This window comes from Dermacentor silvarum, chromosome 4 (genome assembly GCF_013339745.2).
Source record: "Dermacentor silvarum isolate Dsil-2018 chromosome 4, BIME_Dsil_1.4, whole genome shotgun sequence".
Lineage (NCBI taxonomy): Eukaryota > Metazoa > Arthropoda > Arachnida > Ixodida > Ixodidae > Dermacentor > Dermacentor silvarum.
In genome coordinates, this window is record NC_051157.2 from 72646193 (window position 1) to 72868692 (window position 222500).

The following is a 222500-nucleotide window of genomic DNA, read 5'->3' on the forward strand; positions in this document are numbered from 1 at the left end:
CACCTATTCCCGTCGCATAGTCGGGAGAATGAGTAACGAGTTCCCGCTGTGTTGCTTACTACCTCGTGAACAGTAATGGCGTCCGTATGCTACCATGTTGACTGTTCTCCTCGAAAATGGAGCCTTACGACGACTTCGGACCACCTCATTGGCTGCAAGCTACATTATCAGGTTCCCTAGTCTAGGAATATGGGAAAGGCCGACAGTTTATATACAGGACACATTGCGTATTTCGTGGGTGCTCTAGAACAGTCTTGTAAATAAGTGTGCTCCAAAAACCTCTTGTAAATATGTAAATAAAAAAGTTGTCGCAGTTTCACCTGAAAGGCGAAGCATCAATTGCGATAGCAAATTTGAAGAGAGCTATACGGAGTAATGATAGCAGCTTTATCAGCTGTATAAACTTGGACATGCAGCAGCACCATCAACACGCAGAACTGTTGTCGACGCCGCCGGCGTTTTGCCCGCGTTCGCTCAAAATGCGTGCGGCGTTGGTGACTGCTGCCAGAGCCTCTGATATAAATAGGCACTTGGTGCCGCAGCTAAACGTCGCCTCCCTTCCCTGCCCTCCCCCCCCCCCCTCCGCGACAGCTTTTCGCGCGTCGGAAGAAGGTACGTTTACTCTACATATATGGTGATTGTAGAGGAGGAAAGAGACGCCTACTTCTGCAGCCCTTAAGGGAGCACAGCGCAGAACGCGCGTTTGTTCTCCGCCGTGCGTTCACTTCCCGTGAAAGCGCGCGTCCCTCGCGCCCTTTCACTCGCACATACAGCGTTCGGCGGCGCGCGGCGACGATTTCATCTCCATTGACGTCATACGGAACCTCACGGCGACGGCGACGGCAGAAATCTGCTTTTGAGTGTCCATATAATTGCTACCGCAATAAAAACCTTAATTGTAACAACCATCTCCCGACCCCTAACTCCTCGCTAGAAAGACAGTGTCGGTGATAGAGACGGACGACGGCGTGGGGGCACTTAGTTAACCTCATGTGACGCCCGGGTAGCGTAGGCCAACTACCCCTTTTGAGAAGCTCCAACGTTGTAGGCAAGCGACCCTTTAGAGTGACCCCGGGCTCCCGCACGAGAGAGAGAGAAAGATATAGGGGGATATAAGGAAGGGAGAGATGTTAACCAGTCAGGAGTCCAGTTGGCTACCCTACGCTGGGGAAAGGGAGCAGGTTAAGAGAAAGAAGGGACAGAGAGTGTGTGTGTGTGTGGCGGGGAGGTACGGAGACGTGCACGGACCATACTACAGAGTCAAAGGCGCTCGTACAAGCCAGACGCTCTCAGAGACTCCTACACTACCTATGCATGCGTAGTTCCTTAGCGTTGCACTAAAAATTAACCTTTTCTTTTTTCCCCTTCTTTTTACGCTGTAGACGTCCGTGCAACCAACAACAATTTAAAATCTGCTGCAGCAGCGTTACGAAGAGCAAGAATTTCACTGGTGGGATGTTTAACGGATGCGAAAGTGCAGAAAATATTACGAAAAAGTATGTTTTTTTTTCGTTTTTTTTTTCCGACAACGTAGTCAACACAATACCTGCCACCCACTCCGAACGCGCCTTATGAGGCATTTTGCTGTTACGTTCGTGACGTCCAAGCGAAACAGAAAGCATGAAAGACATGTCAATCCAGGTCACCAATTCGCGAGTGTTCCCCGTGTTTCGCAGTGCCATTCGCTACACCATCCCACCCCCTCCTCACCCACCTCCGCGTTCTACAAGAAGGAAAAGCTGGATTTTACTGTTAGTAACATGCCTACATAAACAGTGCCGTTTACCTGCTCCACTCTTTGCCAGGCTCTGTGCTCCATGGTGATAAATCGATCGCCATGAGATCCGGAATTCCCCGGGCTGTAATTTACAATCTCATCTGACGGGAAACGGTGCTCCTGGCAAAACCGGGATGCAATCTGCCCGCGCCGCTCTCCCGAGCGTCTCACTCGCCGAGGGTCATTAGTTTGCCGTTATACCGGGTACTCGCCTCAGCAGATTGTTTAACGTTTGCTGGAAAACTTTTTCCTGAGAGGTTACCTGACACGACTGGCTGTCGTTATCATGTCGAAAGCTGCTCCCTTTGCTTTCGTAAACCTTGGCGAGCCGAGTGCGATTTGGAATCGGTTGCTATTCTTGCTTCTTCTATCGTTTACCAACCTAAATGCTGGAAATTGCGCTTTTTTTGCGGCAACCGTGACGCGCACTTTTCTATGTTTTTTATTATTATTTATTTATTTGTGCCTGCAGCATATTGTGTTTTTTCACTGCGCTGTCAAGTTTTAATTTAATTCGGAGATGTCCCCTGTCATACAGGATCCTATTACGAATGCAATCTTCCAGCGCGTGACGCAATAGACAACTCAAGTTAGAAGTGGAAGAGTCGGAAATCTCGCGTGCGCTTTCATAGCTTATCTAACAAATCAAAAATTAATCTTCCCGGCCTTAGCAACGGGAACCTTATGCTGGAACTCCCGCATCAAGAAATTTGTAAACACCTCGCAATTTTGAATGCTCTTTTGTACACATTTCTTTAAGGTGACTGAGCCCAGCAATTCCCTACTTGTGCTTCACTGCGTATAGGTGCTCTTACATCGAACAGCTGCAGTCGAGCGCCGCCTTCCTTAAAAATTTACCACACGAAGAGGAATTGCATGTTGCGATCGGGAAAAAAATTGGGGAGGGAGAGAAGAGCTGTTGTACTTCCTTACGCAGTTCTGTCTCTAAGCTCGAAACTGGTATGGAGCTCTTTCGTTCCCACTGTTCAAAAGAACACAATGATCACTGCTGCGTTGGTTCATCATTGTGCTCGTGTCAAAGAAAGTCCCCGAAAAATTGACAGTAACTCTCTCTTTGTTCGTGATTCTGAAAGCACGTATTCGGCGTGAATTGCAGGCTGCTGCCGTGTTCTCGTTGAATCCGCCTACTTTTTTTCGCGCAAAGTTTTACAATAGGGGCCTTGCGCGGGACGCCCACTTGCCGTATCCCCCCTGTGTAGCTGTCTCATGTAGTCTCTCTCTCTGCAAAAGAATATTTTTCGTATTTGTTGCTATATTCTTGTGTCTTTCACAGAGAACAGCTGTTTCTGCCACCCTCGGCACAGATCCTGCCCGCTGGTCCCCTGCGCCCCCCCCCCCCTCCCACACGCCTCAGAACCTCTAACCCATCCCTCCTTCATCTTCGTTACTGAAGGCGCCTCGCTTCCCTTAGCGAACGTAGGGAACTGGAGTGAGTGAGTGAGTGAGTGAGTGAGTGAGTGAGTGAGTGAGTGAGTGAGTGAGTGAGTGAGTGAGTGAGTGAGTGAGTGAGTGAGTGAGTGAGTGAGTGAGTGAGTGAGTGAGTGAGTGAGTGAGTGAGTGAGTGAGTGAGTGAGTGAGTGAGTGGTGAGTGAGTGAGTGAGTGAGTGAGTGAGTGAGTGAGTGAGTGAGTGAGTGAGTGAGTGAGTGAGTGAGTGAGTGAGTGAGTGAGTGAGTGAGTGAGTGAGTGAGTGAGTGAGTGAGTGAGTGAGTGAGTGAGTGAGTGAGTGAGTGAGTGAGTGAGTGAGTGAGTGAGTGAGTTAAGCGGGGGAATGGAAGCTCAGTTTGGCGAGAGAAAAGGCCAAAGGGCTTCCGAAGTGAAAAAAAATGTGAAGAGGGAAATACGAAGGGAAAACGAAAGGTTAGCTAACTCAAACCTGGTTGGCTATGCGCTACTCTTGGGGAAGAGGAAAGCGAACAGAAAAATTTGAAACAAATATTAAAGCGAGAGTCCATGTAGGCACACCAGCAGAGGAATGTTCGACAATTAAAGTCGATAGTGAAGGTCAATTGCTTTTTTTTTTTTGACGCCTAGTAACAAGAGTTTTAGTGGCCTTGTGCATGCGTGAGAACCTCCAGCGTTTTCTTTCGAGTACCGGCTGTCGTCTGAGACAGACTAGAGCGCGACACCAAAGTATACGTGCAACACAGTAAAGCTCTGTGGAGATTGACGTCATGGCTCCTTGCTCTTCAACCGGTCGCACAGTGACGCAGGTCGTACGACAATAGCTGACATCAGTTTTCCGCGCTTGATGACAAAAGCGAACTTAAAGAAGAAAAACACGTCAGATAACAAATATATATATATATATATATATATATATATATATATATATATAGTGAAAGTGAAAAGTTGAAAGCTGTGCAGTTCTCATTTTCTTTTTGTTCTTGCTCTTCGCCTGCAAGGCGCTCAGCACAATTTTTATGCGTGCGCAATTACTATTTGCCATCTTCGAAAAGCTGTTAATTTTTTCCACCCAGAACTGTCATTGGCTACTCGATGTTAAAAGTGATTTATAGATCCCTCTTGCGGGCGCCGTCGTCAAAAACTTTGTTTTGATATTCTAAGAATGCGCTCGATGCGCGCCATGCAAGCTGTCATTATCTCTTTCGTTGGAGCTTGCAGTCGGTGCTTGACAACGGGAGACTCGCAAACACCAGATGGCGTTCCTTGTCCCTCGCGCGTTCGATTTCAGTAAACAAACGTTTCATCGACACATTTGGGTCGCTGTAGTTGCGAAGTCCATTCGCGAGCACGACGGGACGTGAATTTAATTACAACAGTCATATGCTTCAAGAGACTCTTTATTACAAAACTCGAGACTGGAAGAATGTTTACAGAATGCATCATATGCGTTGAAGCGTCTTCCAAGCAGCTTTGTGCACGTTTTAGCCGAGTACAACCAGTGCCAGAAACAGTTTTATAATTACCGAAACCTAATGCAATAACGAAGCGCCGTCAATAATTTTTTTTTGTCGTTGTAGGAAGTAGTCGAGCCATATTGCGGTAAAAGGGATGGGATGAAAATTGCTTCTTGCATTGCGAAATCAAAGACAGAAAGAGCAAGCTATCCATCTGGCTCGGCCTATACTTAACGGAATAGAGGAGCATACAAGACCAAATTTATATTTATTTATTAAAATGTGCTGTTATAAAAATTTGTTTTTATTTATACTTTTATCTGAATTTAGAAACAAAGGCAATGAAGCAAACATAAAAAAGTCGCTACGTATATCCGTATGTAAAACAAGTACAAATTCAGTTCTTTTTTAAACTTTACAAATACACTTTATAACAAATACCGGTTTTTTACGCGACTACTGTCCCCAGATAATCATTAAAAACAACGAATAAGGGACGGGATCATTTTTAGCCTAAAGTCATAGCAGCGGTGGCCATCATTGTTTAATTAGCAAGATTTTTCACTATATTTTAATGTATTCGCGCCACTTAATAAATTATAATCGTGGGAGCGAAGCCTGTCAGCGATCAAAACATGCCCGCTCAGCATGAAAATTCAAAGAGTAGCTCTTCCCCCGTGCAGGGTAGCAAACCGCGAACGCGCATCTGGTTATTTTTCTGCCTTGAATTTCTTCTCTTTCTCGAAATTCTCAAAATGTTTCGACTTTTCTCCTAGTACTTTTTCTTACAACACTCCTCCTTAACAAAGTGCGACAGAACTTCATAGAAAATCCCGGCCGCATTTCAATGGGCAGGAAATGCGAAAACACCCGTGTACTTAGCTTTAGGTGCACGTTAAAGAACCCCAGGTGGTCCAAATCATTCCGGAGTCCCCCACTACGGGCCTCATATTCACATCGTGGTTTTGGCACGAAAAACTCCCTAATTTTTAAAAACTTCATAGAACGATAACGTGCGTCGTCGACGAGTTCGGCGACGGAGATCTCGAAAATGCAGCCATGGTCAGGATTTCTTTGAGGATATGATGCTTTGACCTTTGCTCGGCTCATCATTCACCGTTCAAATTATTCAAATTTGCAAATTGTGGACCATGCCATCGATTAGCGCAAAATTTCTGGCGCCCGCCAGTACTAAGAATATACGTCATTTTTTTTTTTAGAGCGCAGCTTTAAAATTTCCGCCGGCGCCCGTTCATACGGCGAGCTTCGGCGTAACCAAGCGAATGAGCAGAGCGAAGGATGAAAAACCGAACGCGGGGAATGAAAGACGGCGATAGCAACGAGAGCGCGAGGAGGATCGAAAGCGGAGGAGGAGGAGGGTATGGCGAAAGCGTGAGAAGCGTAGCGCGGCAACGATGGCTGCAAGATGGCACCAGAAATTTGTCTGGTAGATTTGTCGGCAGCGGCTGCTGTGAATCGCGCTCAAGCGTCACCCACGCGCTGCCCTTGCGCGATCTCCAGATTAGCAAGGCAGTCGGGCCACACTTCGCTCTGTTTGCAACGTGCCGCGCGCGACAGATTGTCCGCGCCAGCTAATATATCGCGAAATGCGCTCAAATTTCGCATTGGAGAGTATCATAATCGTCGGTGAATTTTTTTCACACATCCCCTATTTTTTGACGATTACAGTTACATATCCATGACGCCGCGCATATAGACGGTAGCGCGCGAGAGAGAACAGCAGCGAGCGAGTAGACCCAAGAAACTTCCAGTCATGTGCCTTATAAGTCTACTCCTTCGGAACGGAAAGCGTGTTTTGAAGTTGTTTCAAGTTTTTTGAAGTTGTTTGCTTCAAGTTGTTTGAAGGTACAAAAAGTCCCTTCTTACGTTATCAAATAAAGGAAAGGCCTCAAGATAAATGCTTATAATTTGTAGTACAATTTACGGGAAACTTTATTTGTAAATTCGCGGTTATGTACAGAAGAAAATTGCTAAAAATCTGCGAGCTTCTAACTCACTATTGCCTTTTTTCACGCCAAATTTGACGAGCTATGTCAATAAGTGATAGCGGAAGCCGTCCATACCATTACCAAAATATACCGTGCGTATATACTACGTGCCAAAGAAAGTAAACTGGAAGATGGCCAGCCGGGAAGCTTAATTGCTAAAGCACCACAAGCTTAACGCAGAAGATGTGGGTTCGGCTCCCCCCTGCAGCAAGTTGTCTTTTTCGTCCACTCTTATTTCAATTTTTCTTGTTATTTCTGCACTTCAGTATAAAAGAAATTAAACACTGATGTTCTTACGTGCCAAATAACGATCTGACTATGAGGTTCGCCGTAGTCGGATCGTAATATTAGAATATCAGAATATTATTCCGTAGGCTACGGAATAATATTGATCGCCCGGGGTTATTTAACGTGCACCCAATGCACTGTCCACGAGGATTCTTGCATTCTGCTCCAACCGGAATGCGACAGTGATCGAAGCCGCGACATCGAGCTCAGCAACGCAACGTCATAGCAACAGCGCTACCGCGGCGGCTAGCAATTCCCCCTGTGCTTTCCCTGGCCTAGTTGTCCGTTTTCTTACCATGGTAGCGACTAGCAAAAAACAGAGCCCCTTGGGGCGAAATGCGAAAACGCTCGTGCTCGACTTAGATTTAGGCACACGTTAAAGAGCAGGAGGTCCAAATAAATCCGGAGTCCCCCACTGCGGCATGCCTCATAAACATGTCGTCGTTCTGTTGTTGCTTATTAAATGACGAGCAGTGGGGAAAAAAAAAGGCCACGTATGGGCCGGCTAACTGCATCAACAAAAAATCAACTCCAGCCATTAAGGAATGTCCGGCACGTAAAAACTCTTTTTGTTTTTGATAGAGCCCCCTAGGTCCTCTTATTCTTTTCCGTCAACCTTAGACTCCGCCATTCTAAGCTATTTCAAGCAAATCAATCGTAGTACTCTTCGAGTCCTCTTTCGTTTAACCTTCCATTATCCGTTCGACAATTTTTCCGGTTGCTTAGCTCTCGAGGACACATTCTATTGTCATTTGCGAAACGCATTATTCAATTTATCTTCCGCGTAAGCGTCCACACCGTCCCTTACCACAAAACAGCGCCTTCTAAAACAATCTATTTTGCTGCGCCCCTCTAGCGCCGCCTTTGTTTTCTCTCTCTCTCTCTCTCTCTCTCTCTCTCTCTCTCTCTCTTGCCTCAGAAGATGACTTTGCTGGAAAAAAGCCAGGGCTCTGTACTTCGGAGTCTCAGAAATGAGGGCACCTGGCGGTGAAAGCTCCGATAATGCGAAGGCCGTGGCGGGCGCATGCGCAGTCGAGCGCTGTGTTTGTTGCCGCTCGCTCTTCCTGCGTTCGTTTGTTCAGTTTGAAACAGGATAGTTTCCATGCGGGTTAGCTTTGAGAGAATGCGGCTGGTTCGGTAAACCACCCTTGTACGCCCGCCCCGACGCCATGCACGTTAAGGTGATGGAATCTTCGACACGTTTAAACGAGAAGTTCACGCTGAGGGGGCCTCGTTAAGATTTATTTATTTATTTATTTATTTATTTATTTATTTATTTATTTATTTATTTATTTATTTATTTATTTATTTATTTATTTATTTAATAACTTACTTATTTATTCATTTATAGAGTAACCCGTTAAAGCCCGCATACGCCGCATGTAAGACTACTTATCGAATTTCGGAACAGAAAACACGTGCCTACTTCAAATAATTATTGTAGTTTTTTAGGTGCGCTCTAATCGCATTGGTTTACAAAACATGCGTACTGTCTGACAGTGGCAAGCGACTTGCAGCTAACAGATCCGAGAGTTCTTTAGTCTACAGAGTTATGTCGAATACTACGCGCAGATTTTGCCACGATTATTAAATGCGAAGCATTTCTTGGCGAACATTTGCCACTTTGACAGTATCTATCTATCTATCTATCTATCTATCTATCTATCTATCTATCTATCTATCTATCTATCTATCTATCTAGCCACCTACGTCTTTGTGCTCTCATGGTCGTTTCGTTAACTTGGTGTGTACCAAAATTGGCACAGTATGACAAGAGTTTATGGCGAACATAAATGACAGGTCACGAATGTCATGACGTGCGTGCCATGTAGGTCATGAAATAGCCACCTACGTATTCGTGCACTCACGGTCGTTTCGTTAACTTGGTAGGTACCAAAATTGGCGTAGTATGACAGGAGCGTATGACGAACATAAATGATAGGTCATTACATAAATGTAATGCCAAGCATGTCATGCGGGTCATGACAATAACCCCGCGAAAAAAACTGAACACTCAAGAAGCGCTGAAATGGGTTCAGAGGTGGGCACTGAGTGAAGGGAACACTTAAGGATGATGGTAGAAGTCATAGTCATGAGCATGACTCAGCAAAAATGAAAATGACTCAGCGAAAACAGATTTACACTCAAACGCCACTGAAACGGGGTTCTGACGTGGGTACTAGGTGAAGGAAACACCAAAGGATGATGGTAGATGTCATAGTCATTAGCATGACTCAGCAAAAATATGAATGACTCGACAAAAAAATAACACTCAAAAATCACTGGAATGGGTTCGGACGTGGGCACTAAGTGAAGCAAACACTAAAGGGTGATGGTAGAAGTCATAGTCATGAACATGACTCATAAAAATGACAATGACTCAGCGAAATAAGATTAACGCTCAAAAACACTTGAATGGGTTCGGGCGTGGGCCACAATGACTCAGCGAAATAAGATTAACGCTCAAAAACACTGGAATGGGTTCGGGCGTGGGCACCAAGTGAAGGAAACACTAAAGGATAATGGTGGAAGTCATAGTCATGAGTATGACTCAGAAAAAATGACTATGAATCAGCGAAAAAAGATTAACACTCAAAAACCGCTGAAGTGGGTTCGGACGGAGGTAATAAGTGAAGGAAACAAAAAAAAAGGTTGATGGTATAACTCAGTCATGACCAGCCTTTCGCCTTAAGGTCTCTTAAGCGTAGCTAAAGGGACTCCTGAGGACTCATGACATGAATGTCATGACATGCGTGTCATGTAGGTCATGAAACAGCCGCCTACGTCTTGGTGCTCTCATGGTCGTTTCGTTAACTTGGTATAGGCTCCCCGGACACTGCTTCGCATAACATCGATTCCCACCGGGCGTGGGATCTGCCGGCTCTCTTTCTTTATCGATTTCTTTCACCATTACCAGCCGCTAAGGCTTAGAATCTATGGCGTTCTGCTGCTAAGCGCGATGCTTACCATTCCCTCTTTGTATGCGTGGCAGCTGCCTGTTTGACTACCACCTTCTGTCTGGTGCTGGGTTGACCGATACATCGGCGGATATATTTGTGGATAAAGAGAAGTTTATTTGACGATTAACGGAACATATCAACGTAACAAAGGTGGACAACATGTGACCATGACGTGAACATATATATATATATATATATATATATATATATATATATATATATATATATATATATACAGGGTGTCTCAACGAACACTTTCAAAAATTCTTAAAGGTTGCCTGTGGCAGATAGCCCAATTCTAGTTCATGAGCTGGTCTACTCGAAGAGGCGGACATTACTTGCACAAGAAATTGAAATGCATAATCGAATGATTAACAAAAATTCACTAATAATTTTAACTAATTACCTGATGGCCCATATTGCAATTTACAAATTGTAGCTGTGGAGTTAGCAAGGCGGATCCACTTGGAACGAATTCTCGGGATGACACCAGTTTCGAGATACTAATTCCCCAACTTTGCGGAGAAATGCATTGGCGTTCCAGTTAGTTTCTTAACAAAACGTCGCTTTCTGCATTGTAGCACAAACTTAACTGGAACGTCAATGGTGACGAATGCCTTTCCCAGCGATCTCCAATTACGTCTGTCTTGAGCCAGTTGACACCCACACTGTGTCTGCAAGTTTCCTATTTTCATCGTAGGACAGATGTCTTAAAATACTTTTGGTTGAATGTAACCTCATTGCTGGCAAGCAAGCAAGATTGTGCGAGGGCATCCGAGTCAGGTGTCGGATGAGTGCTCTCAGGAAATCTGTAGCAATGTACACTGTCAAAGGAAAGTCTCTGGCAATGACCACTGTCGCAATCGACGATGTATTTTTTGGGAGACAAAGACAATTTCTGAGTACTTGGGTTTGCAGACTCTGAAGTCTGCAAATATATGTAGTGCGAGTATTTTCTAGTACAGGTAAACTGTACCACAGGCAGCACAAATGATATTCTTTTAAATCATTGCAGCATTGATGGTACTGTAGCACCCCAGGACTTGCCGCCGAGAAACGCAAGAAGGTCCCCAATGGCGTCCAAACACTTTGTCATGTACGAGACGTGATGACTCTAAGACAAGTCTCTATCAGTGATGGTGCCAAGAAATCGATGCGTTTGTCTGTATGGTCCATTTTGTTCCTTAATCCGTAAAACATACGGGGCCCTCGGTTTGCGAGTAAAAGTAACGAGTGCACATCTCTCAGGTAAATACTCCAGGCCTTGCCTTCATAGATATGTTGACACTGCCGTTGAAGGCTTCTGAAGTCGTGCGCTGACTTGTGCACGCGTCATTCCTGAAGCCCATATGCAAATGTCGTCCGCATATAGGGAGATATGTACGGTTTGCGGCAACGAATCAGCGAGACCAATGAGCACCAGGTCGAAAAGGGTAGGGCTAAGTACTCCGCTTTGCGGTACACCACGACTGGTATAAATGGACGGCGTTGGTTCGTCTTCAGTCCACATCAAGAAAGATCTAATCAAATAGCTGCGTATCCAGCGAAAGACGTCTCCACCAATCCCTACAGCTTCTAAGGCGTCCAGAATTGCATGATGATGTACATTGTCGTAGGCGCCTTTAACATCAAGGAATAAGGCCGCAGTGATTCCTTTCAGGTGTTTCTGAGGCTGTACATACGTTACAAGGTCAATAACCTTATCTATTGACGAGCGTCCGCGTCGAACGCCAGCCATTACCCCTTACTTGCCAACACAATTCACGCCTGCTACACGATTATCAGCCCCGTTGTGGTGTCTGCACGGGCCGCAAGTGCAATTGACAATTCCGGAAATCAAAAAATTCAGTAGCCCCTCCCCTGTCGAGGAAATGAGGGTAAGCGAAGCTTGTCGTCTGTTTCTTCGGTGTTCCTCTGAACGAATTGCACTGACGAGTACCACGTTGTGCTCAAACTACAACCAGTCATACGCACTGCAGGTGGCTCCGAAGTTCCGGTTGAGAAACGTGCGTTGAAACCTGGCCTTCACACCGGGGAAGTTTGCGCTAGCGTTGCCGAGGCGCGCACAACCGTTATTGTTGGGTTCTTGGAGGGCTAAATGACGCTGACGTTTGGGCTCAACATCGTTCTCCCTCAACTCGGGGTCCACGGCTCTTCGATGACGTTTGGCCTCACCATCGCGCTCCCGCCACTCAGGGATCGCGGCTCTTCGCTGACGTTTTGCCGGGGCTTCGGAAGCCCTCACGCTAGAATATGCACGTCGACGACGAGCCCTTTATCGAGCGCGTTCATTCTGGATAGATTTCCATGAAATTTCTTCAAAATTAAATCTGTCCGTTGCGTAAGACAATGAATGGCTCATACACCCTTAAGCAATGGCCCATATCCCCGTAAACGTGGCCTCCCCATTACGACGACAGACAGACAGACAATGAATTTTTATTGAGGTCCTGAGGGACTAGCCGACGGAAACCCGTTGGGGCCCCCGACTCGCCGCTGGCTGCTCCCATGTAGGAATCGGGAGGCCAAGCCTCTCCGCTCTTTCACGGGCCCTCTGGACGGCCGTGGACTGGAGCTTGAGTTCCGTACTAGAGATGGCCTAGTCCCAGTCCTGTTCGCTGGTGAGTGACGTATCCCGTAACGCAGGACACTTCCAGAGCATACGAGCTAGACTGCTATACTCCTCCCCACAATCCGGGCACTGTGGGTCAATTTCTGTGGTAATTCTGCTTAGGAAACCTAGCGAGATATATGACCTCATCTGAAGCATCCTAAGAGGGGTCGATTGAGATCTACATGGGTTTGGGTGTAGAGGCGAGAAGCACCTGCGTTCCTCTTTATAGTAGGAGACGAATCTCATGGAAGGTTAATAAGGGGTCGCTGTGGCCGAGCTCCTCCGGATCCAATGAAGCCCCAATACCGTCGCGGCGCGTGAATTCTCGCGCACGGCGGTGAGCAATCTCATTGGGGTTCGGGTGGCCCGGCAGCACGTTGTCGCCAATGTGAGCGGGAAACCACATAATGTAATGTGCGGAATAAGAATTAGTTCTGGACTTGCTTTTCAGAAGCGCCTCCGCCTGTCTCGCAATCATTCCCGAAGCGAAAGCCCTGACGGCCACGCGTGAGTCAGTGTAGATATACGGCCTTTTAGAATACTGCATCGCCAGCGCAACCGCCACCTGTTCTGCAAAAGAAGTTTTTTTTATTTTTATGGGGTTTTACGCGCCAAAACCCCGATCTGATTACGAGGCACGCCGTAGTGGGGGAGTCCGGGAAATTTGGACCACCTAGGGTTCTTTAACGTGCACCTAAATCTGAGTACACGGGTGTTTTCGCATTTCGCCCCCATCAAAATGCGGCCGCCGTGGCCGGGATTCTATCTCGCGATTTCGTGCTCAGCAGAGAAGTGAAATTTACACTGGAACGATTGGCGGCAACGGCGTCAATTGTGGAAGCAGACGATGACTACGAACGCACGAGCAGTGGCACGAGCGCGTACCGAGCACGAGCGCGAGCGGACCACCTGTGCAGCACTGAGATCAGCTGTTCTATTTAGCGTTACATCGCCGGCGCAGGCTAGCGTATACAAGCTTCGCTTGAAAAAAAGGAAAGCACACCCTAGGAGGGGAGACAAACGCAAGTGCTGTTTTCAGCTGTAAGCAGCGCTTCCTGATTATGCGTCTTTTTTTCCGCTAACTTCCCTAATTTGCTAAATCAATCCAAAATAACTGTCTCACAAATGTTTCCAGAATCTCGTAAAACCTTTCCTGGCCATATGTTGCTGGATGAGCATGCAAGAGGCGTTCCTGATTTCTTGTGCCACGCTGACATTACAATCCTTGCTTAAACGAAACAAAGGGTTCTCTGGTGACCGGAAAATCAATGATAAGTTATGGTCAACATCTTCCCCTGTGCTCGTTAGGCGGTAATGGAGAAACAACAGTAACTACCTTCCGAAAAACCGTTCTGCGTGCTCGCTAATTAAAAATCGGGCCCTCCTATTTACGTAGAGCTTCGACCGAACAATGCACCGCACTTTGTTTATGGCGTTCACAGTGACGTTGCCGTCGGCTTACCGCTGTTTGTCAGCTGCCCTCATTATCGGCGCCTGAGGGTCGGTGGGGCATGTTTCCTGAGAGACAACATCCTCGATAGTTAGCCCGCAACGTTAATTGCCAGAGCGCCTCAACACCGTACACACTGGAGAATTTTACCATTTTCTGTCGACCGTTGCCCCTATATTTTTCTGTCTTGCGAGTTTACTCGGATACAAACAGGCGGTACCAACCGACCCCGTTAACGCAACTTGCACTCATAAGGGTGTGGGCAGGCGCACTAGGAAGTTATTCGGAAGGTTGAACATTTCGCGCACGCCTACACACGGGCAAGGTATACTGACGAAAGTTCTTTTGAACGGCAGCTACAGGGGTCAAAGGTGAAAGTTGGAATCCCCATAGCACGTATAGGGTGCGAGGTGCGCCGTGTTCTGTCGCGCACGAGGTTACAACTTTCTGCCTCACTCTGGTTCGCTTAGCTCCGGGAAACTTTTGCTAGCTAATCTGCTCCCACGTGCTAGCTAATCCGCTCCCAACTTGCACCCGACACTAAGTAGCTAGCACGCCCAAAAGTCGTCGGAAGCCGGGGTGGTAACAGCAGCGCGGCGCGGTAGCCCGCGCTGCTGGAATTAGGGATGGAAACATCGCCACTTGCATGCAGATGTCATATATATATAAAATTCACTCAGTAACCGAAATGGAGATGAGAAGAAGAAGACGACGAGAGCGGATGCTGGTCTGGTGCCCTCCCCTCTGTGCCCATTCTGTGGAGAAGATGAAACAATAGATCATTTTTTTTTTTCATATTCTGCCGCCGTTTTTCTTCTTTAGGGAAAAATATTCTAGAATCAAGATTTACACAGCTTGCTTTAAGCTTTTCTGTTCTGAATATCCTTTCTTTAGGAGCCTCCTCTCTTGGAAAGTGCCACAGGGATATCTGCTTAGCCATGGAGGAATTTATAAGTACTTCAAATAGATTTTCTTGAATTCTTAAAAATTTTATTTTTGTTCATTTTCTCCAGTTAGCTTTATCAATTTTAGTATTAAAAAAGGTTGCCTAATTCCATCCAAATCTTGGCCAATCCCCCGCAGTGGGTATGCGCCATCAGATAAGGCATACCATACTATACCATACCATACCGGATGTGCCCCGCATCGGCTCCGTCTCGTTTTTGAATGATTCTGCAGGCAATTTTGGCAGGACCACGGTTTCAAGCACATCATTGGATTCGTGAAGTTAACGCGAATCGGTGGATACCTTTGGACAAGGTCGGCCAGCTTTTTTCGGTCTTTTATTGCCTTCTTGTGTGCATCGAACGTGGGAGCTCCGCTAGGCCTAACGCCACGTAGGCCTAGTGAGCCCACCAAGTCGGCATGGCTGATACACGTATGGACGACGACGGCTCCTCGGAGACGGAAGACGGCGAGGAAGGAATGGGCTGGCAGGTGGTCACCAACCGAAGATCGCGATCTGCGGGGAAAGCCTGGGCAGCTGGTGGAACCGCCCATTTGACCAAAGAGTTACAAGGAAAGGAGATCGCCAACAAAGGTGCCGACGGGGCCGACAAGCTCAAGCGCCGGATTGTGAAGGCGTCAAAGATGCCGCAACTACCAGAGGAGCACAGGAAAATCATCATTAGGCCTCGGGGAGGCCTCAACTTGAACAAGGTCAGCACTACAGCTATTGGAGAAGCGATCGTCGAGGCGGCCGGACTTACAGAAGACCAAGCGAAGGGAGGCATCGTCTGCCCCAACTTCACACAGAACATCGTGGTGGGTAGTACACCGAACTTCGATCATGCCGAAAGGTATGTGCGACTCAAGTCTATTACTGTCATGAAGGCGGAATATGAAGTCAGCGCTTATGAAACGGCCCCCCACTCTACGTGCAAGGGGGTTATTAGAAGAGTGAACCTCAACGACAATCAGAGCATTATCACGAAAAAGGTCGTGCATGAATACAACCCAACGGCGTTGGCTGCACAGCGTATCAAAGCTACGGGCTCGGTTATTGTGCTCTTGACTGATTCAAGGTGCCCAATTTCATCAAATATGGGTCAACCCTAGTGAGGTGCTATCTGTACAGGAAGCAATTTGACGTATGTTACGCATGTGGAATAATTGGACACAGACGTTTGTCCCACACCTGATGTGGTGCAGTGCAGGAGATGCGGTGTGCAAGACCCCGGGGAGGATCATATGCTCTCCCAAATGCAAGTTCTGCGGTGAAGATCACCCCAAAGGTGACAAGGCTTGCAAGCAGCGGTATCAAATACCGTATGTAGTGAGAGTAAGGAGAAGAGAACGCTTCAGAGAGGACACCGAGATGGAATCGGCTCAACCGACAAAGGAGACCCCTCCGGGCGCCGGGAGGCGCTCACGCTCAAGGAGCGGTTCAAGATCAAGACAGCGCTCACGCTCAAGAAGTAGTTCAAGATCAAGGCAGCGTTCAACATCGAGGAGAAGAAACCGTTCGGGGTCTCGGGAGGCGCAGGTACGCTTCGAGCAGGAGGAGCTGAAGATCAACAAGAAAAAGGACCCAGGAGCTACCTGGGCAGCGAAATTCAACGGTACTGTGAAAGCCACAGGTAACGGGGCAATTGCCTCGCATATACAAAGCAATAATACCAGAGTAGAATAGCTCATCAGAAAGGTTATATCACTAAAGAAAGTAAATGAAGAACTTAAGAAACAGATTCAGGAAATGAACAAAGGGTTAAGAGCAGAAAGCGGCAATGTGGCAGTAGCTAAGCCGGTGAATAGAAGTAACAGCCCGGAGGAAGAAGGCCCACCGGCTGCCAAAACATAGAGCTGTAGTCCCAGAGGTGGAATCGATGTGCTCGGTTCTGGAGGAGATTAAGAATGCGATTAAGGATCTAAAGGACACGGTAGACAGCGTTAACCTTAAGGTGGACAAAATATGGAAGTGGAAGTTAACAGCTGAGAAACGGCTGAAAAAATTAGAGGCCCAAGCAGAGGATGAGGAATATATGCCCTCGGAAGCCGAAAGCGTTAGAACACTTCCAGGAGCGGTGGGTAGTACAGTCAAGACAACAGTGACAGGGGGTAGCAAGTCAGGGGGTAACGGCAATAATAATGGATAGCAGAAAGAGACTTAGTGTGTGGCAGTGAAATTGCAGAGGATTTCACCAAAAAAAAAAAGAGCGTCATTAGCACAGATAATCAAAACGGTTGAAAATAGGCCAAAATTAATAATGCTGCAGGAAACTCTAGCGGAGGAGATCGGGCTGTCCGGCTTTAACTCGATCTGCAAAGGCAAAGACCCGGGCAGGGGATCGCCACCCTAATTGACAAGAAAATTCCCTACATCGAGCATGATTTAAAATTAGGGGCGAACAAAATTGAATATATATTGACAGAAATGGTCCTAAAAAAGGCACAGAGGTAAAGCGCAAAGCTTTTTCTGCCTCAACAGAGTTAGCAGTCCCAGCGAGATGAGACAGAGCTTCAAAGCAATCTTAAATAAGGTCATGGGGTTAGCCAAAAATGCGCCCCTCATAATAGGCAGGGACTTCAACGCCCCACACCAATCTTGGGGTTACAACTGGAGTACAAAGAAAGGGGAAGGAATATGGAATCTTGCCACGGATTCAGGCCTCTCTCTTATCACAGACCCAGCCTTTCCTACTAGGTGTGGCACTTCCACGTGTAGGGACACTACCCCGGACTTAACCTTCACTTCTAACTTACCCAGGGCAGACTGGATCAACTCTGGGGCGGATCTTGGGAGCGACCATTACATACTACACATAATGGTGGAAACGACGGAGGTGGAGGTAAAACAGTTCATGTACATAGATTAGGATCAATTTAGAAAAACCAGAAAGGACACAGCGGAAACAGAAGGAAAGGGGCCAATCACACCACCAGAGTGGTTAGCTCAGCTTAGGGTCGACTTCAATGCAGCAATTAAGGCTATAGAAACAGAGGAAGAGGTCACACAATTGAACAGTAGATTGGCGCATTTGATCGAAGCCAAGCAATTCATTTTACAAAGATGGAAATTACCCTGCTTGAACAGAAGACTTAGGAAGCGAATTGCTCAGCTCAGGATATCGAGGCGCACGCCCGATATTTGCAGAAACTACAATGGAATTGGGCGTGTAACTCTATAGATTGAAGGATCAAACGTAGAGGCAATTGTAATCAACTCAGGCATCTGCTCAATGAAAAAGGCACTAAATCAAATAGACGTATGGCAGTGGCGAAGCTGGTACACCAGTAAAGTCAGACTGCAAGCGCAGAGAGCATAATGCAGCGATTGGCAGCTAAATACTTGCCTCTCAGGACAGCGGATCAGGAAGTAAGTTACCCCGATTACTTAGGGGCAGAATGCAACTTTATGGATCAGGGATTCAAGGAAAGTGAGATACGCACGGCATTGTATGATTTAAATAGTAGGTCAGCATCGAGCCCGGATGGCATCTCTAACAGACTGCTTAAGAATTTGGACGATGACTTCATAAAATATCTGACCACATACATTAATGAATTATTGAAGAATGGGGTATATCCAGAAGAACGGAGGACGGCCTGTACTATCCTAATACCAAAGCCGGGAAAACAACTCAACTTGGATAACCTCAGGCCAATTTCGTTAACATCATGTCTAGGGAAGACAATGGAGCATGTCATATTGAACAGGTTGACGAAATATGTGGAGGACAATGACATCCTACCGTATAATCTGATTGGTTTCAGACCAGGCTTGTCCATACAAGATGTCATGTTGTTACCAAACATAAATTGCTCTTAGCCAGTCCAAAGCACACTAGAGCTATCTTGGGGTTGGATCTCGAAAAATCTTTTGACAAAATTAAGCATAGAGCAGTACATGAGGTCATTTCTGAACTAAGATTGGGCAGAAAACTATATGAAGTGGTTAAAGCCTTTCTTGGCCATCGCTCAGCACACCTTAGATTCGGGGACATTTAATCAAAGAAGATAGATCTCGGTGACAGAGGGACGCCACAAGGGTCGGTCTTGTCACCTATGCTTTTCAACCTGGCAATGTCAAAAGTGGCAAAGGGATTAAAAGGGCATTAACTTTACCATTTATGCAGACGATGTGACAATATGGAACGCTGAAGAAAGTATGGCACAGGCGGAAAGCAGACTTCAGGAGAGCATCTATGAGGTGGAGTCCATTTTAGAAGACATGGGACTGAAATTCTCTGCTGAGAAGTCTGAACTCCTAGTACTCAGTAACAGGAAAAGGGGTAGAAAACCGAGGGGATATGTTCCCGAGGAAGAACCCAGGTTAATACCACGAAGGCAGGCAAAACTATTCAGCAACTCGAATCCATTAGAGTCTTAGGGTTATTCCTGGAGGCAAACGGGGCAAACGAGAAAACAATACAGCACATCACAAGCAAGACTGAGGAGGTAATAAGACTGCTAAGGAGAATCACTAACAGACACAGAGGGTTGGGAGAGGAGAGCACCATGAGACTGGTCCACGCTTTCGCCTTGTGTCACTTCTCATATGTAGCAGGGATGCTTAGATGGAACAGACAGAGCTAAAGAAGTTGAACAGATTAATCAAAAGGCTTGTCAAAACAACAGTGGAATTGCCGGTTAGCACACCGGATGATAAATTAATGAAACTAGGGCTCCACAACGCAAAAGCCGAAATAATTAAAGCTCAGCAAATTGCCCACAGAGAGAGGCTTTCCGAAACAAGGTCGGGTAGAGCAATACTCGAAGAGGCAAGGTGGTACCCAAGCGAATCTAAAAATTCGGAAGACACAATAGAACTAAAATATAGCATAAGAGAGATCATCACGATGACTCCTTTTCCCAGAAATAAGCACCCGGTGCACAACCTGGAAAGAAGAAAGGCAAGGGCCAAAGCTCTCCTGTAGGAGATAGAACAGGACAGAGAACATGCGGCTTTCGTAGATGCTGCATGGGTCAGAGCAGCGGTGAGATGGACAGCCAAGGGATCGAAATCAGCAGGTTTCCTGCACACATGGGGTCTGTCGATCCATCTTGGAGGAATTTGAACGAGATGGCTAACGCAGCTGCACGAGGACTTACTATCCGTGCACTACGCGACCAGGACCCCAATAATATGCTGGAGGAGAACAGGGACCGATTACTTACATATAATGAAGTCACTAAGCATTACTACATGAACAGAAGGGAATTCCCAGTGTCACACGCTGAGCTCAATAGAGCTCAAGCAGTGACTCTGAGATTGTTAAAGACAAGAACTTATCCTAGTCCAAACTTTATTACCAACCTATATCCAGAAAGAGAGGTACCAATCAACTGCGAGAAGTGTAATGGCATCATTACTCTGGATCATAGGCTTTGGCAATGTCCTGTGGCTTTCACAGACTGCGACAAGGAAAGAGACTGGTGGCGGCGAGTGCTTCACAGTGGAGTGCTTTTAGATCAAGTACAGGCCGTGCAGAAGGCCCACGACACGGTGGTAAGGTTAAACCTTACTGTCCCGACGTGGGAGCCGCCTGCGTCATCCTAAGGGTTGATCTTCAGGACCTGAATAAAGTTTATCATACCATACCATACCATAGTAACCGAAATGAGGCCAAGCCGGATTCACTCGAATTCAGAATCAATAGCAGTCATGCGCAGCAGCGCTTATACTCGCAGTCACAGTATAAAAAAGGCTGCAGTTTCGCCGGAAAGGCGAAGCAGTATTAGCGATATCGAAGCAAAAGACAATTGCACGAAGGAAGATTATTACTGGATAAATCCGTCTAATGGAAACACCCGGGTAAGGGCCGCACCCCCAACTTGACAGCCAATATTAAAGAAAAAGTCGCAGTTTCGCCCGAAAGGTGAAGCATCGATTGCAAGAGCAAATTAGTAGAGAACGATACGAAGCAACAATAGTAGTTTATTTGGCCGCACAAAGTTGTAAACTTTCGCTTACTAACTAAATAGATAAGCACAGTGGCACGCGCGCTCAGGTAAACATGAACACATCTCGCTCGATTACCGCGGAAACTCGCTTTGAGAACGCCGGAGTGAGAAAGCGCGCCAGCAGCAGCGGGCAAATTGACCTTCGCGCTGTCTCTCGTCTCGCTTCAACGCGAACGTCGAAAGCAGAGCGCATACGAAGCTACCGGCACTCTGCGTATGTACTTCGCCCGCATCGCAGATCGCTTTCAAGATACGGCGCCCGCGAGGCCGCGCTGTGAGCAGCAGCCGAAGAAGCAGAACGAGATCCACTCTCCCTCTCCGTCGCTTCGCCCCCGTACCTCGCGCGCGAACGAAGACCGCGCGGTTCCGGCCTGCCTTCCTCCCTCGCGAGCGCTACACTGAGCCGAGATTGCCGGCTCACCCTCGTTCGCTTCCTCTCGCACACACAGCGTACGGCGCGCGGCGATGATTTTATCGCCGCTGAACTTAATACCTCACGGCGACGGCGACGCCGACGCCAGAAATGCGCTTGCAGTGTCCATATAATTGATATCGCAATAAAAAAAATCGCGTTCGAAGCGCTGATCGATTCCGATCGTGCTTTTCGTCTGCAGCGTATAATATCGCGCGTCGCTACTGGATGGCGAGAGGAGGCGGTCATGGAGGTTTACGGCGGATATCGTACTTGTAGTTAGAAAAAGTTGTCGCAGTTTCACCTGAAAGGCGAAGCATCAATTGCGATAGCAAATTTGTAGAGAGATATACGGAGTAATGATAGTAGCTTCATCAGCTGTATAAACTTGGACATGCAGCAGCACCGGCAACACGCAGAACTGTTGTCGACGCCGTCGGCGTTTTGCCCGCGTTCGCACAAAATGCGTGCGGCGTTGGTGAGTGTTGCCGGAGCCTCTGATATAAATAAGCACTTGGTGCCGCAGCTAAACGTCGCTTCCCTTCCTTCCCCTCCCCCCCCCCCCCCCCCCCCCACGGCCTTTCGTGCGTCAGAAGAAGGCGCGTTTGCTCTACATATATGGTGATTGTAAAGGAGGAAAGAGACGCCTACTTCTGCAGCCCTTAAGGGAGCACGGCACAGAACGCGCGTTTGTTCTCCGCCGTGCGTTCACTCCCCGTGAAAGCGTGCGTCCCTCGCGCCCTTTCACTCGCACATACAGCGTTCGGCGGCGCGCGGCGACGATTTCATCTCCATTGACGTCATACGGAACCTCACGGCGACGGCGACGACGACGGCGACGCCGACGGCATAAATCTGCTTTGGAGTGTCCATATAATTGCTATCGCAATAAAAACAAGGTCAAGTGGAGACCGGTGCCATTTAATTCTTGTCAATATGACGACAAAAAACTGCGGCCCTTACACGAGTCTATACGTTAGTTATATCCACCATATAAATTGTAGCAAACATTCACCGACTAATTAGAAGAACAAGCATAGTGTAATGCAATAACCATGCAAACCTGTAAATATCTCAATGGATGACCACGAGCACTCACTGTCCCAATGCTGGCCTTATGAAGAACGCCGGCAGCTGGGGCGAACGGTTCGTACAGCCACGCGATTCACCGCGACTCCAAAAATTATATTCATCATCTTCATCGGCCTATTTTTATGTCCGCTGCAGGAGGGTCTCTGTCAGCGATCTCCCAATTGACCCTGTCTACTTAGAATGCGCGTTCTGCAACATTAGGGGCGCGGAAAGACAGCCCTGGAAGGAAGACAGCGCGCATGAAGTTAGCAGCCATCCCTGCACGCCCTGAAACATTGCACCCACCAATGATTGCCAACAATCAGAGACGGCACGCGAGTCCGCGTTTCTTTTCAACTGACCTTTCGTCAGGCAAAACTTCCACAATGCGTTACAAGGCTTTTTTCATTGATGTGTATTTGTGCGACTTGATGCGTACAAAACACATTTACCTCTCTAACGCGTTTAACTGAATACGCTTGTCGCATGGTTCAATTCGAGCGACGCCAGTCTTTCGGTGGTGCGAGGAGTCTCAGGCTGTGAAATTGAAGTCTCCGAATATGAGGCCTTGTAAATATTCATGTAAGGACGTCACTTCAGTGATCAATTCTTCGAGTTCACACGAAATTTCCTCAAGTGCAACTGTTAATAAAGGTTATATAATAGAACGGGTGTCCCAGTATCATGCACCAAGATTTAAAAATATGCAAATGTCTCGTAGCTGGGCAGAACCAAGGTAATATTGTTTGCCGTCGCTTGGAGATACTCGGGTTATTTTTTGCATTCCGCCTAGTGACATAATTAGCCTTATTTATTTAATCATCTTCTCGTATATGGTGAAAATTATCAATCATAAAATTGTACAGCACCATGAAAAACTCCTGATACAGCTTTCTGTTGCTCAATACGTGCTACATAAAAGTTTTTCCGAGCGTGAAAGAAGGCCGCGAATACACGCAAGATTGCCGCGCGACTGGCCGCTAGGCTTTTTTTTTTTCAATGTATTTGCTTTATTTTCCTTTCTTTATTTTTTTAACTACCATATTCTGGGCACCTTGGTTTAAATTAACGCGGTGTTTCTTTTTTGTTTTGTTGTTAGTATTCTTGTCTTGGATGCATATTGTTTAGAAATGAGATTTACGCAGCCAATGCCAAGAAGATCACGAGAGCATAGAGCTGTGAGATGCGCGCCACCGTTATCCATCAAGCCCGTCTCCCATCTATAGCCCGTCTATAGGCATGGATGCAAAAGCGGCTCAACAGTTTCGCATCTTTGCACATCGTTTCGCATCCATCCGCCATTAACATCCGACAGTTGTAGAAACAAAGAGCGCTCACTGGGGATTTTAATCGTAACTGCAGAAGCAGTAATTGTGACGACACAACAGTGCAAAGAAACAAACACGACAAAGATGTTGTCACACTTTCATATCTTACTGCAGGACAACGATTCATTCTAGCATAAGAATAACAAGTGAGCGATATTAGAAGGAACAGCAAAGCATTCTTCAGTCAACCAATACTGCTTGCCATGCTTGAATTGGAACTTGGCCATTTCCATTCGTGACAGGCAACCCTTCGCGCTTCGTCTTGTGGAACAATCTCGTGTCCAGCCTATAAATACAAGACAGTACGGCTCTTCAGACAGACAGTACTCTCTTCTTGCGAGCTGGCCTTGACGGCGTGTGTTGGCAAATTCCGTTAGAGTTCTTAAGTTTCATGGAAGAGAACATTTATCATCCCCTCGACAGTATATACGAGAACCTTAATTCTACTGCCGTGTGGATGACAAATTTCCGTTTCATGAATCTTCCTCCGCCCTGCGGTTTTACGCAGAACTAACGCTTTAGTTTGAAGGGTCGTTGGATTGCGACTCTTCGTCGAAGCGCTTTCTGAAGCGTTCAGTATACTCTCACTGAACATTTAAAAAAAACGATGTTCCGCAAGGCACCGCTGACCATCCGTTCGCCTCGTCAGCGTTATTTTTAGAGATGCGTGCTTGGAATTCACTCGACCAGCAGCAGCGTTCTGGGTATCGGAAATCAATGCTTCAGTGCGGGGTCAACAGTTTCACGCGAGGTTCGCATTCTCTTTACGCCCCCGCCTGTCATCTTCTGCTTATTTTATTGCGCTGTTCCGGCACAGCGGACCTAATCGATTCATTCGGTCCTTCTGGTCGCTTGTTAGGGCAGTCACGAAAGCGAACACGTCGCATGTTCTCGTCGATGCTGTTTTTTCTCGCGTTTCCTTGGCAGGAAACTGCGAATGCAGTCATAGCTATAGAAGCAAGGCGGAGAGAGGATGACTACATTTCGCTCAGATTACTGTATACACGCCACACGGGGGTGTAGCAACGCAAAGAAGTTTTGAAAAAATACTTGACCAAACAAGCACCTTCGGCGACACAGCTTAACAAAAAAAAAAGGAAAAGTGGCAACTTAGCGACAAGCGATGTTGGCAACATCGCTTGTCGTTCATGGTCGCGTATATAGTGATACGATTGTTACGCGAATGACGCCACCAAGCTGCCTTTAAAGGAGCCACTATTATGGTGAGAAACTTCCTTCGTCCATCCGGAGGCCGTATTGCTCTCATTACGTATCAGTCACGGAAATGTTGTGGCTACAAGTAGTAAATGAAACAACCTATCAATTTAGCCTTTGGGTCCCTCAGACAGAATGACCAAGACGTTACTTTCACAGGTATTCTAGCAGGTTTCTCACAGTTATTTTATTAACGTACTCTGCAATAGGTCATTAGCAATGTGAATGCTTGCTTGCTTTTTTTTTTTACGCAAATGTGTAGTACTGTATCAAAATGAACAGCTTGGAAAATTAGTCAACATGGTTCGCTTACAGCGCAACAGGGACATTGCTTACGTCAAAGTTGCTCCGCAACCATAAGTGAACCTGCCCCATTTCTATTATCTATGGATAATCATCACTGCATCCATGATAATCGTCCGTCCATACTAGCTGTAACAAAAGTGCCCAGGCTAAAGCTCCGGCGATCTAACCAAAACCTGTAACTATAGATACATGTCACGTGGTAGGCGGTTGCCACAGCAGGACTAACTTAGCTGTAGAGAAACGTATATAGGCACCCACACATCTTTAAGCACACACTTCATCGCCGCCATCGAACGTTACGCCCCTTTATGTCAAGTTTGATAGCAAGCGCTCTCGTCTGGAGCTCTGTCCTACTGTTAATTCTTATCCGCTGCACTGAAATCGGCAGGCTCTGATGTCTCGATGATTGTAAAGCTGTGATTTCGGACCCTTCATTGCACGTAGCTTTATCACTCGAATAACGGTTACGTCGACCTAAAACGAACTTCTTTTTAGGGCAACGGTTCATAGAATTGGCAATTCGGAGCGCCAATTCATGCGATCTCTGAAGAGCAACAGTCGCTCTGTTCTAAAGAAATAGACACAGCTTCGCAAATCTGCGTGCAGCAGCGCATAGTAAAAATTTAATAGCATTTGTACGGCGGTGGATGGCAGCTTCCGTGGGAACATTCTCAGTTCCCCCAGAATAAATAGCAATATTCCGAGAAGTCCTTTACGTAACCCGTTGGAGAACGGCGATCTACGTCGTGCAAAAGAAAACTCATTTGAGCGTTTCCGCGTGTGTTATAATAAATGTATCTATTCCCGTATTATTAATAAGGAAAGCTTGCAGATTCCGTGTTGATTCCGCACGACATCCGCAAAAATCAAAACGCATCCAAGAACGATCGCAATGGACAGCGAACTAAGCGTGCTGCCGTTTTCTAGCTTGCGGCTCGAAAACAGCAGGAAGAAACGGGAGTGCAGTAAACCGCGACTTGGTATCACTAAAACCCCTATATTTATAAAAGTAGCGCCATCCACTTCTCTCCTCCTCCGTTCCACTATCGCGCTCGGCGCGACCAGCGCGATCGAGGCGCTGAGCCGTGCTCCCTCAAGGGCTGCAGAAGATAGCGCCAACCTTTCCCTTTCCCTCAAGAACCACTAATCATCATCAGGCGAGATATCGACAGTGGCGCCGCCTGCGTCGGGCCTGCCGTGGCAGACGACAGCTAACGCGCTACCAGAGGAAATCCGAGGAAAACTTCGATCGCGCCCTGCGGAAACGTTTTTGAAACGCGATTTTGCTTCGTCCGTCAGTAACTGGTCTTAATAATGCCGTTTTGGAAGTAGCAACGCGACGATGCGAGACGGCGCAAATATCAAGTGTGCAGCAAGCGTTTGCGCACGCCGGATGGTAAACAAAAAAAGCCTTTTGCCCTCGCCTTGTCGGTTGCGGCAACTTAAGGCGCAGCAGCATGCCATCACAACGAAGTTCTTGTCCCTAACACGTTTGATCCGTTTGTGCGTACAGAACTTTCGTCGCACAGGCCCGAGAATGGCAGTCGGAGCGCGCTGGAAAGAAAAAAATATACAAAAGCACGACGCGAACTTCCACGTGACACGGATTGGCCAATGGGGGAGCGGAGGAGGCTGGGGCGACAGGAGGCGGCTAAGAGAGGGCGAGGAGGAAGCGCCGGGGTGAGCGCAGTGGCGGCAAGATCTAAGAATGGCGCTACTTTTATAAATATAGGGGCTTTAGGTATCACAACGCGCAAGCCAATATGTAGGAAAGAGCACTCACTCGTGCGGCAGGTCAAGGCCGACCAGACCCGAGCCTATAGAAGATCCTGCGTGAACACAAAGCCGCAAATATAGGCGAGGAACATGCCCACGCTGAGCCCTTGAGCCAGCCGTATACAACCATACGGCCATACACTTCGGACACCGCTTCAAGAGTGAGCAATTCGCGACTACCGAAAGCTGCGCTTGCGCAGACTCAATTTGCAGTATCTGCCGCTATACACGCGTGCCTAGGTTTTCCGACCACTGTTTGTATTCAGGCAGACGCACTTTTGTATTACCGCTTATCTATTTGCTGTTTCTGAGCGCGATATTACGGGTTTATTTCTCGGTCGCGGCTTTCGCAGTCGGATGGAGTGGGATGCAAATACGTTCGCACACCAAGCTTTGTGTACAGTCTAAAAAGCCTAGCTGGTTAAAATTTAAAAAAAAATTGCCCGCCAATCCACCCTGTGAAGGTGGTTGGAAAGCGAAGCTTTTTACGCCACCCTCACGGTGACTGCGGCGCACTTGATATTTCACACACTACAACGTAACTTTAACCACGGCCTTTATTATTATTTACTTCACAACAATGTTCACTACTGCTTTATGATCGGTGTGATATACACTACTAGACTACCCCATAGTGGGGTAGTCTAGAAAATGAACCGAAGCAGTTACTACGCTGGAAGGGTTACGAATGACGTCAACCCTCTTTCAAGCAGCTGCATAAGCTTTGCAACAGCTGCAATCTAATCTTACGGACCGCGCCGAGCCTGTTTCCGTTGTTTGCCCGCAGCCCTTATCATCCATCATGTTGGCTCATCACTTTGAAGCTTGTTTTTGTGGTTTTTCTTGCGAAAACGAGTGCTTAGTTGTACGCTGAATGCCTGAATTCAAGTAAGCTATACTGCTATACCTGCAATTGTTAGCGGTTCGTCGGGATCGTTTTTTGCTTACAACGACGGACACGACAGAACCCTTGGCTGGTAGAGGTACAAAGCTTCGCTTTAAAATATATATATATATATATAAATTCTGGAGCCTTACGTACCGAAAACCACGATCTGATTATGAGGTATGCCGTAGTGGGGGACTTAAGATCAATTTTGACTACCAGGGGTGTACCTAAATATAGGTATACGATAGCGCTTTTTTTTTTCATTTCGGCACCATCGAAATGTAGCTTCCATGGGCGAGGTCGTACCGGTGACCTCGAGCTCAGCAATGCAGCGCCATATCCACTAAGCTACCGCGGCGGGGGGTCGAAAATCATCCGGAGTCGCTACGGTGTCTCTTTTAGCTCTGCGTTGCTTTGACACATCAATCTCCACCAACCATTCAGTCACACATTCTTACAAAATATTGCTTCTGCGAATAACGAGACAGCTCTCGTGGCGTGTCCCGTACGCTTTATGCAAATATAAATGTCCTCAATAGTATCGGCCTACACCAGGCAGCAATGCACCCGTACAAAGAGCCTACAGGAACTCCCTTTCTTCTCTATAGCAAGTTTTATAGCTCAGCGATCAACCATGGTCCCTTTAACTAAGATGCCTCACCCCCAATGCGATGACCACTGTCAAGCTTCTGCTTACTTCCTGGAACAATAAAATGACAAAATAAGGTTCGTTCGCAGTGTGCCGCCACTTGCTTCCGTCCAAAGCCATCTGTTTAACAAATTGGTGTGATTTATCTTTGTTTAACCATGGTTTATAGCGAAAGCTTCACTGCCCTGGCTAGGCCCATTGTCGAGCTGTGGCCGAGGTGTGGTTTCGCAATGATATACAGACATGTTTGCAATGAATACAGTGTTTATTCATCATTTTTATGCCTATGAAAGCACTGAGGTGATCAGTAAAGTAGTGAGACTTGGTTGCAACTCGCAGTTGGGCCCAACTCTACTCGGGCAACGGCGGCAATGTCTCCTTTCAGGGCTCCGTAAAGGCCTAAATATAGTCCGACGTAGCGTGAACGCGCGCACACGTTATGTCACGTTGGCGAGAACAACAGCGGCATAGTTTGACCGATGGTTCGACGTATTGGCGCCGCCAACGTAACCTGACGCGCGGCCAATGCGCTCCGACGCGCCCGGCGTCTGATGACGCTCGCCCGCGTGCCGATAACGTCGGACTATAAACGCGCCTTATTAATGCTCTCTTGTGGTTCGACCTCTAGCTCTCAAGGTGAAAACTGTTGAGTCGCTATAGGCTGCGTGTCAACAACGTACACCATGCATTATTTTGCTGTGACTTCAGTGACTCCCTTGCTAGGTTGGTTTGTCGAATAAAACGAGGCTACTGACGATATTTCATGTCCGCGAATTGCCATCCTGGCCAACGGTAGCAGCGCTTCGATTAGATAATACCCATTGCTAAGAGAAGTCGCTGTGGCCCGTTTAAACTCGTTAGTGCTTCCGTATCGCGAGCCGCCGTGCTCGATCAAAGGACTCTACAGATCAATAGCTTCCCTGCTGCGCCGTACCTGCACATCATCCGCACGTACACTCTGGCGTGGCGACATGAGTTAGGACTGACGACTTCACCGACGCCGCGACGTAAGCCACAACTTGTTAGATTGGACTACAGCGTTTTCCGCTAAGTGCAGGAGCTTCTTTGATGGAATATGTCGCAGAGTGGCCCTGCACGCTATACTTTCATTAACCTGTTTCTACAAGACACTGGTCCTTCCGGACCATGTTTCCCCTGTACGAGAAGGCTTCATGCCGTTATAAGGTTTCCAACGCTGCGCTCCGCTAATAAGAGAGTGTTGTGGGGAAATGGCGCAAGCAAGCTTCTTTAAACTACGAATGCGTGGTGACGGTCTCGTCAATCTGCCGAACTGCGAGTGCATAAATCTCCAGCTTCTAATGTAGCGCATGATAATTCCCGCCATAGTGACCGCACAATACGAGGCATCGCGCTTGGTAAAAGTGGCTCCAGGACGTCTTTCGGGTGATTGCGGAGGCTTCGTGAAAACAGAAAGCTCGTAACAGAAGTTTAGAATCCTTCCACCGAAGAATGGACGCACGGAGGCATTTCTCTGCGTCAACACAGCAGCTGGTGTAGACAGGCTCTCCTTTCAACATTGATTCAAACTACCAGCTACACTGCATACTGTTGCGCAGCCGTCTTTTGTTGATGCGCAAACTGTTCGGACAGCGAAGTAATGGAAAATTTGCCAGTACACGTGGTCTATCGATCCGCTGATCAATGCTCATTGATCTTTAAGGCCATTGACCGTTGATCTTCAACGCCGTTAGAGCCCTGTCGTGTGGCTCGTTATCAAGCTCCCCTGTAAAATGGAGCGGTTAACAAAGGCCCTTGCTATTGATTCTGTTCTGACAACACAATAAGCACAAATCAAAATAACGCACTTTCAAGTTTCGGCAAGCCGGTCAGTCATACTGAGGCACCACAGTGTTTGTTAGTTTCGCGCAATTTTTGTCGTCGTCCTATAAGAACCCCTGCATACAGCTTCGAAACACGTACCTTTTTACCTCCCCCAACGTCAAAAATTGTGAGAAATGGCGTGCAGGAGGCGTAGCCTAAATCCCATTAGACTAAAATAACGCTACTCACAATTCGTTCTTTTTTTTTTATTCAAAAGACATCGATGTTTACTTGTTCTGAGGTGTTTTTTTTTTTCAGTAAAGTGTTAGCGCTGCCTATAAAGATATTGAACCTTGACATTTTTTGCGTTCAGCCTTAAAGATAGGCTAAAGAAAAACATATTGAGCTGTATTAGTAGATTACCCTTATACAATACCAAAAAAAAAGCCACTCTTACGACGAGAGGAGGCTTAGTAAGCCAGAAAGTAAGCCAAAAAACAGCAAAAACGAAAAAATAGGTGGCGACGTCACTTTAAAGTTCCCGCACTAGCTCACAGTCTCGTCATTCATTTTGTCCGCGTCTGCTCGCGGTTAAACCCTTTTTTTTTTTTTTTTTTTTTTTTTGGTAACGACCTACAACAACGTTTACAGCATACTAGGTGATGCGCGGTCCCCTTTTTTTTTTTTTTTTTTCTGAGGAAAAAGAAAGCCGACAAAGAAAAAGTCACGTGATAACACGTGCGCGCGCCAGAGATTGCAGCGCGCTCAAACTTAAATCTCGCCAAATAGAGGTCTAGCTTATCGCACTGGGATCGAGCAGCCGCGCCCTTTCCCCGACGCCTCAGCAGCTTTCGGCGCGCATCCTCAGCTCTTATCAAATGCGAAGCCTTGGCTTTCAATATGTGTAAGATGCACAGCGTAATGACGACTTATGGACCGTTTCACTGTTTACAAACATAGGCCCTGCACGGCTTCCGGTTTTGCCCTCTGACGTGGCTGCTAAGTGTAACTGGCAAAGAAGCAACCATGCGTTAAAACATAGAAGACTGATAAGGCACGTGACCGGAACTTTCTTGGGGGCGGCGCGCTCGCTGCTGTTATCGCCAGCATGAAACCGTCTATAGATGAAGTATGTTAACTAAAACGTTACCCTTAATCAAACTTTGCAAAATGAGGAAGGTACCATCATGAACAACCCCGATCAAAGTGCTGTAATCACCATTCGCGTGATGCCCTGCGTTATACCCTACCTCTTCACCTTTAAGCCATGTTTATTTCTTGTAACGCAGCACTATAACTCGGTGGGCTAGCGGTATTTTATGTACAGCTGTACTTTGTACTTTATACCCGACATGCCTACACTAGCCAAATAAAAAGGAAACCTAATTATGAGAACATTGCTGAGAAAACTACGCGAAGTAGGGACAGCGCAGAGCACCACGGATGAAGTCGACGAAGACACTCGTCAAGCTGGAACGAAGAAGCTATATATATATATATATATATATATATATATATATATATATATATATATATATATGACTAGAATAGAAGGCACGCCAGACGCCATCCATCCCTATACGACTCTCTTCGCATGCACAAGAGAAATAACGACTGTGGACAGCCGCGTCATCAGCCCACCCGTCCTATATATAGCAGAGCCCGCCGCCACAACAGTCGCCGTGCTATTCGGTTCTCTGCTCCATAACAATTGCGGTGGACGAATGAGGTGCACACTCACGCAAGCTGCTCGTATGCACTCACGTCCTGATGTACACGTACATGGTGCAGCTAGACCCGGTTCATTCCATCGGATGTACCTGCCTGGAACGAGATGGCTCGGTATATACGCGCCTTCATGTCGTCCAGTCGTCCATCGCGTCAAAGTTTCTCTGTATAGATGCATACATGACCCCGCCTTTTGTGCTACTCTCTGTGTTGATGTTTCAAGCTTTACCGCTATTCTCAGATCCGGGACACTTTCTTAACGCTACACGTCGAGCGAGTACATCAATGTACTGGAGCGAAGCGCCGAGTAGAAATACCTTTCAGCGACATTGCCATCGGCCAATACTGCCATCGGCCAATTGTTTTCGGCCAGGGACCGAAAAAAAGATCGCGAGGAGCTCGAGAAAGAATACGCTTGGGTGCATCTCGTCTGAACGAATATCCCTCAAACTGCCACTCCGATGCCCAGCGACGCAGTGACTGACCGGTATTAATAAACCTTAGCCGCGGCGGTGCTTGTAGCTGAGTGTGCGAGTCGATTCCCCAAAGCCAATATTCATTGGCGTGAGAAACACTTTGATCGGGCCATTCGGTACGAATTCAAGGTTGCAGGTAAACATTGCTGCTGGGGCGCAAGAAGAGCCATATTCGGAAGCGCGGAAGCTTGGATTTTGTATGACTTTCTGATGTAGCTGCACCGAGCGAAAAAAACGAGGACACAAGAGGAGAAGAGACTGGATGAGACGTGACTTCAAACCGATATTTGATACACGGAGCAACGGAAAACGAAGACAAGAGTTAACGCATGCGCGCGCGCATGCACGGACCATAGGGTTCAGTTTGACGTCAGCTCTCGTCCTTTCTTATCTTCTAGTGTGTCCTCGCTTAATCGCTCATCTTGATCGCTTAATCGCTCATCTACATCTTGAAGAGACATACGAGGGGAACAATACAAAGTCGAGATAAGTAAGAGACGATTAGAGTATTGGTGGAAGAAAAGCAGGGAAGGGATTGATAGAACCTTAGACATTACAAGTGTGGGTAATGGTACAGTATAGTGATAGAGGCTCTAAATAATACGAATGTTAAGATCGAGATCAGAAAGGCATAAGGCTAGACGGCGATAGATTTAGTAAAACCTGATTAAATCAAGCAGGCTAGGGGGCTATTTGTCACCGCCCAGTTTCAAATGGGATGGCAATAATAATAATAAAACTTATTAATAATATTACTTATTGAGATACCAAAGGCTAAGTCCTCATAGAAGCTGTTAGCTTGGGACATATAGTTGGCTCACAGTTTGCTATATACTTCGCTGTCTCCGGGATAAAAACTTCAGTTACCAGACAGCGCCTGTGTAGTCTCCTCACTTGCCCAGGTATTTTACAATGTTTTCAGTTTCTACCCACGCTGAATATTCTTCAAGAGATGCTCCAAATCTTATGAAACAAAACACTTTGAGATAGTTTCGTATCAGTTCATCCTGTTATCGAAAGAAGGACGTTGCAAACCGTAGCAGTTCCTTTTTTTTTTTTTTTACTTGCGCTAAAGGTGCACACTTGCGTGTGAATTGTTTAAATTTGTTTTACAAACCTGCTCAATATTCCAAGTTGTGCATTTGATTTAAATCTGTCAATAAAGTCCTATCCACTAACGCATTTTTGTTGCTAACGAGCTTAAAGTTGTCTATATATCGAGCGTTTCTAGCATGTATCTCGTTAGAAAAATATTTTCGCATTTATAGTTTCTTGTAAGCGTGGGTATTCAACCTGTCTTCCTTGCTACGACAAAAGTACAAACTTGTATATTCTTGACGCCCTTTTTATAACTGTTGTTACTCCAAACGCTTCATCCACATGCCGCGAACTTAGTGGCTGTAAAGATAGGAGCGAATAGGCGCCCACCCATCTGAAAAATACAAAAAAGAAGTGTTTTTTTTTATTACTTAAGTTCCTTTCACCCGTGAGAAGCCGGAGAAGGGTGATCGAATCGTTTCGCTTGATCTGGCAGTGGAATGTGACACGGATGACAGTTGTCTGCCTTCGTAAATCATCTGGCCTTCCTAACTACGTATGCCAAACCCGCTGTGTGGTCAGTAGCATCGCCAAGTGTACTTTAAGAAGCGCCCATTATTAACAATGCAAAGCTGGTCATCATCCTGACGCGTTCTCGACGGCGACATTTTTCTGCCCCACCTAAACTCAATGTTATTGAAACTGGGCACAAACGGTGACACGACGTCCGAACCGCAGGAATGGTGGCACCACAAAACTAGGTATATACGTTAAACAAAGGACGTGATCATTTCCGTTGACTACGTTGAGTTTCTATAAATGCTTCCTCGACGCTGGTATTAGTCGCAATGCCCAAACTGTATCAAGAAACAGTTTCTGCTGCAAGCACATTTATGTTTACCAGATACTAGCGTTGCCACAAAGCTGGGTTATATATTTTGATACTGTAAAACGCATAGCAGCAGTAAAAGTGATCCAACAAGGGAACCAACAGGCAACATTAAGGTAAACGCACCCAAAAGCAGTTTCAAAGGAAGCGAACGTGGGCGCCCACCTCGCAAACAACGCGACTATCGGACAGTGAACTAGAAGAGCACGCGACGTATGACATGCACACCTTGTATAAAGTCAGTTCGGTAAAAAATGTTTTAAAGGCGGAATGTAAAGCCGAACTTTTGGGTGCCACCGTAAATAGTGAAAAGATGTTGCCCCGCCTGTCTTCGATCTATGAATAATGTAGCCACAGCTATAACGTAATTATAGAGCAGCGAGCTGTATAAAACCAAATCGTTGCACAAGTCAACGAAGAGGAACAGCTTCCGCAGTTCACCGTGGCGCTGAGGCTCTGCGTGAAAAACGTTGGGAAAACCAGGCACGACTTCCCACACGGGTCGGATCTCAGCGTATATCCTCGAGGCCCAAGGAAATGTACTTACTCTTAACTTTCCCAGTTCGTGTTACTAGCACTGAATAAAAAAAAAGGAAAGGCAAATAAGACGGGCAATATGGTGTTGCCTCGACGATGCATTCATTCAAGGACTGAAGAAAGAGGAAGCAAGTTACAGAACAAGAAAACAACTTGTTGTTTTCGTCTTGCACGGTCGCCTATTTGCACATCTTCCTTGCCTGCCTGCATCCTCGCGGAAGAATGTTCGAGCACTAACCGCTTGGCGAACGTGATCGCGTAAAGTAATCGCACCAACCCTCCCTGAGTGACTGCTTTTCGCTGCCATTGCAACTGCGAACGTCCATCGCGTCGGAACAGAACTGCGCTCGCCATGGCCTGTGGAAACACGGGCTAAAAACGGACAGGACAAAGCAACAGTGAAAGGCTTAAAACACGGAGAGAGTGCCACTGTATAGCCACCTCGAATGCTAGTTGCCTATTTGCCGTCGCTCTGGCAGTCAAGGGAGAGCACATAAAGAACGCAGGCTCGCCTTTTTCTTACTGGCTTCATCCGCGCTCCATTAGGCGTTGCCGCCGTAGTTGCCGCATTGTCCGCGGGGGAAAGCGCAAGTGGCTCCTGCACTTTTCCTGGGACCCATCACTTGAGTTAACATGCGTCAGTCTCAGATCGACAATCGATGCCCCGGATGACTGTCGAGGGTAACGACTGCAACGCACGATACGAGAAAGCCACTGGTATACCAGCCTGTTTACTCGAGCAAAAAAAAACGCCTAACAAAGGGTATGCGACGAGAAGAAATGCCGATTCTCTCCGCGGCTTCGTTGCGATAGCCGCAACGACTTCTTTCACCATCCGTGTTTGCGGTCGCGTAGACATCTATGACGTGTGGAATAGACGGTCGCGGCTGGTCGCTGTAACTATGCTGTACAGGAATAACCACAACACAATCTTGGGTAGTCTTTGTTTTATTTTTGTTTTTGTTTTTTTACGAGCAAAAGGAAACAATACAGCCACTTCTGGTCGCTGGAAAATGCTTTCGGTACCGCAAGCACACTGGAAGCTTCCACGTATCCGACAGAACCGGCACGAGTCTGGTTCTCGGACTGAAATTCTGTCTGTCGTGCCCACGTGTATACGCTGTCCGCGCGGGCTGAGCAAGACGTCAGGTCGTGCAGCGCCAGCCCGCGGGCGCGAAGCAGGTCCACTAATGGCGACTCACTCGGCAAGGTGCACGGACAGCTATACAGGGTGTCTCCCTTAACTTGGGCCAAACTTTAAAAATATGCAAATGCTACATATCCGGACTGAACCAAGGTAAAGTTCTTTGCCGTCGCTTGGAGATAGATTATTTTTTTTCATTCCGCTTGTTTACATAATCAGGCTTAACTAATTATTGAACTTCTCAAAAATTCGATAAAAAATGTCATTGAGAAAATTGTAGAGCAACGTGAAAAACTCCCGAACGGCTATCTGTTGCTCAATACGTGCTACAGAAAAGTTTTTTTTTTTTTTTTTTTTAGCGTGAAAGAAGCCCGCGAATACAAACAAAATTGCCGCGCGACTGGCCGCTAAGAGGCACTTTGCGTGTATCCGCGGGCTTCTTTCATGCTCGGAAAAACACTTGGCTCCTGAGCGTCACGCATCAGCGAGGGTTTTCCACAGTGAGTCTACATAGAAATGCTTACGCATTTAATAACCGTGTGGCAGAACAGAAGCAAGTTAATCATTTCTTTGCAACGAAAGTGCCGCTTGTAAACGAAACAGGCCCCACTACACCGCTTACACTGCAATTTGTGGTTTCTGCCGTTACTACCTTCTGTTACTACCGCTTAGTTAGTAACTGGCGTGGCTTTCTTTTAAAAGAGTGTAGGCGTAGATGTTTTACAGCGAAGCTGTATATGTCTAGGATCCCGGGATGTTTTTCTGCGTCCGTCGACAGAAAACTATCATCATCAATGGCTCATACCCCCGTAAGCAAGCAAGAAATGCAATGGCTCATTCCCCCGTAAGGAAGAGGCTACACGGTGCAATGAACAGTGCCTACATTCTGTGGAATCACGTATACAACATAAAGAACAGCCATACGTTTCAGTACAAAACAAGCTCGAAAACATCATCCGAACCACATAATTGATGATAAGGCGCTCCTGATAACAATGCGAAGCACGTAGTGCTCCCCGCATACGTTTCGCGGTAAAGATTACTGTTGCACAAGCTGCCGCTGTGACGGCAGCTTGCGACGTGGGAATTGACGTCTCTATAGTCTTTCGTATATAAAATAACAGTCCTGTCAACTGATTTAAACGTTGTTGCAGCACGGCTATGGGCGATGGCATGCTGTCAAAAATACGATCACTCCCATATACCATTACTCTAAAATAACACTACTACCAGTATTCTAAAGCCATAAAGGGTTGCATAGCGGTTGTAGTGGTGGTTTTCAGCAGCTTCGCTGGAGATCCACTTTCGCAGGGCCGGGATGGCGAACTTTTTTTCATTTTCTTGATTTATCGTAATCACCCTTATTCTAAGCGTAACGGACACTATGAGAAAAATACACTTCCTTAATGAATTAATATAAATAATTAATAACGGCACCTACCGATATACAAGATAAAGCAGATCTTACAACAACGATTTCTTCATTACCTGTCAATTATATTACCCTTTGCTCACGAGTGCGGTTTCCTTCCTTTTCGTCCATTCTATTAGCCTAACAGATTGAAAGAATAGAATAAAAATGTCAGTTATACAATCTCCTTGAATACATAATTGAATATCTCTTGTACTTGAGACGTTCCATAGAAAGCCCGGCTTTATTCGATCCTGTTTCATCCCTAATACATATTGTTGTATCCCCTATCATATACCTTAAGCTATAACAAAGGGATCAAAATCAACTTAATGATTAACTTTAGTGTTAGTGCATTTGTCACGGCGCGTGTGTTAGTGTGCGCTTTGCCTTTGTTCGTCTGGTTGACCTCCCTGCCTTTTCTCTTCTTGCTTCCTCTCTGTCTTGACTCAGCTGAGGTGTCGCGGGATCGAATCCCGGCCGCAGCGGCCGCATTTCGATGGAGGCGAAATGCAAAAACGCCCGTGTACGTGCTTGCGTTGTAGTGCACCTTAAAGAAACCCAGGTGGTCAAAATTATTCTGGAGCCCTCCACTACGGCGTGCCTCATAATCAGAACTGGTTTTGGCCCGTAAAACTCCAGAAAAAAGAAGAAGAAGCTATCATGCATTCGTTGTCAGACCTAAGTGGTCAAGCCGCCACGGTCGTGCCATGGTCTTCACTTCAGCTTCGTCAACCGACTCTCGTCACGCCGTCGTCGTCATGACTCCATGCTCATGGGCGACTTCGGCAAGCGAGTGTCATAACAAAGTGGGACGATATCGCAGTATGTAGTATATAGGCGAATCAACAAAAGTCTCAGAATTACCACTACATGTGTTAAATTATAAGCATTATACGAAATGCGAAAACACCTGTGTACTTAGATTTAGGTGCATGTTAAAGAACCCCAGGTGGTCCAAATTTCCGGAGTCCCCCACTACGGCGTGCCTCATAATCAGATCGTGGTTTTAACACGTAAAACCCAATGATTTAATTTTTAAATAAACATTATACTTCAGGAATACGGTCTGTCACTACATTGCTCGATTGCTATTCGCATTATCGTCGGCAGTCACCGTGAGGTAAGTTGTGCCGTAATTTTTTCTCGTATTATTTCATATATATTTCATATATATTTCTCATCTTCTTTGTCTCGGAACAAATTTGTTTCGCTCGCACACTACAAGGCTTGGCATTCAGGGCATACGTGAAAGGTTACGTGCTTCGGCCCGGATTACGCGAGGCTCGTATATCGAATGATTTTACGTTCAAACGTTCCGCGAATGCAATGACGTTCCTACAATAGCGTTCAGCACGACTTGTCAGCAGCTTTCGACTGCTTGCAATTTCGTTATAACATTCCAGTCATATTAATCGAATCTTAGGTCCTCGCTAAAGAAACGCACGCCTGTCACGTACGGATCTCATTAACGTCGTTTCGCACTGGAATATATGAAATATATAGAGAGAGACAGGTGGTGATAACTCTGAACAATCTGTCACAATAAAAAAAAAAAGAGCCATCACGTTTTGCAATCGAAAACACAGCGCCCCGTATACATTCCTGTCCTGAATACGTGACACCGCAGACGGCGTTGTAACGTTCTATTCTGAGTGGTTTGGTTATTTTAGCGTTGAAGACGCTACGCAATCGGGCGCTTCGTTTTTATCAGTCGCATGCTTCAGGTCGCGCCGGGCGGCTTCGTGCAAGTCGTAATAAAACACGGCCCTCCTCTTGCGGCGATAACGCGGTCGAAGTTCCAATCGACAGCCTTTCACTCAAGCGAGTCTTCCTCCTTCGAAAATCCTCTCGTCTCGCACACATTTCGTGCCTCCTCGCGGACCAAAGTCAAAAGGCCCAATAAAGATGCTGAGAATAATAACAGAATATCGCATCTATAAAGTACGACCCATAACGATTATTTTGTTGCCCTCTTTTTTTTCTTTTTTTTTTTTTTTTTTTACCCGCTGGTTGCTCAGTGGCTATGGTGTTGGGCCGCTGAGCACGACGTCGCGGGATCGAATCCCGGCCACGGCGGCCGCATTTAGATGGGGGTGAAATGCGAAAACACCCCGATGCCGGGGCGCAACTATGGGCTGTCCAGAGGGCCCACGATGCGGCGGTCGGGCATGGCCTGACTGTCCCAACGTGGGAGCGGCCCGCTGCGCGCTGAGTCGCGTACCTCAGGACGTTCATTAAAGTTTTCCATCCATCCATCCATCCATCCGTGTACTTAGATTTAGGTGCACGTTGAAAAACCCCAGGTGGTCCAAATTTCCGGTGTCCCCCACGACGGCGTGCCTCATAATCAGATCGTGGTTTTGTCACGTAAAGCTCCATGATTTTTTTTTTTTTTTTTTGTAGAGGGTGCGCAGTGGTGAATGTGCATGGTTTGCAGCAGAAACCCCGGATGACTGCCGTTGTGGAAAACTTCTTTCGCTATGTATATATATATATATATATATATATATATATATATATATATATAGAGAGAGAGAGAGAGAGAGAGAGAGAGATTATCCAGACAGTAGGCAGTCGGGAGAGACACGCAGCTGAGGCACGTTCTTGGGATGTGCCCTTTGCTATTGAATGCTGGCATTATTTCGAACGGAAAAGCTCAAAGTGTAATATTTTGCAAGAGGGGAGCACAAGAACTTTGATTGCGGTTGTACAGTCGGAAGCAAAAGTTTGGAGACTACAGCTTCAGCAAAAAAAAAAAAAAAAAAACGCTTAACCTTGCCCTTGCCCTCGGCCACGCAACGCTCCAAACAGCGAAGCTGGCTGATCGTAGCCCAGCATTTTCCGGAAGTGCGCGCGAACTTTTCATCTTATTACTCATGATGATGACAATTTCTTTTTCGCGCGTCTTGGACTTACGGCCGTCACTGCGTGTTGCATAGCGCAGCTTGCAGCACCAATACCACGTTCCAATGCCGACACTGCGTTCCAGGAGACCCGCTCCGTGAATGCGTCTCTCTCTCTCTCTCTCTCTCTCTCTCTCTCTCTCTCTCTCTCTCTCGCTGTCGTAGCGCGCAAAACCTCTTCACCTCGCAGAGAACGAGCGTACGAACGCTCCAGCTGTGCAAGAAGACGACGACGCTCGAACGCAATCATATGGTTCGCATAAATGTGTGCTCTGCAGGCGTGGCTGTATATCCTAGTGGTTACGACGCTCGCTTTGGGACTGGGGGTACGCGGGCTCGAATCCTGCCTCGGCAAGAAAGTTTATTTTCTTTTCTTTCTTGGTAGGTTCTTGCTGCGCACCACAAATTACGGCTGGCTTAAACAGCTTCGCTGTTAAAAAAGAAAGGGCATGCGCTAGAAGACGCGACAAGAAAGTCACAGAAGTACTACTTGTTGGGCTAGTTTGCGATTCATAGTTGTTAAAATTGGGGCGCGAATTAACTCATGAAGTATAGAAAACAACTGCCATCCTATCGGCGCTCGTCCTGCCTCCTTCGTCTGTGTATGTGTTAATTGGCGTCTTCTTCGAATAAAGATAGTCGAAGCTTCGCCGGTAAGCGAATCGTTGATGGCGATAGAAAAGTATACATTAGACAACTACACGAAGTAAGGTCCGCAATTTTATCAGCTCTATAATTTACAGTAAACATTCGCTTACTAATCAAATCAACAAGCCTGTTTCCTCGCGTGCCCAGGCAAACATGAACAGATCTCACTCGATGATCACGAGCACTCGCGGTCACAACGCTGGCGTGATGAAGAGCGCCGGCAGCAGAGAAGAGCGCTTCGTGCAGCCTCTCGCTTCACCGCGTCTCCGAAACTTGAGATTATGCAACCTCCAACACTAGGCGCGCGGGAAGACAGCGCGCATTAGAGTAACTGTATAGGCTCCCTTCAGTAAAGGGAGCCTATACAGTTACTCTAGCATGCATGAAGCCACAAGCCATCCCTACTCACCCTAACGTTTGCACCCATTGCAATTTATCGCCAGGATACGGTGTGCGTGCCCCGTATGCGCTTAGCCGTGCCGACAGTCATGTACAGCCAAGGCTGGGCTAAAGGAGGAGACGCAGGCTCTCCTTCCCTAGCGTGTGCTTGGTCACGTGACCTCCAACACTGGCACACACAAAACCCCCACAGCCTACGACGCGCGGGGAATGCGCGTCTTATTGCACTTAGACTTTGTACCGAACAGCACGGCGACGGCGATGGCAACATTAATGTCGTCCTGAAATATCGCAATAAAATTAAAAAGTATTCTAGCACAGCTCCGCGACGCGTAATTGCTTCAATACACTTTACTAGTAGAAAACGGGCGCATTGGCTAATACCTTTTCATTTCACCCGGCATGCCCATGCAGTTTACGAAAAATAATTTACTTTTTCGCGGAACCACTGGTCTTCAGACTTTCCTCGCCGCTGCACATTGTGTTAGGAGCGGGCTTTGTTTTTATGCTGGCCTTGCGAAGGACAGCACTTAACAAGAGCGCAAGCGTTCGATTAACGGGCAAATAAAGTGTCTTTCCAATTCAATTGTACCTAACGCATTGCAAGTGCTATTTCTGTGTAAAGACGTATCGCCGAGCACACCAGTACTTTATGGCGATTCTGCACAGTAGATAAAACGAGAACTTCAACCAATAGCAGAAACGTTATTTACTCTCTTTTTGATATATCGACGGCCTTATAGCCTTGGGTGACGCGAGTCCAAAGTCATATCATCCCTTTAATGCAACAGTAACGCTACGATACAAATAATTCCTTACTTCATATTCGCAACCTATAAGTTTCTCTCGATCAGGAAATGGCCGTTTTATTACTGATGATTCATTTTATGCTGTTTATAAAACAAGAAATTCCACAGCTATACAGCAAATAGTGTCCGAGAGATGCGACGCGAGTTCTAAGTTAATAAGTGCAGTGAACTGCAGACGGCGTCTGCGCTTAAGCAAAGATGTCCGTAGTGCCCTGTAAGAGATGATAAGCTGTTTTTGTACAATATAGCACACATGAAACATCCGCGAGTGCATAAAAAGTCCCAGTTTTGCCCGAAATGTGCAGCATTGATTGAGAAATCAAATTAGTAGAGCCATACGAAGCAAGGATATTAGTTTAATGGATCGTATAAAGTTATAAACATTCGATTACTAACTAAATATACAAGCACGGTGCCACGTGCGCACAGGTATAAACATGAACACATCTCGCTCGATATGACCGCGGAAACTGGCTGTGAAAAAAAGCCGGAGTGAGAAAGCGCGCCAGCAGGAGCGGGCAAATTGACCTTCGCGCCGTCTCTCGTCTCGCTTGAACGTGAACTACACGTCGGAAGCACAGCGCATACGAAGCTACCGGTACTCGGCGCATGCAGTTTGTCCCCATCGCAGATCGCTTTGAAGATGAGGCCCGCGCGGGCGCGCACTTCACCCACATCGCAGAACGCTTTCAAGATACGGCGCCCGCGCGCCCCCGCGTGAGCAGCAGCCGACGGAGCAGAACGCACGCCCTCCCCCGCTCCCTCTCCGTCGCCTCGCTCCCATACCTCGCGCGGGAAAGAAGACCGCGCGCTTCCGGCCTGCCTTCCTCCCTTGCGTGCGCTACATTGAGCCGCGATTGCCGGCTCGCCCTCGTACGCTTTCACTCACACGCATAGCGTACGGCGCGCGACGACGATTTTATCGCCGTTGGACTTTATACGGAGCCTCACTGCGATGGCGACAACGACGGCAGAAATGCGCTTGGAGTGTCCATGCATTATCTATCGCAATATACATTAGGCATAACGTAGCCAACATTACATGTAACACAATCAACATTCGGCTACGGCTTAGAACTGTCGTTTTCAGCATCACAATAAATAAAGAAAAAACTAAGTGGAACTTTTTTCAATGTTTGAATTGTTTCAGAGTTCATCAATCCCGGTCTTACGTACCGAATCGAACGTCAGCGCTGTATGCGTTCGATAAGATGACAATATTAGAAGAACCCGGCAATACGTCTGCCTTCTAGAATCTGTGATCTCGATTTGAGAAGCAAAAACTCACGAGGACGCTTATCGACGTGATAACGATCACACTCAATTTACCAACAACTCTAATCACAGGCCGAAACGTAAGAAACTTGTCATAAATAGCGCGGCGATGTCACAACTCATTACCTCTCGTGTATGCGCACTCAGTAGCTGCTATACAATTTCAGCTCGAGTGGTTGCAGTGGAAAGAGCAGCGTTTGATTTTCGCAGCAAGAAGTGGCTGAGCCTTGCATAAACTAAACGGCAAATTATATACCGCTACTTAGGAACAGGAGGAGTGCGCTGACACACATAATTTGTTCATTGCCAGAATTTCTGCAGCAGTTCTTACTAAATTCCTACAGATTCCCCAAAACGCTGTCAACAAGTCTGAAAACCGGAGCCACATCAGTTTTTTTTTTTTTTTTTCAGAAAGCAGATGTATGTCCGTTCACTTGTTAAGATTTTCCGTCAGCGTTCGCGAACAATTCTCCTGATTCAGGCTCCCAAGAACTGCTTAGGGCATTCAAACTCGACTATAACGTCCCTGAATAAAGGACGAGCAACTGCTCCTGATACAGTTCCGCAAGTATAGCGCGCGAACACACGAGAACTGTTTCGACTAAGTATAGGCTACGTGAGTCGCGAATTGTTAGCTTTCTCCAAAGAACTGCCTCGCTTCCTTCGCCGTTGTGGTGTACTCACTAATTGAATAGCAGACAGCACCGGGCACATGCCTTTCTGTCTGCTCCCTTCCTCGAAGTCATTGCCGCCGCTCTGCATCGGCGTGCTGGGAACCACTCTCGTTCCTAAAGTCTTGCAAGCGTGTAATTGTTTGCCGCCTACAAAGAATGTTCCGCGACTCGCTTCGTCAAGTCGGTCCCTCCCTGTCCTGAGCATTCTCTAATTTCGAGTCGTCTCCGACCGAAGTGTGTACATAATGCATCAGGGCTCCGTGGCTCAGACCTTTAAGGAGGTCTGAAAGCGTCTTACCTTTTATTGGTCGAATACGGCTACACTGTAAGAGCTTTCAGACAGTAAGCGATTTTCTTCGCCTCCTCGTTCCCGACTCTGTGCGTCAGCCTATAGGTACCGTTGAAACAAGCTGTAGTTATTTCTGCGCAATTCTTTTGGGAAGTGTGGTTTGACGTACACCTTTCCTAGACCGGCAAGTACGGCGCCCAGGAATGAAAGTGAGGGAGTCACACTGAATGCGCTTTCTGGGATACCCGTAAATTTCGACGAGAATGGTTTCTACAGAGCTCGAAGGTCACGAGCATTGTTTTTTACAACGCTCACGAATGGCATATACGCATATGTGCATTTTGTATGCTCTTTAACCTTTCAAATAATGAGCTGCAGTGACATACAAGACGCAATGATAAATTAAACACAGCTGGTAGCAAGTACAGCGGCATATTAGCGCTCATGTAAGAATTTTTTTTTATAATGTTGGCCCTCGAGTGCACAGAAACTAGTGAGATAGCATTCCGTTGCATGGTTTTCATTTTAGAAGAAAAACAATTATATCCTTCTAATTGACTAGTTTTGCGTTTGTATGTTCACGTTCCTCTAATAGTTGTCGTAACATTGGACAGCGCAGTCTCAGTGTGCGTTGCGCGATAGGGACCGGACAAATGCGCCATCTTTTCCCATCTGTCTTGGCTATGTTAGCCGAGACCCCGCAGCGATCATTCCAGACCGAATGATTTCGGTTGAAAGGCTGCCGGATGTCGCCAGCGTCCGTGTAATTGCTACAGGTAATCTAACGAGGCAGCGTCTCGAACGAGCACCATTGAGACGCCCGAAAATACAATTTTTTTCTTTTTCTTTTCTTCTTCATCACCGCTGCTCCTCAGCCATCTGTAATGACAAAGCAAAAGAGACTTTGTAGTGAATCATTTTTTCGTGTGTACGGGATGTATTATTTTCTTTTTATTTCAGACAAATAACTAACAACTGCCTGAGACAGGTGAAGCAATTTCACCGGTTGGATAACTTGAAACAGCAATCATTTACTGCAAAAAAAAAGAAAAATATCGTGATGTGAAAATGGTCAGTTATGAAAGCTCAATCAATAATGATTGAAAATCATTATTTTAGGTCACATCTTGTGACCGCAGGTATGAAGCTTACCAAGAATTTAGTTATTTACGTTTATTAAATCTCCTGGCACTAAATCATCGGTTTAGAGGATATTCGCTACTAAGTAAATTCGCCACTGTATGTACATAAATCACTGCTGTTCCAATTGGCAATGTGCTATACGCCTAACTTGGAGGTGCTTTTGGGGACAATTAGGTGATACGTTAATGCGTAATTGACAGCACTGAAATAAAGGCAAAAACAAACGCCAGGAATCAGCAATGTGTTTCACGTGGCGACATTTACGTAAAATATCAACCAAAAGTGCTGACAAACCTTACAGATTGGCCTAGTTGCTGCTGCATGACACAAAATGCACTAGCCGCGACTTGCAGCCTCGGCTGCAGCGAGTTCTGTGTCGTGAGTATTCTGTTCGTGCTGCAGTTATTGCTTATACCTTCGTTCTTTCTACCCACTGTATACCATTGTTATTTCTACCCATTGTGCGCATGTATTTCTGATCTGTAATAAAAAAAAAAGCCGGTTGAGAGCAAGCGCTTGCCCATGTCTGCTTTTCTGCTTTGTCTCTGTCGCCAGTCACCCTGCTGCATTTTAGATATCTCTATAAGCTTTTGGCGCGCGGTACACGTAGCGTTCGCCTTGAAAATCGCACGCGAGAACAAAACGCTTATTTAGCTTACGGGCGAAGAAAAGAACCGAATAAACACTGTGATGTAGACGATATACCGGTGTTGCATAGGTGGTGCGCATAGAATAGGTTCTCCAGCAGCCAACAACGCGATTTTGGCGAGCTAGAGGCAGAAGAGGTCGCTAATAGGAGGAGATACTGGTATCCAGCAATGCGGAAAAGTAGCGGAAGTGTGAGAAAAGGCGCACGTAAGTTCAGCAAAGCGTATAAAGGCACTAGAGATCCCAGCGGAGGAAGAGGAGGAAGAAGATCGGCAACTGTCCGTCTTCGGACGCACGTCCCCCGCTCTCGACCGAGACGCGCAAGCGAAGCACGTCGAGCACTTTTCACGAGCCATCCCTCGCTCGCCCCAAGCGGCCAGAGCGCCGACGGCCTCGTGTTTTCGCCATCCGACGTGTGTGGGAAGGAAGCCTCACTCTGGTTATTACGCGCATCACTGCGTCCACTGCACGCCTACTAATAATGGGAGCCCCGCATCGGGTTTCACCTTCCCAACTGTTGTGCATTTCGTTGGCGTTTAGTTAGGACCTGGCATCACTTAAGGGCAAACTGGGAGACCAGGCGGCTGTCGGGAGTGTATACGTGCGTGTCACATAGTTTCGTTTAGTGAAAGGGCAGCATGATGAAAGGACACCGCGAAGCTCATACGCCGACCGAGTTAGCCACCCTCTTGACTAGGTAGTCAACAATGACTATGTGTCAGGTTCCCTATGCTATGAAGTTAAGACTAAGTGCATCTCGGGCAGATGACACAGAATAGGGACATCCGTTAAAAACGAGTTCGTGTATGGGCCACCAAGAGGGGAATAGGGCGCTGCCAGCATCAGAAGTTGACGGCGGTTGTGCATGAAGATTTTTCAATAGCATCTTTACAGGAGTTTGTATTTGTTCTGGAAGCACGAGCCGTCTTTCACTAGCGATGTCTGTCAAAGGCATTAAGTTTATTCCCCAGAGTGAAACCTAATTCGAACTTCTACCAACGTAGGTAAAGAGAATGAGCCGACTGGTCTAAAACTAACGTCAGCTTGCTAATAACGCTCAGTACTGTCATTACAGTTAACTAGTCCGCTGACATTGAGTAAATTAATGAGCGTCTCACAAACGTTACCCGTCTTTTGCTTCCGTCAATTTTCTTAGCCTACCGTATGGTGAACCCCAAATCGCTTTTCTCATCAACAGCACTCACGTCTCAGTCAGCTTCCACTACTTAGTGAATGTTCTAGACTCGAACACTTTTTTGCTACACGTCATTCTGCAAAGCGTAGCGTCAATAAGAAAGAGTGTGTGACTATAACAATGTCTTAATTGTTGTAATATATGATGTATAATTTCTGTGAAAACGCAGTGTTAGAACGAAGACCGCATGGTGCTCGTATGTAAACGCGGAAGTCCTTTCCCCTTTCATGAGTTACACAAGTGAGCAGTGTAGCATATTCCACGCGGTATCATGCAGCACAAAACAAAAATGTGTCCGAAATTTCGACACAGCATACGCACCCCCATTTTGGTACTCATATGCACGCATTCACGTTACATCACGAGATTCCATTCCGGCATGTGTAATCTACTAGGTACATGTAAGCCTAAGTTGTTCCATGTAAAACAAACGACACATTTCGTACCTTACAGAGAAAGAAAGGAAATCACCACGAAGGTCAGAGAAAGAAAGAGAGAGAGAATTTAAGAAAGAGAGAAATAAAGAGAGAAAAAGAAAGAAAGAGAGAGAGAGAAATAAATAAAGAGAGAAAGAGAGAGAGAGAAATCACCACGAAGGTCACATACACACACGACAAGCTTCGCTTACCCCCATTTTCTCGATAGGGGAAAGGCTGGTGATTCTTTTATTAAGGGGAAAGCCTTAGACGGCTCATGGGACGAAAATTTGACCGTCCGGCGTCATGGCACCAAAATTCAATGGTATCAAATTGATGGTGCCACCCACGACTATTGGTGGGAGTCGAACCCACGTCCTTTGGTGTTAATTACGGCAAAGTGAATTAAGGCACAGTTCATTATTACAGAGTTATTTAAGGCACTCGAATCGTCGACCTTCGGTGGAAGTTAAACCCACGACCTGTGGTGTTAATTACGGCAAATCTAATTAAGACAGTTAATTAAGATATAGTTAATTAAGGCATTCGTACCCACGACCTTTGGTGGGATTCGAACCCACTTGGAGATTTGGGCGAACCAGCCATATCTCCAAGTTGCATTCCAATTGACATCGCGAAGGTCGACTGTCGAACCCACTACCTTTGGCGTTAATTAAGGCAAAGTTTATTAAGGCACAGTTAATTATGATAGAGTTAAGGCACTCGAACCGACGATCTTTGGTGGGATTAAAACCCTCAACGTTTGGTGGGAGTCGAACCCACTTAGAGATATTGGGCGAACCGGTGATATCTCCAAGTTGGATTCCAATTGACATCGTGAAGGTCGAGCTAGAGTAGAACCCACGACCTCTGGCGGGAGTCGAACCCTCGAACTTTGGTGGGAGTATAACCCACGACCTTTGGTGTTAATTAAGGCGAAGTTGATGAAGGCACTCGAACCCACGACCCAAGATGGACATATGGCCGAACGGGCCATATCTCCAAGTTTGTTTCCAATTGACATCGGGAATGTCGGGAGTCGAACCCACTACCTTTGGTGTTAATTAAGGCAAAGTTGATTAGGGTACATTTAATTAAGATATAGTTATTTAAGGCACTCGAACCCACTACCTTTGGTGGGAGTCAAAACCGCAACCTTTGGTGATAATTAGGGCGAAGTTAATTAAGACAGGTAATTAGGGTAGAGCTAATTAAGGCACTCGAACCCACAACCAGTCAAGTAATGTGATGAATGTCTCGTGAGCGGGCAGGCTTTCGCCTTCATCCTCTTTAGCATATGCTTAATAACTACAAATGTAAAGAAATACACAACAGCCCTCGTCAAACCTGAGCACTCTCCGTTTTGAAACTGGCATTCAGCTGACTGCGCCGTCATGACAGTGCCGAGCTAGCCACTACAGCCGAGCTTCAAGTACTAAGAGGATATTATTCTTTGCAATGCAGTGGGCGGTGCGTGCGCTGCATGATGAGCGCTGATGATAACTGTGACGTAAACTATAGTGAGCCAATAATGTGCTCAACGGGGCGCGGCGTCAGTACCGAAAGATGACGACGCCCGCGAAACACGCCCGAACATCGTACGACCTTTTAGGGCGTGTCCTTGCACGAGTGCATGACAGACCCGTTCGTGTTGTCCACGCGCGCTAACTAGTCGCTCACAGCAATACAGCTGTTAAGGAAGAAATACGAGCAAATATAGTAAATTTGGCCATGTTAGTGCGCATCTCCTTTTCTACTCCAGCTGCAGCGGCTGAGCGGCGCGCGTCCTATTGTGGAGGCAAACTTCGGTGGGTTCGAATGCTAGCGGACCTGAGGCTTCGTGTGCGCTGTGTTTTCGCGCGCTTTACTTCGCGTTGAAACGAGAGGCAGCACGAAGGGGAATTCGCTCGCCGCTGCATCCGTTCCTCCTTACGCCAGCGTTCTGACAGCGAGTGCCTACGGTCATCAAGTGAGATGCGTCTGTGTTTGCCTGTGCCCGCGTGACAGCGTGCTCGTTGATTCAGTCACTAAGGGAATGTTTACAGCAGTTTACGTAACTCATAAAACGATTAACCTTGCTTCGTATAGCTGTCTAATAATTAGCTATCGCAATGATTGCTTCGCCTTTCGGGCGAAACTGTGACTTATATTTCTATTCCTAAAAGCATTTTATTTGAAAAGGCGGTGCACTCAAAACAACCAATTGCTATCACTACTTCATGAGAGCTTAGCACAAAGAAGTGCCTTTTCCCAAGGGGTGATTAAAACATTCCGTTGCAGAGGAACAGCACTACATGTTTTAAGTGCGCGGGTTTCCTACACGTGCGTCATGATTTTTTTAATTAATCAAAGCTATCTCCATAGCAACGCGCACAGCCGCGAGGCCAGAATGTGTGCGTTCAGTTCACGGTTTTAAACCTTGTCCTGTTGTTGTTTTAGCCAGTGATATGGGGTTTTTCGTGTGCTTAGTTAAGTGCGGGCATCTATATTTAGTTTGTCCCGAACTAACACTATCTAATTAGTGCCAGCGGCCCACCCCAATTAAACGAAGAAAAAAATTGTGAAAAAAGAAGCGAGTGCAGCGAACTCTGCAGCATCTGCTGCAGCCTATATATATCGATAAATGCGCTGTCTCCAGAACAGCCGATAAGGGTTATCTTTTTTTACTTCTTCGTCTTTTTCGTCTTCACTTTACGTCATTGCAGCATCGTTTCTTCGAGATCAAAAATGAACCAGCAGAAATGAGTTTCTAAGCGCTGCGGCAACGATTTCGAGATTCTGTATTAAGAAAGAAAAGGTTATTTTGTTTACGTTCGCGTCGTTTTCTTTCCGGGCGTTAAATTAACCGGCGCCGAGCGACTCCCGACACGGATAACTACGTAATAAATGATCTTGCACGGACATCATCAGTCAAGAACGCCGGTAACGCTGTTTATTTTATTTTTATTTTCCTGTCAAAAACGCGGTTGGAAGAAACGGTGGTCCGGAACCGAAAGTAATAACAGCGTCGAGTGCGATACATGAAAGAACCGCGTAGGGGGAGGGGCGTGAAGATATGAGCCAGGAACCGATGTCGTGAACCTGCCAATTTCGACGTTTCTTTTATTTTCCTTGGCTTGGAACTTGAAGTTGCTTCGACTGCGAATTCATCTACACGACACGTTAGACGAAGCGTTTCGCCTACTTTAAGCTGTTCTTGAGGATCACAGCCTTTTTTGAGCGTCATTTTTCGCAGCCGTCCGTACCAACAAAGCGACCCAAGGGAGGCGAAAAAGATGTAAGCAGGACACTAGTTCCCGAGCTGCCGTCATTTACGTCGCGTTTCTTCACGTCCTACGCGTTATTAAAATCTATGAACGTATGCCAAACTTTTGAAGGGCATAAATTTGGACAAGTTGGAACACAGATTCGTGGTAAGAAAAGGCGGGCATACAAAACAAGGGCCCAAGAGAAACAAGAAGCACAACGCAAAACGTCGCTTACCCTCTACTCTGCAATGTCCAGAGATCGCTTTTACTGCGCTAAGCAGTTGTGAGCTAAGTGTCTGGACGTCCCTCAAGCATCACAGCATCCTTATAACATCACGCGTCGCCTTGTAACATTATAGTTTCTTGTAAAAAAGATTGTGGTTAGAGGAAGCGAAATAATCATTGGGCTTGCAGTGTATAGTGCGCACAAGGCCACCATGGCGCTTATGCACTTCTTGAAGGCAACTGGACTTGACAAGGGCTTGTGACTATCATCATCATCACATCATCATCAGCGTATTTTCATATCCACTGCAGGACGAAGGCCTCTCCCGGCGATCTCCAATTATCCCTGCCTTGCGCTGGCTGATTACAACTTGCACCTGCAAATTTCTTAACTTCATCAGACCGCCTAGTATTCTGCGGTCCTCGACTGCGCTTCCCTTCACTTGGTTCCCATTCTGTAACTCTAATGGTCCACCGGTTATCCATCCTACGCATTACATGGCAAAAGAGCAATAATGGCTTATAATGGTCGGAGCGATTCTGATAAGGTTGATAAGGGCCGATAAGGGTTGGTAAGGGGCGGATCAAATCCGATAAGGTTGATAATGACAGATAATGATTGATAAAGGTCGGATCGATTCCAGCAATGTTGATAACGACCGATAAGAGTTTATAAGGGTCGGAGCTATTCCGCTAAGGTTGATAACGACCCATAAGGGTTGATAAGTGTCGATATGGGTTGGATGGAGTTCGATAAGGTTCATAACGGCCGATAAGGGTTGATAATGGTTTATACCAGTCGTATCAAGAGCCAGAAAGATTACAAGGCCAATAAAGCATACATTCAATGAACCGTCTACTGCTTCGTCAATCGCGGTAATCAACATACGTCGAGTCGTATGCATGGAGATGAGCAAGTGGCACAATGCTCCAGAGGAGATTCTGCATTTTTTTGTGTTAAATAAAAATATATCACCGACGATTACAATACTCCCTAATGCGACATTTGAGCGCAGCTGTATACGTGTTTTCATTTTGCGATATACTGAGGCATGGCACTGATCACCGCACCGACTGACGGAGCCACGACGCATGGTGCTATATATAGGCCGGCCACACAATTACCGCTGCCCGGCAGCTGCAGCTTATGCTACCATAATATTTACCGGAAAACGCTTGCGGCGAACGCTATGCGCGAAGGCGAGCTTTCTGGTTCTTTATTTTCTCGCGCGGCTGGCGCCGCCGCTGCCGCGGATGCGTAAAGTCCCTATATAAGAAAAGTACCGCCATCTACTCTTTCCTCCGTCGTCTCCTCTCCTAAAGCGCTGGCTTTTTTCTTTATTTTTTGCTTGCGAAAGCAAGTCGACAGTGGCGGCCCTAGAAAGCCCACGTTGAAACTTCCAGGCCGCGGGCTCGCGCTGCCGCCGCCGCCGGAGACTGCATGCGGCTGCGCAGAGGTACATTCAACATGGCTCTGAGGCGGGGAAAAAAACAAAATATGAAGTCAAAGCGCGCGCTATCATCGTCCAATCGGAGATACAGGAGAGGGCGAAGCGGCGTTGATCAAAGGATGTCGGTACTTTTCTTATATAGGGACTTTACGGATGCGTGGACGTGAGCGCCACCTGGTGGTGCTTCAAGGTGACTTCCGCCGCTTTCCTCCTCATGCTTCTGCTGCACCCTCCTCCTCCGCTTTTCTCCTCGCTGTCTCTTCGCTCTCGCCGTATTTCATCCCCCGCTGCGCTCCGCCTTCACTCTTTCATCTTTCGCTGTGCTCGTTCGCCCGGTTACGCCGATGAGGCACGCCGACGCTCAACGCAAGAACGGGCGCCTAAGAGCTGCGCTCTAATAAATAACTACACCGTGCATGTTTGAAGAGTGTAAATGATGGAAACTTTTTCTAGTTGGATGAAATTCACTTTTGAGCTGCTGCGCAAGACACGGGCACGATGCAAGAAAAGAACCCCGAGAACTTGAGGACCGGAACGTTTATAAGGGCCTATAACGTCCCTGACCTATAAAGTCCCTCCTCAATATATTTATGCAGAGGTAAATAAATCAGGGTTCAAAAGGAGCGAAAAATAAAGCTGTATAGTAGGCATAAATTAAAGGTAGCATACTTCTACGCTCCAACGTCCAGCCATAATGATGAAGTAGAACAGTTCTATAGGACGTTGAATTAATAATGATCGAAAGTGAAAACTCGATGTACTGTAGTCATGGGCTACTTCAATGCGAAAGAGGGGGGAAATGCAGGCTTGGGAACAAGAAAATGGCAAGTGCGGAATTGATTCTTCCAATAGCAGGGGAGATAAGCTGGTACAGTTCGCGGAAAGGAATCGATTGCTAGTAATGAATACCTTCTTCCGGAAGCGCAATCACGGGAAGTGGACTTCGAAAAGTCCGAATGGGGAAACAATAAATGAAATAAATACCATGTTTTTGCCGACCCCAGCATTGTGCAGGATGTCGAAGTGATAGTTAGGACAAAGGAAAGTGATCACGTTATAGTGCGGTCCAGGATTGTCATAAATCTGAAGAGAGACAGAACAAAATTTGTCAATAAATAAACAAGCCCTACCTAGACTCAATCAGAGAAGAGGCGGACAAATTGAGCTAGTGCTCGCGAACAAATATGGGGCTTTGGAACAGGAGGATGAAGATAGCCGAGAAATATTGAATGAAACCTAAACTAAAATAATTTCACAGGCGCCCATCGAAGTCTGCAAAGAGACAAGTTCTCCCAAACAACGTAGGACCTAATAGAGGAACGACAGACCATGGAAGTGTCTAACTCCAGAAACCAGATCAAATTCGCTGAATTGTTATAGCTTACAAACGAGATGAAAATAAGTGACATTCAAAATTATAACTCCTGAAAGATTCAGGAAGCAGTAAATAATGGGGGCAGCATGAAATCAGTATGGAGGTTCGGCATTGGAAAGAACAATATGTCTGCAGTGGATGATAAGCAGGGAAATATCAACAATTTTGGTGGTATATTGAAGACAGCAGAGAGAGAGAGATACAGTATTTAATGATATGCTGGAGATGTTAGCCTGGCTGATCGCCTGACATGTTACTCTAGGTGCTGGATGACGTTTATAATATACACAGCGGTATATCACTGCACGGTGGTACCGCCGGGAGCACAGGTGCCGATACCACTGGGAGAACGGCTGCCACAGGAAGCACGGTAACCACTTGTACCAGATCTATTTGGGATGGCGGCATGCATTTTAGGCTGCGCGATCTGCGGGATCGGCCCACGAAAGAAGCGAGAAACATAGCCGATATGAAAAAGTAGTGCTAATTCGCAGAGAAAGACTTTAAAATCGAGCCATGAGTAGAGGTCTCTCTTGGTTATCGCTCCGCCGACGTAGACACTCTTATGAATCAGCTTACGCTTACTGCTGACGTACATGAGCGCGTCTTCGCAATCGTTTCTCGACAGGCTCCAAGTAATAGTATCCGCTTCTACGAACCCGTTCACGACCTTCCCCTCAAATCCATGCAAACTGCCCGGCCCGTCCGCCGTACTGGAGGCGCACAATGTTCATGAACGGAATCCCATGACCCTTTTCGCGGCGATCCCGTGGGCGCTGCCATGTTTGATCACGTGGTGACGCGCCCATTGCTTGCCTCAACTGCCTCCATTGTCTCCTTGTTTACAATGGAAGTGTATGACGCCGGCGCGGCTTAGAAAACCTCTGTTTTCTGAGATATCGTAGACGGTGACTAGGTGGACGACACGAAGCTTTGATCACAGCTTCAGAGAACATAGAGAACATGCAAAAGCGCTTTCGGAACTGAACTATGTCCAAACGGCGCAAGCAGCGTATCGATGGTGCTTGTTCTAAAAGCGGGGCTAAATATGTATGCCAAGCTATCCAAACATTCCGCTCATGAATTCAGTCAGGATTAGTGTGTTTTGCTCTTTGTTCTTTATTCGGCAAACATCTTGAAGCAGTGCCTTGTCAGTTTCTGACTCAGTGAAGTTCCTCGGTTCGGCCACTATCTGATCATTTTCTGCCTAATCGCTCGCGGGTGTGCTCAGTTCCGATAGATTTGTTCTTGCTGCGCACAAGGCTTGAAACATAGCTGTTTTGTACACTGTAATACCTTGTAGCAAATACATATTACAGCAAATAACTCGCTTACTCTTGTGGACCGTCACGAAACATTCAGCTTCGACCACTCGTGCGCCATCGGTGTAGTCAGTCATTTATTGCGCGTATACAGTGCGCATATATTCAAGTGTGCGCCCATTCACTTATTCTTGATACGTCGGCGATAGTGTGGGCGTAAGTTTTCCTGCCATTTGGGACAGATGTGTATAGATAACGTGCGCGAAACTTACTTTGACAGGAACCGGCGCCACTCCCTTTGTCATTGCATGATGTTTAACGCGTGGTATACTCACTCTTGCCGACGTTCTGGGGATGAAGCTCTTTCTTTGAAGGTTAGCGATAGAAGGCTGGCGGATTAGCAAATTTCTGTATCCTCGCGGAAAGCCGTACATCACGAAGTGCCGGTAACACGCTCGGACAGTTGCAGCAGCGGTCCGCGAACTTGGCCACACACATTCATTCTATTCCTTGACATGCCAGTCACTATTTTTGCAGCCAACTACTGCACATGTCTTCAATCCGCATGATTCAGTCTAGCATGATTGTAGCACAGTGTGTTAGCGAAAACTCAGTTGCATTTCCGATAGCTGATCGCACAGAAGCAAGGTAGAAGCGGTAATGGTTTCGTATTCGTGCGCGGTCGCTGAGGAGAGGTATGGCGCGCCGCCGTGAGCGCCATCTCGTTTCTCTAAAACAAACTGCTCCGCGAAAAGGGTCAATAGCCGTTCGCTCATGGGGTTCAGACATTTGTTCAGAGGCGGAAGGTACGCGGGTGTCGGCGGGCAGGCGTGGCCGTTAGAGCGGGAGAATCGGGGCAAATTTTTATTGTTTAGCGTCACACGGACGCTAGCGCGCGCCTTCCTGTCCCTCACCCGTTCTCTGCGAAAGTCGGGCGCAAGCACGTCCATAATGAATCTGTTGTACGGATCTCACGTCGACTGCGAACCAGTATGCCGCATACCGAGAACGTAGACCCAAAGGAATTTTGCGTGGAGTGTTTGTCAAAGTGCCGGTCCGCGGCTGCGTACGCGTCGACAGTGCAGCCCTGTCGGTCTCTCTCCAGGCTCGTGCGACGTAGCTCGAATCGTGTCCAGAAGCATTGTCCTCGTTCACAAATGTTGTCCCTAAGGGCTCCTTTGACGATTCGACTATGCTTCAGGCGCAGCTCTCGTTCTTCGGGTGTTTCTTCGCACACTCGATCCTCCTTGGCGGCTCTGATGAGCTCGAGCCGGTTTCCCGCTGGGCGTCTCGGCAGTTCTTTGCGCACGTTGAGCGCCCTTAAACTTCTGTACTTGGGCTTTCCATTCCTCAGGAGTTTCAGCAGCTTTATTCGCTGCATAGCGACGTCTGATAGCCTCTGCGCGTTTTTTTTTTTTTTTTCCTCTCTTACTAGTCCGGTTCGGTTAGCAATTCTTCCGGGACCAGTACGGCAATACAAAGTCGAGTAGCGAGCGCCGCACTAATTCCATGGTGCTACTTCCACGTACTGAAATTCTCCTGGGGCGAGCCCGACGTAGCGCTCTTCCACTTGCTGAAGGCTAAGTCATTACGCACGCACGATGACACTATATCGGGTTACCCCTCGCGTGAGGGAAGTAGGAGGAGTGTCGAACTACTTACATTTTTTGACCTGCACTATCTTCTGAATCGACTCATATTTACATGCAAAACTATGATATCAGTATGGTGTGCACATTAGTGGCGGAAGAGCGTCTGTGGCGGAATGGTTACAGTATTGCGCTTCAGTGCTTGATGTGCTCTGTTCGAATCCGGAAGCGGACAGTTTCATTTATTTATTTAAATATCTATATATGTGCATGTGTGTGCATATGGGTGTTTCAGCGAACACTTTCAAAAATATTTAAAGGTTGCCTGTGGCAGATAGCACAATTCTAGTTCATGAGTTGGTCTACTCGAAGAGGCGGACAATACTTGCGCAAAAAGAATTCACTAATTAACTTTTTAACTAATTACCTTACAGCCCATGTTGCAATTTACAAATTCTAGCCATGGATAATAAGAAGAAAAATAGAATAATCGGAAGAAAATAAGAACGCCGACAAAAATGGTGTTGTCTAAAAATTCTTAAACGGTTCGGCTTCCACACGGAAGCCTTGTTCACTCTAAGGCGAATCCAATTGGAACGAATTCTCAGGATGACACCAGTTTCGAGATATTAATTCTCGAAAATTAAATTGTGGGGTTTTACGTGCCAAAACCAGTTCTGATTATGAGGCACGCCGTAGTGGGGGACTCCGGAAATTTGGACCACCTGGGGTTCTTTAACGTGCACCTAAATCTAAGTACACGGGTGTTTTCGCATTTCGCCCCCATCGAAATGCGGCCGCCGTGGCCGGGATTCGATCCCGCGACCTCGTGCTCAGCAGCCCAACACCATAGCCACTGAGCAACCGCGGCGGGTATATTATTAATTCTCGAACTTTGCGGAGAAATTCATTGGCGTTCCAGCTATTTTTGTGCTTCAATTCACAAAACGACGTTTTCTTAAGAAAGTAACTGGAACGCCATTGCATTTCTCCGCAAGTCCGGGAAAGTTCTTTCTTTCTTTCTTTCTTTCTTTCTTTCTTTCTTTCTTTCTTTCTTTCTTTCTTTCTTTCTTTCTTTCTTTCTTTCTTTCTTTCTTTCTTTCTTTCTTTCTTTCTTTCTTTCTTTCTTTCTTTCTTTCTTTCTTTCTTTCTTTCTTTCTTTCTTGTCCCTGGCTCATACCCGCATATCCAATGCGGGTATGCGCCACACATGATTTTATTATCGTTAATCGTGACGTAACTGACAAGCATGTGATGTTATTGATGTCATGACCTATCAGTCATGTTAGTCATACATTCGTACCCTTCCATGTCAATTTTGGTATAGTGAACGAGGCACGAGTTTTCGATAGGTTTTCTATAGGTTAATTTCCGCCGGAGCGTCTCTGTGGTCGGACCACGAGTGTTTCAGCCTAGGCATATACAGATTCGCTGTAATGACTTCTTATCTTAATTATGAGGCGACCGGTCCATGCCATTGCGTACGTGTACCTACCAAAGCGATCGCGCTTGATTTTGCAGGTTAACGACTACGACTACCTTGTTAATACCATGCAGAAATCTGTGCTCTAAGCGAAGAAAATAAGAAATACCGAAAGCCTTACTTACTACGTGCATTCTGTTCCACTGCAAGAGTACAGTCCATGCTCCAATTTTAAGCTTGCTGTTTTCAGCGCTTTGTACAGCTTCAAGAATTTATCGTTTCAATGCTCCTTCGGCGTTGCCCAACTCACACGTCGCAATGAATAAGGGCCAAAACTAGCCTATTGTGGCACGTGATCCTGTTGCAGGATACTTGATGTTGTTGTTGTCGTTGTTTTCGTCGTCGTCGTCGTCGTCGTCATAATCTGCGTTTAAGGAGATGTTGGCGCCTGTTGTAGTTCATTGTAGTTGACGGCTACTCATCTTTTCTGGAATAAAAGATGTCCACAAAACGATTCTCTCCCACTATAATATATAGGTCGTCCTTTGTTTCAAGCTGTAGTGCAGGGACATTAGTAGTGTTGTTTATGTGCGTGGACTGTTTGTGAGAACTCTCGAGACTTGTGCATGAAGAAAGAAGAAGCAGAAGAAGGCGAGCCAGGGGCAGCTTGCGCGCTTGACAGCGTCGAGAAAAGAAGCAAGAGAAAAGGAAGAAGAAGAGAAGCGGGTGCCGAACGGGCAGAGGGGGCTCGTGACTTGGAAGACGCCGGACCAGTGCGCTGTTCCGGGAGCTCCTGCCACGGTACCTGAGGCGGCCCTGAGGTCAACGCGCCTGCCTGTCGGTGCAGACGCGGAGTGGCGCCTGGTGTGACGCCGTTTGGAGCAGGCCTGGCTGCTGCCATGCTCGTAGCCACTGCTTTATTGTGGGCTAGAAGCTTCCCCTCGCCTTCCTTTTCTTCCTTGCCTCTAGCAAGATTTCTAATACCTTGCGCTTCCAGGTACTCGTCGGCTGTCTTTGCGAGTGTGTCAAGGTCACGACACCCTCTTTCTTTGAGAAAGATGGCCAACTTTGCCTCGCTGCAGCGTCGTAAAAACTGTTCCGACACGATGCTATCTCTCAGCGCTTCATACGTCTTCGGTGTCTTGGCTAACTCTTGCCAGTGGTCAAAGTAGCCGAGAAGACGTCCTGCAAACTGTCTTGCCGTCTCAGCATTTTCAGGCTTCGCGTCTCGAAACTTTACGCGATACCCTTCTTCCGTGTAGCGGGACCGTTGCAGAAGAGTGTTTTAACTTCACATAATCCGTGGCGTCTTCCGCGGACATCCGACCTATTGCCGTTAACGCTTCACCGGTCAGACAGACTTAATGACAAGGTCCACTTCTCTTGTGGGCAACCTTGACTAGCAGCCACTCTTTCAAATCTTCGAATGTATGCGTCTAGTTCATCCCTACACTTGTTATAGGGCGGAATCATCTTATGAGGACTCTGAAAACCATGGCCACCACCAGTCTCATGGCTTACGACACTCGCCTGTGAAAGTTCTGCCTCTATTATCCGCCATCGCTCCTCGAGGAGCGCTCGTTCAGCCTCCAGGCGGGCTAACTCTCGCACATGCTCTTCCTGTGCCGCTATCTTTGTTTCTTCTCGTTCCTTTGCTCGCTGATCTCTCATGTCCTTCTGCTCTGAGCTCACCCATGCCTTCAAAGCCTCTCCACTCAATCCCATCTCCTTACCTAACTCAACTAGCATTCTCTTTTCGTCCATAATCGTCTACTGCACACAAACTACGTGCGACTAAGATGTAACGATAGAGCTTTAATTTTTTGTCCTTGTCGCGGACGCCAGAAATTGTGATGGAATAGTTCGGCACGTATGTCTGTGTGCAGTCAGGCGGTAATGAACGTCAGAGACGCATGAACGGGTGTAAACGAACATTTATTTAACATGATAGGACTCAGACAAGACAAGCACTGAACACAGAATACAGAGCAAAAGTCCCTACAACAAACACGTCTACACGAAGTCCTACGCGCAGCGTTCAAGGAAAGAGCAAGTAGGTCTCACGGGTTCAGTCCTATCATGTTAGATAAATGTTCGTTTTCATCCGTTCGTGCGTCTCTGACGTTGATTACCGCCTGACTGCACACAGACGTACGTGCCGAACTATATTCCATCACACAAGCCCTTACGTGTTCTTATTCGCACTTTGAATGTAAGCGGCTATATGAACTTGCTTGTAGGCCATCTTCAAAATATGTCGTGGCGCAACGCACAACGACACGGACAGAAAGAATACAGTTGGCTTCAAAAGGCTACAGACCGTGGGATGAGAGTACTGTATGATTTTATTGGTCACGGTCAGTAACTGCCCGGATATATTCTAAGTTTATTCAAATCCCGCGGTCCGGAAATATTTGAGGCCGATTCGGCATAGTGTTGTACCATTTTTTCATTTACTGCGTGCGTCGGCGCTGTGTGTTGTCAAGTGTAACTTTCTGTGTGTGTGTCTATAAGTCCACGCTGATATTTTTTTAAGTTTACACTTGCGCAAGAGTTCAGTATACTCAGAAGGTTAAATGATAAAACGTGAGAAAATGATAAATTCAGCTGTGCGGCTAACTGTACTTGCTGTCTCGTCTTCTTTCACTGTTTTCAAATTTCCCTACAGGAATGAATCGGCCAAAGAGCTCTGCGCGTTTCCAGAAATGCCAGAATTGTTCAATATCTTTCCGTCGCCATGCTAAAGAAGCTCTGGGGACCATTCCGCGCAAAAGCGGCTTGGTTTTCTGCCTCTCCTGCATAATACATGGAATTTTAATGCCTCCAGTCTGCAATCAATCACGTTTGTAACGACAACACAAACGCTGTAAACAGCGGCACTGGACGAAATGCTGCGAACGTGAAGACACGTTTCGTTTGCCAACACCAACTCGTGCGTGGCATACACCGATATTGTACACAATGCAGACGAGGCGCAAGAAAAACATGTTTTAAACGTATATTGTTCCTCGCGGCAGACCTCCTCTTTGTTTTTTGTTTTCATTTAAAAAAAAAGTTCGCTCGTAGAAATTTTCAAGTGATCTTGCTCACTCTATAGGGAGGGTTTCTTTTTCTCTTGAAGCGAAGCTTTTGTTGCCTTGATGCGCGCTTCCTTCCTGGGCACTCAGTGTCATGGGTATGAATCAGTGTCATTGGAGGCCACGTGATATGAGTGAGTGAAATAACTTTTATTACAGGTCTGGCGAGGACGCGAACTCGTCGCGCACCCGGCTAGTCCCACGTCGGGACTGGCAGGTCTAGCCCACCGGCCACGTCGCGGGCACGCCGGACAGCCAGGATTTGCTTGTCTAGAGCGGGGCTACGCAGAAGCGAGTCCCACTCATCCTTGCCGAACTTGGGGTATCTCGACCCGCACTCCCAGAGCATGTGTGCTAGAATGGAGGTCTGCCCGCAGGATGGGCAGGCGTCGTCGCGTCGCGATATACGTCAGGGTAAACTTCGTGCAGAACGGCCAGACACGGATATCTGCCGGTCTGTAAAAGTCTAAGCGAAACAGCTTGCGCCCTATTCAATTTGGGGTGAGGGGGTGGAAAGACCCTTCTGGACATGTAGAAAATTTTTGTTACCTCGTTGTGAGTAGCGGGAGCATCCCTGTGGCCGTAGGGGGAAGGGGTGTCGGCTTTCCTTAGAGAGGAAGCGCGGTCGGTGAGGTCGCGTGCAGCCTCGTCAGTAGACTCATTGAGGTTCGGGGGAGCACCTTCGACCGACCCTACGTGAGCGGGAAACCAGTGAATCGAATGATGCGTGAGAGCATCCGGATTGGAGACGCTAAGAAGACGAGCAGCTTGCTCGGCGATGCGACCCTTCTGAAAAGCCCTAACTGCCGTTTTGGAATCGCTGTAGATCTCAGACCCGCGACCGTCTAGCAGGGCGAGGGCGATGGCGGCTTGCTCGGCGATTTCGAGGTCTGAAGTGCGAATTGAAGCGCTATTGGAAAGCTTGCCGCTGGAGTCGACCACGACGACGGCAAAGGTCTTTCCATCGCTGTACTCCGCGGCGTCGACGAAGCGTGCTCTGATACCTTGTTGATAGATCTGTTTCAGAATTGCTACTGCTCTCGCCTTGCGTCTGCCCTCGTTGTGGACTGGATGGACGTTTCGAGGCACGGGTCTCGAATTCACCTACGGATCGGGGTACTGACCCTCGAAGATACCACAGGAGGGTAACCCAGCTCTTCGAGGATGCGTTTACCTGCCGCTGCGGTGGTCAGGCGAGCGAGTTGCGCGCGTTCTTGAGCTTCGGCAATCTCCTCGGCGGTGTTGTGTACCCCCAGCTTGAGGATATGCGAAGCTTTCGTTGCGAAACAGATGGTCTAAAAGTGAAGAACAACGATATATACTCTGTTCATTCGAGATTTTGTACTGGTGAAATAAAGAGACTTCTACTACGACCTACTAACCAGTTGCATAGTGCGATACTTACCATCTCGAAAATTTGAAGAAACCAATAACATGACTAGGATGAGCTAGTGGCTGCATCATCATCATCATCATCCTACTTTTTGTACACTGCAGGACGAAGGCCTCTTCATGAGAACTCCAATTGCTCCGGGTCTTGCGCAAGCTGACACGTATGATCTTATGCCTGCAAATTCCCTGATTTCATCAAACCGCCTAATTCTCTGACGTCATCGACTGCGCTTCCCTCCCTTGGCACCCTTTCAACAACGCTAAAGAACCACCGGCTATTTGCCCTACGCCATACATGGCCTTGCCAGATCGATTTCGTCCTCTTGAATATTGGCAGTCTCCGTTCGTTCTCTATACCACACTGTTGTCTTCCTGTCTCTTAACATGCTGCTGGTGCTGCTCGAATAACAGAACAAAAATTGCCGCGTATCTGCGTGCTTCGCTGCAAATGTCGTCGAAAGACGATAGTCTTCTGCCGGCCGTACTACATGAGTGCTGGTCTGATCCGCGGCCACCCGTGATGCTGTTCTCGTACCATTTCCGTCCTGGCATGATAAATGCAATGGAGGTTTGTTTGAACAGATTTCATTTTACCGCATTATTTCATCAAGCGGCCATTTATGTTTTGCCCTGCCTCAGACAGCGCTTCCTTTATGTTGAATCGGCTGCATCTGGCTGGCATTGATAAAATTGAGGAGGCGCTGCGTGAGACATGGACGCCATCTGGCAATACATCGGGAAACATGAGCTTGTGCAGAGGGTTTCCTTCCTCCATGGCAGAGGCCGCTCGTCGGCGCGCAGTCGGGGAACGTCGTTCGTCGGCACGCATAGCATGGCATTTTCAGCGCAGCTTAAGAAACTAGGGTCTTTAGAGTTACGTATCTATGTATTTTCTATTAAAGGAACACACCTCCTAATACTTACCTAGTGATGTTGCGCCTCAGATATACGTAATATTTACTTTGTGATCGATAACGTTCACAAGTATGAACAGCCGTACCAGTTTAAGTAGTGTGGGCGGTAAGCAAGTGGTCCAACTTTGGCCGGGTGGCTGAATCGGGTGACAGACAGACAGACAGACCAAATTTTCAGCGTTTAAGTTCCCCAAGAAAGACTATCGTCTTTAAAACTCGTATAACGAATCGGCTTTTGGGTAGTAATGCTAATAATGCTGCGAGCGACAAGAAGACAAGGTGAAGCGCAAACTCACAACCGTTTGTTTGTTGTTGTTGTCCGGTTCTTTTTTTTTTTCTTTTTTTCGTGACGGCATCAATAAAGTTTATTGCGATAGCAATTATATCGACACTCCAAAGCGCATTTCTGCCGTCGGCGTCATCGTCGCCGTCACCGTGAGGTTCCGTATGACGTCAACGGCGATGAAATCGTCGTTGGTGGTGGTAAGTGGTTCTTGAGGGAAAGGGAAAGGTTGGCGCTATCTTCTGCAGCCCTTGAGGGAGCACGGCTCAGCGCGCGCCGTATGCTGTATGTGCCAGTGAAAGGGCGAGAGGGACGCGCGCTTTCACGGGGAGCGAACGAACGGCGAAGCGCAAACGCGACTTCTTCCGTCGCGCGAAAGGCCGCGGGGGACGGGAGGGAGGGAGGAAGGGGAGGCGACGTTTAGCTGCGGCACCAAATGTGTGTTTATATAAAAACGTTGCGAGGCGAGAAGGTGGTAAAGACTTCCGATGCTGCTCGACGAGTGTCCCGTTCTGATCTCGTCGAAAACCTCCGAGCCGCCCCCAGAGGCACCGGCAACAGTCACCAACAACGCGCGCGTTCGGTGCGAACGCGGGAAAAACGCCGACGGCATCGACAACAGTTCTGCGCGTTGCTGGTGCTGCTACATGTCCAAGTTTATACAGCTGATAAAACTACTACTTACTCCGTATAGCTCTCTACTAACTTGCTATCGCAATTGATGCTTCGCCTTTCGGGTGAAACAGTGACATTTTTTTTTTAGTCATGCTCATGATTATGACTTCTACCATCATCCTTTAGTGTTTCCTTCACTTAGTACCCACGTCCGAACCAATTCCAGCGGTTTTGAGTGTTCATCGTTTTTCGCTGAGTCGTTGTCATTTTTGCTAAGTCATGCTCATGACTAGGACTTCTACCACCATCCTTCAGTGTTCCCTTCACTTAGTACCCACGTCATAACCCATATAAGTGCTTTTTGAGTGTTAATCGTTTTTGCTTGAGTCATTGTCGTTTTTGCTGAGTCATGCTCATGACTATGACTTCTACCATCATCCTTTAGTGTTTCCTTCACTTAGTACCCACGTCCGAACCCATTCCAGTGGTTTTTGGGTGTTAATCTTTTTTCGCTAAGTCATTGTCATTTCAGGCGGCTGTTTCATGACCTACAAGACACGCATGTCATGACATTCATGTCATGCACTCTTGCCATACTACGCCAATTTTGGTACCTACCAAGTTAATGAAACGACCATGAGAGCACCAAGACGTCGGCGGCTAGATAGATAGATAGATAGATAGATAGATAGATAGATAGATAGATAGATAGATAGATAGATAGATAGATAGATAGATAGATAGATAGATAGATAGATAGATAGATAGATAGATTAGATAGATAGATAGATAGATAGATAGATAGATAGATAGATAGATAGATAGATAGATAGATAGATAGATAGATAGATAGATAGATAGATAGATAGATAGATAGATAGATACTGTCAAAGTGGCCAATGTTTGACAAGAAATGGTTCGCATTTAATACGGAATCTCTCCCCTACCACACAAACGGCCTGGCGCCAAGTCAGACAGCGCAATGCTGGGGTGATCTCGATCGGCGCAGACAGCCTGGATGCCTCTAATCCAAGTTAATTAGAACAGGCCCCGGCCTTAGCGAAGATATTGTAACAGGCTGATGGAGAAGGCGTTGAAGATTAGTCCGAAGAAGACGACGCTCTTGGACTTCGCGAGCTAACTACGGTCTTGTCAGCGGCTACAGACAATGACAAGCAGCTCTTAGTAGCGAAAATCACTGATCGACCAACCGTTTTATCTATTTTATTATTCACCCGCCACGGTGATTCAAGGGCTATGGCGGTCTTCTTGCTAAGCACAAGGCAGCGGGTTCGATTCTCGGCCGCGGTGCCCGTATCATGATGGGGGCCAAATGCAATACTGCAGTTGTACTTAGATTTATAGCTGCATTATAAAGAATCGCAAGTGGTCAAAATTAATCCGAAGCCCTACGGTACAGCGTCTTTCAAAGCTCCAGTGTAGATTTGGGGCGTTAAACCCCGTGGTTATCAGTTAGTTAGTTAGTTAGTTAGTTAGTTAGTTAGTTAGTTAGTTAGTTAGTTAGTTAGTTAGTTAGTTAGTTAGTTAGTTAGTTAGTTAGTTAGTTAGTAGTTAGTTAGTTAGTTAGTTAGTTAGCTATAGTTAGTTATTGAAGCTATCCCCTTCGCCTTCTCACTCACGCAGGTCGCCAGGAAGCAATCAGTACCACCAGAATGGCAGCAGGAAGTCATCACTCGCCCGTTGCCACGTAATATGCACCCCGTCCACCACGAATACAGGAGAGCTGCCAGAGCCAAAGCCTGTGACAAATATTCGGATCAAGCAGGCGCCTTCTTTGTAGATGCCGCCGGATCCCTGCACAACCGCTCCACGGCAACCGTTGTACACAGGGGACAGGTGGTAGACTGCATCTCGGCCACCGGAATAGACATCACAGCCATGGAAGAGGCCGGTATAGCCTTAGCCATGCGTAATCCAAGAGCCACCTTTGTCCTCACGAATTCCCAGGCGGTGTATCGTAACTTCGCAAGAGGTCAAGTCGGCCACCTCGCACAGTCAATACTGCAACAGGCTGCGGCCAATCGTCAAGAGGGTCAGTGGAAACAGCTGCTATGGGTACCAGGGCACGCGGGACTTCGAGGCAATGACATTGCTCGTGCCTCCGCCCGAGAACTTTTACACCGGGACTCCGCCGATTCCTCCATAGCACAACTTCTCGCTGACCAGGGCGATCCCCAGCCCATCCTTTCATATTCTGAGATCCTGCAACACCTCCGACTCTACCACCGCCTGATCCCAAATTAGATAAGGCAACGCACGTAGCATGGAGACGATTACAAACATTGTCCTTTCCGAATCCTTATGTGTTCTCAAAGATAGATCATACGACGTACAATCCGCAATGTTAATTCTATCCCCAGATGGCCGCGTTATACCACATGGTCTGGGCGTGCCAACAGAATCCTAAAATATCGGCCAAGCATAATCCGACGATAGGGTGGCTAGAAGGGGAGGTGTGAATACCGGCGGCGCTTTCCTGCAGGCGCGCGTGACCCCCTTGCGCACCGATGCCACCAGGGGAAATACGGCGCTACCGCTCGCGGCGCGGGAAGCATAGCCGCGCCGGCCTGCCGGCCTCGCCTCGCCTCCGTGCCTTCGCCGTCAGTTTTGGTCTCGTCGCCTGTTTTGTGGTGTTTCTCGCGATACACAGCGTGTTGCACAGCGTCGTCGTGGCATTGCCAATTTCCATCCTAGTATTATTCACGAGGCCTTTCACGCTAGCTCAATCTGATCACCACCGCTTTTTTTTTTTTCCTTAGGTTTATCGTTCGCGACTTTATTAATGGAACTGCAGTGTTGATACCACGTCACATTCCTGCCCTCTCAGACGATGCCGTGCCCACAGTACTTCCGAACTTGCCAAAATACATTAGCAGGACTCTGACGAAAGAAAGAAAAAGAAGAGATGTCTCACACGCTCCACGGGTCCCAGGTTCGGCACGCAAACCACTCCGGTATAGGCAGTTCCGCCTACTATGACCCTGTATGCCTGGACTACATATTCGACTCTCTGAGTACGAATAAAGTATTATTATTATTGTCTTACAAGAGAAGCGGCGCTTGTCTATTGACAAGACGGGGGAATGCATGCCCACCGGCAGACGTGGAGGCTGTAAATATACAGCAGGATGGAATGCCCAGTCCAGTCGCAGAAGAATTGTTCATTATCGAGCTTAAGCGACCTTTGGAACTGTGGTCACTGCAAAAGTTTAAACAAAACATTGCTCGTTACTGGACTGCAGAGTTTGCATTGAACGAAATGCCGCGCCTGTTGTGTTAACCAAAATGGTAGTGTTCTTCATTGGAGAAGGGCTTGCCAGCTGTGCATCTACTTGGCTGGGCAGCTTCACAACGAAACCGTTGTGGAATCTAAAGAACAAACAGAAGAGACCTTGGGGGCCTTTTATATCTATCAGTCTATCAGAACCATTCTACAAGCTGGTCAATTAATGCCCTTATTGAAAACAAACTCACTCGTTTGCATGCCAAAGCTGTGGCAAAGTTTATGCAGTTGATCAATTGGTGATGTGCCAAAAATTGGTTGCCTAGAGTATTCTGCTGCCCTGACAGCATCAGTTGTACGTTTTTATTGCGTAACAAAGATTCATTTTTTGCTTAAAGGTGTCATTCAGCAGGGCACTGAGAATAAACTAAAAGCACTGAAATATTGCGTGTTGTAGATCAAATTTTCCCATAGTTGTTTTCCTCACTTAAATAAACTATTTTATGACCAGATCTGTTGCTGTCTGAAATCATAGTAAATTGCTTATTTGAGCGTCGAAAGGACATGCTACACGTCTTCAAGCGCTGACACAAAGTGGTTTGTACGTCGAGAAGTAATCGGGTAGTCGACTGCAGTTTACACGTCGCACGTACGGCACGCATAGGGTGATTACTGCTGACCTCGACTACGACGGTCGCATTTTGAGGGAGTCGAAATGCAAGGCACCTGAGTCGAGTGGGAGGCGACCCTGTCCAGCTCGGACCCAGAACAGCAACAAGCCGTGGTCAGCCGAGCCCGGACGGCGGCAAAAGCCAACGGTTTTCCGGACTAGGAGGTCCGACCACAAAAAGGACTATTAATTTTTGACCAATAAATGTTTTATTCTCTCTCTCTCTCTCTCTCAAAAAGTCGACCCAACACGTGCGTCCCTGCACTCGGCGAACTCGCGACCCAGTCTGCTTCATTCGCGCATTTGTTCCGGTGCTTTGCCAACTATGTGCACATTTTTTTAAGAATACATTTATCGCCTTCGTCGCAACTCGCGAGTGCGGCAGCCGTTGCCTAATCGGAAGGGATGGCGCTAGCGCGGCAAGCGCGGCGATGGAAGACACTAAAACTTACCGCGAAATGATAATTTGCTGAGCCGACTTTTCTTGGCTTCAATTTCGTTACGTAATGATCCCGCCTAGTTCTTGCATTCCTCCATAAATGGGATGCTTCAGATTTACAAAGCTCGATGCACGAGTGTTTTAGTTGCATTCTGGCTTCATCAAAATGCTGCCGCTGCGGTCTGGAAGCTTTGCGAATTCGGCCCCCGAGCTGAAACGTATAAGGGACGCTCGATACCAGTCTTGTTTTGTGAGCACGGCGGAATTGGAAGGTAGTCGGCACCATGGTTACGTGTGCTTGTTTGGAATACGTAATGAGCAGCCGTCGTAAAAGCTTTGCCGTTGATTACGGGCTACTGTGTTCCTGGCACGGAGAGATCCAAATGTGATTACGTCAGGCTCCACAAAGCGTTAGCGTTATTGTGATTGTTCTGTCTTCTGAGCCGAGATTTGCTTACGCTAAGCCTCTACCAAAACAGTTCTATTGGGCCCAGGTCATTAGCACGTAATCACGTGCCTCCGCTGGAAGGCGTCAAGAAAGAGCAATCATACAACCGTCTACGACCACTCGGTCATTCATTCGGCGAGGGCAGTCATCTACTTGTCGTCTTTGCTGGTGGCCAGAGTTGCGAACCTCCGAAGCTGATTTTCCCCTAACTCTGATAAAAAAATTCCCTACATTTCCCTAGATTTAGGCAAAATGCGGCAAAATCTGTAAGATAAACTGCGTAGGAGAAAAATGTACGAGAAAGCAGTTACTGTCATCTACCGGCTTCAACAGCTCCGCTCATTCGCATCGGCGAACTTTTACTTTGTAATACATTCCTTAAAGGATGACTTCGGTTCTGCGCTCATCATACCGATTTTAGATCCCATTAGTGCTCAGAATTTCGCGCGCGTGCAAAAGCAATCATGTGCGTCGCCATGCATTGAGGGACGCGAATGCCGCTCATTAGCGTGGACTTCTTTTACTTCGTAATACGCATAGAATAAAGCGGAAAAGCTATAATAAGATACGAACTGCAATTTTAAGCAATAAGTATGCATACTCAATTACAGTTGACCAAGGCGTAACTGCCAGTTCGGGCTACTTACTGGTTTTTTATACTTTATTTGCCAATTAAATTTACAATTCCTACTTAAATAGCGCACAGTGTGCTCGATTAACTCACAATAAATCGTGTTCACTTCATTCCCACCAACTTTTCGGGACTGCTTGCATTTGTTTTAAACACAAGTGTGTCGTCCTGACGACCCGCTTCGAGTTGTCAATCCCATAACACATGTCACACCACAATTATTCGAGAAGGCTGGCTCTGGCAAACACAGATACCCTTGGCTCTTCGAGTGGGCGATAGGTACCGAAGCGCGATCGGTGACCTGCTCGTTTCTCAGCGCATGCGCTCTAGGTGATTGTATAGGCTGGCGCCGCCGCTTCGTCATTGTCGTATCAGGAGACGACACATCATTGCCTCTAATGCATAAATAATATATTGCTTTCCATATACCACATGGTGTGGGAGTGCGGACACAAGCCATCGAAACCACCCATCACAGGACCAACCGTCGAGTAGTGGGAAGCCCAGCTGACAAGCCCGAGCCCTATTAGCATCGTCTGGTGAACAGGGCCAAGCTATCGCCTCAGAACCACGGCATCTTGAACAAGGTTGGACGATCCCACCGTCGGCTCATTTATTCCTCCTCGTCATTTTCCTCCTCCTTGCTGACAAATAAACACGGCATATTTTTGTTTATTTTGTAGACATCCCATTTCCGTGCATATTTTGTTCATCTGCAACACGAGAAGCAAAAGAAGAGCCACCACGTGGCACGTGAAGCGTGCATGTCTCGCGCCGTTCGGCTCGACCTGCGGCTGCGGCGATCTCGAAGTTGCGGCCAACACGCCATCACTCGCACTGACAGGCACCTCGAGGACGACGCGCCAAAGAAGCCGTCAGCACCTTCGGCGAAAGAGCGTCGCCTTCATCAACGACGAACATGCCAAAGACCAATTCCATGATGGACGACACCGGGAGGAAAAAAGAAAGGCGCTCCAAGTCCAAGAAGGAAAACCGCAGCCGCAAATCCTCCCCTGCCTACGACGACGGACAAGATGATGACGAGGACTACCAGAAGACGACAACCAAACGGAAGAAGCCCAAAAGTTCCAGGGTGGGCATCACCGAGTCGCCACCCACTTTTTCCAAAAGCGCCGACAGTCCGACGCCCCGTCCCGAAATCTCAGCTTCAACGCCGGACGGCGGCGAGTCATCTTCGCTGCCCAAGGAACTCAACTACGAATACTTCGAGAAGCTCGGCGGCAACTTGCGCCGAGCGGGGGAGCTCCTCGACGAACACGGGCGGGGCATCGTCTGGCAGGCGGCCGACGTCATCACGTGCATACCGGAATACTGCCCACCACGAAGCTACATGACCAAGCTGTGCCGCTGCAACACGTGCTGCGAGCGCTGCTGCGTCGACCCCGAGCACCGGCTGACGGGTTTCCACTCTGACGTCAAGGACGAGGCCACGGACGTACCAGACGAAGAAGGGCTCACGCAAAGCGGATCCAGCGACACGTCGGTCGCGTCCCTGCTGGGCGACCTAAGCGGCGAAGAGAGCAAGTCGAAGGGCAGCACGCGTTTGGCGATCGCCGCTCGCGATGCTAAGCGGGCAGTGCGCCTCGCCAAACAGTTCCGCGTGGCCGCCCGCACTATCGACTCTCTTGAGTGCAGCAACGAGTCCGAGCACCGGATGCGCGCCCTGTACACCAAGGAGCTGATGGACAAGGCCGTGTTCTACGCCAAGAAGGCGAACGAAGCGCTCGCGGGCTATGCCGCTCTCAGGAGAGCACTGCGTGGGATTCCCGATGCCACCAGCGGGGACGAGTCCAAGCGAATCGACGCGCTTCAGCAGAACGCCCAGAGACGACCCCCGGGCGACCCGTCGCTCCAGTCGACGTATTTCCAGGGGGAACAGCCTCCGTACAGGCCACCACCCCACTCAGCTCAGGGGTACGGATCGACGATGGAGTTCGCGGTGAGGTACCCGCAGCAGCCAGGCGCTCAACCACCGTTTGATCAAGCCGTGCCAGGTACAGTCGGCCAGCGTTACCGCTTCGACGGGCCTCGTGGTGTACCAGGGCTCCTTGACGCGCAGCGGTTGCGATGGTCGAGCGCTCCGGTCGTTAGACGTCCGCCATCACAACAGAGAGCGTTAAGCCTCTCCAGGATGTCTGACATTGTTATGAGCAGGGCGCAGCAGGCTTCCGAAGAGGCGCAAAGTTTACAGAGAATCTCCAACGAAACGCTGGCAGAGGCGAAGATCCTCGAAGGAGTCAGTGACGCCAGATTACCACCTTTCGAGCTGCAAAGCGCTCGAAACAGCTACTGGCTGCCTGCTGCTGTTCCTGAACCAGACCAAAGGCACGTCAAAGACAGGGCGCCCAATCTACGTCCCAGCGGGGCAGTCAATTATGACGATACAATGACCAAAATCGCAGTCGGCAAAGGCCCGCATATGCTTACGGGTATTAAGAAAAACCGCATGCCCGAACACACAAGATCAGAGAGTGACCGCCTACCTGGACAGTTCGACGAGCAGACGTTGCCAAGGCCAAGGGGTTTCGACAACGATAAGACGATGAAAATATCTACTGAGGAGAAAAAGTCAGCTCGCAAGGACGGCAAAAGCGATCTCGAAAGGGACCTAACAGACAGAGGAGGTCCGATAGCACCAGGGGTCGGGTACTACGCCTTCTCCAAAACGAGTCGCGAGAAGGGCGAGCGTATCGTCTACGGTCGCGTCGCAGATGCAACAACGTGCGGCTATCGAGCTTGCTCAAGGAAAGTCGGAAAAGGCTTCGGGAAGAAGAACCAGCGTGTCTTCTATACAGCAGGAACTCTTGGAGACCACGCAGTCGCCTCAGCCACGCAAGACAAAGTCGCTGGCTGCAAGAAGGGCGAGCGTCGGAGCCGGCCTCCTCCTCAAGCTTGGGACACGCATGAAAGACGGCTCGGGGAGTTCGTCCCCGGACGAAGAGCATTCAGTGCGTGCAGCTTCACCAGACCCTACCAGCTTTAAAGCTAGAGCGACGCGAAGAGCTAGCGTTTCGTCTAAAGCACACTCGGCGCATCCACTCAATGAAGACGCGGACTCCCTCAAGGCTAGAGCAATGCGAAGGACAAGTGTGTCATCAAAAGGACTACCCACATCACCGGACCGTACCACCGCTGACCACGATTCCTTCAAAGCCAGATCCTCGAGGAGGGCTAGTGTTTCGTCAAAGACCATCTCGCCATTCGATGAAAACATGCGCAACGAGCAGGACCACTTTCAGGCCAAAGCTCTTCGCAGGGCAAGTACCTTCTCAAGAGACTTACCTGCGGATCTTTCGGAAGAGCATGAGCCATTCAAGGCGAAAGCAGCACGGCGAGCTAGCGTTTCATCGAAGAGACTTGCAGTTCCAACCGACGGCGGCGAGGGTTCTTTCAAAGCCAAAGCTGCCCGAAGAGCTAGCGTGTCTTCTAGAACGATTTCACCCGATCTATACAACCTCCCAGCAGGGAAACATTCGTTCAAAGCAAAGGCAGGGCGAAGAGCCAGCGTTTCCTCCAAGGTCGCAAAGTCCCCTGAAGACCCCCACGAGGTGCCCGAATCATTCAAAGCGAAAACAGCCCGAAGGGCCAGCGTTTCTACAATGTCACCAGAGCGCCCCCAAGAAATGCCTGAATCTTTCAAAGCAATGGCAGCGCGAGGAACTGGCGCTTCCGCAGTGTCCCCAGAGGATGCACAAGAGATGTCCGAATCATTCAAACCAAAATCGGCACGAAAAGCTACAGTTTCTGCAAGGTCCCCAGAGGGCCCCTATGACGATGAACCATGCAACGCAAAAGCATCACGTACAATGTCCGCAAAGTCCCCAGAGGGCCCACAGGAGATGTCAGAGTCATTCAAAGCAAAATCAGCGCGAAGAGCCAGCGTTTCTACAAAGGTCTCGGAAGGCCTCCGTGACAGGCAGCACGAATCATTCAAGGCCAAAGCCGCGCGCCGAGCAAGTATTTCAACGAAAGGCCTCGCGCAGCAAGCGAGCGTTCAAAAAACTCACGAAGCAAAATTCAGGAGAGCCAGTGTTTCTTCAACGGGCCTAACCTCTTCGCCAGACACCCCAGGGCACGATTCACGCACGCAAAAGGCGAAAGGAACCAAGATAACCGTCGTCGAGCCAGACGTACCTGAGTTGTCTACCCAGCCAGCAAAGAAACCTTCAAGGAGGGCAAGCGTTTGCGCGGCGAAATACAAACGCCTCTATGGTGACGTTACGGCGGAGCAAACTACAAAGACTGAGGGCGGCTACAGAGGAGGCACCGAATCATCGGAAGAGCCCGCCGAGCCGAATAAGCAAGCTCGCAGATCATCCATCAGCGCTGCGAAAGAGTCTAGTGAGGTTCGCAAGGCGGGATCTGAAAAAAACGAATCTGCCAGCGTACCTGCTCCGGCCGACAGCACTCTCGGACAATCAGTGATGAAGGACCAAAACAACAGCGCTTTAAGTGAAGGCAGAGAAGACAATAAGCAACTTCCCGCAACAACAACACAACAGAAAACCCTGCTGTCTCAGCTCAGAGATAACCTGAAACCAAGCGCAGCGCGGGCTGGCGCAGAGGAAACGAAGGACAAGAAAGGAGGCCGCATCATTGTAAAGATAAAGCCACCACCCGTTCTCATGAGTTCGAAGAAAGTTGGCACACACCGCACTGCCAAAGATAAGGACCTCATTACCGAAATATGCGACGAGTGCCTCCTTAACAAATGTGGATCGCAACCCACAGATCCGAGAGAAATACAGAAAATAATTGACGAAGGTGTCGGCACGCCGAAGTACACGAAGGACATGGATAGCACCCAAGCGATCTCTCCTCGCATTCCGGAAATAGTCTACGAGCTTTCCGAGCAGTCCCTAGACATTGAGGTAATACCGAGTGAGAGGTGCAAGGAAGCTCAAATTTCGTTACCTTTCGACGGCGCTTCACCTAAGGAGCATCATTGGGGCCGCGCTATTACATCTACTGACAACAACGCGACCAAAGTGGCACCTGGGAACAAGAATTTGGGCGGCATACACGAAAAGGCCGAGGAAAAGCGACCGCGCCGCGAAAGCCTGTCCAAGCACGCGAAACACAGGCGCGGAAGCCGACACGTACCGCACGAAGAGCGGAAGGCAACCACAGTAGCACCCGAGACAACGATAGTCCAAGGCTCGCGCAGACTTAGCTCGACCTCGGGCAGGACTACAGATGGCGAGAACGCGAAATCGGCCTCCATACACCAGAAGGACACCAGAAGGGCTTCCTTGGAGAAGCAAGTCGGACCCGACTCCCACGGAGGAGGCTCCCATGCCCACCTCAAGGTGCTGCCTTCGGATACATATGTATTCACGGCGACCACGGTGGCTATAGCAGGGGGAGACACGACAAACCCAAAAGCGGCGAAATCTGCTGCGGAAGGCGCAAAGAAAAAGCCCAAGGAAGCAGGCGCCGCAGAAAGTGCGAGAAAATCCTCCAGACATTCCAACGAGAGCCCGAAGCGCGAATCCGGCGCGAAAAAGCATTCCACGCATTCTAAAGAAATCCTGAAGCATGAATCCGGTGCCGAAAAGCCTTCTGGACATCCTAACGAGAGTTTGAGGAGCGAAGTCAGCAAGGACAGTACGAAGCGCGAATCCGGAGCTAGAAAGCCATCTCTGCATTCTAAAGAAAGCATGAAGGGTGAAACTGGTGCTGAAAAGCCTTCGGGACCTTCTAACGAGAGCTTGAGGCGCGAAGCCGGCACTACGAACGAGCGTAGCTCTTCGTTGAGGTCGACAAAAGAATCTTCGGATAGCGCCAACGAGAAATGGAAACTTGAGAAGATTCCACCGGCACGCGTCGAAAAAGAAGCGGGTGAACGCGACGAGAAGCTAAGAGAACGGGACACCGGCGGAAAACAGGAAAACAGGGACGATAACAAAGCCGATGAAGGAAAACGCAAGGCATCGAAGGACGCGAGGGCATCTGACGAAAACATCAAGCGGCGCAAGGCGTCCGCGAAGAAAGGCGAAGATGAATCCGTAAATGTTCTCGACAACCAAAAGGAAAGCGGAAGCAAACGCGAGGACAAAGAGAAAGCGCGAGTAAGTGGCACCCAGCAAGCTGCTGAAGAAATTCGTGACAAAACTGACAAAACGGGTGGCAAAGAGATTAGGGACAGCGACGACGACACACCACAACCATCGACAACTGATGGTGGGCGCTTGAAGAATGGCGATAAATCTGACGAAAGGAGCCCGAGCGCTGGGTATCTTAAAGATGCGAAGAAGACTGGAGAAAACCTGCAACCATCCAAGGTCGTTGAAAGTGTAGATGCTACGAAGGCCGCTAGTCAACCAGGTGACGGAGACAGCAACGCACATGTGGAGACTCAAATGGAGGAACAAAACAACACGCTTTCAGGCTTTCTCAGTAATCTTGGCGTTCCTGCAAGCTGGTTCAGCACAGCTGGCGAAGAAGGCCCCGCAGAGGACACAACCGGCAAACATACAGCGAAAGCTGAGACTCCCCGGGAAGTACTGGCAACGACCATTAATAAAGTACTAAACAACCTCGACGCAGATCAACAGACACAAATCCCTGTCACTGTCGATGTTGCTGACAGCAACGATGAGCCTCCCCAGAGAATCTTAAGCACAAATGAAAAACGTGAATCGACAGCCACCGCCCAAGATGACGCTGACTTCGCCAATGGCAGGTACAAGCAAGTCGCCGCCGGCCCTGATTACATTCCCGAGGAAGAAGAAATGGAGATAAGGCCCATGGGCGACGATGGTATCTACGACTATCAGCAGCTTGCGTTCGCAGATGTGGCGGGTAGCGAACGGGACGATGCGAGAGAAGTAGGCCATAGATCTGCCGAGCTTGTGCTGCCGAAAAAGCTCGCTTTTGGAGCGGTTGATGACTGGATAGCGCAGCCACCGCTGGAAATGTTCGCAGAACACAGTGATCAGGCCACGGTAGCCAGTGAAGCCACTGAATTATACCCGCGTACCGGACGTATGTACGAAACAGAGCAAACGCGCGAGCTGCGCGATGACATAGCCGCGGAGGAGAATCTGGAGCCAGAGGAGAGTGCTTATTTAGATAAGCAACGGGAAGGGGTACAATCAGAAGAGGAACTACCGGAAGGAGTACCACCAGGAGAGCTACCAGAAGAACTACCGGAAGAGGAACTACCGGGAGGGGAGTCACCGCAAGAGGAATCGCCACAACAGGACATTCCAGAGCAGGAGGCTCAAGAAGAGAAGGCACGAGTAGTCGAAAACGCCATCGCTGTTGATATTCCTGAACCAGAAGACAAGGAAGGAGTCGAGCAACCACTTGGAGACCCACAAAATCAGGGCATTCAGGAGGTGATTGAATTGCAAAACGTTGACTACGAGCTGCAATCGAGGCCTCACGCGCCTCTGAGAGGGCCCGACTTACGGAACTTCAACTTCTGGGACCTGGACGGGCCCGCGGTCCTCTACCCGGAGAGCAGACTGGTATTTGCACTAGCGTTAGTCGCCGGTATGTGGATTCTGTATCTCATGTTTACGACCAAGGCAACCACAAACAGAAAACCCTTCCTCGAACTCTTTACCGCGCTAGCTACGGAACACGACATACCTCGCGGCCGTATTATGACCGAACCATTTGCTATGAACGACTTGAAGACCAAAGAAACAGCCGGAACGGAGATGGGATCAGTCGTCTCCGAAAGGCCATGGCTTCTGTACTTCTGCGACACGCCTTACTGCAAAGAATCAGCCATGCACTTGGCCAAGATGCTTGGAGAGGACCCATGCTTGAATTTCTACAGTTACGCTTGCAGCAAGCTGACTCGAAAATGGAACCCAATGATTGGCTCTGCACTCTCTGCCGACGCCTTTATAATCAACGAAGCCGCCAAGCTCACTGCCGATCATATCTTGAACCGAGAACACCCAGGCATGAAGGCCGCCCGAAACCTTTTAGAAGCGTGCCTCGACCACGAGAATGACGGACAATGGAGTCGAACAGAACTGAGCGAGTTGTTTTTCGAGTACTTCGGTTCCTCGTGGCCAGCAGAGAACAATCCCTTGACCATGGAAGCCGTGTGGGTCATCGCTGGACGCCTGGCACGAGACTTCAATCTGGAAGCTCTCGCACGCGTGTCGGTTGGCGTTCACCCGGAAGAAAATTCTGGTACCGTGGCAACCATAGATGAGCCGGTACTATTTTACCAACGTGCCGACTTCGAGGAGCCCGGGTATACGGAGATGCTGGAAACCGCCATCGAACAGACGGTGACGTTCATCAGTCCAGCTTCCAACGGCGCGCAACACGTGTCGAGCATCAAGACGACGATGGAACGGCTCGCTGATATGGTTTCTACCTACTCTGCCAGCGCGAAAGAGCACCGACTGAGCAAGGTCCACTTCCTCGCACCTGGCGTGCGCGCTTTCCTGAGCACGGTTTTCCTCGACTCCGTAAGAGTCACCGAAAACGCCGATATCTTGGTCAAGTCGCCGCGATTCTTTGAAAATATGCAAGGGTCGAGAAGTACCCTGCTCGATCCCCAGGCCGTTTTCAACTACGTGGGATTCAGAGTCATGATCCACTTCGCCGCGTTTCTGCCGCAGCCGAGCGTCCGACACCTGCGCGCCTTGGAAGCCAATTTCTTGCTTCCCGAGAACGCCTCTGCCCAAGACTTCTGCACGCGCGAGGTCGAGCGCGTTTTCCCGGCTATCTACGCCCGCGCTTTCGCGCTACAGACGGCAAATTTAAGCACCTGGATAAGCGCGTGGTCGTCAGAACTGAAGAGAATATTTTTACAAGGGCTGGGGTTCGGAGCGACTCGGATTCGTGCACCGCAGGCTGCGCCCACTGCAGATAAAGATAACGACGCCCGGGTCGCCAGGCGCATATTGGATAGCCTGAAGATCGAAGCTGCTGTTCCATTGTGGATTGTAAACGACTCCACCTTCGACCAGTACGCTCAAGGCCTGGAGCGGCAGCTCAGCGTCACCATCAATCTGGATCCGAGCAACTCGCTCAAACGTCTTTGCTTCTTCGCCAAAATGCTGCGAGAGAATGAAATTCAGCAGGCGCTCCTAGGCGCATCAGCGAACCAAACTGCAATGTCCTTGTTCACCACCGAGGCTAGATACGACGCACAGAACAGCGCTATCTACATGCCCCTGGTAACCGTCAACTGGTCCGTACCGGCCAGCAGCATCGCCTTTGCCATACATGCAGCTCGTTACGCCGTACGAGTTTTTAAGGCATTAGGGCCGGCGCTTCGCCTAGGCTATGCGCGCGCTTCCGAGCAGCCGGCCGGCTCTGACGTCTATAGTAAGCGCTACCAGGAGCAACTGAACGCCACGACGCGTTGTCTGGTGGAACAGTACGAGAACGCCAGCAGTAACCTCAAGAGCGCGTTCCTCCAAAAGACGACCGACCGTACGCCACTGGGTTACGCCCTCTTGGACCAGACTGGTGCCCTCGTGCAAGCATACTCAGTCTTCAAGGTACGATGCTGTAAGGCGGTAGTTTGTAGCGTCATTTATAAGAACCCGCACTCGTACACTTAAATCGACACCGAAAAGAAACACCGAATCGGTTTAGACTGGTAAAGGATTCTTTCAAAACTATTTTCGTTAATGTCACAGTAATATGTCAATTACTAAAGGAGAAAATGGTTAGTTTCATTTCTTGAATGTGGCGCTGAAATTCAGCGCCAGTACATCACTGTGACGTCACGCAATTCAAAGTATTTCGTGTTTTGACCGTTGTGGCACAGTAAAGCTCTCGAAACTCACAGAATTTAGTATTTGGCTCCTTAAGAATATAGTGTAGTCAATCTTTACCGATATGAGATTAAGTAGGTCTGAGCAGACACTGCCAAAATTTATAACCTCATGGTGATCTGGCGCAGGAATTTAAAGGCTGTGTTGACACCCCTTTCGTTTTTGAGCATTTTCTGGCTTATCAGGCCTCTTTTCACAGGAAGTGTGGCTATTTTAGTAATGTAGAATGGTAATTTACAAATACGGCTCAAGTGACAATGAGGCTCAAGTGATAATGAGACTATCACCGTGGCGATGCATGGCTTATCACTAACAGCACTTAGAACTTGTGTTTCTGCAAAGACCATCCTAAATTGGTTAAAAAAAAAACAATATTACAGGGCAGCAGAGGCTGTTTTTTCGGCAGCCGACTTGGGGCGGCGTGTACGTCGAGAACTGCACGGTAAATGGCTGATAAGCTCATACGCGAGCTCCGGTATTCCGGCGCACAGATGTGCCATGAACACTACACAGGAATCACTAGACGAGTGCACAGACCCGAGTTCACAACACTCCTGTCCCTGCAATTGTGGGAGAGGTACTCCACAGGCTTCGTGAAGGAGATGACGGGTTGATTTTGCAAGAGCCCATAAGTATGTGGCATCAAATTGGCAAGATCTGCTCTTCGTCAAACAAGCTTCGTATTAGGACAATTATAGTTAACTGTCATAATATGGTTCTACCTGGCCAGACTGCAAACTTCGCGTACCGATTATAAGCGTTCCCGATTGGCTGTGGCGATCCATAGCTCCTGCTGCACTGAACAGACAGAGGGGCAGGACAGAGGGGCAGATAGAAGACAAGGACGGGCGCTTGTCCTGCTTCGCACTGCACCACTTAGCATTATGAAAAACCAACTAGCCCAAACCACTGTCCTTCTAAGGAGTACTAGGGTGATGGAGCACTTGCAGTGTGAATCCAACGACCATACATCCCAGGTATCCCTTCGTTTGATTAGACATGGTGATGTTGACTAAAGCAGACAGTGCTGTATCAAGCTAGTTGTACAACAGACGTCATTTGTCTCGACTGCTTCTTTGAATAACAACACCGTTTTCAACAATAATCGATGAATTGACAAGGGGTTTGCAACTGTTCAGCACTCAGTGCTTCCAAGTACTGAATGGCGGGGAGTTGCAATACCATGTAAAATGCATTAGCAGAGTAGTAATTACACATGCAATCTACAGTGGAAAGCTATGTGAACGATTCCACAGAGCAAAAGTGAACAGAGCAGTATGCCTAAAAACAGGAGTTTGCTGCTTGTTGCAAGCAGTGAGTATGCACTGGCAATGCATCACATCTTTCGATTGCTTTCTGCAGGAAAAGCTAAGTGCACGGCGCTTTGGACATTCCAACTTCCGGCTGGTGGGTTTGCCACACCTCACGCCCGAACAACTCTTCTTCGTGGCATATGGGCACGACAACTGCGAGGCTAGCGACACCGTCCACCGGAGGCACCGGTGGCACGAACGTGGCGAACTGCCACCAGAGGACCGTGTTAACTTCCCCTTGATGCAGTTTGAAGAGTTCGCACGTGCCTTCGCCTGCAACAGCACAGCACCTATGGCCACCAACAGACACTGTTCTATGGTGTTCACAAGGACCCCCCAAGAATAATGGACAAAGTGTATCTACACCATGAATAGCAAGGTCCTTCGGGTATTATAGTTGAAGCAAGTCATGCAACCTCACTCTAGCCAATTGTGCAATGAACTTTCTGAACATATATGCCGGCAATTCTCGGTTATGAGAGTATAAAGTGCTGGTTCTTGGTTCTCTTTACACATCGTATGTGATAAGCAACATGCTGGACTGCACAAAAGTACATCGCTGATGTGGATGGGGCCAGACAAGGGGATATATAAATGCATTTTTTATAAATGTCCTCACATACCCATGTACCTATCAGAGCATGCATGTTTGTATTCTCCATAGGATGTTGATAAGAACAGGATGATAAGAATGTTCATTGGGCAGCAGCAAAGGTGCCCGTGTGTAGCATAGCGTAACTACAGTATATATAGTATTTAAACTAGTTGTATTGTCTATGTTTTGATGGGTTATGATGGGTGTTTTGATTGGTTACAAGGGCACGTTTCATAACTGCATTTGTTTAATATTTGCGAAAAAAGATTAAAAGAATGACCCGAGAGATGTGTTCAATGAACAAGCTTTATTCATGTGAGAGAACAATGTCCAATAAATAATAGATGCACCTGCTCTAGACTAGCAAGTTCAGTTCACTACAGCAGTATGACTAGCTCTTTCATGCACTATCTGCAAAAGCGCGCTCAACCGCGACTGACATGTGGCAAATATGATTGGTTTAGAAGCAAATTGGCCACAAAGTTGCTCTATGTTTGTGTGTCTGAAGATACCACATATGTGTTAGCACTAAAGTAGTCCAGGGTGTTTTTTTTTTTTTCTTCTTCGAAAGCGTGTCTGCATTTGTAAATATAGGGTAGTATCTTGCAGATATTGCCTTTGTCCACAAACTGGATCACAGACCCTTGCGCCAGCCACACTAAACAACCAACTTATTACTTAAAACCCAACATGCTTTTTTTTTTTTGGCAGGTGCTTTGCTAGTAGTACCTGAGCAAGTACTTGTGGTGAGCAATGCAAGTTGTGACTACTAACAGTTATGGTTCAAGAAAATGTTAGTACATTAAATGAATGTTCACATAACAATGCTTGATGCAAGCATGAGGTTGGCATTAGTTCCAGTTGCAGAGCATTTTGTGCGAGTACTGAGCAGAAAAGCGTTGGTTAGGTGGTGTGTCAGGTGAACTACAGTTGACACGACACTTTGATCTTGGCCAGTGGGCCTAGACACAAACACTACCTGATGAGACCAAAACACTGACATGCACTTAACACCTGCACTAAAATCATGGCCATCACATAACTACCAAAAACAATGTGAAACGATGCTACTGGTATGTGTCACAACCACAAGCACAGCCATAGGTAGACTGGGCAACAAAGACAATAAGACTGATGAGACCGAAGGTGAATTTCAAGACACATGAGAAGGGTAAGGGAAAGGCAGGAGATAACAAAACTAAATTTTTGTCACTGGACGGCCTTCAGTCCTCGGAGTTTGGGGCAACGTGTCCGCGTAGGTAGACATCATCGTACAGGTGTCCATAAAGCTCATCATCTGCTCGGTGCACAGCCTGACGAACATTTCTAATGAACTCGCGCTTGGACATCTTGTTCTTGATGTGGGGACTGCTTAGGTCGACTGAGAGCATGATGAGTGAGAAGCACAGGATGTACACCATGTCTGCAGAGACAGTGGGGAAAAAACAAAGTAAACAAATTAGTACTAAATTCATTACAGATGTATTGTCCATAATAACAATCACATTTGTAAGCTAGAGTTGCTCACCACATCTAAACAGTAACAACACAGCACATAAAAGTTAAGCAGGGAGAAAACATTCAAATGGGCATGCCACAACATTTACTGGTACAAATAAAAGCTGTGCTGCAGCACTTGCATGAACATACTGATGTGATCACAAATCTAAATGCAAAAAGGATGTTTAATGACTTGAAAAATAAAAGTGTGAAAAAAACATCAGACGTGATTGCGAAAGCCAGCGATCGCTTATGATCATAAGTATGTGTGACCATAAGCAGCCACACACACTGCACGCAACTCAAATGGGTCTTCAAATGTTTATCTACCACTGACGAAAAATGCAATGCGGCAATGTGGACACAGGCAATATCTGCAAAGCATGTTGATAAAAAACCACATGTCTCCATCGTAGCGCTACCTCTTATGCTTTTCTTCTATAGGCATGGTGGCATCGTGTCTTTTGTGGGGGCCCATTTGTGACAGTCAATGCTCCCTTACTGCTTGTTGTTTCAATCAATCAATCAATCGTTTATTCATACAATCTGCATAAATACATGGATATGTGATTATAAAGAAGGAGGTCCCATAGCACAAGGCTGTAAAGGGACCTCCGTTGTGTTTTGGTGGCGTAGCAGCAACATTCCGATTCAGTACAATAACGTCCAGTCTTCAACGTTTTTTTTTATGCTCAGGAAGACTGCTGGCACCACCAGCTGGCGTGACACCAACACAACATACATGGAGAAGCTATGCAGTGATTTCCCATCAGTGACATCGCAGCAAACACCAAACAATCCTAGCATGGTCACCAACAGCTCGGAAAATTCCTTTGCAGCCATAGAAGAAAGAAACATCTGGTATGTCCAGTTCTCTGCATTTCTGCTCTGTGTTTCGGCTTGTCGACTCCAACCTCGCTGACATCAAGATACGCTGAGTCACAAACACCAGCTGATGCCGGCAGAAGCGCCAACAACATCATCTAACATGTCCAGCCCTCGACTCTTTGGCTTGTCTTATTGCTCCACATCGATGACAAGTTAGGCAAAACCAGGTTACACTAGGGCTGCCTTTGTCACCTCCCCAACTACAATTTCCTCTCCTCGCTTCTTTATGCTCCGCAACAACCTTTCCAGATTCTGCCACCCTCCCCACGTCTCTCGTTCAATGAGAGGCTTGCATAGGTGGTATGTGAATAGAAGACGAACGACCATTAAATCCCAAGAAAGAGACAAAGAAAGTTATTACTTGAAAGCAAACTGAGAAAGTAACACAGTCGACTTCCATTAATTCGACATTGAGGAAGCAACACAGTCGACTTCCATTAATTCGACACTAATGGCACCGACATAGTTTTCCTAATTCTCCGTAGGTTGAAATTAAACAAGAGGCAGAAAGAAACTCCAAAACACAGCGCTGATCCATTTGACACTATTTACCCAATTCTAAAATTGGAAGACACTTAAGCTTCGCCTTTAAGAGTGAAACACGATAGCGTTATCGGGCTCCGTTCGCATCACATTTTTTTTATGACTAGGCTTCACTGCAACACACAACGTGGGAAAGTCAGCTTACACTGATCCCCTTAAAGTCGGCTTCACTTTTAAACACAAATGCATTGCTGGGAAGGCAATGCATTTACAGGAGCAATTTAAACCATCTGATATCAAAATGTGAAGGCCCTAGGACCTTTTGTTATTATTTTATTAATTGTCTGCTGTTGCGCCGAGGCGTGCGCGTGTCCAAAACTAAAAAAGGCTCGGTTTTCAACATTCCCCTCAATGTTGCCTAGAACCAAAGTACAGCGAAACACCATCAGAATTGGAGGAGGCTTAAGCTTTGCCTTTAAGAGTGGAACGCGATAGCATTCAAAGATCCCTGGCTGCTTATCAGGCTTTTTTTCTCGTATATTCAAATTACAATCCCGACGCTTATCATGCCTGTAGCTTGTGGTTAAGTCATACTTCACGATTTTTGTGACGGGTTTTAATTTGAGAAATTCAATTTTTGTTCACTAATGCCTTGCACCACGCGGAGGGCCTGTATGGTCGGGGGTGGTTCGGGATGATGTGGTTCGGCATGATTGTTTCCGCCAGAAGCCGATGCTTAACGCCGACGTCGAATTTTCTGCCCTTTGGGGGCCTTTAACGCTGTCGCGTTGATATGCCCCCAAATCAAACGTGCACCCACTTTTTCTGGTTCAAAGTAGAAAACTAACATTTACAGTAGTGGGAATACCCTTCAGCATTTGGAGCAGGCAAAATCTGCTTATAGGTGTAAGTTTCCCACAAAAACACACACAAAAAAACGAAATATACTTTAGTGTTCTGTTTAATTTACATAATCATTTCCTCACAAGAACCAGGGGGAAAATAAGTGATTCACCACAACACATCACAATGGCAGCGGCGAGCCTACAGTGACAATGACATGCTACCGGCGGTGCTGCAGGAAACTGCTCAAAGAACACCCTTTCGGCCCTGGTGGTGTCAATTGACACCATTGCAGAAAACGTCCCACTTAATTCATGAAATAATATAAATAGAAAAAGTTAAGCTTTCGGCGTGAAGCTAGCATTGTCCTGAAGCAATTGCCAGAATTTTAAGTCGAATGGAGCAAGTCAACAATTGTTTTGCGGAAAAATCAAAGTCACAAAAACAATAGCAGCAGTAACACTCTTCGTTTCACTTTAGGACGTCGTGAATGCCAAACAACTTGGTTATCTGCCTTCATAATTTTATTGTACAATAAAAATATGCTGAATAGCAGCTCAAGAAAAAATATATGAGCGAAGTGATTTTCGCGACTTGTATAATAGCTCATTTTGCCGTCTGCGAATTTGACGCCACCAGGGCATAGTGGTTGTAAAATTCAGATTGGGGGCAGTCAATTTGTTTTCTTTCATATGTTTCTCGAAGCGTTCGCTAGAAGCATAGTGGGCATTTTCAGCATATTTACTCATTTGGGACTGTTGTTATTCAGCTGCAAAAAAACACCGCATATCCACGGGGTGAATGATGATGAGTGGGCGAAGCTCCGGAGGGAATCATCGGTAAACCGTGAATCTTCCGTGTAATTCGCCCAGTCTCGCCGCACTAAATCGAACGATTGACTTCCACCAATGACACGCGCCATATGTGACGTCATTCCTATTTTATAACAGTGCCCTTCATTATATAATTGCACCATCTCCCGCTTAAGGGGACGCTAGCACAAACGCGTTAGAAACATGCAGTACTCTCTAGTAAGGGGGAGAGGCCACAGCGTCTTACGCAGCCGTTTACACATGCCGGAACGTGCACCGCGTTTGCCGACGCCATCACATGACTGCTGAGAGAGTATAACCCCCGTATTCATAAACGCTCCTCGACTTGAACTTGACTTGCCACCGCCTTCAACGCGTTTCGAATGCGCTGCCCAAGGCGGTGGCAAGTCAAGTTCAAGTCGAGGAGCGTTTATGAATACGGGGGTAAGGCGGAGAGGCCACAGCGTCTTACACCAGCTTCTTAGACGGGCCGTAACGCGCTAGCACAAACGCGTTAGAAACGCGCAGTCTTTCGTTAATGTTGGGTATTTATTGTCATCGTGGTGTGTGTGTCCATGTGCGCTTCGTGGCGTAGTGGTTAGCGCCGCGTGTTCGGAAGCGAGGGGTCCCTGGTTCGATTCCGCGCTACGGACACAACTTTCGGAATTTTTTTTTTTCATAAAAGTAGACGTGGCTACCTACTACTACTACATACTACAGAGGAGGGACAGACCCACACCCTAAGAAGCTTCGCCCCTAAAAGTGATAAAACGCCACATGACATTCAGGTGCATGTGATTATTCATTGATGAAAAGAAAGAAGACTCATTGAACTCGAATGCCCAACATGCGCGCTAGACGAAAAAGAAATTGAAGATCGCTTCGAGACACTTGGCCTACGGTTATCAAGAACTGAGTGCGAACTGCGACAAAGAACTGGAGGTCTCAGCGCCTGTGATAAGCTTATTTTTATTTGCTACAGGTATATTTTCTTGTTTGAACATAAAATATAAGAAAGCTGTACGTTTTCCAAAAAATTCATCACGTGTTGACTCACAACCTTTGAGCCCCGGTTGCGTCATTTGACACCATATTCGCAAATTCACTAAAAATTGAAAAATTAAAATTTTTCTTTCTATATTGTTCTTCTACGAGCTTTTTCACATTAAATATGTCAAGCGAAAAAATCTCCGCCTAAAGAAGAAAATTCAGGGCCGAAAGGGTTAATTAAAGGTACATTATAAAGGAAAAAAAATGTTTAGTTTCATTGAATATTCTTTAAAAACATAATTTTCTTCAATTTTGCAGTAATAAGTTGATTATCAGAAGAACAAATGAAGGTCACAGTAACCATAAAATGAGTGTTTCGCGATTGGCCGGGCACGTACCTTGGATTAGGTATCTGCCGCAATGTACGAAAAATGCTGTTACAGCGGTGCGAAATGCATTCTCTTGTAAAGTTGCCACTTTCTTGATCGCTTTCGGTACGCCTCAACCTTTGCCCCCACGAAGATTTCTCGGACGAAGGTTTCAGTTTCGTTACCGGCTTTGCCGTTTGGCATACGCATATACATACTAATTTCGCGTCAACGAAGTTCCGCCACAACAGAATTTTTCACGCGTCCCGTGAATTTCGTTGTAGCGGGACTCGACTGTACTACGAGCTTTACCAAAGAAACATGTATTACAAAAGAAATAGTCAACAATGAGAATGAACCACAATCTAGTACCCATTCACCGTGCATGTGGTTATAATGGCTGATGCTAAATTCAACAACCTCAAAATCTCTTGAAAGAAAGCAATCCAGTGTAACGAATAAAGTTGCAAGCAAGCACAGAAAAGTATAGTGGGCACTGATTACTTTTTGTCTACAGAGTGCCATCGCGCATCACCCCTCGATGCATCAAGCTACTGCATTGAGCATGCAGTCGCAAAGCCAGCATGGCCGCCCAACTCATTGTAGCCTCACACACGTCTAACGGTTGATGTGTAAAAACAGAAATCAATTCGATTCTGTTGGCTGTCACATCGGCAGTCTTTCTGGTTTAACATCATGAACGAATGAGGCCAATGAATGCAGTGGCACCATGCTTTGTATTCTACTGCGTAGTAGCTTCCCTATTTTTACGCCGCCAAAACTACATCGTGGCAAAGTAGTGGTGCAATTTACATAAAAAAGACCCTCTTGGAGAAGCACTGAGTAACAAATTCCAGTCTGTGCAGAATGACATAATTAGCGCCGCTATTTCCACAACTGCATTACATATACTAAACAAAGTAGAAACCTGACATGCACCTGATTTTTTTAACAAGAAAAATTTAGCATGCCTCTGATTCTGACAATCAAAAAAGACACCCACGGAATGGAAATTTAATTACACTTAATGTCCATTGTCATCACTCTCAGACAGCACTTAATCCCTGCCTACAAAGTATTCTTTCCTTTCACACCACAGCTAGTGCTTAAATGTTCACGTTACACCCTCGTAACCATCCTATCAGTTGTTTTAATTAGCTTTCATAATCGAAGACTGAAAGCAGCGTACCGTCACCATGCTATGCAGGGATTTCTGTCGCTATCTTGTGATGGCAATGGCGATGACGTTGGCTAGGCTGGCTCTGGCGTTAGGTTGTTGTGCATAACACGAACGCAGTTCACAACAGAATCTCAGAAGTGACGTGCTTGAATTTGCCTTATATCTGCTAACCACCTGTAGCAGTGCATGTGTTGTCTGCTTAGGTGTTATTTAAAGGCAGTTGAAAAAAAATTCTACAATTACCAACCCTGCACCTCTGCCGAAATTGCTCAGTAGTATATATACTACTCATTTATAACCAATTTCTCCAAAGTAAAATTTAATTGCAGTTTGCCTTTAATTCAGTTCTTGCTGAGGCACAAACATTACGTATGCCTTATTAAACCCTTCCATGCTTTGGACGATCTGGATTCATCCACAAGTTTCTGGTAAAAACGGCCAAAGATAAACTCAGCTCGCCAGCGGTACTTTGCATTTTCTAGCAATGCCATGGATGAGCCTAGCTTTGCCTCAGTGCCCAGTAGAGCTTTCAATAGATGGAAGCACATAATCAATGGGACAGCACAAGCAGAAGCTAACTTATCCTTTCTGAGGAGGTAAAGCATGTTGGCAACTGAGGTTTTTAGAAATAATGTGTCCATTTTTGTTCCGAATTCAGGATAATAGTACAGCACGGAAGAGTTAACCCTTTCCAAACCGTACGGAATGTAGAGATTCCCAGAAACATGAAATCATCCCAACAAAAGTCTTTCCATACGGCGCCCACTGGGCATCGTTAGCCCTCAATCGATGGTTTGAAACGCCGCTTTCAAGACCTTCCGCGCCGCTCTCGAACATACTGCGCTATCGGAGGAGAACTATATTTTAGTTTTCTAAGTAGTTCGCTTTTTTCCCGCGAGGCGGTTATTCTATAACGCACTCCAAAGTTTCGCATCGTCAAAGGAGATCGAAAAAATGGCCGCCCGCTATCGATGGTTTCAAACGCCACTTTTGAGACCTTCCGCGCTGCTCACGGACACACTGCGCCATCGGACGTGAAAGAGGAGAAACTATATTTTTGTTTTCTAAGCAGTTTGCTTTTTTCCCACCAGGCGGTGATTTTTAAACGTGCTCCGAAGTTTCACGATCGTCAAAGCAGAACACAAAAATGTCCGGCTTCGGAAACGGCCCGCGCGCTTCTGTAGTGCTTGCAGTTAAATTTTTGTAGCGGAATACCTGTTCAATGAAAAATTTTGACTTTTTCAGAGATAGTGCCTAATAGACGACAATACATTTTGTACATCTCATAATTTTAGTAACATTTTTTTCTTAGTAGATACAAGCATGTCTACAAACTTAATTCAATTTTATCGCTCAATCTTGATTTTAACAATTTATATCTTTTTTATGACGTACATCTCGTTAATAAAACATTTATGCGTGAAATGTGCATTCATTCTGCTTTCTGTTTACGTATTACATTAAATATTGAGTGCAGTAGTTTTCAGCAAAAAAAAACATCTGGCATAACATACAAAAACACCTATTTTCCCATGGTAGGGAAAGAGTTAACTCGTCATCAGCTATATCGATACAAATTCTGGTGATGACTATACGTGTTAGCATTAGAGAAAGGATTAAGCAGCTCCCTGTGGAACCAGTCCACCTTATATGCAAACTCACCTGAGCTGAGGCCCAAGTGAGGGTTGCACTTGCAGAAGCGCAGCGAGAATTTCTCCAGCAGGGTCCTGAGGTAGCTGTTCTGTGTGTTGGGCGCCTGTAGGCTTTGGAAGAAGCGCCGCAGTGCCTCCGGCAAGTGCTGGTTTTCAAAGTTTTGGAGCTCCACCAGGTGATCCAGGACCTGCCGTCTGCAGCCACAGTATTGCACAACTGCTACCAAACTCCGCTAGTGAAATACTAGTGTGGTGCATCGATAACGATTTGCTCAAAAATAGGGCTTTGATGCACCCCTGTTTAGTCCTTCCTATGTGTCATTTCTCGGCAATCTTTCATTTGCACTTTTCACTATGGACATACACGAGTGTGTTAGTGAAGATAAAACGCTACGACTACCAGGTTCTTTCGCATCAACGGGTCAGTTTGAATTTTCTGAAACCTTAAAGCTCCCACATACAGCAAATGTTTCGACCACAGATGCCATGATGAAGATAATGAGGATCAAATGTAGCTCAGTGTCGTGATATAGCAAGTCAGCACCAGCACCAAATAGGTGTTGACTGAAAGGGTCGCCAAGTTGCTTCATGTATCAGTTATTCTGCATTTCAATACCTAGTTGATGCTCCCTGTCAGATTCTTTTAACCAACTTCCTATCTATTACCTTCCTCCCCTATGTGTATGGATAGTGCCAGCATCTTAATACGAGGCTCAATGCTTGTGTCAAGCTGTTACTCCTACTAAACATCTACTACACTACATTTCATATAGAGTAGGCAATGATATGAAGGCTAGAAAAACATCTCTTGCCACTTGCTTGCATTTATGACCAAGAAATAGTGCATCGCATATGAACAAAAGATATTGGCCTCGTGTAATTCAGTGTAACATCGTCTCATACTTTTATGTTGTGAAATATAATGTAATTACAGTCGAACCAGTTAATAACAAACTCGATAGTTTCGCAAAAAAGTGGTTGTTATATCAGTAGTTCATTATATATAGACTCGCCCTTAAGAACGCTAAAAAGTTAACCACGCTGAAACTGGCGTCAGCAGTTACAATTCGGCAGCACTTTGGTCTGAAAACCACATTTTCCGTGACACTTTTGTTTCCGGTGCGTTGGCGCACCTAGCTGCTAACTTCGGTTAAAAACGTCCATCTAAAGAATGAAATGCGGTGTCGTGCAACTCTTCAAAATGGCACCCGGTTCCGATCACCTGTCAGTTCGAAACTGCAAGCGCAGCCATCATTTTTTTTAATCGAGAGCTTGTGATATATTTCACTACCAGTGGGAAATGACTGTATTCTGCACATGAGAGCAAAGCGTTCTAGTTGGCCGGAAGTGTAAACTGTGGAAACTACTGTGGCATGCTGCCATTCTGTGAATATCTCGAACATCATGGTCCCGGCATTACGACTACACGTCAGCCACGCAAGAGCCGTAAAATTACATTATCTATGTCGCTTCGGGTGAAAAAAGAATGCCATGCTCAAAAGGCAAAACGTCACCGCAAACCATTATCAACAATCAGCACCACGCGCGTAATAACTCCTGATATTTTGCAACATTGCGCAACGGCAGCGCGTAGTGCGCGTTCTCGCCAATTACGACCGCGTCGACAGGAATGCTTGAGTGGCCACTGTTCTCATGGTGGAAAGACATAGATAGTTGTTCCAAATTGCTGAACCAGGCATAATGCACATGGTGGCGCACGGACAATTCCGCAAGAACGAGAGTGATGCCGTCGTGGCACCAGTGCACACTCCGTGCCATACTGTTTATACTATGAGTAGCACGCCTCCACCCTGGAGGTGTGCCTTGAAAACGCGCGACCACACATAACCTCCTTCGCAGCTTTTGAAGTCTGTGCAAGGCAGTCACTCGCTCAACTCGAAGGCCATGTCATCGTCACAGTTGGACTGGAGCAGGCGCGCGCTGCCGTGCACCCAGGTTGGTCGCGCTTCCGTGCTTTGCCACTTCGTGTGTGCCCTCTTTTTACCGTGACCGGGTTTGAAGCGTTCATTGAGCCAGTACGGCAATTTAAAAAACGACCGTTATATCTGGAAGCAGTTTCCATAGGTAGAGTCGGAAAATTGCAAATGCACTGAAATGTGGTTGTTATAACCAATAGATCGTTATATCTGGGATCGTTATAAGTGGGTTCGACTGTACAGTTAAACCTGGATATTACGAAATTGACAAATTTCGGAAAAAATTCGTTATAAAGAGGATTTCGTTATATGCAGGTTCGGCACGAAAATTCGAAAAAGAAACGCTTACCGTATTTACTCGATTGTTGCCGCTTACCGATGGTGTCGTAGCACCCGTTTATAGTCCGACATTATCCGACGTTTATAAGTCCCGTTTATAGTCCAACATTATCGGCGCGCGGGCCAGCGCCGTTTGCAGCCAGTCACACTACGCCGGTCGCGCTGCGCCAGATGAAACGCCATCTCCTCTACATTCCGACACGCGCGTCGTCGGCTGTTATCCTCAGAGCATGCGCAGAACGATCTCAAGCCCACGCACCGCTTTGAACGGCTGTCTGCGACCGTCGGCGAAGCGGCATGGGCGCCTTTATTTCTTTGCGCGAAATGGCATTGTGGGTCGGCGCAGTCGGCGCGACCAACGAGCGAGTGGGTCAGGAGCCAATTCGGTGCCGGGCCCGTCAGGGAGCATCGGAAGCCGCCGGTCATTTTCGCCAACGTGACGTAGCGTGCGCGCTCGCGTTAAGTCGGTCTATAAACGGCCCTATAGTGTCACCTAGTGTCAGGTTAGTGAAGTGAAGCGCAGAGACTTGCGCAGTAACCAATGAGTGGCGCTGCCAGCGCGTTGAAAAAAAAAATGCAATTTTTTTTTTTCCTTTGGCAACATCAACCGGAAAAGGAGAGTTCCGGCTTGGCAGGCTAGGCCAGCCGCAGCAAGCGGCGGGATCAGGTTTGATTGAAGGGAGGGGGAAAGGTCACGCCCGCGGCGGCAAGATCGCTGGGTTGAGGGATGCAGGCTCGGCTCGCATGATCGTGCGCTCGCTCTCGCCTCGCAGTCGCCGTGAATTCGAGCGCGCCAAGCGCGACACCGCTGCTTCGCATTCCGTTGCGGCGGAGAAGGTGCTTCTGGTTGCTGCTCGTGCAAAAATGACAAAATTTGGGGCGAAATCTCTAAGTTGTCGGTGGGAAAAATTCGTTATTTCGAGGGGGTCTCCCGCTGCCACTTCGTTACATAGAGGTCTCAAATACATGTGCTTCTATGGAGTAATGACGGGGAATAGAAAAACTTCGTTATATCCAGGAATTCGTTATATGGAGGTTCGTTATAAGCAAGTTTAACTATATTACATGAAAGGCGTTGCAGATCTGACGCTATTTACCACCAAACGAGTGGAGTGACACGTTTCTGTGACCAGCGGCCACAGCACACCGCTTGCGCTTGTGACCAAAACGTAGTGCGTCGCATAGTGGAAGCACAAAGGCATACACAAAATTATACGAGGGTTGTACCAAACGAATGTTGTACCAAGGTAGGAGGCAGCGTTGTACTCTGGAATCTACTGCGTGTACTGCGCACGGTCCGAATATTGAAAGCGATCTGCATTGGGAGGCAGAGTCTAGGCAGTGTAGGTTCATCGGCGGCTCGTAGCTTTGTGCATGCTGTGCGTTCTCGGCGCTCAGTTTGCGTTGGAGCGATAGACAGTGCGAAGGTCACATCGCTTGCTGCTGCTGTAGCACTTCCTCACGCCAGCATTTTGACAGCGAGTGTCCGCGTTCATCGAGTGTGATGTGTTCATGTTTGCCTGTGCGCACTGACACCATGCATTTGTTAGTATAGTTAATAAGCGAATGTTTACAAGTTTATATGGACGATAAAACTACTATCCTTACTTTGTATGGCTTTCTACTAATTTGCTATCGCAATTGATGCTTCGGCGTTTGGGCAAAACTGTTGACTTTTTTAAAACTTAAGAATTAAAATAAAATTGTGTGCAGTTCACCACTACTCTCATTTCTGAATTGTTTCTTGGCTCTTGCATTTCCTGGCTCCTACGGGTTTTTTTACGGTCCCATGAAAAACGTATCCGCGGGGTTTTACTGTATAGGGGACGAGGGCGCGGGATCGAATCCAGGCCACGGCAGCCGCATTTTCGATGGGGGCAAAATGCGAAAACACCCGTGTACTTAGATTTAGGTGCACATTAAAGAACCCCAGGTGGTCGAAATTTTCCAGAGTCCCCCACTATGGCATGCCTCATAATCAGATCGTGGTTTTGGCACGTAAAACCCCATAATTTAATGTTTTAGTGTATAGGGTAAGATGTCTTGTCTGTCTGCAATATATGAATCTTTAACACCAAACCTTTCAGCATGCTTTTCTGTGCCATACTTACACAGAATCCTGAGAACCTGCTTCAAACATGTATGCACACACTACTCACACACACACACACACACACACACACACACACACACACACACACACTCACCAATTCAGACATCATGCAAATCACTGCCTACCTTGACTCCAAGTACAGCCGAGTTTGGCGAGAGTTGAGCCTCTTGGTATTGTGCAGGAACCTGGCAATTTCAATGGGGACATCTTTCACGAGCCGCTGAGAAATGAAGTATTGCATTCCCTGCAAAGTTGCACCGAGTAATTTGTGTAAAGAAGCTGAGGAATGTATCTAGCCAAGGACTATATTTACGAATGCACAATCAGAACCTGCCATTTCATGTCCTGATAGGACATGAAACATTTTGCCAAACTAAACAATGCTCAGCCCAAAAGAAGTGCTAGACATGCACAGTTGCCTTTTAGGACTTCTGAGCATGCAGATGTCATGAGGCAGGTCACTACTAACGAAAAGTAGGCTGCCCTACATTGTCTGCAAGGTAATCCGTCTTGAGAAAGCAAGGAACAATTACTTCCTACAACTGTATTTTTTAACTTATGGGTTCAGATTAAACGACTGATGAGTGCTTTCTGCAATCGAAGTGATTCGAGTGTTACCTGTCTGATTCGAGTTTAATACCCCTGTCACACGGGCACTCGAAAGTCTTTTGAGCAAAAAGACTTCTCCTCAAAAAAAGTTTCGCCAGCAGACACACGACAAGGAGCGATCTCTTTTTCAGAAGCGGTCTTTTCTGGAAGGGGAGTTCGTCGATCTCTTCTTTACCGCCGTAAAGGAGTAGCCTCGAAACCAGTGGACACCAGCAATTATCACATCATAAACAAAATAGGCAAATGCATATTTTTCTGTCGCCTAGGCTTATCATATAAAATAATTTTATGTGTCGCAGAAGGTGTAGTAAACCCAGTAATGCTCATTTTCTTTTGTATGCTGAAGTTAACGCGAGAAAAAATACCCAATGTTGTCAGATAAACATGTGCACTTTGCTAGTTCTACAAACGCTCTTTAAACTGATACAATCAATCTTTACATTAACGTTTTTAATGTGGCGTTGATAAATTTATTTGGAAAACGTGTGATACAATAAGTCCTCACTTTATATTTCGAGATACATCAGTTTCTTTCGGCCGGCTTTGTTTCGAACGCTAGCGCGATGCTTTCAGTAGCGTGTCCAGAAGGAAACACTAAAAAGAGATTGTTGGTGCCATGTGTCTGCTGCGCAACACCTCTTCATTAAAAAGTCTTTCAACTCGGTAAAGGACCGCTTACGTCAAAGAGTTCTTGCATGCTCGTGTGACAGAGGTATTGCAGTAAAACCTCGTTAATTCTGATTTCACGGGACCAAAAGAAATGTCCGAATTAACCGAATGTCAAATTATCAAGGGTATCCAGAAAACAATAAGTAAATGCTAACTACATCAACACGCTTTTATTTAGTGAATGAACGCGCCAATTCCTGTTGCTATTTTGCACAAAAGCAGAGTGGAAGCTGAAATTTTAGTCATCAAGTAACTCATTGGCTCTCGCAGCAGCGATCGAGGCCTCGCGACTTCGCAGCACGGCCGCAGCGCGCCTTCATTTGCGACACGCTTTGCACTACCGCGCGCACATCCCGATTATGTTTTCACCAGTGAGCTGATCGCCAACAGATCGGGCGGCCATCGCGATGTAGCCGGTGCTATCCATCCTCGACAGCTTTGCACCGAGCAAAAACGAAACAGCCATTGCGGAGAAAATCGTGGCCACTATCGACACGATTACGGACAGCTACTTTTCAGTGTTGAAGGCACACGGCCGACACGCGCACAGAGTCGGAACGGAACTGCCGTTCGCTGCAACAACTGCGGACGAAACCGCGGTCGCTATCGATGTGATCACGGATGGCAACTACACAGTTTTTAGGCACGTGGCCGAGATGCATACCGAGTCAGAACGAAACTGTTTGCCGCAACCGCTGCGGAATAAACGGCAGCCGCTATCGACGCGATCATGGCATGGCGACTACACAGTTATGAAAGCCTGCGGGCAACGCGGTGTTATGCGCGGCGGTAATGCAGGAATAAAGGCTGTAAAGGCACAAATAGGCACGAAGGGTTCCGGCGTTGCTGTCATTCACGTACGATTTCCGCTACGACTATGGCATGCGGACTTCGCCGCTTCGTTTCGGTTGGACGCTAGTGCCGTTTTTGCTTTTTTGCATCGTACATTTGCAGTGCTTCTCACTCGCCGAGCTCCGAAAGTTGTCCGAATTAACCGATGTGCGGCCAATTATGTCTGAATTAACGAGAGTTTGATTGCATTGAACATTGCATTCGCCGGCCGGCACCAGAGAACAAGTCCAAATTATCCGATTTTTTGAATTAACGAGAGACGAATTAACAAGGTTTTACTGTACCTGTCTTTCTGTGCACAAGTTTGCCCAATAAGAAGTTAAATTTTTAGCTCACACATTTGGCAATGTTTGGTTCTTCAGTCACTACAGCATGACAATACACTGAAAAAATAGGACCTGCGGTTGGAGGTCAATCTCACCAGCTCTGCGTCTGCGTTGAATGTGATGGTTCCCTCGTCGAGCTGCAGGTATAGCCGCCGGTAAGAGAAGCCAGGCTCCTTAGGCATGCCATAGATGCTGGTGTAGCCCCACTGGCTGATGCACAAACTGTAAGCGACAAAAAATGTAAGCGACAATGATGCACAGACCTACCATGCCACAGTGCTTTTTGCTGGGAGAGAATTTGCAGGGTCCATTACCCTTGACATGTGTAGCTGTGTTTCAGGGCATTTTTCTGGCTGTAGCCAAATGTGCAGATTCAAGACACTGCATTCTACTTCTACAGAACTTCAATTCATGTATCCCTGAGAGGGCAAATATCAAACTTAATTGGACTAAAGAAAAGCGTGTCTTCACCCTGGCAGGCACATGATCCACGGTACCCTCAGAAACTGTTAAAACATATATAGAGCGCTGACCGGGCCAATGTGCATGCATCTGTAATATTAATGTAATAACTATTCCAGCCATAGGCACCGACTAGGGAGGGCGACTCGGGGGCTCGAGCCCCCTCCAAAGTTTTCCGGCCCCTGGAAGGGGGTGGGGGGTGGAGAGTAGGTGATGCAGATTCTTATGCCCCCCCCCCCCTCCCCCTTCTCTCCGTGTGCCCCAATTTGTCATTGCCCACATCTGAGGTTTCTTTCAAGTTTTTCCTAACTTCTTACATACTTCTTACATGTTAATTTTTCAACTGACTTTAAACTTGTTATATTATTGTTCGGATGGGCTTGCTCTGCCTTTTATTAAATAATATTCTCGCTTAACTTCTGTGAATGCTGATAATTGAGGGAAAAGCGCATTAAAGAGGAATCCAGCAAATTAATCTTCATTTCTATAATGGTACACGGGCAGCTTCTACCTAGAGATTATGTTGCTAAATGTTCACATTGCTGCCAACATTGCTCTGCAAGTTGTTACAGCGAAGGAACTAGTGCGACTATAAACGCTCGAAAACGTTACATGCTTGCTTTAATAGTGCCCCAGGAGAACTAGATAATTCACGGAGTTTATATTTAGAGCTTAAGACGTCCTGATAAGCTAAATGGTAATTCATGACTTATTTATAGGAGCACATTTGGAAAAACATGAACAAAATAAATAAGGTCACCCAAGAAGCACACCCAAGACTATGCGTCCGTGCTTTTTCAAGCGCGCGGCCTATCTATAACTATAAGTTATGTTTAGAGGGAATGTGAGGAGTATTAGCAGTAATACAGAGAAAAATTTTCAAGTGTATTGGTTATTAATTGACTAAATTAATAAACCTTTAATAATTAATAAACCAATTAATAAACCTTCGCATTTTGCCTGTCTAGAGGCATTATTAAAACACTCACAAAGCGCTGTCCTGAAATAACCAAAGGTGCTAACAATTCTATATTTTCACAGAATGGGTGCCATGTTGTGGGTGACTTGTCCAGAAAGCTTTACAAGCATATTTTACAAACCGCATAGGACGTTTGCCCAATGGCCTGAAAGAATTCAATGTGCCACAAAGATGACATTCTGAGGGAATATTATGCATAGGCAAATTTTCGAAGAGTGCCAGGTAATTACACTCTCTGCAAAAAATTTCTTAAGCAAGTGCTCAAGAGTGTTATATAGCCATTATCAGCTATGTTTCCAAGTGCCACAAGGGAATTCTGGGTCACAAAGAGTTCGCATGTGACGAAAACAGAGGGTCATGTTAAGTGCAATGTGTGCTGAAACTTCAGCATTTCTGGCTTGATTATGAGTTTTCCAAATAAACACTTCAACCTTTCTTACTTCTTTTTTTTTCATGCATTATACAATGTTTGTAGTCAGTTTCCCCAACGTCCTTGGGGAATTAATTCAGCTACTTTGTTTATACTCTGTCAAAATAAGGGGAATGTTATGGTAATGTGTAGGCGAAAAACAAAGTTGAGAACATGCCAAGTGAATCTGCAAGATTCTGCGTTCTATGCTCTTCATTCCTTCATCGAAAATTCCGTTAAGTGCTTGAATGCATTTTACAGCTGTTATCCAATGTCCTTTCCAATGTCCCGAAGGGACTCTACCATCACAGTGTGTTTACATTTAGTGAAACTTGGGGGAATGTTATGTGCAATGTATGGCGAAATGGTAGTGTTTTTAAATTAATAAGGAGCTTTGCAAGTAATTGCTGAACCGTCTTTTTTTTTTTCCTACTTTCATGCATGAAGTAAGACGCCTGTGGTGTCCTCTATGAATAAATGAATCACCTTGTTTATATACCGTGAATATAGGAGGAAGGTTATGGGTGATGTGTAAGCAAAGTTCGAAGTGTGTCATTCAATTACCAGGTAGAATTTAGCCTGCCGTCCTGGGAGAACTATAAGCCAGCGATATGAAATTTGGTGGATGGGAGAACCTTATGGCCAATATGCATGCAAAGTTAAAAGTGAATGGGTGAAGTACAGGCTTAGCTGGAAATTCCTTAAACAAAAGTAAGAAGAGCTGGACGAATTGGTGGAGTAACAAATTGGGCCTCAGCCCCCCCCCCCCCCCATCTCCTCCCTGGGAAAACTACAACTCTCGCCTATGACTCATGCCACATGTGGAGCAAACCAGCCACCCTCATCAAGAATTAGCGAAGGCCTGTGGATGTTTTCTTCTCACATAGGCGCAATGAAATCAGTGGAGGACAGCTATGCTTCGGCACTAGCTGGCACATCCCTCAACGCAAGCGAGGTGTTAGCTGTTTAGTAGTCAAACTTGCTAGCATCTGTGTAGCAACACAGACAGGCCATACAGGGTGCCTACTTCACTGTGCTGATGAAATTCAGACATACGTGGACACCTTCACTAGTTCTAGGTTCCAGTGACACAGCCAATGGAACAATGTGAGTATACCATACAGAGAGAACATTAATGGCTCGCACTGACAACCATGGAGTGGCACATAAGTTTCAAGAGCAGCAGTAGATGAAAATTACAACTATTAAAGTGCTTCCCTGAAAGGCACAGAATAACCAAAAAGTTGAAAACAGCTGTTAATTTTGTTCCTGCCCAGCAGAACTACACAGTTGGTTTCCAACTACAGTGCAACTATGAGCACCTGAAGCTTGTTAGAAGTGAAATGTTTCAGTTTTAAAAATGAACTACATCAGATAAACACAATATAAACACTATTCAGCATAACATGCAAATATAAAAAGGGAGTCAATGGCACTAGTTAACCGATAGCACTGGATTTCCCTAAAAAAGCCTGGTTAAGCCCATGCAACATATGGACCTGATTCGTAAATTTTGACTACTGTGTTAATTCAATCTCGTGGATCACTACCTGCCAGTAACAGAGCGAAAGCCCGACTTTGGACATTGGCTAAAGAACCCACTTGTATTTGCGATGAAGTTTCATTTTTCCACACATGTCATGAAGAAGACCAATGGCTCGTGCCATGTATGATATTTGCTTTTCATCCTGAATATTTCCTGCACACTACCAATGACCATATCTTCACACCGAAATGCTGCAACTAATGATTACTAGTACATAATGTCACACAGGGAGGCAGGAGACTATGAACATCAAAGATGAAAACAGTTTGTTGGGCAAGCTTGTGTCTGCCAAAGGAAAGTATAACTCACCAATGGCATTGAAGATACTGGCAGCACAACCACTAGTCATCAGATCAAATGAATAAGTTTACAATCAGACTCCTATTTATAAGGTACATCATGCGTTCTGAAACAACTGATAGCTATTGCAACAATATCAAAAGATGCCAAAAGCACCTTGTACAGGCGATTAGGATGGACTCATTGTGCTAGCTACTGCACCAGTGACAATGGAAATCTGATACCATGTGTGTGTTTCACGCAGGAGTGAGAACATGATAACACAGAATGCAGAGGCAAACAAGAACAGAAAAAAAAAAATAATGCAAAAGAACATGCAACAGTACATCAAAAAATCCACTGTGATAGAGGAAGAAAGCGAATTCGTCCTTGTGGACAACTAGCGTCATGCACCAATAGCACAATGGTAGCACATGCTTCATGAAACATATATTTGTGAATAAACATCACTGTGCAGGCCAGTTGGCTTATTTTCAGGTGATAATCATTTCAGTGCTCAACATGTATCATTTTATATGAAGCATGAAATAATATGACATTTGTATGGCTGAATAAAATACATTTCAGCACCCCAAAATGACTGCCTGTATGATCACTGTTTTAAGCATGTTTCAACAATTAAAAACTAGGAGTTAAGGCACGTTTAAAAACCAAGGACCACCTGAGAAGAGCCTCCACACCACTTCAAAAATATGAGCCCAAGTGAAAGCTCACTATATACAGCAAGATTCACACTTAAAGGGGTCTTACCAAAACCTTTACATCAAAACTGATAACACATAGGAGTGAGTGCAATGTCTTTCAGTGAATTTATTCCAGCAGAATTTTTTTTAAAGAACTTAATAAGAACAAAGGTATGGAGAGTGCAATGTTTACTTTCCCCATTCCTCCTCAACACAACAGGGAGTTTTACCCTACTTACAGTTAGGGGAAGCAAACAGCCAGGTATACAAAAAAAAAATGCAAGCAGGGTGTGAGACTTTGGGAGCACGAAGGTGCTTGGATGCGCTATTTTTTTTAAATGTGTAATGTGTTCTCTCAGCTGGGGCAATGCGGATAGCAATGCCCTGGCTAATGCTTCATTGTTACTTCTTTTTTGTGTGGATGTGTGGGACACATTAACAACGGCTGCTTCTCCCTTTTCTGGAGGGTTGTGCATGCATGCTTGAATTTTACTCAGGAGTAACTCATGATCATGAACAACTAACTGCCTGATGAATGGCATCGCTGGGCTCTCGCGCACGTCTGTGGCATCATAGACGGGACATAATAGTGGGGGCCCGGAACACCACGGAAGAGAGTGAGCAATCTCATGCAAGGTTGTGAGCTCTCTACTGCATTCAGTAGAATAATATCTGGCTTGCGTGATCGTGGCAACATTGTCTAAAGATCGTGAATGATTTTTTACTGTGTTTAAAAAGTGTAGCAGCGTCAATTAGAAGGCACACTAAAGAGAAACACTAACTCATTTCACATCAATAAAGTATTCTTCAAGAACTCTGCCTTCCTTGATTTCACGGTAATAGGTGGATTATTGGAAGAGAAATTGAAGGTCAAAGTTCTATTTTTTACAACTTCGCACCCGGGCCAAGCATGTCAGAGTGACATCACGGATTTTAAAGTATTTTTTCACATTTGGTTTGTTGTGGTTCGGTAAATGTTCTTGAAACTTGCTAAGTTTAGTCTTTGGCTGCTTTAAAATACACAATGTGATACACTTTATTGATAAAAATTTAACTAGGCCCAAGCAGACAGCGTCAAAATCTATGACATCATGGCGAGCAGTTGCGGGAAACTTAAGATGGCGTCGCCACCCGTCTTGTCTGGCTTACCAAGCGTCTCTCGTTGTAAGAGTGGCATTTTTTGACATTGTAGAAGACTAACTTACTAATGCAGCTCAAGCTATTTTTGTGCCCCTCTATGTGCAGAATGGTTTTTTGATAACCCTTTTTTACAAAGGTCACATCTCAGCGAGAAAGAATACTGCTCACTGATAAGCCAACAAGCAAGTAACCATACACACAAAGATGCATATACAGGACGAGAAATTTACTGCTGCGACACACAGCCGTAACCTGCGGTTTTTTAAAACGAGTCGTGTCACATATCTTCAGTGTTGTATAAACACTTCCATATGCTTCTCGCACGTAAAATGATGACACAAAGCAAGTATAAAGGTTGACAAAGACTCATAAGATATTTTAATTTGACACTAAGGTTAGTCTCAAAACACCAGACTTGGCATTATCAATATTATTGTGACGACATGACAGAGACCGAAATTTGCCGACGTTGTGTAGCAATACGGTTAGGTGTGATGCCATTGCTCACAATAAAGGAAGCGAGAGTGCTGCACGCATTTCTTTTGGCGGCGCTCGTGGCAGAGTGGCACAGATCGCAGGAACAGAGCAAGACATGCACCATGACATCGTGACTCCTTCAGCTCCTTGGCACGAAAACTGGTTCACAGAAATGAGTATCAGAGTAACTTAAATAAAATGTCCTGATGCTTGCCAGTATTGTTTCTAGGGTTTAAAGGATTCCTACTTTCGGTTATGCAAACGAAAATTATTTGTCAAAAATGTAATGTCAGTATTTCATTAACATGCACCTATAACAAAGTACATGAGCCTTTTTGTATTTCACTTTTATCAAAACACAGCCACCGCGGCAGGAGGTCGAACCTGCGACCTCATGCACAGCAGTGGAATCCTGCAGCCACTGAGCCACCGCAGCATATTGATAAGAGAGGGAAAGGGTACAAAACAAATGGCACTTCTGCTCAATGGAGATCAATAAAACCTGTCACCTGTGCCAGAGGACTTCATCTTGGGCAAGGTGGGTCCACACACACGCCGCCAAGCAGAGGTCTGTGGCATTCAAGTGTGACAGCACTGCAAGGCTCAGCTCTGGTGGCCAGCTAGCAAGATCTGGAAAGCCTATGGAACCATCATGAATAAGTATCAGAGCTAAGAGATTTGACTTCATTAAAAGACTGGCAGAAACTTTTCAAAAAGTATTTGAAGCCAGTGTGATGTCAGTGGTATTTGATGTGCAATAACAGTGCTTGTCTACATGGTAGCCAGTTATCAGTAAAACATAACTCGAGAATGATGAGGGAACTAAAAAAATGCAGTCAGCAGCTAAGTGAGCGATGAAGCACTCAAAAAAAAAAAAGCATCATGGCACTCTGTGTTAACACATCAGCGGAAACAAGGTATCCAAATCAAATAAAGTAGCACTTCAGCTTATAACTTCTGTTTACAACAATGGCACTGCATTTTGCAGTCATTAGATAGAGACACTATGGAACGACAAGATGTAGTAAACCATTATAGGAGCAGGCACTCCTCTAACCTTTAAATGAATATTGGGCTTGCATGTGTCAACAGTACATAACCCTGCCGTGTTTGTTTAAATACCCATCAAGAAGTTTGCGTAGGTGGCCTGTCTAAGCAGCAGAAAAGAAAAGGTGCGCGCTTTTTTTCCCTTAACCAAGCAACTGCGCAAGATAAACGAATGCTGTGTTTACTGTTCGAAGTTCAACGCACCAAGTGCCCCACTTTCCTGAACAAGCGCACACACATGCATTTTAAAATGCGTTGCACTCACCTAAGCTGCACACTTTGGCCCTGTAAACAGCGATAGCACCACTGCTTTCTAGGTGCGCTGTAATCGTTGACAGTGCGAAACTAGATTCAAAACAGTATTTACGCGGACAGCTGCTAGTTTCTTAATGCGAAATTCGCCGTTCCACTAGAATTGGGTGTCAGAAACCTCAAAGATTACTAAACATGTGCGTTGGAGGAAAAGGAAAACAGACTTGCCTTCGGTGTGATCATCCTCGTTACCTTCACCGTTTTCTTTCACTTTCTTGAGCACTTGTCCCATCGACAAACGCTCACCTAAAAGTGAAACGCACGGCATGCGTTAACAATCATGCCGCTCAGGCAGCCCGAGAAGGCACTTACGACGGATGAGAAAGCACTTTTCGGCGCCAAACCGCGCAGAGGTTCAGCTATCAGATTGAACGCGGATGTTTAAATGCGGTCATACTAACTTAAGTAGAACGTATATTATGTCTTAATTCACGCCGTGAACCTAGCGCAATATACATTGACGGCTCGCGAGAAAGCACTTTTCGCGCGGAAGCCATGCGAAGGCCAGTTATCAGTGTGATCGCAAGCACTTAAAAAAAGCGGTCATATGAGCAACCATCAGAGAGCAGTCACGACCAGCGACTAGCACACGACGTACCCGCTTTTCCCACTGATTTGACGCGGGTCCAGAGACCGCGAGTACTTACCAAAGGACAAGTTTTGTTGAAATTGCTCTGCACATTCGTGATAAATGGTGGACAAATCACTGAGAATACTAATCGGGCTTTCTTTCCATAGCAGAGAACTAAATTTTGAAGCCGATCATTACGGAGGGGAACTGAAGGACTCACGAGGAGTCGCTTGCGTTGCGGCCGCTTACGAAAGTAATTTTCGCTGATCAAATAAAACTATGTATACGCTTGGAATGCTTATATTTTAGTTATAATGATGTTTAATTATTAATTATGTAATAACATTACAATTTGACTAGTTGGTGCTATGGTCATAGAAATAAATTTAACGCTATATGCATACGTGAATAAATCTTATTGCCTGTCAAGCCATTTGATGGTCTAAAATAACACAAGACGACGTATTTTATTTATTTCAAATTTTACGTACACACACAAATACAGGAAGCACGTGTCACAACAAACATGGCGGCGCTCAGGCCAGGTGAAGTCTTGTTTCATTTTCGCATTTTTACGCAGTTCATTTGTTTCTTTCGTTAGTTTGAGGCGTGTTAGTTACACCATATTAGACGTCATATTTTCTAAAAGCCGTCGCAGACTTTTTTCTTTCTAGCACTCGCGCATCGATGGCTTCCTTTTTAGCATTCCATCAAACGGTACGCGTGGAAGTTCCATGTTGACGCAAAACCAGCTGTTTTTAGAGATCTCGTACTGCACACTGGACAACTCAAGTAGCAGCGCGCAAGATTGTTAATAAGCTTTGACGGTTTTGAAGCGCCTCGTCGCAGCACTAACATTCATTTTCTGGTCGGTAATTAGGGAATGATGACAAGGCGTGGAACGATCCTCCGGTGTTCGCATACACTGACGTCCAAGGCACACCAGCCGCAGCGGCGCCCAAGAGGAACCTCCTGAACAAGAGGGTTGCCTTTCCTCAGGATGGTATAAAGCCTCAGAATGCACCATCGGCGACTGGCACGGCGCCCCCACCTTCAGGTCTGTTCCGAAGCAACTTGCTTGCCTTGAAGACATGGAACTGCTATCCATTCATTAAACACTACGCGAGAATAAGGCCAATACAAGATTCTTTGTGCAAGTCTTAACGTTGTTTACTAGTCATTAGCAGTAGCTGTCCCGGTGGCAGCTTGCATTGATATTACCTAAGCCCATTCATTAAACTAAGAGGAGGTAAACGAAAAAGGGACTGTAACTAAATCGACCAAAGGCGTTCGAACAACCGTAATACATATCAAGACCTCCCTCCAACAAAAGTACTACAATTCCCATGCACTTCATTTGGTTTCAATCGCTTCCTAGTTAATAATATTCAATTCAATTTCAATTTTATTGATAAGTAAATTAGTGCATAGATAGCAGTATACAGGAAGGGGTCCCAAAGTAAAAACTGCAGGCGGGACCCCTTACAATGAATTAAATATCTAGTAATGAAACGAAACTTAACACTGCATAGGTGAAAAATTAATACGCGCATGAAAGACGAAGTAAGTGCAGTGACATCATGCATAATCATATAATTAAAAAACAAGTTACAAAAAATACAAAAGAAAACCAACATAACAACCAAAAAATAATAATACCATGGTATAACATGTCAGCACAATAAATTTGAAAAAGTGACGAATACATCATAGACAATATCAAGTTAATTAGAACAGTTATTTTGTTATGCAAATTGGTAGTCTTTTAAGACAGATTTAAATATGGAAAGGGAATTAAATTATAGCAAAAATTAAATATAGCAAAAAAAAAAAAAAAGAATAGTTTGTTTTCCATAGTTAGTGCGTACCTTAGGCAAACGTAGATTGCCCTTAACAGAAAAACGGGAATGAAAGGCAGTGTGGGTGAGCTATATTTCCGTTTATTACAGTCAGTACCGATTCTCCTGTTACTTGACATGAATGGTTACTTTCCCTCAAGAGCAAGAGAAATAACACTGTCCTTGGTTCTTATCTGTTTTCCCAAGCATTTTCACTCGCTCTAATACAGAGCAGAGCCCTGTATCCGAGAGAGTTAGCAGCCATACATAATGTGAGCGATGTATTACCTTGATTTTTTTTCTTCTTCTTCAGGACAGGCACCATCATCTGGGCTTTTGATAGCAGCCCATTCAGGTGACCTCACAGAAGCTAGTAATAAGGCTGACCAAAAGGAGGCAGAAGGGGCAAATGACAGTCCAAAGGCAACCCCAGCCTGTTCCCCAGAAAATCTCAAAGAAGAGACTCTAAGCAACCTCAACAAAGCTGCCATACAGTGTGCACAGAACATGGAGGTCAGTGTGAATCAGCTTTTCTGCCTTGCAGCTGGTGTAGTGCTGAAAACAAAAATATACTAAATTGAAAATTATTTATACTGCACTCATGCTCTGAAGGTGAAGATGACAGCAGCCTAGCTTTATTTTTTTTTCTCTCTCCCTTTTATTCTGTGTTTACTATTTGCAATAGTGCAGTCATTGTATGCAGACTATGATTTAACTTTATGTACACGCGGCACACCTCTGCAACAAAGTAACCTGTATTACGAAGGATTCCATATTTCCTAGCTGAATGCCCCTATAGTGAACACCATTACAACGAATTTGACTCTACATCGAAAGAACTTAGGCATCCTCGACAGCTGATTTGTTGCCTTAGAATGAACTCACGTAGCACTGAGCTGCACTGTATATAGTGAGTGCCAGTCATCATCATCACAACAAAGACCACATACAAAAAAAAAAAAAAAAAAAAACCCCGCCCAAGCACTCCGTACAGATGCTTAACCAGCGAAGCTGAAACGTGTGGCCCCGGAGTTTAGCACTGGGTTAATCCCGATGCTGTATTGAAGCATTTCTCAATTATTGGTTACATGTTTGTGTTTCTAGTGGAACGCAAGCGCCAATGGCGGGCAGATGCTGCTAACCACGACGCCGAGCTAACTCGAGATATCGAACGCATGCGACAACGGCGAGCCGAGGTGGCGGCGTTGCAGGCAGAGCAGCGTCAACATGGAAATGGCGGGAACGCGTTTGCCGGGGCCAAAGCCCACTTTCGGTGGGAGTTTCTCGAGCGGCACTTAGCACGGCGTGCTTGGGTACGACACAGAAAACGACGTAACTGACGCGCAGCCAATGGAGACCTTTATCGAAACATGTGGCGAATGTTTTTTTGTTTCGCCTAGCCATATACAGCTTTCGCTGTAAAAAGGTTCTGCACTCCATAGCAGATGCGTACCAGTAAACCCTCCCCCCTTGCTCCTGTTCTCGACCTAGAGATAATTATATTGGAACTGATAACCGACAACATCGTTGAAGCCACCAAAAGTGGGAAGGAGGCAAAAGTCAACAAAGGCGTGATAAAGAGCCTGCTGACTTACTAAGGATTTTGACAGCAAGGGAGGGTAAATTGGCATTCATTGTTCTGCAGCTCTACTTTGTGTGACTCGCCGCCGCGTAACACATTCGCTCGGGACAAATCTTGAAACGTGGACGCTGGGCGTGTTGGAAAGAGCTTCTTTGCTCTTTCCCTTCACTGCACTTCCTAGCACTCACACATGCTTTCTTCTCTCCTGCTGAGCCCGGCCGACTATTCTTGCGTAGCACCGTCTGCTAAGGCACATCAAAACCATTCTACTGGTTGCTCTCATGTGCGCATGCACTATAGTGGCGGAGAACGGCGGTGGCGGCAGCGCGTAGCTGGTAGGGTGGCATCGAGCTTCTCTACTGTCACAGCGTCTGTTAGAAACTCGGGACCTTGGCGTCTTGATTCAATAGCGATCAAGCACAATATTATATGTGCAGAAATACCCCCCCCCCCCACAAACACACACACACATTTTGCATAGCGCAGTCTGGCGAATTCGCTGTGAACCGGCATTTCAGGATCTGTCACTTCCAGACAAGCGCAATTGGCGCTTCTGTCTATCTTACTCAGTGGTCATGGAGCTTGCTGTGAACCTCGGTGCTGTAAGATTGGCTGCAGTCGCACATTCCATCAGTTGAAGCTTGTAAAAGAAAATTGGCAACTTATTTCACTAAGTATTTCTTGAATTAACATTAATTAGAGGTTATTGTTTGTTGAACATGGTTAGCCGTCTCTGTTCTAAGCAATACCGTGTGCAATCTTTACAACGAAGTGACCTGAATAACGAAGGATTTTGGAGGTCCCAAGCACTTCCTTGTAGAGGTGTTTAACTGTAGTTAATGCCAAAGGAAGTTTTATAGTAAGACATGAGAAATGTTTTGCGAAATCAAACATGACACTGTCAGCACAGTAAAATATTTTTATCAGTTACGTCAGTCCATTTCTCACATGCACTTAGTAATATGTGAGGAAGAGGCAAAACGTAGTAATGCAGTACATGTACTTATCGCATGAGGTGATACAGTCTTAACTCTAGAGAATCACTGTCTAGACTGCCAGCTCTGGTTTCTTTAATTTCAGAAGAGAAAGCAAGATGATGTAAGAAAGCGCCTAGATGTATTCAAGAGTGTGTGGGAGCAGGGAAAGCTCAGTCTACCAGTACAACAACGAATGCATGAGTTAGCACTGGGTGAGTCTGCAGCTCCACATACATTTATCAATTCTGTTTCATCACAAAGTATCTGCACTTCATAACTGTAATTTGTTGCAAGCTGGTTTCATATCTGGAGTGGAATATTTATATGTTTTCATGAGGGACATGCACACACAAGTGCTGCCTTAGCCATAACATTGTTGCTCTGTATATGGTTCCCTTCCTATTTTATTGCTCATGCGGCATCAGCTGATTACTTGCAATAAAAAAAGATTAGTCCGAATTGGAGTATTAACTGATAAATGCTAGGTTAATCACAATCGGTTGCCCAGTTCTACTAGTTTCATATTATCTGGACTCATTTCGATTCGTAAATTTTAGAGCACACAAATAATCAAGCACACATATCTTATTTGCAAACTCCCCGTTGCAGGTAAAGACTGAAGCATTTGTTTCCACCCGTGCTTTGCCTCGTGGGGAAAGGAAAAGAGTGGTACACAAACATGTGATGACACATTGTACTTGTGGACAACTTTCTGTGGCTATGAAAAGAAGGCTGCAGAGGCAAAGCGCACACAAGTAAGATCGCTCCTGAACAAATTTCCACTTTCTCATTTGCATTAGTTTAAGCTGTGCAACAGAAAACGTAATCTTACTTACAGCAGCAAAATAATGCAAAACAGACCACCGAGTGTAAAATTTGACTTATTTCTCTGCTTTTTTCTCTTCCATATTTAGGCAAATGCAGAATCGTCGCACTTGAAAGCTACGCTATTTCAGTATCCCTTCTAAGAAACCAAAAGCGCCGTCAAACGCTGCCAGAATACTTGGCACAGTAACACATGCGCAGAAGCTCTGCCCCCGTAGCTTTCCCTTTATTGCCACAGAAAGTTGTCTGCGAGCATATAACAGAGCTATTGAATCGTATTTTGTATTCTTGCTCTTCCCCTTAGAGCTTCTGAATGGAAATCACGAAAAGGCAAACGCACTTCATGTTTCCCTAATGGTGGACTACGTAAGTGAGGTGAGCTTGCTAGTGTCGCTGGTCGCACGCTGCCCGCTGACCCCCTACATTTCTTTGCAGGTCAGCCAGTGGATGCTTGGCATCAAGCACCTGATCTTAGCAGCCCAGGCAGCACAAGAAAAGTCTACTAGTGATACACAGGAGTCCACTTGACCTCTACTGAAACAGTGTTAGATATGTGTAAAAGCCAGCTGAAACAGGCTGCTTTTATTTTAAAAGGCCTTTTAAAGCACAATAAGAAAAAAGGAAGTGGGTATCTTTAGCCAGTGAAGGCAATATTTAGATAAATTATATGGCCTCCTCTGCAAATATGAGTGGCATTTCACACCTACACTTGTGCCTAATTGTATTTGTTGTGGTTGTAAGATGTGTTGCAAAATTTAGGAATATAAAAGCTTTTGTTATATGCTTTCTTAATAAAAGCTTTTGTGATCTTACTTTGGTGTTCTGTTTTACTTGGCTGCTTTTAGCTGTTGCTACAAGCAATGAGTTTTATGCTGCTACAGCTTTTATCTTGCAATGTATCCACAGGCATTAATTGGGAATGGCACTTTCCTTGCAAATGATGCTTTCTACAAAGCACACTATTACAGACAAGAGGGCAGGAGAAGCTCACTTGAAATATTTTGCTACACGGACTGTTTATTGTTCAGGACTTGAATTATTATTATGTTTGTATACATAGAAACTATTGCAGCAAGAAAGAAAGAGACCATTTGCAACAGCTGCCAGGGGCACACCTGCCTGCTCTGGAAGGAAACAGACGCACAGAATAAGCACAGTGAATGAAGAATAGAAGAGACATTAAAAAGAAAACTATGAAAGGGGGTGGGGGAGCATAATGTGTGAAAAAGATGAGAGATAAAGCAAAGGATGGGTATAACCAAAAAAAAAAGTAGTACATTTGCGACAGCAAATTAGTAGAGATATGGAGTAAGGATAGTATTTTTATCGGCGGTATAAACTTGGACACATTCGCCTACTAAGTGAATTAACACAAGCAAACATGAATAGATCACACTCGAAGACCGCAGACAACCGCTCCCAAAACGCTGGCGCGAGCAAGCGCAGCAGCAGCGAGCAGTCGTTCTCGCTTCAACGGAAACTGAGCAGCAAAAGCACATCACATACAAAGGTAGAAGCCGTGTAGACCGCAGACAACCGCTCCCAAAACGCTGGCGCGAGCAAGCGCAGCAGCAGCGAGCAGTCGTTCTCGCTTCAACGGAAACTGAGCAGCAAAAGCACATCACATACAAAGGTAGAAGCCGTGTGCTGATCGCTTTCGAGATACGGTGCGTGCGACCGCCCGCAGCCGCGCAAAGTACAAGTACGCAGTTGCTCGCAGAGTAGAAGCCACACCCCCTCCCTCCCGCGCTGCCTCCCGCTTTCCTCCTTTCACGTGCGAGATTGTGACGCCAGTTCCCCTTGCGCCCGGTCGCAATATACGCAGTTGGTGCCGCAATACAACGTCGCCCCCCCCCCCTCCCTCTCTCCCATCCCCCAAGGTCTCTCGCAAGACGGAAAACGTCACGTTTGCTCTCCGCCGTGCGTTCGCTCTCCGTGAAAGCGCACGTCCTTCGCTCGCTTTCACTCGCACATGCAGCATACGGTGCGCGGCGACGATTTTATCGCCCTTGAACAATTTGCACGGAACCTCACGGCGATGCCGACGGCAGAAATCCGCTTAGAGTGTCCATATATATTTGATATCGCAAGAAATGGAAGCGTACACACTGGGAAACAACACAAGAATTAGAAATGCATGTGTGTCACACACAACATTAACAATGTTGCATTCAACAACTAGCAGATGGTCCACAAATCAGCATAAAATTAGACCACATCAGCGACCATCAGGAATCTTATGGAATATTCGAGTGGCCGTTTCAGATCGCTCTGGCCATGCTACAAAGGCGGTGAAAAACAACTTTAAAGCTGTATTACGACAATAACCGGGTATGGAAGTGACCATCCTGCTTGGTTGTCATCAGAGGAACCCGATTATGCAAACGGTAACGCTTAGGAACTGCTTTGCATGGCCTTTGTAGCGCTACCAGAGCGCTCTAATATGACCACCCGAATATGCCAATAATGTGCCACCTCTAGATTGAAAGACTGTATGCTTCTGTAATAACGTATTCCTCACTTGCAGCGACAACAGACCTTTTGCAAGTGACGAAAATAGAAAATTGGAGTGGCTTATGATTTATGGACTATGGTACCTCTCGTGTGACGTCGGTACTCGCTCATTCGCAGACAGCAGCAGAGAGGGAGGTCGTCCTTAGCGCAGGCAGCGCAGTGGAACTTTCGGGTAAAATTTTCTATGCAACAAAAGTCATATACTCTTAAACCTCGATATAGCGATCGAAGGCAGTAAAATCAGGATCTTTGCTTCCTTATATTGGAACTCGATCTTTTATGCAAATATGTACAGTCGCCGACGGATTGCTTCGACCCCCGGGCTCATGGAAAAGACCGCGAAATTTTCCGAATTATTGGGCAATTGGAAAAAAAAAAACTAAATTTAATGAGAAAATTCATTTCGTCGAATTTCAGAGTCGGCGACCTTAGATACGCGTTTTCACGCCGTGTACGTCGACGTAACGATATCTTCACATCGGCGGTAGTAAGCGAAGGCATCGAAGCTTTCGCGTCCACTTTGCTAGGGTGACTTTGCCGCCGCGGCTGATAGTGTTGCCCGCAGTGGGACGACGCTGTCATGAAGAGCGCAGGCAGAGGGGAGCGAATGCGATCGTAGGCGTTTCGCTTCAACGTGTCTCCGAAACTCGAGATTACGCGCAGCGCACATGAAGCCAAGGCTATCACGCGTCGCCGCGAACGTTTGCATCCGCCGCAGATATTTTACCTACAAACAAGGGCGCGCGAGCCGCGTATGCGCTCAGCTGCGCGCAGCCGTGCCCGGGCTAGAGGAGACGCAGCTCACCTGCCCCAACTCTCCCCTTTGCGCGCGCTTGATCACGTTACCGTGCGCGCTCTCCCGATTTGATATTGCATGTCCCACACATTGGACACTGGCACACAAGACCGTCATTGCGAATGCACGGACACCGTGTGCAGTGCGTTGAACGCGCGTTCATTTCGATGTCACGCGGTGTTTCTTAGTGCTTGCTTGTTATTTTTAAGTGCGAAGCACTTGAGGGGCCCGGATAATGTCGTGGTTACGCGCAAAACAGGGTTAAAACAAGTGCAGAATTGATCAAAACCGGTTCAAAATAAACTAACATGATTCAGAATAATCAAGCATTATAGGTACATTAATTACCAGAAACTCGATCGTGAAAATCTTGTAATTTGATCTTATGTCGTCGTGGCCACGCGCAGCAAAGGCTTTGGCTCCGTGCGCGTGGCGGTTTACCACCAGTTTTGCCTTAGCACAGGTGTCAAAACGTATGATGGATTGCTAAACACAGGATAAAACAAGATAAACACAAGGGCAACACCGGCGAATCACTGCTTCACACTTCCCAGCTTTCACGTTGAGTAGAACTGCATTACCGCCGAGTTTACCAAAGCCACTGTACCCAATTTTCTTTTATGGCGTTCATGGATAACGTGCCTCCCTTTTTTTCTTTTTTTTTTTTTTTTTTTTTGTTCAGGGGACAGGCCTCGCGTGTCGGATGACACGCGAGGCCTGTCCCCTGTCCCCTGTCCCCTGTCAAAAGGCCTGTCGAGAATAGCCCAGGGCAGCTCGTCAGACCTCGATTTGTCGGACAGCGACGGTGTCATTATCGTTTATCCCGAGCCTTTTTGTGGCCCTTCATGGTTTTCATAATTTGCGGGAAGGAAATTAGGAATCACTTTCTTTTGTCATTTATTTGATATTTGTAAAATGTTGATTAATAAACGGTTCTTCCAGCATTCGTAACAACTTTCTTCAGTAAAGTAGCTTTGTGTTGCTGCAAGCCCACTACTTCACAATATACCTGATAGAGTTCCAGTGTCCAATATATTGGACATCATGCCATACCAAAACCATGGATATTATTGAAATAATAAGTGTCGCTTTTCATCTTTGTTGTCTACAGGTCATTTCTTGAAAGTTTCAGAAAAATCTGTGAACTTAAATCCAACCCGGAAGTCGGGAGGATATAGACCATTTTACTACGGTGTCTAGAAGCGTAATTTTACGGAAGCGTTTACGTGCCGCCATATTGGGCTGACAACGCTTCTATTTTCTGTCTTTAACAACGAAGTTTACGGTACTACAGTCGATTTGCAAGCACTAACACCGTTTTATAAAAGCGTTCAGCGTTTCATGACCATATATATATATATATATATATATATATATATATATATATGTGTGTGTGTGTGTGTGTGTGTGTGTGTGTGTGTGTGTGTGGTCATGAAACGCTGAACGCTTTTATAAAACGGTGTTAGTGCTTGCAAATCGACTGTAGTACCGTAAACTTCGTCCATATATATGTATATATATTACGTGACTTAACTTCTCATAAAACTAAGAAATTGTTTGTGTAACAGCCCAAAATGGCAGCGCCCATGTATCACTTGGAACTCTATAGAGAGCATGATGGGCGAGGGATTTGTTGCTCTGCTTCTGCAGCCGCTCTCTGTCGCGCGACACGCGATTTGAGAGGTGCGCTCGCAAGCAGCCGCATGCAATTCAACCATTTGGCCAACTGCATCGACGGCACTTTCCATTTATTGCATCGGCATTCATTTGCAGCAGCACTGAAATTTTGTTATATTGAAGTCGCTTGTAAACACACTCCGTTATATTGAGGTTCAAAATAAATGATGTTCTATAGACAAGAAGGTATATAAAAAGATATATAAATTAATGCTTCGGAGAATTTCGTTATAGAGTCGAATCTCGTTAATTCAAACACGCTTAATTCGAACTTCCGGTTTATTCGAACTGAAGCTGTGGTCCCGTTAAAGTTATGTGCATTCCAATGGGCGAAAATGCCCATTAATTCGAACGCGAAAGCATTTGCGACGGTTAATTCGAACATACCGCGCACCGACAATGCTCTCAGCAGCGCGCCAAATAACGTGGCGTGGCCTCCGACCGCATTGCTCCGAAAAGTTTTAGGCGAGACCCCTCAACGCCGCGCGGAGAAAAAAGAGAGAGAGAGAGAACCGCGGCGGAAATTTCACTCTCTCACATGGCAAAGTCGCCGTTTCTGCGTCGCGCCGGAACACGCGTGTACGTGTCGACGTCTCAGCCAACGCTACGCGCACAGAGGGAAGCAACGGTGGAGGCCCAGTCCGGCCAACGGAACTGGCCACGCCGGCCAACGCCTCGCTTCAACGGCAGAAAACGAAACTTGAAGGAGCGGGCTAAGCTGGCGGCGGCGGGCACGCAGGGGGACAGTCGAAGGTGAGGGAGCTACGAGGGAGTCGAAAGGGAGCGCGAGGGGAGCCACCGAAGCGACCGTTGCGAAGCGACGGGGTTGCCGAGGCCAAATCCGCTTCCCTGCCGCCCTCCTCCCTCACCTTCGACGGTCCCCGCGCGCGCCCATGACCGTGCCGGCGCCGCCCGCTCCCCGAAGTTACGTTTTCTGTTGTTATCGGGAAGCGAGCGTTGGCTGACGTGGGCAGTTTCGTGGCCCTCGCTCGCTATGTGCTTGTGCGCCGCGATATTTCACGACTCGCACCTTTCGTACCTCGTGCTCTAATACTTCAAAAATAAGTCCTTCCTTTAATTCGAACTTTTTTAATTCGAACAAATTTGCAAGCCCCTTCAAGTTCGAATTATCGAGATTCGACTGTACTGAAGTTCGTTGTATCGAGATTGAACTGTATTGGCACACAGAAAATAATTATAGACTTGTAGACAAATAATCTATCAATCTAATTTGGCTTAATCATGAGCTCTTGCGTTGCCCAGGGGGCGCTGCAAAAATGGTAATCCTAGAGTTACTGTATATGCTCCCTACGGGAGCTACCTTTGGTAGCATATACAGTAACTCTAGGTAATCCGAAACTGGGTATTACCAAGCTCGGTCGTCTGCTTCGGGAAGCACGTTTACAATATGGACCCGCCACTCTCGGTTGTGTTGTACGTACCATGACTTGCAGCCAATATCGGGCGCCGAAGATTTTTCCATGGGTGGCATGCTGCGTAAAGGCAAGAAATTATGCAACGCCGAATACGTGTACGCCGTTCAAGAAATAAGCGGCGAAGTTTTAGCGCGGTGTCAATCGCAAGTGAAGCGAGTCACGCACGTGCGAAGTTAACTTCAGGCACGGTGTAAGATATATACTCTTACACCGTGACTTCAGGTAATGTTTGCACACTGCTAGATTCAGGCGCACAAACGCGAGGAAATGCTTTCTATAAATGAATTCACAGCAGCGATAAGCAGATGTGTACGGAACTGTGCCGCGATCGATTTTGTAGCTATGACTTAATTATGACTTATTCTATACTAGTTTTATCATCCACCACTCACGGCCGGCTAATCCCGTTGATAACGCGAGCGGACCGGCGCTCTGACCACTGACAAAGCGCGATAAGCGCGAAAAGGCATTATTACCGGAAAGGCATCGCTACAAAATACCGGCCCTGCTCGAGCGCACGACGGTACGCGCCGCGACGGCAGCGGTCTTTCAGCATGCCACGGTGTACGAACTGCTCGAGCGCACGATCGTCACGATTGTGTCAAATGTTACTCTTAGCTGCTAGCTAAAAGGTCACTTTAACTGTGGTTAAACGATACTGTAGTTATACAGCCTCCAGCAATTATAGAAAATTTAACTGCTTTTGTACATGCAGTTACCATAATTTAGTTGTTTAACTGAGCGTAACCATGGTTCATCTTAACTGCAGTCAGCATATCCATTTAACCAGGACATGCAAGATTCTCACACTACTGTACTACTTTCATACAAACCCATGTATGAAGCATCTTGTCACAGAAAGTGACTGGCTCACTCCTTTTAATTCATGTTCGAACAAACTGAAAAAACAATGTTCCCTGCCAATTTCCTTCCTCCTCACACTTAATTAGGTGAAACCATCCAGATTCACTTGTGGCAGGGTGCATGAAGTGAGCCTAGCAGTTATTACAGTAAATAATTTGAGTCATTCATCTTCCAGATGTCATTCAGCAGCATCTAAGTGCAATAAACATTAATTTTAGCCTCCTGAACATGTAGTACCAACCTACCGGGTGTCTTTCTTAAAATATACAGAAAAGTGCCTGTAGCAGATAGCATAATTCTAGTGCTTGAGCCAGATTACTTAGAGACGGACACTACCAACATGAGGAATCAAAATGCACAATAAACTAACAAATGTTTGCTAAATAAACTTTGAATTACTTCACGGCACATAGCAAAATATAATAATTGCAGCCAGCTTTGAAATATTCATTCCCGAAGTCTACGACAAAATACATGGTCGTCCTATTTATTTTGTGTTTCAATGCATACAATGGCATTTTGTTAAAAAAAAAAGTTTGTGGAAGAACATTGCATTTTTACGGCAAGTTTGATGGCTCGTATCTCGAAACTCATGCCATCCTCGGAGTTCGTTCCAAGTGGATATGTCTTGCAATCTCATCGGCTACAATTCATACATTGCAATATGTGCTGCAATGTAATAAGTTTAAAACTGAATTAGTGCTTCTTTTGTTAATTAGCCGATTATGTATACCAATTTCTCGTACAAGTATTGTTTGCCGCTTCGAGTAATCCAGCTCGAAGACAACAATTACGTTATCTGCCGCAAGCGATCATTAAAGGAGTCCCGACAGATTTTTTGTCCTGTTTTTACTAGTTTGTTAGACGGCCCTCGACCCAGTAATTAAGTCTCAATCCCGGCTACGGCGGCCGCATTTCGATAGAGGTGAAATGCAAAAAGGCCTGTGTGCTTGCATTGTAGTGCACGTAAAAGAACCCCTGGTCGTCAAAATTAATCCGGAGCCCTCCGCTATGGCGTGCATCACAATCAGAACTGGTTTTGGCACATAAAACCCCAGAAAGAAGAATTCACCAAGAACACAGCAAATAAATAATTAGGCTAGCTTTTAATATGATCACTTCAAACCGTGAGAAAAGTTACATATTTCATCACTGATACCTGGTGTGGCAGTCTCGTGGTACCACATACCACTGGTGTACACACACACTGTGGCCGTGGTGCCTAAAGCCTAGTCCATTCAGTACTCAACGGGTCAATGGGGGAGAGAGCGTCCCCCTGTGTTTCCAAGAGAAGCGAACAATCGGAGGGGCCTGTTTGGCAGCTTTCAGCGACACAATCACTGTATGGCCTTCGACCACTACACCCTGGCACATATGATTTCGGTGACCCGAAAAGTACCTAATCTTTTCCATCTCCAAAGCTGCGCTATGCTTGACGAGCGATTTGGGTTAGGCAGTAAAAAAGGTGCTGTATTATTCATTTGTGGTGCTCTCGAGGAATTGAGACTTCGTACCGCAACTATGGAGTCGACAGTTACCTAAAAAAGCAACAAAAAGAGGACACAAGATTTCCGTGTCAGTACTTCTTTAAAAATTCCATATAGTCTAAAAAGACACACCCCGCATAATGACAGTAATCAGAAACTACCTCACACAAGACTTTGTTTCAAAAAGCTTTTTATTGCCCTTTTGCGCAAGGCCCAGAGCACACTTGTAAATTCAACAAATTTTTTACAGTAAAATTTCTGGTTCCAAGAAACTGTGATGGCTCGTTTAGCCAAACGTCTAATCAAACTCATCATGAAAAACACTGCTAAAAATATTTTGAAATTAGTGTTTTTGTGACATGCAAGATTAAACGTCATCTGTGGTGATAAGACTATTAAAATGGTCACCCATTGCTACAATGAACTGTGTGATGTAGCTTTCAAGCCGTGCTGCACAGGAGGTTGTAATCCTTCGGAGCCTATAAAAATTTTATGTACAGCCCACACTTTAGCAACCGGAATGGCACGGCCAAAAAAGAGCAAAAGTCCACTTAGCCAGCATTTCCGTTGCTGATTTGTATGGCACAGCTTCTGTAGCGCTTAAGCATCGCACACATACGCTGCTGCTTGTTTTGTTGTATGCCGTCTCACAAGAAACTAACAGTTGAAACTACTGGTCAAAAGTATGTTACAGCACCAGCTGACACATAGATGGTGTACTGGCCAATGCTACTAAATTAGTGCCAGTTGTCAAACTGTGCCTAACAGCCCCAAGAAAACAAGACTCCTTTCTGCCACTTGTTATGCCAAACAGAATGGTAGTCTCGGATGGTCACTTTTGGGGATACTTTCACTGCCAAACGATTTGGTGCCTACGAGCAACAACGTTCATGACAAACCCAAGCATGCCATCTTGGCACAGTGCCAGCAACATTGTCGCTCGTAGATGCCAATGTGTTCGGAGTCCAGAGCTAGTCACGCAAAATATACTGCAAAAGTGAGCGTGCCCCAGAGAGTGATTGCCCAAGAATACCACCCCTGGGCTAATTCAGTCGCATGTACTGCCCCACAGTAGAAAACAGAGGGTGGTCACACACATCATGGTTTCTGAACACAGCACCCTCTTGTCAAACTTTGTCATGCTTGTCGCCACGCAGCAGATAATGAAGGATGGTCATGCCTTGTCTCAGAGACTTGGAGTCCATGCAGCATCTCGGAGGCCACGTCATGCTCGACCTCTGTGTCGTCTTATACACAGTAGTGGGTGCAGAAGGCAATGAAAAAGCATGGCACATGACGCAGTAGTTCGTGCTGGATTCACATGATGGGACAGATTGTCAATTCAGTCTGTGGAAATGCATTGTTGAATCACGCTGTAGACAAGCTGCCCGCAGCACTATTCATTGCAGCTCAGCCACATTACGCTTGCATGCCAAATGATTTAGCGATCGGTCCCGTCGTCTGAATCCACCTTTTATAGCAAATGACACAGTAACATAGAAGCATTGATTCTAGCTGTTTCATGATCGGTGACTTTCTCAGATGACGGCGCTTAAAATGACAAGTGCTCTACCTGTATGTGGATGCTTGCTAAACATCCCTACATATCCTTTGCCAACATGCATATTTACATGGCGTACAGTGATTTTCGTGACAATAAATATGCAAACAATGTACAACAGAGGAAAGAAAGAAAGAAAGGCACAAAGGCTGCATAACAGAACTTGATGAACCTGCTCACTGGAAGACTTGGCATGAAATATCAAAGCACTGTTAACACGCAGGGGCCAAACGACACAGAACAATGAAAGCGATTTTCGCTGGCAACAGCGCTAAACTATGTTACATCATAATGTATTTGCAACAATGTAGCCACAGCCACAAAAAAAAGTGAATTTTTTTTTTAATGCTATCAAGCACACCAAGAAAGCGAATAGCTTTCTTGAAGCGTTTCGCTATTCGCTTGCACTGACAATCACTGTCGATGGTTTCTGCAGAAACATTTTTTTATGAGCAATGTCATAATACCTAGCCCTATTGTTACGATGTAAGAAAATTTTGCTCCGTCATGACGTCACGATAATGTCGATGACTCAGGGTCCAGCGTCTCGAAAACAACTCAAGTATCAAATTAAAATAACTTGCAAGTTTTCCCAACCTTCGTACTTGCTAAGCGTCATCCTTTATGTGGTAGACGAATAGCAAGTACGAATGTGGTAGAGCTTTTACAGCTTCAAAAATGTGTCAGTACCCCTTTAAATAAAACCCCATGGTGTCTAGCATACTGGAATACATTGCACTGTCAGAGAGATTTTAGGTGCCTTTAAATACCCCCAGTAGTCATGAAAATACTAAAAGGAAATTGACATGAGGGCAAACAAACAAGTGACACAAACAATTAAAAATATTGTGTGTTCACTTCTCCTCAAAGCTATATTTCAGCCATACAAGCTCTTTCAACAGACTGCATTTCTATTACAAGCATCAAGTGCTAATCTGGAAAGCACGGGTATAAAACCACTGGCCTTAATTGGATAGCCTCAATCTCCCTTTCCTCGAGTACCAATACAGAAATTTGATGGCGTCATAGCATAATAAGGGGGCGCCTTTTGGAGTTTGCTGATCATGAAAACTTAGCTCATGGTTGGTGGAAATTTGCAGAACCTGAAGAAATCGGAAATAGTAGTTTGCTAGACATCCCAAGACATGCCAAAACTGAAAGAGGGCTAAAGAAATATGAGATTGCAGAAGCTTGCGGGCATCACTAATTACAGTGCTGCCCCTAACATTGCCACACCATGGCCACCATCTCTAGCACACAGCTTTGGTGATCTGCTTTTGAAAGATAGTCGATGCGCAAGCACTCAAAATTTTACACTTTTCTTTAATTTCATAAGCTATGGGGGGAGATAGAAGAGGAGGGGAAGAAGTGAGGCCAGAAATTATGCATGCTGCCTAAGTAGTTTAAACACCAGTGCCTCTATATATATTACTACAGACCCATTTTTCACCTCTACATTTTGGAATTATCTACCTTGCAACAATACAGTTCACACCAAATTTCAAAATTTAGGCCATTGGACAAGTCGTTAAAATGACATTAACTTCAAGATGAACTATTCAAACACTGCAATTTATTTATGTGCTGTTTGCTGTTTCTTACATTCTGTTAAATTATGTTTAAGAATAACTACCCCTTGAGCTAGGCAACTAAACACATTCTGTGAGTACACCATGGAGCTGTGAACATCTTAGGCAAGTTTGTAGGTATACTTGATACATAGAGCCAGCAAAGAGCGCATAATTTCTAATCTTTTCAAAGAAAAGGCTCCTCCCCACCATTTTCGGAACTGCCACCGACTATGTCAGGTGGCAGTGGACATAAATATAGGCTGATGATGATGATGTCAGGAGGGAGCAGCCCATGGACACCGGTCATTGGGCAATCGTTTGTGACCACAAATTACTAACACACACAAGCTCGTGCATTCCGGATCTGTCAGATAACCAGGAAACAGAGAAGCAATGGTTCGTAACGTGCTACGCTTGTCCCATCGCTCTTGGCAATCTGTCAGAAGACCATCAAACAAAAAAAAAGAAAAAAAGGAAACGTGAAGCACACGATAGCTGGACAATTTTACCAGCACTACCCCTGCTGAGGAGAATGAATGAGTCGTGGGGAAATCTAGAAAATAATTATTATGCTCCTAATTCCTCCATTTGTATTAGGTTTGTTTCTCAACAAATTCTTTCAGGAACAGACGGTATATTCCTTGAAAGTGACTGCAGCTATTCGAATGTGTTTCTCATGTCTTAGGAAAAGGTGTTTTAGAGCCCCTTTAATGTTATTAACAGTCGATACACACAGCATAGAAGTCTTACACTAAGCTTACTAGAGGAAAATCTGTAGTCACAATTCTTAAACCACTGTGAATTTTTCCACAATGCGGCACTGCCTTAATGAGAATGCGGATTGCTTCTGCTTTTAATGTTCTTCATGGATCCTTTTTTCCCAGCCACTGCTATGAATTTATGCCAGCGATCATTGTCATACATTATCCTTATCAATGATAATGATATCATTGTCGTTCTACCTAACATTTGCCACTTTTAATAACTGGATACAGTGATCATAAAATCCTCTTGTGTTTCACATCTGTTGCAGCAACATATTGCAGTGTTAATTCCATTACTAAAACACAATAAACCAGAACTTCCTATGCATGCAGTTTCTTTATATTATAAAAGGCAGCAAAATAAACATAACTGGGCCTTCTATTGTTATCAGTGTTGTTCAAAAGCTTTACATTGACACAACTTCTTGCAGTATGCATGAGAGAATTGCCAACATTATGTTACCCACCCCATCCTTGTAGTATTATGTGCTTGTCATTTGTAAACTTTGGTTCAACTTTATATGAAAGCTCCTTGCAATGCTCATGCAGCTTAAGACAATCCAGCTGTTCTAATCACTAAATTCAATAGGGCTGCCTACGAATTACAGATAAAAAAGAAAAATGAGTGGAATATTTAAAAAATACAGGGCTCTTCCGATTTCCACAACCTGTAATCAGGCCAATGTGACGTCATTACTTTGATATGAAATTGTCAGAAAGTATAATAGATTACTAATGCTACTTTTTATATTTACTGTATTTTCCGGTCTATAAGTCGCACCCCCCTCAAAACGACAGTTTTACCGAAAAAAAAAGTATAAAAGTCGCACCAGTGTAAAAGACGCACCTGTTCATTTGGTAAGCAATTAAAAAAAATTACAGAGGCATTTTGCTTAGTGAACGCAGGTCACGTGCAAGCGTATGGGTGCCATTCCTATATAATTGCGATAGCAATGATATGGACACTCCAGGAGCATTTCTATCGTCGTGGTCGCTGCAATGTTCCGTATAAGGTCCAAGGGCGATAACATCGTACCCGCGTGCTGTATGCTGTATGTGAGAGCGAAAGCGTGCGACGGTGAGTCGAATCGAGCACAAGGGAGAAAAGCAGGAAGGCAGCGTGGGAGGGATCGAGGGGGCGTGACTTGTACTCTGGTAGCAACTGTGCAGTTTGCGCAGCAGCACGCACCGTATCTTGCAAGCGATCTGCAGATGCGAAGACTTGGGGGTGGTCGACTCGCAGTCGGCCTGCCTCCACTTGCGCTGCTGCTCTGGCCTTCTCGCACGGCGCTCCACAACTCATCATGAGATGAACCGGGTACCTCCATAGCGCGCACACAACCTGTAGCAACTGCCAGAGCAGGACAAACGAGCGCACTTCGCGTTGTCATAGCATCCAATCCAATTTTGACGGCAGTTCTTCAAAAAAAAAAAAAAAACGCATATAAGTCGCCCTATTCCATAAGCTTAAGCAACGAAAAATTCAGAAGAAAACCGCGACTTACATACCAGAAAATACGGTACTTTTATAAAATTTTACAGAAACAAATACACACACCGGACTGCTTTATGAACGCTTGTCATAGTTGCCACGCAATATGACACCATTAACCTAGCAACAAGCCACAGTACAATCTAGCAAATTCGTTTTTCCAGTTACGTCACTGAAGTCCACTCCTTGAGAGGCTTACAGTTGACAAATACACTTTTTCTTGTGAAAAACACATTAGTTACGATATGTCTGGTGGGTTTTGCCATCAATGTTATTAAAGAAACAAAAGAAAACATGTAATAAACGTTTTTGTCAGTCGCTTCCTTGAAAGTCATTGTTTGGATCATCGTTATGCTCCTCTATTTTAAATGGACAGAATAAATGGCATGCTTTTCTTTAGCATAATGAAACGCAGAGTGGTCCTGCCAACTATCAGAAAACTATTACAACACTTTTGTTATCTACAGCACTATTCTGTGTTGTAACATAAGCAGCCTCAGAGTGTACTTCATCAGAAATATGCTGGCAGGGCAAAACACAGATAAGGCGCCATCACACTAGGTGCTGTTCCTTGTACAGTGTAGACCGCTTATAACGTATGTCGCCGGAGTCGCGAATATCCGCACTATAACCAAAGCAACAATTTTCAAGGCCCGCACATATGCAAAACATGTGCACCGAGCCGCCATGCGTATGCGACAGTCGAGGAATGCGGCTAGAACGTTTGCATTCAATTTACAGTCGAATCTCGTTAATTCGAACCAAATCACACGGCGGCGCCTCCAACCGGCATTGCTCCGGCACCGCCATAGAGTAAAAGCTTAGGAGAGACTCCTCAGTGTCGCGCGCGAACAAAAAAAAAAAAAAAGAAAGAAAAAAAAAAACGCGGCGGAAATTTCAACCTCTCTAAAATGGCAAGGCAGCCGATTCTGCGTTGCGCCGAATCATGCGTGTACGTGCCGACGTCTCAGCCATGCTACCGTAGCCACGCGTAGAAAATGGCAGTGAACCCTTCTTTCTCCTTTATGCTTCCTCTACTTTCTAGTCACGTGTTGACCTTGCACGCTGCGGCTACGGCGCAGAGGGAAGCAGCGGCGCTGTCCCAGATTGGCCAACGAAACTGCCCACGCCGGCAAACGCCTGCTTCCCAATAACGGCAGAAAACGAAACTTCGGGGAGCTTGCGCAGGGCCGGCTGGAGCGGCGGCAGGTGCGCACGGTGACAGTCGAAAGTGAGGGAGCTACGAGGGAGGGCGAGGGGAGCCACCGAAGCGGCGGAGTTGCCGAGGCGAAATCCGCTTCCCTGCCGCCCTCCTCCCTCACATTCCACGGTCTCCGCGTGCACCCTTTGCCATGCTGTGCCAGCGCCGCCCGCTCCCTGAAGTTTCGTTTACTGCCGTTATCGTGAAGCAAGCGTTGGCCGGTGTTGGCAGTTTCGTGGCCCTCGCTTGCTATGCGCGCCGTGATATTTCACGACTTGCACTCAAGATTCTGGTTTCAGCCTCACTGGCTGTTCGTTCGCGCCACGTGCCCTTCTCCTCCACTTCGTCTCTCTTTCTTCCTTGAGCATTCCTTGGGGCGCCCGTTTGAGGGGAGCGTTCGCCGTCTCCGCTGACTTCCGTACTCCCAGGCAGCCGCACTGTAACCGGTATTTCGTTTCCCGCAACTGCACTATAAGCGATACGTGTATACATGGAGTGCTACGGGAAAACTAATGGGAGTCTGAAAAGACCGCACTATATCCGGTCCTGCACTATAAGCAGTTACGTTATAAGTGGTCTATACTGTAGTTCTTAAGGCTCAGATATGATACCAATGGGTTTGAAGCATTCAACACCAGCAGTCGACATTGTGCATGCTGCACTTAGCCAATACCACTTATATTTAATGCGTATTTCCGTGAATGAAACCCTCACAAATAAACGCACACAACATTAAATTTTATTAAAGTGGCCGCATGTTGCAAGGTAACCTTGTTTTCTATGTTCAGTCATCACTGTTTTTACTGCTGCTTTACAACAGTGCACTCTGCACTGCCTGGAAGCTACATATGAAGACGGAATCCATGCATCTTGGACTTCGTGGAAGTTTTGGTGCGACTTGTACACACAAAAACACAGTAACTTCCGGGTCTACATGCAAGGCAATATGGCTTCATAGGCCAATACGCCCACCGCAAGATAAGCTTTACAAGAAATGAAAGTGCCAATCATCACGGACGTCCTGCTTCGAATGTGCTGCACTTTCCAGACATCAAGTCATCCACAAAGGCTGAAACTTATCGAGGTGCCAGGAGGTGGTGTCGAATCAGCTATGCAAGGTCTCGCTCACCAGCATTTTACCTCTCCTGCATCAGCTTTAAGTTACCAACTAGCCATGCTGGCATGCAATGTATTATGCATGGCACCTGCTTCAGAGAGTTCCGAGATAGTGGAAGATGTGCAGTGAGTGTTTTGAATGCTAATGCACACACATCAGTCATGCCACATTGTTGCAGTACAGAGTGCCGACTCATCGCCAACATAATGGCACGCCACATGCCCGCAGAAATTCCAATGCTACAGGTGCAGTTGGCATAGCTTGTGGTACCACTGCCGAGCGACCCAAAGCAAAGCACATGGGGGCGTTACATGAGTTTTTACTTTCCAAAGCCTGTGTTTATGTGCCTAACAGGCCCACAGTATACTGATGCCACAAAATGAGCAAACTTTCACAATCACAGCCAGAGTACACAGAGTACACAGCCTTGAGAGGTGCATTGCAACATCTCCCAATCATATGCTACCTTTGTGCCATCCTAAGAAATAAAGTTTCCAGTAAATGCAAATGAGTGAATTGAAATACACAGCATAAAAGCAGAACCCCTTTGAAAGTGGTCTGCACACTTTGCCTATCAAAAGAGCTGCAGCAAAGGTTTTGTACTTCACTTTAAAGATTACCTCTTCAACTAAATCAATGACTTAAGTTAAGACAACAGTTAACCACCTCCACATTACAATACTGGAGTCACAAGTGTAATCCCAAGGGTCACAGAAAGCTTGCTTTGAATATGTCAAGGTCCATTTGTAAAAGGTGAGAAACGAACATTGGTGAAACTCGTACACCTTGAAACCAACTGAGAATCAGAACAGCAATGTGCTAATCAAATAGACAACACAGTCGAACCCGGATATATCGAACCTACAAGTAACTAATTATTGTGTATAACAAACAGCAGTAAAACCCCCTTTTATATTTGTGTACAAAATATTTATTTTATATATAAAATTACCTATACATAAAACTTTTTTGTGATCCCCTTCAGATTCGATATATCTCGGTTCAACTGTATTCAGAAACTTGCACTCGTGCCTCTCCACTCGACTTGAATGTTGCCATTGAACTCACATTCGATTGAGCAAGCTGAGGTTAAAGAAACGTGTAAATGATTTTGCAGCTCTTTTACTACCTGCCTTGAGTGTGAGCATCACCATTTTAACGCCATAGTGTTAAGGGCCCTGTGTCGCAAAAAATCCGGTGTCTGCGCCGACCGTCGTTTGACAAAAAATCATTCCGAACCACAACCAAGCAGGCCCTCCGTGGACACTAAATACTTCTTTTACCACTTTGTCTTACTTCGTCTTACACTTTGTCTTACACTTTGTCTTACACACTTTGTCTTTCATTCTTTACAAAGTTATTCCTCGGAATTTTGAGGATGACACCCCACAAACAAATGTCATGAAACAAAACACGGACAGTGCTTGCCGTTTACGTTAAATCTTCTCAAACCGAAATATTAAAAGTGCAAAACAATAACACAAGATCGGCCCATACAAAAGGCTGCCCTTTGTGCATGGTGTTCACCGCCAGCATTTCCCGGTAAACATCACGGTTACATAAGCTGCAGCTGCTGGGAAGCGTGAGAAGTAGTCAAGGATCGTCGAATGCTATTGCGCTCAACTCTTAAGGCAAAGCTTAAGCATCCTCGAAATTCTGGAGACAAGAAATGGGGAACGGTTTCTAGTGGCTCATTCGGCTTAAAAATTGGTTCTAGACGAAGAATGCCCGAACGCATATTCATGTTGCAGTGCGGGTTTTCGTGTAAAAGAACTACCGAGACACATTTATCCCACAACCTAGAACGTAAAACCCACCTTTAGAATAAAAATTCTCAGAATTTTTTAGAATTTCAGCGCACGACCAAAGGTCATGAACCATTTCATTTACAGAGCATACCTTTTTAGCAGCAGCAATATGAGCTGTGTAGAAAACACTGCTAGTAGGGTTTTTTACATACAGTAGGGTTCTACATACAGTTTAATCTCAATACAGTAGACTTCTATTAATTTGAATTCACTTAATTAGATTTTTTTGTTAATTCAATCTCGACTCAACTGGCACCCATACATTTCTATGGGCCTAAACGTTTGTTAGTTCGATACCAAGATTGGCCTTCTACAGATAATTCGAACTTGACTGGTCAACACACACGCACCTGTTCCCTATGGTGAACCCAATAGCGACCCCTTTAGCGGCAGTGTCATTTTTGGTGGAGTTTAAGGGACAGTGAATGCACAGAAAAAACGTCACCCTCACAAAGAACGCCTTTTTTCAACCTGCCCCAAGATGATTTTCAAGTGAAAATGGTAGCTCACAATGAATGATTACAGTGTTTACCCGATTCTAAAACGCACCTTCTTCTTTTTTTTTTTTCCAAGAAAACTGGCCCGAAAATTGCCTGTGGCCATATGGTTCATAGACAGCAATAAAACACTGTTAGACAGATATTCGTTCAGACAGATATTCGATATTCACAGATAGCAACAACAGATATTAGTTGTGAATAAATTCATATTCTGCAAAGCACACTTTGCTGGTTTCAACCTTTTGTCATTTGCAGAATCGGAAGCATGCTACTTCTTCCTTGCTAAAATATCGGATGCACATTAAATTTCTACGTTGTTTAGGAGCTACAGTAAAACCTCGTCACTTCAAATTTTACGGGACCGAATGTCCGAATTAACCTTATGCTGAATTATCGAGGGCATCAAGAAAACAATAAACTGATGCTAAGTCAACACACTTTTAATTACTGAATATATAAGAAAACCTGTTTCTGTTTTGTGCAAATGCAGTGCGGAAGCTGCAATTCTCATCATCTCGTGGCTTATTGGCTTTCGCAGCGGTGATGGCCTCGCGACTTCCTTCGCAACCCGCCGCGGCGCGCGCCTTCATCTGTGACACGCTTTCCACTACGGCGCGCACATACCATTTATATTTTCGCCTGTGAGCTGGTCGCCAACAGACCGCCCTTCCACCGCGATGCACCCAGTGCTCATCATCCTCGACAGCTTTTCACCGAGTCAAAACGAAACTACCGTTTGCCGCAACTGCAGATGATACCATGGCCACTATCGACGCTACCATGAAAGGCGACTACGCAGTTGCGAAGGCACGCGGCCGACGCCCACACCGAGTAAAAACGATACTACTGTTTGCCGCAACCGCTGTGGACGAAACCGTGGTGACTATCGATGCGATCGTGGACGGCTACACAGTTATGGCAGCACGCGGCCAGCGTGGTGTTAAGTGCGGTGATAAATGCAAGAATAACAAATAGGCACAAAGCATTCTGGCATTGCTGTCATTCACGTACGATTTCTGCTGATGACTATGGCGATGCGGACTCCGCCGCTTCGTTTCGGTGGACGCTAACGCCGTTTTTGCTATTTTGCGTCACGCATTTGCGGCGCTCCGGGCTCACCGAGTTCCGAGAGTTGTCTTAATTAACCGATGTGTGGCCAAATACGTCCAAATTAACGAGAGTTTGATTGCATTAAATAATGCATGCGCCTGTCGGGACGAAAGGACGAGTCCGAATTATCTGAATTAACGCGTGTCGAATTAACAAGGTTTTACTGTATAACATAATTTTTTGTTTTTTAACTTATATTCCTACTTTGAACAAATAGAAAGTGGGTGCTCTTTTGTGTTAGAATCGGGAAAATACTGCCAAATGAATCAGCAGTGTGTATCGGCGTTTTTTTGTGCCTCTTGTTCGATTCAACCCACCGGATAATTCAATCAATTTCGCTGGTCCCGTCATTGTCGAATTAATGGAAGTCCACTGTATCAGATATAACAAATAATTTATAACGAAGACACTGAAATGTCACCAATATCAGCATGTAACGAATATACCGTATTTACTTGCATAATAACACACTCACTTAATGAACGCACCCCCATACTTTTCCAATCAAGAAGTGTTTTTTCTTTTCCTCGCATAATGAACGCACCCTGAACTTGCTGCATGAAGTAGGAGAGACATGGCACGATTCAGCGCCTGATATGGCGTCCGGTGGGTCCGATTGTATTGGACGCCGTATCAAATGCTGAATCGAACGCCGAATCGTACCGTGTGTCTCCCCTTTTATTGCAATAGCAATTATAGGGACACTCCAGGCGCATTTTTGCAGTCGGTGCCGACGATCGCGCCTCAATCTCCCGCGTTCGAGAAAGGAACGCGGGGAGGAAACGCCCCGTATTCTGTTGTTCACATGGCACCGAGGGGAGGGAGGGGGGAGACGCAGCAACTACGCATTGTGCGGCCGCATGTTGAAAGCGGTCTGTGTCCGGGACTGAGTCTAGCAGTGCGACAGAGGCTTGTACCTTTGTGCGTGCTCCATTTTTGCCGCTCAGTTTGCGTTGAAGTGATACACAGCATGAAGGTCATTTCGCTTGCTGTTGCTGCTACACTTCCTCATGCCAACGTTTTGACAGCGAGTGCCCGCAATCAACGAGTGTGATGTGTTCATGTTTACCTTGCCTGTGTGCGCTGACACCGTGCTTGTTAATTTACATAGTGAATGTTTGGAAGTTTACACAACCGATAAAACTACTATCCTCATTTCGTATAGCTGTCTACGCATTTGCTATCGCAATTGATGGTTCGCCTTTCAGGCGAAATAAACTGTGACTTTTTTAAAGGTGGCAGCAGAAAAAGATCACTCAAAAGACCCCGCATAATGAACGCACTCCCCAACTTTGCGCATATTTTTCAGGAAAACAAAGTGCGTTCATTGTGCGAGTAAATACGGTATATGCTTATAATAAATATCAGATATAACCAAAATATTTCGTTGTCGGATGCAACTCGATTACAGCAAGGTTTGACTGTATTATCTATGCCACGAGCTGCTGGAGAGCAAGTAACAAAGAAAGTATGTGACTGGCTTGCATTCTGTTTGGTGAGCTCCAAGAACAGCTGCATGTGCATGTGTGTCAAAGCAAGCATGCATGCGACTACAAAAGGCTGCGGGTCACGCAGCATGCTATGCTAAAAGACTCCAATTATCTCACACCTGGAATAGGCTGCGAATTCTGATAAACCCAGACATGTCTCAATAACCTTGACAGCATTGTTCGATGACCACTGAGAATACACATGTGCCAGTTTCAACAGACGTGAGAGATGGTGCCTTGCCAGGCCGGACTTATGCACGCAACCATTTCAGCATGAGCCACACATTGAAAAACGCTGGTGACAGAATATCAACGCTCCACATCACACTGCTGTGATACCCTTTCTCACACTTTGGACACTTGCAACAAGCGAAAAAAGAAAATGGCCAGAAAGACAGAGTAGCAAAACTTCCGGGCTTTCCTGTAATGCACACAAAGTGTTCATGCCACACAGTGGTATTGCATTCCGCAGTTAACAGTACAAGTCCTATTTACACCCGGAGCGAAGTGAACACTACAAAAGTGCAATAAATAATGGTTTCCAACAGTTCTATGGTACACAACTATGTACAATGAGTGAGCCCGAAAATGACGTCCAAGTCTCTACGTGGCTTTGCTCTCTGAATTGGACGAGGCAATCTGCGCAGCGAGGTCGGCAAACTTTGCGACGTAGTCTACGCTGTTCTCATTCATGAGGCACTGCAGCTGGGTGTCGACCTAGAGGCAGAAAGGAAAGCAATGCCATGGAAGTTTTACAGGGTGACATTTTCGATGACCAAACTTAAAGGCCAACTGCAACAATATTTCACTGTGGCTAAATTGGATACAAATGAATAGTATATTACTACTGAAGCAATATTGGCAATGCTGCCTGAGCTAGACAGCATCTAACTCCCAGAAATTACCACGTGCAACATCCATACTTGTATAATGGGGTACAGGGTTCTGAAGGTAATCTTGTTAGTTCTTCACCAAAAATTTGTTGAAAGTTCACAGGCTTGTTCAGTTTCTTGTGCTAATTTTAAATATCTAATTACATTTTAAATATGTCACAAGATCTCTTAGATAATTATCAATTGCCCTCTTTTGTTTTCTCAATCAACAGTAATATACCTATGGGTGAGAAAATTGTAATAAAAACATGTTATATATTAATAAACATATGTAATAAACACGGTTCCTAGAATGCATTAGGAGGGCAACAACGCTGTAAGCAGATTTAAAATAGGACTATTACTGGTCATTTTACAACACAACACCACATGCAGTATACATATCCATAAAGCAGCGAGCTATGCAGTTAGCTGCACGGTCATTACTTCAATGAAGCACAAGCAGCACTAGAAGCTGCAATGAGCACGATGCTATCCTCTGTATACCCCCTTGCCCTCCCCCTCCCAAAATGTTTTTACATCCCAAAGGTCACAGCCCAGGGCCACTCACATCAGGTGCCAGCCTTGAGATAGAGTCCAGGCTTGAGTTCTCCAAGGCTAGAACAGGGGGTTCAGGTGCCACTGGTGTTACTACCGGGGTCACCTTGAGTGGTGAGTCCAGTGTGTTCAGCAGGGAACTCAGTGAAAAATTTGAGCCCTGAGACAGGAGACAAAAGGGGTCAGCCAATGAAATGATGGCACAATACCACAGGTACAACAATCTAATAGCCGAAAAACAGGGCAAATGAAAGAGAAATAAACCTATACAAAATGGTTACAACCCAACGTAGAGATGGGACACAATTTCCAAAAGCAAAAAGAAGAAAAGGCAGAGTTGAAATATGCTATATCTTCTCTTAATAATGAAAACAAAAAATATACGAAAGTGGGCATAGTTGGAGGATGGAACATGTGAGGCCGTCAACTTGCTTCTTCCTCCGATTTTCATGCAACCATTCTGCGCCTCCCTTCATTCTTCTCACAAATGAAAGTAAATATCTGCTGTTTTGCAATCAGTCACACTTGTCCAGGTAATCGGTCATGCCCGTCCATAGTCCTCTGGCATCGCAGCAAAAGTCAACATTCGAAGTTTTTTTTTTTTTTTTTCTGGGGGGGGGGGGGGGGGTGATGTTTGTGGGGTTTCAGGTGCTCACAGTGGTTGTGCGACGCCGTTCCATTGCGTTGCATCTCCAACAGCTCCATGTCCCTCGCCACTCTGCCTGGATGGGGTTGGTAGTGGGTCATAAAACACTGTAACTCGTCTGTCATCCTGCCCACGCAAGGTCGACGGGCTTCCCTCATTGGCCGATATTTTGGCGGGATTCGGGCCCAGCTTGCGTGCGCTCCGGTTACGCGGGCGTAAGACGGGGCCCAAGGTGACCATATTCAGGCGCCGGAAGGTACGTACGTGTTTCTCTCTGCCGGCGGCGGCCTGCTTTGTCCACCGCCGGCCGATGGTTACTTCGGCTCGTCGGGATCTCGGCCTCGGCGAGTGCGGGCACTCTTCTGTCATCTCGATGTCCTGAAGCAGCGCCTGCTGATCCTGCCTCCGTCTTTTCTTCTGTTTCTTTCTGTTTCCACTTTCTTTGCTGTGGGGTGCGCGATGGCAGGCGCTGGCTGAAGGATTGGCGGCCTCCCTCTCTGTTGGGTTTTTTGTTCGTTTCCTGCGTCGCGGTGCGCCGTTAGCGGCCACCGCGACGCAGCCCCGGCGTGCGTCTTCATCTGAGACACACTTTTCGCTACCGCACGCACATCCCGATTATTTTTTCGCCAGTGAGCTGGTTGGCAACAAATCGTTCGTTCATCACGACGTAGGGGGTGCTCTTCATCCTTGACATCTTTGCACTGAGTCAAAGCGAAACTACTGTTTGCCACAATACCGCAGATGAAACTGCGGCCGCTATCAACCTTGCAATTCTGGCGGCCGACGCACGCAGCAAGACAAAATGAAACTACCATTTGCTGCAACGACTGCGGACGAAACTGCGATTGCTATTGACATGATCATGGATGGAGACTACGAATTTTTGAAGGCAGGCGCCCAATGCGTGCACCGAATAAAAACGAAACTACTGTTTGCCACAACCACTACGTTCACGATCATAGATCATGTACAATTTCTGCTGATGGTGGACTCCGCCGCTCTGTTTTGGTTGGATGCTAATGCCAGTTTTGCTCTTTTACGTCGCACATTTGTAATGCTCACCGTGCTACTGTACTAGAACCAAATGTGTTGTGCTGCTTCATGCACTTTTTTTTTTTCAATCCTCCGACATACAAGTAGGTGCGCACACTAGCGGCACCAACCTACAAATTAGAGAAATGCACATGAGGGCAAGTTACGGCCTCCGAGATTCAAGTGCGAAAGCTTAGGCACGTTGTGCATTTTCGGAAGCTGCCTGGCTGCCAGCAGCTGCAAGCTGCTGGTGGATTTATTGCACAGATTGCGCGCTTCATTTACGCACTATATTTTGCTTTTTGATACTCAGGCATTGGTAATGGGGATTCCTTGGATCAAGCGCACCTCGTGCCTTAGCAACTCGCGAATGCGGAACCAGGGAATATTTATCAGTGGCTCGCGGAACCCCGAGGAGGGGCCTGCGGAACCTCTGGTTTCCGCGGAACCAATTTCGAGAACCCATGCACTAGTGCGCTGGAAGCTACACAGGGGAGACAGCAAGGAGGCGCAAGAAAGCAATTCCCTGCTGGCTACACCCAAAAGGTCGAACACGAGACGGCTCATGGCAGCACTCCATGGCGGCCGCAGTATCTACGCTGCGCTTTTCATCTTGGAGGCCATGCGCAGCAGATGCAGCAAAGCGCAACTGTCGTGTTTAGACCAGCAGTGCACAGATGAAATGGTTTTTCTGTCTTTTTGAGATCGCAGACATACAGTAGAACCTCGTTCATACATTTTGAAAAGAAAAAATGCGAGAGAACGTACAAAATGAAAAGTGTACGATCCGAAGTAACTAAAAAATTTGACAGACTCAACTGTAGTTGACATCTACGTAATGCGAAGTGTCACAAAAATCGTTGCAGCACGAGACCCTGACGCATGTCGAAGCTGGCAGGGCTTCAGTGGCCCGAGGCACATTTTGTTGTTTTCGTATTGCGTAGTGTTTTAGGACGGCGACGCGAAACCGAAACAAAGTCGAGCTAGTGGGAAATGCTGAATGCCACCAGAGCGAAACGTGACGCTCACATCGTGCTGCGTGCAGCGGGTAACAGCGGTACGTTTGGGTTATCGCCTACTAAAAGTGTGCAGTATGCTTCCGACGGCACTATGCCGCATGCAATGCAAAACACAGATAGGTGAAGACGCTTATTGCAATAGGGTTGGCAGCGATAGCTGTGAATGCGGCATGCGACGACCTGGGAGGAGATTTACTAGTACTGGAATAAGAAACTGAGTGCACGCCGGCGTTTTCAAGTGAGACGGGCGAGCGAGTATTGTGGTGAAGCTGATGTGGCAGGCAGCTACTGTTCTCGATCGCACGTGCCTCGTGCATTTTCTTGTTTACATGGGATCTAACGGACAGAAAATGTACCATACGATTGCAGTTTGGCGATGCACTGAACATTGGTGCCGACGAAAGATTGTGTTTTCTGGGAACGTGTGAACAGGTCAAAAATATGCATAACTCAATTGCATAATTTTCTGTGTTCCCGATCGCGAACGTTGGCACCGGGGAATCGCAGGTAATGCGATCGTATCAACAAGGTTCTACTGCATATATATTTTTCATTTATTTAACTCAAATGAGCAGTAATAGTATTACTGAGAATGTTCTTGCGATCACAAAATCAGCCAATATCTGTGGTAGGTTAATATCTGTTGTAGGCTGCTTGCGATGATGCTGCACGATGACATTGTGGAAGCGAGAGCAGATGATTTTTCACTGCTTTTGACACAAGATTGTAAATTCCCTGCAGCATGCATTGCAATAATATTTGGTTCACATGATCACAGGAGCCTCGTTAACAGTTCGGCAACATTTTCTTATAATGTTCGAAAAGTGCTTCAGGGCCCCTTTAAGACACTTCTTCTTAGAAGCTTGCCTATAGTGTTATACATGCGCATTCCATGCTCATGGAATGCGCATGTAGGCAACGTGGTTGGCAGAGCTGGAAGGGCACTAAATTTTATGCAACGCAATTTAAAAACTTCGGAACTAAACTTAAACAAAGACAGCCTATTTAACATGTGTTCGACCTATGCTAGACTATGCCTGTGCCGTATGGGATCCTTCGCAAGTTACACTGATTGATGAACTAGAGAAAATTCAAAATTGGGCAGCTAGGTTCGTCTTGGGACAAGAGGGGAGAGAGCTGCACTCAAATGAAAAATGAACTTCAGTGGGAACTGCTTTCCTCGCACTGACAAAAACTGCAGTTGAAGTTCTTTTTTCAGATATTTAATGATAAAACAGGAATTAACAAAGAAAAATACTTTAAAGAACCTTATTACCGTTCATATAGAACTGACCATGCTTTCAAAATAAGGGAATTGCGTACCAGGAAGGACCTATTCACAAAATCCTTTTTTGTTAGAACTATTAAAGAGTGGAACAAGTTGTCTCAAGTGCAATTGTGCTGTAAAAATGAAGATTTGTTTATGTCAATGCTGTAACCCCCCTGATGTAGCGCCTTGGGGCAATGCGGGGTAATCTCTGAATAAAGAAAGAATAAAGAATATTACATCTGCTGTCTAAATATGCCACAAAAATTTGGGATCCATTCCCCAAGGCGAACATCAATAAATTGAATAAAGTGCAGAAAGAACACTACGAGATTAATTTATGGCTCGTATAGGCACTGATTGATTACTGACCTCCATAGGAAAAGCGAATTGCCTGTTACATGCTAGAAATAGTATGTTTTTAAATATTTCCTAGTTGATAAATGGTCAATACAAAATTGGCATTTCATGCATTGTCATATACTCCATGAATTACACTATACACAAAAATGACAATCTAATAAACCTTGAGAAATAGATCTCTCTAACAACTGACAACATTGTAACACAAGGACTCATTGCCATTGTACAGTCTGCACCTAAGCGGACTATTGCTCAATGTAAAACATTCCTTACGCCAGGTCTTTATTGTTTTATGACAAGTGTATCCACCCTGCAATGCTGTATTCATAAATAAGGAAGTTCATTAAAAAGAAGAAAACACCGCACAAAATGCCACACTACCTCTCCATTCAGCCAATTGGGATCCGGAGCTGAATGAACAAGTTTGAATGGACTCATGGGTGGTGTTGTCAAGCCGTCTGTCTTGTCGATGACAGTGGTTTTCTCTACGGGAGTGACAGACGCTTCTTCGCAGGCCAGCTTGAAGGCAGCTGAAAATTGGAACAACACAGCTGTTTTACTTAAGCTGCGGACATGTCAAATATAAAACTGTCAATAATGGTTATTACAAAAGCTGTCAGTAATGAAAATTGATGTAGCACTAGACTAAACCTCCATGAAGTTTCTCATTATTCTAAATCTCAAATGTATTTACATGTGATGCAATGATTAAAAGCTAACATACAGCACGTACACTGAGAGCAGCAAAACCACAGCTATGTCCATTACATATCAGAGTGCAGCAGTTCATCTTACTAAAGTGTGTTGTTTTCACAATGGAAACAATTTTTTTCTTCCATCGGGGTGCTTGTAAAATGAATAATCTAAACATTTAATATGAAAATAGGCTTCAACATTGTTTAATGAAGTAGTTCTATAATAACAGGCTAGCTATAGTATGCCTGATGTTCGTAATAAAAGTCATGCACCAAGTGTTGGAAATTTACATCTACACCTAGGCCAAAGCATTAAGTGCTCCACAACTTAAATTGCTAAGTCAAGTTTATTGTGAATGTATTATGCATTAACCTTAACTTCGTTAGGCTAGGCTGGGCTAGGCAAGGCCAGGCTAGGTTAGGATTAAGTAGCTCGAGTCAATTTACTAATGCAAAATTGCAATCACCACTGGGTTGCAGAATATTGAATCTCGGACTATAAGCCCCCCCCCCCCCCCCCCCCCCCCCCCGCGCACCAACTAAAAATATACTAACAGTTAAAACATAGTAGTATTACCTGTTGCTGGGCTAGTCAGTTCAAACTGAACAATTTCGGACCTTAAGATCTATGACCACTTACTGCAAAATGGAAATAAAAAGGGGAATGGACATCTTGTGCTCACCTGGTCCCCTCCCCTTTATATTTCCATTTTGTGCTAAGTGGCCTTAGATCTGACAGTATGAAATTGTTCAGTTAAAACATAGTATGTAGTAATGAATCCCCAACCCAGTCTCCATATAGCCTAATCTATTGGCTGACTGCTTAAGCCATAGTGGCTCGTCGTATGCCTACCGGTCACTGTGTACCACGATCACTTTTTGCCGCGTCGAAATTAACTGCAGCGTCTTTACTCGCTATGTGGCTAACGCCACGTTGTGCCACAGAAGACCTTCCACCTTTTCGGAAAGTGGAGAGACCGGTCTACCAATTATTCCAATGTCAGCATCAGCGCAGTGATGCCTATACAGCATTGGAAGTGCACGGAGGCATGGTGGAGGCTTCACCAAAGGATACAGGTAAACCTCAACATAACGAACTTCAATATACAGTGTAGACCGCTTATAACATAAGTCGCCGAAGTTGCGAATATCTGCACTATAAGCGGTACCGCAGTATAACCAAAACAACGATTTCCAAGCCCTGCACGTATGCAAAACATGTAGACCAAGCATGTAGACATGCTTTGTACTATCGCGTGCACATCGCAATTACGTTTTCGCTAGTGGGCTGGCGAAAACATAATCGCGATGTAGCCGGTGCTCTTCAAGCTCGACAGCATTGCGCCGAGTCAAAACGAAACAAATGTTTGCTGCAACTGCTGCGAAAAAAACGTGACCGCTACCGACGCGATTATGAACGGCGACTTTGCAAAGCTGAAGGCATGCGCCCGACGCATGCACCGAGTCTGGACGAATGAACTACCATTCGCTGCAACACCTAGGCAGTCGAAACCGCGGTCGCTATCTATGCGATCATCGATGGTGACTACGCAGTTTTTTAGGCACCATGGAAGAATAAATTTCCTTCCTCCATGTTAGGCACACGGCCGACGCACATACCGAGTGAAAACGAAAACCGCAACCGCTGCGGAGAAAACCGCGGCCGCTATCAATGCGATCGTGGATGACGACTACGCAGTTATGAAAGCCCGCGGCCAACGCGGTGTTATGCGCGATGGTAAACACAAGAATACAAGCTTTAAAGACACAAATAGGCTCGAAGCGTTCCGGCGTTGATGTCATTCACGCACGATTTCAACTGATGGCTGTGGCGATGCAGACTCCGCCGCTTCGTTTCGGTTGGACGCTAGCGCCGTTCTTGCTCTTTTGCGTCGCACATTTAGCGCGGCACTGCTCGCTCACCGAGCTCCGAAAGTAGTCCGAATTAACCGATGTGCGGCCAAATAAGTCCGAATTAACGAGAGTTTGATTGCATTGAATAATGCATACGCCGGCCGGGAGCACACACCTTGTTGAGAAGTGTGCTCGCTGCTGCCCTTGTCGGTGAAATTTTCGCTCGGAAGCCGCATTATAACAGGTATTTCGTCTCGCGCGGCTGCACTGTAAGCGGTATGCATATACATAGAGTTCTATGGGAGGGTAAACGGGAGTCGGAAAAGGCCGCGTTGTAGCCAGTTCTGCACTATAAACGGTTATGTTATAAGTGGTCTATACTGTACTGCAATTCTCCATATAACAAGGTACAGTGGAATCTCGTTGATACGATCTTCAGGGAACCGGAAAATAATACGTATCATCCGAAAATGGTATTATCCGAAGTACATTGCTCCAATAAGACATTGTCCGGGAAAAGAACAAAAAAACGTATTATTCCGAAAAACGTATTACGCAGAATCGTATCAACGAGATTCCACTGTAGTAATTAACTTTTTATAACTTTTTGTCCATAGAACATCATCTATTTTGAGACTCAATATAATGAAGTAGGTTTACACACGATTTGAATACAACGAAACTTCAGTGCCACTGCAAAAGAATACCGAGACAATAAATTGAAACTTCCGTGGACGCAGATGGTCAAATGGTTAAATCACATGCGGCTGCTTGCGAATGCAGCTCTCAAATCACGCAGTGCGATCCTGGAAGTGGAGCATACACAGTCCGTGCGCTGTTTTAGAGCTAATTTGCCATATGTGCAAAGACTGGGTGAGCTTAGATGTCGTGACATCATGAGCTATTTTCCTGCATGTTTAGTGCTGGAGGTTGCACAATCTTGAGTTTCGGAGACCCGTTGAAGCAAGAGGCCGACCAAGCATTCGCTCCCCACTGTCGGTGCTTTTCATGATAGCGTCGTCCCAGTGCGGGCAACACTATGAGTTGCAGGGGCGGAATGGACGCAAAAGCGTCGCTGGCTCCACTTCGTACTGCTGATGTAAAGATATCGTTAACGCAGCATGAAACCTTATCTTTCGTCACTGACTCTCAAATTCAACAAACTGATTTTTTTTCCCATTCAAAATTTACTTTTTCTGATTGCCCGATAATTCGGAAAATTTTGCGGCGTCTTCCGCGCAAGAAAAATCCATTAGCAACTGTAGTTATCGAACTTCCAAAATTCAAAAAGAGCCAAAAATTCAAAAAGCGCCGCACGACTAGTTGCGCGGCACTTCCGTGCTCCTGCATGTTTTTTTCAGGCTTGTTAAAAACTTCTATATAGCATGTATAGAGCAACAAAAAGATGGATCGGGAATTTTCATGACGGCCTACAATCTTCTGATTGACAATTTTGCTCTGGTTCTAATATTTGAGAAGTTAAATAATTACTAATAACTAATTATGTAATTAGGCAAAACAAAAAATAATCTGACTTGCTCCAAGCGATGGCAAAATAGATTACCTTGGTTCTGTCCAGCTACGTGGCACTCACATATTTTTAAATTTTGGCACAAGTTATGTGGGACACCTTGTATACACACATACACGCTCTTTTAAGCTCTCCAATCTCCACTCTACCTCTACCACGTGACCAGCTTCCCAAACTTCGCACACCTACACTTTTTTTCCGCTTTGAGACTCCTAATGCTAATGCATTAAAAATATTACCCTCAAAGGGTTAATGAGGTTTCAATGTAGCAAGCTGCCTTCACTGTGCTTTCGCTGACTCCAATGTTTTTCAGGCTGTTTTGTGTCAAGAGACATGTCAATAAACATAATCTATTTGCTCACATCAGACAGTTCACACAACTGAGAATTATACTTTTGAAACAACTGGGCTGATCTAGCCTCAGTGCAGTTCCAAAGCTACAGTTGTCATCTCATGTAGTGATTGATTGATTGATTGGCTTTAACATAACAAGCAAGCAACACTGGTGCTATCAAAAGGCTGCAGTGGAGCACTTTGGTTTAATTTTTGCTGCCTTGGATTTTCGACGTGACCTAAATCTAAGTGAGCGTTTTTGCAAATTGACCATCCATCACAATGCACCAGGAATCGATCCCACAACCTTTTTCTCTGCAGAACAGTGCCACAGCCACTAAGCCACCACATTGGGCACAGAAGCTAGGACTTACAGGCAAGATTTGAGTCCGAGACAGCAGTAAAGCTTGGCAGAGGGTTGCTAGCTTCGATTGCAGGACCATCTGTGTCGAGGGATGAGAGACCTGCAACATAAACCAGACAATGGACGGCTGCTTTTGTACGTCATACAACTATCACCACTACTGCAGCATGACAAAGCATCCGTGCCCTTTAGTGATTGCAGCAGCATGCTCCAAGTGGTAGCACAGAAGAGGACTTATCTGCTGTTCCAAAGCAGGTGCATCTGCAGGGCACAATCACCATGCTAACGACATACTTAAGCACTGACGCAAATGTTTAATCATAGTTTGCTCTCAATAATTCAAAAATAATAAATCGCCCCATTCAAGGCAGACTAAAACATAGGGTTGACCATCCAAAAATAACAGAAAAAAAAAAATAAATAAATTGAGAAGTATAGACAGCAGCAAGATGCAGTTTTCACAAAAAATGCACAGAAGAAGACGGTATTTTAATTAGCATTATTTGCTGTATGCCAGGCAACTTCTGGTAGGTTCCCGTCTCTCGTTGTTTCGAGCCACTTCAGTACTAAAAATAAAATTATCTGTCCAATGGTGGGGTCAAGTTAGGGTCACTCAGTGCAACACTCCGGTTCTCTACACATCAGTCCACAAGCGCATTACATGCTTTTCTTCTGTCAACGTCAACTAGCTCTTCAAGACTACTGGCGCATGTGCCACATCACATAGTAAAAATTGGCGTAAAAAACAATAAGTGTGCAATAAGTGTGCACATGTCAGTTTCCATTAGGCCACAAACACAGCAATGGAACGTGCAAATAACACGTACCACCTTTTCTAGTGTACGCTACATCGCAGAGCAGCAACAAGTTGCTCATAAAAGCAAGAGTGCACCAGTTACCCCTGCATTCTACTTTCATGGAAGCTAGCGCTTTGGGGTGCTGTGTTACATGTCACTGCCTTCAGGAGTGGCCCACATTCCCCAATCCATTCCTTGTTGCAGCCACTGTTATATAGATTCTCTGCGATATTATACTGCCTTTGGGGTCGGCATACCTGCCAACCCAGCAACATAAGAATTCGGGAGACCGCCGCACAAGGGGGGAGGGGGGGGGGGGTAAAAAAATTTTTGCCACCGTGTGAAACGGCGCACGTGGTACATAGTCCATACTTGTCACCTGTCCACGAAGTGACAAAGCATGGAAACTCCGTCGTGTACGATATCATAAAGTGCCATCTGTCGCTCTAACTAAACACGGGGAAACGAAGAGTAGTTTGGCATTCCGCACTTCACTCAACAACCTGACAAAGCCAAAAGCGTAGAGCACTCACGATCGTCTTACGAATGGATTGCTAAAAATGCGTGAGCCAGCCAGAGACGAGCCAATCTGGAAAATCCAATATGGCAGCGCCCGTTGGTTTCTTGCGTTCGTGGTAGTACAGTGCCTAGAATTCTAGGCACTGTAGTGGTAGTGCCGCAAAGTGCATGCTGGTGACTAACTGCTCCTGCGCTGCTTTCTCGCATGGTTATATTACAAGGCATATTATAATTATAGCGATAGGACGTAAAAAAAAATCAGAAAAAAAAAAAAACGCTGTGCTACGGCGACTACTTTTCAGGAGATTTGAGGTCGCGTCCGTACAATCGGGAGATGTGCGCAAAATTCGGGAGGCTCCCGGAAAATTCGGGAGAGTTGGCAGGTATGGATTGGTTTTAGGTCATAAAGAAACAGGTTGTAACATTTCCATAGCAGTACTTCAAATTCAGCATTATTGTGGCCTTGCTGCTGCATCACACACCGATTGCTTACGTAATTCCTTACATACTCGCCTTACACAAACATGTTAGTCCGTTTGGTAACACTTGGCAAAACTTCAAACAATGCTGAATAGCAGTGACCTGCATAATTTTTTCTTTATAACAAGAAAATCTTACACAGAGTAGTTACATTTCACACTCAGAGGTGGCACTAAGACAATCCCAATTTGCCAGCCCGATACCAAGGGCATAGCTCATCATCATCACCTGTACAAAGTACGGACACAACTGCGCAACACCTGTCGGTGACAAAAGTAACTATTCTGGCTATAAGATTTTTTTTTAATTAAAAAAAATCCCATGTTCTTTCTGTGCATTTCTGCAAAAACCGCATCCCCTTACTGCAGTCTACATTTTTCAAATGATTACATTTTTACCTAGGTTATTTTTTAATCATCCTGTACATATGCAAAGGGAATCTGCAATACAGTGCAGACCACTTATAACCTAGGTTCACCAGAGTCGCGAATATCCACACTATAAGTGGTTCCGGACTAAAACAACTTTTTTTTTTTTTTCGAAGGCTACACACACACGTGTGAAACATATAGAACAAGTGGTCGCACTTATCTGAGAAGCGGAGCTTATGAGTGGGATGCTTGCATCTGTTTAAGTTTAGGAACAATGAAGGGTTACCGTAAATTCGAAGACTCATGGTCTTCGCATGCAGTCTTGCCATTGTAGCGATTCTGTAGCTAGATCTAGTAACTTTCTTGTCTGTTTAGCGATAAATTATTAAATTTATCGCCACCATTGACTTTCCTTAGCGACGTGACAGAACATCGGTGACATTTCAGCGACTTCGATGATACGAAAGTTGCTTCGAAAATAGCATTCTAGAACCTACTTCATTGTTCAAAAAAGACAAAAAAAAATCGAAGTGGCGCCACCTATTTTGAACTGTGGTACCTCTCGTATGATTTCAACACTGGCTGAATTACAGAGTGGCAGAAAGGGAGGTCACAGGGGCATAGCTAACTCATCCTTTTTTGGCGCAGGCATTTCAAATTGAGAAGTAACAGAGGGACCTCCGATGGCAATTTTCTACGCAAGAAAGTCATATATTGGCACACAGAAAACAGTGATAGACTTCTAGACGAATAATCTATGGATCTAACTTGGCTCAATATTTTCTCCTTAGTGTCCCTTTAAATTTAGTACAACGTGTGGATCTACCTTTATTTACGTTCACTCATGCAACACTCCTGTCGAGGATGCACCACATTCACTACAATAACAATCTTTGCACATGCTTCATTACAAACAGAGCCAGGCTGCCTTTTATATCTGGATCAATAAAGAAGTCAGATCTCACTAACTTACCCGAGAGTGCTGCTCCTAAGTTTGGTAGTGTGGCAGCATCATCCAAGATCTGTGCAGTCGTGCCTTCTGATGGAAGACCTGTCAAACCCGGGTAAACAAGACAAATATATAAAAGTGCCTTTTCTCTCTCTTATTCAAATGCCGTATTTTTATATGTTCTATGTACACAACAGTCATTTGTCTTTTCACATACTACAGCATTGGTTGTTACAGTTATATTCGCAAGCGTTTTGTAGGGGTGGGCGAATAGTCGAATACCAGCGAATCGAATCGAATAGCGAGCGTTCCGAAAAATTCGATGTACGAATCGAATATCTACTATTTGATTTTTCGATACATTTGATGTGGAGACCCAGGCAGTGTCACATGCTCGATGCCGAACAAGCGAGCATTTCACTTCATTTTCGGCACAAGAGGAGCGCCGAGTGTGCCATGGACGGGCGGGCCACCCCAGATGACGTGGTAGCGGTCTTTGTCACTGCTAGTGCTCCTCAACGTCAGCCCTATGAGAGGATCCTGCACACTGCGTCCTAACGGCGCAATTCGCAGAACAGCGCCCCATCAGCCGGGGCCGCCTATGTCGGTACAAGGTTCGTCCGGATCGACAGGACCGATAGAAATGATAATGCGACGCAGAAAGAGGGAACGGCAACAAAAGCAGCATTACTGTGTGTCGTGCCAACTTTCCGTGACCCTAGAGTTTTTAAATACTTGACAGGTGGCAAATCACGCCAAACCTGACAATAAAACGGAGTGGACGGCGCATTTTCTTTAGCGCGGCGCCGGCTATGCACGGAGTGGTGATCAAGTCACGTGATGTGCAGTCTTCTCGCCTGTCGTGCAGACTGGCCTTATGATAACCCACCTGCTGTAAAGTTAGGATAGCCCTTCTGTTGTTTGGAGAAAAAAAAAACTGGAAAGCAAAACTTTCTATGCAAAAAAAAAAAAAATTGCCACAAAACACTGGTCCACTATTAAACTAAGAATTTAATTGGTATTCAGTACAACAGAGTGTCACTACAGTAATTCATTAGTTTCAGAGGGTTTTAAAGCACTTGATTCTATTCAACATAAATTTAAGCACAAGAAAATTTTTTTCCAGCTGTAATCATTGCTGGCATGTTAATTTGGTGTTCCCTTTAATAAGAGTAGCCTGTACTGTACATCTTCATTTCTATGTATCTAAGTTACTGATAGCTTGCTGCATTATTGTTATTACAAGGCTAGGAGAATCCCGAGCATGTGCAGCACCGTAATTTCTTCATCAAAATTTTTAAGGATTAATTTTGAATTATTTTGTGAAAAATTTTCTCATATTGGGTTTGATATTCGCCTTCTTTTTCTTGATTTAATTTGATGTTCGATTCGAATTCTACTATTTGGTATTCGCACACCTCTAGTGTTTTGTACATTCATTGTACTATGTGACAAGTTCGAGGTCAGGAGAGATGTGCAACATCTAAACAGTTATTACGAGAGAACTAAACTATATCAGACATAAAATTACATGAGTTTGAAAAGTATGTGCAGCTACAGGTCCTAGAAGTTGTATTTCAAAATAGAATTTAGTGTGAATTTCATTGTACAAAAAGTAATTAACTGCGGCAGCAGTAACACGATCAATCGTCGCAAGTCATCACAAGACAGCATCACAATCATCGCAAGCACAGGAAAATAACAGTTTCTACTGCAGACGGCATAACATTTTAAAAAACAAAAAAACAAAAAATGTCTTACAATTTGTACTGAATGTGCATTAAATACTGTTTTATTTATTTCTGAAGCACTGACATCAGGGCTACACACTTTGATGCAGTGAAACGACCCCAATGAAGTGCATTCCATGGCAAGTGTCACTCAACCTTTATGTGTGAGACGCTGTGCTTGATTAATGGCAATGCATACTCCCTCGATGTCGCACTAAATTTGCCCATGTGACAGTGGTATTACAGAGGGCAGGTGCAGAAATTCGACAATGTGCTAGAAATTGCACGGAGCCCATGGGATGCGAAAATACGCTGCAGCTTAAAGGCAGTAAAATACAGTCGAGCCCACTTATAACAATACTCAAGTGCTACAAAAATTCCATTGTTATAATCGGGCTGCATGAAAAAAATACATATATATAGGGGGATGGCAGAGCTGTTGTGAGAAAACTATATAATGGCAGGGAGACGAGTGCTCCTCCCAACCACGTTCCTCCATTCGGCTGCTGATTGTGTGGACTCGTTTAACTGTATAACTCTGCTTCCTGCATGCTACAATCGCATGTAACAAGCTGCGGCTGTCAGCGTTCAAGAATGGCACTGCTATAACAACTGCAAAGTGGGGTCACGGGCGGCAAGTGACACACGAGCTCTGCCGAGGCATCGCTTTAGTGGCCTCAAACTGGGCCTTTAAAGAAATGCGAGAAGGTTGTCACGGCAGCCTCTCAGCTTGAGAAATCCACAAGAAGCGCTGGGGCGAGATCGCCAGAAGCATCTCGCCACTACTTCTCACTGGCTTACACGAGAAAGCCCCATGTCCGTCAGCTTTGCTTGCTTTATGCAAAGCTTGCCGACACCCTTCTCCAAGGCATCCAGGTAGGTGCTCCATGTAGTGCAGCGGAAGGTCCCTCACGAAAACGAAGCCCTGGAGGGACTGAATCAGTTGCAGGGCCTCCTGCGAGGACAACGTTGAGGCAGCCTGCCCTACCGTGTCATCGCTCCCGTCCTCGCCGTCACTGTCGCCGTCGCGATCAGATACAAGCACGTTCGCGATGATCGCCTCATCAGTTAGAAGCACTTCGTTTTAGCAATGCACTTTCTTTTCACCGGTGACGTCGCGCGTTGCCAATGATCAACGGGCAGATCAGCCATCTTCCGTTTAAGCAGCAGGTCAAAAGAGGCTGAGAAACCACGTGGCCAGGAACGATTTCGATGCAGCCAATAAAGACAAGCACGAGCGAATCTGTGGGCAGAACTGCACAGAATGTGGGGCCAGCCATGAGCCAGCGAGAAATCAGGGAGCAGCCGGAGCAGTGCCTAGCGCTGCCAGCGCAGTTGGCGCGGTCCATTGCTGTTTCGGAGGGTGGCACGTCCTAGACCTATGGGCTCAGCCCATTCGTGTCCGCAGGCGTGGAAAGATGACGGGAGAGAGGCGCGTGAGAATGGCGATGCAAAGAAGGCTGGAAAAGAGCGTGCGGTGGCATGCAGCGGCTCGAATTTCTCTTTTTCTTTCTTCTTTTCAAGGATTTCGCATTCCACTACCTTTCGGCACGGACACCTAGTATCCAGACTTCCATCGCTATAACCGATAATGCAGCATGAGGGCATTGTAATAAGCATGTTATTTCACCATAAAAAAACATGCTAAAATTGACTGGTGCAGCAGCTTCTAATTGTATAATAACTGATATATTGATAAAACCGGTATCGTTATTAAGGTGGTTCGGATGCATGTGCAGAAAAATGTATCTGTTCTTTAAGGCTGCATAATCAAAATCCCTCTGAATGTAAAGAAGTTTGAATGCAAAAGAAACTTTAGAAAGTGAGTTTCACAATTTGAAGCTGCATCCTATGAAAAAGAAGACACTCTTCCACACACACACACAAAAAAGCCTAGAGCTTTGGTGTCAGCACTGTTTCAACATCAATCATACCAGTCATACTCACTTTCAGGTAAGGAAATGTCAAGTAGAGATGAAATGTTTGGTGGTGAAAGGGGCTGGACTCTGACAGGTGAAGCAGCAGCAGTAGCAGCAACATCCAATGGATCTTCAGCAAGGGTCTAAACACAGCAAGACCGAAATGACAGGTTTTCCAGGAAACTTGCAACATGTGGCAGGTGCTACTATAAATGACTAAAACATTGACTTCAGCCAGTGTATGCAGTCAAACACTATTATAAGTTAGCAGAGTAGTGACTTGTTCTAAGCTAGCCAGTAAAGTGAAAGATAGGAATAGAAAAGACATGCTGAAATACCACTGTGCAATTTACAATGGCTGTATGTACAGTCTGTTTCCCACTTAGGGGAAAACTCGGAGTGCCTAAAGGCACCATGAAAGGTACCATCAAGGTGGTGTATCAGGGCCAAGCTGCTAAGCTATGTTAAGCTAGGTTTTTCTGGCATGATCTTCTATAGGGGCCACTATAATGAAAGAAGTAAAGAAGTGGAGAAGTGAATTCGAGGTTGAACACCATTGACCCTTTACAGTAGTGCAAAAACGAAAGTGACTGTTGCAGCATAACGTCAGCAGTGAATGGAATGCCGATGAACGTGCAGTGGTTGCTTCTAAATGTGCACGTTACAAACAATTTCACATTTAAATTGGGTTATACTATCACCATCTAAAAGATATAAAAAATGTCCCCAAGCGAGACACGCTCTCTGTTTATGACTCTCATTTCCTGCTGGCTTGCCTGCCTTTCTTGCGGATGACCTCGTCAACCGACCATGTGTGACTAGAGGTGAGCTGACCCTTTCACTACTATCAAATACAGAGCAGTGTCTCTCTGCGTAAGTGTGAAGTACTTTTTCTCTTAGCAATATACACTGTTTAGGTATATACTGCTGTTTTGCCCTATCTTCCCAAACCCCCCGTACCCATAAAGTCACAAAAAGACAAAGGTGCAGCACTGTGTCCTTGTTTGTCAAAAACAAATCAGGACACAGCCCAGTATTCTAGTCTGTTTTCCACTTGCTATACTCGTCTTGTGCACATTTTTCTTTTCTTCTTTAAAAAAAAAATCAACAGAAAGCTGACTTTTCATTTCCACACACTTCCTCCACCAGTGGCCCCATGCAACTCACCTTCGCTGCTTCTGTGCTTTCTGCCAGAGCAAGGACAGGCGGTTCATCCACCACCAGGTTTGTTGTCTGTGGCGTGCTTTGGACGACAGCCACTGTGTGAGCTTGTTGTGAGGCCACCAGCACAGTGGATGTGCTGGTGGCCTCCACGACAGCAGGGCTGCTTGTGGTGATGGAATGCCCTGACGACGAGACTGCCATTGCCACGCTGCTGGCATCGATCAGCGGTACCTGCACGGGCTGCATGTCGAATGTAGCCCCAGCAATGTTCGTGGTGGCTGAAAGGTGGGAAAATTTTATAATGAGTCTCAACTTGCGTGTGGCCGACTGGATACCAAGTGTTTGAAATGAAGTTAACACTTACAGACCTTTTGCATAATGCCAACAACCCTGTGCACACAATGATTCACACCGTGCCTTGGAAACTTGAGATTACGCGACCAACACTTGATGCGCGGAAACAAAATGGGAATAAAGGCACCAATCATATCGACTCAACCTTTGCACTTGCCGAAGATTACTTCCAAGATAAGGCGTGTGGCCCACATATGGACAGCCAAGCGTAGCTACAGCAAGGGTACAGGAGAGGAGATGCGCGTGTGAGCGGGAGGGGGCGAATAGGTATGAGTCCCCTGCCCCCTGCGCTCTCTAGCACGTGCTTGATCATGTTACCGCGTGCTCGCTCCTTCCCTATCCCCCTTGCGCCGAAGGAATTGTCATCTCTCGTGTTCCTCCGAGTGCTCCGAGATGCCGTGTGCCCTGTGGCCTCCCTCCGCAAGTTGTTACGCGACAAATGGCGCAACGCTGTTTCCTGCACACTGTGCCCTGGCACGCACACTTTGACGACGTTTTTCCCGCTCAAACATTTAACGCGAGAGCATTAAGGGCCCCATGTCGCAGAAAATCTGGCGTTGGCGTCGGTCTCGGTGTGCAGCGTCCGCGGCCAAGAAAATCATCGCGAACCATCCCAACCACACAGGCCCTCTGCGTGGTGCAGAGGTGCTGGTGAAATAATTGAATTTCTCAAAAAATTGTAAAGTACAACTTAACCACAACCTACAGGTATGATAGCATTGGATCGTAATTTTAATATACGAGAAAACATAATTCTGTTACGCGGAAACTCAACACAAACCCTGTTTTCCAGCATTTCTACCACTCATACAGAAGCGCTCCCCGGTCGGTGTACCTTGCAAAAATATTATCCAGATGGCGCTCGCCTCCTTGGCAGCCAAATGCGGAGGCGAAGTTGGAGAAAAAAAGAAAGCTGCAGTTGCCGGGAAGCTTGACAAACAGTCCGAGATTTTTTAATGCTATCGCGTTCCACTCTTAAAGGCGAAGCTTAAGCGTCCTCCAAATTTTTCATGCGGAAGGACGCTTGCAAATAACTTTGTCCTCAGCTGACATCTTATAGTTTTTTACTAGATTTACCAGCCATACAGGCTTCAATTACATGCTTGAAATAGCCGAAAACTTCATTAAATTGAAGTTATGAAATTACTTCGTTAAATTGTGGAAAAAAATAAAACAGCAATACCCCGTTTAATCGAACTCACATATCTTGAAAAATCGGCTAAGTCAAAATTTTCCGCAGCACCGAACCATTTCCCATACGTGCCATGTATTTATTGCGCTTTATCTCGAAGTATTTTTGGGCCAAATTACGGACATCTCGAAAGTTTGACTGAGATTGGAACAAAAACTCCGCCACCGGACCGTTTAACAACCTTTGCGTGAGGCTGTCGCGCCTACCACAAAGCATCCGCTTTGTGGTAGGCGCGACATGGGGGTATTGTAGTAAGCGGGTTATTTCACCGTAGAAAACATACAAAAGCTGACGGTGCAGCCGCTTCTCATTGTTATAACTGATATATTGTTAAAACCAGGATAAGTGGGTTCGACTGTATAGGCCAAGCCAAGTTTCAAGCCGAGCTGAACCACCGATATCTTGGAATCTCCACATTTGCACACTGCCTATTAGAAGCACACTGCCTATTAGAAAACTAGCACAGTCAGCAGTGCCAGGTTGATCTCCAGGTAACATTACAAAAATCTCTACAACCTTTCACCCAGCCAAAACGTATTTACCTGCCGGGTGGATGAGCTTGACAATCCCCTTGCCCTGGGGCAGGGGATCTGATGCCAAGGGCTGCACAACAGCAGCCAGCGTGGCCTGGGTCGAGGGCAGAAGCTGCACCAGTGTGACGGGACGCCTGTCGGCACGGGGCAGCAGGGGCCGCTGGACCACCAAGGGCTTGCGCACCGCACGCAGGCGCATGCCTCGCCTGTTTCCTGGAACCAGTCGCTGTGGGAGTATACCGTAATCTTATATTAATCCATAGTACAGTCACCTCAGTATGCTTACATATTTCGTAGTAAGCCTGCGACCACAAGGTCTCAGTTAAGTCTGTGTGCGTCTTAATAGACTGCAGCACTCATGCACCGACCTGGGTGACTGGTTTCAGCTACACCATTTAAAGACTGTACACCCAAAACTTCGCAAGTAATTTGACTTCAGAGCAACCACTCTATATTGCATGGTCCATCATATCAAGCAAGAAAAGATCTTGCAACAGCTACCTCTGTAGAAATGAAAAACGGAGCTGAAGTGACAAAGAAGATAACAGTGCACACTGTATATCCCAAATCAGTTCTGTGAAAACTCACAAAGTGGTGGACGTTACGAAAGGAAAAAAAATTGTCGCCCTCCTTGCAGGCTTCCACAGAACTCATTTGCCATATTCAGTGCCCCTGTGCTTCGAGTTGTCGGTTAATTCGGCTTCGCTCTACGATCTCCTAACCTTCTGGTTAGATCAATTGGTATGGCGACTGCCCCATAAATGCGTTGGTCCCAGGTTTCATACCCAGACCAGGACGAATTTTTCTTTAGCTGCAAAGCTCTCTCTCTGAGAAACCCACATGGGTTTCCTTTGTAACTTCGTGCTGCTCTCGGGTGAATGATAATTTTTTCCCTTTCAGTCGACACTGTACCCAATGTGGAAGGAAGCGTCAAATGCTTCTTTACTGCATCAACTTTCAACAGATTGCTACGGCACTTCAGTTAAGCTTGCGATCACAATTTGTCGCCTTTCTCATTGCAATGGAACAGTTTAGGGCCATCATCAAGATGTTTTGTCACCTTTACTGCACTCTTCTAAACTCCTCATCACCAATATGTCTCTCGCAAGGACTCACTGTCATAATAAAATTGACTACCGCATCACATGCCACCTACTTCCTTTACATTTCAACATTTGGTCCTCCAACATGTATTTCATTGGCAGTGCTAACATTTCCAAATACATGATGCAGCAGACAAGCTCATGGCTCAGCCTATGCACAGTAAGTCTCAAAGATAAGAAAAGATTCGCAACATATGCTTCTGAGTAAGTTCCATAGACATCTATTTCTCCAGAGCATGCCAGTTATCTTGGATAACGCTTCTTTCATGACTTCCTTTCTAGTTGCAACCAGTCTCGGAGGCCATGCCATCGTTTGAACCATTTATTGTGGGATTTTTTTTTTTTTTTTTATTGCGACAGTAATTATATGGACACTTCAAGCGGATTTTCGCCGTCGGCGTCGCCGCCCTGAGGATCCATACAAAGTCCAAGGGCGATAAAATCATCGCCGCGCGCCCGCCGTATGTGCGAGTGACAGCGCGCGGGGGACGCGCGCTTTCATGGAGAGCGAACGCACGGCGGAGGCGACTTCCTCCCTCGTGCGAAAGGCCGTGGGGGGGGGGGGACTTGTACTCTTCTAACAACTGCGTACTTAGCGCCAGAGCGGTTTCTCGCGCGCAGCGTATCTTGAAAGCGATCTCCAGACGGCTCTGACCTTTCGTATGGGCTGTGCTCTCGCCGCTCAGTTTCCGTTGCAGCGATAGACCGCACGAACCTTCGCTCGCTGTGGGCTGCGGCGGCCGCGCTCGCTCGTGCGCGCTGACACCACGCGTGTTATTTCAGTGAGTTTTTTTCTTTTTTTCTCTCAAGTTTCGGTTGCTATTTTGAATGTGGCGTGTACACCGAGCAGGTGTCTCGGAGACCCATGTCTCAGTGATCGGCGCTACCTCCTGTACCTTCGCGAGAGCTAAGCGGTGCGAAGCTCGTTTCTTGGGCGAACTCCGTTGGCGGAGACTCCTTACATTTCAACATTTGGTCCTCCAACATGTATTTCATTGGCAGTGCTAACATTTCCAAATACATGATGCAGCAGACAAGCTCATGGCTCAGCCTATGCACAGTAAGTCTCAAAGATAAGAAAAGATTCGCAACATATGCTTCTGAGTAAGTTCCATAGACATCTATTTCTCCAGAGCATGCCAGTTATCTTGGATAACGCTTCTTTCATGACTTCCTTTCTAGTTGCACCAGAATATACTTTCTGCCTTGCCATCAAACTGTGCTACTTTTCTAACTTACTGCTCCTAATTTCAGCGTTAAGCCTCACTTTAACAAAGTTGTAAAAATTGGCACTCTGCTTCATTAGATTGAAAATTTGTTACACTAAAGTATGCACCTTCTTCTGTAAGTAGTACAGTTAAACCTACATAGATCAAAGTCTGCAATATCGCCAATTTGCTTCGTTATACTGAATTCGAACTTTTATGGAAATAAGAACACCCGCTGGAGGATTTTTCTTACACGGAAGGAGCCGCAAAATTTTTTGAATTTTGAGAAAGCCAATTTCAATAAGAACAGTAGCCTGTAAAGTTTGCAGGTGTTATCAATTCCAACATTCACATCACATTTCACATAAAAACCTCAGTAGTTCTCTCTTTTTTTTTATTGCACGTCCCTACACACGGCACAACACCTGAGCCCACATCCAAGGAGGCCTTCACCTTTGAACGGGTTATCGCCGAGTACAGAATGTGCACAAACAACTGTACCTAACTCAACCATTTCGTCTCACACCTGCAACCTGGTTTCGATTTAATGCCATGGTCTTCGTTTGTGGCCGTGAAAAAAAACTTTTTTACATTAAAATCACGGATGAAAAGCTTCATTATATTAAGGCTATAAATACATGGTGCTCTATAGACATGAAGTTATGAACAGTAAACAATCAGTTAAATCAGGGACTTGGTTCTATTTAAATTCGTTCCATCAACGTTTTAACTATAATTAAGAAGTTAAGCACCAATATGTATCATAAGGTGGGTTTTTGATATTGTTGTTGCTGTCGTTTGCTTGACAAAAGCAATGAACCTCTTATGCACCTGAATGTCAAGGTGGCGTAGAAGGGGCTAATAAAAAAAATATTAAGAACAGCATGAGAAGGCAGCCGATACAATGCTGCACCCTATATGAGGAAACACATCAATTAGCACTGTGTAGTACTGCCTTCGTCGCATGTCCCTGTCACTGTAGCTGGTATGGCATCATGGCAAATCAACAAATCCAATAAACAATAAAATATATTAGAAGCAGAACTGTTTCATGGTGTTCCATGCAGAATTTACAGAAACATTCCAGCACGGCAGTTTCTTGAGCTGACCCCTAAAATCCACTTAGCTATTACCAAGTAACGTGATTTCTTCCTTATTCACTGTGTTCTATTAAATCACTCCCTTCCCAGCATTCTTCTTTCTTTTTTTTTTTTAAACGCTATTCCATTTTCGCATAGAATCGAAACTTCTGTGCATGAAAGAGTTACTCGAGCTGGTAAAAATAGTCGTCGAGAACTCACATCCAGCTGCTCCTGATGTGTGATGTTTGTGGGCATGCCTGGTACCCCAGCCTGCTTGTGAGCTCGAGGTGCCATGCCCATGGGGACGACAAATACGTGCTGGTCGGTGCCAGAGGCTGTGGTGGCTGCCGACCCATCGGCTGCATTTTCCAGCACCTGCGCCTGCTGCACCTGCTGCAATGTGGGCCGCTGGGCTGTGCGCGTTGACGGGCTACGGCCAAGGGCGCGACTCGCCGCACTTTTGCCCGAGGGTGGGGTGCCTCCGGCATTGGCACGTGCTCCGCCAGACCCACCACCGCCTCCGCTTTTGCCCGAAGGGGGCGTGCCACTTACAGCAGCAGTGCCCCGGCCACCTCCGGCTCCAGCACTGCTGCCACATCTGCCCGCAGGAGGTGACAGGGGACCCTTGGAGAAAAGGACAATGCACACACTATCAGCTACGTAATCAAGCTAACGCAAATAGACTGCTGCAACGCTTGGCACAGCTGTTTAGATGAGCTGTCTCGAGAGCGATGGACAAAAAACAGCCTGTCTGACTATCAAGCACTCTTACTAGCAAATCACAGACCCAGTAAAACTCATTGCGCTGTTGTGCAATATCGTGGCAGATGCTCATGTGGCTGCAGTAGATGGTTCTGCCCGCAGTGAGGCATGTTTCTATTTTGTGAAGGGTGGAGACATGCGAGAGATACGCAATGTTTTCCTGACCCTTATGCGCATGTGTGAGTTGTGAGAGAAAAATCTGGGGACTGTGCCTAGGTGTTACGAAGAACATGCTTTGCTCTTTTTGTCCCTAGCAGAGCTGCACCACACGACTGTGGGTAAATAATCCGGAATAAGATTTGTATTTCCTCTAGTCGTTCATGGCATAGCAGTCACAGTACTGCACTCGAGAATAGGACGTCTGTAGTTCAAATCGTGCATTTGAAATTTTTTTTTACTCTGCATTATTATTTTATTTTCCCTTTTGACTTTTCCAGTAGTTGTTTACCTATGCCTTGCTACCAGGCCTGACTTTAAGAGTTTCTGCCAAGGGGAGCGAAGCACGAGGTTGGGGGTGGCTTAGGTAGATGCCGTTTTAGTGGCCGCAGACCAATGAATAATGACACGTTGTTACTGCAAGTTCGTTGTGTAGTTATTGTTTACCTACGCTTTAACAACAAGCCTGACATGGAGGATTTCCTGCTAAGGGGAGCGAAGTGACCCAGCATGAAGCGCGGGGCTTTAGCTGCTGTAGACGTATGAATAATGACACAATGTATAACTGCGAATTTGATGTACTGTATGCTTCGCCATTACATACTCTGTATCGGCTGCAGTAATCCCGTTTGGATGGAAGTTAAACGTTGGTTCCCCTATAGTGCGCATTGCCATCGGCTATGGATGAATGGAGCAAAGCGTGTCCTCCTTCGTAGTACCTAGGCAGAGTCCCCATATTTTTCTCTCGCGACTCACACATGCGCACAAGCGCCGGGCAAAGACGGCGCAGCTCTCGCATGTCTGTGCCCTTGACAAAATGAAAACATGCACAGCGACAGCATCCGGCAATATATATCCATAAATCCATAAATGTGTCATATAGAGATGCAAGTTGGAAAAGAAGAATGCACTAGAGCTTCTAGGTACACTTGTTCACAAAATGCATGTTTTTTACATCACAAGTCGGTTTACATTTGAACAAAGTCTCAATCATCTAACCGCATCACAGGGGCAAGATGTCTTCATTGCAGAATATGCTCTTGCAAGAGTAATGACAGTTATCCTTTATGCAAATGTAGTTTAAAAAGCATAGAAATTTTCTTAAATATAACTACCTGCGATGTTCAATGACACAAATGCCAAATATAACCAAACAATGACAAAAACACAACATGTGAAATATGAGGACGGCTGTCAAGAGGCCTAAAGATCGAGGCAGTATAGGTGCCTAATGGATATATGGATTAAAATATGACCATGCATGAGGAGAGGTGTGTTATGTGCATAAAAGGGACAAGATATGTTAACCCTGTCCGTGCCAACTTTTGTTTGAGAAACCCACCAAATTTTCTGAACTACCATTTTCTACCATACAAACATTTTACTGTGAATTATTTTTTCATGTTCACAAGTTGCAGACAGAAAAGGCCACAGAAACAGTCCGTATGAGGTGAAATATTTCTTGGAGCAGAAGTTGGGTGTGCTTTTGTTGTCCTCCATGCTATGTGCTATTGCTGGCACGGTGTGGAAAGAAAATCAGTGGCGCCGGTAGCAAAGAGTTTTTGTTGGGCCGCGTTCACACGAGAGAGGTCGCCAGAAGCTCTAAATCTTCCTCCTAATAATTGGTATAGAACACGATCCGAACGCGACTTCCTAAAGCTTTTCAGGTCTAATTGTTTACTTGAGGTGAAGAAAGGTCCAAAAAACCCATGATTCCAGCATTGAAAAACGTAGTGATTATCGCTACCGCTGCTTCCTCCACACTGCCATTTTTAAATCCCAGGAAGACAGGCTTTCGCTTTGTTTCTGCCAACTGAGCCCTCAAAAAGTTAGTCGTCTCTAAAACTGGTGCCACTTAATAGCGTAACATTCACGTCAAAAAGGTGAAACGATGACCGCTCGTCTATGGCACTCAGTAGGTGAAACGAAATCCCTGGACGAGTGAAACTTCTCATGCGTATAGTTAGGAGGAAGTGCCCGGACGAGTATGGCTCGTCCTTGGCAGAGAAAGGGGTAAAGTAAAAATTCCTTCATTTTTTGTACAGTTGAACTTGGGTGCAATGAACACAGATAAACAAAATTATCAGCCATAAGAAAGTAAATCTAAAATTCGGTTGGCCATGCTTTATTCATGGAGTACATATTCTACTGCTATAATAAAGCTGAAAATGAAAGACCCGAAAAGTATTGGTAACAAATAAGGAAATATTTGTCCACTCAGTAGCTTAACATATGCCTTCTGATAGAAAACATGTCAATTACACAGCAAGATCGACTTCAAACAGCACAATCTGAACGCGCACACATTTCCTCCAACAGCTGGTTTTGTTGGCCTGCAGTCAATAAGATAGCGCCCCAATCTTGTGTAATCCCCCAGATAGCACAGTTGCATATTAACGACAGTAAAATTGCAACTGCAATTTATCATGGTTCGCATGCCATGTATTGGCACAGCAAGTTGCCCACTGGCCATCATAATCAACAAGAGACTGCCTGTTGGCCTGTGGGAGGCATCACGCTTGCGTTTCTTTCACGCAGGCCCAGTCACAACTTTTTTTTCCCTCACCGGTATTAGTGTGTATGCTTATAATATCAGATGTAACAAAAGTATTTTCTTTGAATGCGACTTCATTATAACAAGGTCTGACTGTACATGCTTTCACGGAACTCTGCAGCCTTGTCAGATCTCTTGAGCATAAACCAGGAGGCCTGCCCTATTCTCACAAAACTATTGCAGCTAGAACCTCAAATGGACAATGGGGAAAATACGGAACAAATCTTTTTTGACTAATAAAAAGAAACAAATAACAGAAGCTATAAAAAAATACTAGATAATACAACCTGCATAATATGTATAATTCATAACAGTGTCTAACCTGCTTGCTCTTCTCAGCAAACATGACAGTTGCAAGGCTGAGCAATTTTTTCAGCATTGTTGTGCACTCAAGGCTGATCTTCGACTTCCTGTCAACCTTTTGCTCCACAGGACAAAAATCATAATGAAGAATTATCTTGCTTGGGCACCCCATCTGAAAGAGAAAAAGATATTGAGCTCGGTATATGCTTTCAGTAAACTGCACACACTGAATAACTTCTAAATGCCGGAAAGGTTGTAAAATATTTAAGGGCCAGAGAGATTCTAACAGAATTGCTGGATTATAGCGTCTCCAAACAATAATTCGGACATGCTTGATTACTTGGACAGCTTCATGGCATCACCACAGGGCCCATAGACTTCACGTATATAAGGACGACCAAAACTTTGGACACTTTACAGTTCGGTTTCCACCTGCACGACCGCGTGCTAATTCGGCCACCAAGTCGAGCAGAAAGAACTATATTTTCGTTTTAATATGTCACTAGCATGGTTGCCCTCACATCTCCAAAACCAAAACTAGCAAAGCCTAGTTTTGGTTTCACACTAGCAAAAAGACGCCAGCAGTCACCGACTGCACCCAAACAATCAGACAAGCTAAGCCGTGCCAGTGAGTTGTAAAGGCTGCACATAAGTTGCATTTGCGTTTTGTGGCACGACTTACGTGCACCCAGCATCTGTTCCCATACATGTCAAACTGCGACAAGGTCCTGGGTGACTTCAATGATTCGTACTATGAATTTTTTGTCACTTAGAATGATCAAGCAGCTTCAAAAGGCACCAGCTCACGCTCATTTTCTGCACAGACAACGGTCAAAATGAAGTGAGGGAAGTGCCAGACAATGACTACTATTGCAAAGAAACCTGTGATCATTCGGCCATAACAGTGCGGTCATAAGGAGTGACCAGGTCGCAGAAAAGCGTGCGTGCGCACAGCAACACGCTGACAAGCTTTTCTGTATGCTTGTGGAATAAAGTCATTTACGTTCTTGCGAATTACAATATTTCAGGCTTCTGATTCTTCAAACATTTTAATATATTTTGGTTCTGGTTTCTTGGAGGTGGCCCATACGCAAGAAAAAGCAAACAAATGCATTTCTGCTTTCAAAAAACAGATGTGCTTGCCTGCAGGCCAGCCAGCAACTAACATGAAAACCTACAATGTTTGTATGCATGCTCACTGGATGAAATAGCTTAAAGCTCACACGTAGGCACTAAGCACCAAACTGAATTTGCCTAACGCAGCATAAACTGACAGTGCTCTGGAATCAAGGTCCAGAGCGTAACATCTGCATTTCGAGACAATGCGTGACGGCCATCAGGCTGCACGGTGGATGAACACAAAAGCACTCACGGCACCGACCATGAAATTTCAAATTAAATAGTATTTCAGTGGAGCACAACATAGAGCAAGATTCCGTAAATTAATTTTTCACTGTGCGGGCAATCGCAAAAAGTTACAACACTGATTTTGTCATTGATATTTGTTTTTTCAAACTTCCTGATAAATTGAACTTTTTTACAAGACCGCCCTAATCCAAAAAGCAGTTGGTGACTGTATGTTCATTTTTGAAACTGCTGTCAACACTAATGAAAACAAGAAAGAACATGACACAGGCATGTGAACAGCAATACGGGCCCATCTAATCAGATTGGACATGGGCTGCAAATCTCTAATACATTCTCGAATCTAAGTTAGCCCCATGGACTGCTCTGGAGCTCACAATAGTGCCTGCATAAAAAGCAGATGAGCTTGAGCAATTTTACTCCATTGATTAAATGACTTCCAACTGTGCTTACTACGACTGCCGTCACCTCAGTGTTGCATTGCATCCCGGCCACAGGGTCATCCAATACATAACTCTTTCCTGTCTATCTTTACTGTGCACTGCCACCACTGTGTGGCGATACGGTGCAGCAGCTTTTGACTCTGAACACTACTAAAGCTTCTGGCTCGTGTTACCACCAGCCCAGTGCAAACAAATTAACTCGGAGCCATAGACACCCACCATGAGATAGAGTTCACCAATGGTCATTAGTCCAGCCTCCTGGGCCGTCCATCCTTTGGTGCTGCGCTCACGGGCATGCTCTTCCTCTTCCTTCCTCTTGGCCTCTTCCTCCTGTTCCTGCTGGCTTCTCTTCTCCTCCTGCTCTTCTGCCTCTTGCTTCTTCTTCTTTCTCCTGGCCTTCTCTTCTTCGTCCTCCTCTTCCTCACCGCCCTGACGAGCCTCCTCAGCAGCCTTGCCTAGCAGCTGGCCCAGCGTCAGGCCCCCCGCCACTGCACTGCCGTCCGCCAGGATATTCTGGACGCACTCGATGGCCGCTGGCATTGGGGTTGGAGTCACCGGTGGTGAAGAGGTGAGGCATGAATTCGGAGTAGCTGAACACTGAGTCTCTGAAACAGTGCTCGCTGTCGTTGCTGGTGGATCAGGCTCCAACATGCTGCGCAGCAGGGTCAATGACTTTGCGGCCTCGTCCTCAGGATTCTCCTCCACCTGTCCCGCAGGTGGTGGTGGGGAGGACGGAACACTGCTGCCTTGTGACGCCGTCTCACTGCCGCCGCTACTGTCTGTGATGACAATGAGGTTAGGTTTATTGACACGTTTTTGAAGTTGTACAAGCTCTACCACATACTTCACAGACATAAAAGGGTGACAAGATATTTTAATTTGATATAAATGTTGTCTAACAATGCTAAACTGAACATCATCGACATTATCGTGACATCATTACCCAGAGCAAAATTTACTGATGCGTAGCAATAAGGCTGTAGGTACAGTGGTGTAGTACATTAAATAACCATTGCACAGATTTCTTCAGACTGTGCTCGCTTCTAGCAGCTGCCACTATCACAGGAACGAGAGAGCGTTCCTGTGACAGTGTATTGCGACATCATGATGCATCCACCACTTCGCTACCAAAACTGAAACTGGTTAGTAGAAATAAGTATCATAGAAAGTTACAGTGGAACCTCGTTGATACGATTCGGCGTAATACGTTTTTCGGAATGATACGTTTTTTTTTTTCGTTTCCCGGCCAATGCCCCATAGGAGCAATGTATTTTCACGCAGTTGATACGATCACGTTTTCACATGAAATTGGATGATACGACTGCAAACTGGTATTTCTGAAACTCGTAGCTTTATATTCAAGTGTACTAGATTAAATTACACTCCAACGACCCACAAACAACGTGTTAAGGGCCGGTAACACTAGCGGAAAAATGAGCGCTGCGTGCCGGCGGCGGCAAAGCGTTTGTCATAAAAGCTGCTGTGAAGCAAGTTTTATGTGCCGTGGGAGGGATCAGTCCTGGAACGATTTAAATTGCCGAACGCCCTGGCGGCAAACAAGCTGCTATTTTCACGCTCGTAGTATCGTCTGCTCGCGTCAGCTGTCGCTCGCGTTTGTTTTGGTTGGCTTTTCAGGCGAGGTCTTCATGCAGTCACGTGGCTGAATGAAACGCCTGCCCTCCTCCGCCAGTCGTATCGCTCGTTGTGTGACCCTGCTCTACGGTGTTCCTTTGTTTCGAAATTCTTGGCCTCATAGTGCCGTGACCTCCGTAGCTATGTCAAGGAACTTATCTTTGAAAAGAACTTGTTTACGGACTTCGAAACAAAAAAGAAGTTCAGCGAAAACTGACGAGCTGTTTTAGTTGCTCAATAAAGGTGTGTTGGCTTCGTTTCGTGTGGTGTAGTGATGCTGCTCCGCATAACACGCGTATGCGAAACAGTGTCACTTGACGCCACAGGAAGCTTTGCTAGCGAGTTTGTCACCAAGTAAGCCTGTTTTCGTACGTTTTGGGGCTTGCTTTGGATGATACGATTTTTGGATGATACATTTTATTATCTGGTTCCTGCAAAGATCATATCAACGAGGTTCAACTGAATTTAGGGTGCTCTAGCACTTGCCAGTATTTTTCTAAGGTTTAGATTTATTAGTCATAGAACAAACACACAGGGTAAGCATTAATGCAGTGAAAATGGGATGCACACACTGTCATGAAAATTAAGATATGAAACAAAAATTCATGGACATGATCTTCATCCCAACTTTTGAGTGTTTTGTGTTTCCCCAAAGTCAGCATGTTTAAAATCAAGTGTAAGCTTAGCATTTTTAAGCCTCTGTGTGCATGGACATTGCTCTAAATGACAGCTCGTCACTGAAATAAGCTAGCTCACACACAACCGTGGGTAGGCACGGCTGGGACAGCATAGCGCAGTGGCCACTTTATACATTATAGTAGCATCATGAAGTTGAATATATGTATTTTAAGAAAACCTATGCAATATGCAATGACGGATACCACCACTACCATTAACTTATGAGATAGCCGTGCCCGCTGAAATGTCCAACTCAAAATGGGGCTCTCGCAGAGTCACCACATAAGCTGTCATCTGAATCCACATACTGTTTTGCTGAGCAGGCTCAATAGATGCAACAGCATCTGTTGTCGAATCTTGCGCTGCATTTCCGGTTGCTGTAGAAGAAGTTGTGGTGGTTGTGGAGGTCTGGGACGCTGCCGCCTTAATGGCTCGTGATTGCTTAGTTGGCCTTGTGGGGCGTGACTTGAGCCCGTCCGCCATGGTGGCAGCCTTCTTGCGGTGGCATTGAAAGGACACATCCAAGCTTGAGGCCATGGCCGAGATGCTGACGGGTGAGATGGGGGTGCTGGGCCAGACTCGCAGCTCCTGTGCCACCTCGGGCTCCATCGAGGCCAGGGCCTTGCAGTCTGTGCCTGCCAGGCTGGCCACCACCTGTTCCTTCTGGGGCAGGAAGCAAGAATACAAAACCTGCATGAGTGGAGCTTAACAAGAGTACAGCTGCATACTTTTAAAGTTGTAGAAACTCTACCACATGCTTTTCGCACATACAAGAATCATACCGTCGAATCACGATCATTAAACTCAGAGGGGCCCGGAAATTTGTTCAAATTAAACGGAGTTCGAATTAAAGGAAACTCATTGAACAGAGCACTTCCATGCGGCACTGCTTTAGGCAGCGCATATGCACTGAGCTAACACAAATGTCAAGTTCCAAAAGTACAGCGTCATTGCAATGCAGCACGTGCTGCCACGAAGCCACACTTCTAGGCAAAATTCGCACATAACTCACACGCAGACATTACCATTACATTTTCTGAATTCGTGGTACGGTTCATATGCGCCAAATTATGGTACTTTCAACGGGAGACAGGAGCAGCAGCCGGCACACTCCCGCACTGCCTGGTCAGAACTTCCGCCGCGTGAGTTGGTGCTCTGCAGAGGGCATGGTCAGTGGGGTGGTTTGTTCGAATTAACCACCACAAACGCTTACACGTTCAAATTATTGGGCACTTTTGCAAACTGAAATACACATAAAAAAGACGGGACCACAGCGTCAGTTTGAGAAAACTGGAAGTTTGAATTAAGCGGGTTCAAATCAATGAGATTTCACTGTGCTTATCAAGTATGACTCAACAAGTAACTTAGCGCAATAAAAAACACAGACACAAGAAAGGGAGACAAAGACAAGCGCATATCAAGTATGAAAACTGGGAAACATTAATAAAAAAGTTGTAGTTCAGCCCGAAAGACGAAGCTCTGATAGCGATACAGTAGAACCCCGCTGTTACGTTCCCGGGTGCTGCCTTTTCCCGGCTGTTACGTCGTTTTCGGCCGTTCCCGGCACAGCTCCCATAGAACCCAATGCATTGGTAACCCAGCTGTTACGTCGCACATTGGTAACCCAGCTGTTACGTCGCAACTGTGGAACCGTTCCCGCATCATACGTTGCGAACTACCACACCGCGCCGGCCCGAGCGGCCATTTTGACTTTTCATGTTGCTTGGCTTGGTTGCTTGACGATGGCATTGGCCGCCCAAAGTGCCGGGGGCGACACTTATTACGTATTTTCGGTTTCCACCAGCAAAAGTATGGCCTTTGAGATCCGCATTTGCTATCTAAAGATGGTGTCTATGACGCGTTGCGGCCCTAAAATTGGTTTTGGCTCATAGATGTTCCGTATAAAGTCCAAGGGCGATAACGTTGCCGCCGCGCGTCGTATGCTTTCTTTCGCGCGCGAGACGCGGTCGTCGGCTCCCCTCGCACGCTTTCAATCGCACATGCAGCATACGGCGCCGCACGCTTTCACTCCCACATACAGCATACGTCGCCGTGCGCCGTATGCTGCATGTGCGAGTGAAAGCGTGCGAGGGGAGCCAACGGCCGCATCTCGCGCGCAAAAGAAAGAAAAGCAGGGAGGAAGCGCGCCTCCTTCCGTTGCGCTCAAGGCACCGGCGAGGGAGCGAGGAATAGCGGGCAGCGTTGTGCTCTGGCATCATACTGCGCGGCGGCGCATGGTCGCGCGGGCCGTATCTTGAAAGCGATCTGCGAACTACTTTTTGTCACACGTAAGAATTAAAATAATATTGTGTGCAGTTCAACACTACTCCCATTTCTCAATTTTTCCTGTTCCCCAGCTCTTGCGTTTCCCGGCTCTTACGTTTTTTTTTACGGTCCCGTGAAAAAAGGTAACAGCGGGGTTCTACTGTAGTAAAGTATTACACAACTGCACGAACTAAGGCTTGTAGTTTTATGGGGCGTATAAATTGCAGTAAACATACGCTTACTAATTAAATTAGCAAGCCTGGTGCTACACGCGCGGGCAAACATGAACAGATCTCACTCTCTAACCGCGAACACATGCTGTCACAATGCTTGCATGATAAAGAGCGCACACAGAGGGAAGCAAACAGTTCTGCTGCTTCTCCGTTCAATGCGTCTTCTAAACTATAAATTACGCGACCTCCAACTCTAGGCACACGTGAGGACAGCGCATATAGAGTAACTAGCCATCTCGGCTTGGTGAACCTTTCCCCTGCCAGAGATTACCTCCAAGATAGGGCATGGGTGGTACATGGCCGGGCTTGAGGAAGAGACACGCTAGTGGAACAACAAGCTTTTGAATGTCCAGCAAATACCTTATTTACTCACACGATGAACACACCCCCCACTTTTCCAATCAAGAAGTGTGTTTTTTATTTTCCTCGCATAATGAACGCACCCTGAACTTGCTGCAGTGAAGTAGGAGAGACACGGTACGATTCGACACCTGTATGGCGTCTGGCAGGTACGACTTTATCGGACGCCAAATCGAACCGTGTGTCTCCTACTTCCATTGCGATAGGAATTATATGGACACTCCCGGCGCATTTTTGCCGTCGGCGCCGACGATCGCACCTCAATCTCCCGCGTTCGTGAGAGGAAAGCGGGGAGGAGATGCGCTGTATTCTGTCGCGCGCACGGCACCGAGGGAAGGGGAGGGAGGGGGGGTGGCGCAGCAACTGCACATTGTGCGGCTGCGCGCACCTCATCTTGAAAGCGATCTGTGTTGAGGGCTCAGTCTAGGTGCGACGGATGACTATACCTTTGTGCGTGCTCCGTTCTCGCCGCTCAGTTTGCATTGAAGCGATACACAGCACGAAGGTCACTTCGCTTTCTGTTGCTGCCGCGCCGCTTCCACACACCAACGTTTTAAGAGGGAGTGTCCACGGTCATCGAGTGTGATGTGTTCATGTTTGCCTGTGCGCGCTGACACCATGCTTGTTAATAATTTACATAGTTAGCGAATGTTCTCAAGTTTATACGGCTGATAAAACTATTATCCTTACTTTGTGTAGCTGTCTATGCATTTGCTATTGCAATCGATGGTTTGCCTTTCAGGTGAAACCGCGACTTTTTTAGAGGTGGCCGCGGAAAAAAAAAGCACTCAAAATTTTACCCCGCACAATGAATGCAACCCCCAACTTCGCACATATTTTTTGTGAAAAAAAAAAGGGCACTCATTATGCGAGTACATACGGTATTCAGAGTAAAAAAAATTATATCCCGGTACAGCTGTTAGCACCACAAACAGTGCACCTGCACAACCAGCCAGCTGCTTTTGAAGGATAACTTTACTGCATTATGCAATAACAACTATCTCTGCCATGGCACATTGTGCATAATCTCAATTTGCTAGGGCAACCCATTCCTACAGTGAAGCAGCCAGCTTGATGATTAAATTTGGCCAGCAAGTGGTCTGTTCAAAATTTTTCTTCCCCAAGTACTGCAAGAAGTGAAGCCATATTATTACCTGTCGTAGGCGGAGTGGTTTCCACCGCGCCTGCAAGTGCTCGAGCACATTGGAGAGCCGGCGCTGTAGGCTGGTCTTTGTGCGTACCCGGGGATTCTGAGCCAGAGACTGCACCTGCACCCAAGCGGCATTGGTGCGAGGCCGGAATTCCACCCACACATCAGGTGGAAGCTTGGGTGGCTCATCCTTTGTATCTGCAAAACACACAAGATTTGGGACCTGTATCACCTATGTCACGTATAGACACACAAATCTGAGCCCATAATAGAGTCTAAACAACAGCTCGGCTCCGCTCAAACAACAGCCCATCACTCCAGAGCTGTGATGGTGAGTACGAGAGTTATTAGACAGTTTTAGTTTAGCGTGCTTACCGTGTTAACGGGCTTACCGGAATAGCGGGATTGGAATGCGCATGCGCAGAACGCTATACGACTCATACCGTTTAACGTACGCTCGCTATTTCTCAGATTTAACGTTACCATTTTTGCGTGGTTTACGTAGTTCACGTAAAACATGGCGGCGGTCCCGGTCGTCCACTTCGAACTGAATTTGGCATTGTTTTTGTAGAATTGACTTCGTTCGTAGCAAATGACTGTGTAAACGGTTTTCGCTTAGTCTCAGGCCGCTTCGACAACAGAGTATGATGGATAACCTTGTGGCATTTTCGAGATCGCTTCTTGTTTCGAACGCACCTAAGCCTAACGAAAGAAGTTTTCTCCGAGATGCGAGCACCACCTATCGGTAAAGTCGGGAGATAGGCATGAAGACGGCATATGGTCTCTGAGATGGGAAGATTTCGGAGGCTATGCTAGACAGCTTGTATTGCTTGTCTGTTTCGCTGCAGATCGGCGTACATGGGAAGTAAAAATACAACGCGCTCCTGGCAGCCATTGCGATGCCTATCGCACCTTCTAGACGCACACACAGATAGGATTACTTAGGTGCCCTATGTATGCGAAATTCAAAGCGTAATGAAATAGCGTCCTGCACGTAAACTACGCTAACGCGCTATACTAAAACTCTCTTTCTGCAGAGTTTGTTTGCGGAACGGTAACACTATTTCTCTTAACCCCACTATTACGCTAACGTTAAAATAAAACTGTCTATTTTCACTGCCCAGGGCATTGGAACTTGAGGCATACCACGCAAACTCTCTTGAACAGCATGCAGTCAGCTTGATGATCTCAGGCAATGTAGCTCATATACTTTTGACAAAGAGTGTGCACAGATTTGCGTGAATGCAACTGTGAATGTGCACAGTGCACATGGCAGCAGCCGCAAGCGGAACGTAACCTTTCCTCCACTGCCAAGATGCCAAGTTGCCTTCTTGTTTGGCAGCCAAGCTAACCCTTGCACCATTTGTGTCTCTGCAACAAGAGTTTATCCATAATGCAAAATCACTGCAGTAGTCTGCAACAGCAGAATATGTAACTGTAGGCGGTGTGGACTGTAAGCGACACTGAGCTATAACACTCTGCTGTCCCAAAGCAACACCTGCGTTACAAGAGATATTGTAGTGGAAGGCTTCAGATTAAATTCGATGACCCACGGTCCTTTCGTGTGCAGCTATGTATAATGTTAAGATTCTAAAATAAAGCCAAATATGCACTGTATAAAAACTCTTCTATCAAGGACAGAAATATACTTAAAAGTGATATGTTAAGGAAATGTCAAAGCTAAACAAACCTCAGACACTTCGATAATTGACATATACTGCAACAAGTGAGCCTCCAAGCACTACGAGAAGGAAATGATTTGTTTAATTTGGTCCCATTTGTTCATCTGGTGCAAAGTATCACAATTAGAAGAAGATATACATCAGACTTCTCAGTAGTCCACTGTGTTGCCTTTTTCTTTAACAAAACATGTTTCACGAACATGAGTATTGGTGCCTTTTGCCATAATGAGTGTCTCAACCCATAATACAGAAAGGGTTACTCGTTACACGGATGACTTCATAATGATAGGTCAGTGAAATGTTATCTAACAGGTTTTGATGCTTTGAATTTTTTTATTTCACCTATGTGAAAGTAAAAAATTCTGGGGTTTTACATGCCAAAACCACGATCTGATTATGAGGCACACTGTAGTGGGGGACTATGAAATAATTTAGACCAACTGGGGTTTTTTAACGTGCACCTAAATCTAAGTACACGGGTGTTTTTGCATTTCAAGGGTGCTGATAAAAGTTTAAAAGCTCCTTCAAGGTTTTGTTTTCTCACAGCTACTGCACAGCAACAAGTAATGTGCAAATAAGAAAGAAAGAGATAAAGGAACGAAATGAAAAGCAGTTAGATTTAAAGCCTGAGTGAATGCAAACTGAAAAGACTGGCTGCTCCAAGTCAAGACACACCACAGTAAAACTGCCAGTGCTAAGAAAAAGTTGTGCCTCACCAACATTGTTGATTTTCTTGAGAGCTCGGCATACTGGAGTCTTGATGCGAATCCGTTTGCCCCGAATTTTCACCATAGTTGAACTGCGTGGTAAAATTAAGCGGGTTGGTGCTCTGGGATGCCCTTATGACTCTTCAATGCAAAACAGTAATGTGTCCAAAATAGAAAGCCGGCATACACTCAAATGTAAGATGAATCCACAAAGAAAATCCGCACAAGTTCTCGAGACAAAAAGAGTCACAAATGAAAAAAAAAACCTGTGCCAGTAACATGCTTATCAGCTGCTGCTCCATCTGCTCCTTCATCTGAAGCGAACATTCCCACCTTCTGTGGATCTGCCCAAGAACAAGGACTACTCGTAAGAGATTTTTAAGAGCTGCCAAGCAACAAACAGATCAAAGAGACAGTTATAGGCATTGACTCATAGACGACTTAACTGAGGTACTACTGCAATGTCTACATGAGAAAGGCCTCCGTGCTCTTTATACACATGTACTGTGGCAAGCTGCTCAAAAAACTACCCATGGCAGCCAGTGGCTATATTGCTGCCATGTGGCAGGAAGCAGAACCCCTCCAATCATTAATACCATTACAGTAAAGACCACTTATAACGTAACCGCTTATAGTGCAGGACCGGATATAATACGGTCTTTTCAGACTCCCGTTAATTTTCCCATAGCACTCTATGTATACGCGTATTGCTTATAGTGCAGTTGCGGGACACGAAATAGCGGTTACAGTGCGGCTGCCTGGAAGTTCGGCAGTCAACCTAGACAGCAAACGCTCCCCTCAAGCCACAAATAAAGTATTTACTCAAATCTAACGCGCACTTTTTTCCCGATAAAACAGGTCCAAAAATTGCGTGTGCGTTAGAATTGAGTACGACCCTAAATCTGCGTTACCATATAGCCGTCGGCATTTCAATTTGGCCGCCTCGCATGTGTGTCGAGCCTAGCTGCCGTAGCTTCCTCCATGTGCTGCAGTACACGTGCTTAGGCAATAGTCTACCGTCTTGTCTTCACGTTCTCTGTGTCTGCTCTATCAGCATAAAGTACCGAGTTCATCATGATGCCGCATTTAAAAGAAAAGTGATAATGTGTGCGGAGACGGACGGAAATCGGGCCGCATCACGGGCGTTCGAAGAATCCGAAACTTGCGTTTGGGACTGGCGCAAACAGAAGGAGAGAATTTTTGCCAGCAAAGCAATGCGGAATGGTTTCAGTGGACCGAAGCAGGACGTAATCTGCGACGATCCACTTCGGCGATACCATCGCCTTGGCTCTATCTTGAAAACAATCTGCGACGGGGAAAGTCCGCCGCGCGCCGTGTTTTCGCCGCTGGTCGCGTTGAAGCGAGAGGCATGATAGAACGAAGGTCAATTCGCTCGCCGCGCTTCGTCACTCGAGCGTTTTGACTGTTCGTTTCCGCAGTCAACGAGCGAGATGGGTTCACGTTTGCTCGTGCGCGTGTGACACCGTGCTTGTTAATTTATTTAGTAAGCGAATACGGAACCTAGAGCATGGTGACAGCGACGGCAGAAATGCACCTGGAGTGTCCATTATCGCAATAAAATAGTTGTTTTGGTTATAGTGCGGTACCGCTTATAGTGCGGATATTTGCGACTCCGGCGACTTACGTTATAAGCGGTCTACACTGTATATACACCGCCAAAACCTTCCCTGCCGTTTGGTGCAGTAGCACAGTCGACAGTAGAGCTACACCCTGCTTTGGTCAGGCAAGACGGTGGTTCCAATTTTTATTACTCTCTTACCCCCCCTTACTTAAGATTTTTTTTTTCTCCCCCATACAGTCAACAAGCGATTATTTGGACACTGATAATTTGGACATGCTTGATTATTCGGACAGCCGTGTGGCATTGCCATTAGCCCCATAGACTTATGTACATATAAGGATGACCAATATTTCGGACACGCTAGAGCGCGTCGTGCAATGCATAATTTGGAAACAGACTGCATGACCATGTGCTAATACAGCATAAAAGCGATATTTTTGCTTTGAGACGGCACCGGTGCTCCGCAAAACAGAAACTAGTCAATCTAGTAGTCGCCAATGAGAATTCGGTGCATGCATTGACTGTACTTTCATCTATCTGTAGCGATGGCATGACAATGGTCGAGATACAGGCAGCGATCTTGTAGCAACACCTCCCGTTCAATCCTATCGGGGCTTTTACTTGAACCCAACAGAAGCGGATTGCGTTGGCTTGTCAGGCTGGAATCTGCCCGTAGAGTTTGTGTAAATGCTAGCCAGTCAGGTTGAACGAGTGATAAGTTGGGCTGAGGCCGCCCGACTGCATGGGTTGACCCAGCCCGACCCGCTTACAGCGTGCATGTGAACGCAGACGGGTCGAGCCAGCCAGCACTAACACTTGTGCAGAACCATTGCGACCTCATGATTTATGTGCCAACAAACACCACGCAGTGCGACCTAAGCCTAATTGTAACAATAAGATCCATTAAATAGAGTGGTTGCAGATGGCTGTGGGAACCGAAAGTGCAGTTTGGACACAATGATGTCTCGGCTCGACGCAGCATGCCGTCATTGTTCAGACACAAGTAAACGTGGTCACATTGGGCTCGGTCAGCCCGATTTACCACTAGACCCACTCATGTCAGGTTCATGTAAACGTAGCCTATGCCAATCTCATCATGAACTGTTTATGTGTTCATGGCCGACTGATCCCGTTGATAATACGTGCAGAGCAGTCACTCTGACCGCTGACGAAGCACGAAAAGCGAGAAAAGGGATAGCATAAAAGCAGTGATAGAAAATCACGGTCACGGGAATGCCTAGGCCAAGGGCAAGCATATGTGCACACAGCAACACACGTTGACAAACTTGGGCCGTATTCATGAACAATCACTTTTGAAAGATACTTTCATTTTCATAATATTTTGCGTGACTAGTATCAGATTCGTTGACGGACAGCAGCGCTTGCGCAAAGTGATAAGACAGCATGTTTGGCACTATGCCAAGAATGACGTAACTCGTAAACACCAACGTGTCTTGTGCTCGCCGAGTGAAAGACAGGGTGCTAAGCAATGTGTCAAGAATGCCGTCACTCGTAGACGCCGACGCATTTAGCGCTATAGACACACAAAATTGAAGGTATCTTCGAAAGTGATGATCCGAGAAGACGGCACACCTTTTTTGGCGACTTGTGAAATAAAGTCACTTATGTTTGGGCGAATCCGGTATTTCAAACTCCCGATTATTTGGACAGCTTGACGGTCCCCATCAAGTCGAAATTATCAGTTGGCGACAGCATTTTCACCAGCAACTGCGACCCTGTTCCACTTATACCCCAACCAGAAGGGCACTTTATTGTTCCACTGTGCTGGTAAGTGTCAAATGTTAAAAGTTGACCCTGAATCTATTAACAGCCTTTTTTTCACACTCAGAAGTTTTCAAACACGTAGTGTGTTTGTTTAGGCAGAATCAAGCGACTTTTTTTTCTTTTGTTCAATAAAAGGACTTTATAACAGGTTATCTCCTTCCTCCAAAGAAGCAGTGCTAACTTTTACTTACCCAGTCAAAACTAATTCAGTGAGAAGCTGTCCACTTTTCTGATTAATACCTGCATAGAGGTGAAAGTACAAAGATACTCAATAAAGGAAGAAGAAAAAAGTAAGAGACATACTGCAAAAAGAAAATAAACAAAAACAATCAAATCCACACATGCTCATATGCAGATTTGCAAAATGAGTACACACTGCAAAATGAACAAAATGTTGCCAGTAACCAAAACTGATGCTTTCAGACCTGGTAATTAACACATTAGCAGCTCATAAAATATATATTTTTGTATAAGGTGCCTCAGTTTCATTTGGTGCGCCTGATACTCAAATCTATGCATTCAAAACATTTTACTGACAGCTCAAGTATGAAAAATCTAATAAAGCACAAAACATTGTCAAATCCTTAATGAAAAAAAAAAAAAAACAGAAACATTTCATTAACGGTCATGGTTTAACACTAGCCGACAGAATTAGATGTTTTAGCGAGAAAAAGTAAAGGTTGCAAAGTCAACATTTTGCTTAGACACTATACATACATGCGCTGTATTTTTTTCGCAGTTCAGCATAGTTGATGAGCCCATAGAGTTCCTGTGTCTGCTTCTTCACATCTAGTAAAACAAGAAGTAAAAAAAGAAAATACAATTTAAAGAAGAATATGATTTCTATGCAGCAAAAAGTACAAACATTCTGTGACAAGTTCTGTTTCCATACTTCAATTTCTTTCCTTGCAACATTCAAAACACACAAGTTTTCATCAAATTTTCATAGGTCAGTTAGTTTCCATGAAGAAAATCAACTTCACAAGATGTCTAGTTGAATTTCTACCACACCCAAAACACATTTATGTTCAAGCTACGTGATGGTCTTCGATGTTGATTTACCAGACTGGTGACATTTCATTATGACAACAATGTCTGCTTACAATATTTGTGCATGACTTGAGGGGACGCTCGACTCTCTTGTGTTCCCCGACTTATTCCCTACACGACTCTCGCGTCTGACATTTGGCTTCCTCGCACGACATGCAACGGTGAGAAGTAGGGGTTGGCAGTTACCAGCTCTAATGAGAGATGGTGCAAGTGTTGCGATGCGATCACCTCCTGACAACACTAAGGTACAAGAGGAACTTGCTTTCTCCTTTACAGCTGCGAGATCGGCATCACGCACAGACTGACACGGCTGAACATTATTCGTTCGGTATCCTTGCGTGCCGAGTCAAACTTCCTCAATTTCTCAGCTTGTCTCCATCAGCACATTCCACTAGTTGTATATCAGCTAGCTGGGCTGTTGTATAAAAGGTGCCATAAATGCCCCTTTCTGTACGGTTGCTACTGTGTGCTGTGTCCTTTATTACCAAGAGTATTTTGAGACCCAACAGACTACGAAAATACTGCAACCAGAGACACTGCATGGTGCTTAAACAGTGAGATGCAATCATGCCCTAAATCGATGTACCATATAGACTCCTGTAAGGGCCGCACCCCCAACTTGGCAGTCCGACATTTGGAGAAAAAATTCCTACGGAGAAGCAATCACTTTAGGTGCCCCAATGGCATGCGCGTTCATCGGTGAATTTTCGTGTGCTGCATACTTCCGCATGTTGCTATTAGATGGTGAGAGCTGCACGTTGACCTCTAATGCAGTGGTACATCCGGGGATCTGGGGTGTGCACAAGTCGCCGGCTGCACCAGCACCATTTTGACCAAAAGGTTTGGTCCCGTGTAAGGGCCACATTTCGTCAAAATTGCAAAAAAAATAAAAAATAAAAAAAATGTGGCCCTTAAACGAGTCCATACGGTACATGGCAATGTAACACACAGTCAAATGCTAATATAAATATACAAAGCTTTGTAGGTCAGTACTTATAGACACAAGCAGAGAAAAAAGAGGAATCAAATTATACAACATGACTGCCTCACTCACACTCTCCCTACTTATGTCACATATTCACAGGCATGCAAACACACATTGATATGTCATGAGCAGCCTATGAGCAAAGTACCTTCACGGCCTTCTCCAATGTCCATGACCTTCGCTATTTTGTGCCATGTCCTGTAGTAGAAGTGCCGTACTTGATCCTTGTTCTTGATGCAGTGTGCGGGCACACCTTTCTTCTTGCTCCGCTGAGCGATATATGACTGAATACTCTCAAAATCTTTCCCAAACTGTAAGAAAAAGAGAAAAGAAAAAGGATCTATTTCAGAATCAAGGACAGGTGAACACAGATCCTCCGCTTCGTTGGTCCACGGACAGAATTGCATCACGTAGGTTTGACAAGAAGTTGCATGAATACTTAAAGGGGACACTAAAGAGAAACACTAAAACAGTTTAGACTAATAAAAGTATTCGTTCAAACTATTTTCACAAATTTCGCAGTAAAAGGCTGATTATCAGAAGAGAAAATAACACTCAAATTTCATTTTTTTTTTAATTTTGTGCCAAAATGGTACATCACTGAATTGTCAGGAATGTCAAAGTATACTTTTTCTGTGTTTGGGCTGTTGTGGCTCTGTAGAAGTTTTTGAAACTAAGTTCAGCCTTTGGCTTCTTTAGAATATAACGCAATCAATATTTACCGAAGAAAAATTAGTTCGGCTTGAGCACGCGCCTTCAGCAACCATGACTTCCCAACAAGCTGATGCAGGAACATGAAGGTGGCATTGCCACCAATCTTTCGGTTTGGTGTCTTTTATGGCTCACTAAGTCTCCTCTCACAGTAGAGTACCTTTGTAGAAGAGTAATCAACTAATGCGGCTCAAATAATTTTTTTTCTTTAGTGTCTGAACTACACACCTATGCAAGAACTTAGGGAAGCTCTAAAACAAATGACAAGCCCTTCAATACGAGCATCATTACACCACCTTGCAAACAGTTCAGTCACAATTAAAAGACAGACGTGTACACGTGCCTCACAAACAGCTTCAAAGAAGGCATTCTTGTCCTCGATGCTCCACAGCTCCCACGGGCGGCGTGTCTTGCCAGCATCAGCCCCACCTTGCTTTGATACTGAAAGATAGTGAAGAGAATGTTCTCTCAGAATTCTGTCAAATGTAACCAATCCCCAACTATAAGTGCCTTCACCATCATGTCTCAAGACAGAAGAGCAGAGAAAAAAAATTCTGTTCCATTTGCAAGACTGCATCCATCTTCAGTCTTCAGTCAATTCAGTGTTAATGTCTTCTTTAAAAAGTGCGGTATCAAACAGCAAACAAGCACAATTGAATAGAACAACAATTTTATAACAACGCATCGAGAGCAGCAAAACCAGTAGTTTGGCCAACGGCACAAAGAATTCTTCCAATAAAGCGGCCATTCAAATTTTTTAAACATTGAAATTAAATCTGTTCATCTGTTAGATGATATGAACTTCTGAGCCTATATTAACTATTCCTGTAACCATACTAGGGGGCTTACAGTTAGTACTCTGAAACGACCACCTGCTCATTCTTTCAACATCCTGAAATCCCCAACACTTTTTACGTATATTGCTATGCACTTCTAAGTACCAGAGCCAGATGTTTGTTTGACATCGTGCATGAAAGTACCTCTGGCAAAATCAAAAGTGGAGAAATCTCACTGGTGATTAATATCCCCAGAATGACTTAAGTAGTGTCACATATTGCTAAATTCTGTCTCCTCCTCTCCTGTGCATTACACCGATAGCTGCAATGACATGACGGCGAGCACCATGTTCAGTGTCCACAAGTCCTTTGTACTTTTTGAGCCGTGGGTAGGTCAGCCAAATGCAGCAGTTGCAAAGTGCACAATGACCTTCTACTGAAAGCAGAATGTATTAAGCATTTGACAGGTTAATAGGGAGGAGAAAGCTTATCTTGTGTCAAATACGAAAAAGCATAGAGCAAAGGCAAGAATTTTTGCGGAGGAACGAGCTCATGATAGAGAGGAGGGGATGACGCTCGCAACAGGAGCTTCCCTATAGCAGCTCTGGATGGCACTGCACCCGCACGGAAGTTTTAAATGGTCAGCAGGTCGTGATAAGCATGAGACATTTAAAATGCTGGTGGAAAAAAAGCAGGGAAGAGATCGATAGAGCCGGGGTTGTTACAGGCATATAGAGATAGAGGTTTAAATGAAGAGAGAAAAGATCAAGGATAGATGGGCAAAATGCTGTATTGCAATAGATGTAGTACAACCTGATTAGCTCAAGTAAGTTAGGTGATTTGTTGCTGCCCCATTTCGGAAAGGATGCCGATAGAAATCACTGTCATCATCGGAGGGAAAACGCAGACAAAGGATGTACGCACTACTTTAGTTATTCACGGGACTTCATAGGGCGATGGTGCCATCGGGTGGCTGATTAACAATACCACTGTGCAGATGCTACAGCCTTCAGGATCATGCAGCGTGACAACACCGTCAATTTTGAGGTTATGTTGATACAACAGCATGATGCAACGATGGGTGGAGCACAGCGGGCGTCATTCTTCATGGGCACTAAAGGAAACGGAAAGCCACAAGGGTGTGGAAGCAGCAGCTTTTAATTGCCAATAACTCTGGGAGTATATAAGGCAATTTCAAAAACATTTTGTTGGAAAAGATGTTCAAAAATATTTCAGGCATATTCCACAACTTTCATAGAAGGCGCTGTTGAACCCCATTAGGAAAGAATGCGAGTGAGTGATCAGAATAGAGTGTGGTAATGTGAAAAAGAAATTTACCCAGCCAGCCATAACCTTAATTTTGCATGTCCAGAATGGCTTGGGACTGTTTGTTTAATAAAGAGAATATTTTTTTTTGTTTGGTGTTTTCAAAAATTATTAGTATGTACCGAATCTGCTCAGGAATCTCCTCAACCTTGACAACCAAGGGCACGAAAAAAATAAGACAGGAGAACTATAATTACAGTAAATAGGTTGCTGAGAACAGTTACTATCATTGTGCTGCCTATTTCACAAGGGATCAAGCTTGAATTGGTCTTTCCCACACCGGTCTTCCTGTCACAAGGCAAGGTTCTACCTAGTACTTCTGTTCAACTTCACCACATCAGCAACCCTCCCCCCAGGGAGTTTAAAAAAAAACTATTCCCACCTGTTAACTACATTAGATGTATTCTGCATCTATACTACTTTGCACTAATAACTTATTGACTTTGCGATAGTAATAGTTTGTTCATCAACTTTTTCTAGCTGGTCATCATAATATAATAACATAATTTTGAGTTCCTAAATTGGAATGAGATACTTAAGCGCCAGCAAGCCAGAGTTTGATGTCATGTGCAACTGCTTAGCAAAAACATGGCATGTCACCATCTCTAATTTTTAATAAAATGCTTTGCACAGCAAAAGGTTTCCAAGATGGTTGCACATTCCAAGAAACTTGTGCTGATACAATATTTCAGGTGCATAAATTGCAGTCATCATATCTGCGATACCAGTTCTTTTATAGACTGCCATAAGGTGCAGACACCTTCCAAGTAAAAGGACGCACAGCAAGAAAACATGCAGATATAAGGGCACCGTTCTGCACTAGATGTGTTTAACTGTTTTGTAACAAACCCACAAATTTCACCGTATGGTTATAAATGATGTGAAACTAATACTGCATGTTGTAATCTCACGATTTGTGAAATTCAACAGGATTTCTTTCGGCAAAAGAGTTCATGCAATAAGTTAAGCCAACCTCTAGAGCAGGAGTCAGGCCTGCACATCAAACGTGGCCTTGTATGTGACCTGAGTGGCAATCCTCCCAAGCTTTCAACCACCCTGTTAATATTTGTTGAATAAAGCTTAGGCATTTCCTACTGCCCCCTAAGAGCACCACGCTGTGGGACACGAGACTGTTGGCTGTCTGTGTAAGCTGGTGCTCCAAACCAGTTTCAATACCGCTGCCCTAGAGTTCATGCAGCATCCTGCCATTGCCATAATGGGGTTGTGAGTCAAGCATTGCTTAATCATTCATTATGTCTTCATGCATTCTTTGTGTATCCTCTATACTGTCCTGTGTTGCCAATTTACTGCTTTTGCATTTAGTTCTAAAATATGAGTGTCAGATGGTGCACTTTCGATCACCAGTAAGAAATTCAATCTCGATCGCAATTGGGCCCTTTGCACAATATGCAGGAGGGACCCAATCGCAGTCAAGAATTCTGTTCCGGATTGGTCTTGATCATGACCGAAAGTGACCATGAGACACCGGTATAATAGTTACTACACAACACTACAGGCATCAAGTTGTCAATAGTTACCTGCACTAAAAATAAGGAAACAGAACAGTTTTTCCAATAACCTGCCTGTAGCCCCTTGTCAAGAGGTTGCTTTTACAAGAGCACTGGAACTAACCCCCCCTCCCTTAGAGATATTAACAAATAAACCAGCAGTGCAGCAGAAAATAAATGGCTGAAGCACAATCATAAAAGGTGCATGCAGATCACAGCGCTATGATCAGTTCTACATCCCCTGATCAAAGATGGCTCCCTATAATTGTCCCCTGGTTCTTTCCTTAACCCCACCAAAGCCCTAAACACCATTCCACATCAAATACAATTAAAACAGCACGTTTACATTTATCTGTGGTCATGGAGATATGTTTATTGGTACAAGGAAAACAATGAAATGTTATTGAGAAAACATTATTCAGTACTGTAATTACTTAATTTGTAATTCATTTGCTGTACTATCATGACCGTCAACATCCTCCAGCAAATCAAAAACCCTAGTACGGGCTGTAGTTTAGGTCATTAGCTCATAAATTTGAATTTTTAGGCATCAAATTCAGCCTAGCAGAAATGATACGTTGGGCTTTGTGGGGTTAAACCTCGACATGCGGAGCAGCATGCCGGAAGCATAATTAGGCTAACTTTGCCGACTCTTACTAAACATTTTATTTATCTTAACTTGCTTCATGACGGCCACATATGCAACGGAAGAAATTCCTTGTGACATTAAATGGGGATGAAATGTGTATAGTGCTACTCGAAGGATGTGCCATACATAATGTTGAAGAGTAGTAACATGAGGTCCATGGTCTTCAACTATTGGCATCAACAACTTACCCGTGTGCATGCTCTTCGTATGATCTTTCTTTTTTTTTTTTTTTTTTCTTTTAGAGAGAGGGCAGTAAAGGGGAAACCCAATGCGGTGTCTTGTTAAAGTGTAATGACATTTCGTACACAACGAAATAATCATGGACACTCTAAGCAACAAAGAGAAGAATTGGTGGCCAACAAGACATAGCTCTCTCCACTGTTATGTCGCGGACACACACACACTTTTGCGCTCTGCTACAAGCGCGCGTGAGTGCACTGTCAGCAAAACGAAACGTCGTTGCGGAGTAGTCAGGCACTGCACGCATGTTTACTTACCAAAGCAATGCTATCGGATACACAGACGACAACAGGAAGACTGACACGCCCGATCAGCGAAGCTATCAATCATACGTGAAAGACAACGACAGTAGCACCCGTATCGCCGGCACAGCATCACAGACTCTTTGCCGCCACAGAAAACACTGTGCGACACCACCGGGCGCCGCAAGACGAAAGGCACTACCGAAATTGGGCACTGCGGGAAAAGGCACTGACCAGCGGATTTCTTGTTTGCAGCCGCATTGGTGGCGGGCGGGTTGGACGAACTGGGCGGCGGGCTGGCGTCCTTGCGCGGTCGCTTCGTAACGCGCAAACTTGAACGCTGCACAGGCACTGCACTTTTGACTTCTTGCTTCTCGGACACACCATCGTCACCAGCCGCTGCACTGTTTAATCCGCTGGGCGAGCCGAGACGTGGAGCGTTTTGGGAACGAGTGCGAGCGAGCTGCTGAACAGCAGCAGGCTGGACCTCGGCGCGGTTGGGAACCGATGCATCTCCAGCTTCCTTCCCAGTCTCCGTTGATCTGCGAAGACGCACAAACGCAAGACAAGTAAATTCCACGCGATAGATGCGACCCAGGGAGAGCACAGCGGCAATTAAGAAGCTGCAATCTAAATTATAAAGTGCAGAAAAATACTGTCGGAAGTAAGATGGCTACCAACACGAAAAGGTTTTTAAACTTTGGTACCCTCCGGGATGGAGGACACTCTCCGCATTTATTTCGACAGCGATCGGGCGCGCTTTGGTTTGAACCTGGCACGCTCCTGCGCGGTTGGCATGAGCGAGACAGTGCGTGACATTTCCGTGCGCGAATCTGCACAACGGCGACGGAGAAAAAACACTGGAAAAATAAGCGCAGAAAAATATGGCGACGACACGAAAAGATCGAAGTAGGCTTAACGAGGAGATCGACGCTTACGACTCTTCGGGGCGCTTTTCTTCCTGTGCAGAGCATGATCCAGGCTTTTTGCGCTTTACCATCGGACCGGTAACGTGTTCTATAACTCCAACATCTCGGGACCAGAGGTATCCAACCGCCGATCCTGTACAGCGCGCACAAAATGTCAAAGGCGTGTTTGGCTTGCAGTCGCTTGTTGCTACACGTATGGGGGTTTCTGGGAGCCGAGCAAGTCAAGTTTCTGATATACGGCCTGCTGTAGTGACATCACTTCGCCTGTTTTGTGGTCGAAAAACGTTTCTTACTTGCATGAAAAAGTCTGCGGAAAGCTGGCAGGCGCTGCAGTGATTTTATTGGGAGAAAGTTTTCGAGGCTGCGCCTAAAGTTTGACGCGGGGAACAAATAGCAGGCTCGTCCCTATTCGTCCCGCCTGAAACCTTGATTGCATGCCGAATTGCGGTTAGTAATTTGCTTTGAACTTCCGCTATTTAAATATCTAAGCCGACTAAAAAAATAAGCAAGGAGTACTCTGTTCTTAGTGACTATTTCTGTCGAATGCGGCGTGAATTACAACGCGAAAAAGGAATTTTGATATTAACTTGATCACTCGCGTTTTCTATGTGAAAGGAATTCTGTGAATAAAAAAATCTGCACACTCACCGCACAAGCTCACTTTGGCTGAATAGTTTGTATAGTGCATATAGGTGCTGAAACAACTTTCTTGGCAGTATTTATTTTGTTGCGGTCTCTTCACGCCAATGCGCACAGAAAACCAGACCACTGGACGTTGACCATGCAAATATGCGTTGCGCAAAGACTATTTCATGTTAATAAACTTGAAAGAAAGCCAGTCTGCTGTGAAGCGTTGTATTGTTACTACAGCATTCAGGCTAAGCATTGTTTCTCAAACTGATTTCTTTTTCGTATGTAATCCACAAAAATAAGTTCCGCATGCAGCACACCCCGAGACTCGAGCTAGGTTTCTTCTGACCAACTTCACGCACGTGACATAGAAAATCTTCACAATCGCAAAATATTGTATTGTTTCTAAGTCTCATGTTACAGTAGTTACACGTCCATGAAGAAAATCTGATGACGGACGCAATATTATTGTGTGTTCAAGGCAAAGGAACTAGACAATCTCATTTAATTATAGAGCCGGCCGCAAAAGCTGCAGTTGAAATAAACTGATGAAAATCAACTCTGAGAAACTGGAACCAGCCTTTCCCAGAACGAGGACATACTAGGCTATTCCGCACTTCGATTCGAGTGGTTTCAAAGCAGTAAGGCAAAGCGGCACCGTCAAAACTAACCAGGTGTTGCGGAGCCACCGCTGTCACTTGCGACAGATACGTGCGCCTGAGAGCAGCCGACGTCGCTTAGCGCGTTTAGTTCAAAACCAGAACTTACGCTATTGGCTGGCGAAACGGCTTGCTGTTTTTGTTTGGTACTTCACAACTCAGCACGTTACCTGACGTTACGGCACGTCCTAATAAACGCTGCCTTCATTTTTCTATAAGCAGGTGACGAAATGACTGAGTTGTAGACAATTAAAGCCGTGATTTGTAAAAAAACAAGTTTAAATAGATATGACAGGTTTCAACGTGGCCTTCACCATCGCCTGGCCACATTGAATCAAAACACGATGGCGGCGATGCGCGCTTTTGCCAATACTTTTTAAGCAAGCTTGTAACGACTACTGCTTCACACACTGCTCCATCAGCTTTGTTTTTAGTTAGATGCAACACCAAAAATTTGTAATTAGATAGGAATGTCCAGTTTCGCTTTTGGCGCCGCTGCGAAACCAACGGGATTCGGCTTTACAGGATTTGGCACGACTACCACGACGACCGCACCAACGTTTGGAACCGCTACACCTGGTTAGTTTTGACGGTGCCGTTTTGGCTTTATTGCTTTGAAACCACTCGAATCGAAATGTGGAATAGCCTAGTACGTCCTCGTTCTGGGAAAGGCTGCGTACCAGTTATCCTGCTAAGAATTCCGATTTCGTTCTGTCAGATCGCATTAAAATTTTGTAAATCGTCATTCTTATTTGTGCTCTTGGCGTTCGTTTAGTGAGTGAAGTCGCGGGAACAAAGCACAACACGAAAGGATAGGGGAGTGATATGATACGTGTTTCGTTTAGTCGCCGTCCCTGTGCATGTGCTCGTAACGATGGTAATGTCGGCAATTAATGCACACTTCGCAGGTGTCGGCTTTGGTACGACGCCAGCAACGAGCACACCTGCAGCAACTGGGTTCGGCATGACGTTTGGACAGCCTGCGAACACAGCCGCCTCTGGGACAGGGTTCACATTTGGCCAGCCAGCAGCGTCCACTGGCACGGGTTTTGCGTTCGGCCAGCCGGGCGCGACGTTTGGTCAGCCGGCGGCTGCCACAACAACTTCCGGATTCTCGTTTGGCCAGCCAGCGGCAGCTCCTACTGCGGCCACCAGCTTTGGGTTTGGTCAGCCGGCGGCCACGACAACCACTGGATTTACGTTCGGTCAGCCAACTGCAGCCACGACGACCACCGGGTTCACGTTTGGCCAGCCAACTGCCGCCACGACCAACACTGGCTTTAGCTTTGGCCAGCCAGCAGCAGCTGGCACTGGGTTTGGATTTGGCGCGCAAACGACCGCAGCAGCGCCAACATTTAATTTCGGCGGTACCCTAGGAACCACTACGGCTGCACCAACATTTTCGTTTGGAGCTGCTTCAACAACAGCTGGTAGCACTGGCTTTTCGTTTGGAGGTGAGGACAGGGTCACTTGTTAAATGACGTGCGTTGTGCATTGTAGCTTGTGAATGCCTGCTATCAGTATGTCATTACCTCTAAATGTATACGTTTATTTTAGAGAGTCTTAGCTATGCCATATTGTCATAAAAGTATGGTTTTATGGCAAATTATGCCATCTGGTGGAGGAGTAGTACAAGAGAGATAATTACCGCATTACTTTATGGCTGATACAGGCTTGTTATACGTGTGCCAAATTAATGCTGTCTGCGGTGCTAGTACTGCATATTGCATGTAGAGGATTCTATAAGGGTGTGCAAATAGCGATTTTTGAGATTTAATCGAATTGAATACTATGAATGTTCGTTTTCACAATTGATATAAAACAATGTTCATATCTTAGCATTCTTAATGTTAGCGTGTCTGTCATTACATAGCACGTTGTGAAACCTTGTTTCTAAAAAGCACAAATGGAGCATTGGGAACAAGCAAGCAGTTTCTTTGCATGCACAGGACTCTTCAGAGAGTGCGAACGATCACTTCATAGCCGGTAAAATATGGCTTCCTAAGCAACATAAATTCCTCTGCTACACAAGTTCTTATGTTCTATGTCTATATGGTGCCCGTGGGGTTAATATTTACTGTAATTTTGCTTCAACTTTGTTAAAATGTTTTTAATTATTTGCAATTTATTTATAAAATGATATTCATATTTACAAATAGTGACTATTTGATTCTAAGACCAAATCGAATAGAACACTACTGGTAGTTTCGAATATTCGCACATCCCTGAGATTCTACTGTAAGTGGTCCATATCATTTCACACACATGCATGCAAGCCACTCGATATCTTTATGCTATTAGAGGATAGTTAAGTCATTGGTGTTGACCTCGCGTCAAATTCCATACCGTTTTTCTCAGGATTCGGTGCCAACACAACCACAACACAAAGCAACCCATTTGGAGGCACTTCACTATTCTCAACTGGCTTTGGAACCAGTGCAGCCCCATCATTTGGTGCTGTCGGCCCCTCAGCAGCGGCTGCGGCGGCAGCAGCCGCGCCTTCTGCCAGCAACATCACCAACCTGGCGACGGCACTATCTCTGCCCACAGTGTTCAATGACGAGAGGGACACCATTTTGGCCAAGTGGAATCAGCTGCAGGCATTCTGGGGCACCGGCAAGGGCTACTTCTCGGCCACGGCACCTCCTGTGGTGTTCACCACTGAGAACCCCTTCTGTCGATTCAAGGTGGACTACACTTTGTTAGCATTGAATGCACTCTCCCTTATTGCAGTCAGATTTACAGGGAATCTGCAACCCGGTGAATTTAATTTGTTGTGTAGTTAAAAGTCAGGAATCAAAAGAAAGAGTCCTTTGGTGGCATGTGGGATTGAACCTATGCCATGGTAGAAACATTTAGTTCAACGTGCCAACCACTGAAGAACCAACCATGTGCACATTGTGACACTATGTGTGGAATGGAGTTTCAGTGATGCATATTTAAATGACTGCGATGTGTAAACATGTCTTCGAGACAACAGCAAACACTTCCTTTTCATAGATGCACAAAAATTTTTGTGCACTATACAATGAGAGCTTCTGCTAACGAATAATAAAAAGAAGTGAACCAAAAGAAAGAACTAATGAATCATAAGTATGTGTTCAAGCTACGAATATCTAGCTGTGATATCACAATTGCTATGCATTGGAAGTTAGTGCCTAGGCAACAGTCAGGAGCACTGGACATATCTAACCAGTAAGGTAGTTGGCTACATTGCAATGTCCTAATGGCTGCAATAGACAATGTCTTGTAATACAGACAAGTGACAAAACCTGTCGTGAGAAATGGCCATCATGCTGAACACAAATTTGCAGTTCTTGACATTTTCTCACCTAATCACAGTCCCGCATCACATGCATTGGTGTGAAAGCATTGTTTAGGAGGAGCAGAAAGGGCAGACAGACAGCCACAGCAAACACAATTCCAAGCTTTTGAAGGCTGGCTGCTGCGAAATTTGGAATGGCATATAAAGAAGCAACATCTGTGAAAATCTTATGTTTGAAATGCAAGTACAGTAGCCAACCAATTATTCGGGCTCAATGGAGACCTCCACAACGTCCGAATAATCGCGAAACTGAAATTCTGGATTCCCTAGAAAATGAGTGACTTCATTACACAAGTGTTCAAAAAAGGTGTGCTGTATTCTCGGATCGTCATTTTCAGCCTTCAATTTCGTCTGACAAGTGCTAGACACATCGGCATCTATGAGCGATAGCATTCCCGGCACAGTGCCAAGCGCGCTGTCTTTCACATCACTAGTACAAGATGCATCGTCATCTACATGCGACAGCATTCTTAGCACAGTTCCAGTCATGCTGTCTGTTGCATATACTAGCGCAAGATGCATTGACGTCTACAAACGAAGGTATTCTTGGCACAGTGCTGAGCACGCTATCTTGGCAGTGCGGAAACACTACCACCTGTCGATGCATCCAGGGCTAGTCACACGAAATATCACGAAAATAAAACTATCTTCAAAAGCGATCATCCGAGAATATGGCCCAAGTTTGTCAATGCGTAGCTATGCACACATTTGCTTGATTTTGGCCTATACAGTTCGTGGCTGCGAGTTTCTAGCGATGCCTTTTATGCTATTCTTTTTCACGCTTTTTGGGCTTCGTCAGTTGTCAGAGGGACACTACACGCACATTATCAATGAGATCAGCCAGCCGTGAACAGTCGATGATAAGAGCGGAACGGAAATCATTCGACAAATTGCACAAATTGCAAATGGAGCATTTAATAGATGTACTAGCCTTCGCTAGTTTCCGTTTCAAGGAGGCACTGGCAACATGTCCGACAGTCACTCCGGAGACGTATCAAAACGAAATTAGCTCCATTTCTGCTTAACTCGGTGGCCAAATTATCACACGGCTGTGCAGTCAGAATCCGAATTATCGCACGATGCGCCGTAAGGTGTCCGAAATTTCGGTCGTCCTTATACATTAAGTCTATGGTGCTAGTGGTGGTGCAGCAGAGATGTCTGAATAATCAAGCTTGTCCAAATTATTATCGGTGTCTGATTTATCGGTTGGTGACTGTAGACGCATCATTAAAAGCTGTAAAATACAGATGCCTCTGATACCAAAATTGAAAAAGAGAGTCTGCCTTAACAGACAAAAGAAATGATGCAGAACCCAGAACATTGAGAATCTGCATGGCTCCTCGGCATGACCTACCAGATTAGGCAGTGTGTGCAATGCACTGAAAACCTCTGAAGTTGGGGTCTGAAATTTGCACCATATATTTGCTAACCACCATGTGCATACGTCTTGTACTAATGTGCTATTTAAAGGCAGTGAGCGAAAAATTTTGACTCCTGCAGCTATGCCAAGGTTGCTTTAATAGTATAGTTAGCTCTTCTTATAACCAGTTTAGCCAAAGTGAAAGTTTGTCGCAATTTATGCTAAAGGGTTATCACATACTATAGACAGAATTTTAGTCATGTTTCTTCTGTGTGTCCATTTCCTTTGGCAGAAATATACACATTCGAAAGAAATCCGATGTCACAGTGTTCTCTTTCATTCGTAGGCCATCGGCTATAGCCGCTTGCCCCAAGCCAAGCCACAGGACGGCCTACTAGCACTGCTGTTTGAGAAGAAGCTGGAAGAGGTGCAACCCTTGCAGGCGCAGCTGGTTGAGGGGCTTCAGCGTGCGCTGGGCAACAAACCGAACGTGGCTGTCTGTGTTGAAGGTCTCAAGAGCCTTGATGTCAATAGGTGTGTTGTCTTTTGCAGTCACCTTGCATTCATAACTGGGCCTGGTGTTTGCAACACAACCACCGCAACTTTCTCTGTCAAACACTTTAAGGGGTCACAAGAGAGAAACACTATGTTAACTTAGGCTGACAAAGTATTCTCTCAAAACCCTGCGTTCAATAATTTTGCACTAAGAAGTTCATTACTAGGAGAGAAATTGAATGCCAAACTTTAATTTCTTAAATTTCGTGGCAAAGCCCTGGCGTTGGTACGTCGGTGTGACGTCATGGATTTCAAAGTATTTCATATTCAGGCCATTGTGGTGCAGTAAAAGTTAGGAAAACTTGCTAAGTTCAGTCTTTGGCTTCTTTAGAGTACAGTGTAGTCCATCTTTGCTGGTAAAAAATTACTTAGGCCCAATTAGATGCTGTCGAGATCCATGACATCAAGGAGGACGGGGTAAGGGAATTCCAAGGTGGAAGGTGCCACCCATCATTCATTTTTACGTGTTTTCTGACTCATTGAGCCTCCCCTCATGATAAAAGTGTCTTTCTTGGTATTCTAAAATTATACCTATTAATGCAGCTCAACTTATTTTTCTCTTTAGAGTCCCTTAAGAGTAAGCTTGAGGTCATGGCCTGTCTACTCACATACGCATGATATGCAGGATGCTCTCCTAAGGCGTTTAAATGTTGTACTTAAAAGGAAAATTCATAATTTTGGTGACCTGTGGGAGCAGAGTATTTATGCTCATAGTTCTTGGTTTTTTCCTCTTGAAGATTGGTGTGTGTAAGTACTATTCAAAATTTCAAATACGAATCAAACAGCCTTGGTTTTTGAATTCATATCTGATTTGAGAATTCACTATTTGAAATTATCGAATATTCAGTACTGTTAAAATATAGAGCATAACAGCAATTGTAGCCTTGGGGGAGAAAGACCGATGCAAGTGGTGACTGTTCTGAGTAATTCAACCTGCCATGGTGGTTCAGTGGCAAGCGCATTCTGCTGCAATGCACAATGTCACATGCTTTATACCCAGCCACAGCAACCGCATTTCATTGGCAGTGAAATACAAAAATGCCCCTGTACTTGAATTTAAAAAGAACTGCAGGTGGTCAAAATTATTCAGGAGCCCTATGGTATGTCCTCTCTCATGGCCTTGTTGCTTTGTGACATTAAACCCCATGAATCAGCCAGTCCAAATGATTGTGCTGCAGGAGAGCCATGGTTGTAGCGTAGAGACGCTGGTTCTTGAGAAAACACATGAGGCAGATAAATTCTGCTGAATACGTTCAAGTCATTGAATACTTCACATTTAGGCGGCGTACAAGTTTGTTGTCTGAATTCGAGCACAGCAGATTGTACATACTGTCAACTAATGTAATTCAACTCTGATGGGACCGACGAAATTGATGGAATTATCTGGCGGGGCCGAACGATAGGTTAAGCCTATAGAAATACATGGGCACCAGTTGGGTTGTTCGGCCAAGATAGCATTAAAAGAAAAATTGAATTTGCCAGAGTCGAACTGATGGAAGTCTACTGTAATTTTCTATTCTCACCATGTTTCCATCCCTTTAACCCTATCTGTGCCAAGTTTTTAAAATAGAACCATGGAAATTTGAGTTATGTTTAAAAAATGATTCATTGTGAACAGATTTCGATGTTGCAATATCAGCAGCCTATTTGTTATTTTCTGTTGTCTGTTACTGTCAGTATTTTTCATGGGTTTGAGTTGCACACAGACATCACCACAGAAAGTCTGCATGCCAAGCTTGACATTTTTTGGAAGTACAGTGTAATCTCATTGATACGATCTTCACGGGAACTGGAAAATAAAGCGTAGCATCCGAAAATCCTATCATCCAACGTATTATCCAACCAAATCATATTATCGGGAAAGGAAAAAAAAAAAAACCATATCCCGAAAAATGTATTACGCAGAATCGTATCTACGAGGTTCTACTGTAAATCGTACTTTTGTTGTCCTCTGTGTGACGCGTAATTCGTGATACTGCGTGGATAGGAAATCGCAGAGACGCTTGTGGCAAAGCGTTTTCGCCGATCCGTGTCCTCACGATAAAGGCCGTCAGATGCTTGAACTTTTCCTCACACTCATCAATACCAAGTTAAAGCTCTGAGCACAGCTCACGAGAGGTTTTCAGGTCTGATTGTTTACTTGAGGTGTACGTACGCCCAGAAACACCACAATTCTATAACTGAAAAAGTCTGCCATAGCTAACTCTGCGGTGCCATTCTTAAAATCCAGTAGAGCGAGACTTGCGCTGCGCTTCTTCCAACTGCGTGCACACAAAATCAGTTTTCTGAGATGCTGCATTGTCTAGTAGTACTGCAGCATTCACACCAAAATGGTAAAACAACTGGGACTCGTCTGTTGCACTCAGTAGACAAGAGGAATTCCCTGAACGAACGAGACTTGTCATTGGCATATGTATTGGGGAAAATGGCTGGTTGAGTGAGATTTTTTCTTTGCACGGAAAGGGCTAATGTTATCTCTAGTGCTGTGTCATTACACTAGTCTTCTCCAGCGAGCACAATGCTCTATGTGTACCTGGTGATGTCCTTTTCCTTTGTTTATTACTGTCTTTGTCGCAGTGCATCAGATGACTGAAGCCAGTTGTTTGTTATTTACAGGCTCCTTAGTTGACCAGACACTTTGTTTTGAACAGCGTTACATCCATGTGTGCAGTAGCGTTAATAAGTTTTTTTTTTATCAAACAAACTTTACGCAAAGTTTATATTTCACTTTGTTTAGAAATAAGAAAGTATTCAGTATTTGATTTGATATTAGGAAGTCGCTTTTCTCAAATATTCTTATACTGTTCTGATGCCTACTATTCTAATAGCTTTTCTTAAAACTGAAAGTTCTGAAAAAATATTTATGCATCAGCTTTGAAGCTTCATAACCTTTGGCTTGAAAAAAAAAAAAAATTACCGCTTTTGCCTCTAATTGTCCCAAACACTTATGAGGAGCTGGACACTAGTCACGACATCGTTACTGCAGAGTAGTCAAAAGTACTGCTGAACTTGAATGCGAGGAAATTTTTGAGCAATTTTTAGTGCCCAATAGGACTTTGACATACCTTACTTGACATTTGCAGGTGCGAGCTGGTCGTGTACGTAATGGAACGTGCTCAAACAGGACAGACGCGACGGTTTCCATCCAATGAAGTGGTGTCATACCTGGAACAAGCAACTGTGAAGCCCCAGTTGACTAATATGGGCGTGCACTCAACCATTTCCAAGGCAGCCGCATCCAAGGACTGGCTGCAGCACTACCTTGCGAACCCGCCCTGTGGTGAGTGAATGTCTCCTCGAATGGGAGGAGGAGATAGGGCAAGTAGAAGGTGCAGTTTGTGCTTTCCATCACGCTAAGAACAGGTGCAACAAGGCTTAGCTGAAAGCTTCAGTTTTTTTGCTAGTGGGCAACTTCACACTCTTGTTCTTCGACATTTTGTATGAGGAATTTAAGAACAGTACTACTGAAGAAATGAAAAAGACATGCACAATATTTTATAGTGTACTGCAAAAAAGTGGCGGCGATGAGCCCGAGGAACATAGTGAACATTTGGAGCAGAAATGTGAAGTGCAGATGCGTCGATCTGATGCAGTGAGACAGCAGAAGATCTGCAAAACTTCATAACACCCCGCAGCAAAACTTGAAAACATTACTTGCAGTGCAAAACTTGAAGGACTGCTCAGTGGCATTCAATCGAACATTAATGCTTTCGCATTCACAACTCATAAAAAGTGCTTAGGTGTCTTTGGATTTTTGTTTGTGCCGTTGTGTCCACCGAGTTCAACCACCGTCTTTCTCTTTGCAGGCCCTTAGTATTACTGCTGCAGATAACAGTGGTTATTCATTACTGTTTGGTCCATTGCTATTTTTCTGTTACTGAAGTTTATTCATTGCCTAACATTCCTTTATTTTAATATTGAAACATTCTTAAATTTTTGAGTGACTGTACCTGTAATAAAAGCTCCTGGTGTAGCAAACATTTAGCTTCATTTTAACTTGACTGTTAGTACGCATAAGTTTAGATAACCGCTCTGAATCATTGCACAAGTGAAAGCTGTTTCATCTTTAGGTGGTTTACCTTGCCAACATTGTCAGGGTGTCTAGTTGTGGCTGCCATGTTGGATACTGTAGCAGCATTCATTTGTATATGTGTAGTCTCATGAACATGCTTCAAAACATACATGAAAAGGTTTAGATACAGGCTCATGCCAGTAACTGTCAGGTTTAGGTTCACCATGCTTGCACATTACATGCAGTTAGTGTGCACTCAAAGATGTGCCACTGTTGACTGGAGATGAATGGGTCATCACATCTGTGGTGCCACCTGCAAAAGGAGCTGAATGTATAGCCCCTAATTACCAGCCCTTGTTTCATTATTTGTTCGCACTGATTTACATTGTTCTGTGTGCACCTTTCTTTTCTCCCTCATGCAGGCATAGATCCGTTGCTGTGGGAGCAGGCTAAGCTGGACAACCCAGACCCAGAGCGACTCATCCCAGTGCCTATGATCGGATTTGCAGAGCTTCGGCGTCGTTTCAAACTTCAGGAGCATGAGATCAAGCAACATCAGTGTCGACTAGATGTGAGTGAGCTTGTTGCGCCTTCATCGTCGGCACTTCTGGACAGAGTGCAGATTTTGTTCACAGTGTTTGCTTTGCGGTGATGCCCTCTCCCCTCACGCAATACTGCGGCATCAGGTGCTCCCTTTTGCCTGCTGTGCTCCATTGAAGCCCGAGCCAGCAAATGCAAGCCAGCGTCACGAGCGCACAAGGTGTGCTCGTGACTTGGCGTCGCATCAAATGGGAAGTTTTGCTGCTGTAGACGCTGGTGCTTTTTTGCTTAATGGGCCATTTGACGGCTTTGAATCAATACATGGTGTTCTATAGACAAGAACTTCTAAAAAGTTAAGTACTTTGTTATACAGTAGAACCCCACTGTTACGTTCCCGGGTGCTGCGTTTTCCCGGCTGTTACGTCGTTTTCGGCCGGTCCCGGCACAGCTCCCATAGAACCCAATGCAATGGTAAACCCGCTGTTGTGTCGCAACTGTGGGACCGTTCCCACATCATACGTTGCGAACTGCCACCCCGCGCGGCCGAGCGGCCATTTTGACTTTTCATGTCACTTGGCTTGGTAGCTTGACGATCGCATTGGCTGCCCAAAGTGCCGGGGGCGACACCTATGACGTATTTTCGGTTTCTGCCAGAAACAGTATGCCCCTTGAGATCCATATTTGCTAGTTAAAAATGGTGTCTATGACGTATTGTGGCCCTAAAATTGGTTTTGGCTCATAGATGTTCTGTATAAAGTCCAAGGGCGATAATGCCATCGCCGCGTGCTGTATGCTGTACGTGCGAGTGAAAGCGTGCGAGGGGAGCTGACGACCGCGCCTAAATCTCGCGTGCGCAAGAAAGAAAAACGGGGAGGGAGCGCACCTTCTTCCGTTGTGCTCGAGGGGCCGGCGAGGGGGGAGGGATAGCGGGCGGCATTGTACTCTGGCATCAACTGCAAACTGCGCGGCGGCATGCAGTCGCGCGGGCCGTATCTTGAAGGCGATCTGCGTTGGGGCAGAGTCTAGGCAGTGTAGGTGCGTCAGCGGCTGGTAGCTTTGAGCGTGCTGTGTGTTCTCAGCGCTCAGTTTGCGTTGAAGCGATAGACAACAGCACGAAGGTCACTTCACTCGCTTCTGCCGCGGCGCTTCCTCACGCCAGTGTTTGACAGCGTGTGTCCGCGCTCATCGAGTGCGATGTGTTCATGTTTGCCTATGGGCGCTGACACCATGCTTGTTTATAAGCAGCTAATAATTTGGGGTTGCCTTTCTCCAACAATTTTTTTTTTGTAATTCGTCTTTTCAAGCATAATTAGTTACAATAATAATTGTACAAGGTCACTTGTCTGTTTCGTGGCATTGCTGTAGGAGTGAAGGTCACCTGAAATTCTATGCACATTGTTCTCCTTTCTTATGTGTTTACTTTTTTTTTTAATTTGTTTTCATCTAAACAGGCAATTGCCGAGGATATCTCGAAGCTCCAAATTCACCACACGAATACTGCAGCAAAAATTGAAGAACACAAGAGGAAGCAGCAGAACTTGTACCATAGGATACTGAAGGTGAGAGGCAAGAAAGGTAGTCTTGTATAATAGTGGTCATGGTAGCTATAAATTGGTGAGATGATTGATTTACTCATACATATATTTGTTTATTCGTTCAGTCAGTGAATAATTCAGTTATTATTTATTTGAATTTTGAAAATATAGAGTTGAAGAAGAAGACATTTGTGGCGATGCTTTGTCCACATCGCCAATAGTGCTTATAAGGACCAGTAATCAGTATACCTAGGTCATTCCATCAGGGGGTAGAGAGTGCATCCTTTTCGGAAAGTTGTGTGGGAGTACTGTGGCATGTACTGCAGCTTCTGCAGTGCTTTAAGAGGGGGCTCACGCTTGTTCACAACAACCCAGGGGGCGTTATGGCAACATCCAGGGAACTCCCATTGGAAGGGTCTACTCTTACACTGTTGCAATGTGTTCATATGTTCATATTTCCAGAAGGATTTGCTAAAGTTGCAGTGCATGTTAGAATCAAGCACAAAACCAGGATGGCTCTTGCAGTGTCCTATTGTTTTGAACATAGAAAAATTCCAGCTCTGTTTGTTGCTGTCACCATGCCACTGCTTATGTTCACAGCTTAGAGGTTGATAGGCTTCACAAGCATTTGTGTGTGCTGCAGATATGACTGAGCTAGTTGAATTGTTGTTTATTTTGCTATGTTCATCACTCTCAGTACAAATTGAGCAAAACTCAGTATCAAAGAAGATGCTTGGGGAATTTTACTTGCAAACTTTCATGCAAGGTCCACTAAATGCTTTATGCAAATTTATTAAAATCATCTGTTTTCTAATTGTGCATTGGGTGCATGTTAAGGAAGCCCAAGTGTTCAAAAATTAATCCGGAGCCCCCTCTATGACGTGCCTCATAAACACATCATGGCTTTGGCATGTAAAACCCATGAATTTAATATTTTTAATCTGTTTTATAATTGTGCATACGTCTAGGTAAATTATGTCTCAGTCAACATAACTAAACCAATCTGCATTGTTGTATTAAATTGAAAGCATAATAATTTTTTGAGATATATCTAAATACACTTGTCTGGAAGCCACCTTTCAAAATTTAAGTCTCAGATATCAACTGAAAAAGTTGTGCATTGTGCAATGCAAGGAAGCTGTTATTACTAGTAGCAATTGCGGTAAGTGTGTATGCTTGAAATCATCCTTGAGATTTCTGCTTATGTTGTGGTGTACATGGTTGTACAACTTGCTACTGCTGCGGGCTTCATCTGCTGGCTCCAGGACACGTAAAAGAACAGAACCCAGCATGTGCGAGGCAGTTAGTAATCGTCGCTGGATTCTGCTGACACCCATGAGCTCCCACATTGTTCATTGGTCATCATCACGAGATCACATTAATTCCTGAGAAGCTGCTGCCACGTGGCACAGTGACATTGACAGTGCTCATTGACATGGAAGATATACAGAGTCACGATATATTTGAAGAAAAACAGAGTCACTATACAGTTAAACCTGGATATAACGAAATTGACAAATTCCCGAAAAACTTCGTTATAAAGAGGATTTCGTTATATGCAGGTTCGGCACGAAAATTCGAAAAAGAAACGCTTACCGTATTTACTTGATTCTAAAGCGCCCTCCATTGTAACGCGCACCCGTTTTCTGTTTTCGTCGAAGCACTCATCCTTGGAATGTCACACCAGGTACCGGATGTGTGGACGCGTGTCGTTTCGCACAAGCGCGAGGCATCGGAAACAAAGAGCGAGCGCCACGATGGCGTTGTAGCGTCGTATAGTGTTACATAGAACCCCACTGTTACGTTCCCGGGGGCTGCGTTTTCCCGGCTGTTCGTTTTCGGCCGGTCCCAGCACAGCTCCCATAGAACCCAATGCATTGGTAACCCCGCTGTTGCGTCGCAACTGTGGGACCGTTCCCGCATCATACGTTGCGAACTGCCACCCCGCGCCGGCCCGAGCGGCCATTTTGACTTTTCATGTCACTTGGCTTAGTGACTGGACGATGGCATTGGCCGCCCAAAGTGCCGGGGGCGACAACTATGACATATTTTCGGTTTCCGCCAGAAAAGTATGGCCCTTGAGATCCGTATTTGCTACATAAAGATGGTGTCTATGACGCGTTGTGGCCCTAAAATTGGTTTTGGCTCATAGATATCCCGTATAAACTCCAAGGGCGATAACGCAGTCGCCGCGCGCCGTATGCTGTATGTGCGAGTGAAAACGTGCGAAGGGAGCCGACGACCGCGTCTAATCTCGCGTGCGCAAGAAAAGTAGGGAGGAAGCGCGCCTTCTTTCGTTGCGCTCGAGGCACCAGCGAGCGAACGAGGGGGGAGGGATAGCGGGGCGGCGTTGTACTGTACTCTGGCATCAACTGCGTACTGCGCGGCGGCGCGCGGTCGCGCGGGCCTTATCTTGAAAGCGATCTGCATTGGGGCAGAGTCTAGCAGTGTAGGTGTGTCGGCGGCTCGTAGCTTTGTGCGTGCTGTGTGTTCTCGGCGATCAGTTTGCGTTGAAGCCATAGACAACAGCACGAAGGTCACTTCGCTCGCTTCTCCAGCGGCGCTTCCACACGCCGCCAGCGTTTGACAGCGCGCGTCCGCGCTCATCGAGTGTGATGTGTCACAGCATGTACCAGCGGGTCGGCAACATCAACTGGAAAAGGAGAGAGTGCCGGCTTGGCGGGCTAGGCCAGCTGCAGCAAGCGGCAGGATCAGGTTTGAATGAAGGGAGGGGGAAAGGTCACGCCCGCGGAGGCAAGATCGCCGGGTCAAGAGATGCAGGCCCGCCTCGCACACGCACGCACGCACACGTGCGCTCGCTTTGCATTCCGTCGCGGCGGACAAGGTGCTTCCGGTTGCCGCTCCCGCAAAAATGACAATATTTGGGGCGAAATCTCTAGGCTGTCGGAGGGGGAAATTCGTTATATCGAGGGGGTCGCCTGCTGCCACTTCGTTACGTAGAGGTCTCAAATACATGTGCTTCTATGGAGTAATGGCGGGGAATAGAAAAACTTCGTTATATCCAGGAATTCGTTATATGGAGGTTCGTTATAAGCAGGTTTAACTGTATATTTTTAGTATAGCAGAAGATGCTTGTGTTAACTCTAGCACGCGACGCAATGCTAACGTTCTGGTACGCTACAGAACAGTTATGGGTTATATTGATGCCAAGGCTGGTGTAGCTTCTTACATTCTCTAAAGGAACGTTATCAAATAAGTAGTTATGGCAAGCTTCATTCCCACGGGAGATTTGCATAGATTTACATTTTATAATTTTAAGTTCCATTTGCCTTTTACGAGACCAGCCAAGCAATGTGTTTAAATCATCCTGAAGGGAGAACACATCCAAGTCATTAGTAATTTTACAATATATTACACATTCATCTGCAAAAATACAAAGCGTAGATGAGATGTTATCAGGCAGATCAGTAATCTAAATAAGGAATAAAAGGGGCTCAAGTACTGACCCCTGTGGGACCCCGGATTTAACAGGTGTTAAGGTTGCATGAACTTCATTAGCATTTACGAATTGCACTCAGTATGTTAGGAAGGCCTTAATCCAATGAAACACATTAAGGTCAATATTTAGTGCACTGAATTTGAATAGCAGTAGGGTGTGGTGTACTTTGTTGAACGCTTTAGAAAAATCAAGTAACATGCAGTCTGTTTGATATCCTCCGCCTAGATTGGAATGCAGATCATTAGTAAAACAAAGGAGCAGGGTGTCATAAGAGAACATTTTACGAAAACCGTGTTGTCTGGAAGTGAAGAAGTTCTTGGACTTGAAGTAACCTATAACCTGAGAGTAAATAACATGCCCCCTTATTTTACGAGGAGCTGCTGTCAAGGAGATGGGCCTATAACTAGAAGGGTTAAGGGTCTCCCGAGATTTATGAATTGTAATTTTGGCCGTTTTTCAATCTAGAGGCACTGTGTGTTTAGCGACTGAGAAAAAATTAATTGCAGTAAAATACAGTAATATTCATTAGTACTATGTAAGAACTTAGTGTCAATTTCATCTACACCACATGATGATTTTAATTGTAATTTGTTTGTTATTGCTTTAATGCCGTTACAATTAAATACTATGGGATCCACTTGAGAGTAGTATTTCTTTCGGGAAAAGGAGTAACATGTGAGAAGGTGAAAATGCCCGAGAAAATGTGTCATTTAGCACTTCAGCACAGGCTTGGTTGGGAACAGCATCTCCAGAAGGTGTCATTAGTGCGAGCTTTGTAGTGCTATTTCCCTTAACAGTACTCCAGAATTTTTTATTGGAGTTCGCAAAGCACAAGTAAACCTAATGCACACCAAATATTCGTTTGGGCGCCCGCGCGCATCGTCCAGAAGAAACACGGAATATGCACGTATCAATATAAACCCAATATAAATCCACACAGCATTGACCATGGTGGCACCAACTGGATGAGAAAATTTTTAATTTAGGTTGTGGCACTATCTATATGAAATAGAAAGTTCTAGCAAAAGTTCATAATTTATGCCCTCGAAAATTAGGCAGCACGATTGTTGTGTGAGGCACACCACCAAATCTCAGAGGCCTTGTAAAACTTGTACAGTTTCTCTCCTTAAGCCTAAAGCGCTGAAAAATCGAGAACAAATCTCGGACTCGGAGTCCGGTTGTTACTAATACTTCGTTGTCAAAGCACCATGACACAAATCCAAAGCAAATACAAGAAGGAGTTGGGAACGAATTGTCCAGATAGTGCAAAAGGACAACTTGATAGATTAGAAGCAGAGAGTGTTCACTTTGACGGTTGCCACCATGTCACCCTGCGGCAGGCTGCCCTTATGTGTGTTAGTGTTGAACGCTGAATCTCGAAAATAGCATACGCTTGTAACAGCCCTGGCGTACCTTACGTACTGGACATGTGCACTGTAGATCGTGCAACGCTAATGCTAAATCCTTGCGTTTGTTGCCTTGCACTGTACTAAATCTCTTTACTGTCTAAGCTATACCAAGAAATCCTGTCTAAATTTCCCACTTCACATTTTGTACTGTGTCCAACGCCACTTCACTTTGAATAATGTGTTGTAAAATACACTCAATCATGTCCATAAAAAAACTTTAAGTGAAGCAGTTTCATTATAAGAAGGGTGTATATATGAATTTTCACCACTTACCTGTGCTCAGGTCATGGTTCACCATGAGGTCAGCCGCAAGATGGGCTTTGCGATACAGCCTGAAGAGGAGCATCTGCGGACGATGCTGGAGTCCAACCTGGCTGAACTGAGTGCGCCGACACAATTCAGGGTATGTCTTTTAATTTGCTAATTAACACATACTTGCCCTTTGTTTCCTTCATACTCAATCTATTCTTGCTAATTAGCACATACTTGCCCTTGTTTCCTTCATACTCAATCTATTCTCCGATGAGCTGGTCCAAGAGCTGTATTTGCTGTGTATTACATTCAGGGGTGTCACTCTTGGTGCATGGTAAACAGCAAATGCCTAAGCTATTAGTATTGACTGTGACAAATCTGACAGTGTGCAGTCATTCGTTCCATATGCACCATCCTTTAGATGTGTTGCTATCAAGTGGTCAGTTCTTCAAGGTCAAGAGATAAGTCAGTGACCTTTCATTGTGTTTTTGTCCATTTTGGCCATTCCTGTGTGAAAAAAATTTCCGAAAGTTGAGAAGTTGAGTCCTTGGGGGAGAAGGAGGGGGGGGGGGATGCTTTCAAGCACAGTGTGATCCTTGTTCATTGAATTCATTGGTGTGACACAGAGGTAGTCAAAATTTAGAATGCCTCAGGTTGCTGGTGCAGGAATTTGAAAATGACATTGCCACCATTTTATTTTTCCGCCTTCTGCCTTACTCACAATAAAGGGACACTAAAAAGAGCAATACGTTGAACTGTATTAGTAAATTACCCTTGTACAATACCAGAAAAGTCGCTCTCATCATGAGAGGAGGCTTGGTAAGTCAGAAAAGATGCAAGATCAAGAGATGGGTGGCAAAACGGGCTTGAAGTTACCATACCAGCTCTCCGTGATTTCATGGATTTTGACAGTGTCTGCTTGGGACTAGTTAATTTCCTGTTGGTAAAGGTAGAATACATTGTATTCCAAGGAGTGAAAGACTGAACTTTAAGAGCATACCGTAGTTTAAGAACATACATTGAAATCCATCATGTTGCATTGATGTACCGGCGTTGGGTTTATAGGCCTAAAATTCAGAAAATGGAACTTCAGCCTTCATTTATTCTTTTAATGAAGCTCTTACTGTGAAATAACCAAAAATAAAGTTCTAAAAGAATACCTTATCAGTCTAAACTGCCTTTGTGTTTATTAAAAAGGTCTCTTTTAAAGGGGTCCTGGATCACTTAGCATTTGACGTTAAAACAGACTATTTCAGAAATACTGTGCCACAAAAAGTACTTCAATGTGTTCAACAGAAGCAGAGTTACTGGCAATCAAAGATTGTCTGTGATCCCCTTTGTGGTGCTCCTGCTCCTCCTTCTTCAATGCCTTGCACTGTGAAGGCTGCGGCGGAGTGGGGTGGGGCTCACAACCCTCCGCCCACTAAACATCACCGTGGGGAGCAGCTCAAATTTGATTTTGGATGTTCACGTAGATGCCACTACTTCCGATTTTGATACCTACGTTGCACCAAACTCACTGGCTATCCCTGAGCTTATGGTTGAGTTCACGATGTCTCATGTACCATGAGTACCACATTTGGTTCCGCGCTTATCTCTACGACAATCACACAATTTCTGAGGGTCAAATTCTTCTTCACGTTTGCTCGTGCTAGTACGTTGGCAGTGCGAGATGCTGCACTCCGGACTTGCATTGAAAGGATTCCTAACATTGAAAGGATTTCTAGCTTCGACCATAATGGTGATACACCTCGAGGGTGTGCAACTTCGGAAGATGTTTGCACTCGGGCCTTGAGTCACATCACCCACAGATATTGATAAGAGCACACTGTTCTCCTTAGCGAGTGGCAGCGATCTCAGTGTGTGGGCTCGTCGTGGCAGCCCCACAGTGGCAACAGTATCTACTCGACGCTGCAGACACAGCTATATGCTACTGTAGGGGCTACATATGTGCACGACAGGGTTGAGTAGGCGCTCAAGCTCAAGTGCTCCAGTCTGGCTGTGCTACATGGTGTGGACCAGCTTTGTCTCGCACCAGCTTGACCGACAGATAGTCGTCACATCCAAATTGCACATTTTGTGCGATAGCTCAATATGAAGCAAAGTCTGCCAAGGCATCTAGCCAGGAGTATCTAGGAGTGAGCGCTCGTTGGCAAGCGTAAGTCTGGTCTTACCTAAAGTGTTGCATGGTCAGAGGCTAGTCGACAATTCAAAACTAATCAAAATTAGTGAGACCCAACGGCTACGTCACCAATAAGCAGTCTTGCCAAAGTATAGTTCCTACGCGGGCGTCCACAGCTGCACATGAGCGGACGATAGTCAGCTTCTTCCGGAAGTACGTAATTTTTATAGAAACTTGAAAGCAGATTTCAGCCTGTTTATAAAACTGCATCAATAAATATACACGCTAACAGTAAGAAGAAGCGCACTGATCCAAACACCTTCTTGATTGATGTCAGTTTTTGGCCAATAGCAGCTGCGTATGGGAATCTGCTATATGTATGACGAAATATAGCAACCCAAAAAGAGTGAGGAGGAGGCTTCTGTTGAAAAGAGAATGTCTGAGAAAAAGGTGACTGTGCTCGGCTTGCGAACTCTACGTGCCGCACACGGCTGTAAAATTTGGCTGAGATGTTCACAGCAGTGTATGCTATCCACGGACTGTATTTTTTCACCAAGCCCAAGGGGTGGGGTTTTTTCACCAAGCCCGAGTGATGGTTCAGGACACCTTTACACTTTCCTGCCCACGGGAAAAGGAGCAGTTTTTGTGTATACTTTTTGTGAATACCTTTTTTGAGTTTTTTCCTATCACAGAGCATGCTTTATACTAAAGTGTATACAGTTGAAACCCGTTATAAGAGAGGCACGGATATAATGGACAATCAGTTATAATGGACACTATTCGCCCACACGGGTTGGCCACCCTATCTCTCCCATTAATTGGACCTCTTTTGTAAGAGACATCGAATATAGAAGACAATCGGTTGTAAAGGACAAGTTGTCATAGTGGGCTGTTGATGGGAATAGGCACGGACAAGAAAGTGTTAAGCAGTAGGGTGCGCATTTTCTGGCACAACCACGTAGCATCATGAACGCTTTTGCAACTTTGAACCTGTTATCTGCTTGTGCCATCTGCGTTTGGCTGACAAATATTAACATGCTCTGTGTGCGCCCGGCCTGGAAAGCAAGCTTTATTCCAGCCACAAATTTAATTTTTATTTCATTTTCAATTTATTAGGGCATTTTGACAATCCCCACACAAGAGAAGCTAAATTACATGTTAACTTTCTTTCGTGTTGCACTTTGAACTGGCAGAGCCAGCCAATATTGTACGTTGAACTGAACATGGCAATATTAGAGCAGAAACCGCAGAAATAACCTGACCTATGCAGTACGTATAGTGTGATGCTTGTGATAGTTTGAAGTGACATATGCCGTAATTACATACATAATAATTACATACATACCTTATACCATGTTTGTAGTACGTCTAATGCCATAGTGCAGAGAATCACAATAGTGACAGGTGCAGGTGAAAATGGAAAATATGAGACTGCATTTATTCATCTCAGCATGTAAGAATTGCGAGCATCGAAGCAGACACATTCTCTCTGAAGCAACAGAGGCTCATGTTCCGTCAGAAGCTGAAGCTGTGATGAGTGGTTTCAAACCGCAGGACTGCGGAAGGTGAAGAAGATCCTGTCTTCATCCTGGTCTGGGTGAAGAAAGGGCTGAACTGTCTCCAAACCGGTCCTATTTCTCTATGTCAGCCAGCAAGAACAGCTAACGAAGGCTAAGCGAAGAAAACTGGTCTTGCACTCCTTTCACCACGCCTAAAGAGCAAGTGTGCTCCCATGTTGTTGCCAAGAGAGCTTTAGCTTGTAATCTGGAATGCCGGTTTACTGCAGACCTACATGTGACCCATCTTGTAGCACAGAATTTAGCCAGAAAGGACACAGGGCTATTATGGCAGTCACCAACAATATTCTACTTAGCTGCTGGCGTAAAGTGTTGGCGAAGCCATAATTGGTTAACCTGCAGTTTTTTATTTTCCTTGGACAAGAACACCTATGTCACACAATAACACTTTAAATTCATTATGGTTGGATAAAGCGTCACAACACACAAGATGTCGCTACCAGTATCGTTACTGCTGTTCACTTCTCTAGTAACCTAGTATGCCGCCAACAGTATCAATTCTAATGTGGAGAGAAGAGAAGGTATGCCCTTCAATTAATTGTTTCATACTCATATGTGTATGTACTCATAGTCAGTTGCATTCTTTTTGTAATCTTTTAATTTAGTGGCATTATTCATGCTTTGACCAAGTAATGTTGGTAGCAAACAGTGCTGCCAGAGGGAATACTTCCTTTGTAGCGGGGCAGTAACGGTCAAACTGCAGAAAGGCTTCATGCATGAATGTCTGAACATGCCAGCTGAAGTGGCCGGCAGTTTTCCAAAAGCTTTCGCAATGGCTACACCCAGAAAGCTCCAAATGCAGTAAAGAGTATGATTCCTGTGCATTGTTGTTACGCAAGGCAAATCATAGGTTTAGCTTACATACAGCTACTGTAGGTTCCCAAATACGGTAACTTACAAAAATTGTATGTCGGTGAGACTGGTCAACACATCAAAATCTTTGACTCACTGACGTTGTTGCGTGTGTGCTTCTGAAAGGCTCTGTAAAAATCTCAAACAAAAGTAACGTAAAAGTGAGCAAAGCATTCTCCTCTGAATGAAAATCTTTTGCAGGGGCGCCTAAACGAGCTGATGTCACAGATCAAGCTGCAGAATAACCAGATGACATTCACTGACACGACAATACACTGCAGCCTCGACCCGAATTCCATGAGCCAGCTCAAAGAGGTAACTATCTTTTTTTTCTCTGGTTGTTAACGCATTACTAATTCATAGTTCTGTTTATATTTGGTTTGGCTTGTGTCTACATACCATAAAGTAGCAGGCAGGTACAGTTTAAATCTCAAGGAAGCAATTTCTCTATACTTGGTGTCTTGTCAGAGTGGGCTGGTGCTAAAGCAGACAAACTTTACTGAAATAAAGGGAATGCACTAGTGTTGGAAGCTTTCTTCAAGGCGAGTTGCACCATATAAGAAACAATTTTCTCACTCGTAAACCTAGAAATGCAAAACCTGGGCCATTGATAGGATAGACTGTTTGGTCTTTGTTTCATTAGTTTATTAATGTTTTTAGTTTCCTAAATGTAAATAGTGTACATGAGGGCAAAGTAGGGCTACTTGATAGAGCAACATTTTTTTCATACTTGCTTATTTAACTAACCGAACATCACACTCTTGTACTGTAAATAGTTGTGTAGTTCCGTGCTTGGTACATCTGGTACAATTGCAGAAAGTGCTTTATATTGTCACCCTTTTTCACACAGATTATTGTGCTGTAGCCTGTAGCCCCCTATCTTCGCAGTATTTTTTAAATTCTTTTGTTAATACTTTTTCTTGTGACAGCTGTAATTTACACGCTTTTGCCTATTAGTTTACATGGTCGACTGCTTTGAGCGTGTAGTTTTCATGTGTCTGTATTGCTTCTGCAAGTAATAATGGGCCAAAACACAATAACATGATCTCTTATAGCTGGCCACAGTTTTCTAAAATTATCATTTCTAGAAACCACAGCATTCACCTACAAATGTTTTTTTTTTTTTTTCTAATTCTTAAGCCAGCTTTCCTCTAAGGCATATGTAAATTAGTTTTTCAAGCTAGTAGTGGTGTAGCCAGTTCTGAAATGAGTGGGTATGTGTACAGCTGGTGCTTCTATGATATGAAAGACATAGATGTATCATTCGCAGGAAAGCCGTGTGCAACAGACAAGTGCTAGTGTGTGCAGTTTGTAGCTTGCAAACCACTGTTTTGAAAAATGTGCGACATGGAGAAGGGCACCGGAGCATTATGAAAAGGGCTTACATATTGTTCTTCAGTTGGCTTCTTAAATTTCAAGCTGCGGAATTTCAAAACACTTTTGCTAGAGCTACTTTGTGGTCGCTTACCATTTGCCCTGCATTTCTTGCTGGCCATTGATCATGCAGTAGAATTTTCATGTTGTGAACCTCCTGGGATCAGATCGGAATAAGATCGGAATAAGTACTTAGATTGGCAGAAATTTGCATGACGAAAAAAATAAAAATAATAATAATCGAACCCGGATATATCGAACCCACATATAACGAATTATTGGGTATAACTAACAGCAGTAAAATCCCCCTGAAAACATTTGTATAAATTTTTATTTATATATCTAAATACCTATATATCGAACTTTTCTGTGATCCCCTTCAGATTTGATATATCCGGGTTCGACTGTAGTTCGCAGTGGCGAACCAAGCTGTGACTTTTGAAGAATTTGCTCAGACCTGAAATTCTTACCTGAAATTGTACCACCAAAATTTTGGAGCATGCACAGTTATTGCATAATTAAGTGCTGCAGTCAACTGATACAAAACCAGTGTAAGGCTGGGGATTTTATTGAATGAATGGGGGGGATCTTTATTCTCTATCGCAAGTGTTGAGGCACATTGAGAGAAAAAGCTCAGCAGAGCTTGACGGTGTCTCGACCCTTACATTTCTTGGCAGCTAAACAGCAGAAACATAATAGGCACCGAAAGTAATACTACATCAAACTCAACAAGTAAAAAATGATGAAACAAAAAGTGCATAAATACAAAGAATAGAAATATACGTACGCTGAATCTAAAATATAGTGCACATCAGCGTAGCAGTAGGGATGAGTGATTTAGAAAGTTTGCTAAATCCAATCTGGTACAGGATAACAAAGATATACCGCCGCTCCAAATACTACGTGCAAGAACAGGGAGACAGTGGCACAGCATTTGAAAGCCACAATTAGTATGCAGTATTGCTGTAAGTTAGCAGTGTTTGCAATGAATTATGAATACAGTCAAACCTCGATTTAACGAAATTCGCGATGTAACGAACAATTTTTATTTCCCCATCTTAGTTCGATTGAATTTACGAGACTTCGATATAACGAAGTTTTTTGCTGCAAGTACAACTTCGTTACATCTAGGTTTGACTGTGCTACATGAGGAGGGTAATTTGACTTTGTGTGTATCTGTTTCAGCACCTGAACAGCCAGCAGAAGGGCATCTTTGAGTTGGTGAAGATTATTAAGAACGATCTTGAAGAATTGAAGAACATTGAAAGCAGTCTCCAAGTGGCAGGTGGCCCAAGAAGATAGCAGAGCAAACAAATAGGGGATACCCAAGATTCCGCTTGGAAGATTTCTTGCTACACATAATGCCATAGGGAAAATAACATCACAACCTGCATAAAAGTTGGGAACATGCAAACCTTTCTATGACATTGTACTCTGCAGTGAAGCTTCATTCAGAAAAGTCTGCGAGTAGAATTTTTGGATATCCCCTATTTGTATTGTGATTTGCTGCCTGAAGTTTTAAAGACTAAGCTATATTTTTAGCAGCAACAGTGTAAATTGTAAGATAATAAAGTGAGCATCAGCCTGTCCTCTTGCAGTTGCTGAACTGGTTGTCATGCATGCTTGAGAAGTTAAAATGCCTTGTTTTGCTTGCTGTGATGTGTCATGAATACATCTCTTAGCCTCAGCACCAATAAAACAATCTGTCAGTGTTCAATTTTTATAGCTGCAAGTGATGTAACAGTCTCTGTGGACACTGTGTGGCACGTAGAGGTAGTGAGACTCACTGTTGGTTTGGCATTTAGTTGTTTGCTAAAGCACCGCTTGCTCTCATCACTACCTATGTGTTTTCCTGTGCGCGCTCGTGAGCACCGTTGCATTAAAAACTGTTGGGTCACACTTTGTTGACTCAGCAACACCTTTAAAGGAGTACGGACCTGACATTTTTTACTTCTCATTTTTATTTGTCAATTGAAGGTCTCAACCTCAGAACCCTATAAAAAATACTGGCAAGCCTCGGAATGCTCAAATAATTTACTGCAATAACTTTTCTATGAACTAGTTTCCATTTCGTTTTCTAGGTTTCATTTTGTACATGTCATGATGTTTTGATGCAGAAGGCAATCGCGTGGGAGCAGAACATTGTGACGGATTTAACACTCGCTCAGTCATGGGAATGGCCAAAAGCGTTTTGGAGCAGGTTAGCAGCTGCCCTCAGTTTTGTAACAGGTTGCAAAGAGGAAGAAAAACAAGCCAGAAGCAGTATTTCTTGCTTTTATTACATGATTGCCTAATAAATGTATCATACATGCCTTTTAAGAAATGATTAGCCTTGGTATTGCTAAAATGAAGTGCTAAATACAGTGCGAACATGAGTTCGCTGACAGCATAATTAATGCAACAGCATAATTAATGCAAGCCCGGAGCACCAAAGTATGAAACATGGTGGGAACAAAAACACAATACGTGAATGTCAGTTGCATGAAATATCACTATGATTTCTTCCCCTTATCTGCAGCATCCAAGTGAGGTACTTGTTTTGTCTTGCTTGAGCAAGTTCTGCCTGGCCACTCAATGTCTGAGAAGTTCTTCAGCTTCATGCCCCGCTGAATCAACAATTCGGCATTTTTGAACATTCATTCTGCCTCAGCCACTTCCTTAGCTTCTCACATTTGCATTGGTTGAGTTTTGCTCTGCATGTGTACTAGGGCGCTTTGGTGCTCTTTGTTCAACTGCAAGGCGCTCTGCATATAGTTTTGATGTCCCCTTGACAGCCCTGATAACATCTGAAAACAGGCACGGATTGCTGTCAGACCTCTTTGCATATGACATGATGTGACGTATGCCATTTATGCTCGATAGAGACAGATTTGACCTGTCATGCAGGACTCTCGAATTTTCACTAAACCTACGCTCGACATCGGCATTACCATATGGAAGTGATAAAAGTGCCTTGACTAGCTTCGACAGAAGTAGATATTTCGGCCGACCTTGAGCATCCTTCATTATGAAAACTTGATGCCAGTATCTGTCAAGTGGCATATCAGAACCTGCAGTTAACTGGTCCAAGCTGAGCACTTACTTTGTCCCTGACAGTTCCAGACTGCCCGAGGCGGTGATTTCAGCCAAAGCACGTTGTTTGTGAAGTGCCTCGGGCAGTCCTAGACAGCCCGAGGCACTTCTATCACTTCCATATGGTAATGCCGATGTCGAGTGTGGGTTTAGTGAAAATTCGAGAGTCCTGCATGACAGGTCAAATCTGTCTCTATCGAGCATAAATGGCATGCGTCACATCATGTCATACGCAAAGAGGTCTGACAGCAATCCATGCCTGTTTTCAGATGTCATCAGCTAGGCTTTAGCTTTAGCCTGGAGCAATTGTAGCAGCTTTCCCATCACTGCTCGCTCCAGCTTGCTCAGCTATCTGCTAAGCTGCTACGCATTGTGCAGTCCAATGTAGAAAAAAAAGAATGACATTTAATAATTTTCTTAAATTTTTGCGCGCAAACAAACAGGGACGAAGAAAAGGAGACACAAGGGCGAGCGCTTTCTTCGTCCCTGTTTGTTTGCGCGGAAAAATTTAAGAAAATGAATCTGTTCCAACTAGGCCGACTCGCAGTTATGCTTCAGTACATTTAATAACATTGTCATGTAGAAATGAGGGAGCCTGGCTTCCCCAGTCAAAAGGCAAAATTACAAACACTTCTACAGAAAATTTCTGCGGTCGCACACAAAATATCTGTTATCTGTTATTATTGGAGGAGGAAGTGAAGCTCCACTCCCCAGATCTCGACATCTTCAGGCTCATCGCACAATTGCCGAGGCTGCCGTCAGTCGGAAGCTGCAAATGCGACGCCATTCAAGATGTTCACGGATTGCTGCAGGATCAAACTCCAAACATCAAGCAAATTTTTGAGGAAGTGTTGAAACTTGTGCTTCTAATTCTTACGGTCCCCGCGTTGTCGGCAACATCCGAACGATCCTTCAGTGCCCTGCGACTTACAAAGACATGCTTTTGAAGCACAGTGTCGCAGGAAAGGTTGACACATCTACTCCTTTTGCACGTACATGGCGATTTAACAGCCACCTTGAGCTTACATTCCGTTATTGAAACATTTGTTGTAAGAACCGCGGAAAGAAAGTCCATGTTTGGCACAGTGACAATGAGATGCAAGAGCGCATAAATGTGTTTGTACGACTTTGTACCATTTCAAACATCACTTAAGAATGTACGTTTGGATCCTAGATTGATTACACGGTATAGTTCATATTGATAGAGTGTGAAGTAGACACGGACAAAGCGAGTAAACTGGACAGAATGAGTGCTGTTCTTTCTGGTTCACTCATTTTGTCCGTGTCTTCTTCGTGCTGTTTCAGCATGAATACGTACTAACTAGCCCAGCTGTCCATGGTACCACTATAGCGTTCATTAGTATTTCTATTTTTAGGAAGTATGTTTAAGATGTGTGAATTATGTTCGTGATTACATTAACCTTATTTTCTCCTGGGCATATCCATACACATTATTTCTGCAATTTTTGTGTGAGTATGACGAATATGCGCATATCGTTACTTTCTTGGGCACGTTTACGATTTATGGTTTGTTCCCCCTGGCTAGCAGTGTCTTACACGGTTAAAATTTAAGTTCTTATTTTATGATGTGTCATAATAATCCATGTTTTGGCTGTAGCTTGGAATATGTTATTGTCGCTGCTGAAGTAGATTATGGTCCGGAAGAGCAAACAAGTGAAAAATCTGTCGGACTGGTTTACTTTCCTCTTTTCTACACTTTTATCCATACACATGTATTTTTGTATGTGTACTCTAGTTTGCTGTTGCTCCCAACGCTACCTAAATGACAGGCGTACTGTGTCATTGATTCATATATTTCTCAATGCCTGCTCTCTTATGTTTAATCTCTTTGACAACCTTGTTTACCATTGGTGAACGGAATCGCATGAAATGCATATAAAGACAGACTGGCGAAATCTATAGAATGTCGCTAACAAAACCTTGACAAAACATTGCATAAGACGTACAGTTCAGGCACTATGTTTTTAATTATTTGCCGCAGTTAGTAAACAAGATTTTAGTTTGTTTATAATATGGCCCTTATGTCTGTGTGTTGATTGTGTTTATTTATTAAATGATGGGCACTCAAAAGGAATAAATGATGATGATGTTTTGGTAGCATTTTTTTTTTTTTTTGCTCCCCCAGTGAAAAAAAATTCCTACGCCACTGAACGTTGTTATTAAAGAGCGGCCAGCTCAACCAGCTGCTCGAGAATCAAGGCGAATGCTCTTGCTTTCAGAACACTCTCCAAGAAGAGGGAGGGAACCATCAGCCTAAAGACATGCAGTCTTGTCCTGGCTTGCCCTATGACGCCGGCACCTTCCTATGTAGAATGTGGCTCGCTGTTCCACCGGCAACATGCAGTAGAAAGAAAATATATTTTGCTCTGGAGAACAAATGCACACACAGATGCCTATGCACAGAGACACGCCCGTTCATGTTTGGGGCTTTCGGCATTTTGAAGCTTCTGAAAGGTCTTCATTGTCAGAGTGATGGTTCAAAGCACTTGGCGTCATCTTTGTACATGTGACACGTTTGTTTGTCTCGGAGTGGAGCCGTAACACGATATAATGCTTTCAAGCTCTTAAGAGATTTTTCTTTTTCGTTTCTTTTTTACGAAGCCCATAATTAGTAACGGACACTCTTGAAACTTCATGTGTACCTCAGTTGTAAGCAGGGTGTTTCGTTCCACTGAAAAAAGTGCCGTTCCGGTTCTGCTCTGGAACGAAAAAAAAAAAAAAAAATGATCCTTAACAGTTCATAATGGTTGTGGTTTTGAAGCAAAGTTACGATAAAAAAATAGTATTTATTTTTCTAAATAATTTGAGAATAACTTTCTCTCTATATATGTTTCTCAATATATTTCTCAAATATTTTCCTCAATTCATTTGTCTATGGGCGCGGTAACCGTTTTGCGCGTGGTTTGATATGGTAGCGCGAATGTGATGTGGCTGTCGACGAGGGCTTGCACTAGTCTTCTTGTCCTCGGTGAGGCAGTCCTTGCTTCGCGTTATTCGGGCATATATATGTTTGCTGTTACTGCTAACCACTATAGGTTTCCTTGTACACTGCTGCATAAAGCAGTGAAGCTATGCCGTTTGATAAAATTCTCTTGCATTGAGGTACCTGTTGTGCCACTAGTTTGGGTCTACTTTTCATCATTCAGATTTTTTACATGTTCTATGAATATACAGGTATCAAGTGGCCCTTATACATTTTCCAAGGAAAGGTAGTGCGTGTGTTCCCAGAAAGATCAGGTCCAGTCCACTTGACCATGTTTTTAGGACTGGCTACAATGACTGTAACGCTAGTGGAAGATTAGTGCTACTGGTACAGCGTTTCATTCTGTAGCTTTCCACTAGATTTTTTTTTTACCGCATTACCATGACTTCAGGTCTCTGTTAAGTTTTACAACTATCAACATTGTTGCAACGACAAACTGTTCGTTACGTGAGGAGTCGGTTTTTGAACCCTGTAGCTGCTTTCATTTAGTCATGAATTCTTCAAAATATCTGTTTTCATTTTTTTAGGTAATTAATTTTTGACGGTGTAATATTTTTAGATAACCTATGTTTTCCCCATGTATCACTAGGTTGCTGCCTGCCATGTATTAGTACTGACAAAGTCTACTGAAAAACTATAAAGGTCTTTGTTATTGATAAATCTTTCAGGTATGTTGTGAAAACGTGGAGTCATTTCCAACTTGGTTGGTAGTTTACCACACCATATTACAATAAGTTTCTGTTATTACGAACATTTTTGAGGCTTTTTACCTTGTTCTACATTTTCGTCTGCAGTGTTCGTGGTTTATTTTTACATTTTCGATGGTATAGGATTTATTGTACTGGTGTATTAAGTGTCGTCACTGGGGAAATAAAATCACACGACACGGTACATTTTGCATGATGGTGCAAAATGTACTGTGGCAACGGTTAGGAAAATGACCACCCACCGGAGCAGCGAAATTGCAATATGTGACGCTGCTGTGCAGGAATGTTCAGATAGCGAGAATGTTGTGCTCTTTCTCTTTTAACAGCGAAGCTGTTTAAGCCAGCCGTAATTTGTGGTTCGTATCAAGAAACTATCATCATCAGCAATGAAGAAAGAAATAAAAGAATATAAACTTTCTTGCTGAGGCGGGATTCGAATCCGAGGCGGGACGCTCGCTTGGGACCCACTGTCCCAAGGCGAGTGTCGTAACCACTATACTCCATCTCACAAGCTGTTGTGAGCACTGTGGAAGCTGCACGAATTCTTAGCCAATAGGAAGGCCGAATGCCTCTCGAGAGGTGCTCATCCGCGCCGCGTCGTCTGCTCAGCATCTGCTTGCCATCCTGTTGCATGCTCCATGGTTGGTGGATTGACGCAAAAAATGTTTTGACGCCGTAACCATAATCTGTGTTTACATGCATGCAACAGCAGGGCTTCGCTTTACCTGTACACTTTCCGTGCAGTTACCTTGCAGCCTCCTTAGCAAGCAATAAGGAGGAACGCCCTCATAAATGTTCACCTGCAGCCCAGCGTCTGCTCGGGGTCTATACTTGGCGTTTGCTCGCTACCGTGATCCAGTACCATTCTGGAGCGGGGTAGTGTATTAATGATGCAGTGAACAAGTAGGCTTTTGTAGCGTTCCGCGTCGTCAACGCATCACCACTGCTAATGCCATGGAGGAAAGAAACAAAACATGGCCAATGCTGTGGCGCCATCTGCTAACTAGAAATCAAACCAATTTTACGGATCGGTGCCGTGCCTGTAGTCCTAACAGCGTGAAAACAAACAGCCGATCTCAATAATTACGACAAAACGTACCTAATGTTCTGACCTCAGCTTGAGATGACACGTAGCGTTGACGAATTTTGCCCTTGTTTCTTGCTGACAGGGCGGAGAGTCAGTAAAAAATTTGTCGCAGTTTCACCCGAAAGGCGAAGCACCAATTACGATAGCAAATTAGTAGAGAGCTATACGGAGTAAGGATAGTACATGCAGCAGCACCAGCAACGCGCAGAACTGTTGTCGACGCCGTCGGCGTTTTGCCCGCGTTCGCACCGAACGCGCGCGGCGTTTTTATATAAATACGTATTTGGTGCCGCAGCTAAACGTCGCCTCCCCCCCCTCCCTCCCTCCCGTCCCCCACAGCCTTTCGCGCGACGGAAAAAGTCGCGTTTGCTCTCTATATAGGGAAATGAGGAAATAGACGCTTACTTCTGCAGCCCTTCAGGGAGCACGGCGCAGAACGCGCGTTTGCTCTCCGATGTGCGTTCGCTCCCCGTGCAAGCGCGCGTCCCTCGCGCCCTTTCACTCGCACATACAGCGTCCGGAGCGCGGCGACGATTTCATCGCCGTTGACGTCATACGGAACCTCACGGCGACGACGACGGCGACGCCGACGGCAGAAATCTGCTTTGGAGTGTCCATATAATTGCTATCGCAATAAAAGCGCGAATTCGGATCGAAGGGGGTGGTCGGCGCTGTATGGGTGCTGCCATGATTCTATAAGTGATCACGATTAGGGTGGCTATTACGGTTACCGGCGGTAACTGCCACAGTAATTCTCCATATACGACGTGCATGCGCAAAGGCCATAACATGTGAGTCACGTATGAGTGTACCGTATGATGTAGCGAGCAAAAATAAAAATTCTCTAGTGTAGCCAGTTACTCCCTGGACTGTATACCGCTGCGCAGGGATATTGCCTGTGTAAGCCTCGTACCTTCAGCAGTGCTGACAACAGCACTGCCGTAATTATATTGAGATAGGCTGTTTGTTTTCACGCTGTTCGGCTATACAGCCACGCTTGCAGAACATGCATTTATGCGAACCATATATGATTGCGTTCGAGCGTCGTCGTCTTCGTCCACAGCTATAGCCCGTTCGCACGCGCTCATGCCAATGCTCTGCGAGTAGAAGAGGTTTTGCGCACTATGCTCGGGAGAGAGATAAAGAAAATGAGAGCGAGAGAGAGAGAGACGCATTCACGGAGCGGGTCTGCTGGAACGCGTAGTCGGCATTGCAATGCGGTGTCGGCATTTCGGCCAGCTTCGCTGTGTCTTGAGCTTTGCGCGGCCTAGTGCAAGCTTTCGCCTTTTAAGGCGATAGCGTTAAGGGCCCCGTGTCGCAGAAAGTCCGGCGTCGGCATGCGATGTCGGCGGGTGGCGGAGAAAATCATCCCCAACCACGCAGGCCCTCCTAATATATTTAGGTATACATGTATATGCCACGCATTCTTATATATTACGACATGCGGTATATGCGGGTTATATTGCCACACCATTCTATCATTAATGTTGCTCATACCTTGTCTCACATTCTTGACAAAGCTATTCCTAGGAATTTTGAGAATGACAATCCACAAACAAATGTTTGTGTGGATGCGAAGCAGCGGGGAGATGGTTAGCTTGAGCGGGAGATGGTTTCGCGGCAGCAGCCCGAGTGCTCATCGCGGCGCTGCACAGGAGAGAGAATGAGGCGCGCGCGCTCCGTCATTTTCATACCGCGCAACTACCGTGGCGCCCCCAGCGGAGTATGCAGCTTGAGCGGGATAGACAGATAAACTTTAATCCAAAGATAGTTTTGTCTTGCCCCAATGGGGCATCGCTAATGGTCGGGGCCCCTAGTCCAGGGCTCCGCTGGCTCTTGCCATCTTCTCTGCTCTCTGGATCAGCTTGAGCTGGTCGTCGAGGGCCGAGCTGGACAGCAGTGCCTCCCATTGCTCCCTGGTGGTGTTCGTGTCATGATGTTTTATGTTGTGTAGCGTGCACTCCCACGTAATGTGATATAAGGTTGGTGTGGCCCCACACCACGGGCATTCGTCCCTGTAGGCTGTGGGGTGCATGCGATGTAAGATGTGTAGGTTCGTGTAAGTGCCTGTCTGGAGCCTACGTCAGGCAGCGGCATCCTCCGTCTTTAGTATTTGTTGGGGTGGGGGATATCGCAAGCGACTCCCTCTGTGGTAGTTCAGGATTGCTGAATACTCGGGGTCAACTGGGTCAGGGTCATCTGCAGTCGGCGTGATGAGTGCTCTGTTATGTGCAAACTTTACTTGAGCGGGAGATGGTTTCGCAGCAGCGGCCCGAGCGCTCATCGCGGCGCTGCAAAGGAGAGAGAATGAGGCGAGCGCGCTCCGTCATTTTCATACCGATGATGATGAGGATGATTTATTGGCATCCCCTTTGAAACGGGGCGGTGACAAACAGTCACCTAGCCTGCTTGATTTAATCAGGTATACTATACATGTTCTTCATCTAGCATTTTCGTCTACCTCTCATTATTTTTCTTTTTCAAAAATTTACCTTGCACCGCTGCCTATGATTTTAAGAGATCGGCCTGCGGATTTTCGGCATTCGGATCGGATTTTAAGAGACCGCGGAACTACCGTGGCGCCCCAGCGGAGTATGCAGCTGTCGCACCACCTGTCGTGCGCGCCGCTCCTTATTCCTAGAGGAGAGAAAGGGGGAGCGTAGGAGAGGAGAGAGAGGGGGAGGGGACGCGCATGCGCTGTGGGGGTGTGGGACGCGGGGGGACGGACAGAGCCGCCGGCAAGAAATGCTTCGCATTTAAAACGGAAACCTGAAGATTATGCAATTTTTTGGCGCGGCTGTGCGATATCTCCGGGACCGCCCCACACAAGAGGCCGCGTTTCTACCAGAAAGCTCGCCTTCGTGCATAGCGTTCGCCGCCAGTGTTTCCCGGTAACCATTACGGTTGCTTAATTAAGCTGCAGTCGTCAGGAAGCGCGAGAAGCAGTCAGCTAGGGTCTTTGAATGCTATCACGTTCCACTCTTCAAAGCGAAGCTTAAGCGTCCTCATTTTTTTATAGTAACTATACTTTTCTGCAATAAAGTGTCTCGGTGTTCTCTTTTCTGCAAACCGCCTGTCTCACTGCTTCGATTAACAGCCCATACGATGGCGTTCCTTTGCAACTGGTGACACTGAAGGGCAACAACAAATCACATTAGACTGAAAGTGTTTTACAGCGTAAGCTATTATGGGCTCATTCCAAAGCCGTTTCTGGTCACAATGATGCCACCGCCGCCCCTTTTTCGCTTTTCGCGGAAAAGCGAAAAAAAGTACCCGCTCTCCGCCGGGATCGAACTCAGGCATGAGAGTCGGATACTTTACCACTGAGCCACGCAAGCGCTTGCTGGCAGATAGAAGAAATATTTCCTTTATACGCGCCCTATAGGCCGGCGCGCAGGCGCAGACTAAAGCCCCTCCATACGCGTTTTCGCCGGCCGGTGGCGCGTGGATGGAGGGGCTTTAGCGCAGACAACCCGAGCCTCTGCCAGTATGGTGGCGCCATCTAGTTAACGTGCCTGCAACCGCCGCGTGCGACGAGATGCGATTCAGACGCGATGCGATCCAGACGAGGCGCGCAATCAACGCTATCCAGATGTTAGATGTGCGCCACGTATTCTGGGTACCTCTTCGGTACACGTTATGGCGTTTTCTTGCAAGGTACGAACCGCTGCTGAAGAAGCGAATCGTAGAGCTACGTGCGCGGCTACAACCAGGCATCATCGGACTCAGCAGAGTGCTGTGCAAATAGCATTGCAAGCCGCAGCTCGCCGTCGACGCCGACGCCGGGCGGTCAGTTCAGATCGTTCTCGTCAAAATCGAGGCGAATACACTTTGCCGCGAAGACCCTGTTGTGCGTGGTGCCGAAATTGGAGCTACTCTTGCGCCGCTCAACCAGCTTACGCTGTGACTGTGCTGCGTGTGCCGCGCAGGCCTGTGACTTTTTTCGAGACTTTATTTTAATTGATTTTGTCGAAATGGGTTGGCTAATTGCGGAGGAATTGAAGGCCAAAGCTTGCCGCCTGAAAATTCGCCCCCAAAACACAACGCTTGTGCATAAGCATTATTAAGGAGCCTTAATTCATAACCACAGACGTTCAACAGAGCGTAGGCGTGCGTATGAAGGCTAAGCGTTACGTTACGGATATCGAAGTACTTTAGCCTTGGCGGGGCCCACAGAAACATAATTTGGTTCTAGTGCAGCTATAGCAGAGTCGCCCTCCGCTTATGCCGACGATTCAGAACTCCAGCTGAGCCGAGTGCAGGCGTCAGTGGCGGCTTCGGAAGTTCGTCTTAACCGAATCAGGGATTCGCGAATTTCGCTGTGACAGGCTTTACGAGAAGAGCAAATGAAGCCCCCCTCCCCCCCTCCATGTATATATATATATATATATATATATATATATATATATATATATATATATATATATATATATATATTCAATGTCAGTGTAACGTCACGGATTTCAAAGTATTTTTTTTTCGTACTTGGGCCCTTGTGACTCAGTAAAAGTTCTGTAAACTTGGCAAGTGCAGTCTTTGGCTCATTTAGAATACACTATAGTCCATCTTCACCAATAAACGCTGTCAAAAATGCATGACGTCATGGCGAGCTCGTATAGGAATTTTGAGGCTGCATCGCCACCCGTCTGTCGTTCTTGCGTCTTTTCTGGCTTGTCAAGAACCCTCTCCCGCAACGAGCGACTTTTTTTTTTTGTATTGCCCACGGAACGGTAATTTACTAATACATCTGAATTGAATTTTTTTATTAGTGTCCCCTAGCTGCACCAATGTTTTAAAAATTGTTTGTGGCAGATAGCACAATTCTAACCCTTGAGCTAAATTACTCGTTGAGGCGGCCATTACTTCTACGAGAAATCAAAATGCATAAATGAATAAGTAACACGAGTACACTAATCAACTTTTTAATTGATTACTTTATTGCAAATATTTCAATTTGCGATTTGTAGCCGGTGAGTTCGCTAGGCGTGTCCACCTGGAACGAATTCTCAGGACTGTACCATTTTCCAGATTTCAGGTGTTTTCAGTTTTCAAGGTGTCCGACATACTGCATTGGCGGTGGTCGGTTGCAGCAACAGGTGTTCAAGTTAGTTTTGCATTTCAATGCATAAAACAGCATTTTATAAAAAAAAAGTAAGGGGAACAACAGTGCATCTTTACGTCAAGTTTGACGGCGCACATATCGAAACCGGTGCCATTCTCAGAGTTAGTCCTAAGTCTATATGCCTTGCAAACTCACCAGCTACAATTCGTCGATTGAAATATGTGCCGTAAAGTAATTAATAAAAATGCAATTATGTTTAATTATTCAATTAAGCATTTTGATTTCTCGTACAAGTAATGGCCGCCTCATAGAGTATAATTTACTAAAGCTCAAGTGTTAGAATTGTGCTGTCTGCCACCGGCACTTTATTAAAAAAATTGTGCAGCTAACGAAAAACACCCCATACAATGTAGTGCTTTCGGAGACATGGTCAAGCATACCGACCACACTAAGCTGGATAATACGGCAGGAAACACAAGGGAAACTCTCGTCTGATACTTGTAGCGGAGCCCTCGCGGTTGGTAACCGCGGTGCGAACCCGCAGTGGGGCCACAATTAGGGATTGTGATCCCCAAATCGGGATCCCTGAGGGAGGCTGAGAGATCCCGCCCAGCTGGCGGCTTTCCACTCCAACACATCCGTCATCGCAGTCGAACCGCGCGGTGCCTGCTGGAGTTACCAACCGCGCTGCCACTTGGCTCCCAGAGCAAACACAGACGGTGTGCGGGCACACGTGATGACGTATACATGTATACGGCCCCGGTGCACCGACGGACAGAGAACGTACGCCCGCGAGCAGCGGGCAGCGCAAAAACGCGCGGCATCAGCAGCATCGGGAAGGGAAGACGTTTTTTGGGACTGCTCCCCGAAATTACTCTTTCATTGAAGCCGTGGGTAAGGCACTAATTAGAAAGTCGTTAATCAAAAAGGTCCTTCTCCTCCTCTTTCTCGAGAGGCGCGCCGAGGGCATGGTATACGCGCGAGGCGCTCGCTTTGCCGAGAGTTTTGCTCGCCGCCGCCGCCGGCCGTCTCTTCGGCAAGTTTTGGGGCGCTCGTTTATCTCTGTCAGGGCCATTAAATCGTTGATTGATTAATTTGACTGAGCGGCGCGAGGGGAGGGGTGTTGGCGAAGACGCGCGGCTCCGGGACGGGATGCTGCCCGGCGCGCCACAAGGATTCCTCCATCTTTAATTAGACGGAACGCGAGGAAGAGGAGGAGTAGCGGTGCCGATGACGCTGCTGCTGCCGAACAGAATCGCGCTCTCCTTCTCGTTGGGCTCTTCCCTTTGCCCACGTACGTACGCACGCACTCACTCACTCACGAACGGAAATAGAGAAGGGGGAAAAAAAAAGTTCACGCATACGGCAACGGTGCTGCTTAGGCGTATTCCATAGTGGGTCGACCTGATACGTATGCGTAGCCGAAGGCTGACCTGAAAAAAAAAAAAAGAAAGAAAATAAAGCGTGCTTGACCCGGCTTTGGGCACCGTCCGTCGGCTGTTCCTGATCTTAACAGGGGCGGCCTTTTCAAAGTTTGCGTTTGCCTTTTCCTTAATTTCTTTCTCTCTCTCTCTCTTTCTCACTTCATCGTCTGTTTGCGGACTTGAGATATGTGCATGTTCAGATGACACGGTCGTCTGCGCGCGACTTCTTCATTTTACCTTTTCCTTTTCTCCCACCGCTTGACCCCCGGTTGTCAGGCAGCTGGGGAACCGCCTTGCATATTAACTATGACATTTTATCGGCGAAGCTAATGGTGAGTCAGGCTACGCGTGATTATGCCGATATGTGTGACCTGGCGAGTGAAAAGAAAAGAAGGCCCGAGTATAGTTGCGAAAGGTCGACATCTTTCGCGAATTTGACGCGTTTTGGGTGCAGATGGGTTCGGACGTGTTTGCTCTTCGTCGCGCTGTGGTTTCGTGCAGCGCTCACCAGGAACCAGGACAACAGAGAAGAAACGCACCAGACAAGCGCTTCACGCATGCATTTTTTCTCTGTTGCCCTAGTTTCTGGTGAGCGCTGCACGAAACCACGAGATGAACACGTACCAACAATAGCTCAGTTTTCAATTCTAATGTGTTTCCTCTGGCGAGGTCTGGCCTCTTTGTACGTGGGCGTGTCAATGCATGTTCATCCTCTTCTCTGAACCTCCTTTCCATTGCCATTTCCTTCTGGTAGGTTCAGTTCGTCGTGAGCAGCGTTTAGACATGAAAACCGGGGGATTCGGAGAGCCAGCGTTGTAAGCTATCATACCTATCGACTTTCGTTGAAGCGGCATTAATCGCGTATCCGAAGTTCTGCCTTATCGCACTCAAATGTCGTGGCACGCCGCCTCAGTGTTGCGAGCAAAAAAAGTCGTTGAATCCATTTGATAGATAGATAGATAGATAGATAGATAGATAGATAGATAGATAGATAGATAGATAGATAGATAGATAGATAGATAGATAGATAGATAGATAGATAGATAGATAGATAGATAGATAGATAGAAATTGGGGATCTTGCCAGTTTGTGTTGCCGGGACTTTTCCGATGAACAACAACGACAACAAAACCATGAAGTTGGTTTTAGCACTGTGATACATGATAAAATCTCTACGCTTTGCAATTATTATGTGTTAAGACAGAATAACATAAATAAAAGCTCTCATTACATACGAAGTACAAATTCGGACGCACTTGCAACAACGACAAGAATACGTACGCAGTTAAGTTTATCAAGTACGTGAAATAAAAAAAAGAAAAGAAAAATAAAATAGGAAAAGAGAAAGAAGAAAAAGAGCGGCCTACGAATGAAAAAAAATAATAATCAGAGAACAAGTAAAAGTATGCAACAAAGTTAGCGTCAGTAAGCAAGAAACTTATAAAAGAAACACCTTTAAAAAAGTGCATAAAGGTTGCCAAGGCTCTCACTCGAACTCGTATCGCTGCAGTGTTTTTAAAATAAACACTTTTATGTTGTTAGATGTTTTTTCGTTCGATAGTTTACTTGTAAGTTGCTTTGTTTTTCAGAGAACCAAAAATGTCAGAGAAAAGCTTGAGGGACGCTTAAGGCTTCGCCCTTAAGAATGTAACGCGATAGCATTCAAACATCCCTGACTGCTTCTCACGCTTCCCGGCAACTGGAACTTATGTAACCGCAATGTTTACTGGAAAACGGTGGCAGCGAACGCTATGCCCGAAGGCGAGCTTTCTGGTAGAAACGCGGCCTCTTGCTTGGGCTGATCCCGGAGGTAGTGCACAGCCGCGCCAAGAAATTTGCATCATTTTCAGGTTTCTGTTATTGTTTTGCACTTTTAACATTTCAGTATGAGAAGGTTTAACATAAAATGCATGCGCTGTGGGTGTTTTGTCTCATGACATTTGTTTGTGGGCTGTCATCCTCAAAATCCCGACGAATAACTTTGTCAAGAATGTAAGACAAGGTACGAGCAACTTTAATGATAGAATGGTGTGTTAATATAACCCGCATATACCGCATGTCATATAGCAAGGCGCGGCATATACATATACCTAAGTACATACGGGATGATTTTCTCTAACGGACAACACCACCGACGCCGACACCGGATTTTCTGCGACACGGGGCCCTTGACGCTGTCGCGTTAAAATAAACTAATAAATGAGCCTCAACTACTTTTGATAGATTGTATGAACAAGAGCGGTTCGGTGTGGAACGCACATACAAAATAAGGGGCCCACTGTTGGATAAAAACTCACAGAAAGAACACTTTCCTAAAGCAATTAGGAAATTTAATTGACCTAAAAAATTTCTACTTTTAAAAGAAATCGCAAAAAGCAACGAATCGCATATTTTTATATACTTCGTATACTTCCTATACCGCACACTTTTCAATGTTTCCACGCACGAAACAAAAATTTGCATTTGG

At 45.6% G+C, this 222500-nt stretch overlaps 4 protein-coding genes and 1 long non-coding RNA gene across 5 annotated transcripts; 2 read left to right on the plus strand and 3 right to left on the minus strand.

Annotated features, from left to right (window-relative positions):
* Positions 1 to 82202: 82202 nt before the first annotated feature.
* Positions 82203 to 105629, minus strand: LOC119450211 (F-box only protein 8). The gene is made up of 7 exons (XM_037713597.2): positions 105474 to 105629; positions 104995 to 105072; positions 103977 to 104106; positions 97567 to 97693; positions 95141 to 95259; positions 90637 to 90821; positions 82203 to 83333 (listed from the first exon to the last, which is right to left on the minus strand). The coding sequence occupies exons 2-7, from the start codon at positions 105056 to 105058 to the stop codon at positions 83134 to 83136; spliced, it is 825 nt and encodes a 274-aa protein (XP_037569525.1). The 5' UTR covers positions 105059 to 105072; positions 105474 to 105629; the 3' UTR covers positions 82203 to 83133.
* Positions 105630 to 105837: 208 nt separating this feature from the next.
* LOC119450212 (steroid receptor RNA activator 1) lies at positions 105838 to 111429 on the plus strand. The gene is made up of 6 exons (XM_037713598.2): positions 105838 to 105942; positions 106278 to 106454; positions 107549 to 107748; positions 109898 to 110006; positions 110924 to 110994; positions 111055 to 111429. Exons 1-6 carry the CDS (start codon positions 105924 to 105926, stop codon positions 111145 to 111147), a joined length of 669 nt encoding a protein of 222 aa, XP_037569526.1. The 5' UTR covers positions 105838 to 105923; the 3' UTR covers positions 111148 to 111429.
* Positions 111430 to 119566: 8137 nt separating this feature from the next.
* Positions 119567 to 129540, minus strand: LOC125944718 (uncharacterized). Its single transcript, XR_007466389.1, has 2 exons — positions 128418 to 129540; positions 119567 to 128384 (listed from the first exon to the last, which is right to left on the minus strand). It is a non-coding gene; the product is annotated as an uncharacterized LOC125944718 (long non-coding RNA).
* Positions 129541 to 129564: 24 nt separating this feature from the next.
* LOC119450213 (protein cramped-like) lies at positions 129565 to 182198 on the minus strand. The gene is made up of 20 exons (XM_037713599.2): positions 182025 to 182198; positions 181321 to 181628; positions 176689 to 176786; positions 175783 to 175945; positions 174317 to 174388; positions 173791 to 173839; positions 170242 to 170324; positions 167848 to 168041; positions 164144 to 164498; positions 161745 to 162304; positions 159737 to 159889; positions 156162 to 156566; positions 152559 to 152775; positions 150474 to 150748; positions 149335 to 149449; positions 145682 to 145759; positions 142552 to 142641; positions 138146 to 138294; positions 133451 to 133597; positions 129565 to 132724 (listed from the first exon to the last, which is right to left on the minus strand). The coding sequence occupies exons 1-20, from the start codon at positions 182084 to 182086 to the stop codon at positions 132611 to 132613; spliced, it is 3687 nt and encodes a 1228-aa protein (XP_037569527.1). The 5' UTR covers positions 182087 to 182198; the 3' UTR covers positions 129565 to 132610.
* Positions 182199 to 183626: 1428 nt separating this feature from the next.
* LOC119450216 (nuclear pore complex protein Nup54) lies at positions 183627 to 207266 on the plus strand. The gene is made up of 10 exons (XM_049665721.1): positions 183627 to 183883; positions 184213 to 184758; positions 185663 to 185991; positions 188336 to 188523; positions 191628 to 191824; positions 192979 to 193127; positions 194548 to 194655; positions 199784 to 199903; positions 204505 to 204618; positions 206863 to 207266. The coding sequence occupies exons 1-10, from the start codon at positions 183775 to 183777 to the stop codon at positions 206977 to 206979; spliced, it is 1977 nt and encodes a 658-aa protein (XP_049521678.1). The 5' UTR covers positions 183627 to 183774; the 3' UTR covers positions 206980 to 207266.
* The last annotated feature ends 15234 nt before the right edge of the window (positions 207267 to 222500 follow it).

Excerpts from the sequence above, each read along its gene's own strand:
- LOC119450211 (XM_037713597.2), bottom strand. The coding sequence starts at position 105,058 with ATGGGACAAGTGCTCAAGAAAGTGAAAGAAAACGGTGAAGGTAACGAG. Across the intron at positions 97,694-103,976 it reads GATGAAGTCCTCTGGCACAG|TTTGTGCATCAGCCAGTGGG; the intron begins GTGACAGGTTTT and ends TGTCGCTTACAG. Across the intron at positions 95,260-97,566 it reads TCAACGCAGACGCAGAGCTG|GGAATGCAATACTTCATTTC; the intron begins GTGAGATTGACC and ends GCAACTTTGCAG.
- LOC119450212 (XM_037713598.2), top strand. Across the intron at positions 110,007-110,923 it reads AATGCATGAGTTAGCACTGG|AGCTTCTGAATGGAAATCAC; the intron begins GTGAGTCTGCAG and ends TCTTCCCCTTAG. Across the intron at positions 110,995-111,054 it reads TGGTGGACTACGTAAGTGAG|GTCAGCCAGTGGATGCTTGG; the intron begins GTGAGCTTGCTA and ends ATTTCTTTGCAG.
- LOC119450213 (XM_037713599.2), bottom strand. The coding sequence starts at position 182,086 with ATGGTAAAGCGCAAAAAGCCTGGATCATGCTCTGCACAGGAAGAAAAG. Across the intron at positions 159,890-161,744 it reads TTGGTGAACTCTATCTCATG|ATGGGGTGCCCAAGCAAGAT; the intron begins GTGGGTGTCTAT and ends TTTCTCTTTCAG. Across the intron at positions 142,642-145,681 it reads CTTAGGAGCAGCACTCTCGG|GTCTCTCATCCCTCGACACA; the intron begins GTAAGTTAGTGA and ends TTTATGTTGCAG.
- LOC119450216 (XM_049665721.1), top strand. The coding sequence starts at position 183,775 with ATGTCCAGTTTCGCTTTTGGCGCCGCTGCGAAACCAACGGGATTCGGC. Across the intron at positions 188,524-191,627 it reads AAGAGCCTTGATGTCAATAG|GTGCGAGCTGGTCGTGTACG; the intron begins GTGTGTTGTCTT and ends TGACATTTGCAG. Across the intron at positions 204,619-206,862 it reads CCATGAGCCAGCTCAAAGAG|CACCTGAACAGCCAGCAGAA; the intron begins GTAACTATCTTT and ends TATCTGTTTCAG.